The 288358-nt window shown below is 39.4% G+C and overlaps 6 protein-coding genes and 2 long non-coding RNA genes across 22 annotated transcripts; 4 read left to right on the forward strand and 4 right to left on the reverse strand.

Annotated features, from left to right (window-relative positions):
- Positions 1-1427: 1427 nt before the first annotated feature.
- On the reverse strand, positions 1428-27039 carry DCAF17 (DDB1 and CUL4 associated factor 17). The gene is made up of 14 exons (XM_013960646.2): positions 26548-27039; positions 25232-25335; positions 23905-23995; positions 22061-22200; positions 20831-20909; positions 20564-20653; positions 17538-17645; positions 16902-17007; positions 12946-13088; positions 11500-11609; positions 8187-8274; positions 6509-6592; positions 5113-5268; positions 1428-4367 (listed from the first exon to the last, which is right to left on the reverse strand). The coding sequence occupies exons 1-14, from the start codon at positions 26692-26694 to the stop codon at positions 4179-4181; spliced, it is 1635 nt and encodes a 544-aa protein (XP_013816100.1). The 5' UTR covers positions 26695-27039; the 3' UTR covers positions 1428-4178.
- Positions 27040-27195: 156 nt separating this feature from the next.
- On the forward strand, positions 27196-57762 carry METTL8 (methyltransferase 8, tRNA N3-cytidine). Of its 11 annotated transcripts, none has more exons than XM_067299074.1 (11): positions 27196-27475; positions 28076-28190; positions 35196-35351; positions 41701-41819; positions 46866-47263; positions 47844-47893; positions 50368-50431; positions 50765-50904; positions 53984-54090; positions 54185-54250; positions 55628-57762. In XM_067299074.1, the coding sequence occupies exons 2-11, from the start codon at positions 28186-28188 to the stop codon at positions 55816-55818; spliced, it is 1296 nt and encodes a 431-aa protein (XP_067155175.1). In that variant the 5' UTR covers positions 27196-27475; positions 28076-28185; the 3' UTR covers positions 55819-57762. The 11 variants fall into 11 exon arrangements, with proteins under 11 accessions (XP_067155175.1, XP_067155176.1, XP_067155179.1 ...); XM_067299075.1 differs by having other exon boundaries at positions 41728-41819; XM_067299078.1 differs by having other exon boundaries at positions 55621-55723.
- Positions 57763-58655: 893 nt separating this feature from the next.
- LOC106499339 (uncharacterized) lies at positions 58656-84060 on the forward strand. Of its 2 annotated transcripts, XR_001295157.2 has the most exons (4): positions 58656-58775; positions 71159-71272; positions 83476-83538; positions 83992-84060. It is a non-coding gene; the product is annotated as an uncharacterized lncRNA (long non-coding RNA). The 2 variants fall into 2 exon arrangements; XR_001295156.2 differs by lacking the exon at positions 83992-84060 and having other exon boundaries at positions 83476-83586.
- Positions 84061-85230: 1170 nt separating this feature from the next.
- On the forward strand, positions 85231-162504 carry TLK1 (tousled like kinase 1). Of its 3 annotated transcripts, none has more exons than XM_067299086.1 (21): positions 85231-85249; positions 114248-114366; positions 118322-118393; positions 124989-125064; positions 127668-127714; positions 128204-128290; positions 129430-129519; positions 130358-130450; positions 131833-131943; positions 133752-133888; positions 135163-135351; positions 143142-143208; positions 147611-147708; positions 151202-151283; positions 152154-152245; positions 152332-152421; positions 153188-153357; positions 154672-154807; positions 157305-157416; positions 157722-157829; positions 160766-162504. In XM_067299086.1, exons 2-21 carry the CDS (start codon positions 114253-114255, stop codon positions 160940-160942), a joined length of 2148 nt encoding a protein of 715 aa, XP_067155187.1. In that variant the 5' UTR covers positions 85231-85249; positions 114248-114252; the 3' UTR covers positions 160943-162504. The 3 variants fall into 3 exon arrangements, 2 of the variants coding, with proteins under 2 accessions (XP_067155187.1, XP_067155186.1); XM_067299085.1 differs by lacking the exon at positions 85231-85249 and adding an exon at positions 85325-85601; XR_010884585.1 differs by lacking the exons at positions 85231-85249; positions 157305-157416 and adding an exon at positions 85317-85601 and having other exon boundaries at positions 160766-160849.
- A 23718-nt stretch (positions 162505-186222) lies between these two features.
- GORASP2 (golgi reassembly stacking protein 2) lies at positions 186223-205240 on the reverse strand. The gene is made up of 10 exons (XM_067299088.1): positions 205094-205240; positions 195813-195893; positions 193017-193220; positions 192509-192595; positions 191918-192048; positions 191184-191316; positions 190943-191066; positions 190472-190558; positions 188089-188199; positions 186223-187268 (listed from the first exon to the last, which is right to left on the reverse strand). The coding sequence occupies exons 1-10, from the start codon at positions 205154-205156 to the stop codon at positions 186949-186951; spliced, it is 1341 nt and encodes a 446-aa protein (XP_067155189.1). The 5' UTR covers positions 205157-205240; the 3' UTR covers positions 186223-186948.
- Positions 205241-205548: 308 nt separating this feature from the next.
- LOC106499038 (uncharacterized) lies at positions 205549-220602 on the forward strand. 2 transcript variants are annotated; one of them, XR_001295099.2, is made up of 4 exons: positions 205549-206060; positions 207650-207827; positions 214745-214791; positions 219926-220602. It is a non-coding gene; the product is annotated as an uncharacterized lncRNA (long non-coding RNA). The 2 variants fall into 2 exon arrangements; XR_001295100.2 differs by lacking the exon at positions 219926-220602 and adding an exon at positions 216899-216949.
- Positions 220603-229830: 9228 nt separating this feature from the next.
- GAD1 (glutamate decarboxylase 1) lies at positions 229831-263071 on the reverse strand. The gene is given in 18 exon segments (XM_067298529.1): positions 229831-230004; positions 231800-231889; positions 232619-232726; positions 234700-234849; positions 236486-236564; positions 239956-240020; positions 240181-240297; positions 241467-241521; positions 241713-241792; positions 241899-242014; positions 243473-243585; positions 247086-247176; positions 249049-249291; positions 249809-249967; positions 255377-255439; positions 257413-257524; positions 257527-257560; positions 262995-263071. Coding segments are annotated over 18 exon segments (1926 nt in total).
- Positions 263072-268510: 5439 nt separating this feature from the next.
- ERICH2 (glutamate rich 2) lies at positions 268511-272910 on the reverse strand. The gene is made up of 4 exons (XM_013960562.1): positions 272900-272910; positions 271601-271658; positions 270459-270530; positions 268511-269224 (listed from the first exon to the last, which is right to left on the reverse strand). Exons 2-4 carry the CDS (start codon positions 271641-271643, stop codon positions 269067-269069), a joined length of 273 nt encoding a protein of 90 aa, XP_013816016.1. The 5' UTR covers positions 271644-271658; positions 272900-272910; the 3' UTR covers positions 268511-269066.
- Positions 272911-288358: the final 15448 nt, after the last annotated feature.

Here is a 288358-nt window from a genome sequence, read left to right on the forward strand (position 1 = left end):
AAGATATTGTACTTGTGACTATGGCAATACTTGGCAGTTGTGAAACGACTCAGTGTTCTATGAATTCTTTAGTGGTTCAGCCTTAGAAAACAGTGCCTTGACTACTACTTCCCCTATTTCTGCTTGTATTGTTTAAGTTTTATACATACTGGCAGCAGCAGAAAGTTTGAATCAAATAGCCTTAAGTGAAACCCAATCTGAACTCACTAGTCCACGACCTTTTTAGTTACTGGACCAACATTTCCCTTTTGCAGGCAGAGTGCACAGAGACTTTGCTTTAAGCAGCTAACATCGGCTCCTCACAACTGTTCTTTAAGAAAACACACAGTCCCTCTACCTGCCACCCTATGAGGGTATCTTTTCTACCAGGTATTCCTAGCAGCAACCTGTATTGTAACTGGGAAACAAATTAATTTGTTCATTAGCTGTTCCAACATGTGGGATATCTGGCACAGTTCCATAAGGAAAAAGTGTTGTTGTTGTTGTTGCTGCTGGTGACTTTTTGGGCAGTTTTCAGCTACGGTTAAGTAAAATAAATGGTATTTTTGTCAATAATAATAAGAAAACAAAAGACAAAATGAGAGTAAAATGAGCAAGAAACTGCTGCTAAAGTAACAGGACATATCCAGAGAAAAGAATAAAGAAACAATGTAGAAAGTTTGGGTGATGTCACCTAACTGGGAATGTTGGCAAGAATAGCTAAGATCCCTTCAATTTTATGTTTATAGTATACACTTGAAAGTATACTCGTGTTAACAGGTCATATACATATATTTATATTTTAGAAACGCTTATGTAATTTTTTCTTGGGCATCTAGTGCCAGCAAAAACAATGGAAGAATGGGCTTTTAAGCATCTATCTTCTAAAGCATGCATTTAAAGCCTAATTACTTGAGGCTTTATCTGCAGACTCTGGAAAACAGGACCTTAGTGGTAAGCACCAACTGAAATTCCTAAGTAATATAACTCAGAATTTGACAGCAATAGTTCCTTAGTCCACTTTTCTGTAAAACTGGAAACTATCAGTGAATGGATTTGCTGATCATAAAGCACTTAGTTACTGCCCGTGAAGAGTGAAAAATATTTTTGTCTCATTTTGTTCATCTTACTTTCCAAATTCATAAATTGGAAGTAAAATACATTTGAATAAGTTACTCCTACTTTTTTTGTAAGTAATTTTGTTTTTTCTTCCTTGTATCAATGTCACACTTTGATGCTTATAGAGATGATTATGCTGATCATGTGCACAAGAATATTTTTTCCTCCTAATGGGAACCATATGAGCATTCTCAGAATTTCTTCACTTTACAAATACTCTTTAGTATACTGAATTATTCAGATTGTGTAAGAGCTTTCCAAGTATCTAATTTACTTTATGAAAAAGAGAAAGATAAGTGCTCTAGAATCATCACATATGGACATCAAGCTATAGGTTTACAGGTCAGATTTAATGCATTTATTCAAATTTCATATTAATTGGATACTGCACATTAGTACAACTCTGTCAGCATCAGCAACCAAAAATTGATTAGGTGCCTTACACATGAAATCTCCTGGCAGAGTAAACTACTACCTTTTTCTGGTGGTTGAGTTTTACGTTTCAAAATTTAACTTGAAATAAAAGTTGTTGACTCAGGTGGCCTGCAACCAAACATACAGAAATTTGTGTTTGGTTCAGGTATAGGGTATTTTTTGAAATGTAAATACTACAAGCTGTAGTCAAGATTTTCTTCCCTTTTAAATAAAAATTTATTTTTGAAATTTTGTGGGGCTATAACAGGTACAGAAGTCAATGCAGTTGCTCACAACTTGAAAAGCACAACCCACAGCCATTTACTGACTGATTCTCTAGTATGTCCCAGGCCTTTTATAAGTAGGATTATGAGTATATCCAGAGAGGTACTCAGGGCCAGTCAGTCCGGATTCACTATTCTGTAATAGCTTTTGGAGTGTTTTAAATTAAACAGAATTACATCTCTCCCATTTCTGAATGAAAATGTCTGTGCATGACCTTCCAGGATGGAACATCTGCCATTATCTGTAGTTTAGCAACACACTGTGTATTTAGAGCAATATAATTTCTTACACAAAGAATCTTTATCTTCTTCATCAAAGGCTGAGTTGCTTTCTGGTTGCTCTAAATTGCTGCATTTTTCAGCAAATGGATACTGATGTATAATTGTTGATTTAGTATACACTATCGCAAGTCTGCAATGGCTCAAAAATAACAGTTACTGGAAAAGTGAAGTGAACTCATGAAAGCATCAGCTGATCTTCATGAACTGTACATACACTATATAACAAACAATGTTCTAATGAAGTGTTTACAATTGGAGATTTAAATGTCTTGCTCAGAGAAGAACTGCTTTAATCACCCAAATATAAATCAGCACAAAATATCACTATAAAAAAGTAAGTATGCCAAGAAAATATGTCAAAAACATCAAGTGTGTGGAGGGGCTTTTTATAGAAACCATTAAGTGCAAAGAACCAAAAAATTCCCAGCTATATCCAAATCTGGAAGTCTGGAAATGTGTCTGCTTTTGGTGTTACCACTTCTTTCCAAGATCTGTTTTTCAGGATTGCATGGTACTTCTGAAGAGCAACAAAATGGTTATTGTACCTTTTTGAAAAAAATCAACTATTCAGTAGCCTCACTATGTCTGTTTCCCTCTGTCTACTCTGGCCACAAATGGAAGATTCATGATCATCTGGAAATTGGACTTTTCCTTTAAAATGATACTTTTAGTCTCATCGGCCTATTTTCATTTAATGGCTCTTTATTAATAAAGATTCCGATATCTGACTTTATACAATAAATTGCTGTGTTAATAGCTATATAAAATAATTTCCATACATCAAAAATAATGGAGAGAAGATATAAGGAGCATTATGAAAACCAACTGTAGCATTTTTCCCTAAAGCACTCACTTCTGGTCATAAGTTGTTTGAAAGAGGGCAGGAAAAGGAGAGAGGAGAATACAGAAGCAGAGACCTGTGCTATGCCAAGGACAGGGAGAAAAAAAAATAAGAGAGGGAAATTATTTTAAGTACTGATGCACTTCTACTTTCCTTTTTGGTGGTCTTTTGACTATCTGAGAAAAGCAGTCTTCCCCTTTGCAACTTCACTCTTCAGTTAGGCTATAATTTTTTATTTTTCATAGTAAAGTAGTTTAGATTTGCCTTCATTGACAGAGGTGACAGCTTCTTGGTGAGAGGAAGCTAGCTACAAATAACTAACCAATGCACACAGAATAGAAATTTCTGCATAAGTATGATCAGTTGATTAGCAAGGCTTACAGTGAAAAGGTTTATTACTACGTTTGTGAGATGAACAGGAGTGAGAGAGAATGAACATTGGTCCTCCCTCCAAGAGCTACTCAACTAAGGCCACTTGTGACCTGCGTTTGAAAATATTCTTTGGGACCATGAGGTCCAGACCCTGTGTTTTTTTTAAATGAAGGCTTGCATTCTACAGAATCTGAATATACCACATGGGACTTCCATGTATTATACAGACTGCACTCAGTGATCAGACTGGGTGTTTGGTATCTTTGGCTCAAACTGAACAATTCCTGAACATGACATGGGAAGAATCAGAGAATTGCTTGTTTTATTAAAAAAGCAGCAGTAAATATGCATAAATTATTAATACTTCTCTTAAAGCCAAAGCAAACACAGCCAGAAAACCTGAGTTGTTTTATATGTCACACACAAAAAGAAGGATAGGATTCCATTTTGTCTAGGTGGTTTAATGGTAATTCTGCCATCTTCATATTATATATAAAATTTATCCTATACAGTTTTACTTACTTTGTTTAAATAACAGTCTGCATTAAGGTTGCATGGGTAAAAGTAATTGAGACAGAACACAGCAGGTAGATTATCAACAGGTCCACCTCTTTCTTGCTATCCTGTATTTCAAACCAGTTGCTAAACAGGAGCAATAAATCCTATACTCAGCAGTGATGATGAACTGGTGAATACATGAAAAGGCAATTATGTACTATAGATAAGTATACCATGTTATACCAGAGAAAAAAAGAAATAAAACCTCTTGTAGTAGCATAAAATGCTAAAAATCAAACACTGGCTGAAAGACAGGAGTCGATTAATTCACATATATGAAGTCCTTAAATAACATCCACATTGAAGCCTCTGTAGGTGTTGGTTATGTCTCAAGTATATTCAAAAAATCTCCCTCCTTTTTTACAAGAAACTCTTTCTGTTTTTTCATGGCTTGAAGATTCCTCTTCTTTTGTAGTATTGCAGACCATTTGGTAAACATAACAACTAAACCTCCTGTTAGGCTTCTGTTCTATATGTAATACAATGTCTCTGTCAAAGTAAACTTCATGACTGTAAGTCTGAAATGAGAAAAATAATTTTTGATTACAGTCTCCATTTCCACAACTTGTGAAGAGTACCATACCCATAAAACTTCCACTGAGGGAAAAAAAGCCTCTAACATTGGTTACCTCCCTGATCAGATAGGAATTTCAGGTAGACAGCTGGTGTTCTAGATAAAGGACAGAATTGTAAAAGTTTGAGAGGTTTCACACTTATTTTAGAAATCTAATTTAAGTGCAATTCAGAGCATCTGAGTTAAATTAAGATCCTAAGTTGCCTATACAATCAATGATAAAAGAGGTGCCACAGGGAACCATTCAGACCATCAAAGTTAGATACCTAAAGCTGAACTGGATGAACGCCCCATCGCATCTCTCCAAATACACATGTAGGGAGGGCCATGTTTAATTCTGTGCATGAGCAGTTCCTGTGAAGTTAATGTGACCATTTACAAGTTCTAAAGTTAAGCTGAAGTAACTAGCCAGGGCGTGAGTATTCAAGTTCATAAATATGTCAGAAATACTAAAGATCAAAGAACATTTTGATTTCAAATCATGGAGATTTTCAGATAAATGAATTACTGTCTGATGGAGTACTTAGAAATTTAAATCATGATTACTATATTGTACAAATGTTATCCACAACACTTGGTAACACAGTTTATACATCTGCTTCAAATTTGGACAAGAAATGAATGAGAAGCGATACGTAGATTGGTATGGTGATACATTAGCATAAATAAAGTACAAGAATTCTACTCACCACATCCCAGGACTCAAGTAACGGTATACTCTTAAGTAGAATCCCACGTTCGTTACAGTGAAAATCAAGATGAGCTCTTCCATCAGCTCCTATTTGAGTAACTGCTACAATGGATAACAAATCCAGTTCATCTTCATAGTCCACAATTTTAAATGTCTTAGGAAAAACAAAACCTCAAATGTACACATCAATCATAACTTTATTTTTCCCTCTCCCTGAACTGCATAGCTCTTTTTCTTTCAGGTGAAAGAAGAATTAGAAAATGGAAAGAAAATCTAGTTCAAGTCTTCTGGCATCATAAACTTTGCCAACCTGATACCCAGCAGGTATCTTTCCAAACACAAACTGTTCAGTGTATTGCAGCAAAATTCCTTAAGATATGAAGAGAAGAAAGTGATGTTCTGAACAGTCCTAATGTGCAAATATGTGTATTTTATATATAACATACAGGAAATAGAAGAAAAATCACATTGGAAGTGCTTTGAAAGTGACAGAAGAAATACATCATTTAAACTGCATGCTCTCTGCTGAAGCAAGCATGTTAGAGTATGGTTTAAAACTATTACCAAATAGTTTTGTGAGGATGGGCACATTAGGGTAACTCAAGTCACAGAAACACCTATATCCTCTGCTCAGAGCTGTGTCTCTCATTGTCTCTCTAAACAAACATACAAACAGCAGTTCCGGAGTAATATGGACTGTTCAGAACTGAGCAGAGCACTCAGCAGAGTGTACGACAGAGAAAAGTAGAGACCAAAAGCTGAATGATAACTGCCTTAATTGACTGCATCTCATTGTCATGAACCTCGTAACAAACTCATTCTGCTGACTAAACAGTATACTGTTTTTCTCCTCTTTAAATTCAAGCAAGTCTTTTCTTCCATAATGGAAAAAATATCTAATAGCATCACAAATAAAGTATAACAGTAGAAGAAAAAATAGAGTCTGCAGACATAGTCTATAATTTTTATTATGCTGAAAAAGAGTGAATAGAAGTGAACTACAGACCTTAAGGATTAGACCGGACTTCACTGTATTTTTACCAGTTAAATTTATTTCAACAGAAACAAGAATAGAAATGACTGCCAGAAAATGGTGAATTATATCTGTAGTGCTTATGTATTTTCACTCTCAAGAAACAGTTATTTAAAGGAAAATATCCTCTCCTGTAATCTAATCAGAGTGATTGAGAGAGAAAAATATAGTTTAGAGACGCTATTTCAACCACTAGATAAACCTAAAGCAGAGGAAAAAAAAAAAACACGTCTATTTCACTAGTTCATGAAATGCTTTGGAAGCAACGTTTCAAGGAAATGTTTGAATGGAGAGGAGAATAATAATTTGTCACACTAACATTTAAATTCAGTGCCACTTTTACTCACTACATAACAGTTACCTCTTGCTCTGGGTCATCATCCAGCAAGTTAAAACGTTTTTTCACCACTCGACCAGAAGCTGTTACAGTAACGGAGCTGTTCACCTTTGGAGAAAAAGAGTGGCTTTGAACCACAGAGTATTATAGGTTGTTAATATCTATTTGATAATGCATCTGTTTCATGATAATCTTCCTGATCTCGTTTTACTCATGTATGGCTATGCATGGCTCTATTGCTGCTATCTCCTCCTTATGAGGGCTCATGAACTTGGTGGCTTTAAGTTAGATATTACCACTGTCTAATCTGCTTTTACTCAGAGATTTTCAGCCCTATAGAGGTGTCAAAGATGCCAGCTTCTCAGCTACTGTAAATTTTAGAAAAATGGAAGTGGCTGAAGCCAAGATGCTGCAATAGTAATTAAGACAGCTGTGGCATCACCAATTTGCTTCTTAAACTTTTCCAGAAGATGGGGAAAGTAGTAACTCAAACCACCACAGTTGTTTCTACTGGATATCACTAACATTCGAAACATTCAAAACTGGGTATCAGTGTCTTAACAGAGGTCATAAGGAAAACCTACAGCACAGACACCATTAGAACTTGTATTTCTTAGCTATTATTCCAACAAAAAAATTATCTTTCCTAAACAAATCATAACAAAAACACTAAGTCATTAGATGACAAAGCTTATTCTTTCTAAATTCAATGGAAGTTTTATTCCTAAGTTAGTATAGATTTTTAATACACATACTTTTCTTCTAAGGTAGTTTCAAAATTAGTATCACTGACTGGTACTCAAACTATAAAGCAGTTGCTTTTGTGTAAAAATATGACTTTGTATGCTGAAACAAAACAACAGTTCTAGGTGCAGTCAAAAAATTTTTCTTTGTGAGTCTGCTGTTTGACTTTTTCTGTTATTTAATCCTTTGTGTGAGTTTCTATCAGAAAAGATTTCATGATACAACTGAGGTGATTTAACAGCTCATTTCTACCAAAAAGTTTAGATCATCCCTTGCCACTTGGTCCTACCTTTCTGCACTCTTCTGACCCACTGATGATTCAGTTCTGGTCTGTTTCAGCTCCAATTCAGCTCACCAAGACAGCAGCTGAGGACTCACCTTTTTTGCTGGATTATTCTTCTACTATTTTAGTGCACTAAATTGGCTCACCAAAGATTAGATGAATGCCAAATCTGTCACAGGGGAGTGACAGGTGTGCACAGTCAGAAGAATCATACTTTCAGCAGCAATGATGTGCTGTCTTTGCTGTCTTATAAACTTACCCCTCAGTTATGACAGACTTGAAACATTTCAGCCATTTGTATGATCAATTTAATGACTTCACCAAAGTACCAGAGATGCACACAATTATCTCTTGGTATTCTCTGTTGAAGGAAATCTATCACCATCTTCTGAGTATATTTTGAAAACATCAGTGAATACACTGTTATACTGTACACCATAATGAATTCTGAGAACTTAATAAAAGACTGAAGGCTTCAGAAAGCTATCCTGAAAACATAGTTCATTTTCAAAATTTCTTTCATATCAGCTTAATGAAAGTCCAATGAAGACAATGAATGTCTTTCAATAACCTTTGGATTAGACCCATAAAACTCATATACACAAACACCCTGTGTACTGCTCAAAAATCATACATTGTGATCTTGGACATTAGAAAATGCTGTTATAAACTCACACTGTTTTCTCTGTTGGCCACAATCATAAAATCTTCTGCAATTTCCATTTGAGTTGTATTATTTTCAACCTCCTTAATCTTCAAGACCCTGCAAAAGAAACAGAAGATACAAAATGAGTCATGTATTCCAATCCACCTGCTACAATATTCCTATATTTGTGATTAAAAAAAGTCAGATATATTAAAATATCAGAAAAAAGTACATTTGAAATAAATGTAAATTACAAAAATAATTTACCTATGACATTTTAGCACAGTGGTCCTAGAATATTTTTCCTATCAAAATCTAGTGTTGCCTGTCAGTATCCACATTTACCATGGAGAAATCTGCAGATGTTTCTACCAGAACTGATTCTGACAAATTCAGAAGTTTTCCAGTCTCTAGGGCTCTATGACAGAGCTTTGGCCTGCAGATCTTCAAACTGCTGAATTTATGCAGTTCTGTCCAGGAACTGTCTTTCCCAAGCTTCAATATTCTGTGATGGATACATATTGATACTGCATAATATGCAAATTTTTCAGCAAGAATATATGAATGGAACATAAGAACATAATCCTGGGCCCAATAACCCATCTCTGACAGAGATTATTTACAGATGTTTAGCAAAAGAGTATAGAATGATACATGTGCAGAACAAACCGCTCCTGTTACTCACTCTAGTTTCTTACAGTCTGTGGTTTAATGATTTCTTAAGCCAGAGATTACATCTGGACAGCTTGTTTAGTAGCCACCCACCAAAAGATCTATTCTCCAAACTTTTACATCCATTGATACTTGCTCAAACCATTTTTAAACCTATTTACTATTTTTGCCTCTAAGTCATCCTCTGAACAGTGAATTCACAACTTACGATGTTGCATGGGAAAGATCTTTGTTTTTAAATTTGCTGACTGAAAATTTCATTCCTTGCTTCCAAATTACTGCCTTGTGAAAGACAGTGAATAACTGTTCCCCATTCATCTTTTCAAAGTTTTATAAATCTCTATGATCAAAGCTCCATTTAGAGTAAAAATGGGGCTGAACTACAAGGTTGGAATTCAGCTTTGATTTCTTATAGGAAACTTTTGGTTTGGGCATCTTCCAAATATATTCTTCCTTTATCAAGCTTTGGCCCAACTGAAAAGTCTTTGATAAAAAGAAATATATGACAACTTAGGCTTTGGACACAGTAGTTCTTTGGAGTAGAGTTACTCTTTGGTGTCATGTATCCAATGTCAGACAAGCTTAATTTGCAGCCCCTGCACACTCACTGACATCAAATATATGTAAGTTATATTAGTTTTTAAAAAGTAGATTTTTGAATAAATATGCCCAACTTTAGTCTTAGAATGAATTATTTTCAAGTATAACAAAATGGGAAACAATAAAAAAAAACTTAGGTGGGAGAAAGAAGAAAAATTAAAATGTATTTAACCTTTACCCACTGCAGGAAAGATAAAAAACCTCTGAGGCCTTGTTGTGTAAGCTCATCTGCTACAAAATTAGCGGCTAACGTTGAGCATTCAACTGATGTCAGTATCTCTACTGTTTGAAAATAGTATTTAAAAAAATACATATGGAATAAGACGACTGTCACAGCTGTGGTTATATAACAATAGTTGTTGTTGTTAACAGAAAACTATCATCCTCTTTCCATCCCCATTTCTCCCTAACCTATCTTACAAATCTGACCTTGGGACCTCAAAGTGTAAGATCTTCTGTCTTTACAGAATTAAGGTTTCCTATTCTACTGATGACCAATGGGACAAGCATATTCAGAGATTCTACACTGTCATTACTAAGAGCAAAAAGACATGTGTTTTATGGGTAGAACTAAAACCACTTTTTTTGTCACTGGTGGGCTGTTTATTTAAATGAAGAATTTAATTCAAACTGACCATAATTTTTTCATTTTATACAATTTTGCTTCAAAGCAAAAAGAAAAGTGAAGCAACAACCAAGACCAGACAAATGTGCTGGGCTTCCTTCTATATTGTCTGAACACAGAAAGACAAAAGCCAGGCAGTTTTGCTTCCTTCTGCTGCTAATGGGGAGGAAAAAAAAAAAAAAAAAAAAGAAAAAAAGGCCTGAATTCTTACCCAGCTTCCTCTTGGTGTTAATTTTCTGCTTACTCTAAGAGATATATTTTAGTGCTAAGACACAGAAAATACAGAACCTCAAATATAATAAACTGCTAGCAGACAGCCGAGTATGTCACTGAGAAGTAATGGCTATCTAGGACCAGAGGAAAAATTAATGTTTAATATTATGCAATATGACTTCATAATTCACCAGACTAAACCTGTATGAAAGAATTAGAAAATATGCAACACTGGTTCAAAGTCCAGACTTCTAAAAGTGGTAAGGTTTCAAAAGTGGGTTTGAGCAAACTTTTGATAAAGAAAGCTGAAATTCCTTAAAAAAAAAAAAAAAAAGAAAAAGAAAAAAAAGAAAAAAAAAGAAAAAAAAATCCAAATTACTAGTATATAAGCAATAACATTTATTCTCACTGAAGTTTTTGTACATGTGAGATTTTCAGAAGTAACAATCATTGCCTAGATGCTACTCTTTATTAAAAGATATAACCTGTTCTTCCATAATTGTACTTAATCTCCATTGCTAAAAGTAGTCAACCAAATATGCTATTATAATTTACAAGTACACAAGGAACACATTTTGAGACAGAGAGGGCCATTTTTACACAAACACACTTGAGACAACAGTGAGTGTTGCAGAAAATACCCTGTTTTCACATTAGAGGGGTGACTCTTGTGAACATCTTCCGAATTATGAGTTAACAATCATGAGTTACCCATCAGTTGCCTCACAGTAATTGTCCGTTTACACAACCCTATCTCATAGGAAATCCAAATTTAAGTAGTTCAGTCTTTCTGATTCCTTTTTAATTCCCTGAAGATTTTCCATTAGGCTAATCAGTATAAAACTTGCACAGTTAATAACTTACTTTCTCACACACATGCATGTGCATACACTTGTGGGACAGTAAGTTGGAACCTGTTCTGACTCTTGCATCATCCATGGTCCAGCTCACTCTTCTATAAATCTATGCATGGGCATGTACATAATTATTTATCAGCTGTGCAAGTTCACAGAATTGTGCCAGAAGAACAGATTTTATATGAAACTGTATATAGTTTTTTCTTAATTAAATATAAAGACATTTCCCTCACCCAGCACACACCAACAACAGCAGTGCTACTGTGATCTTAGTCTAACTCTGATATAATATTCCAAAATAAAAATGCTTTTTACAAGTTATCCAACTTTCTCTCTAACAAAAATAAGATTTGAGGGGGAAAAAAAAGCTCATACTTTATCAAATTTGGTCCAACGTGGATTATTCTGCCTGACATATCCGGATGGAAATATATCCAATCAGGTTCCAGTGAACAGCATTTCATATCCTGTATGCCATTTTTTGCCTGAAGAAAGAAGGGAAAGGTCAGAATATTAATATTCTGAAAGCCTCACAGATGTAATTAAAGAGGAAGTGCTCAGCTCCTCTCCCCATATATCTGAAGGGTTATAAAGATTACTGACAAACTTGACCAGAAAGGATGGCAGTGGAACAATGATGAGAAAAACAAAGACTTGGACAATTCCAATTCTCAAGGCTATTCCATGGAACAAAGTTTCAACGTTTTTTATTATATAATAAACAATGACTTTATACCATGACTATACCTCCCCTCTTACCTCTCCTAAAATGATGGTGCAATGAAGATTTAGTTTAGGCTCTGCAAACACTGCAACAATTCTAGCAATTTGAGTTGTGTCAAACCACAAGAAAAACATTTATACAAACTTTTAGTTGCACTTCAAACCTCAGCCTCAGCCTCTTTTGTGCAAATATTTGCACTATGTGCAAGCCTGTGATAGTTTGTGATTTTAGCTGCTAATTGCTTAAAACCTCAAGATTTTGGTAGTGATTTTTTTTTTTTGTTGAATTCATCTGACCCCAATCATTCAAATTTTCAAATGCATGAACCCATACAAAAAAAGCTAGGTGAGAAAGGATTGCACAAGTCCCTTTGAATCAAAGCTCAGTTATGGTTGTGAAAAATCTGTTTTAAGATAAAAGAGACAGAAGGGAAATCACTGATTTGATCAGGCTAGTAAGAGATGAGGACATTCACAAATGATAAGGTTTTAGTGAAGAATCCTGAACTGACAGGCCTAGGAGCCACCTTTATTACAGAAATATCTCCAGGTCAAATGCTGACCCAAAATAAAAGCTGAAATGAACAGCTGACACAAGAGAATGTATGATGAATAATAATTAAAAATAAGGACACTGGATTAAAGTGAGTAATAAAATCTTTCAAGAAAGAAGATTCAAATCAAGGATAAACCACACACATAAAGGAAACTTATTCTGCAGTTTCTTTAAACTTGAAATGTTTCCTCAGTCATGTCATTTGGCAGGCTGTCCAGTCAGAAGTGCATTAAGATGTTACCATGCAAGGAATCAGGTGTAAGAATCTGCTTAAACCTTCACTTTTAAGCTGGGAGTACTGTGCTATGTAGCACTGGCAATGCTATGACTATATTAGAATGAAGTATCAGAAGCAATACTAATTCAAAATAAAATATTTCACACATGACTCCCCAGACAGCAGATACAACACTGCAGGATGATCCCTATGAGAGCACCACGCTGGAAAAGGACACTGATTCTTCAAGCATTACTCAGAAGGAGAGATGAGGACAAACAAGAAACACATGCATTTCAGAGAAGCTGCTAACTGAATGTATTACCAAAGCCTTGTCTTTCAGAGAACAAATATGGAAGACTCCTTTATGTTTTTTCTTGTTAGGTGTGATGATATAATGCCAAGGGTAACCTCCAATTTGAAATGCATTCTCCAGAGAAGATACTTCAAATAGCAGAGGTGGGGTATCTGCAAATATTGGGTAATGTTAAGAGCATTAGTAGCAGAACATTCACCATTTCATTGATCCTTACAATTATAAATTCCAATATAACAACTAATTCTTCAGAACTTTTGAAGATTGATCGAAACACGTAGGTAGCAATCATTTTTCTAGCACCAGCTACACCACCCTCACCTAGCATACAGGGATATGTCTGCACTTCCCTAAGGAAGGTTACTGCCTTCTCGGATCTTCATGCTGAGCTTCTCTTCTGAGGTCTTTGACTTATGTCATTCCACATGAGCTGGGTAAGCAATGACTTAGTTAACATGATTAAAACTAATCCAGCTCATTTAAATGAAACAGGAGAAGGGACATTCACATGAGCAGATCAAACAACATATCTAAAGGGTCGTTGCCCCTGTTAGCCTGTTTCCAGCTATTTATCACTTCTTTTCCCAAGAGCACAATCTTTTCAAAAGCTGGCTTGGTTGCAAGTGAAAAAGAATACGAGACCAAACATTACATGTCATTACTCACGTGGGAATTCACACATATATAGGAAATATATTAGAAGAAATTAACAGAATTAAATGCAGAAAGATGTCTGAATCTGAGTACTCCTTTCCTTTTTGCCTAATGCAACAAACAGCATGGATCACAATCAATGAAATCTGTAGTGGAGTTCATAAAATAAATTAAAATTAAGGAATTTTTGTAATTAATGACAAAAGGAATCTAGTTCTTTCAGTTCAAATGGGAAAAATACAGAGGTAACGTGCCATTCCTACAAATCTTTTGTGTACTAAATGAGAGAAGTATCTTTGAACAAAATCAGCTCCACAGAGCTTTTCAACTTTTACCAACTAGCTAAATAAAAACAATTTCTACAGCTGCTATAACTAAGTCAATTTTAGATCAAAAATCAGCTCTTTTTTAACAGTGCAGAGAAGTGCTGGGGGGAAAAAAAAAAGAAAAAAAAAAGGCAAAATGTGGAGAAAGTCTGCAATTACAAGAGGCATTTAAACAGGCAGAATATAAATACCCAAGCTGAAGTATTGTATGGAGGACAGGGCTCTCATCTGGTCTTCTGAGTTTGTAACTGCTAGAATTAAGTCTGACTTTAATTTTATGTCTTCTAAAGATTAAACTTACAGTCATACTTTTCCTAGGAGGTTGACTGAATATTACTTATGGAACAGCCTGTATCCCTCTGAAGTATCTTGAACTTTCCTGAAGGTTTCATCCAGTTTTGACTTGTTCTTGTCCTGCTTATTCTATATAATTAACCAGACCCTAACTCATGGTGTTAAGATGTCACATGACATCAGAACTCATGTTTACATAGTGCTTCTCTCTTTTACCTTCATTCTTATTTCTAAGATTTTAGCCAGTTAGATTGAAACAAAACAGTTTGCCCATTGAAAGTCTTTTCTGAGCTGGAATATGTCTGTCTTCTAGTTCTCTTTTGGACTAACACGTAGGAAATGAAAGACTATGCAAGATGTAACAAAGTACGGTTTATGAAAACTGAAGTATCTGCAGAAAATTTGGAGAATGCTGAGGATGAAAGCATTAGCAAAGGATCTACAGTTGTTAAAATTGGTCAGAAAATGAAAAATGAGTCAGGCAATTTTGTTAACATTTCAGCCTATGGACTTTTTCTTTTTAAATAAAGAATATATAGTAAGGACCCTCAAAAATTCTGGTGTATGGACTAAACAATGGATTTTAAATCCATTTCAATGATACATCAATCATTACATAGTATAGGCTGATCAAAAGAGATGCCTTTCTTTTTATACTCATTTGACAAAGATTTGCAAGGTCATAGCCACCTAAACCACTGTGATAGCCACAACTCTGCTGCCAAAATTCCCTCTTTCCTGGTATATGTCACTTACTCTTGTTGCTCAACAGGTCATTTAATACTGTCATTATTCCTAACTCCCTAGCAATGCCAGTTTTCAATCTGCAATTGAGCCTCTCTGTTCATTTCCTTAAAACTCTCCAGTCTCATCTAAACATAAAGCCAAGTTGCTCCTGGCAGTACTAACTTGCATTTGTTCTAAATGTGGAAAAAATGAGCAAAATATGTTCCTCTTCATTTTTTTATGAAACCACTGAATCTTTTAATAATAACTCAAACGACAATTTTAAGTTATTGACCTTTCAGAAAGTGACATAATGAAAATTTATAGGTACCTTTTTCATTCTTTTGACAGTGACCAAAATCAAAGTCAGCAATACCTGAAATTCCTTACCAGTCAACAGATGCTTGGGAACCTACACATTTTGATCTCTATACATTTCCTCTTGGGTACCCATCACACCATAAAAACAGCACCATAATAATTGGCACCCTTTCTGGCAATTTCTGTAGAGAGGCTAGGACTAAATAAGCAGGGAAATTACAAACAGTTAAATTACAGTAAATGCAAGCTTAAACTCTGCAACTGTTAAAAGCTCCCTCACTGAAGGAGTTACATTATATTGAATATTCAGTCAGCCATCTCATTCTTAAAAGAAAACAGCTCAAAAACTGCAGGAATGCAACTATCGGAAAACAGCAGCTATGGAAAATGTTTGTCATTAAGTTCAAAACTTCCTAACTACAAATTCTTCAATACAATTCAAGATCAAAAACATTCTTCCCCAAAACTTTGATTTTAATTTCAAGTCTAAAAATTACAATGATTCATAAAACATGAAAAAATACCTGGTATCAGTTGCCTTTTAAAGCTGCCATAGCATGTTTTCCACAGGGCCCCTAACACTAAATTGTGGTTTAGCAGACTGAGATGGAGAGGAAAATGAATAGAAATATCCCTTTGCAGAACCCAAGACACAGATCATAGCACCCTCTCACTTTGTTTTGATAAAGCATTGCATAATAACTGAAAGCATTAACTATCTAAGTCTGTATTTTGTGTACCCTCAGTTTAATGTAAATCTGGTTTGGTTTGTCTGCTATTATCTGACTCTCTGAACACAAAGATCAAAATCATTTTTTACGTGGACATTTGCTTGTAAAAACCATTTAACACAGAACTATCCAAGGATTAAAAAAAAAAAAAAAAAGCATGCATGTTAGATATTGGTGAAACCTACCATTTATCAAAGCACATAAGCATGAATTTGCAACAATGTATTTTAAAGGAAAAAAGTTTCACAGAGTCTCAGTCTTTGGTCAGTCATTAAGATTCTTAGCACCAAATTCTAAATCTCAAATGCACCAACAAAAATGAGTGTTTTGTTTCAGAGAAATTAAAGTCATTACATAATGGAGAACATTCATAAGTTGATGATTTGAGGCATAAAAATTGTTTTCAGAGATAATCTCTTCTCAAGAATTAAATTTACTGAACCTGACTTATTTCCAACAACTAGAATGATCAAAATGCAACTTGGACAAATTATATTCTGTCTCCTTGAATTCCTTCCACGGGTTAGATTAGATAAAACAGTCCATCTCATGTCTTGTGCTTATGTACCACATATTTTTTCTGGGTGTTACATAACAGCTGTCCTAGTCCTCCCCCTCCCCCCAGAGCAGCTGTCTCTCAGGAACAAGCAAGCGGATTCTGCTTCATGCATTGCTTATAAAGTTTTTCAGATGGCTTAGTTTTTGTTCCAATTTTCTAGGCAAGTCCTATTTAATTAATTATTGTAATTAGAAGTAAAACAAAGCACATTTTTATTATAACGTAAAACCAGAAGTAGAGTCACAGAACAATATAATTAAGAGTACAATAATTTTAATGCTCCTTCTTGGTGTGAAATAGTCATAAATAAACCGTATAAGCCACCAGCCAGGATAACACAAAGATCATAAATACCTGTTATTTTAATGTTACACGGAAGACCAAACGGATATTTTCCTACAATTCCCACTTGACCATTCCAGTTGAATTCATATCCCAAATCAAATGGCTCTTCCATGAACTATAATAATGCAGAACAATTTAGTTTTATTGAAGCATATTTACTTACTGTTCAGTTTTACTACTCCATTGTTACTGCATTCTTTATCTCATTAATTTCCTCTTGAAGTTTTTTTTTGAATTAATAGCCGCTTTTTATTGGAAAAATATAAACTCAATAGTCTCACTGCAGTTCTGTTTCCAGTCAAAAAAATCTTCCATGGCCATCAGTTTCTAACCTTAACACTTTCTCCTGTAACTATAGAGTAGGTGAGTAAAGACCAGCACATCCTGCTTTGGTATTTACATGGGTACTTTGTACAGGTATTTAAGTGCCCCTCCAACCCTGTTCCTCTTATGTTTTGCCACCTGTGACTGGTGTTGGGTAGAACTTTCTGATAGTGCATCCATTTGCATCTTCAGACTGTAAATATATTTAGGCAAGAACACTATCCTTTGGCACATTCCCCATGTACCTACATGGATATGAATATTAATGACCTGTTGCCCCAAAATAGTGTGGACTGTATGAAAAATTTCACGTTTCATTACCTTTTCAGAGATGGCCTGGAAGTTATAGAGCCTGACCAGACCCATACTATACATTACAATCAGGACTCCATTAGAAACAGCAACATCTGTCACACTATTACCAAATATCTGGAGAAAGGAAAAGAAAAATATTCTATTAGGGAAGAAATAATTGAGAGGTAATGCAAAAAAATGAGACTACTTTCTGAATTTTGCAATTGCTTTCATTTTTTGACTATGACCAAAACTGATGACCAGTGTTTTAGTGGAGGAAGGTTTTTATAGCTCATCTATGTTCTACTGAGTTTCTCTAATACTTTGCACTGCAGTAACACCTAAGGTTAGATTAATCATAACCTGTAAGCACATTCATTCTCTAATTAATTCTCAGTATGTCTCCAAATCATGTTACCCAGTTATTATAATACATGAATAGATGATATTACCCAGCATCCCACAGGAAGTCAATAGCAAAGCTAACAGTTCAATCTAAAAATACTGATTTCACATCTTCTGTTCTTTCTTCATCACCAGGGGAAAATACAAGTCTAATCATGGCTCTATGACTGTGCACAGCTGTAATAAAATTACATTATCCAGCTGTCAGAATACAGGATCCTCTGCTGAATCCAAATTAGACACACGCATGAGAAGCTGACTACCCCTTTTAATGATTATGCAGTATTCATTTTTGCTAGTGCTTAACACATCTCCACTGAAAAAAAAACAACAAAGCAATTTTTAATATTTAATGAGTAACACATGAAGATGGTAGAGTTCTTTTTATAAAGAAGTTTGGAAGAGCAGAGTTTTCAGTTCTTAATCGGAATTATTATGCAGAAATGTAATTAAAACAGGGTTAAAGGATACAAAACAAACAAAAAGCTAAAACATTCCTAAATCCTAACACTATCAACAATCTTGTGATCAATTTGGTCTTGAAAGATAAACACATACTCCTGAAACCCTGACCTTTTATTTAGTCTTGTGCCTCTTTCTCAGTACATTTGTTAGCTTAGGTACTGGTAGCTTCCAAACCCAATGGCTAACAGTCTTTTAATCTCAAACTCTACCCCTGAGAATTTAGTTAGTGTCAGTTTAGTATTTATAGTACGTCTTCTCAATAAAACTGTTGCATAGGTGCAGTCTGCAATCCTGAATGGTAAACCTAATCCTAACTTGAACGTCAACAGTTATATCCCAGTAACGGTTAAGGACAAAAACGTAAATGTACATTTGAGATCTTAGCTGTAGCCAGGCTTTTTCTTAAACTAGCAGTCCTGTCTCAGTAAGATATTTTCACGCTAAATTTCTAACCATAACCCTGTTCACAGTACAGTAATCATTGTGAGCCCAAAATATAAATGTCTATTGAAGATCTGGCTGCTATAACCCATATATGCAGCCTCTTCTCAAGAAATTTGTAAGCTCAGGGGCTGAATTTACCCAATTCTGAACATTTGCCCTAAATCCATTTGACAGCATAGACCTGTGTAGGACCAAAATTCAAATGTAACCTCGAGTCCTTACCTGATCCCATCCCAGTCCTTGGTCTGACAGTCTTATCAAGTCAAAATGAAGACTTTGGATGTTGTCATTTTCCAATTCTGAACTCTAACCCTAACCACAGAGCTAACATAAATCAGAGCTCAATAATAAGTATGGAAAAAACAAAAGTATTACTAAGAACTAGTGTAGCCCAAGTCCAATACTTAAGTCTGGTAGCCCCATTTCAATTCTTTTTTTCTTTCTTAAATAAATGACCAAGTTCTCCAGGACAACATCTAACCCTATTCAATTGGAAAGTAAACTGCATTGAACTCCAATTTAATTGGAATATTGGCCAGAGCCCTAAGATCAGTGCAGGCCTGATATGAAAATACATGCCTGGGACCTTAACTGAAACTAATTTGTCCCCACCCCAGCTGGTCCACTGGTTCCAGTGTTGGTCTTCTTTATTCCAGAATCCTTTCTTACTCCTAGCCATAGCTCAATTACAATTGAAATTACAATAGATTTTGGAATTTGGGATTTGAGAGTACCCTCAGCAGACAGTAACAGTTACTCTGGTGATCAGTATAAGCCCAAATGAAAATGTACTTTTATACATTGCTTGTACTACATCCATGATGAATTTGGCATTCCACTCTTAATCAGACTGAGAATACCTTTGATACTGGTAAAATTTTTGTTTTCCAATCCTAAATAATAATCTTAAACAAAGCAATACAAAGATGCCAAAACTCTTATGGGCCCAAATGAAAAATGGGTAGCCCCAGTCCTTCACTTGCCAGTCCATTCTCAGTTACAGCCTCCACCCAATCCAGCACCAGCTAAAAACCTGCCGACATCTCTGGATCCCAAATGAGACTGTAGCTCACAGAGCTTTGATGCCACCAGCCCAGACAGAACCTGAACGTTTGTACTATTCCATTTATAAGTTGCATCCAGAACTCTCTTGCCTTAAAATAGACTTGCTTTTTCACTGGAACACTAAAACTTGCCATCTGGTTTGAGGTCTCCTAATGTACATACTCTTATTTACAGGTCACAAACCAAACTTAGAAAGGTGTAGAAAGTTTCCCCTTGATTGATAAAGCAAGATGCATATTTACCTTTTATTTTGCTTTTCCATACAATGATTTGTCACTGTATACAGAATTCATAGACTATTACTAGAAGTAAATACAGAAGCATATCTATCTTTCTTTAGGAGGAAAAAAAAATCTGCAAACTTTATGGTTCCCTAATTTTTATAGTTCCCTAATTCTTAGGATTCCTGTAAGTAAAGGCTAGTTAAAGTCCTTCTGCATGTCAAGGAGCAACCCAATAATAGAACGCATATATAATTTCTGGTTTGGCCATCTGAATTAAGAATCTTTTTTCGTCCCCATCAGATGCAAAAAGAACATTACTGCTCATTAATGTTTCAGGACACTATGCCTTTTTAAGCTTATGAATGACCTCTGCAATACTGGGACACTCACCTAAGCTATACCCAACATACAATATAGTAAAGACCATGATTAACAGAGGAATTAACTTACCTTTTTGTTTATTTCTAGCATTCCAATAAATGAAAGAGGTAAAACTTGGAATACAGCAAGATAGAACAATACAGACTGTTGGATGCCTGCCTGGGAAGGAACAACAACACTGAATACAGTTATTATACTTTAGGCATTTATTAATGGTAGACTATCTTCATCTTCTAGCATAATAACAAAGCATATACCTCTATATCTCTATACCTGTAATTTTTTTGATTAATTTTGTAAATATTTAACAATAACAGATTTTTTCAACAAACCTACCTGCCGTGCTGCTGCAGGGAGCTTATTCTGAGCTGACTTTATAACCATTACCTCTTGAGGAGTATCCCAGCTCAAGTACCTATTTGTGATAAGAGGAAAGCCCAAATCTTAGTCACTGTAAAATCATCTATTAATAAACACAGTGTTTCACATAAAATATAATCTGTTAGAACTAGGCAGATCCCAGGGTCCTGGCAAACTCTATTCAGTATCTGATTTGGGAGAAATGCCCAAGATGTTCAGTGTTTGCAATTATGCAAAAGCAATGGAACTACATTACCAGAAATGGCTTATTCCATACATGATTGCGAGAAAACTTGTGAATATATTAGCTGTTGTAATTTTTTTCCTTGCTTTCATAAATCACTGGGTTTTTTTTTTTTAGCCTAAGAGGAGATCATTTCTTCTGAGAACTGAAAAAAACCCCCTATGTAGTTTACCGGAAGCAGTAACTGCTCTGCTTTTAAAGAGCAAAATGGATACCCTATGGAGAAGAATGTTCCTAAGTTAAAAACTGCTTACTTCTAAACCGTTAACAATATTTTTCTTATGTTTTATGAAGTTTGCGTTACAGCTCTAAAAGGTCCTCTCCCGGTATGCTGTTACTGCAATATTAAAGGCTGTAAAACTGTCAAAGGAAAGCCAATAGTAGCCTAGTTTTTGTGGCTTTCCAGATGGTTACTGGAACTTGATGGCAAATATGAGACCATAATACTTAAGCTGCTGAAATTCTTCTGAAGAAAACAGTGTGCAGGAACAGTACTCTGGGAAAGGGGCTAGACTGACAGACCTGCAGTCAGCCATAGTATATGTACTGAACGGGAACCTAAAGTGTTTTGAGCTTTCTTTAACTGCTCCAAAAACTGAGCTTCCTTTGATCTGGAGGGAGTGTTCTGAAGGTAATGTATTTCCATAGTATTCAATTACTGGCTGCTCTGAAGAATCTGTGAAAAAGAGTGAAGCTTGCTGAGGAATTTGGGGTTTCACCCTTTTCCTGCCCTGTACTTGAGGCAAATTTCCACCAATAAAGGTTTATTTTTCTGGTTCATTGGTCAGATAATATAGATGTTACCCTTCCAAAAGAATATATATTATCAACAACATAAAACTTTCTGAATGCACAGAAATTGAATAGCTTAATATATTGTAAAATAAATAAGATTTACTTTCTCCAGCATCCTATAGTAGGATACTAATAATTGTTAGTTATATAAAGTCAATGTTTAATACCTGAATTTGCAACAGGAACCGGCAAGGTATATTTTTTCCAATATTTCTCCACTATCAGCAGAAAGACGTAGAAGCCAGTTCTGAGCTGTTAAGACTACCAGGGAAGATTTATAGTCTGATGGACTTGGTAGTGTCTCCCCCTACATAACAAAAGTTTATCAGAAAAAAGTTTATACCAGGACCATACATAACATTTTAACACAATAACAAGAAAACAAAAGTGAACACACATTTCTCAAAAACTAAAGATGGAAAGCAGCCTGCTAATCACATCGGGATCTCTAAGCTCATGTCTGTGCTAAATAATCAGCTGACTACCACAAAACATCTGTTGTCACACTTTTTGCAAGGCAGTTCTGTTTTTTAGAAAAGATACCTTTTAAAATTTCCTTTCCTTGCATGAATAATTAAAAGTATAACTCTTTATGGATCTAACTGATATCAGTCTTCATGAGAAAATTGTCTATGTAAGTATCACAGAATAAATCACTCAACAGTAACTGCCCAGGCTGGGCAGCTTGTTCTGGAACGAAATTGAATTCTAGAATAGTTGCAGAGGATGGTATTCCCATTGCTTATTTTTAGGCACCTAAACTATGGGACTAATATTCCTAGGCTCCATTGATAGTGCATGTGAGGAAAACTCCTCAAGAAGGGGAATTAGACTCCTATTCTGAGTCATGCTCTGGAGTTTTGTCTATATACGGAGTCTAAGGAGACCAACCTTTTAACCTATGCACTCAAGTTAAGTTTCTAAAACTAAGCTATGTAAGTAGCCATAGGAGCATGCAAAAAGATCTTATGAAATATTCAAACTGTATTAGAACTATTAGTTATTTCAGAATAGCTATGCCGGACAATTTATTCTATGAAGACTTAGGCTTAGAAGAATTAGTTGCTTGGTATCACATGTATCAAAACCAAATCTGTGGATGGGAAAAAGATTGTCAGACTGAAGTCAAATGGATAACCAACTTGTTACAGGGATGAACAGAGTTTTTCCAACTTGGACTTAAATATACTGAAATTGCACAATATTACTGCATCATAGGCACTACAAAGAACAACATAGATTTCCTACTATAGATTTCCCATTTGCATTTTTTTATTTTTCTTTCCTCAAATATTCCAGACTACATCCCAGCAGGGTGTTATCAATTGCAAAATATTATAGTTTAGAATTTCCCTAGGTGAATTAAAACAAACAAACAGAACATCCCATGAATGATAAAATAATTTTCCTTCTTCTCTCTATGCCACTCAGCTGAAAATGGATAAATGAATTTTGTTAAACTTTTCCTAAAATTCACCTTTGCTTGAGACAAAGCAGAACAAGCCTCTGTCTAAAAACTGCAGCAACAGTGTTGTAGCCATGGCTGTCTATGAATATAAGAGAAGAAAGGGAAATGATATAATCTGTTAGCTAGAAGCAGCAGAACAGATTTTGCACAGAGTTGCTTCAATGGGTCTTCATAAAGTAGTTTAACTGCTTTTTTTATGTCAACAGGTCTGGTAAAAACTAAAACTCCCAGTGATAGCTCTTGCTAATTCAAAAACAAATAAAAGAACAAAACAGAATTTATGTTGTAAGGAATTAGAATTGAGTTACACAAGCATAAGGCACTGTTTTTAAAATCTTCCACAAAACATCATGTAAAAGCATTCAAATATGCTGTTGAGAAACTTCTAAATAGTCAATCAAAATAAATAAGCACATATTGCAAACCTTAAATGACCTAACTCCACTAAATTGATAGGGAGAGAATGCTCTATTCTAAATTTGTTTTACTGGAAGACACTAATTTGCATTTGCAGAACAATTCTCTAGTAAAAAGTAATCTTACCAGTGGGCATTCCAATAATAAAGCATCTTCTATTTTTTCTGATTTAGGAGACTTTGGCTTTTGGTAAAGTATTCTTGGCTCTTGTGCAATGCTGGAGGAAAATGATTGCTAATCATTAGTCTACTTTATAAACTACTTTCTGTCAACAAGTCATTTCATACACTTTTATACATCTCGTCTTCTCTTCAGGCAGGTCACAACTCTAAACAGCTTGTTTTTACTTTTGTAAGTATCACTCAAAATTGCTCTCAAAATATAGCATAATAAAGGTTAGTATAAAGTAATATTTAAAAGCTAAACTTCTCTGTGTTTTTTTTTTAACTAAAAGAATTCAGAGTAACATTCTTACTTTAGTGATATGTATATAAAAAAAAATATTTCTGAACTTCAAGATCATTCTGGAATCTTCCCCTCAAGTTTCTCCAATGTTGCCTTTCATAATATAAAAACATGGCATCATGTACAGGTATTTTTAAAAAATTACTAGTAGAATAAAAGTTTCATAGTGTGCACAGTTTCTCCCTTAGGGAGATGAGACAAACATAAACCTAGAAGATATTATACAAGTTAACTCAGTACTGGAAAGCATTCAGACAATGTAGGAATGAAGTATGGGTAAGCCTCACATAGATTTAGAGCTCTGCTGTAAGTGATAAGAAACTATTGGCTTTGTACCATTTCTTTTGGGCCTGATCCTTCTTGATAACACTTGCATAAATCTAAATTAACTTAATTATCTCTCAGTGGTTTACACTGATGGAGTATTTTGTCTTTTTCATATTGTCTTATATTGTCTCAGTACAGTTCTGACCACAACTTATTCAGCAACACAGTTCTCTCAGTCCCCGCTTCTTGCCTCACCAGAGACAGACAGGGACAAGAACTGGCTTGAGCAGGACTTCCCATCCATGACCCTGCCCTGTGCTGCCCCCCACGCTGTGCCTCTGAGGCTGTCTGTGGAACAGGGCAGTGCAACACATCAGAGAACTGATTTGCAATGAGACACAGTAACAAACATCTGCAAGTACTCAGCAAACTGTACCTTTAAGTGAACAATAATTTACTTTAATACAGGATTTATAGACAATGTACCAACCTTGCTACATAGGCTGATTTTGTAACACATTGTGTCATTTAACATAATGTGTATGTTTACATGTGTGTAATTTAACATAGATCTATGCATCAGGTTATTTTCTGGTTCACATGAGTAAATTCACCTCAACTCACAGGGGCTATTTGGATGAGTAAAATTAGCCACGTGTCTAGATTAGAATCTCAGTGTTAAACTATAAGCCCAGGTAACTTTTAGTTGCAAGTTTATTACCTGCTAATACAGCACCGGTAATTGTCAAAGTAAATTCTTCCTCTTTCATAAGCAATAGGAGATGCAGAATGAGTTGTCCAAACATTCTTGAATTTAGTACTTTCCTGAAACAGACAGTGACGGTAACAGTGAAGGCTTTATAACAAACCATGCTTTTGGAAAATATTTCACTTGGCTTCTGCACCTGAATAACTTACTTTAGTTGAACTTACGCTGTTGAATACATAAGGGAATTTAAAAAAAAAAAATCAAATTAAAAGAGCATTTTGTCATTAACTTACCTGCAATAAAATTAGTGCTGATAACTGAATTTTAATGGCAACTTTTAAAATAAAGGACAAAATTCTCCATCACATAAAAATACTCATAATTCTCTTATATATGCAACTTACTAACGTTACTGAACACTTGGCCCCATTCTGCTGTTGGTGTTTTGTGTGAAAGGTAAAAAGGGTGTTTACAGAGTTATTTGCAAGAAGGTCCTGAAATGTTAATGGAATAAACTACTCACAAAGATAAAGTTATTTGTGTTCATTAGAGAAATCAAGACCTCTGCACCAACAACAAAGGTTCCAATCCTAGAAAAAAAGTTATTTGTGTAAGTCAGAATCAGACAGTTTTATTTCAATAAGCCTGTGCATGCACGCAGATCTAGTTGTGTAAGCAGGCCTCACACTTCAGCTGACTTGTAATAAACATGTTTTCAGATATAATGCAATTACTATCTTTAATTTACTTCTGCATGTTCACTTTCAATGCACTTCTATCAATTACTGCTTGGGAGCAGTAATCATTTGGATACAAAATGCAGTTCACTTAAGTTTATAGTTGGTTTAGTTTCAATTTGTATGTAACAAACTTCACTGTCATGTTAGGGGTATGTTTATCTTAAGACACTTGCTAATTACCTTACTTTGTTGTGAGAAGTGCACTGAACTTCATCCAGGTTTAATATGGATGCTCCCCGTCAGAAATATGAATTTAATATTAAATATTAAACCATCTTAGGGGAGAAAGTACAAGTGATATAAAATCTCAAAAAAAGACTATTTCTAACGTGAATGTTAGATTTATAAATGCTTCTTGTGTTTCTCCTGTGTAGTACTCCACATTTCTGGGCCTGAGTTTCATGAAATAAATGTAACCGCTTCTAACTTTCTTCAGCAAAGTTCTAGCTCTTTGCTCTGAAACTGCCCTCAGCCAGCGCGGCCCAGGGATTCCCAGGCCGCCTACACTGCGGACGGCAGCTCCGGGTGTCCGGACCGACAGCACAGACAGTGGCTCGGTCAGCGCAGGGAAACATCAGCCGCTATTACCTGGCATATTATCTTTCTGAGGAGCCCCATGTTTGCTCGGTGGGCGACACCAGCATCTTTCGCGTAAAATCCGTGAGCCCTCCTGCTGAGGAGGCGGCAGACGTTGCGAGCCCGCGGCGCGCTGCCGCCGGCCGCCGCGGGGCACATGCCTGGCTCCGCAGGAAAGCGCCCCCGGGGGCCCGGCGCATTTCGGGCTCGCCCGGAGCCGCCGGCTGCCGCGGGAGAGACGCACCGCCACACGGGCAGAGCCTCCGCCGGCCCCTGCGCGCTCTCACGCCCGAACCCGGCCCGCCGCAAAGCCAGCGGGGCAAACGCGTGAGCGTCCCGCCCCCGCCCCCGTCCCCGCCGACACCTCCTGAGGGCGCGGCGCCGCCCGCGGACACCGGGGGCTCCCCCGCTGGGGCCGGGCCGGGGCGCCCCGCCGCGCCTCTGCGAAAGGCCGAGCAGGGCCCCCAACGGCCGCGATTTACTGCACACGCCGCAGCGAGCACGCCGCGGCCCGCCGGGTACGGTAGTTTTCCCGGCGCGCCCGGACTACGTCTCCCGCCCCGCTCCGCGGCCCGCCGGGTACGGTAGTTTTCCCGGCGCGCCCGGACTACGTCTCCCGCCCCGCTCCGCCCCGGGGGGCTGGGCCGCGGCGGGGGCGGCGCCGCGGCCGCATGGCTGCCAGCGAGTCCGCGGCGTGGGAGGCAAGCGGGTGGGCTCGACTGCGTACGGTTTTCTTACGGTTTGGTTGGTAGCGAAACGCCGTAACGAGGCGGCCGGGTTGAGAGGAGGGCTCCGCTGCGTGAGGTGTGTGAGAGCGCCCGCGGGGCTGCCCCCACCGTCCCCGCGGCGGCGGGCTCCCCTGCGGCCGTGCCGCCTCTGCTGACTGCGTTGAGGGAAGGGCTGAAGAAATACAGCGCGCGTTGGCATATGAAACTTAGATGTAAGTATTTTACCTTCGGTTTATTTTGTAACAGCAGGGAAGTTATCAACTACTAGTTGTTAGAGATAGCTTAGTTAAAAAAAAAAAAAAGCTAATTTAATTCCTCGTTTGTTTTCGTTTTTTTTCTGATGAAAAGTAAAGTGCTTCCCAGCTGCGCGAGGGGATTTGAAGCTTTCCCGGTGTGGCATAGCGGCCTCCCGCGATGCCGAGGGGCGGCCGTTGGGTCGGGCGCGGCGCGGGGCGGCCGTTGGGACCCCCCGGGCCGCTGGGGCCTTCCCGGGGAGTCAGTCAGAGACTGTGGTGGTTTCTCTGGGTTTTGGGGGAGGATGGGGATAGTACTGTATGCCAGAAAGTTGTTTTGTTTCTCCACGGATGATTCTTCTGTGTAAAAACCTGAATTTTAAGTTACAAATGATGTTCAGCCGTACAATTGTGGCATCAACCAGTAGTGATTCTGGATACTGTTGGGTTAGACTGAATGTATATGGACTTGTGCGTGGGATTTTAAATAACTTATTTAAAATTATTTAGGTCTCTTCAGGTTCAAGGTCTCAACAGCAATTTCTTGAGGTGCATGATACTTTGTTTTTTTATTTTTAGAGCTACATCACAAAAGTTGTCACCATCGTTGACAGCACTTGCCAGCAGAGAAACTGAACACTGAATGCAAAAAACTGACCCGCCTTCCCTGCCAGTGGCAAGGCTCTCAAATGGGGTAATGTGGGAGCTGCTGATACTATGTTCCATGACTGTTCTTGTAGATCCCTGAGTGGAATCTGTGGTCTTAGTTGATACTATAACAAAATAGAGAGTCCTAAATTGTGATGTCCTGATGCTGTGCAATTATTTCAAAGAAGAGAGCTAAATGCAAAGGTGGTGGTTGCAATTATTCTGTTAAAGAGCAGGTTACTGATGGTATGCTCAAGGGTGGATCTGCAACATTGGGAGTGACCTGGACCTGAGACAGGTTGTACCTAAGCAAAGTCCATTTAGACTTCCAGAGTCTTGCAGAGATGTAAATTACTGAGGTTCTTCAGTGTAAATTATGGCCATTGTAAAATTCATGTTGATATCTCTGTCCTAAGCATCTTTTAACAATAGAAAAAATGTGTTTTATTTAAGACAAATCATCTTCTGTTAGTTGATACAGTTATACGTTCAGTACTTTGCTTTTCAACAGTAATTTCTACAATTTCAGTGATTGAAAGATCTATTTGAAGATTTAAACTTATCTTCACAGTGTATATACATAAATTCAACATTTTTTTCTGCCATAGCACCAGCCAGCAGAGGGTGCACAGGTTAACTAAGAAACCTCATTCCTGAGCTGTGTTTATCATTGATGACTTCCTCTTGATGCTGAACTGGCAAACAGATTATTTTGTTGAGTCAGTTCCGTGTTATGTTCTGCTGTATAAATAACTGAAAGGGAGGTGAATTGCCTCATGGGAAAAAAGGAGAAAAATAGAAAAATGGGGGGAAAGAGTTAAGAATTCCTTTTACTTTGGGCGGGTTGGGCAGAATATTTATGTATTTAAATTTTATATGTCAAATGCTCATTGCTATGTAAGGAGACACTTTGTCTGTAAAGTTAAACAAATGCGTAGATGTTTGCAGGATTGTGACCTAAAGCATTATCTGAGAATTTCCCTCTTCACATTAATGTGCCGTATTTAAGAATTTTGTACAAGGCGACCAGTATCTTCCTAATTTCTATTTTCAGATTCTTTTAGTCATAACATTTATAATTGCAGTTTCTGAATGTACCATTAGTAGGTGATACAAACACTAAATAGTAGAGCAATTAACACTGAGAATGCTATTACAAATAGATCCAGAACAAAAGTGGAAATTCCATTCCAAGAAAGATTCTAGGCTATCAAAATATGGTTTTAACTTCAGTTGGAATGAAAGTTGAAATCATGATATTTTTCACAAATTGAAATGTTTTGAATTTGGTTAAAATACTGTGCTGAAACTTCATTATAAAATAAAAATACTCTTTGATAGTAAAGTCAAAACATCTCTATAAATTGAAATGACACAATATCAGCAAAACATTTCACCTAGTCAAAACAAAGTCTTTCAACATTCAAAGAAATAATAAAAGTGTTCCATTATAATAAAGTGTCAACAAAATCAGTACATTTCTGAAAAACGTTTTGATTTTATTGAATCAGCATTTTCTGAAAAGCTTCTGTCAGAATGTTTTATGAGCTCTTTTTGTAAGTGAAAAAAGAAATAGGAGTTCAGGTTAGTTTAGGATGAAACAAATTATATTAGTCACTTATAGCAACTGAACTGCACAATTTTATCCATAAAATTGATTTAAATGAAATGCTTTTGTTAGTTGCTTCAAGCTTATGGCACTTATATTAATTGATTAAAGATTCAGTAAATAAAATATAACTTTATTTCTGAGGTACCTGTTCCTTCCTTCCTTTTTAGCCATTCATGTCTTTTTGATCTTGCAGCTGTCATTATTTTCTCTTTAGTTGCATTTTTTTTTTAAACTATTTTTACATTAGTTTAAGAACATTAGCTAGTATAGTTCATTCCCTCAGTACTGGGCAGAAAGCTTCCTTGCTCCTACTGTCTTCCCAGATAAATAGATACATATGCCAATGTGAATTAATATTGCATTTGGTAATCTCATGGAAGAACATGTTTTCCCCTTTTTGTAGGAATGATGTAGTGATTGCTTCTTAAAAAACTAAAGTGGATTTTTATTATTTTATTTTTAAAATTTGTGGTTTTATAAGATATTGCAAAAATGATTTATATAGGAGCATAACAGGGGTATTGGGAGAAACAATTCTCCATGAATACAAAATTAGGAAAATAAATAGTAATAATTGTCCATAGTAGCATTCTGTTTGCTTTCTTACTTTGAGAAGTGATTATATAGTACATTATGTTGTCCCAAATAATGTTTCTTCAAGTTCAGCTACTGATCTTCTGCGTGTATAATTCCAGTAGATGTTTTCAGTAAATGGGCTGTTTTATAGGATTTATTTCCTTACTTCCAGTACTTCTTGGTTTGAAAGGTACGGCCAAGAGAATACAAAATCTTCTCCCCTCGTATAAAATATTTCCTCTCTCCTGGAGCTTTTTTAATGGGCCACATGAAAAGTGGTGTAAGAACAAAGTGTTCTTACTCAACGTTTCTGTATGAGTTTAGAATCATATTTGTTGCTTTTATATTAAAAAAAATGTAGCTTTTTAACTGATGTTAACTGTATTCCCTCTACAGGAGTCAGAATAATAAAATACTCTGTTTGCCCTTATTCATCAAAATATATGTATTTTTTGTTTTGTTTTTCTTTCTCCCTTGGTAGTCAGAGCTGTGTAGTTAAGTTTTACTAAGGTAATTGTGTGCCCACAAGAAGGCCTACATCATTCGCAGTGATGATGCATGAGAAGGAAAAACAGTTTTGGGTTTTAGATTTGCTGGGTTTGAAAAGTGAAATAGCTTATACTTCAAAAAAATTGTGCACATTTGAAACAACATAATTGAAAGACTAATCATGAAGCCCCAAGAGGGCGTTTAGTCACTTTGCAAAGCATAATAGCATTTTAAGCCTTCAGTTTGTCTTTTTGTAATAATGCCCTTTTTTTTTTTTTAAAGCTGTGGCCTTTTCCAGAAATAGCAGAAAAACAGTTGTATTAGTAAATGCTATGTTAGGTCTTCTCAAAGAAGACTTTCCTCCCAAGCTCCTTTTAGTCTGCTTCCATCTTGCCTCTAAAGTTTCCCGGAGTTCATATGCTTCCTCTCATGTGGTTTTCCACCATTTCCACTTCCCTCTTCCAAATTCCTATGTTACTTTATTGCATAAGATGCAAAGCCCTTGATTTTATTCCAGATCCTCTGTTTTATTTTCTAGTTTCTTTACTTGATTTTCTTTACTATTACCCAGCTGTATAATATATCAGTTCTGTGGAAAAATCTTCATCTTTATTTTCTAAAGTATTTAAAGACTTCTCTCAGTTGTCTGTCCTATGGAAGAAGCCCAGAAAGGGCTTGTATTCTTCTCTGTACTTCACAAGGCATAAATAAGTCTGTTTGACAGTAAGTCCACTATATCATTTTTTCACTTGATTTGGGCTGTTTTTGGATTATGTCCAGATCTCAAATATTAGCATATGTGTATTTTAAAAATATACACTGATAATTCATAATCATCTCTTCTGTGTTATCATTTTCTTAAGGTATTTTTTCACTTTGTGTTCATGATTGCTCTTTTACCACTTGCATCTGTTTTTTGTAACTAAGGCGTTCTGAGCTTTGGTAGTATTCAAAGGTAATAAAAGCAGTCAATATATGCTTTACAGGAGAGTGTTGGAGATTAACTGGCAAATGTTGTGTAGATAAGCTTCTTAGTGCCAAGTAGAGGAATTAATTGCATGAAGTTCATTGTTTTCAGAATATTTCTCTGTCTAGAAATGTAACATAAACAGCACATATTATTCCTAATATAGTCTAATTTTTCTTTTTATAACAGCAACTCTTAGAGTTAGACTTAATGGCTGCAGATGGAAGGAGTTGTTAGCTTTGTAGTCCATCAAATGTCCAAATGTTTTCACCCAGTAAGTTTGCTGGAACTAGATTCTCAGACAAAAATGAATTTTTTTTCTGACATCTGTTTCAGAACTGATACTTCTCAAGCATTTTTACTCAGCAGTGAAGTGGTTTACAGTATGTTTTGGTGCATAATTTACTGTTTAAAAACAAGATTAGAACAGTTCTTTTTCTCCTGCATCTCTAGTTTTTTCTCTGTGGAGATGATCCCTCAAAGGTTTCAATGCTGACATCAGTTAAAACAGTATTATTTCAGATCTGGCTGGTAGTTAACATGTATACCTTCCTTTGTGTGTCCACCATCACAAAACTGTACTAATGGTGCTGAGTTAGATTGATAGGAGAGGGGAGATTTTTTTTTAAAGGTTGTTTTCTATCAGATTCTCAACTAAAGCGAGGATGTGATCTGTGTTTGTAAAAATGACAAAATTCAAAAGGCTAAAATGCAGTGCTCCCCAGGGGAAAAAAAACTTCCGTTTTACTTTTGAGCATGGCTAGTGAGTGGGTTGTTTCTCTCTCTCTTTTTTTTTTTTCTGAAAAATAGTTATGCTTTTACAAACTGAAGGAATTTTTAATGTAATTCAGTTTCATGATAATTTCTTTAAAGGTGAAGGTTGGATTGTTATAAATAATAATCAAACTTAAAGCCACCTTGCTTTCCTGGCTATGACTTCAAAGAAGGGAATAATTCTTTCAGGCAACAATATTCCTTGTTGTCATTGCTTCAAGGTATGATCATGTAATCTGACAAAGAGAAAGGGTGGTTACTTGTTTCATTAACAAAATTAATTAGGGAGCAATGACTCACTTCTGAAAATGTAATTTAGGCTTCCAAGTCACTTAGGTGCTTTTGGAACTTTTAGTAGCCAGATTGCCCATTAATCTCATGATCTGTGGATCTCTCTGGCTCTCAGGATGTGTGCAGGTCTTCAAGGAGATCCCTCACGATAAGCGCTGGATGCAACAATAAACTTAACTCTCCTACCCACCCCACTATCCTTGCATTATCTTGATGTGTCAGGTTTTATCAACTAAACTTGTGCAATTATTATTGAAGGGGTCATATTGTCAGAAAGAGCTCCATCTTTGGATTCTTACTGATGCCAGATCATTTTAGTCATCTGACTATATTTCCCATCTGTGCATCTTTTTATGTTCTTACTGAGATATTTAGAAAGCCAAGCGAAATTATGTGACTAGCCTAGCAGCTGAATCATTGTATTTTATGTTGAATATCAATGCTGGCACAGAAAATGCAGGATCTTAACTCAGGTCTTTTTGAGTGATTAAAGGAGGAAGTGGATTTGTAAACAGTTTGCAGTGTAATCATGGATTTTTTTATCCAGGCATTTCTATAATTTAATAATAATTTTTGATGATGGTTTTTGTGTTTTCTGTTTTTTATTTGTTTTTGTGTTTGAGAATGTTCATTTTGCCTTTATGTAAATCTTACATCTTGCAGAAATTACCTAGGTGTATTAATTTTTATGCCTCATAGCTATTACTTTATAGTATTCCATATACACGAATAATTATGCATTATTTTATGAATAATAATGCATGAATATTTTCAGAAAGAGAGCACAGATGGTTTGTAATAATATAAGTAATTTACGTGTAAACTGGTATTATTTTAGTTGTTCAACCACATAAAAAAGAAAGAGCCATAATAAGCTCATTAAAATTAGAAGTGGTTTTAATTTTTTTTAATAGGACTAAATTTTCACTATAATGTGAAGTCCCATGCCCTGGTAATACGATGCAGTCCCAGCAGCCAAAATGTAACAGGGTTTATATTTGGCATTGACAGCCAAAAGGCAAAACACATTTTATTTAATCTTTGACAAATAGAGAGAAAAGTTATTTTTTTTTAATCTCTTTCTCTTTTTTTGTGGGCTTAAAATGAATAAACAATGGCCTTTTAAAAAACATGACTCATTCAAAAGTACACCTTAAATGAGGAATTGTTCAGTTAATTGAAGTGATTCCTTTGCCAGGTTTTGTATTGATGTGTACAGATTAATCTTTTTTATTCACAGTACAAGACTTGTGATCAAATAGTACTATTTTCCTCAAGATAAAAATCTTCATTTTGTAGCCAATTTGCACAGAATGTTTTTTAATAATGTCTGTATTTAAACTGTGCCTGTTTCTTTGTAACTATATTTTGTATTTCCAGTACATTATATTTGTATGCATGCTTTATACAGAAGAAGCACTCAAAATGATTTTTAGTACTCTCTTTCCCCCCCCCCCCCTTTTTAAAATCTTATGCAGAGCTCTTGGAGGAAAAAAGAACAAAGGCACATCAGGGTAAAAGTAGTAGGTGGAGTATTTTATTTTACTCATCTCCTAGAAAGCCTACATTAACGAGAATATGCCAAAAAGCCTACAAGACAAAATGCCCTACTAGATACACACACTTGTTATCGTTCATTATTAATACTGTATGAAGAGACTCCAAATAAAATAAAATACAGCAATGTAAGAAAGAATTATACATGTAATAGAAAAATCTCAAGCACTTTGTAATTCTTGTGAATATGAATTTAACATTTTGAACCATTCATTTCAAAGGAGGCATTGAACAGGGATTACGACAATACTCAGTAGAAATTTTGGAATGGTTTGTCATGCATAATGTTTACAAATGCTTTTTTTGATCTTTAATTTCCTATATGAAAGCGTAAAACCACAGTCACAGCTTCAGAATTAAATCTTTTGAAGACTGTAACCTAGTGAGTGGGGTGAAAAATGTCAAGTCCAATGACACATGTTCCCACTAGAACAAGCGGTTTCTTTACTGATCACTTTTTGCTTGTCTTTTTAAAGGTACAATGTCAAACTTGTTTTATTGTTTTATTGTTTTTTTTTTTCACTGCCTGATAGGTCTTTGAAACTGCACCAAATGATTTATCTTTCAGCTGCTTTTATTGCGGTAGCCTACTTTTGGCTTATTTGGGCTTTCAGCATGCTCAAGGGACATTGCTATTTTTAAAAAAACATTTAAATTAATATTATAGTTAAAGATTATTATTCAAGTTGATATTGGTGCTTGACTATTTGACCAGTTTCTCATCTAAGTGACATAAACAATTAAGTTACAGCAAAACTGTAATTTGAGTTAATTGTGTTTTGTAGGTCTCTGAACAAAATGAATTTCATTACACGGTTTTCTGCTTTATATCTGAGGAAAAGCAAGATGCAGCAGAGGTACCGGAATAGTGGACGACCAGCTGTTCCACTGGGATCACGGATTTTGACTGATCCTTCTAAGGTTTTTGAGCATAACATGTGGTGAGATGGCTCTTCAAGGTTTACTTTTGCATATATATATATATTTCTTTTTTTTACTATGATGAATCATGGTATTTCTGTATCCATAATGATGGACTAACAGAACAGATGTCAAAAGGTAGTGCTAGAGAGAACTTTAGACTGTCAGAACTAACCTGACAGTTATGGAGCTCTCAGTGACTTGCATAAAAAGTTACTGAGCAATGAAAGACAAAATATTGTTATAGGTCAGTAATGAGTTAGGAGACAGAAAGTGTAGAGAAAAGTAAGTAGTCCATTTTGTCGTAGCAGAAAGTTATTAATTAGGTGCTATAATGTTGCATACCAGATTAGTACTGTATTGTAGAATTGATGCAATATCAGAAGGAATATGTAAATTACTTGTGTTCTTCTAAGGTTAATTATTTTAACTTGCGAAGGTGTGCTGAAGATGTTACAGATAGTTCGGCAGAGATTGCCATACAACAGATGATTGTAGTCAAAAAAGTAAGTCAAATCTTAACATATATAAGGGACGTAATAATAGAGAAAACATTAACATGTAAATGTTAGTCAGTTAAGAAGTGCCTCGATTTGCAGCAGTGGTTCTCCATCTCTAAAAGGTATTTTATTATTAATGGGGCTCAGAGAAGAGTGAGAACGCTGTTCAGTGCAATGGGAAAACTGTCTTATAAAGGAAGATCAAAAAGACTAGGATTTTTGAGCTTGGAGTGGAGATGAATAAGATAAAAGTATTCAAAACAGTAAGTGGTACAGATTAGGAACACCAGGAATTTTTATTCCCACAGTTTATAACTCAAAAACACAGGGTATTTGGTGAAAACAGAATTGGGGGAATTCAGAGGCTATATAAGAAATTCTTTTCTGTGTCATTTTTTAATATGCTTTAGAACTCTGCAACACACAATTGTTGAGAACAAGGATTTAGCAATACTTGAAAAGGGACCGGACATGACTAATGATAACCAAATGCCAGCTACAAGAAACATGTTGGAAATGCTATTGAAACAGAAGGGTAGTTGATGACATGTTTCAGGGCTTAAGCTTCCTTGAAGGCTGAAGAACAAGATGGGACAATGAGATGTATTCTCTTTGCTTCATAACAGTAATCTTCTGAAGTTCTTATACTTTGCTCAGAGGTGTACACTGCTGACAGCTGTCAGAGAAGGTATTAGACTAGCTGGCACTCAGATCTGATGCATCATGGAAGCATCTTTCCACTGAAATGAAAATTCCAATTTACTGTTTGTTTTTGTTTTAGAAGTACATTTTATTTGTTAATTAGGTAAATATAACCTAAATTATTTCAAAAGTGTCCCTAATAAAATTCTACTAAATCAAAAAGGTTATCAAAGAAAACAGTGACACAAATGATTGTCTTCTAATTAATACAGTAAAATCTTCATTATTATTATTTGTCTTTAAACTTGGGCTTAACTGATGAGGTAAGATATGCAAGTTGAACTTAGCTGAGCAGTGGATATTGTCTTCCTTGACTTCAGTAAGGTTTTTGATGCTGTCTCCCATAACATCCTCATAGACAAGCTCAGGAAGTGTGGGCTAGATGAGTGGACAGTGAGGTGGATTGAGAACTGGCTGAATGGCAGAGCTCAGAGGGTTGTGATCAGCGGTGCAGAGTCTAGTTGGAGGCCTGTAGCTAGCGGTGTCCCCCAGGGGTCAGTACTGGGTCCAGTCTTGTTCAACTTCTTCATCAATGACCTGGATGATGGGATAGAATGCACCCTCATCAAGTTTGCTGATGATACCAAACTGGGAGGAGCGGCTGATACACCAGAGGGCTGTGCTGCCATTCAGAGGGACTTCAACAGGCTGGAGAGGTGGGCGGAGAGGAACCTCATGAAGTTCAACAAAGACAAGTGCAGGGTCCTGCACCTGGGGAGGAATAACCCCAGTCAGCAGTACAGGCTGGGGGCTGACCTGCTGGAAAGCAGCTCTGCTGAGAAGGACCTGGGAGTGCTGGTAGACAAGAAGTTGACCATGAGCCAGCAGTGTGCCCTTATGGCCAAGAAGGCCAATGGTATCCTGGGGTGCATTAGGCAGAGCATTGCCAGCAGGTTGAGGGAGGTGGTCCTCCCCCTCTACTCAGCCCTGGTGAGGCCACATCAGGAATACTGTGTCCAGTGCTGGGCTCCCCAATATGAGATGCATGGAGCTCCTGGAGCGAGTCCAGCAAAGGGCTACTAAGATGATGAAGGGACTGGAGCATCTCTCTCATGAGGAGAGGCTGAGAGAGCTGGGACTGTTCAGCCTGGAGAAGAGAAGACTGAAGGGGGACCTTATCAGTGTGTATAAGTATCTGAAGGGAGGGTATAGAGTGGATAGGGCCAGACTCTTCTCAGTGGTGCCCAGTGATAGGACAAGAGGCAACGAGCACAAACTGAAACACAGACAGTTCCATCCATGAGGAAAAACTTCTTTACTGTGAGGGTGACTGAGCACTGGAACAGGTTGCCCTGAGAGGTTGTGCAGTCTCCTTTCTTGGAGATATTCAAAAGCCGTCTGGACACAATCCTTGGAAACGTGCTCTAGGTGACCCTGCTTGAGCAGGGGAGTTGGACTAGATGATCTCCAGAGGTCCCTTCCCACCTCAAACATTCTGTGATTCATATACATTATTATTCTTTTCTAAACTAGAGGTTCCCAAGCCATGGTACACATACCACCTCAAGGCCAAATCTGGTTCCTTGTTCAAGGAAGCTGAAAGCTGGCTGGTAATTGTGTTTTGAGTGTAAAGTCTCTATCTTTGTTCTATAAATCTGTATGTAGTATAGTTTCTAAGCATCTTCCAGACTCAGTACCTGCTGTTAGGTGGAAAAATCCTTTATTTGTGTGAAAGCTGATTCAAATGTAGGCTGTATAGTCTATCTAGGTAGGAATAGATTTTAAGAAAAAGGCCACCCTTTTTCTGTAACATTGTGCCTAGGCAAAACTCAGTTTTGTTTCATTTTTTTAATTTCCTTCCAAATAGCTGATCATGTATAGCTTCAGTTTTTCTTGCTTTCGATGACAGAGTAATACAGAGTTCTCAAACTATGATACATGTGGTTGGGATGAATTGTGAAGATGGGTGTGACAATGGGGGGTGCAAAGATCTGTTGGGAACAGGGTTAGTTAGGCAGTGGATCTGTAGATGAATCCATATAGCTCCCAAGGGAAACAGATGCAACAGAGGAAGTTGGAATAGAGATTGCATGGATTGCACGAAAGTCTGATAAATCAAGAACCTGGCTGTGAAATTGGGGGGGCTACTTGGATCTGAAGCTGGCTGAATCATCAGGGTTCTTCTTAGGGAAACAAGGAGAATCAGGATGAGTAGTGGTTGAGCTGAATAGATCATGTAGGGTAGGCACAAGGAACAGATCTTTCCTAGTATTATGTATGAGGATTCATATACCCTCTTGTTTTCCATTCATCTTGTTAGGTAGTTTATAAAACAACACCCATCTTTTTGCCTGTTTACGTGAATTGACAGGGAGCCAAGAATTGCCACCATTGCTGCTAGGAATACTAAGCAAATTAAATTTGGGCACTAATGCTTTAGATGTTTGCTGTGGTACTTTTCTGTCATTCAGAGAGAGAAGTACTGAATGATGCTGAACATAGGAGCAAAAAGTTTCTTATTCCATTCAGGTTAGTAATTGGCTTAGTTTTCACGTTAGGGGTTTGAAGATAATTAGACACTACGTTAGCAAACAGGTTAATGGAAAAGGGATAAGTTGAGCAAGCTGAACTGAAAGTAGCATTGCCTGATCTTGCATCATGTCTACTTGTGTTAACAGTTCCTGATGTGGTTAAAATGGAGACCTTGCTTTACCACTGTCAAAGTTCAGCTTAAAACACTTCTGAATTTAAACACTTCCATGCTTAAAATTCCTCTGTATTCTGTGTTTATGCTAGCTTACAATGCTGAAGAAGCTGTCTCATTTTAAGCACTGAAGCTACTTAAATAGTTTACATAAGAGCTATGCCATTTCCACTCTCTCACAGATTTTAGTCAAGACGTGTTGCTGCTGCTGTCCCATAGTTGTGTATGATGTCTTTCATATGGATGCTTCTAGAATAGAGCCAAGAGATACTTCTTCAGCTTCAGGAAAATCCCAAGGAGATACAAAAGGAAAAAAGAATTGTCGATTAAGATAGAGAACCTCAGACACATAGAATACTGTATGTGGAGTATATAAGGGCTCTAACAGACATGTGATGATGTGTTAAAATTGATCAAGCATACGAGCAAGACATACAGTCTGCCCTTCTGACAGATACTATTGCCATCTGAATAGTCCTTGGTTTCAGCTTGCTAGAATAGGCAAGGTCAAAAACAGCAATGAGGGAAGCAAGTTTTTCCAAGAGGATGGTTGGCTGGTAATGCTTCAGTGGTTCAGTTTTATTCTACTACAGTACATCTTTCAGTGCCTTGACACTATGCAGGAATATTTTGTATATGAACAAATACAGAAAGGGGAGAGGCAACCTGTAGGGGATAACAATGAGAAATATTTCAGTAGACATGAGGAAATCTGAGGCAAACATGAGGAAACATGAGGAAGTCTGAGGCAAGCAGACAAATACATGCCAATTAGTCTCCCACAATTAACAAAGAGGAACACGTAAGGCCTAAACTACCTGTATGTCACCAAGTATAGGACAGGAGGATGCTAGATAGATTGTAGAGACAATCAGCCCCTTTCAAGTTGGTGCATTGTTCCTTCTCCCACTGTAACCAATGGAATTTTAGTCATAGGCTTTCATTTAACTGATTTCAGGAGGTTTAGGGTCTAACAGATTACTTGAATTCTGTTGTCTAATTTAATAGTATTTCTAAAACTGTCTTTAGACTGAAAGATTTGAGGGAACAGCTGCTTCATTTTGAAAAGCTGCCAGGACATTTTTGGGCACTCCCCATTGTGGCCTGATCCAAACAGAATCTGCAGGGAATGCAGGAGCTGGGTAATCAGGGTCAGGTCTTGGCTTGGTTCTGTGTACATTTAATGGATTAATATAACATTAGGTGAACTGCTTCACACAAATATACATAGTGTAGACCCTGGAACCATCACAGCACTGCTTGTCTTTTCTTACAGATGTCTTATTCTCCCTTTTTAAGTGTTTCCTGTCTCTGTTCCCTGAATAGGTAAAATCGTGTTCCAGCAATTCCACTTATTCTGCTTGAATAGGTGGAGTATGTTCCCTGTTTCATGAACAGCTGATTACTTAGCTAAATGACCTTTGTTCCTCCCATCATAAACATTAGTAATATGAGAGGTTTCTTGCATCAGGGTCTTTGCTGATAGGTCTATATCCAAGTCAGATACAAGTCCAATGGGATACTCAAAATACGCTCCTATAAACCCTATATCCTATATGTTAATTCCATTCTTAAGAAAAAAGTGCCTACCACTTCAGCTGGAAAGTTTTTCTTAACATTTCACTTGAGTTTTACCTTGTAATTAATTTTTATGTATAACACACTGAAACTTAGTTTTTAACTCTGTCAGTGGTCATGACCTTGTGGTCATTTGTTTGCATTTCAAAAAATAAAAGTATTTGAAATGTAGGAATAATGATTTTTGAAATCTTGACTCCTTTGTTTATTAGCTCCACAGTGATTGTTTGCAGATCATAGAGAGCTAAATATTTTATCAAGTTTAGACTGTTTATACTATAGCACTGTTTTACATGATGCTGATTCCATTGAAATATAATATAAACAAGCATAGATACTACAAAACATCTCCCTAAACCACTGCTTACCATGAAATTGTTGAGTGAGTTCCCAGGAAGTATGGTTCTGTTTGACACATTTCAGGTTATCAGGTGCCAAATGCTGTAACTGTCAGCTTATAGTGGAAAAGCTTAGGTGATGCACTGTTTTTGCTGAAATGTAATATGTAGTACATTACTTGAACAAAATGAATTTGTTTCATACAGGGTAGCTTAGGCAAATAAGGCTAGCATGATAACACAAGGAAGCGACACTACAGTTTTTATCACCGTTAATATGACAAATTATTGAGCAAAGGGAAGTCTAGAGAGTATCTTGCAGAAAGAACAAAAAGACAGTGTACAACAGAGTTGATGAAAATGATCAGCTACTAAGATCACTGGCTAGGAGAGAGCATTATACTATCTGTCAGGATTGTGGCTACTGGAGCTTAGAGGAAAGCAAAAAACACCCTCCAGAGCTGTTGGAGTTCCAGATTTCTTTGGGTTCAACTGAAGGAGCATCTTACATAAGAATGTATTTCTGTAATATTGGAATAAACAATGTAGCTAATTTGTGACTGTTCCCCCCCAACCCCCAAAATATTAAGCAAAATCATGTTTAAAGGCAGATTCTTCAACTACCATTTTGCAGGGACCACATGCAGTGGTCTCAAGAAGAAGAAGAGCGTGCCAAGGACAAAGCAGCAGAGAACTCACTTGTGAAAGTCCAGTTAGAAGACCAAGGTAAGAAATTGCATAATGGCTTAAAAATTACTATTCTAATACCATCTATTAAAGCATTTAAAGATGCTTTAAAAATTCAAGAGCATTCCTTTAATTTTTAAATTTTCCTTATCTTTTGTTTGTTTTCATTTGTTGTCTTAAAGGACTGTCTCAAAATGTATTTTGCTCGCAATTCAGTTATTTATTGGAGCAATCTTGCCTTTTCCTGGGGCAACAGGCTTTATGTAAAACAATGAAGTCAGCATGTTGCAATTGCCAGTTCTGTCACTCCTTTTGCAGTGCTTCAGAATAAAACTTCCACCACACAGACCGTTATGTTCACAAAAAGAAGTGAATTTGCAGCCAGCTGGGGTACTGAGATCTAAAGTTCCCATGCACAATATTCAAATCCTTTGTAATGATTTGTGCACTGTTTAGAGGGCTAGTGTTTCTACATAGCCCATATTTCAGCTAAGTACCATGAAAGTTATGTTACTGGTTCCAGCTTGGTGCCTTGGGCAGCTGGAAGTGCTTCAGGAAGCAGTGTGCTCACTTCAGGTGGAAGGTGTTCCCATGCATCATGCAGAGTCTACTCTATAAATGATTAAGGAATTTCATGCCTGTCTTTAGAGGGAAAACTTAATGTATTCTGCATTTCTGAAGAATGATAGCTTTAGGTTCAAATGGGCAAATTAAACTTCAGACCAAACTTTTTGATAGTTTTGTATGCCAAAGCTGGAGTACTAAGTTGATTGTAACATAGAAAACTGGATTTTTATTTTGTTCTGTTTTTAGATAGATATTCTGAAAACAATTATTGTGTGTGGCCTGGGCATCAGTTTACTTAGTGTATCTTGAAGCTGTCGAATTAGATAGTGTGTTTATGACCCCAGGCTCAGTTTAATTGATACAACTAGGGCACATGCTGGACTGTATTTGAATTACCTGTGAATGTATCTTGGATTGTGTGCCCTTCATCACTTTGAATGCTCTGGAACTGAGGCCTCTTTTTTTCCAACTCCTACGTTTTTGTGTTTTATTACAGAGAACAGGCAGTCATTTTTGATGATAGCTGATGGGAAGGAGTCATTGCGTAGTAAGCTGAAATTGACCCTATTTTGGGCCTTCCTGTCATCTTGCCCTTTTCTGTTCTTGCCTTTCTCATTCATTGTCCAAATCCAGGAGGACAATATTTGTTTTTCAAAATTAACATCTAATATTTTCATTGTTTTTGTATGAAACAGTTGAAAATGTGCTCATGGTTAAAAAGTAATCTGTTTAACCATGCGGCTCACGGAACCTTTTGCTCTTCATCTACAATCAATTAGAACGTAGTTCCTGCTTGTTAGAAATGAAATAATCAGGCATTTGTCTATTACCAAGAAATACAAGAATCCAAAGACATTTCCCATGAATGCCTCTCTGTTTAAAACTTGAATAGGTGAGCACTGCTGATATTGTTCCTTCAAAAAGCTTCAGCTTCATTCTGCAAGTGGAAGTACATTTTGGTCTATTTGTGTTAACAATGAACTAGACGGAAGCTAATGAGCAGGTTATTTTGGGGCCTTGAAAATTACAAAAAGGGGGGAAGAAAAGACAGATTTCCATAATACTATGATATCACTAAAACAGAGTAGTTCTGGTGAGCCTCAGTAAAACAGGAGAAGTAAAACTGAATGAACTTTGGATACTGGTTTTACGTATTTGGTATACTTACTAACATGTCCAGTTTCTTCTCAGACATGACCACTGGCTGTAGTATCAAATACATGTCATAATAGATTCTACTAAGAAGAAAAAACAAACAGACCAAGTAAAAGATTGTTTTTGTTTCAGAAGCTTACACATTCGTTAGTTCTGTGATTTTTACATGCTTTGGAAAATTCAGTAGTCAGGCAGCTATTTAAAATAAAATGAGCAAACCTTCCTTCTCCCCCAGAAAACCCCAAGAGCCAAGAGGCTGACTGCCCACTCTGTTTTAGGAAACTTTCAGAGACTAACAAAATAAAGTTAAGAGTACAAAGTTGTTGAACTGGCAAGTAACATTTAATGTTATCTTCTAATGAATTCAGAAAATAACTGTTAGTAGAGTTGATACAATAATTATGGTTTTGGTAACATCTGTTGGAAAAAGAATTTATAGGAATACTGCATGAGTGGCTATTACACAGTGGAGCAGGAGTGGAAAGTACAGTGTCATTTCACTTGAACCAATTTAATACCATACTAATACAATTTGAAGGCTGACTTCAGTCATTACTTTCCTTTACTAAATACATTCAGAAATCTAGAAAACTTGCTGGGAATTTAAATACAAGGGTTCTGAGGAAACCTGTGGAAAAATAGTGACTATAGCAAGGGGTGGTGATGATTTATGAATCTTTTGAACAGAAGGTTTGTTTTTATCTTTGAGCTGAGCAATCTCTATGAATGTGCAACTTAAGACTATTGAAATCTGGTATATATGACCTCAATTAACTCTGCACTGACATTGTAAAACAACTCTGTACAATTATTCAACGTGGCTGAGTCTTGTCCTTTAATAATACGATTGGATGTATTAAATGTTAATTTTTAAAAATTATGCAGATTTTTGGGACAAGGCATTCTGCCACCTCTTTGCCACTTTCCACTGCTTGTCTGTGTGTCTAATATTATTTTCAGCCTTTTTTATCTTTAAAAAGCTGTAACAATTTAGGAAATAGTATGTTAAGATTTAAATGAGCATAATAGGTGAAATGCACCATATATGTACTCTGTACTATATTTTAAAAAGTAAATAAACAGGTAGTATGAGTGTGTAGGGACAGATTCAAAAAGATAATACATTATATGATGTAAAGTTAGCAAGAGATGTCAAGGGTAACAAGAAAAATTCTGTAAATGCTTTTGGGAATGAGGGAAAAACTAGAAAAAGATTTGGTTCAGTACTTAGCAGAAGAGATAAAGAAGGGAAAATCATCAACAAAAGAGATGCTGAAAAAGCTGAAATTCTTATCTTTTTATCAGCCTTCCTTTGAAAGGGTTAGCTGCAGTCTAGTGGCTAGCACAATTAATACTAGTGAGAAGACTACTTATTCTAGTACTGAGAAAGAACAGGTTACAAAGCACATCCATAGAGTATATGGATGACCAGAAAAGGAGGAAAGAGACTATTTACCTTTTTAAAAAAGGAGGTGGGGAGAGAAGAGTCAGAGAATTACAGTTTTAATTCCTGGAAAAATACTGGAAGGAATAATCAAGTGCTTGCAGACACTGGGTTTGGAAGAACAAAGGAGATGAATACTGGCCAACAAATATTTTTCAAGAAGAAGTGATATAAAACCAGGCTAATTTCATTCTTGGAGAAGGTTGTGAGCCCTGGAGATAAGGAAAAAACAGCAGATGTCGTAAAACTTGTCCTTAATTAGGCTTTCAGCTGTGTTTTACTTGAACGTCTCATAAGCGAGTTAGATGAGAAGGATCTAATGAAACTACTTCTGGGTGAATGAACGCTTAGAGAGTTCCTTTCAGAATGGAGGGTTGTACTGGGCAGAGCACCATTTTGTTCTGCATCCAGTACTGCTTGGTGTTTCCCATTCTTGAAATCACTAATGAAAACTTGAAGATGATAACAAGTGAGGAGGTGTTTCAAGTATGGTGAAAGAGAGGATTAGAAATGAGAAAGATCTTGACAAATTGAAATAATGATCTGAAAGAAATGGAGTTAAATTTGCTGAAGTGCAAAATACTTTGCTTAGGAATAATCTCCTGAAAAAAATACTGGGTTCTGGAACAATTGGTTAGGTAGTAATTTTGCAGAAGAAGATCTGAGGGTTGTGGTGAATCACTAGCTGAATCAGCAGTGTCATGCTGTTGCAAAATGGCAAGCCGAGATGTATAAAAAGGATTACAGCCTGTAAGACTCATAAAATATTCCTTTTGTTCTGTGTTGGTAATGTCTTTTCCTGGAGTACAGCACCAAAAAGAAGTAGATCAATTAGAGTTTAGAGAAGAAAAAATTAAAATGATCAGAGGTCTAAATATCATGACTTCTGTGGGAAAAAAAGGCTTAGAAAATCTAGAAAAGAGATTGTTTAGGGGAGACATAGTAAAAGACTTCAAATAAATACGTTTTGCGAAGAGAAGGGATTAATCTGTTCCCTGTCTGCTGTGTTAATGGGACAAGAATTACTGGAACCGATTTGCAATAAAGAAATTTCAGGTTGGATAGTGGAAAAAGTTTCTAACTGTATAGATGGTGAAGGACTGGAATACATTACTGAAGGAAGTTGTCCAATTTCCATCAGTGGAGGTGTTTAAGAACAGGTTAAACAAACTTCTGTGTGAAAGGGATGTGAATTCTCTGATTTGGTCAAGTCCTTTCCAGTGCTGTTCTTTGATTCCATAGGAATATGTTTTATAAATTAAAAGTTACACAAAGGTCTACTGTAAAACTTTTTGAAGTGTTTTCAAAGTAAGAAGGCCATTCTGTTGCTCCTGAATGTGTTGCTATTTTCTGTCAAAACTGCATTGTTGAATGGGTACGAATGAATTTATTTTGTATTGGCTATACAATAGCATTGATTAGTTCACGGAACTCGATTTCTAATTAATGTTTTCTAGAGAGGTGACTGTCGCTGTCAATAAATTTTCAATTGTTCGTAGAGTTTCATAAATCAAGGAATTAATTTCAATTCAGTATTTCTTAAATAGGAAAAAGCATGGAAAATATTTAATTGAACAGATGCATTGGTATTATAATTTGGGGTGTGAAAAATTGTCCAAGAAGCTCATGACTGCATATTTTAGTGATGCTGCCCTATTATGTCACTGTATACAAATAAAATTGATGATGCAGAAAGTCTGTCTGTCCCATTCTAAGTGAGATAAAATCTAATTAAACGCTCATGGAGTTTTTTGTGAAACCAGGTTGAGACCCAGAATCTATGCCTTTTTATTTAAAGGTGCACAATATGGGAAGCACATTTCTTAAACTGTAGATTTGGGGTCCTAATTCTGTGTTGTTTTACATTATTATGCAGTTAAGCTCATATTCACCCAGTTTTTGTTTTGTTTTTATTTCAGATAAATATGAGAAAGAAGCCAGTAAATACTGGAATGAATTTTATAAGACTCATAAAAATAACTTTTTCAAGGATCGCAATTGGCTGTTTCTGGAGTTCCCAGAAATTCTTCCAGAAAAAAAGAGAGAACAGTTGAAAACAGAGGAAAAATCTTCAGAATCCATAAAAATAAATAGTACCAGCTGTTTTCCTCACCAGGATTTTCCTGGAATGCTTGAGGAAGGAGAAGAATACTGGAAGAATAATTATGGGGAAGACTCTACTTCTGTACAAGGACAAATATATAACAAAAAACAAGCAAAATCTGTTACTGACAATCCTCAGGGTAAAAACTGTAGAGAGCAACTTGGCGAGCTAGAATCCTTCCCTGGTAGTGGTGCTGCTTACAGAGTGTTAGAGGTAATGCACTGCAAACATTCCACCCATGATTTACAACTCCACATAATTGCTCAAAAGTATGGATAAAGATGCTTAGTAACTATCAAGAAGTAAACATTCAGAACTTAAAGTACGACATTCATTTAAGGCAATACCTTTCAGAAGAACCTAGGATCTGGGCTTTGTTTCTCCTTGAAAGCTTCTCCCAAATTAGGATCTGGGGCTAGATGGCCAGATTCCATTGAAAGTCACTTGAAATTGGGTTTCTAATTTCCTAAAGAAAATTCTCTCTTAAAATGCTATGTTCTCCATAGTCAACATATTCTGTCCAAATGGTGAAATTGCACAAGAATATTGCATTTTCCTATGCAGTTGTTTCTGAGGGTTGTGTTCTTTCTTAGCACTGGAAAGATATTGAGGAGAAACCTGGTCATAGGAGAAGTGATATGAGAGTTTTTGTATAAGCAATTTATTCCTTTTCTGTCCAACATATCTTCAGGTCTCACGGGTCCTGCCTACCACCAATTTAAGACAAAAATCCTAAAGTACGAGGTTTTATTTGCTTATTTATTTTAACTTTTTGTTTCTCTCTCGATTCTAGGTTGGTTGTGGTGCTGGAAATAGTGTCTTTCCTATTTTGAAAGTTCTGTGGTAGGTAGTGCCAGATTTTCAAATAGAAAAGTTGCATTCTCATCTTCTGTATTTTCTTCAAATCTTGGTGCTAGACCAGTGCTGCAAGAAGTGTTGCCTGGACTTCTTTAGAGCCCTGAATTTCTGATTGCTTCCAGACCACAAAAAATGTGGGTAGTGCCATTTCAATATATTCCTTACACTATTCAGTTCTAGTCTTGAGGGGACCATGTGTGCTGACGAGGAGGTAGGTTTGTTTTCAGATGCATTCAGGCTGACATTTTGTAGTTAGTCTCAGGCAGGTTAAATTTCCTCGTCCCTTGTCTCGTATGTCTCCATACAGCTACCAGATACTGTCTCTTCAAAGAGCCAAAATCAAAGACAGTAAATAATGGTACATGATTTACTGGCAAGAAGTTGTATTATTCCAAATTTGGCTAATAACACTTTGTCATATTGCTTCAGGTTTTAGTGCCAAGGAAAGCACAAGTCCTGTATTGCATTACTTAATTCCCTGAGACACCTAATCCACTTAGCTTCTGTTTTCAGAAAAAGGTGTTATGACAGCATGTCCTCCGTGATAGGAAGGCAGGTTTTATTGGAAAGGTTATGTGTGTATCAAGGGAGGTTGGAATTGATTTCTTTATGTACATGTCTCCAAGAGATTGTGTACAGCACAGTTCTTACTATTCTATAAACCAATTCTGATTACTAGGATCACCACTACGTGAAAGTACTCCGTTTTGCAGATATGGAAACAGACTAGGAGGATTCAAGTGGTGTGCCAGGGTCATACATGAAACCCATTACAATGTTAGCAATGCATCTTCATCCCAAAACAGTTGCTTTGCTTCAGACACATGAAAGGAAAGGGGAGCCCTGTGTCACATGAAAAGTTTGAGAAATAATGCTGCATAGGGGAAGGATCCTAAGTGTCTCTATTGAAAAAGATGAGACAAACTTTTGTGTTTTCCTCACAGGAGGCATTAGTCATAGGTTAGCATTTTTGATAATTAAGGATCCATTCATTTGGTATTTTTCCTTGAGATCTCTATTCTTATGCAAATCCTTCAGATGATCAGATCAGTGCATTGAACAACTCACACATTTGTCTTGTATACGAGCTGATGGAAGCATCTCTTATGTCTTAAATAGCTTTATAACACAGTTGTTTCTACTCTGTATTTAATAATATAAAAATTGCCTTTAGTATGCACACCAAAAGAAGCCAGAGTCAAGTATAGTTACACTGTGGCTACAAAAAAATTCCACTTAGGTTTGTTACATAATTTTAAAACGGCCCCCCCCCCAATAAAAATTCAGTCACTGCTTTTTAATAGAAAGCATCATGAAATAACCATCCAGATCAAGCTGTGTCTTTGTTTTAAATTGACCTTCAACAGAGCTCCTATTCTGCTTTAAAAAAAATGAACCTACACCTAAGAAGTCAGGGTAAGTAGCTTGACCTTTCCCAAGCGACTGACTGGGTACAAAGCCTAGCTGCTTGTCCTCATCCGTGGTAAAGATCTAAGCTCACAGACCCTCATGGTGGTCACAGACCTGATGAAATTTTTGTTCAGTCATAAAGATGGGAATAAATTTTGGTCCACAACCTGATGAGCCCTCAGAGACAGGTCACTTGCTCAGCTTCATATACTGTGAGATCTTATAGGCACTGCCATATTTCTTCAGTTTCCTTTCTAAAGGAACCCTCTATCCAAAATCTCCAATATTTTAGGAGAGAGTATCTGGTCATGAGTTGATCATGAGATTGTCCCTCAGTTGGGTTTTGAGGGCTTTGCTCACTTTCTTATAGATGGGTTTTCAGGAGGTGAGAAAAACTTCTCCGCAGAGTTACTAGTATCTGATGCACAGCACAAGGAAATTTGCAGCTGGCTTAGTCATGAATGGGAGGAAGAGAAAACAGTGCTACAGGAAATTTGTATTCATCTTGGTTATAAAACAGAGAGGATAGTGGAGGGAAAGAACCAATACTGCTTAATCTAATCAAAAGCACAGCAGGTGGCACTTGGGAACCCAGACCTCTTCAGAACTGTGTATGACTTTTGCGGCCCTGAAAAAAAACCCATATTGCTAATTAGCCTGCTTACATAGGCTAATGATAGAGACTTAGTTCAATGCTTCTGTAAGAAAATATGACCTATTCATGTGTATTTATGTAATACAGCACTAGGACATGGCCATCAATCCTGACAGCCCTCTGTGACCTTCTTTCTTTTCCTTTCCACTTCCTCCCTGACAAGGCTATAATTCTTCTTTTTATACTAACTGCCTGTTGGTATTCTTACGAATCTGTCTGCCCTATTGGTTCATTACAAGCTATGTGGCTTTCCATGTGCTAGACATCAATAAGGCATGCTTGATCAAACCTGCAGAGAACCCCAAAGGGCCGCATGTACTTCCAAGACCAATGATGTAGACTTTCATCTTTTACAATAATAATTCTTTAACTGATGTTGGTTTTGTTTTTCTAGCAATACACCTGGCACCTTTCTATACTGTTGTGATTTTGCTTCAGGAGCAGTGGAGCTGGTAAAGGTAATTCATATGCTCACTTTAGAGTACCTTATAAGCCTGTAATTCAGGAGGCTGCCAGGAAGCCATCTTCATGAAAAAGAACATGATGGCTTTGACAACTTTTAACTGAAGTTTTCAGTATTCCAAAGAACAAAGTCTTACTCTGTACAAGAGAGGAATGAATACCATCAGTGAGCTTGCTTCTCAGCTTGAGCAAGATACCAGGCAGAATAGGCTTTTATATGAAATGTTTTACAATACTGAATAATTGAAGAAAAAAAGTTTCTTGAGTCATAGTAAACGTATTAACCACTACTGTTCTCTCTGTGCCTCTTTTCATCTTTTTCCTGACAGTCACATTCATCCTACAATTCAGCCTGGTGTTTTGCCTTTGTTCATGATGTGTGTGATGATGCTTTACCCTATCCTTTTCCTGATGAGATCCTGGATGTCATTCTCCTTGTCTTTGTGCTCTCTGCTATTCATCCTGACAGGTAAATGAAGACTAAAGGGCAAAGCAAACGGGTTAAATCTCTTTTATCACTAAAGGTTTTCAAGAATATCAAAGGAAGATGATGAATCTTTAATTTATTATTTAGTAAGATATGATATATATAAAACAAGGTATTTTAAATGCTGTTTCCCATTTTCAGGCTTAGAAAGAGAAGCTGGTCAGACTACTTCATTAGTGAACCTCCTGTCTCCATCAAAATAAAATGAGTTTCTAACAAAATACATCCCTATTAAAACTGACAGTGCTTCAAGAAAATTACAAATTCAGAAACAGACTGCTAGTCTTTCAAAAGAAAATTACTCTTAGTGATCAAAAGCAAACATTCTTGATTTAACATCTTACAATATATTGATAAAGATTTAGGTTGCTGATTTAGCCACACACAGATGCATACAGGCTGGCCTCTTAAACCAAAACGCATTCAGAATTGTGTAGCTTGTTTGGATTAGGAAAACTTAATCTAATTTGCATGCATGGTATTATGCTGAGAGCTATTAGCCTTATTACTAATGCCTCTCAATGTCTAATGAACCAAACTTAAGGACTTAAAGCTGGCTAATTTTGAAAATACACTTTTTAATGGGAAAAGTGCAAAAGAATGCATGTAAGTTAAACTACTTGACTCTTCCTTTAGCTAGACCATATGAAGGGAAATTCATGCTCTGTGTGCGATAGGACATTTATTGCTTTAACAATGTCATTAAAATGGGCTTGGCAAACAGAACAATATTTGCCTAAATCTGAGGCCTGCTTCCCTGCCTGCCTCCCTAAGTTATTAATGATTAGCTTTACAGAAAAATCTTTCCCATATAGGATATTGCTCCTTCCTGTTTGTTCAGAGATGAGCGTATGAGTCATGCAATGCCTGGGTCCAGATTTCAAAAGCAATTCAAGCTGTAGATTTCAGATCTCTGTAACTGCAGTGATGCAGCCAGGAGGAAATTGGACAATAGAGACACATTCATTGAATCACTTTGCCTGTAGAAGCAGTAATCAGATGTTCTGTTAAAACTTGTGGGTCTTTTTCTGGTAATCATTTAAGAATAAATGTGTTTGTCTTTCTCCCTATGTTAGCAGCCAAAGGCTGACATGGATGTTTTTGCAAATATGTATGTATGCATGTAAAGATACCTGTTTAATTATTTGTGTGATAAAATCCAGTTTCCAAAGGTTTGTGGGTCATTACACTCATCTTCTAGAATTAAAATGACTCTATAAAGACAAATGTAATCCAGCCCCTTGTTGCTTAGTATACAAATATCCAAATTTTGAAATGAGGGAGATTGGAAAAGAAAACCAAGAGAGTGATGGTGCAGAACTTCAGATATATGTACTTAGGAGACCTGGAAAACATGCATGAGAGATACACAGTTGTATTCAGCACCATTGTTGCCTCGTTGTTTCTCTTTGGGCACTTGTGTTTGATTTTTTGACAATTGCTACTCTTGTACCTAAAAGGTAACACACTTGTCTTCTGCTAGCAGTCCCCTCTTAAAGTTGGTCTCAGAATTTGAAAGATACTAAACTTTCCTCATGCTATGTGATTAATGTGGTCTAGTCCTAAAAGATCAGATTTCTCACAGCACTTTCTTTTTCTGTGCACAAAACTTATGTTTATGTAGGTAAAGTGTGTAGTTCTATGCGTAACCTTTCTTGAGCAATCCCTTATTCTTATGTGGAGCTACCTTTTTCTATTTTGTTGCCAATATCATGCATGAAAAATGAGAACTTTTAAAGCACTTGGCTTCCTCTGAGGAAATCCCACGCTCAAAAAGTGTATGCTCCCTTTTTTTTTTTTTTTTTTTTTTTGGAGGTATGTTATTATTTTCTGATGAATTATTTCCTAATTCAGCACCTTAAAAGTCAAGATAGGATGTCTACACTGCTGTTAGGACCAAATGGGAGAAAGCTGACTCAAGACGCAGGAGCGGTGTAAGGATATTCTCTTGTTATGCAATAATGGTATACTGATCTTGCATATTTAAGGAGGAATTTCTTTTCTCTAGTTCTTTTCAGATACAGCACCCTGGCTTTCCTATCCATTAAATTACCCTCCCTCTGGTTTCACATCTCCCACACTGCCCATCCACTTCCCTGAGGGAGGAAGGGTTGAATTAGGCTTGCTGTCTCTTCTACCTTGCTGCCTGCCAGGTGCATATGGCCTTTTGTGGTCTTTTGTGATTGTGGAGAACCTGAGTCCCATATGTTGTTTTGAAAGAGTCGAGCATTATTGATTAGTAAGGTACTTTGCAGAATAATATAAATATATTTATGAGAAGCTCCAAGGTAAGCCTAAATAAGAAGGAAGATGCTCTGGGCCAGAGAAGGGGAAAGAGTATGGAGTATGATGCTTATTTCTAGAATACGTATGTCTGGCTGGTGTGGTCTTAATAGGGAAGAGGTGATGTTAGTTATGGTCAAGATGCACAAACGTTTCAGCATTTTGGAGGATGTAGACTTTCCTCCCCTAACTGCCAATATCTCCAGATTAAATTCTACCAGATGCCTTTCTCCAGGTACTACCCTTCAGGTACTACTTTCTTCAGGTACTACCCTCTTTCCATTCTCCACAGTTAGGTATTCAGGTGCTGACTTTGTGTGTGTGATAATTACCTCCATAAAGAAGTTAGATAAGTTTTTGTCTGCCTTCCAAACCCTTGATTTTGCGGGGTACAAAGAAAGAGCTCAACCTAGCTCACCAGTGAACATAGTTAATTATTCATTCATTGTTTGTCACATATCTGCCTGGCTCATGTGACCCATATACTCAAAAACTGTGTTTTGATCCATCCTTGAGATTCTGTTTAAGGGAAGGAAAAGGACTCCTCCTTTTTTTCTTTCTAGTTTGTATTCTGTAATGACAGTTCCTTACAAATTTTTGTCCTAGACTTTATTTGTAAAGAGTTCTTCCTGTCTGCTAGTGTCTGGCCTTTCCATAGTAAATATAGACACATCTTCTCACTTTAGTTTCAGAAATCTATGTATATTTCAAGCATCTAGAAAAAAAACCCAAACAGTTTTCTTTGGAAATCTCATGAGGATTCCATCTATTTTCTAAGGATGCAAAGGGTTGTAAATAGATTGGCTAAACTACTGAAACCTGGAGGAATGTTGTTATTTCGAGACTATGGAAGATATGATACATCTCAACTTCGTTTTAGAAAAGGTAACTACTGAATGTTTTTGTATTTTACTGTTTATTTAAAACTCTCTTTGAAAACAGTGACATGGCTTTTCTCTTTACTGTTTTAATTTCCTAGGTCATTGCTTGTCAGAAAATTTTTATGTACGAGGAGATGGAACCAGAGTTTATTTCTTTACCAAAGGTATAAAATGGTTTAGTTTTATAGAAAGTGTTGTGTGTCTCTCAAGATGATTTGGGTTACAAAAGCTCATCTTGAAACAGAATTCTGAAGCCTTTTCTTTTCTTTTTTTTTTTTCATTCTCTGCTTTTAAAAAGCCCAAAGTTAGCTTTTGTGAAAAAGTATTTCCCTTTTCAGACAACAGATTTTTTTGACCTGGCCATGTTGTTACAGAAACTGGAGTTACTATAAATAAGTTATTTTTATTTAGCCGCTTTGTGTGTGTCTCTGTCTGGCAAGACATGTTTTCTTTATAGCAACATCGTTGCATCAGATCTGTGAGCTTAGAAAATTACAGTAACAGAGCCATGAAGAGAGCACAAAATCTGTCTGACCAGTAAAATGTGTCTAGTTTGGTTCTAAATTCCCAGATACAATAAATCATTTTTTGCAGGAGATAAATCTATAAGTCTAACCTATAAAAAGCTTCTTGTTAATAACTTTTTCTTGGTTGTCGTTAATGACACACTCCAGGAAAAGTCTTACCTCTGCTTGTTGGATCCAGGGATCTACAAGATTGCTTGCAGCTATTGCTGGAATTTCTCTTTGTTTAAGCATCCTGTATCTAGTGAGATTCTCAAATACTGTTATTTAAAGATGTACTTGATGTATTCTTAAAATTCAGATAAACATGCCTGGAAAAATAATGGGCAGCTGTGCAGGCTCTGATATTTTGTTCTGCCATGTTGGTGAGTCCTGGCTATATGGCAGCTCTTTCTCCAGGAGCTAAGCTGAAATTCTTGACTATGGATGACTATTGCCCTTTTCTCCCTTTTCTCTTCCATTCACCTGGTTCTGTTGGCAGTCAGGTTAGTCTGACAGACTAAAGACCAGCAGCTGGAAATTGTAAAAGTTAGCATTGCACTACTTTTCTTCTCTACAGCCTAGACTGTAAATAATTGAGATAGATCAGGATTTCTCCCAGCTGGGGTAATTTTAGAGGTGAGAAAGAGGATCTAGGACATGTTTGGGAAATTGTTTGAATTCCAAGAGCCTTTTCAGTTTTTGAAATTCTGTTTTATGCTTACTCATGAAAAAGAAGCTTTGTATATTTGTTTTCCTCAGCTCTAGCATATCTGAATCCTCTAAGAAAGGGGATCTGTGACTGCCATAAATAATAACCTATGCGCTTTGGGTCTCAGCATGACATTTCTTCTGTAATATAAATTGAAAACTGGGAAAATGGATTTCTTAACAGAAGACTTTTTACAGGCAGTTTCCATGATCTTTCAGATAACAAAATAGAATTAGTTCCATCTTTGAATAAACTGCAGGTTGTTAATTACTACATTCTACAAATGTCTTTTTTTAATTATAATAATTCTTCATATGAGAAAACAGATGAGGTATGGAACATGTTCAACTTGGCTGGATTAACTGAAGTACAGAATTTAGTTGATCGGCGATTACAAGTCAACAGGAAGAAAAAAGTCAAAATGCAGCGAGTCTGGATACAGAGCAAGTTCCGAAAACCATTGCTGCTATCTCTGAGTAGTCCTGAAGAAACAACCAAAAGGCACCCTTATGGCTAAATATATCATAAAATCCAGAAACTGAAGCAAATTTGAGTATGTATATTCCCTATAAATCTTGTGTTATCCACTGAAAAGGAGAAAAATATTGAACTGAAAACCTTTCCTTGATGTTTTGTGAATGTATATATTTGAAAATGATCTGGAAAAAATTGTCTCTCTAACTTCTGCTTTATATATAGTAAAGGGATATGCATTAATCTGTTCATAACTATGACCTTGAACTATTTTACTTCGCTGAATGTGAATACTCAATAAATATTAACATGTATCCAGTTCCTGTTGAAATTCACAGTTAAAAAGTATTGGACTGAGCAGAGTTCTTTCAGAGGTTTAGAGAATGAGGATATCTGTTCTCGCTGTCACTGCAAAGCCTGCTGTCTTAACTTCTGAGTCATGTCTCCTTTAACCACTGTCTTGCAACTGTATTTCCTCTTTTGGAGGAAATTTCTTGGTGCATAAACGACGAATCGTTACCTTGAACATTCATTAGAAGGAAGGTTCTGACAGAATCTCTTTCTGATTTGCATGAAAGTTATTATTTCATACTAACTGCACATGGTATATATGTGGTTCATAGGTACCAGATTAGTCAGTGATTGCCATCCTCCACTGTGACTGGCTTATTTCTCTGAAGTCTCCACTTTCCATCTACATGCTCGTAACAAACGTGCCAAACTCAAGTGTGTGTAACAGCTAACACATACATTATGTTTGAAGTACCCTAAGCTGCTAGCTGAACAACATATCACATAGGAAAGGATTACCAAAATGCCAAAACAGTGCCTAAATCAAATTGTTCACCATTTGCCTGGATGAATAGAAATATTATTTTTATGATACATATCAGAGACACTAGAGGGAGGATCAAAAAGAGTAATCCAGTGTACTTATTAGTATTGTTATGGGATAGTATAATCCACACTGAAATGGCTGAGATATTTTTGGTGTTTACAGAAAGAAGCGGGTTTCTTAGGGCTTGAGTTTTAGAAACGAGACACCATGATCTTCTGTTGATGCTATGGAGAGACAGTAAAAAGACAAGAATGCACTAATATTTCAGGTGCTTTTAAGGAGAAAACCAAAATGCAAACACTGCTTTCAGAGGTAAACCATGATACTGAGACAGTTGAGCTAGTATTAAAACATGCCATATCTGCTTATTTAAATGTAGTTTTACAATCACTTAACCACAAGGAAGAGAGGACAAGAAACAGGTGTCTGTGTTACTTTAACAAGGGTATAGAACACATACAATTTGGAATGTGCAGTTTTGAGTGTCATTAATATAGTGACACTCTCAAAATCTCTTTTCTTTTAATCTGAAGGGTAAGCATGTCACAACTGACAACCCATTTTTTTTGCCAATTGTTAGCTACTAAGCTAAGTAACTGGTTGTCTTCTAGAAGGAAAAAAATCTATATTTGAATGCCTAAATATCTTCATTACCTTTGATAGAATGAAGGACCTGCTTATTTTCCATAAAATCAAATACCTTTCATGAATTCAGGTGCAATAAGGGGTCCTTGAAGGTAGGATCTGATCCTGTGTTTCTTGTATTTTCTAAACTTCCACTAGAGTAAGATACTGTTTTATGAATTAAATGGCTTAGGAAGCTTTGTGGTATAAATCAGATTAAAGGTTAAAACATCACAGTGTTTTTTCAAGCCCTAAGTTTTAGGACACTGCAGAGTTTGCATGGGAAATCTAAATAATCTAAATCTAAATCTGCTTATATTTTAAGGAAGTTGCTACCCTATGCTATTAAGTGTGCTTTTTGGTATGCATAGCTCTGAGTCTAATACAAAGCATTTTCAGTTGTATAATTTTGCCAGAGGTTGATGGTGGTGATAAGCTCTGGAGTATCGTAAAATCTTATCCATATGTGTGATGTAGATTTTCCATAATAAAACAAAATCCTGTTTGCTTTGACTCTAACACTGATATGTTGATTCTGGCAGGATTTTAATATGCTATGTTAATTAAACAAAAATGTGACATCAGAAGAAACCAGTTCTCTTATGGCCTTGAGCAAAATTGGTGCTCTGTGTTCCACACCTTGCAGCTGAAGTGTTGTCTGAACAGTGCCCCTTTTAGAAGTAATAAGATCAGCTACTATTTGTAGGACTGTAGAGTATCCACTGTAAAGTGAATTGTAACTAGTCTGAACTGTTGTAAAGTTGATAATAGTAGACATTTCCTATATCAACTCTTCCTTCTTTTAAGGCACCTTCATAATGGGTGGTTAAACAGCCTTGGAAAGAAACCATATGTACACATTAAATAAATATTAAATATTTTAATTGTTTGTAATACAGGTCACCATTTAAATAGCTTTTCTCTACGTTTGGAACAAAGATTAGACATTTGTTTGTTTGGACAGACTGACAAAGCAAAGAGAATGAGATGCAGAACTGAACAGGGAAATAAGGAACAGGACAGCATGGGCCACATAGGGAGGAGATGTGTAAAGGGGGACAGTGAGACGGAGGAGGACACTGGGCCTAGGAACCAGTGAAAAGGAATGAAGGAGGTGAGAGGAAAAGGGGGACTGATCTGTCACAAAAATAGGGTGAAACCTGGGCAAACAAATTGGGGTAAGGATTTGAGATGGAAAGACCCATCTTCAAAGGCTATTTCTCTCAAGAGGTACCGTACTTTTGTGTCTTAGGGGAATATTATAGGCTTTATCTTTCATGCATATGTGCACAATGTATTTCAGTTTATTACAAAGATGGAAAGTTTCATTTGTTGTAGTTTATATGTGCTATGCACATGTGTCTGCAACAGTGCTGGCAGGTTTATGATACACCTGCTTTTGCTTTTTCCTTAGGGAAAAATGTTTTAACCTTCTTTCAAGCAGAACTCTAAAGTGACAGAAGCTACAATCCTAACCTCCTGGGAAGCAAATACAAAAAAATAAGGAAATCTCTGCACTCTGATTGTATGCAGTCAAGGTAGGACAATTAAATTTACTCCGTATGTTCTGATGTTGTCCCATTTAAATCAAGACCACATCTGCAGATTATCACCTTGAAGTGCCTCCCAATCTCAGTTTGTTATACTTGCATCTGTTCAACAGAATTTAAATGAATTTGTATAAACTAGAAATACAGCTTAAAAAGAAAACACAGCTGAACAGTCTGTAGGTTTTATCTGGGACTACAACAATTTAAAGTAGGAATCTCTTTAATATTTTTATTATTTTAAAACAACAGACAGCCCCAAAATCTCAGAGTTACAGAGGAGCACTCATCCAAAGGCCTGAAAATTTAGGTTATTCTTCAAGGTATAATGTATTGCATCAAGAATATTAAACCTAATATCTGCCTGACAAAGTTTTGTACCCCCCATGTTAGGCAAAGGAACCTTGCCTATTGCCACTGCGAAGAAGCACTGAGCAACAAGATAAGATACATTTTCAGATGATACTGTATTAATTAGGTTGCTACAAATTTGAAGGGAATCTGAAAGATCCAGGAAAGCAGGTGAATTACCCACTGCTCACATACACAAGTTAATAAATATTCAAAGATAATGTGAGTGTTCATGTATATTGACACTAAATCAATTTTTGACTTCAATGAAAACACAAGAGTGGTGTATGGTGGTAGTTATAAAACAACCTCAGTGTTAAAAGGTATAAATATGATGTAAAAAAAGTGAGAATACTGTATAGCTACTGTATAAATCCAATGCATAATCTCCTCTGTAGTGTGTCCCATTCAGCTGGAAAAAGATGTAGTAAAATTACGCGGTGAAAGTTCCTAGAGACAAGAAAAAACTTTGTATGAAGGCAGGTTAGGCAAACGAATGATAGACAATGTGGCAATGTTATGTGACAGTACATGTTAGTATTTAGAAGGTCCACCTTATCCCTTTATTCCTTATAAAAGGCAGGGTAAGTTAGTCAAGTTGGTAGGCAACACTTACATTGATAAAAGTAATATTTAATGTATACCCTATGAATAATCCAAGGAATCACAATATTGACGAGGCTAAAAGATTGGTGAGTTATTAAAAATGGGTTATGTGAGGTTTTCCATTTTTATTTTTATATGTGTGCGTGAGAGAGGGAAATCTGCATATTTACTGTGTAAGATTTTAAAATGCCTTTACCTTTTCTGAGGTTCTAACATTGCTCAGTAGCAGAGCTGGAGAATAAAGCTGAATACAAAATTGATCTGGTAGGCAAATTTTACTGAACTAAGGTAGAAATAGGAGAAAAAATAAAAAAGGAGCATACTAATTGGTGTGACAACATGTAACAGTCTGTAACAATCACACAGAAGTTAGTATTTCATAGAGAATGACAAATTCAGTACAGTGCCTGAGAGAGAGGGAGAGACATCAGTCTTAGCACACTTTCCTGTCACTATCACTGTAAAAAGGCATTTGGACTAGCTAAAAGCTAAGGAATAAAAAGAATTGGTTTGCTAAAAGAACAGGCAATTGATTAATTATGCTTAGGTCAGGCTGGCTGTATTGGAAGGCTTCATTGCAGAGCCAGCGTTCATTTTCTCTTTCTTTAGTGTCAGGCATGCCCTGGCCTCCATTTCCTCCCAAATAACAAGTGCTCTTTAAATGGAGGAGTTGCATCTTTGAACTTGAATAAAAGGGTTGTTGTGCAGTGCAGGATTTGGCAGATGGGCTTAGGGAATATGAACCTACTACTAACCTTTTATTCAACACTAGGAAAAGTGTTGCCACTTTTAATGGCTCTGTTTGCTACATACTCTATTAAGCACAATAGTCAGATGTCATTCTGAGGAATCGGGCAGCTTAGTTTCCAGTGACACTGATTACGCTCACCAGTGAGACATGAGAAAGAATGGTGGGTGGAGAAGTGAAAAGACAGTGTGAGGCATTTCCAGGAGGAGGTTTGCACTCCAGCACTTGCATGCGGGTGAAGATCCCTCTGCAAAACAATTTTTACTCTGAAGTGGAGCAGGGCTGAATCTTCTACATTCACTACAGGTTTAATCTCCATCCCTGCAAACTACCCGTGCAGCCTTTAGTTAAGCATGCATTTACTTAAAATGAGGAGAAAATAACAGTAGCTAGAAGCTGTGTCTTTAACTGTGATTTCACAGAGAGACCCTGGCATATTAATTCCTGGCATAAATGGGTGTAATTCTCAATGATACCAGTGCAAAGCCTGTTTACACAGGGGCTGAGCTAAGCCTAGAGACGATACACAATGCTGTTCAAAATCAATCATTTAATCCTTTCTAAATTTTTTGTGATCTAACAAACCAAAGAAGTTTGTGTTAATAAAAGATGGTGTGCCAAAGCTGTGATTGTCACTGAACATGATTTGTTTTGAAATAAAAATTGTGACAAACACACTAATGATCTTATTCTAGATAAATCAAATACTTCATCTTTTTATTTAAGAGCAAATATTAGTGAGTTGAATAAATACTCAATGATAGTTCCCAAACTGTGAAGTAAGGTCTATTTTTAAGTTGGAAACAGCCTAAGCTTGCTTATGCAAAGGGAGAAAAAATCACGCTGACAATAAGTCCATATTTTATTTTACTGATGTTTACAAGGAATCATTTGATATATTCAACAAGAACCTTGTTTTTAGTTTCTTTTTATTTTGCATGTACTTATTTTAATAACAAATGAGAGCAGATGAAAAAGGAAACTACATGGCAGACAGTCTGCAAAGCATGTGAGTATTATTACGTCTTTAAGATATTTAACAAACTACTAAACCATGCTCTTTTCTTCTTGCATCAATTGGCTTGAGGCAGGGTATCAGAAACAGTAAGTATTTATTTTGCTTTGAAGCAATTAATGTTTAGTAAAGGGCCTCAAGGTTAAATCTGAAAGAAAAATCTTTGAATCCTTTGACCCAGATTCTTATATCATTTATGTCAAAGTAAGTCCAGAAGACTCTTAAAGTCTATGGAGTTGCTTCAAGATGTAGACTAGTTGCTTGCAATTAGAATCCAGATTAACAGGTACCCAATATTCCTTATAACAAGAAAAATGCAGATTTAGTGGGTAAAAAAAATTCTATCAGTAAGACCAGCTACATTAATCTCATTAAAAAATTCAATTCAAAGTCACTTGCACAGAGACAATAGCTTTGTTCACTACTCTTGTTATTTTGCTTTAAGGGCTGAAATTCATTTGGGGTTTAAGATGCTAATATTTTTGTGTTTATATTTTAGTGTAGGATAGTCAGACTTTTTTTATCCTACAACATTCTCTAATGGGTAGTATTATGAAACCTGACAGTCAACCAAATAAACATGATTGATTAAGATAAGTTGTTTACATAAAATTATTGAAGATGTTCATTTTCCTATGTATCTCTCACTCAAATGCTTGAGAAAGCACCTGTGAGAAAATATGCCTGTTTCTAAACTTAACAGTCCTTTGAGGAGCAGAAGAAAAAATTTAAGAAGATAAGAATCAACAATGAGGGAAAAAATGTCTTTTTTAATATATTGTCAGGAAGTGAAAAATGCATATTTATTTTTCCCCATGTTTTCAGATTTCATAGAAATCTGTGTTGTTCCATTACCAGGAGACTTTGCATATTGGTATGTGTTTCCAAGGAAATACCAGTAAAGCAGTAGAATTTAAATTTACATTATACTTTGGGCTCCCATTTTTTTCACAATTGTTTATTCTCCTTTTCCTTAATCAGTCCATTAGATTAAAAAAGAAAATAAAAACAATAACACTATTTGAAAGCCACAAGTTTTATGTGGTAATACAGGCAAATATTAACTGAGTGTTGTTTGCAGTGGATTTTCCTTCCATCTGTGAAATGAAGAATGGTACAGTCTATCTACTATGTTAACAACACTTTTTTTAGTGGAGGTATAGTCTATGTATGTTTGTGATACTTTGTATCATTTTCACATTCTTGTTTCCAGCTACCCTTACTTTTGGGGCTGTATTAATAAAGCTTTTGGAGATTGTCAAGTGGAATGTGCTGAGTATTACTATTTGTATTCATAAAGTGAATAAACACAAAGTTTAACATAAATCTCCACATGTAACCACATGAACAATGACAGCTTCAGGCTTCTTGCTTTTCATCCACAGCTTACTAGGTGAGATCAGCAATGAACTTGCAAGCCTTCGCCAGGGTAGCCTAGAGCGACCTTTTTTATCTGTATGAGAGTGCTGCCAAATATTGCAGTGCCCCCTGAATTTTTGTAAAAAAAAACAGTTCTTGCCAAAGAGAAGCCCAAAGGGCTTAGATAAAAAAAATATATATATATATGAGAACATAGGGAACATCAGCAGTCTGGGAGGTAGAAATGGCAGGCATCCAATTAAAGTCCAGGCATGAGAAAAAAGAAATCCTGTAAAGAGGCATTTAACAGAAGTTAAAAGAGAAGGGTTGTATTCCTACAAGTTCTTCCTAAAACCAATAATACTATGGCACAAGAAGTAAAAGAAAGATTATTAATGGACTTTCAGAGTTTGGCCTGGAAAAGAGTATAAGCCATAACTTTCATGTTTGGACTTTCTAAGCACTTTTATATAAGGGGCCTGCTGAGGATCCAAATTTGTCTGCAGTCAGTATGGGTGTTGAGTCATCAGGAAAGTTGGCCATTTGGTTTTAGGTTTTTAAATATAGAGGTGAACATTTAAAGCCCCAGTCTGGGAACAGTGAACACTCATGCGAAACTTTGGTGACCTGAATGATTTCATTCTTAGCACTGCTCCTATCATAACCTTACCTGTGCCTATATTATATGTACTCTTGAAAATCATATCTTCTATGACAAACAAATATTATTTAAGTATAATAAAAATGAAGAAAAGAAAAATTATAGGAGAGTGGCAGGTTTCAGTCTCTTAGCAAGCATCAAAACTCTTGCAGGACAGCCCATGTGCTCACTCTATATGGAAGAGATGGAACAAATAGACCTTGAGGGAGGGAACAGAAGAGTGTCTAAGTTAAGGAAGAAGGCTTACATTTATCTCCTGGAAAAATTAGGCCTTAGAAGGGGTGAATTTTAACTATTTGATTGAGTTATAGCTATTGTTTTCAGGGGGTGAAAAGCCTCAGTTTGTGGCAGGCTGCCTAGAGATTATCAGTTCTCTGAATAAATATTATCAGAGAAAGCTTATATTAACTTTATCTTTGCAGTTGATAAATTATAGCAAAATCCAGTACAGTGGCTTGGTGTTTTTTTTTTATATCTGATAAACTTCTGCACACAGTTGGGAACTTTGCTAAAGTAGGACCTTATTTGCCACTTAAAATGCCATGACAGAAAATCAGAATTACAAAAAAGAAACTTCTGCTATTTTTTGCTTTCACTGTAGATAAATTTGTATAATCCAGTGTTTTTCAGTAGGAGTTTCTTTGTTAAAAATGAAGTTTTACATTGGTGATTCAGTGCTTTATTATTGCAACATTCTGCACCTTCTGTATGAATCCTAGATCAGGGAATGTTTTCTAAGTATTTCCCCACGTGAAAAGGGGAGACATAGAGAAGGGAGAGATCCTGTTTGGTTATTAGTTAAGGCAGTGTGACTAAATGCATACATTACAGCGAGTGGGAACTCACCTCCGTGCTGGGGCAGGCCTCTCAACCACCGCGCGTGCGCTGAGCCACTGAGCTGCATGTGCACAGGGCTGTGATGCCTGCTGCATGCATCCGCTGCAGAGCGTGGGCATCGCAGGTGCCTGCTCCCCACCCCGGTGTCAAGGTCACCCAGGAAAGCGAGGCCTTGAACAAGCTGTGAGGTCTGGTGGGTTGTGCTGGCAGGCCACAGATGGCCCAGGGGCGCACCTAAGCTAAGCAAAAGCTTCATTATTTAGGCTGATTACAGTCCAGGTAAGCAAAACTCAAGGTGGTTTTGCATTAAGGGAAAGTATTCAGCAATTGAATAGCAGCAGGGGGAAAGACTGTTTTGAGGGAAGATAATTTTTTCTAAAAACATTCTATCAAACTTTAATCCTCAGTATCCACATTGCGTTTCAAGAGCTAGCTTTTGTAAGGAAAATAGCTGGAGACAGAAGTTTTAATGTGGTGCAGAAAGCATGTTGGTATGTTAAGCTTTGAAGGACTAGCCCTTGCATCACCCTTACGGTGTTTTTGTACTGTGGCAGTTCACCTGCAGCTGATTGGTTAGCCAAAAAAGAAGTCATTTCTCTTATTATGAGATGTGAGCTTCAAAATGAGACTGTGCCCTCATTTTCCCTGAGAACTTACAACATGCAAAGTTTGTGGTTTTAAAAGTTAGTCAGCCATGTGTGAGTTACAAAACCACAATGAGTTAGAAACTTATGTTAAAATTTGAAATGCGTATTTTTTATTTGCTTCTAACTCAAAACCAATCTGATCAGTTTCCTTCCACCTGGTGTAAGACTTAAATAAGAGAGTTTTACAATAAAGGGGGATTTCTTGTTAATATTACAGCAGGGTGATAACAAGATTCTCTCTCTGATTAAACTAAGGCAGATGATTGCACTGACACTTGTCTTAAAATGGTCAGAGTCTGCCCCTAGCCGTAGACTTCTAGTCTGTTCACTTCTGTAACACCAGCTAAACTCTCAGAGCATCTCAGCAGCATGTAGATTGAGTCAAGATCCCTGAGCTCCAAAAGACAAATGCCTAATACTTGACCTACAAGTGAATTTCTGCTCTCTGTGATAGCTATAAAGGGCTATCTCAGAAAGCAGTAGTAGTCCTGATTTCTTCCACTAGAAGAAAACTATGTTATCCAGCCTTTTATAGTGGGATTTTCTAACATGTTCTTCGGATATGCTGAAGGTATTGATTTGGGACTTTATTACCACTCTCAATCTTTATTCTAATTCTCCTTATTTCAGATGCTGGCTTTGCACAAGATCAAAACCAGAGTGTGTCTGTTTTTTTTAACTGAACTTCGTACTGTTATTTGTCTATTTTACACCCACAACTTTTAAAACACTAGCTATTTCATGTGTGCTACCATTAATGTATTATGGATAAGACCATAGTACAACTTAAAAAAGACAGAACGCAGCTGAGATGAGATGTAGATATGGAATCTGTCTTAGTGACTGTCTAAAATGTAGCCATGACTCAGGCCTAAAATCTAACATTGTGTGATTAGTCGCTATGTTTCATCTTTGTATGAAAAGAAATATGGAAAATGCAAAATATTTCCTGTATCCATTAAACTGCTAATGCTTCTTTTCTGCAGTGGAAGTGGTTTCCCTGTCTTGTCTTTAACAGTGAGATATCCCCAATCAGGTAACAGTAAGAATTCCCAGTAATATCATTTGATTTTTGTTTTCTTGTGGAATTTATTGCCATTTTCTTTTGGTCTTTTTTAAGTCTGAAAGCTCCAAAGTCTCAGTCATCTCTGTTAATTCTGAAGATGCTGCTTTGTGATTGGTGGTGAAACTAGATTTACATAGCAAATGCACACTACTTGTATGAAATATACTTGTGATTTCTCTAGTGAATGTGCCAATGCCAAAAAAGGACATTACACAAAATTGCACAAAAAAATGGCAAAAAGGACAACAGCTTTCTAGTCAGTGGCTGCTATTATGGAGCATTTAAATTATGCACAAATGTAGTCCCTCTTGTAGAGCATTTCTAGTATGACATGTTTAAAATATAATAGCTTTCTTTCTCATGATTGCTAATACCCTAGCTCAGATACAACAAATATTGCTCTAGTCTGGATGAACCCAGTGGAAGTTCTGACACCAACTTCACTCGAGACAAGGCTTCATCATAAAGAAATTTAATAATCAGGTCTGCAGCTATTATGTACACCTGTTCAGGTAGATCTGTTGACACTTTGACCAGTTTAATACAGCGTATTGTTGGGCCACATTTTCTGGACCTTCTTGATATTTGTGATTTTACTCTTTCAGATAGGAAAATGGAATATTTTGGCTAAATGAAAAGGAAAGAGAAAATCCTGCAGCTTGAGTATGTCTGTGCTTTGCTGCATCGTCAGACCCGCTTTTTAAAATTAGTTTTTCAGTTCTTCTCAGAGGTGCTTTAGTAGAAGATTAATGTTGGTGTTCAGCAATCACAGGACAGAAGCAGTCCAGAGCTTGTATCTGCTCCTTATAGAAAAGGTCTATAATAGAAGCAGCAGGATGACTTAATACAAAGAATTCTGAAAAAGGAAGCTAAGCTGTTCTGTGTTCTCATTTATTAGACAGAGAAAGGGAACTGAAGAGTAACCTTTAAGGAACTCAGATCGCACCTGAAAAATTTGCATTTAGAAAGGATGTTCCTTTCCTGTTCAATTGGTTTATTGAATCCGTGTTAGATTCCTGTAAATGCTGTACAGCTTTTACATCTCCAGTACTTTGCCTAAATGAAAAACTAACCTTTGGAATCTGGCTTGGCTATATTACATTTACATTTAGTCTAATAGAGGCGATGAAAGTCTTTGAACTAAATGACACAAATTCCCTGGTTCTTTAGAAGCGGCTTTAACAACAATTCCACTTGGATGTTAGGAGTGACAGGAATTAACATCCTTCCTATACATAGGAACATGCTTCTGCTTGAAACAGCCCTCACAAATTCATGTTTCAGTAATCTTCTATGAGAGCAGAGTGTGATGCCAAAGGAGGAAAAACTCAATACACTTTTCATTCCCTTGAGAAATTAAAAAGAAGGCAAGTGCTTGGAGTAGTTAGCAAGCCTCCCCTCATTTTGATTCTACTGACCTGTCATAAACAAACTTGAAACAAAGCTCATGTTACTGAACAAACATATTTTGAAAATGAGTGTGTTGACGAGCCAAGGGGGTTGGTGTGAATGTGGTCTGTGCTCATTTTTCCCCTCTGGTGTACAGTATATGTTGATAGTAAATTCTTCTTGTAGATAGTGGTCGTAAGGAGTTTTGCCCTGCAGGTCGCACAGAAAACTATGTATCTATCTGAAGTGTAAGAGAAATCTAGCTGTCTGAATGTGGGACCTATATATAATATGCCTATTTCAGTCTCTTTCAGGTTCAGCGTTTCTGTGTAGGTCTCTCAAGTCTCTTATACAAAGTCTTTATGGACAAGATAGTATCTAACAGGGTGCTTGAGACCTGTAATGTTTTACAATTTATTTGTGATTTTTGTACAAAAGCAAGATCCTACTGAAATCAGACATGAATCTAGCTTGTGATTATATTTGGGAAGTGCTTTGTGGGAAGATACCCGTAATCACTAACAGCAATTAGGGCTTTAATATTCTACTAAATATATCCAGCATTAGATCCATCAGATTGTAAGTAGCATTTCTGAGTTTATTCATAGCAATAACTACTTGCTTGTATTAAGGGAAGATGACAGTTAAGCTGTGATCCTGAAAAGCAGTGAAAAGCTAATGTTTTTGTGAACTCTGCACTCACTCTCTGTTTATGGGAACTTTGCAATATCAGTGCAATTGGTCTTTTGAGCCAGAGCCCGGCATCTCCTGAGTTATTCTGAACATATGCTAGCCTCAGTCACTGGCTTCCTGATCCTCAGATGGACTCTTTCTTCCACGCGCCTGCAAATCTCCTTGCTGAAAGGGTTCTTCTCACCCTCTACCAGATGAACAGAAAAGGGCTAGAGTTCAGAATGACAGTATTGAAAAGTGAAGGCTGCTATAAAAGAGAAAACTTAACTTCCCCCCCCAAACCTGTGTAGACTTTGCTTTCATTTTGGTGAATCCCACCCCAAGAAGCTATCCAGCAAACAGTATATCATTCCTGAGCATCAGGACCAACAGCCATGGATAACTACCATCATAAAGGACCACTAAAGCCATGCATAAATAGAGGATTCTCAGACAACCTGGACATTTTTTACCTGTCATATCAGCAAAAAGGGCATGTCTGTAATCCTGGAGTTCAATACAGCCACTTAACTGTAATTGGATGTGAGTCTGACTAAGAAATTGTCCCATCCTGGTAAATAATAATCTCACTTCAGTCACATTTTTGTCAGCTCATGGCTGGGTTAGGGCAATATGATAACATGCATAGCTATAACTCTGATACTTAAGTCAGACTTAAGTCTGATACTTAAGACTTGCAGCTAATGTAGAAGAATGCTGCATATTCTCAGAGATGGAGGATACTGCCCGTTTGTCTTCTGTTCTTTGCTATGCTTTTTCAGGGAATAATAATCAACACCGGTATCTCAGTCTATTTTCTGTAGGTGCCTCAAGACTGAGACTTGGAGTATCTAAGATCTACCAAAGCTCAGAAAATAAAGCATGTATCATCTAGAACAATGGATTCTTCCATGGTGAAAGCAAAGCCTGACTGTGAGAGCAGAGTTTTCTTTAGGAATGGTTTGACTCCATCTTAGAAGCTGCAGAAAAGGGGCATTTCTTTGATGTTGTCTTGCCGCTATTTTGTTTTCCTATAAATAATGTTATAAATAAATGAATGTGTGAATATGTATGTGACCATACATTATCCTTTATCACTGAGGATCTAAAAACTTGATTTGGAATAAGGTATACAGAGGATTTTACAACTTCTTTGGGATTTTTTTACTTTTTAATAACTTGGCATATGAATTTATAAGTGTACTATGGCACTATCATCAAAAAGAAGATCAAAATAGTGACTAGAATAAGGGAAGAATTGGCACAAATCTGTATGGAACAAATAAGTTGCATTTATTATCTGGAGTGCAACTCCAATTGAGAAGTTATCATAGGTAGGTATCATACAAATCATGATGGGAGATGTCATCTCATGAAGGACCATTATTATAGGAAGCAGGTAGTCTCCTTAAACTAAAAAGTTAGGCACATTACATTAGCTTTTAGAATGCTAATAGCCAAAGGAGCCTTGTCTGCTGTTAGGCACTTATCCTTACTACTAGAAGTGGAACTGTCTGGTAGGAAGATTGGGTAGGATTTTTTATGAAAAAATTGAAATTGTATACAAAGTTGTCTACCTGCGGGTGTGACTGACTAATTTTAGTGGTTTAAGGTTAAGTTTTGATTGCAATGAAACAAATAATTTGGCTGCTCCTGGGGCCTGAGAGCTTTATTGAATATGTGAATAACTAATACCACCATACACTTGATATATCTGATAGCAGGCTGTGTTCTCTTGGCTTCCCTAGGTTGCTTAAACCTTGACTGAATCCTGTCACTTAAGATAGGCATTGTTTTGACTGTTGTTTCTGTGACAGTTGAATGTGAACAGTGAACCGTCTTTGGAAGGCAAAAAATGAGAGGCATTGTCTTTTAGTGGTCAGATCTGATAGATATGCTCTTTTATGTGTCTGCATTGAGTATTATATAAGATTTTGCAAAAGTGAGAATAAGTTTCCCCTAGGGAGACAGATGAGGAAGAAAGGATTAGTACATCTCTCCATACAATAACTCCTAATGTGAAATTCTAGCCCTATTTATAACAATGAGAGCTTTGCCGCTGACTTCAGTAGGATCAGAATTTTACCCCTAAGGTGCAGTTGTGCTTTCCTGGGAAAGCTAATATATAAAATACAGCCTCTGCCAGCACATCATCAATGCAATGGCATAGAAAGAGGATAACATTGAATGACATCCATAGCCAATAATAGCTGCTTCAAGCATCCTGTAGAGCAGTGTATTAATTTAGTCACCAGCTTTCTGGGTTTGTATAATATTATTTTCTTCACACCTGGATGAGATAGACTTGGGATGAGTTGGAATTCTTTGCAGAACTGTGGTTAGCACTTATTTTTTTGCACTTTTTTTGAAACTCAGCAAAGAATGTCGGATGTGGTATACTTTATTTGATTTTTATTCATAAATCACACCATTTATAGCTAAGTAACTTTTTAAGGCCTTTCAAGGCACTATCTGATTTTTCAGCTGTCATTGTGTTGTTCTGTCTAGGTATGTATTAGCTTCCTCTCCCCCAGGTCTTGCCTTTTGTAAAGCAGATACTGTTGTGCACACATATCTGTGCAGTATCTTCCACCTCATGAAATAAAGAAAAGAGTCATGACTGGGATCCCAGCTTTCACTGACCCACTGCCCAGTAGGTAGTGTGCTGTGGACACACACAACATTATAGAGGGTCTGGGCAGTGTGTTGCCTACAGGTCATGGATTGAAGACTGTGGCTGAGTCTCTTCCAGGTAAGGCTAACATACTGTTTTTGATAGGGCTGTTTAGATATCAACTAAGAAAATAACTCCTTGACATGTTTGCATGAGAAGGTATCCTGTAGATAAAATTGTACTGCATAGTAATTTCCTGCAGCTCCCCAGATACTTGTGTAGGGCTGTCCAAAATTTAATTCAGCCTCTCCCTATGAAATTGGATCTCTACTTTATACTTCTGATTGCTTCTCTCAGCTGGATTCAACCGGATTAATGACATGGAAGCACTTGTTCTTTTTCTGAATAGTGTCTGGATCCCGCCTGCCAAAGCAACAGAGATCACCTTCTGCTGAACTTGAACATACATGTGGCAATAACAGCTATAATGGGAGCTTCAGCTGTGTAGTCTTTTCTTTTAAAGGTGGGTCTGACATATCAGTCTTAGTTTTTCCTGGCCTGTATTTGATTGCATGCTTAAAAATCAGCTGTCTCTCAGATCAAATGGTACTTTTTTGTGGCTGTTGTCTACATTAGCGAATTCTTCTCACTGTAAATGGTAAAATAAGGCTCATACTAAAACTGGCCTTGGAATTTCTTTGTGATGATCCACCCTGAGAAACTTGAGCGTCCTTGAGTACGAATAGGAAAACTCTTGAAGACGTGTGTGCACATGGTAGAAAGAACTTAAGAAAGGAAGACAGAGGTGTTTATTGAATAACTTTCCAAATTAAAATGAAAAAAATTGATGTATATCAAAACACAAAGAAGCAAGACAGTAGTGTGAGGTGACAGAGTCCTTCAGGAGTCTGAAAACAAAGCAGAAGTTTTGCTCAAGACTGGGCAAAATTCTTCATTGAGATATTAAAGGTCACCATCCATAGATATTCAGCTTGGTACATTGACCACTTCATTGCCTCATTTCATGCTAGTGCTTTTCAATCTAGTGTGCCAAATATCTCCAGTATTTGGCCTTTTATAAGATGTGCAGTAGATTCAATTTTCCTATTCTTACAGGTGTTTTCTTTAGCAATATGCTGTGAAATGCCGTATGGATTCAAGCTGTCCCTTAATCAGTCTTGCTGAGGATGCATTTCCAATCTTTTTCTCTAATATATGAACTATGATACCAAATTCATCCTGGCATACATCTGTCAGACCAGACTGAAAACATTCAGTTATAGACACTTCATTACCAGAATAGGGCCAACAGATTGGAGACAATCTTAAAAAAGGGGATTGAAATATAACATAGATGGGAAATAGAGAATATCTTAAAATAAGGTCATACTGAAGGACTTAAATTGCACATCTGCCCAGACAGCAACAGGACATACTCAAGATATGCCACAGTATCTGCATACTGAGAGTGACTTTTACCAATATGCAAGAAATGTGAATTGTTTGTGAAAAGAACAGCCTTGAGTCAAGACAGACTGTAGACTGGCTTTAAGGGTGGGCCAAGTCAGCACCTGCTTACCCTATAGAGGTTAGTAGGGACAAGAAAACAATTCTGCAAATGCAAATATTTATTATTAGTGGACAGTAACTGGAGAATTAGGAAGCTAATGAGAGAGTGCAGCAAAAAAAATACTTCTGCCCTCTAGAGCAACAGACAAAAGCTAACACTGCCAGACCGTAAAGAAGAATGCTGTAGTGTACTGAGAACTACTGGGCTGCAGATTCACCTACTAAAACCCACCAATGCTTGATACTGAACCAAGAACTGGAAAGTATATAACAAAAAATCCTGCATGGACTGAAGGATGCACAGAATCCTTTTCCATCTGTAGTTCTTATGATTGTTAATACTTCTGTGAAACACTGCTGGACAGCCATTGAGCAGATTACAAGCAAGAGATGAATGGGTCTGGTTTGATCTTTGTGCCTGTTTCATAAAGTGCTTGTAAAAGTCAATGTCATTTCTGCATACTGTAGCATGTTTTAATATCTGCTGTTACTATCTGGGTTGGTTTGCAGTTTGAGTCTTTAACTTATGATCTGATTTTGATTTAGCCTTTGATTATACCCCAGAAGAGTGGATTCACTTGAACTACAAAGTCCCTGTTTGTTGTGATACTAACAATCCTTATGCTCACTGAAGGCTGCAGTAGATAAGACAGGGAGGAGGCCTAACAGGCTTGACACCATCTTTTGTCCGTGCTGGAGCACAGTAGAGGGAAAGATGTCAAGGAATTGTCTTACCATCATATGCAGATACATGAGCATTTTTATTTGTTTATCTAATCTTTAGGTTTTATATACCCTCTTGGATGCTTTCTCAATGCCTGTCTCGACTCTTTGTTCTTGAAGTAAGCAAGGAAAAACTATATGACAAACATTTAATTTTTTTCTTTCTCAAGAGCAGCAAGTGTCCCTTGTGTTGAGAAGAAAATGGAACCATGTGGAAAGCTAGATTTCAATTAACACATCAAAGGGCAGTTTGTGGGGCTTTGCCTATACCTAAGGTTTAGCTGAGTTGCAGGACTGTGGGAATTTTGCATTTTCCTATACGCTCATGTATTGCATTCTTACCTCTCCTACTTCTCTGCTTTCCCTCTGCTTCTCCAAAGGGGCAGAATGAAGCACTATAGTCTCGTTGAATATATTCTATGGTTCTTGCTGATGAATTAGATGAACAGCTGTTGGGAACAGTCTGGGAATACAATTTGGTGAAAAAAGAGATGAGATACAAACAAATTCCCTTATGATGCCATTCATTCTATATGCAACATTATCCCAGAGGGGTGGAAAGATGGAAAGGCCTAAAATTCGATTTCAATTTGAGCTGGTTTTAAAAGAAGCAATTCTACATACAACATACCCACAAAAGCATATTTTCCTTTTGTAAGTACAGTCTGAAAAGCTTGTTGTATATGTTTGGTTTTTGCATGCATAAGAACTTATTTTTATAGGCACAACCGTTGTGCTTTCTTCTCAATATTTCCCAAACAGTTACACTAATTCTTACATTAGATAGTTTATAACTCTTCCGTGTGCTTTAAACAAGGTTGGGAGAAAAAAGAAGGCATACATTTTGGCACGCAGGACAATCAAAAATCCAATCCAGAAAATGAAAAGGAATAAGTTGATATGTGTCAGTGTTCCTTTAATACCCACATTTCTGCATTGTAAAAATTCTGCCTCCAATTGTGTGTTAAGAATGGAAATTACAGCTAATTGCTTTCTCAGCTGCCTTACAAATATCACACCTCAACTGAAGCAGTGGGCATGTTGCTTTCTTGCCTTGCTACTTTACTAAGTTACTTCTTAGGTTGTCCTCAGCTAGCAGCATCCAGAAAACATACACAGAATTAAACATGCCTGTCTACAGAAATGGGAGAGTCAAACGTAAGAACTACATTGAACTTGGATAAATTACCATTTAGTTTGGTTCTAATAATTCACAATATTTTCAAGTGGTTGATCAGATTTTTCAATGGGAATCTTGTCAATATAGGACATGTTATGTATAGCCTGTGGCCATACATCTCACATTTTGAACTAGATGTCTGTGTTTTATTAATTTATTTCCTTTTATCCAGCTTTGGACAAGTATAGGATAAAGTCCAAGCAGTAAGAATTGGATTTTTTTCTTTTTTTCATTGGTTGCAACACATCAAAAACTATTATGCTATGGTATATTTTGTAAACTACAAGCTTGGTCTCAAAACATAACCGTTATAGAGTTCTAAGAAAGTCATTTTAAATAAATATTTTAAAATGTTACTGGAACAGAATCTTTCTTTTATGGTTGGATAATTAGAAGAGGCCCTCTTGGCATTTAGAAAAAATGGAAAAAGAAATAAAAAGTTTTTTTTAATTAACTTTTAGAAATCATCTAGTAGTTTAACAGTAGGCATGAAGACTTCAACTCAAATGATATTTCTGTTTTTTTAAAAGAGTTTGCATTAGCTCTCAGGATGAAAGTGCCATCAGCTCAACTGTAACTATAGTTTGACACTTTGTACCTCTGTGCATGTGCATAGCTTGATATTATCTAAGCACTGGTAACAGCGATACCTGAGGCTACCGTGGATAAACATTGAAGGTTTCTGATGACAGCATCTTAAGCACAGGAGAAAAGCTCTCGTGTGGTTTATGGTATCATCATAACCCTGAGGTGCTGACAGAGCTTCATTCACAGTTTTCCTGTGAGTTGTTTTTCTATATTTCATGTATCATTTCTGTTTGTTGTTAAGAAACAGAAACAATTCTTCTGTTTAAATAAACCCAGATTAAAATTAAGAATTAAAAACAAAATACCTGTTACTACCTTGGTTATTTTAAAATAATTCAAAATCTCATTTGACAATTTCATGGTTATTGAATGAATGTTTTGGCCAATAGATCTGTATTTTAAGAAATAAGTAATTAATCAAGAACAAAGTTTATTTAGTTAAATTTAACACAGCACTGTGATTTCGCCATGTCGCTGTTCGTACTGGTCAACATGACAGTCAACTCTGTCATCACTATTAACAGAATACAGTGAGTATGGGATGAAGGATTTGCAAAGATATCTAAGTGCAAGCTGGCTAAAAAAATGTTAATAGCACTTGTCATTAAAAAATCTGGTTTATTTATCTGTTTCTATTTGTTTTCTGTCATGTTTATGTTTTAAAGTTGCTAAACTGCGTGTTCTTTATTTTTTTTTTTCATTTTCCTAATTATTTCTTATTTTAAATGGAGGTTTGGTTTGTTTTACTAAGGCCTTGGCTGCACACAACAGCTGTACTGCTTTATCTATAGCAGCCAACTTAAAGGAAACAGGTCCTCTAGTACTGAAATTGTTACAGGAAAAAAAAAAGTAGAGGGGCAGAAAAAGACCTTAAATGATCATCTAGTCCATCCCTGTTCTGAGGCAGGAAATGGGTAACTAGGTCATCCCTGACTGATGTTTGTGTAGGCTGCCGTTAAAAAACACAAATGAAGGGGATTCCGTAAACCCATTCCATCTAATCTAGACTTAAGATTGAAAGGGTTTTTTGTTTTTCTTTTTTTCATCTGTTCTACTCTTCTTTTCTGCAAATTAAGCTAATTATGTATTATATTTCAGGTGGGTACAAAGAACTGTTGATCATTGCCTTCTGTGTGATGCCTTTTAAAATATGTGTTCTCCCCTCAGTCTTTTTTTCTGAACTAACCAAGCCCCATTCCTTCAACCTTTCCTCGTAAATTGTTTTTTCAAAGCAACTTATCATTCTTGTTGATTTTATTTCAACTCCATCCAGATTGTTTAAATTTTTCTCACAAAATTTCTCAGAATGCTCCAGCTGAGGCCTCAGCGGCACATAAGACTGCAAAATAATTAGGTCCTGCATCTCACATGCTCCACACTTCTTAATACATCCTGGAATGAGAAATGGCTTTTTGCAACATCATCATGTTGTTGACTCATATTTAGTTTGATATTCACTCTAACCTTCATATCCTTTTCTGCAATCCTGTAGCCCTGTTAAACTGTCACCCTATTATGTTGATATATTCTGTTTTATTTTTGTCATGGGTAGTGCTTAGTATCTGTAATTTGAGCATGTTAAAGTTAGACTGTCTTTTAAGTTATCTAGATATTTTGAATTCTGATCTTTTTTCCAACGTGTTTGCAAATGCTTCCAGATTTTTTGCAAATTTTAACAAGTTTACTCCCTGTTCTATTAAGCAGCTGTTAAATGAAAGATTGAATAGAATAGGATCCATGAGAAACCCCTGAAGGATGGTAACTGCAGTGCCATCCTGATTTGTCAGGAAACCATTGATAAATATCTCTTGGGAGAAATATTTAACTACTCGTGTGTCAACTGTTACTTAATTTCATCTACATCGTTTTTTATATTTTACTGCAAACAAAATTAGAGACCCAACCCAAAAGCTCTGCTAAAGCGCAGATATTGTATTTACTGCTTCCTTCTTATTCAATAGACTGTTACCCTGTCTAAGAAGGAAATTAGGTTGGTTTGATGCAATAATGATCCTAAGATTACATCTTAATGTCTTATTGCTTAATTGTTTTCTATCATATTATTATCTTCATCATGCCTATACACTAACTGCCTAATAACCTATGATAGTATCTTGCAGAGATGGATGAATTATATATGAAAGTTAGGTCAATTGAACTCAACTCCAAAGATATACAGTATTTTCACCCTTTTCAGTCCTCTAGAATCTCCCTTGTACTCGGTGAATTCTCAAAAAGCATGAATCATCATGCAGAGATTATTTTTTTTTCTTTTTATGCACTGCAGGGTAATTTTTAGCCTGTTTTCCAATGGAAACACAGTTTATGTGCTCACACTGTATAGTTGCCTGTCAGGCTGCACCATAACTTTTGAACTTGTTAGTTGCTTTCCAGCCCCACTGGGCTGGATAGTAGGGGTCTCAAAGGTATCGCATTTCTACAGGTTTTGTGAAAATAAGCATGTATATAGAGAGTCCTCCAAGGCAGGAAAGAATTCAGTGTGAAGGAAACCATGATATTAGACACTGGAAAATTCACACAGAAGAACCTTATTATGAATATTCCATATAAATTTCAGTCAGAGCTTTCACTATGGACTAATCCAAGCAGGAGACACAAGGCTACAGGGAAGCAGGCTTTATCCACTGCTACACTTTATCCCAACTACACTTTCTAGTCAGCAGGATCTGAAACTGTCTCTCATTTCTTAATATTGTTTAACCCATTCCCTCCCTTTTCTGGTGTGTGCTTCTTGACCTTTGTTAAAAGTAATTGCTTTGCATATCTGATAATAAGATTTTTTTGTAGACACATTAAGCAGAAAAGAGCATTGAATATTTTAGTTTTCTCTGTGACATCTGTTACTTGCTATCTTTCCTGCTAGATGATGGATATGAACCTTCCATTGTCTCCCTCTTATGTCTACTCTGTGTGTGTGTCTATATGTATATAACCTTTTATTGGCTTTTATGTCCTTTCCTAGTTTAATTCATTTTGTCTCTTAGCCTTCCTGATTTGATCCCCATGTGACTATTCCTTTAAACTTGCCCTTAGTCATCTGTTCTTGTTTCCACTTTTTTGTGTGATTCATTCTTGTTTTTTAGGTAGTTAAAGAGCTCCTGATGAAGCCATATTGCTCTCTCTTGGTGCTTTCTTTGCATCAGGATAGTCTGCTGTTGTGCCTTTAATGTGCCTCTTTTAGTAACTATCAGCTCTCCTATGTTCCTTTTTCCTTCTGAATTTCTTCCAAAAGATCTACCCACCCATTCATTCCTTAAGCCAACTAAAATCTGCTTTTTGAAGTCCCATCTCTTTCTGCTATTCCATGCCTTCTTTAGTATCATTAATTTTACTGTTTTGTGATCAGTTAGACATACAACCTTCCACTTTCATCTTATCAGTTAATACTTCCTGATTAAGCTAGATAATATGTAAAATAGCATTTTCCCATATCACCTCCTCAACTGTCTGAAATAACAAGTTGTTTTCAGTACCTTCAGGTATCTCCAGGGCAGCTTGTCTCCTGCCTTATTATTTTCCAGGACCTTGGGGGGGGGGAGGGGAGGGGAAGAAAGGTTGCCCCAAATCTGCTGACTATGGAGCTGTTATCTTTTTCTTGGAGGGATATGACATCTCAGGACAGAATCAGGGACAGGGCACTGGACCTGGACTAGGTGGCTGTCAGATCAGATCAAGCACAGCAGTTCCCCAACTCCTGGCACAGGGAGCATCCTGAAGAAAGTGGCAGACCAGCTCGGCTAGATCTGGAAGGAAACAGGGAAGCTGAATCTGTAAATTATAATGCTGTCATTTTAATATCTATTATTTTGTTATCTGTCAGGCTTATCATCGATGTTATTTGGCCAAAATTTGAAGTCCTTACTCAACAATTAGAAAAAAAAAGACGCTAAATCAATATGACTTTTGTCTGAATAAAGCATCAAGACATGGCCCATTACTATTAGAAACCACATACTGACATGGCTCTCTACAAACATTGTCCGTCTCTAATGGCTTAAAATCAAAGGCAACAAAATAAGCTCCAGGCAAGACAGATACTTCAGGAAAGAAGATACAAGGTGTAAAGAGTGAGACGCAAGTATGAAAGATATATGGAAAAGTATGAGCCTAAAAACGACGGAGAAGAAGCCTGACAGATAAGAGGGGACTGTTTACCTGAGAGTAGCATTATAAAAGGAATAGTCTGAGTGGAGAAAAAATTGGAGGGAGTAGCAGACAAGTAGCTTGCAAGGGATACAGGAAGAAAAGCAATAGGAGAAAATGAAAACAGACAGGTGGGAGAAAAAAAATTGTATGTAGCATCCATCAGGATTGGGTTTTTCATTTCTTCGCCAGGGAACATTTAAAACCAAATTATTTTTTGTTAAAATGACACACAAGAAAGGATTGTAAAAGTGTCTTTTCTTCTGGCTAAGAGTAGTTAGAGCAGGGAAACTGGAGTTAAGAGGAACATTTCTATGGTAAGAAGACAAGGAGTTTAATTTTTGTGTTTGGTTTGGTTTGAAGGGAAGCTATCTGCAGGTTTCTTAGAGAATTGATGTAGAAGTAATCATAGCAGAGGTGGATCACTGGATCTGACTGTTGGTGATGATAGAGAGGTAGATGATAAATACAGTTTATGACAATTACACAGATGTTAAAAATAGGTCTGTGCTTACATGCTGCTTGTGTCTATTTCTTCAAAGTAGGCTTAATGTGATACCATTTTTTTCATTTTGACTTCTCTCTGTCTTGATATACTGGTATATTTAGAGAAGATAGTTCTGCTGGTATTTTATGTATATTTTTGTTACCCTTTAACCCAGAGTTGCCTATCAAGTGCTATATTAAATACATAAAGCATGTAGTGCAGTATGTGGTTCAAGGAGACAGTTCTAATTCATTGAGCCTCAAAATTGATTTAATCAAGATCTGAATAACTTTTCCCTGTAAAAATATCATTGTTTTGAATCTATTTTAGAAAACTTCAACTAAACCTAAAAATTAAGATTAGCACAGTATTCCTATTTGCTCATAAATAGAAATCCAATGTGAGAATCAGGTGCAAAAGGTATTAACAATCTGGGACAGTGTTCTATCACAGTAATGTATTTGCTGTCACAAGTCACTTGGCATTCTACCTTGTACTCATGCCAAATCTGCATTTTTAGTCTTCTGAACGCCAGGACACAGCCTGGAAGGTTCTAGCTGTGATTTAGCCATGACTGGGCAGGAGCATGTCGGTGCAATAAGGGGAGGGTCCTTACGGGCGCTCGGCTATATCAGGAAGGGGAAGGACACAGCGTTTGAGCTACAACCTTCCAGCATTCCCGAGGACAAGAAACAATATTTTCTTCTCCCAAATTATGCTTTTCCAGAATACTACATTCAGTCTAACCTAGAACTGTCAAAAATACATCATTTTAATGATGAAATGATTTAGGCATTTTCTATTCAGGTTGCTGTACCAGCATGTCTGTTTTAGGAGAATATTTTTTCTACCATGAAATTAAAGCAGTTTGGCTGCTGGCATGGGCATAGTAATGGTGTGTGTGTATATCCTTCTATATATGTGGTATGTGAGTGCATGTGTATATGTGTGCATATAAATACATTTATACATATACATATGTATAAAATTGGTCTACACTGGCATATATACTGGTATGTCAGCATAGCATACTGAAATAGCATATGCTTCTCCTTTAATGAAATACCTCTATAGAAATAAAGCACCTTTATAACAGCATAAAGGGCTATACTCAGAAAAATTGCATAAGGGTCACAGAGAGGTAAACAGAAACAAATGAGGCAACCTGCTCAAACATCTGATGTGCCTGTTACCCAGAGTGCCAGGATGACAGGGAATTAACAGAAAGAATTTGAAGTCTTCTTAACAAACAAAACCTCAGTTTCGCTGGAATCACAAATAATTGATGGGATAAATCAAAGGACTTGAATATTAGTTACAGAACAGGATTGCTTGTTCAAAAAAGACAGGACAGAAACAAGGCTAGGGTGCTCTACTGTCTGTCAAAGAAGATAAGTTGCTCCAAGTCCAGGAAGAGGAAAGCAAGCTACATATTGAATATTTCTGGGTAAAGATATGAAAGGGTAAAAAGAAGAGATTCAATGCCATTGGCAGATTTACTATAGAACTCTTAATCAAAAGAAGCAGGTGAAGGAACTAACTCCCCAAAATATCCAAAGGAGAGACCCTAATGATCTCTGATCCCTGACATTTCCCTGAACTCTAGCTGAGTCAAGAGGCTGAATTAAGTTCTGAAGCATATAGCTTTTCTGGTGACGTTATCATTTATTATAACTCTGGAAATTCTGACTTGCATTCCTAGAAAAAATACAAGCTTGCTCAGTCAAGTTCCTCTTCCATCCCTACTTCTCCTGTTTGTCCCATGAACTTCAGGCCTCCCTTCTAATTACTGGTATAATTAAAAGATGTTCTAATTTAGAAACTATATGTAAATAGACATTACTGATGTAATCTGCTACATGACCTGATCAGGCTCCACCCCCAGATATTGCAGTGTCTGAATTTGCCGCTGGCCTAAAATTTAATTCAGCTAAGATCAAATTGATTTTGGTGGGAAAAGGACAGATATGACATATCCAGCTATTAAGAATATGTATGATTTGATGTTAAAAAAGTACTGTTTCTCATGAGAAAATGAAATTCTGTTTGGTACTTGAGAGCAGTGAAGGTGAAGGTCTAGGAACAGGGAAAAATATTCCTCTGTAATTGGTCCCAAGAACAGAATATTCTTTCTCGAGAACGTTTGGGATAAACTTTGGATTTTATCAAATTTAATGTTTGAAATTATGTCTCTTTGTTCTGTAAAGAATGTATGTAAAAGTTTTGAAAATTATATTTGACTTGACTGCACTGTTTCCTCTATAGATACAATGCAAATGTCTCTAGAGACTAAAACTCCTGCAGTAGTCTTACTTATTTTCCTTATGCAGACTGTCAGTCCCTTCCTTAAACCCTTTACCTTCACTATCTCCTAATTAACTTCTCTCACTTTTTGAAAGATTTATGGGTAGATTGTGAACTTACTGTGATGAGAGTTACTCACACAGTAATTCCATTGGGAAAGTTGACAGCTCATGCAATTTTGTTTCAGAATTTTTGTTGTTTGGCTTTTCTTGTCTTTAGAATAATGAAATTTCATAATGCTTTTCTATTCTTCAAGCATCCTTGATTTGAGGGTTGGTGCTGTGATGAACCTTTGATAACTTCCATTTGACATACTCTAATGTGAGAAATAGCACCTAGGCATTTTACTCCTTCCTGTTCTGATTTGAATTTTGAGGTCCTCTTCCTTAGCAGTTAGCAAAACTAAATGAGCTTTCTTAGACTTAGCTTGGAATTAAGATTTCCCCTGTATGTAGGTATGTGGCACTTTCTTTATTATCCAGTGCCACCCCACTGAAATGGGATTTCCCCGTATCTATTACCTCAAGTTATGGCTGATGTTGAAGATATGTGGTGATTGCACAGGAAATCTTGGTAGCAGACTATTCTGCTCCTAGAAACTAGAAGGCAAAGAAAAAAATGTAGTATTTATTATTTAAAAGAAATGATAAAAGAATGAGTAATACTTCTTCAGTACTATTTGAGAATTGGATTTAGTTTTTAACATTTTGCGTGGGTAACACTGAGCTGATTGCTCACCACTGTGAATAAGAGGTTATCCATCTGGCTACTGAACCATAAAGTTTTAGTGCAAAATGAGGGCAGGACATTGTCAGTGACTCTGAAAAGCATTATTCACATTTATGAAGCCCTATAATAAGGTAAGTCTTTTAGAATACGTGTGAAATTTTCTAAAAGGTGTTAATGAAGCTTTTCTTCTCTCCTGCCATGATACCATTAAACTGTTAATACTGAAGCAATGTGGCTCTACAAATGAAGGGATACTGTAAATCAGTGTCAGCTCTAAAACATTTAAAAAGTAGGTTTCCTATGAAATATGAATATTTCATATTTCTAAAAGCTATATAGACTGTCTCATCTGGAGTCAGGATATAATTCACACTCTGCTTTCAAACTACATCAACAGTTCACACAAACAAGAGATACGGTTCTGCTGCCATATTATGAAAAGTAGACTGAGAATCTCCAGAACCCACTAGACCCTAAACTGTGTTTTGCAAAAAAGTACACATTTCTGCCAACTAGCAGATGTTGTGTTTAATGAGCCCTCTAGTGGGGAATCCTGCAGTACATATACGTTCACTTCCTGTTCCCCCAGTAATTCCCCTTCTAGCACAGCATCTGAGATGTTCTGAAGATCCGATTGTTTTTCTTAGTGTTAATTTATGGCTGTTTGCAAGAAATCTCAGAGTTTTTAGAATATTTAAACTGCATATCTGGTAGAAGAAGTAATGAAAGTGATCTTTCTCCTCATATGTTATCCCCCCTAGTCATGATGAGCGTTACTTTATTAAACAAGGAGTCCCAACAATTTCAGTGGAATAACTTGTAGACGACAGTATTATATATATAAGCAAAAGTGGCACAAACAAAGCTGGTTTATGTATGTTCTTGTGAGGGTAGCAGGGGTTTGTCTTAAGTGAATGCAAATGAGCATAAACAGAGACACTGAATTTCTTTAACGTATTGCTTCTTACTTGGCATATTTTAGGAACAGTATGCTGCAGGAGGATATACTCATCAGGAAATGAGGAACATGTTCACTTATGCTATGGTATGGATTGTGGGATTGTGAGTTTGTTTTATTTTTAACCTTGCAAGAAGTTTCTATACCAGCTGCTAAATATGAATATTGCACATTAATATTCACAGAGTGAACTAGTACTGTTTCACTTCATGTCTGAATACTAGTAATTTCTTGGTGTAATTTGCTTAGGTAAAGCCTGAAAAATCTTCTCTATGATGAAGCCCTTAAAAAAACAAACATACCTTGGTCAAAACATCAGAATACTTCTCTCTGCCCCCCCCCCCAAAAAAAAAAGTTTATCTGTTACTAAATATATTTTCTGTAACAGATCTAGTTAGCAAGTAAACCCATTAATTTTTCTTCAGGTTAATACCTAATTGCTAAGAAACTATACATATGGGAAGTGAAAATTTTAGATAATTTGACAGATGTCACTTAAAAAGGAAGCAAAAGAACTGGTAATATCCATGTTGTGTACAGGTCTCCAACCCAACATCAGTAATCTATTCCTGCCATTCTCAAATTCAGAAGAAAATAGGTTAGTAGATGGCCAGGATGTCTCCACACAGCACCTACAAAATGACTTCCATGCCTCGCTGATGAAGACACTTACTTGCGTATGCAGAATACCATAAATCTGCAAGCCATGATATTTTTAAATAATCAAAGCCATTGCCATCCTTAAGTTATATTTATAAATTAAAAGGCTTTGTTCTAGAGCTGACTTTACCACACGTCTCATGTTCCCAGCAAAGACTATGGTAGTTTTAGGGAATGAACAAGTGAAAATTGGGTTTAAATGCAGCTATACTTGCATTTTAGTCTAACTCAATGGCTTTCAAAAGGAAATCGGTAGTCTCTGAGGCACAGGGGTACATTTTGCACGACGCGCAGGGCCGGGGCCGGCGCACAGCCGGGAGCCCCAGGCTTTGGGGACAGAGGCACCTGCGAGCGGTGGCGGCTCGCGGCGCGGCCCCGGGCTGCGGCTCCCGCGGCGCTGCGCGGGGGCAGGTCACGGCCCGGCCCCGCCCGCGCCTGCCCGCCGCAGCGTCCCCGGCGCCCCCCCGCCGGCAGGCACAGTCCTGCTCGCAAGAGCAGAGCAACGCGCGGCTCCGGCAGCCTGGCAGCGGCTGTTCCCACTAGGGGAAAGCTGTGAAGATAACGTTTAAACCGTGCAGGGAACCAACGCGCTCGGCTCTGCTGCCGCTCGCTCACGGCAGCAGCCTGAGCTGGGGGCTCATTCTGCGGGGTCCCCCCCAAGGGCGGCCCCGCACCCGCCGCCTGCGCGCCGCCGCCCGCACCTGGCGCCCGGCCCCGGCGCCCTCGCTCGTGCCCCGCGGCCGCGGCCCCGGCCCCGGCAGGAGGCAACCGCCGCGGCCTCGGCGCCGCCAGCTCCAGCAGCGCGGCGCGGCGCGGCGCTGCGCTGCGCGGAAGGTGCGCGGCTGGCCGCGGCTGGCGGGCGGGGGTCCGGCGGCGACAGGCAGGAGCGCGGAGGCAGCAGCCGCCGGGGCCGGGGCCGGGGCCGGGGCAGGTGCGGGCGGCGCGGGGCTGGGCCGGGCGCCGGCGGAGCGCGGCGCTCGCTCGGCTCCGATCGTGTTTGCGCATGACCCCTCCCCGCCTGCGCCCTCCCCTCGCTCCCGCCCTCCCTCCCCTCCCCGGCGGCGGCGGCGGCAGGGAAGGGGAAGGGTGGCCTCAGACACAGGCGGCTGCTCGGCGGCGGCGGCGACGCAGTGCAGAGGTGCGGGCAGGTTGCGCCGGCCCCGCGCCCCGTCTCCCCCGCGCCCCGCCCGCCCCGGAGCCCTCTCGCCGCCGGCGGCCTCCTCTCGCCGGTGTCGGGCCGGCCCCCGGCCATGAGCGCGGCGCTGGGTGTCCCCCCGCCGCGCCGCCTCCCCCGCCGCCCCCGGCGGCTGCCGGGCTCCAGGAAAGTAGCTTGATGAGTGTCCAAAGTAGCAGTGGAAGTTTGGAGGGGCCGCCATCTTGGTCCCGGCTCTCCACGTCCCCACCGAGCCTGCAGGGCTGCTCGGCGGCGGCCTCGGCGGCGGCGGCCTCCCCGCTCCACGGCGCGCCGCCCGGCAAGCCGCCCAAGGAAGGTAACGGCCGCGCCGCGGGGCTGCGCGGGGGGCCCGGCCCCCGGGGAGGGGCCCGGCGGCCAGCGCCGGAGGCCGGTCCCGGGCGGGCGGCGGCGGCGGCGGCGCGGGGTCAGCCCGCGGGCCCGGCCGCGCCGAGCCGGGGGGCCGCGCCGCGCCGAGCCGAGGCGGGGCGGGGCGGGTGGCGCCCCCCGCCCTGCCGGCCCGGCCTGGCCGCCGGGCAGCGCGGGGGCGGCGGCGGCGCGGCCCGCCGGTTTCCCGCCCCGCCGCGGCTCCCCGGCGGCGGCCGCTGCCCGGGAGGCGCCTTGCGCCGGGCACCGCGGGCCGCCCGGCAGGGGCGGGGGGCCTGGGCCGCGGCGGAGCAGGGAGGGAGGGAGCCCGGCGCCGCGGGGCTGCGCCCGGCGCGAGGGCGCTTCGCGGAGCGACTGGCTTCACCGCGCCGAGTGACAGGGCGCCGCGCCGCCGCCGCCGCGCAATGACTGCAACTTTCTCCTCTCCTCCATCACGCCTGAGATGATAATATTTTTCTCCTCCCTCCCCTGCTCCTCCCCTCTTGTGTTACACCGACAGCGAGAGCAGGGTGTTGTGGGTGTTTGCAGGGAATATCTGTATGAAGGTTATGAGCAAACAAGTCCTTTTTTTTATTCCGCTTCGGTTATTGTCTGTTTTTCCTCCTTGCATTGAAATGCGTTGCCGCAAGATGTAGCAGTTACACAGCGAGTGCGTTGCTTGGTGCTTTTAGCCAAAATAACTACTTGCCGAATGGCAGTTAGGGAGAGAGGAGAACTTTTATACCCCGATACATGCATACTAAATAGTTGTATCGTTTTACTTGATTCGCCCAGGTTTAATGAATACCATGTAGTTTTTCTACTAAGCCACAAAACGTTGTTGGCCGAGCAGAAAACTTTCTAACTTAAAATGAAAATAATAGTGGAAATAGGGAGTCTTTGTATTTACAGCCTTCTTTTTTTTTTTCTTTTTTTAGTTGGTAAGCAATTTACGGACTTGACAACAAGGATTCAATATCCTGAAAATGTATAATGAAGTACCGGTTCCTCCCATTTTCTGTGCCGGTAGCTGTCAGACTTGTATCACTCTTTGTCACTTTTGCACACGCTCCTCCAGGTAGATTGGCATGAAATGCTCTAGAAAATACCTGGAAAGGAATTACGGTGTACGTTAAAGATGCTGAGTAAAGTGGCAGGCATTTTGTGCTCATGTTCTCTTAAAAACTGAAGCTCTTAAAAAAACAACAACAAAAAAACCCCAGCTCAAAATATATAGTTTATTTTAAGTTTATTGAGTGTAGGCTTCTTCACTGCAACACTTGTTATGAATATGTGTGAATATAATATTCATATAGAGGGAATATGCAAGGTATTTTTGGATGCATTTTGGATACCAGGCATACAAGCATGAAATGATTATTGCAGCACAACTTCCATATCTATTTATTTTAAAGAGAAACAATACTCCTTGAATGTGTCCGTTTAGGCATGGAAAAGCATTTTTGTAAAATTAATTTTTAAAGTGGTGGTGGTGATTTTTTACGTTTTTTTTTCCTTCTTATGACTCAAGCTCTTAGATTTTTCTGGGTACTGTAATTTACATTGTCTAACGTAGATTCAGAGGTTACAGAGCAATCACAAAAACCGTGATATGTGCTTGGTATTACAATATACTGTATTTGTGTAGTGTTTCTGTGTTTTGATAATTATATGATCTCACGAGGCAGTTCTGTTTGAAAATCAGTGTAAGCTATCAGCAAGGCTTGTATGCATATTTTGCATTTATACTTACAGAGTGTTAGTAGCACATCTTTATATATGTATATTCTGTGATCAAGTATCTTGCATGAAAGCAGTAGAACATAAAATATAACCATGCTGTTAATATGTCCATAGACATTGGCTTATATATGTGAAAGAATTATGTCAGATCACTGCTAAACTGATCAGTTTGAAATATTTGAAATGCAGTGTATTTATAGGAGTTTGTGCTCCCACTGATTCTTAACTCGTAAGACCTTGTAATGTTCGTAGAGGTTATTAGCTTGTTTGAAGCGGTGCGTGAGGATGCAGGCCTATATTAGATCACAGAAACACTTGCATTTTCTTCGTTTGCGTTAATGCCCACACCATTTTTGAGTGGGTAGTATTGCCAGATACGATGCATTCGACACCGAGTCGAGCTTGTGGCCTAGTCTTGCCTTTTGATTTGTTGATTCACATCCCATTCATTGAGTTGGGTGGCAGTTATGCCCGTGTTGCCTTCCGGTGCGCAGCCCTTCGCAGAGTGCGTCGTGTGTGCTGTGGGTAATCCAGCCTTCCACGTGGTTCGTTTTGGAAGTCTGGCACGTGCCTGCATCTCTCACTAGTTTCTAAAGGTTCTAATTTATTAAGAACATAAACCCCCAGCACCCTGGCTGAGGAAGTCCTAAAAATATTCTCTGAAGCCCTAATACGGAGAAGGCAAAAAGAAAAGCTTTGGTTTATAGCTATCATCCAAAATTGTTTAAAAAAAAATAATAATAATACTGTGTCAGTATTGAAAGGGGACTGCTTAGAAAACACAGGGTGAAACCGAAGAAAAGAATTAATCTTTTTTCAAATGCACTGCGGGTTGCACTAACATTTTTCATTATATTCTTATAGCTTTACTTTGGGGGTATCATGGCTTAACTCTGTGGATTTGAAATTTTGTTTTAGAGTTTTAAAATAAAAAGTTCAGAGTGGACCTAAGTACAATTGTATCCGAACACTTTTATTATACCAGAACTCTCTCTTGTTTGCATTTCAGTATAGTTTCTAAGTTACCACATACTGTTTTTGAATAACATATAGTCTGTTACAACTTTTCTAGCTCCTCAGATATTCTTGCATAACATACTGTAGTCTTGTCAGTTATTTTATATGAAAATAACTTATGTGTGGGATCCTTGGTCATTTATTCAAGAGCCCTGCAAAATATGCTATCAGGAGTATAGGAAGAGCTGTTGTGTAGCATTAGATACAGTATGTGACTGTGTAGCTAAGCCTTGCGCTGCAGCTCAGATGAGGCGATCGTGCAACTTCACATTCGAAATTTTTTAGCTTGTGACAGATTTATGTATGTAACTAATACAACCAAAGAACACGGTTCGAAAGTGCTGTTTTGTAAATGTTCAGGTTATTGCAGACAAGGCAGAGAGAAGAGATTTTGGGACATACATGTATGAATATCTTGGAATTGCTGCTTTTTTGAGGCTGGGGGAGTAACAGTGCCGCAGTGTCTGGTAGTCAAGCGTGCTGCTTAGCAGGCTAATATTTGTGTGTGCTGCTGGTTTTAAACATTTTGCTAAAAGCAAAACAACATGCCAAATACAACTCTGAACTACTATGATAGGAATGTGAATTTTGGGTTTAATGGTATTCATGTGTCATGCGTGCTACATGCAGTATATTAGTATACAAACATGAAAGATACCTGATTTTATTAAAACTTCAATTTTTTTCTCTATTGTTCACTTGTAGCAAAACTCATGTGTTTTGTTTCTTAACCAGTAAGTTCTCAGTAAGTTTGTTTATTGTTGTTTCTTATCATTTAACTGTAGATGTAGAACTCAGGATTTTTTTGGATTTGGCCAGTTTATGTGGGAACAAAGTAATAAGGGAACACTTCACAGTTGAAGATGATAGTGTATTTTTACTTAGAATGAACACAGCAATCATAAAAGATTATTTAGGCCAACTATAGCGTGAGCAGGTGTTGTGTAAGGCTTAATGTTGTTCCTCTGATAAGCACAGATTCTAGCTTGTGATATTGCTGTTTTTGTTGCAGATGTGTTTCTTAGAGTGAGCTGATGCTTATGACCAATTCCTATGAGATTTTATAGTATGACCAAATGAGAAAAGGGAAAAGAAGACTTTTTTTTTAATGTAGGCCTGTCCTTGTTTGAATCCAGTTTTCCAGAAGACAAGTGCTGCAGAGAACGGAGAGAATGAAACTTGGATAATTGTTTTGTTTTAATTCTGTTTTAACTTGCCTAGAATGGAATTTCCCATTAACCTATTCCATTTTAGATGGAGAGAGAATCAATATCTTTTAGGACAGGCTGTATTAATTTATTATCATCTCCATTCAAATAACAAGTATATTATTTCCCTTTTTTTCTGTGATTTTTTTTCTTGTTCGATTTTTCTCTCAGCATCAAGTTGAAATAAACTTGTTTCAGTGTAATAACAGTTCTGCAGTTAGTGTTGACATTACTTTGGATTTTTTTAGAGCTTGGTAATTCTAACTGCTTGCAAAATACTGTTGTAAACACTCCTAGGAAAGACTAATGTATATCTGTGAGTCATGGTCAAAGTTAGGTCTGTAGAATTTTGCTACCTGAAGAAAGGATGGGAGATTATGGAAAATAACTCATGTTTAAATAATCCTTTATACTTTTTGTCATCTTGATATAATTTAGTGTTTTGAAGTAGTATTTGTTCCCAATCTAGACTTCTTACCCCAACACTGAAGTTTTCACAGAAGTAAATGTTGGAATTAAATTTAATAAGCCAGATATGTTTATGAAGTGGAATATTTCTTGAACTGTAACTCTCTTAAAATATAAAAGCATATAAGGGGAAAAAGAAAGTTTTGGCCTCACTTTATGAGCTGCTTTTTTGTTTGTATTGGTGTGTTTTAGCTGTGAAAGAGCGTAAGGGAAATTTGGTTTGCTGAACTGCTCTAAATGGAAATTAAAAAAAAAAAAAAGTTGAGTAGGAGAAGAAAAGTGATTAACTTCACTGTTTAGAACATTAGGGTTGAAGGATAGTTCATGGAGCATAGTGTTATAGTTGCTGGATAACAGTTAAACGTTTATAGAAAAGCTCCTTGCAGAAGCTGACCTCCAAAATACAGTCTAGTTCCTAGGGTGGGCTTTTGAGTCGAAAACTTGTGACGCGTCGTTAAAGATTGCAGGGACGAGTGTCCCACACGCAGAATGTAAGAACGGAGTTTGGTACCAGCAGAGGAGGGTTGGAGAGCTGGAGAAGGCTTTCTGGATCCTGCATCCCTCATCCAGAGCCAAACCCTTATTGAGGTGCTCTGCTTAGGAGAGAGACGAAGGGGCTGCCTCCCTCTTGGACACCCCCTATCCTGAGAGCTTGCTCCTGAGCAGAGCTTGGCATACGCCCGAGAAAAATCCTGGCACCCAGCCTGTCCTTGGGGAGGATGCAGTAGGTGGTGGGACCAGGGGTGCCTGCAAGCTGTAGCAGGGCTTAGTCAAACGTCGTCCCACAGCACAGGAGCAGAGGGTTTAAGTGCTGGTGGGCATGCCGAAGACTGATGGAGGGGGGAGGTTGCTGTTAGGAGCCTTTGGGGGTGGGTCCATGCTGGAAAAATTGACTGAAATCAGAGTGATTATATTACTAATTTTAATCATGACTTAAATCAGCGAGCAGGAAATCCTGATTAAATAATTGTTTTTAATTTTATTTTGCATTTGTGCTTAATTATTTTTCCTAAAGAAAAGTTGATTCTAATTGGTCTAATTTGATCATACTTCTTGTGAGGCAGGAGGGTACGCATCTATATGCATTTAAGTAGTTATGTAGCTTAGATTCTTAATGTTTAAGAAACATAATTCCCCATCTTATAGATAGCTTTTAGCTGACTTTATTAGCTAAATAAAATGCATCCTAATTGTGCTAGATATGTAAGAAGAAATAAATATATCCAAATATGTTTTGCATTTAGAACAGATTATATAGAAGTAGACTTGTCTGTAGTTTGTGAACTGAGTCAGTTATTTCTGGTCACTGTGCCTTTCAAGACTCAGAATTAGTAGATAAATCCAGTCACCAGTCCTTCTTGTTCGTCATTTGGAAAAGAAAATCAGACTTTCCTGCTTTCTAAATTGTCAGTTGTTCTTTCAGCGTTGAGTGAACTAATTATTGAATTGAACTAGTGGAACAAACTAAAAAGAAATCATTGTCAAAAGTTGGTTTAGTGCTTCAGAACTCTGGTTCCAGCGGCTTACTAGGAACTTCCAGCTATTTGATAGTTTTGCTGTCAGTAGGACATTAAAATTTACGTTGGTTGAATGTATTTTTCACTTATACAAATTTAATAGAACATAAACTTTAAACCTTACAAACCTCCTCCAAAAAATCAGAGAGTGAAAGTTAGAGGCTGTTAGGTGGTTACAGAACTGTGACGGGAATCTGGTAGAGGTGGAGTAGGGAATTTCATCCTGTGGAGCTTCAGTGTGAAACAAAGGGAAGGTCATGGGAGAAGATAAATATTCCTTGGTACTGTCTCCACTTGCTGGGAAGTAGCAGCAAAATCAGTAAGGAATATATTTTGCCTCATCATATCTGCGCAGTTTTAGCTAGGTGGAAACTTAAGGGCGCTGTGCTTTCTTTATGAGGACCTTGTGAACAAAGCACTCGGTCCTTCAGAGCTTTAGAGATCAGCATGAGAGTAACAAAATACCAGAATGCCTTTTGGAGGAAATGAAGCCCGATCAGGATTGCTTGGAGATGTGCAAGTGCTGGATTCTCTTTTCTTTAGACTTCTACAGCTGTACCTGTAGGAGAATAAAAATTCGTTCTCCTTCTCTGCGGCATAACAGGAAACCTGAATGCTGTAAGGGACCTCCGTTGCGTGATGTCACATACAGCTAACCTCTTAGGTATTTACTAATTTTATGACTGTACTTTGAGTTCAAAGCATATAAATGCTTCAAGCACTGTGTCCTGCAACTGTAGCTCCTGGTGGTTTGTTATTTTTTCTTTTGCAAGTAATAAAGAATTATTTGTTGGGCATGGCTAGAAAATATATGCATACTTAATACATGCCTTGAAGATAAGTTATTAAAAGAGAACTTCTGAACTGTATATGTAAGGGCAACCTAGTGGAAAACTTTATTAAGTATACAAGTGAGTATTTTGGTTGTTTTCATAGCCCATGTACGTCTGAAAGAACTTAATTTAGATCTTGGTCTTGGAATTCACCTTGTTGCATTTTTGATGCCCTTGGGATCACTTGGTTTTAACAGCAGATGTCTTTCCCATTTATCTTCACCACTGAACTCTCGAGAAGCTCCTGGTTCTGGGGAGGCAGATGCAGAGGATGCTACAAGTAGGGTTTCTAATGCTTGTTGCTCCTGTGGCTTAGGCTAGTCAGGCCTGTACGCTGCTTAGCTGCATTTGATAAATATTGCTTTTTCTGCTTAATACTGGTTTCTCAGTGGTTCCACAGTTTTGACCTAACTTTTGCAGCTATACTTCAACCAATTCTCAGTGGTTTCTTGTGCCCTAATACCCTCTTTTTAGCTGTTTAGGTCCTCAGGGAGATTGCTGTCTCTTTTTATTTGTTCACCTCATTCCTAATAAAAGTGATGGGAGAGAAGATGTCCTATAATAAATTAGTATTTTCATTATAAAGCAAATGAAAATAAAATTCCCACATTATTAATAGTACTCTCTTTAATATTAGTGGCTTTACTTTTTTTACCTTAATATATAGAGAATTACAACTAAAAGGATGTTTGTTTATTTAGACTGGAGAATGAATATTTTGGTTGACACTGGTAACTTAGAGTCTAAAGTTTTATCTTTTTAAGTGATATCATTGTGAAGGCCATATTTACACATAAAAGATTGCAATGAAACCAGTTCTCTTAATAAATCTGCTGTATGCTTGTTATCGGTGAAAGATATAGTAACTTTGAAACAGCTTCAGGGTTTTATCTTTTGCAAATGTTTTTTTTTTTTGAATAGGAAAACATTTTGTGGGTATTATGTTGGAAGTCTTTCTTTATAAGCAGAATCTTTTAGTCTTGATGGGTAATGATCTGTTCTTGACAGTTCTGTTAAAAGTTTTATTAAAAAGGTAAAATTTTTATCCCACCAAAGTTTTTTTAACAGTTGATGTACCAGAAGTTTTGAAAATTTTCAAAGTAAAAAATCCTTAGTGTTGTTGTTCTTCATGTTCCTCTTTCTCTTTTTTCCTTCCTTTTAGAATAACTGTTCTTACCTAAAAGGAATGGCAAAAATATTTGATGAGAACAAAACTTTCATTTGTTGTCCTTCGAACTAGAATTTATAGCCTGTAGAAAATGATCATACTGTGTTTTAGTTCAAATATGGTGTTTAGAAGGTGCTACGTTAAATATTATATATACTCCAAAGAAGAAATACATGTTTCAAGCTCTCCTCCTTCTTTACTTTCAGCATTGTGCATATTACAATATGATGTCATGATACGATGTCCATTCTTCAGGCTGTTTATTGGAATAATCATATCAAATATCACCTATATTAATGCCCTTTATAACTTATTTATAACACTTGGTTTTCTGTAGTGATGTGTCTGTTTATGATCATTCTTCAAGACCATAAAATCATGGCTTAGGTCTTCTGATCATCTGATACCTTCTGTGCATTGGTTACTGAGAATGAATTGAGTAAGAAAACATACAAAAATCCAGTTTATCTGTAGTGCTTGCAAGAACTCTGAAATACAACTTTTAAGGAGAAAATAAATTTATTGGAAATGAATTGATGTAAAATGTGCTGAAATCAGTTGGAAATATGTTGATGAATTTGTGACATAACATGATGTCATTACTAGAGCATTCTTTAAATTACCTTTATAACCAATATACATTGATCTTCGAGTCATATACTAGTGTCTTTTTTTTTTTAAGGTCGGTTTGGTCTTTGAAAAAGAGAATAACTTAATTCCTCTGTCCTAAATCTTGCTCGCTTTTGAATGTGTTGATTTTTGTTTTTTGTATTTTTATTGAAAATTAAAAACAAACTCCAAACCTTAGCCTTTCATAAAAGGTAAATAGCGAGGAGGAATGGAAGAGTTTTAACATCGTAAAGTGTCAGCTCAACTTTCTTCATGTATGTAATAAAAAAAGGCATTTTTAGAACATCAGAACAATGCTGCTTAAACTAAAGCTGGCCATTGTGGAAGGCCCAAAACAAGGAGAATGGATTAAATGTACTTGTGTATTCAGTCGAGTTCAACACAAGAATAGTCTGCTCAGTATTTTCATAAGAGATGTGGTGAGTTATGGCAGGTCTTTAGCAGATATTGGAAAGTTAGAATATATGGTAGAGAAAAACCAAATATGCTATAAAATACATCTTTGTTGTCTTCAAGATTTTATTATTTTTTCAGGGCAGAATCCCTTCTTCTTCATGCTGTAGTATTTTTTAAGGTAAAGTGTCCTACTTCCCTTTCCCAGCCATTTTCCTCCCAGGCTGTTAGGTGAGGCGGGAGTGTTACCATCCTGTAAGAAGGGGGCATTATTCTAGGTACCAGAGTTCTCTTCGTTAAGTAGCTTTTGGGTTTAGTTTTGCTTGTGGCATTTGTACATTAATTTATGAAGAATAGATTTATCTGTACTAGTTACTAGGTTTTGTTTTTGTTTGTTTCTGTTTTTAGTCAGTTATTGATTGAGCTGGGTGCTGTTTGGAGTGGTTGTCTTTGTTATATATTTTAAAAACTTTTTGGTTGTTAGTGTTTCATTTTAGTTTCAGTAGTTTTTATTCACAATACACTGAACCGTATTAAAAAAACATCTTGCAAGTTTGCTACGAGATTTAACTTTGAACAGAGTAATTCTTATTATAGTTCCAATTGTATTTGGTGTTATGAAGGGCTGTTATGAGGGGTGGGATTTTCATATCTTAAAGTTAATATAGGGTACAAATAAAAACAATTCCTGGTGCTGCAGCTTTAGAATTTTTAAATGAGCTACAAAAAACCACTTTTTTCTGTGGATGTTGTTTCCTCAAAATGTGATTGCTTTTTGTGAAGTTTGTGGTCTATTTAACTTACCTCTGCGTATCTAATCAGATTACATATTATATCAATGCTCTTAATGAAGCAACCTTTTTCTAATTAAATTGTATTATTGAATAATTGTAATATTAATAATGCCTAAAAGGGGTAACACCAGTAGTCAAACTGTGAAAAGCAAATATCATCATCTTTGCTAGCTTGTCGGATGGTATTGCATATTCTGAATTTATATTTTTTTCAGTCCCCTTTTTGATTTATGCAATCACACCCAGAGCATCTAAAAGGTTAATTTATATCATATGCTTACATATGTATTACAAAAAAAATTCCTATGTGTAATATAAACATACATAATTTTTATTTTATATATAACATCTATGTATATAAATTAAAATTTGTGTGTGAAGCTACTCCCCGAACAGTACAGAGTCTCATTTGCATGCTAAGCTTACACAAAGACTTCAGTCACTTTTGAATAAAAACATTCTAACCACACATTGTCTCTTACTGCATCCTCCTTAAATACAAGTTCATTTTCATTTTTTTCAGATATGTCATTTTTGTCATAAACCTGCTGGTGAGTATTACAGATGATACAAAATTTGACTGCTCAGTTATTATTGCCAATTTTGAGGTACATTGGTCATATCTTCAGTTTTAGCTTTTTCTGTTACTGTTTACTTTTAAACAGAGGACTAGAGACAGCTCTAGGTCACAAAACAGCATCATCTGGTTTTGTATTACATTAGAATTATATTTCTTGGCTTTTTCTCCACATTCATTTTGCTTGCAGCATATATCTTAATTTGGACATAAAATATTGACGCTAAGGCGACAAAAGTGTTTCCATCCAGGAAAATGACCTTAATAGTAATTTTTTTCCTTGTGTCATGTGTGACTGAAAGTTGACCTGACTTGTTCTCCTGGCTGAGCCGCAGCATGCTGTTCTCTCTGGGCCTTTCGCTTGTTTTTGCTCTTCTAGGGAAGTGCAGACAACAGCCACGAGTCTCTGCCAGTGGCTGACACCTCACCACCTTCCTGCTGTTTTCCTTAATTTTTTTTTTTTTTAATAGATTTGAAGAAAAAGAAGCGAGAACCAGCGAGTTTTTGTTGTTGTCGCACCTTTGGCACCCTCTTTTGAAGCAAGATGGGAGACAACAATACCGATGATTCCTTGTCAGAGATTGCAAAATTTAGCTGAGCGCCACCAGCAGTATCAAATTTGAGCTTTCTGGACAGGATGTGTGCACCCTTTCCTAAACTAGGTCCCTAAGCCTCTGTCTTCCCACCACCAGTTTCCCTTTCTTACCAGTGCTTGGCCACAGCTGTGACCCCAGGTATCATCGAGCTCCTCTGCTTCCTCTGTGCTTCTATAAACATTCATTTTCTGCCTCAAATTGAGGTCCCTGTACTCAGCTGTCATTTTTGCACCATAAACTGTAATGACTGAGGAGCAGGCTCTGCCTGTTCTGTTGCTGTTGCAGGCGGGTGCTTGTCTTCGTTAAGGGGGAAAGGTGGGTGCAGCAGAGGCACGAGCCTCTTCAGCTGCTCAGGCCTAAAGCAGCAGAGCCGGGCTGGCGGTCAGCTCGGTGGCAAGCTTTTGGAAGGATGTTTCTGGGAGTTTCTCATCTAAAGTCCTGCGGCTTGTCAGCAGTGGAAAGCTCTCGCCCCATAGTAGTAGCAACAGTGAGTAATTTGTGTAATTAGTAGCTTGCAGCCACAGATGTTTGTGTCTAGAAAGATTGAAGAGGAATGTTATTTTGTCTTGTATGTCAAAAAATTCTGCTTTATCACCAGTTACTGCCTGAGAAAAGATAAAATCCAGTTTTAAGATTGTAGTGGATAAAGGTCCAAATAAGAGCTTTTTAGAAATAACAAATTTTTTTAGTGTTTTCAGTCTTTTTAGTAATGGAAATTCCTTACTTTTTCCTTAGACTTTAAGTTAAGACAGGCCATTACAATTGCTTTTTGTTACATCCATTGAGTTATTGAATCCATTGGTTTTGTTGTATAAATGATCCAAAGATACTGAATGGAAGAGATTGTTTCTGATAAAATAGAACGTTTTTAGTATGAGTTCTCTAGATAAATAATCATGTTAGCCCATAGTACTTTTAGAAAATATTTTGTTATATGAAAGCAATAAATGAAAAAAGTGAATTCACAATTCAAGTAACTAGCAAAATATGTGGGGTGAATAGCTATTAAGGATTTAAATTGGTTTCATTAGAGACTAAACTGATTTTTTTTTAAACAATTAAACCAAAAACTTTATAGTGTACTGAGTGTGTGTGCCATTTCATACTTAGAAAATTTTCTGTGTGTCAATTTTGTCATGTGTGCATATTAATTTTGGTAAGGTAGTATCTGCAACAGCAATAGTTCCCATTTCTAAGGGGCAGGTAGTATATGTTTAACCTGTGCTGTGGTCATGTCCTTACTGTGACAAAAATGTAGTAGTAACCAAGTGATTCATTAAGGGAGAAACCTAACAGGGCTTTCAGTTTTTCTTGTTACCAAAATGTCATGTGCCGAGGATGGAGGTAAATAAATACTGAAATCTCTTTTTCCTCTTTCAGTTGGCTGCCTGTTTCTCCTTGTCGTGGACACAGTAACGTGCAAGATAGCGAGGGGCTTGGAGAAGCAAGGGGCCTCGGGCTGTGAAGGGCAGAAAAAGGAGGGGGTTCCTTGCACTGCCCTCCGCTTTCCCTGGGAACTGCTCCTGGTGAAACTTGCTCATTCCTGCTGTTTTATTTAGTGCTTCTTACTAGTTCTTAAATTTCAGTTGTCTTAAGCTTTTTTCGTCTCTAAAGCAGCCTCTGAAACCAATGGATCTAAATATGCCAGTCTGGGGGAGTGTGGCGTGTGTGACAGCCCCCACGTACCTGGAAGCAATCAGGTGGCATTTTAGGGTTTTAACCTTGTCTGGTTGCACAGGGACTGGCCTCTTTTGGACTGTTCTGCCTTTTCCAAATTTATGGAGGAAAATCTGGGTCGGTCTGGATCCTCTTGGAATCCATTACAGAAACCAGATTTCTTCTGGTTTTAGAAAATCTTTAGTGCTGTTAACTTGATGTTTTGAAATAGTAGTTCCCCCCAAAAGCCAGAACTGTGGAACCAGTAGTGTTTAATGTATGCTGGGTGAAATGCATCCCACTTTGTCACCTATTTGTACTTTATGCTCTAACTTCCCAGTAGCGCTTACTGTTTTGCTTCTGTCAAATCATCCATAAGAAGCAGGCTGTGTTAAGCTCACTGTAGTCACCTTTGGACTTGTATGGCCCACCCTTGCCTCTTGCGTGAGCCATATAGAAGGAGAACTCATACTCTGTCTCTTTTCTGTTGGTGAAGAGAGCTTGGATCAAACTTATTTTGACTAAAATTATGGCTGCGATGGTCCTCAGGGGTCCCCAAAGCCAATATAATGCCCTTATTCTTTCTCTAAAAATAAATATGGTTAGCTTCGTAGTGCAACAAGTACTACGGAGCTGAGCGTTCAGGGTCTGCTGTTGCTGTGCGGTGGGTGATGTTAGTTGGCCTATACTTATTTTTACTGGTGCCTTAAAATATATTTTGAATATATACTTGAAAATATATTTTAAAATATTTTTCATTTGCAATATCAAATACTTACAAATCTGCCCTTTCCAAATTTCTGGTTGCTCTCAGGACCACAACTGTGTGTAGGTCTGGGACTTCAGTCACGTGATCACAGACTTTGATCCATGAGGTCTCTCCTTCGTGACACGGGCAAGGGATCAGGCCTCAGCAAAGCACTGTGTTAGCTGGTGAAAAAGGATCCTTTCTTTCTTTGCTGTGAAATTGAAATGAAGGAAAGTGAGATGACAGTATAGCAGAAAAGAAAGCGGGTTTAAAATTAGGATATGAGTACTGGGTAGGAGAAACAGCTGTAATGCAGATTCCTTTAACGATGATGCTGAGCAACACTAAACCCAAAATTTTGACAGATGGTTACATATGATGTTTCTTTGTGTGTGAGCTGGGTGTGCACTGCATTTTTAGAAATGTTGAGTGCTCAAAGTTGCGATTGAATTTAATGTACACTATTGGTATCAACAGGTTGTTAGCTGTGATATAATCTAGAAGAATGAGTGCAGAGTTTAAAATAATTTTTCCTTCGGGTCTGTACTTGATTTTTTCATCAATTCATGTGTCAATTCAGACAAGTCTAATTTTTTACCCTATGTGTAGAATAGGAGCAATCCTGCAAGATCCTAGGAAAATGTAGGTGTAGTCATTAATATTTCACCCATGTGCGTGTAGATTTCTATTTAGAGCTGCGTTCTGAGACACTCCTTATGGGGGGTTGTAAGGAAATGAGTTTCTTCCCATACTCAGTGAAGCTCGGATTCTGTTGTCAGTTAAGATAGTGCTGATGAATAGGAAAGTTTAAAAAAAAAAAAAAAAAAAACCTGCAGAAACAAAAAACCCCACAGTATTTAGTTGCCTGTCTCTTTGAGCACCACCTAGCCTGTAGAATAAATGAGACAGGGTACCTACGAGAGAAAAACAGCGAGCAATCATGCAATTAGGGTAGCCTTACTCAATGCAAGGGGACAAAATTAAGGTTGCATGGGCTACCTTATTCATGCTGTTTTCTCACTGAGCTTGTGATTCTGCAGTCTAAAACTTAATGTAAATTTTCTTGTTTCAACTTTTAGTATTTTAAATGCTGTGTGCTATGCAGATACTTTGAAAGGAAGAAATTGGCAGTGTTGATTTGAGGTTAATATCTTTTTCTCTTAAAACAGTGTAGTTCAAAAACTAAAACAGTTCATTAGTGTCGTAGTTACTGTTAGAGGTGAGTTTACTGTCCCAATTAATCTTAAAGGTGTAATAATTTTTGTGTGTGTGTATTTGATGTTAAACTGTGGTCTCTTAAAAAGTATATGGGGATTGAGGTGAGAGCTGATTATGATGTTATAAAAGAAGTAGATTAATATATTTGGAAATGCTTTGGATTTTTTTGTTCAGTTGCTTGTTTGTGGCATGTTTCTCACCATGCAGTGGTGAGAACAGCATAGGTTAGAAGTACGTAGTGTGATCCGGAGTTGATTATATACCGTGTCACTCCAGGGAGCAGGGTGTTTATCTCAGCCTCAGAGGTAAGTAAGTGGGTTGTCTGCGCTGGAGAGAGATTTTGAAGATCAGAAATGGCAGTAGGAACTACAGAAGTAAGGAGATTAGGAAGTCCAGGGAATTAATAATGGAAACACACTCCTATCACCACAAATTTAACCTTTAAATACCAAATGACTAGTAGTATTACTCAGAAAAATAAGATGCATTTATTCTATGAAATTTTTTTTTGACCACTCTTCTACACTGTAAATAACTTCCGTACATATTTTGGCGGGGAGAAGATGTACAATTTATATTTGTTCCTTCATGGTTTACTTTTTCTGAGGAGTGAATGAGAGAAACAGAAAAATGAAGTGGGGGGGAAGGCATTAGACTCTTCCTGCTTGGTAGGTGACCTCTGCTTTTAACTTCCTTTTCGCTCCTTCCTTAGATAGCAGAAACTGCTGTTTGTTTTTGATATGTACAAAAGGCCTGTGCCATTTTAAATTCTTGCAGAACAGCCATTTCATGCACTCGAACGGTGAGAACTCCTGGTTTGTCTCCTTGTAACTGGATGCAGCAGATGAGATTTGCTGTATTTTCTAGTATTCCTCTAGGTATGTGTTTCTTGTGCCATCAGGAGTGCTCCAGGCTTTTAATGGCTTTCAGCATAGAAGTAGATAGAGGGATGGAAAGCAGTGAGTTTTGCTGAGGATGTGATGCTGCACTTTTTTTTAGCATATCGCAAAACTTGTGTTATCCTATGACCTGTTAGTGTTGTCAACAAGTGACCCATAAACTTGCAGGTTTTCTGCCTATTCCCCAAAGGGGACAGGGAGCATCTGTTTTTGCAGCAGATGAAGCTGAAACAGGCAAATTCTGCTTCCCTCTTTCTGTTTGGATACCTTTTGTAGAGCTGTCTGGAACCACCAGTAATTGCTGTGGATTCCTCTACACAGAGATGAAAAGGGAGCATGTAGAGATAGGCAGGCGGCATGTCATGTGTGTGGCCTCGGCTGTATCGGTTTTTATCTCTCTTGACATAATGTTGTGATCAAGGCGGATGTGTGCTGCTTGGGAAGACAGCATCTTTTTAGTGTTTCTGCCACAGACATCTTGTGTAACCTTGGCCAAGTCCTTAGTTGCATTCTGTAAAATGCAGATATGCTTTTCCTACCTTGTAAACGTAAAGGAGGTTGTAAACAAGCTTCTTGTCTATATATTGTATATTTGTTCATTTATGTACTTATGTAGCACAGTGTGGTATAGCAATTCTGCTTTACTATCCTGTGAGACATGAACAGGGATATTTTTACTTTCTGATTCACCGAGGATTCCCAGCAGGCTTAAAAAAACCTCAGAGGTGGGCTGTCACACCTTTTGCTAATCCATCCTCTAACTTGATGCACTAAGATCAGAAACAATTCATTTGATGTAGCTTTTCCCTAACCAGAATGTTGTTCTTAACTCCAAAGGAAGGAAAGTTAATTGCTTTTGACCTTAAAATTGTGTAATGAATCTTCTCTCTGCAGGAGAAGGCGGCATGGAACCTAGATCTGATCCTTTCAGGCTTTAAAGGAGAGCTCAGAGCGCACGGTATCACCGTGACGCAGGCACAGGCTGCAGTGGTCAGAGATGACCGGAAAGGTCAGGAGGACGTATTAGTTGGCTACCGAGTTGCTGCCAGAACGGACAGTTGTTTTGAACAAAACTTGTTTAAAAGCACTTTAAATGAGTGCTTTGTACCTCTGGATATTCTGTCATTGTAGTAGCAGGTGATGAAATCGGATGCTGTCATTAAAAAAGAGGAATTTTATAGAAGATACATCTATTTTGCAGCATCTATATACATTTATTTTGAATGGATGAAATTTAGTGTGTTAGTTCATCAGTCATTTCACTTGTTTGCAGATATTTAGCTTTAGTCTGTGGAAAGTGGAAATGGTCAATACAGATTGTGTTAATAATGATATCTAACACTGTAAAAACAAAGCTTATTTGTTTCTGTTAATACACTTTGGCTCTACTAGTTCATTATTAAGGTAAATAGTGGTAAAAGATGGTGGTGTTAAAAAGCCACAAAATCCTTCTGCTAAATCAGAATCTGTTGTTTGGTCACCTGGCTGTGCTCTTTCTTGGCAGTTAAAAATAATCCAAAGGACTGTTGCAAGCGAGTAGTCTAGATTAAAAGAAATAGCAGGAAAATACGACACCCTTGATTAATTAACGACAAGTTTCAAAAGAAAAACAGGTACCATTGCTTGTAACAAACGTGTTCAGGATACCATCCATCTCATTTGTAAATGTTCAGAGTGTTGACCTCTTTGTCAAGGTTTCCACAGTATTTTAGCCAAAAATTTGGGAAATATGTTTTTAGCAAATGTTTTATTATTTAAGCTCTTAGCTGTGTGAGTTCAGTATAAGTCTTTCAGAAGGGAGATTACTCACTGATATTACTTCATGTGGATTATCTTTTATAGTGGCTTTTCTGATTGGTTTAGGAGGGCTCTCATGATAGGGAAAGATCTTACAGTTTGGGACTTCAGCACAGAAAGTACGCTTGGATCTTACTTAACTCAATATTGTTTTTAAGAGCCTACAAGGGGTTACTGGATGTGGAGAGAGATCTGGAACACAGAGAATTATTCTTCCTAGTGGACTATTCTGCTATTTTGGGCACTGCATATATTTCTATTGCTGTGCTCTTGGACTGATCTGTTGAATTCCATTTTAGTCTAGTTAAGGAGTGTGGAGGAGAGCAAAAAATACAAAGATACCAATTGTCAAAGTGTAGCCTCCTCGATGCTGTTGAGGGGTGACAATTCCAAGATAAAAGCTTGCAAGGTAATAGTAGTATACTATTCTGTTCTTTCTGTTGTCTTTTTCCCTTCATTCATCAAGCTAAACTTACTCAACAGACTCAGGAAGGACCTTGTCATGGTTCTGTTGCTCATAGCATTATTTGCTATGCTAACGCTTCCTGTACATGGTGCAAATGGGGTTATAAGTTTGGGAAGTGGACAGGTAGCTCCAATGTTGAGTGTTCTGTGCTGTGTCTTATCTTCCCCTTATTATTTTATACCTGTCAACTCTTACTATCAAGATGGGAAAAACCATTGCAAAGGAGTTGGCATGGTAATTTCTGAGGCAAGATAGGAAAAAATAGTTCTGTGAAGAATTCCTGCAGGAAAAGTTAGTATAAAGAAAAGTCTGCCTAAAAACTGACCTATTATAAGGACGCGTGCCAAATAAAACTAAATGTTGACTCTTGTTTTCTGAGTAGTGAAAACATTGGAGTGAGACACAACATGCCTTTGTTTCCGTGAATGTTGCAAAAGGAGTTCAGTAGCTTTCCGGGCCATCAGCACCATTAATTGTTAGTCAGACTTCAGTCTTGAAAGCTGTCATAGACATGCACATTATCACTATAGGATTGGAATGTAATTTTAAAGGTGCTCAAACAGTTTTTCGTCTTCTTTTTCAAGTGTTTCTATTGCCTATATTAGTGCTTATCTTTTTTAGATACTGTGCTGCACCTCAAACAGGTTGTGCTTAAACCTGTGCAAAAGGTTTGTTGCCTGTGGCGATAAAGGAAAGTGCGATTACTTTTATGCAGTATGCCAGGAAAATGCTGTCACTCAGACATAAGAGCTTTTGGTTGCTCTAGGAGGCCAGTACATTGCTTCTGAGCCATGTGTGGCTTACAGGCAATTCAAGTTGCACTTGCAAGGGATAGGATTAGCAGAGGGCCTCCTCAGACGGGAGGCATCACTGGCTTGCCTTGACCATAGTTGCATGGCCACTTCAGCGCCGTTTACAGCAGAATAGACCCCTGGGGAGCTATTGTGCTCTTTGTTGTAGGAGTCGTTCCCTGAGCTTTGTACCAACCAATCCGAGATTTTCCCCCTTGTGGCATATACATGCATGTGTATGTGTCACTGGTTTGTAGCAAAAAGAAGGCATTGGTAGGCAGCTTGTGGATTCAGCTCTGTCTCTGCTGTCTACAGCCATCAGATGAGTCATATAATAGCCAAGGGACCTTTAGAATAGGGTACCTAGCTGAAAGGAGGGAAGAATTAAAAATTATTGAACTGTTACCCAGAACTGTCTCCTGATTGATCTGGAATTGGGCCAGTTGCTTTATTCACTAATGTCTTGAGGAAAGAATTATGGTGGATCTCTCTCAAACATATTTCTGTCTAATTCACTTTTCCTTTCTGGCTGATTGGCCAGACAATTGAAATCTGAAAACTGGCTGCATAGAGGTGAAATCTAAAGTTCATTAGGATTTTTTTAGCATTAAAGATTTAATTTCTGTTGTAGAATGATTTGCAAAAAATGACTTATCTATCCAGCATCTAAAGTTTTCTTTGATTTAGATTAAATTTCTGAACCCGTTAAACTGTTGAGAAAGTGAAATAAACAACCTCCAAACAGCATTTAAAACCTAATCTTTAGTCACTTGAACAAACTTTAGGAAAAGACTTCCAAAAAGAAAACAGAATGTATCTTGGAGGGAGGAGCAGACGGACTCAGAGTTTTTCTATTCTTTCAGCAGCAGGAGAATTAATATTGAACTGTAGAATGCAGGTAACCCAACAACCTAACCACATGCTGGTGAGCATTGAGCTCTGTAGTTCATGCTAAATCATCCAGAAGTTGTGGGGTTTTTTTTCTCCTCTTGATAAAAGCATTTTCTTTACTTTTGGATGCAAGCTTGTTAGAATGCACTATCATACAGCTGTATTCAGCAAACAAGTTTTATAAAAAGCAATTTGGAAGCGAATTTTCAAATCACATTTGTCAAAACTGTTCTCTTCTGCTGTTTTAGAGAAGATTCTTTTTCTTGTGATTTATTAATTTTATGATAGATATACTTTTTGAGGCCAAAATTGGCCAGTTATATTTCTCCTTTCCCACAGGTTTTATGTAGACTAAAGGCCTGATCTGTCTGTTAATTATCCAGCTTTTTCCCTGAATTTCTAAAATGTTTAGAGATGTAAAGGACAATAGAGATAATTCAGGAGGAGGCTGAGCCTTTTTGGGTAGAATGTGTCAATTGAAGTAGTTTTATTTGGAAAGAGATCTTGAAACTGCAGCATGCATGAATGGCTCAGTGGACGCTCATATTGGAGTTGCACATTACATAGAAGTCTAGGGTAAAAATGCAGATCTCTTTCATTTTGTTTTTCAAGGCAAGAATCCATTCTGTTTAGTAAGGGTAATTCTTGAAACTGTATTCTTTTGTTTTCATGGGCTTTTAGTGGTGCTTTTAAAGAGCAGGTAGACTTTTCAGCTCCTAAATGTCTAGCTTTCAGAAAGAAGTTGTGTTCTTGCACAAATACAAAAAGAAGGAATGGTATAAAGCTTGTCCATCTTACTAGTTTTATCTTTAGATTAAAGAGAATCTAGCAAAATCCCATCTATGCCCTGTCCTGTTTTCAATCTGATTTTATTGCAAGGAATAATTTTCTGAGGTTGTTATTCTAACTGATAGTGAACTTTACCTGTAGCGTTCAAACCACTGCTTTATTGTAGTCTCACTTTGTGAGATGCTCAGTTTCTTTCTGTTACATTTGAATTGATTATAGTGGGTAGGCAGGGATTAGTCCTTGGTTGGTGATAATTATTTTTCTTTTTTGTCCAGTTATTCTGGTTGATTGTCAAATTTTGGGAATTTGTCTGATTTGAGCTCTCTTCCCCCCCCCCCCCTTTGAGTTCAGTCTCTTACTGGTGTCCTCTGAATTCAGGAATTCCTTCTTGCTTTCCTCCTTTCCCCACAGCCTTCCATAAGTGGTAGTCACCTTGCATTTGCTTGTGCACCTCTGCCCATTCTTTTGGACACTTTCCCAGTTTTAAAATACCAGGGTAGCTTTAAAATTGTCTGGCTAGGTGAAGAACTAGGCAATAAAGGAAAAGCTGTGAAATTTGTTTTGAAGTTTATTGTAAATGCATAAATGAAACAGAGAAAAACATTGCTTAATTTAAATTTCAGTTGCATTTCCAAGCAGTGTTTCTAAGAATACTGTGAAAACAACATGTAAATATTTTTCAGGCAAAATTGTGGCTTTATGCTGTTGGATCTAAACAGGGAATGCAATATGATCAAAGCTAATCTAATAAATTAAGTACCAGTCAGTAGTGTATTAAATGTTACAGAGGTAACATTATGCAATTTTCATGTCTTCAAACAAAATTATTTCCTCACTGGTTCCGTCTTAAATGACCTTTATAATAAAGCTGTCTACTGTTCTCCTGCACAGAAGTTTCATAAACTTAAGAGGTCTTTTTTGTTTACTCAGGTTTGATGCACAAAATAACACTGCTCATGCAGCAATTTGCAAAACAGTTTATGATTCTTATTGACTGTTATCCCCTTTAAGAAGGCAGAAACTGGCAGCTTTCTGTACCAAAAGTTTGCATCCTTAAGTCTTCAGTTGTTGCTGAAGCCGATAGCGAGGCTGTCTTCTGCGTATACTGCCGTTTTGTCGTAGTGGTGGCGGGATGAGGAGAGGGCAGGAGAAGGTGCTGATGGTCCTGTCCTGGAGGGTTTTACTGTTCTGGAAGTACTGGAGATGCGGTGGCAAACGTTACATTTCTCACTCAGGCATGGCTTAGCTCTCGCTGGTGTACTTGATACCCCTGGGGAATTTGCTTCTAATTCTGAGTTTAGCAAGGCAGGGGAGCTGTCTGAAAGGTAGGCTGAATGGTTCTGGAGGAATTGAAGGTTTGTTTGCTTTTGCTTCTCTTCAGAGAAAGACAATCTTCTAGTTCAGGCTGTTATTCTTGGATGATTTTTTCCATATGGGTTCCAGAGATGAATGATGTAAAACAACTTGAGGTGTGAGACAAGTGGAAGTTCTCTTACTGAAGTCATACCTTGCGTAGTGCTTTGGTTGCTCTTTTAAAAGCTGAGTCTCTCTCTCTCTTTTTAAGAGGACCACTTTGTGGAATAGAAATTCTCCTTAGAATATTAAGAAAAGCATTGTAAGTTCACCCGAGCATCCGAACAGTGGTAGGAAGTGTGTTTGTTAGTAAACAGAAGTACCTAAATAGAGTAGCTAACCTGAGTAAGAAGTATTAGTTTTACAGTTTGCTTTTTTCCCCTCTATTGTTTGCTTTAATGTAACTTGCTCAGGGACTGAGAAATGTTTTCACTGTGCATTTAAAATGACTCTTGATTAGTGAAATATATTCTGTATTTTCTTAGGTATATATCTCATTACGAATTTTTTATCACTTAAGATCTTTTCAAAGAGCTAGTTTCACTGGGACATCAGTATTTTTTTTTCCCCTTTTCTACTGCATTGATGTGTTTGATTTCAACTACTGTGAAGGCTTTTAACTCAAATGTGGTACTATTTTGTACTTCTTCATGTCACCTGCTATTTGGAGGTTGTAGTAGCTATGTCGTCCTGCATAGAAGAAGTTTTTTCCCCTTTTGTTTGGAAAATCACTGATTATAAGCATTTTAAAATTTGCAGGCTAAACTTAGGCATGGGTAATCAGTAGCCATTTGGTCTTGCTCTGTTAGGTATTTGGAAGAGCTGGAGCCCTGGGGCTTTGGCAAATGGTTTTGGTTACCTAGCTATTGGTAGGAGGCATATGTAGTTTGGGGCTGGGGGGTGGTTCTTGTCTTTTTCGTTTTAAATCTAGAGATTGTATCTTGCTGTCTGACCTATTGACTGCTAATTCAGGTCAAGTGGGATCTTTCTGACACCTGAGGCCCCAGTACTGAATAATTGTGGCCTTGGGACTGTGGTGCACTTCAGAGCCTCCTGCTAAAGAAGGGCTGCGTTTGTGCTGTTATCTTGCAATTGAATTCTTTCTTCTCAAATTACTGCCGCTTGGCTTAATGCCATCCAGCGAACATCTCCACTTGTTTTCTTAGTACATGAGGAGTTTTCAAGGCTGTTTCCAATTCCGCTTTCTGTGGTTCCCCAAAACATGCCATAGAAGAAAGGTTACTCAGGGCCTGGTTTAGGAGCACAGGTCAACTTTGTCATGTTTTGATTCAGTTCTCAATCCTACCGCCCAAATGTTCTATTTTAAATGGAACAGGTATCTTTTTTTTTCAATTTAGAAGTTAAAAAAAATATGCATTCACTCCATATGGTTTGATCTTTTACTGTATTTTGTTTTGTCTTGCTTCTTCACTTGCTTAGACTTCTGTTTTAAAGCTCTGCATATTCCTTCCCTGACTGCTAGTTCTGGGTAGCTTCATTCCCCATTGGTTTAATAAAGTACTGAAGCATATATAAAGTGTAAGCTGTAATAGACAGTAACTTTTATTATTAATAGGAAGTGTGCTTGACAGACCTGTCTCATTACTTGGTAGCATTTACCTAACCACTGTACCAGATAGATAGTTTTCTTGGAGGCAGAAACATTGGCTTCACTGCCTTATATTTCTGGAGAGTGCAAAAGTCCTTTCTGGTTGGTTCTGCAATAATGGAAGTCCAGTGTTTCGGAAGGATGAGAGAGGAGGAGGTGGCTGTGCGCATAGTGGTGGTGGTGTTTTTTGTTGAGTAAGACAGAAGTGAAGCTCGCTCTTAAAAGAAAATACGTGAAGATACAGAGATGAGATGCATCTTCATGTTGGTCAGATTTCCAAGCAAAGTTGTTTTGTGGGGTTTTGAGGTGTTTTAGGAGACTGCTTAAGATTTTAAAATCTGTATTTTTATTAATTTTCTGTAATCTGCTTTACTTTCGATATTTTAAAACTTTCATTTTATCATCTGGTACATGTATATTCTAGAATGACAAGAGCTTTCATATTCAATTGTTATGAATTTAAATTATTAGAGCATCAACATAGTTAGATAAGTGTATTTTTTAGGATATTACAAATTGAAATAAATAGTTACTTAAAGGCTTTAGGGATTGTATTGCAATGCCTCTAATCAGCGGTTTCTATACCTGGGATGGTTACCATGCTTAAAGGTTAGTGCTCATTAATTTCAGAGATTGTTTGATACCTTTAAAGGAGTTTTGATTACAAAATTAAAAAAAAGAGGCTGCTTTCCAGACTGCCTTTCTTGCCATTCAAGATGTGTACTTTTTTTTTTTAAATCTGAAAATTAGTTAGATTTATTGACCTAAAGGAGCGTTTATTGACCTAAAGGATGCTCCTGTCAGTGGAGACAGTATGTGGTGGTAATATAATCAATGTTAACATCAGCGCTCCAATAAAATATGTTGCACATAATTCTTATACCATGTGCATTACCATAATATCTGAGTGTCTACTAGGAGCACATTAGAAAATTTGATTTACATTTGAGCTACTGTTGAACTGTTTTCTTCTCTTCGGTAGGTAAGAGTCTGTGGTGAGGTATTTTGTTTTGGATTAAAACTTAAAGGCATATAGGTGTGTTAAAGAAACCAGACCAAACCAGTATGCCTGTCACTTAACTGAAAGGTGGTTTGGGCTGGCCTTGAATTCAGCGGCAGGGGGATTCGATCTGACCTTGAGGGTTGTTCTGAGAAGAATCTTGCTTTTGCATAATGAACTTCATCTTTGTTGTAGGAAGCTGACAGTGTGTGAAGCAGTTGGTCTTTCTTCATCTTTAAGCTGTAATTGACTGCCGGATAATAAGAGTCTATTCAGGGTAATAAGAGACATAAAGATAAAAATCGAGTCTTGGGACTTGATTCCATACTTAGTGGGGAGAAAAAAAAGAAAAAGTCTGATTTGTCAAACCTTTGTGTTTGGTTCTGCAGCACTCCTCTGTAGCTTAGCTTTGTTCAAGACAGAAATCGCAGCATGTGCATATCTCAAAACATCCATTTTTAGGAGGTGAAGACATATATTTGCAACTTTCTGCTAGACTTTTTCTCCTAAAATGTCAATTTTACTGAGTTATGAGCAAATACTTGGTCAAATAATTGTATCTTTTGCAAGTATTGCTGCATTTGGAAGTGCTGGGGCTGGGAGAGGTGCAGTTGCACTTTATTACTTTCCAGTCAGCAGTTCTGAAAAATTCAAACTACTGTGGAGAATTCCCTGATTTCTTATATCTTTATTTTTCTTGGGTAGAAATATGGTTTGATCTGATTATATTGAATGCCAGGGAAAAGGTTTTAAATTGTTTCTCTGAATTTATAACTTTGACTTTCCACGTAATCCATACCTAAACAAATTTTCAGGGGAAGTTTGCAAGCATCCTTTTCAGGACATCAAAACTGGATATTTTATACTGGTTTTTAGAGGAAGGACCATATAAGATACTGAAAGTCAAAATAATAGGGAAGATGCTGATTTTTATGGGCTAGTTGTTATATGTAGCAGTTACACTGTGCTTCACCATAAACATCACCGTTCTTCTTTTACCTGTGACTAGAGATGCCAAAAGGAAAGAAGTAGATCGTGTTGGTTACTTTTTAATAAAAGGAAAATAAGAAGCTTTGGAAAATCTGGAAAGGCTAGAAGAAGTAAAGAAAAGTGGATTTTTAGGGGTCTTTGTGGGGTTCAGGTAACCTTTGGAGGTGGTTGGAAGATCATGGACGTTTGAACATCAGTACTTAGTAGCAGCGAGTCTTTCATTTAGCGCTGCTGTAAGTGTGCCTTGAGCGAGTACGCCTGTAAAGTGATCGCATGTCCTTTGAGCTGGCGACTTGGCTTTTCGGCGTGGGAATGGAGTTAGTTCAAGTAAGAAGTCTGATTATATTTTTAAAACTGTAAGATACGTTGATCTTGTGGATAGCAAATTGTTCTGTGAGCAGTATAGAAGTCCAGTGTTTAAAAGACTTGTATTCTTTGTCCCTTACGTAGAGCACCAGAAAGCTTACTGTACCTTTAAAAATAGGTAACTTGGGGTGCTGTGAACTGAAGGATTGTACAGTAACTGTAAGTTCTTGGAAAAAAAACAGCTCTGTGTCTGGAAGTGAATATTCTGTTTTTTAATAGAGTATTAAAGAGGAAGGCAGTTTAATAGAACTGTCTAGGACTGGCTCTATGTTTAAAGAAGGTTTGAATCCAGTTTTTCTGCCTTGTCCTCCAGATCACAAGGATGGAGTATACATGTTTAACTGTGTGTTGCTTTCTGCGTTTGGATATTTAACAAAAAAACCTCTAGTAAAATAATGAGGAGTGAATACATTTATTAATGAACATGTAGGCTCTAAAAACTGAGCAGGAAAAAGGAAAGATTGTACTGCACCTGTGCCATGGAATAGCCATCCACCTGCTAAGTTACCTTTCTGACTGGTAAGGTAATCCAGGTGTGCTCATCTATTTAGTACATTATTTAAATACATATTACAAAAAATAGTATGAGACCTGTAGTAGTAGTTTTACCCTGCACCACATCTAGTGAGCTTTAGCTATCCACAGTCCTTATTAAATAAAGTAAATAATATAGGGTATTGTAGTATCTGTTTCTGTAATATATACAGTGGTTGGTAATTGCTAGAATTGCCTTAATATTGTAGTGTAAGTAAGCTCTGAACTTTTATGGGCTGTGACTGTCAAGTAGGCTTGTGAATCAAAATATTGTTTGTCCTGCTTCATTGAGTGGGTTACTTTGCAAAACTGAAATTGGTCACTTCAGAGTGGCATACGCTTAAAGCATTTTTACTGTGGTGAAGAAAAACAGCAATCATTTAAACCTGCCTGACAAATCTAGTATATTCTGTTTCTTAACTTTGCTCTTTTAGATTAAGACTTCCCCAGTAAGGTATAGATTACATACATGCTACCGAAGGTGTGCTTACATCTGCTTGAAAAAAAGAAGTCTTATCATAAAATGTGTAAATTTAAAAGATATTTTTGTGCATATGAAAAGTCTACAATTTATTTTTGAAGCTCTTGGAAACAGTGCAAAAGGAAAGAGTATTTTAGGAGGAAAGAATTTAAAGAGGTTGCCTGGGTGCTACCAGGTCTGCACTGTGCGTGCACGCAGTAAAACAGTCTTTACCCCGGAGAGTTTACAGTCTAAAATACGCAGAAGTTGGAGGAAGGTGTGATAGCCAAGCTCTAGGAGCAGCATCGTGACTGCTAATGTGCCGGCTGCAGTCTCAGCTGGGGTAGTTCCCCCGCAGGGCTGGAAGAGGAGCTCCAGCTCCGTGTGCGGCATGTTCGGTTATGCTCCCTGGCTCAGAAGATGAGAATCCTCAAACAGCCACTGGTGGCTTGATTTTCCAAATGCTGCTGTGTTTGGGGAGGCTCTGCCACCAACACATTTCCTGAATGCCTCCTTCCCGACTGTTTTTCCCTTGGTGCGGTTTCTTGCTTCCATCAGAGAAGGTCTTGGTGTGGGGATCCGCAGTAGAGGAGCAGCGGCACCCCGTTCACTACCCGCCTTCCCTCGGAAAATGGGGAAAACTCTGAGGAAGAAGCTAAGGCAACTTGAATTAGCAAAATAACTGAGCCGGTGCTTCCTCTGCCAGGAAAGTCAGCTGTGACTTTGCAGCGTGACGTGTCCCGCGTGGGCCTTGACTGGCCAAAATGTGCAGTACAGAAATGTCTGTTTAGTTCTTGAATGTTAAAGGTCTGTGTGATATTTGAGAGTAATATGAGAAAGTCTCTTTGTGCCATGTTAATGGGGAAGAAAGCCATGCGATGCCTTGATTGTCGGGATACTCACCTGATAGGCCAAGCTGTTAGGAGCACTTAAATGTCGCAAACTCTAGTTTCCGTGAAAAGGGAATTCCAAAACTTTTTTTAATAATACCACTTAAATATAGATAACTGTTACTGTTAGTTCTTTCTGAACTACTGTGTTGTCCTCATGGATTGAAAAACACAAACTTGATAAATTGTATCTTAGTTTAAAAAATGCGGCCATATCACTTGATGTGCTATTTGAGGGATATATTACTAAAAATGCTGCATAAAGTCTTTGGCATTAAATAATATATTTAAAATAAAAAAACTGAAATGTTTCCAATTTGAAGATAAACTGAAAGTTCAAGTAGTCAAAAAGATGAAAAATAAAGAACAGAGTTTGTGTAAATATAGAAGACTATTTGTCTAGATGATCTTTCAGATTGATTAAACAACTAAGTGATTTAAATACAAATTAGAAAGCTGCACATCATGCTGTAGCCTGCTTATGTAGGCTGAGTTTATCTGAGCTCATCAGAAACTGCTTTTGTTCCTCCATTTGCCTCTAAGCTACCTGACTTTCTCCCCTGGTGCTGGGGACACTGCTCCTTCCCTGGTAGCCAGGGTCTGTAGGAGGCCCCATCTCCAACCAGCGTCTCCATTGCTCTTCGCTCCTCTTGTATGGGTGAGCCCAGTTCTGGCTGCTCTGCCCTGCAAACCTGCCAGCAGCTAGGCATCTCCTTCGCATGTGCTGGCGACGATGGTGTATGCCCTCATTTCCCCTTTTTGCTGCAGTCCATATTTCTTTGTCGGAGATCAATGTGTTGATTGGCTAAACAGTGTAAATAATATTGAGAGCAAGGGGATTGCTGCAATAGGAGATATTATGCTGAAAAGTATTTTGCTCCTGTCAGCCCGTTTTTTGATCTATAAACAATTATCTTTTTGGCATATCATACACTACAGGTTCCAGGTCTCTTAAACCCCTTTAACAGGCTGTAGTTTTCACCAAACTTAAAAAGGCTCTTCTGATACTCAGAACTTTTCCTAAAATTTCTGGAATTCATTGAATTCACTCATTATTGACTAACAGATGGTGAAATGTAGTCAAGTTGCATGTAAATCCTTTTTTTGCTTAGGCCAGTGGTTTGTTTAGATTGTTTATAAAATATTCCACTGCAAGCAAGCTTTTTAGGGAATATAATGTATTTTTTTTTTTTTTTAGGAGCAATGGATGAGCTTCATAGCCTGGACCCAAGAAGGCAAGAATTGTTAGAGGCAAGATTTACAGGAGTAGTAAGTGGCAGCACTGGGAGTACTGGAAGTTGCAGTGTTGGAGCTAAGGTAAATTTTAAGAGTGGTCATCCACATCTGTTATCTTTGAAATATTAATTTGTTTTATCCCATCTCACCTGTATATTGCCTATATTACTTACTTGTTAAAGTATTGGGCTAGAAGGGGCTGTCAGGAAAAATCATCGTTAGTCCATTATTTTGCTCTGAGATAGAATTGTTTATACTTAACTGATCAATGGCATAAGGACATTGAATTGTTCTTAAGGGGAAAAAAAAAAACACTGAAGAATGAGCTTACACATGTTCTCTTGTGGTTTTGTTTTAGTGTGCATTTTATCAGAGATGGAAATTTTTCCTGATATTTAAGTGGAGTCGTCTCTTCTACAAATAGGCAACTACTTACTGTTCCACTTGAAATAGACACAGGGAGTCTGGTGTGACCTCTGTTTTTATGATTAAACTTGTTTGAAGACTAATGCATCTAGATTAACAAAAGACAATTCTTTCAACTTTTCCAGACATTTCTATCAATTTTGCCTACTCTCGTTATAGACTTTGCAGTGTGTCCATTAGTGTCAAAACCAGGATGCAAAACTTCAGGAAAAACCTTATGAACATTGAATAGCATGGCTTAATTACCTTCCATATGTCGTATATTACCCTTCAGTTAATACATCTGCAAAATAAATTTGCATTTATTAAAATCGCATTCAAATTATTTACTTCAACTTCTAAGACTGTTTCCTGCAATAGTGTTGTCTAGCCAGAGGTATTCCATTTTGTATGTGTGCATTTCAATTTACTTCTCCAAGTGTAGTACTCCATATTATGTGCTTTTAACTTCACTTTATTAATTTTTTGGAACATTTTTCTGATGACCAAAGTCATTTTGAAATCTGCTTCTAAATTGTTTGCAGCACCTTCATATTTTTAAGGACTTGATGCAAGCTTTGTTAGTAATTTCCACTTCCTATTCAACATTTTCATTAACAGTCTAGATGACAGAACAAAATATTGCATCAAAGCAGATCTTGATGAAATTTCTGTAAACCTGTGATGTATTGATGACTAATTTCTTATTAATGGACTGTAGTAGAGTGAAATTGATGCATAGCGATCTCACATCATATCTTCATTTGTTTTTGCGTGTGACATGAAGGTCACTGGCAAAAGCTTTTAAAAAGGTGACATACCACTTCTGTTGATACCATCTTACCCAACAAGTGAGCTAAATGGTCCAGAGGAGGAATTAGATTGGCTTGACACAGTCTGGTTGATGCATTGCTCTTTTCTCTTTTCATTTAATTGTCTTCAACATACGACTTCAAAGAAGGTATACTTTGCCATTATCTTGTGATTAAAATTAGATTGAGACATACCTTCTGGCCCATATTTTTTCCTTGAGTTCCCTAGTGCTACTTTCTCAGCTAAATTATTTGCTCATGATAATGGCTCAGGTAATTGTTCATGATTCAAGTGACTATTTGTCCTTCTTCAACAACTAGATTTGTACCTTCTTTTGACTTCATTTAACTTCTTCTGTATTTATAAACCCTTCTATTGGTTTTTAAAACAGCTATGTTGGTCTCTGGCTGTTTTGCCAGTCTTTCCTCCTCAGGATTATCTACTGCTGTGTGTTTACTACATTTTCTTTCAAACTAGTTACAAGTTTCTTGGGATTCTTTTTCTTTAAACTTTGATTCTCTGTGAGTCACTGCTTACCAATTTCATGAATCTGTTCAAGTCCTTTTTGTTGTCAGTTGTTCAGCTGATTTCACTTTTACCCAAATTAGATTCCACTTTCAGGTTCTCAGTTTGTTCATCCAAATTAGCCGGAAAAAAACAAATTTTAAAAAAGCTAATTTCTTTTTTTAACGCCACCACGTAAAACATAAACTTCTTGTCCCTGACACATTCCAAAAAAGTTTTCTAATACTGCCAAATGCTTTGATAATTGCTTGCAAAAGATACCACTGCCACTGTCTTCTGATAGATACAGACCCTCATGTAAGACACTGTTTTGTTCTTTTCCTTATTTTTAAGTAAAAATATTCCACAAATGATCTTCAGTATACAGTGCAATAGCTCTTCTTTCTTCTGCTTACTGTTTTTTTGGGGGTGGGAGTCGATGGGGAATACCAATATCTAATCCTGTGATTTATCCTACCATCAGTAAAATGGCAATTTTGTCAGTTTTGTTTGTATGTTATTTCTTGCACTCCTGGTATCTTACTGTTTGGTGCAGCCAGGCAGATAAATGTGGTAGCTAAACTGGGTTGTGTTTAGAATGTAATTTCTTTTATTATTATATTCTCTAGTTTTGGTGGGAGGCATTGAGACAGAATTACAAGATTTTTAAAAGCAATAAAACCTTTTTTGGCCTTATATGCAGAGGTAACTGGAAAAAGGGGATATATAAATATGATCTCCACTGGTCTGGTTTTGCTTTGAAGACAAAAATGAGATGTACATACCAAAATCCACACATGCCAGATTCTCATTTTCCTAACCTAGCAGAACAATACAGAAGGGGTAGCCATACGTACTGGTTATTTTCTGAAATGTTCTAGGACTTTATTCTTCTAGTAACTAAATTGATATGGTCTCTTAATTATTGGGATTATTATTTGTGAAAGGAACTATTGAAAAAAAGCCCAATGTTTAATTTTTTTCTTTTTTTCTTTTCCAGTAAGCAATGGTGGAAATGTCAATATAGGTTACTGAAATTATTGTCTTAGCTGACTCCCATGGTCAGATAGTGAAAGATCAATAGATCAAAATATCATATGTTATCATATAAAAGAACTACATATAGGCATTTTTGTAACTGATTACTAGGAGAAAAAGCTGGAAATTCCATCTGCTTAGTTAAATTTCTATAGAAATTTTAATTCAGAGATGCTCTGGTTATTCAGAAGATATCACAGATCAGCCCTACAAACTGATGTAGTGTTGGAATTTAATGCTTTGAAGTAAGCTGGGTGTTTGCCTTGGAAGTAGTTGTTGTTTTGCTTCAAAATATTTTTCTGTCCTCCTATATGGAGGAAGAGAACTATCCAGCAATATAAGATTTTTTTTCTTTTATTGAAAAGAGGATCCACCGGTTCAAGTGGTTTGGTATCTGAACGTACTACAGACTCAGTAAAATGTCCATGTTCCCATTCTGTCAAAAAGATCTCTGAATAAATCAGCCTTAGAAATTTTCTAAATAAATATAACTTGAGACTATTATACAGGTTTTTCTATTTATTTTTCTAACCAGACTAAACTCGTTATATTGGGGGAAATGTTTTCAGTTCTAAGAATGCAGAATAATATTGTCAATAGGTTGTGATTTTCTGTGGTTGAATGGATAAAAAAAAATCTCTGCAATAGCCTAGTATTTGTCTTGGGGAAAATTCGAGACTACTAGCAAATTTCATTTTTAAAAGAAATGAATTCTTAACTCTTTCAGCAATGTTGGCTGTGTAAGCCCATTCTGTGGAATCGTTCTCTAAGGGTTTTTTTGTTGGATGTTTTGCTACTCCCAGATAAGAATGAAACATTTTTGGATCTTCTAGGGTTTTACTGTTGCTTTTACAATTGTTCATCAAAATGAAAACTTAATGTTTTCCAAAATTTCATGTGTTCCTTATTTCTTAATCAGTTAAGCAGCTTCTTGAGCACTGTATGTGCTTTTTTTATTCTCTAGGGTGTCTCATTTGTCCTGTAAGCTGTTTCTGAGGTATATTTTTCTGGTAGGATATTAAAGTGATTCTTTTCCAAGTCTTAAAACATTTGTGTAGTTTAAAAGCAATTAAAACAAAATTTAATGTGCCATATCCATGTATATACCCATTAAACTCAGTACCCCTTCGCAAATCAGCGAGTCTCTACACTTGGTCAGTTTTTCATAAAGCATGAAATTTGATTACTGTTACTTGCTGTAACTGTGACTGATAACAATGGATTAGCTGTTTTATAAATCTGTATATAATATTTAGTATTTTATTTGTCTTGGTAGGCCTCAACAAATAATGAAAGTTCGAATCACAGTTTTGGAAGCTTGGGATCTTTAAGCGATAAAGAATCGGAGGTACGTATGCTGGGCAAAGTCATTATCACCTCATACAAACACGTCATAATTTTATAGTCTACTTTGATGTTTTATTTCATATAGAATAAAATAGATTATGAAATTTCTTTTCTATACAGCAAGACTGGAATATGCATGCTTTACTAAAAGATACCATCTCTTGAAGGTGGAGACATGACTTCATAAATGTTTCTTTGGGTTTTTGGTCATGAAATGAGTTTTTGTTTACCAGTTTGTTCTAGATCTTTATTGACTATATAGTTATGCTGTGACAATAAATTTAGCTTTCAAAGCTAAAAATGCGTGAATAGTTTGCTGACTTTTTTCTTCTAAGTAATAAAGCTTTCATAAACACAAATAAACTTTGACTACTGTTTAGCTGCATCTGTAAAAATACTCTAGAAACTAATTTCATTTGCTATATTTTCTTTAAAAATATGGATTTACTCCTAGGTCAGACAATAACCATCATCTGCATTTCTAAAAGCTGCAACTCCTACTGTTTATTTTCTTATCTAATACCACTTTATAACACAAAAGAAATGGATTTGTACCCTTACTAGGTTTCAATGTGAGTGCAGGCTTCTCTAGACTAGAAGAATTTTGTATTAGTTGCCAATATTGACAAAGTTGCATTAATGTGACTTTTAGGTAAGAGCTTATCCGTTTGAAGAAGGGTAAAACTCTAGAAGTTTTGCCTGTGTATGTCACAGATTGCATCAACATGGTTATAGTCGTGGGAGGCAAGAGCATATTTCTAGCCCAGGCTGGACCTGTGTTTGAATGTGTTTTGTGCTGGAAGGATAGTTTGCTGGAATGTGATTTTGACATTATTTTCACATGTTAAAGTTTATTTTTGGACTTAATTGTATGTTCACTTGCAAGACACTATCTGATGCTTATTTTTATACTGTGTTGACCAGCAAGTGAAATTATTTTCTTCCCAAGTCTGTTATCTTAAAAGTAAAGTTCTGTGTGCTTGATTTCGTGTTTTCATGTTTAAAAAAGACTCTGGTATGTTTTTTGTTTTTTTTTCCCCTTGCCTTTCCTGATTGGGTTTTTCTTTCAGTTACGTGTAGACTCTCTGGATCTTGGGTGTCTTGTCTTGAGTGTGGCTGCCATCAGTTTTCTTCCTGGCTTTCTATAACACTGGAACCATTTTCTTGCTCGATGTACAAAGGAAATCAATTTAATTGAAAGTCCTTAATTGTCTAAGATGTTTTTCACTATTTTGGCAAAAGAGAAAAGAAGAAAAGTGTTTCCAGGGGATGAGGTTAGACAGAATTAGTGTGTCACTGTGGACAATCTGATCTTTTTATTTATAGAGTTCTAGTGAGCAAAAACTTTGTTCAACTCATTTGTTGGGTAATCTAAAATGAAGAGGCAGTCTGAAAAGCTTTTTTAAAATAATAAAAAAAATTTCGATAAACTAGGATGAGTCCCAAGCATCTGTCCCTTGAGATGCCGTTTGTTCAGCCTGCAAATAGAGATTTTCTTTCCTTTCATAGTAGTGCACTCAGCTGAAGAGGTGACTGTCCACCTGTCTTTCCTGACGCATGTGCTGTGGCTGAAGAATCTTTGGGAAGCGTCTGTAACTGAATAGCGCTGGCTTGATTTCAGGTCCAACTGTAATACAAAACTGGAACTTAATTTAAAGTTCTGTTGATTTACTCACAAGTTAAAAAATTCAGTCTATCTTCCTGTAGCTATAAGGAATAAATAGTAGTAACAACGTGAAGGGATCAAATGACTAAGTGATATACAAGAAGTATATTGGCTCATTGGAAAGCCATTTTAAATAGCTTCCCTCACTGTAAGTGGGCTTTGAAGGTAATTTTGCATGAATTACAAAGGCATGATCTGTATGGTTACTCTACCGTTTTTCAAATAGAAGTCACCCTTACATTTTCAGTAATTTAATTACTGCATAAGAATTCCCTAAACAATAATTTATAAGTAGTAATGCTAAATTACTTTCTGGGATTTCTGTATATGTCTAACAAACTTATTAAATAATATTGCTGAAGGAACTGCTAATGGTTAAAGAAATGAGTGAATGTTCCTAGCAATATTTTGGACAGTGTTGCAGTGATACAGTTCTCAAGTAGGTGTGGGAGTGGAAATGTGCTGCAGTAGCCTGAAGATTAGGCTGCATTATTGCCATTCTTTAACAGAAAAATGTGTCTGCAAATATTCAGAACACTGAATATTCCTGTAATAACTTCTTGGTGTAGAAAAATTTCATTTTACAATTGGGCAAATGAAATGCGGAGGCAAAATGGTTTTCCCAAGGCTTGTAAGACTGAAGGTTCAACCCGCATCTCTAGTCTCTGCACAGTGCTTTAACCTCAAGCCAAATCTTTGGGTAGGGACTTTTTTTGTTTAATATTCTATTATTTGGATTCTAAAATAGAAATACATTTTTAAAAAGTCCCTGGACAGAGCCATTCATTGCTCCAAGTTCCTTCTGTGTTTTCTGAAAGATGAGTCTTGATGACATTGAATAAGGAAATATGCTTTCTTGACCCATTTTCAAAAGTTGTCAGTTTTATTTACTTAAATGAAATTATAATTGTAATACCAAATACGTTGTTAATTTTTTAGAGTTTTGTTCTTAAAATAACATCTAGTTTCTTATATTCTGTAGTCCTATAAAAAGTACAGTTTAATTCTAAATATTACAAACACGTTTTTAATGATGTAACAATGAAGGTTTGATAATAATAGAGAATTCCTCGTGTGGAAGGTAGGGTAGAAATACAAAGACTTATTCATATGGGAAGCAGTGCTATCATTTGATGTTGAGAAAGAACTGCTCTATTACAATAGATTTTGGGAGAAGAAAGTAGTAGAAATGCAAATCTCAGTCATATTGAAATGAATTTCTGTAGCGAGAATGTCAGGTTCTCATCAAATTGTGATGGTGCATTCATGTAATCATCCCGTGCTTTAATCAGTAAGTGAACATTAAAAAAAAAAAAAAAGTCTGACACTTATTTTTCAAAACAAGGCAGGCGTCCCCTGTGCGCACACCTTCTTGTTTTCCTGGTGTGTAATTTTTCATCTCTTCTATTTTTTGCATGCGGGACTGAAGAAGATACAGCTGTTAGAATTGTAGTGTTTTTTTGTGTCTAATGGATGCATCGAGAGGGCCATCTTATTTGAATAGTAGTTTTAACTGAGCTGCTTCACAAGGTAAACTTTGATCTGCAAAATAGCTTGAAACCAGGTTTTATTGTGGATTCAGTTCAGCGTCATGAATGATAAACTCATTTATTGGATGTTTGATCTTAATATCCAGACCTGTATTTCAATTTATACATTGTTTTTATTTTATTAAATGCTTTGTAGCTGTGGTACGTAGCTCTTGATTTGAGTATTTATTGGCTATTTGTAGTTAAGATAAATCCTAAATTGAGTACCTCAAATTGTGAACAAGTTGTTTCTGGTAGTCTTGCAATGTTTTGGCCTTCTCAACTATTCCCCTTTAATCCTCCTTGTTTTGATTACAAATATATTCTTTTAATTATAGCTACTATTTTCTATTCTCCATAGATGAAGAATTATTTAAAGCAGGGAAGCCTAGAGGGTGGCGCAATTGGTCCCGTTTGATTAGTTATTTAAACATTCTGCTCTGCTTGCTTGTAGCTGTTGAGTCGCTGCAGTTCCCAATAATACAGAACCCTCGTTATAAATGTAATTTCAAAAGTAACTGAAGGCTTAATCTAATTGGAGTTTATCATGTGTTGCTGAGGGAAGCAGTGCTGATGTATTTCAGTTTGCAGTAGCTGTAAAGCGTTTTTGTGAGGAGGGCAGGATTTAGAAGAAAATATTTACGGAAAACTATCAATGCATTAATTATGCATATGAAAAATATTAACAATTGAAAAAACTCATAACCATTAAGCATACTGGAGAGTCAAGTGTTGAGAGACAAGAAAATAAAAATTGTGATTTTATTACACACAAGTTCTCTCCTGCAAAAATAACCTGCCAAATGATGCTATTACCAGTACTATAATAATGTGAATAAATATTTAACTATACATAATATGTATAGAAATACTGATCTAAATATTTTTGAAAGGAGGTGAATTAGTTGAGAGTTGGCATTTACAAATGTTTGTCTTATAAAAGGGAATGTTAAAAGCCAAGATTAAAAACTGTAAATATGAAGAGAAGGCCTAGGGGAACCGCATGAAGTGTATGGGGTAAAGCAGAATCCAGACCATGACGTGAAAGGCTCTGCTAACATGCCAGGCGGTGGGTGACTCTAAAATAGCTTTAAAGGTTAAGTTTGGGTAACTTCAAAAACATTCTGTTTTGCTCATAAAGTAGTAGGATTTTAATCTAAATGTTGGCTGTCTGTAAATCTTGTGAAGTGGCTCTCTGGCAGCCGCTTGAATCTTCCTTTAGCGGGGGACAGGGACCGGGTACGTACGTGCTGGCCCCAGCCCCGGCCCTGCCTGGGGCTCCTGGCTCCGTTTGCTAGCAAGGATTTGGGAGAGCATTTGGTAGGGACTGATGTGCACTGTGCATTGCCGCATGAATCCTGCACTTAGAAAAAGTGAAAATGACCTTGTTAGGAGAGCTTAGAAACCTCATTAGTGTGCTAATACTTTTTACATCAGAAGGTTAAACTAACCAGTAGAAGAAATGAGAAGAGCTTAAGGAAATAGGTATTTACAAATTATTTGAGTTTCAGGTTTAAAAATATGAACTTCTTTAAAAGTCTGTTTTTTAAATAGAAAACCAGTCACTCTGTGGTTGGAAACTAATTTTTCTTGGGAAGTTTTAAATGTTTAGATGTTAACTAGTTTGTAAATACAACTTTTTGCTGCCTTGGTATGGTAGGTAAAACTGTGGCTATATTGTAATGATGACTGCAACACTAGAAGCTGGAAAATTAATAAAGAATAAGATGAAAATGCTTGGTTAAAAATTTTCAATTTAGTTTTGTGGAAAGATAGTTTAATATTAGCTGTTTACCCTTACAGTAATTGTAAATGATTAAAATAATATTTGTAAGCTATGTTTTCTGCTTGTAGAATCATATAGCTTCATTTTCAGAATTGTGCAGTGTTCAGTTGGATAATATATAATAGCACTGTAAAAGACAGAGATCTTTGTTTGGAAGAGTTTGTAATCCTATTTAAAATAAAATTTAATATGTATATGTAATTTGTACTCTATTTGCAGCCCGGTACAACAGTTACAATTGTAAAACTTCTAAAGGTGTATTTGTGTAGCTATGGACAGAGTTAAATCATATAAACAGTAAGATATAGATAAGGAAGTAAGACCTATCTTGTCCTTACTTCTTTCTTTTATAGACTGATAACTTTCTACAGAAATCAGGTAACTTTAAGTGGTCCTTTGCCAATATAAATATTTTAGGATTTTTGTTGTAACTTTATATTTGAAGGTATCCATGTGAAGATTTTGGAACTGAAACATCCTTGAAATGTTTTTAGTGGTGGGTTGAAATTTGAATTTTAGTGATGTTTGCTGTGTTCAAAAAGAATAATTTGAACCCAAAGTGACAAAAATGGTGAAAACATAAAATGATGGTGTCATAAAATAATGAAGCATCTTATCACTTATCTCAAATTTACTCCAAGGCATTTGGGACCACTGATTTCATGACTGTAAAATAGACTTGGTTTAATGGCTTCTATGCTTTTTCTGGTTACTGGTATGGGGTTCCCTGGAGGCTGAATACACAACAGTGTCTTTTCCTTGAACCAGAGCAGCTTGTCGAAGTTACTTACAGGGGAGATTCAAATCCTAGGATCAATGGAGAGCAACAGCCCTCTCTTGTTATGTGTTGCATGCTCTTGATTATAGTTTCTAGGCAACTATATAAATTGTTGGTAAAATAAGTTGTTAATTAACAAGTCTACACTTGAGCACTGTTAAGAAAAACTTAACAAGTTTTCTCTGGCTTTTTTGAGATACAAATATAATGAGGGGAAGAAAATTCAAATGGGTAGGTATCAAATTTTGAGCAGTTAGTTTTTTGTTTTTGTTTTTTTTTAATCGGAAGCAGGTTCTAAAAATCTATAGTCTACAGCTTACATTAGTTTAGGGATGACTTCTACAGCTATAAAAATGAGTAACATTATTGGCTTCCTATTGAAGCACCAGAATTCAGTGTTTATATTGTGGCAATGTGTACAAAATGCCGTCAGGAATCACTTTTTTATTTCACTAAATGTAATATAGAGCTTTAAAATACTCACAGCTATAACCACAAGATCTTGGTGAAATGTAGCAATAATTTAAATAAAATTGTGTTCATAAAATCCAGAATGGATGAAAAGATATAATGGCTTTGCAATTCATATGCAGAATCACCCTTGGAAAAAATATTTAAGAACTATTTTTCACTTTCTTAAGAATCTTTTTTTAGTTTATATGTATCTGATTGATCAAGGATCATACTGTCTAATTCAGCTAAGATCTAAAATGACATCTCTGCTAAATTGTGAAATCATGTTTTATGAATGAGGAGTTCAGCTTATTTCACAATAATACCACAGTGATATAAATAAATAGAGCTGTTGTTGGATCATGTTCTTTTGTTTTTTTGTAGACTCCAGAGAAGAAACAGTCAGAACCTTCCAGAGGGCGAAAAAGAAAAGCAGACACCCAGAGTGAAAGCAGCCAAGGTAAACTAAAATGTACATAAATTAGATAGTTACTGCATGCATTTAATTAAATGATACAGGCACAAAGTTTTGACTCTTGGCCTTAAAAAAAAAAATCTGTGCTTCTGCTTGGTAAGACAAGTTGTGGTTTTTGGATGATAAGTTAAATATCTTAAGGGACCATCAAGTAAGACCTGAATTTGGCTGGTAATTGCCTATAAGAATTGTGTGCTGCTGCCTGTATAGCTTGCAGTTGTGATAACATTCTGTGTACCTCAAGAATTATAGCAGCTTTTCTCATCCAAAATACCTCTGTGCTCTGTATTTCTTTTCAGCAGGCAAGGGAAAAAGGGGATTACTGATTGTCATGTGTAATTGCTTGCTCTTCATGTACGTTTAAAAATAACTGAATTTTCTTCTTCCTTCTCTATGAACTGTTTTACAGTGTAGAGGACTAGAAGGACAGGGGGAATCAGGATGAGATAGTTAGTTCCAATTCAGCATTTACAAAACGTAATTTTTGTTGTTCCTCTCTTTAATCTTCTTTGGGAGAAATGGTGGAAATTAAATCTCTAGGCAAATATTCATCAAACGAAGGGGGGAAATAGTTTTGATAACATCTGTATTAGCATTTTTGTTTGCAAACTGAGCTAGGAAGTATCACTTCAGATGTATATCTGTAGGCTGCATATCCAGAAAGCTTGATGGTGCAACATGCTATTAGTTGAAGAATTAATTAGTTTGACTAAAATTCATTTCTTTGTAAGAGCTGTTTCACAGAGACCTGGTTAGTTCAAGGAACTTGGAAAAAAAATCTTTTTTCCGTTGTTCTAGCAGCCCATCCTTCCTGCTACCAACAGGAATTGAAATCAGAGATGATAGAAATTTTAGGAACATTTTGGCATAGATAACATGTTTCTGATGTCTTATACTTACTGTTTAACTGTCAGCAGCAGTGCAACCAAATATTTTGCACAGCAGTATTTGTACAGAACTGTCATAGGAAACTGCAACCTATTGGAGTAGTACAGTATGGTATAAGCACAGCAAATACAGCTATTACAGTAGAAAAGGGGGAGCAAGAGATTCCGCTCTTGTATACTGCATACCTAGGATTTTGATTTCCATAATATGGAAAGCAATCAATAAATTTTGAGGAAAAGTATTGTTTAGAAGATGGATGTGGTTGGAAAGGAGGATAAAATCAGTATAAATGTATTCATGATTGACTGGGCCCAACTAATTTGATGTATTCCTTTCACACAGAATTATGTAACATGACATAGAATAGATGCTCTAGACCAAAAAGAAATAGATTCTGTCTAATTTCTCCAGATGAAAGAAAAGCATTTGATTAGTGGTGTGTGAGAATTAAGCATGAAGAAGACAGAAATCATTAGTGCAATTATGTGGTGTGTTTAAAAAAAAAAAAAAAAAAAAGCTGGCTAGAGGGCAGTAGCAGTGGTATGTAAACAAAATGGAAGACTATCTGTTGGAGGAGTTAGTGGTATTATTCCAGGTCTTTGAATTATTTTATCTAAAAATTTCTGTTAAAAGTCTTGACACACAAAGGTTTGACATGTTTCTTCATGGTATTTCTGAGTGTTAAAGTTATGCAGCCATGCCAGTACAGAGAGATATTGGACTAGAAAGAATTCTTGAGGGTTGAAGCAATAGAAAAGCATGAAAGTCTTTGGTCAAAAGTGCAAAGGTCTAACTTTGGACTATGGCTAATGATCTTCTAAGGTGTTCCAAAAATTCCTGCCTATAAAGAACAAAGTTTTGAAGAGTGGTCTATTTTTGAGACGTCTCTGAACAGTTAGTACAACCTGTGGAAAAGACAAATACAGTCTCAAGATTTATCAGCCAATTTACAGCAGAAGAGAAGGCAGCGTTAATGCTGTTGGACAAGCCATTGGGGAGATCTCTGCTGGAGTGCTGCACATGGTTCTGGTCACTCATGTTGAAGAAAGATCTATTCAAACTGGTGCTCCTGAAGTCCTGGTACTGACTGAGAGGAAAGAAAGGCAGTTCTCTCATTCTGCTCTGTTTATCTCCCTGATTAACCCTGCACGTTTGCTGGTTAGAAGTCAGGCTGGGAGGAATGGAACTACTGGTCATCCTCCATGCCCACACTGTTATTGGCACTTGGGAAAATCCTTGGGCTGACCGTTTGGGCAAAATAACTCTCCTAGAGCATATAATACAATAGACTTGGTTAATTTGATACTTTGAAAGTGCGTGAATTTTGTGACAGTGCTTGAAAAGGGGAGGGACTTAGCGCTAGATGTTTGATCTGTCAGATGAGAGGCGAGTTTCCTGTTATCTAGAAGATGTATAGACTTGTTGCCAAATCTGTACAAAATCTGTGGGGTTTTGGAATTGAAGTCTGATATAGTTTGATTCCTCAAGGAATGGAATATGCAAACCTCTTTGCTGTGGCTGCAGTGGTGGGGATATGAACCTTAATTATCTACATAGGGAGATCCCATATTAGCACATCAGCGAAAATCAGTTAACAAGTGATAAGACTTTGCTATAATTACCGTACAGGTAAAAGTGTAATACATATCTATAAACAATATATTTTTATCAGTTCTAATGTATTAATATATTTGTTTCAGGAAAGAATATTGGGGGACGTGGTCACAAGATTAGTGACTATTTTGAGGTAAATTTTTTGTTGTTTAAAAATTTACTACTATTTCTTTTTAATTTTGAAAGCGATTGTAGAAGGTACTTGTGAACTTACTAGGGGTACCAGACCACAGTGACAGTACAGATTTTCTTTGAACTTAGTAACATGCCGTACTTCAAGTTGCATATGAAAATACTATATATATTATGGTCTAGCAATTTTTTGGGGATGTTATAAAATTTTACTTGTAATGGACAGGTCCTGACAGGGTACTTTTTTTTTAAATAAAAGTTTACAACTGTTAAACCTTAAAGTAAAGATGTGATCTCTTGGTGCAGCCTGTGCTAAAATATGAAGAACATTTTCTTTCCCCCTTTTCTTTAGATAGCCAACAGCTACAGTAATACAAACAACACATTCTAAATTATAAAATTATGTATAGGTGGGCTGTATCATTCAACAGACGTCTAATGTATTTTGATAAGAAGGTTGACTAATTTGAGGACCATATCTTCTCTTCAGTACCAAGGTGGGAACGGCTCGAGCCCGGTGCGGGGTGTACCTCCTGCAATCCGATCTCCTCAGAATTCACATTCCGCCCCTTCTTCTGTAAGTTGCTGAACTTCATAACTGCTGCCAATACCCACATACTCGGAAAGCGGCGTGAATTGAAAACTAGCTATTTACAGGGGAAGATATTCAAAGGAAGGCATTCTGGGAAGGAATTCATTTTTTTTCCAACAGCAAAACAGGATCAACTTAAATATTAAAACTAAAATTTTCTAGAAGCAATTTTTAACACTGGGACTTTTTTGAAAACATAATTTTTAAGTACGAAAGAAAGCTGAAAGTTAGTGTGAATGCAAAGTGTTGTATAAATATTAAAAGGTTGTAATGACATCTATTCACAAGAGTCACACAAAAAAAGTGGCAGTTTGCTCCTGTTTTTGTTGCTTCTGAGGAAAGTGAAGCTCTAGCTCAGGACATAAAAAGCTAAGATTTTGACAAACCAGAAATTTTTTAGTAATTGATGCCTAACTTGTCTGTGTCCTTTTAAAATTTTCTTCATTAGCCATAATTTTTTTTTTTTTCCCCCTTATGTGCACAGTTTGAGTGTTAGGCATTTGCTTGCGTGATCTAAATGGCAAGACAGATTCTGCCAATCCTTTTGAAAAAATTTGTTTCCTCTGCTGGTAAACTTCAGCTTTATTCCATGTGCTTTCAACTTTCTTACTAGCAGTATAGAGAGTAAGAAAGTTTGCTTGAAAACTGTCTCATTCATGCGGACTAGTGGTTTGAGGGAAGTTCCAGTAAAGGGATTTGTGTTCTGATCTGCACTAGCTTCCCCTCTCTGGTTCTCCCATCAGAAAGAAACTCTTCAAAAATAACTCAACTTAGTTTATTTTTGAGTTGTGAAAGTTTAGGATTAGAAAAATAAGTCTGTGTAAGACTGGAGTTGCCTTATGTCAGTCTTGCGTTGTCTTAAATTTTTCAGTCTGTTTCTGAAAAGTGACAGTTTTAGTTTTCTCAGACAGTACTGCATCATTTCTAAAATACAAGTGATATTTAACAGCATAGTGATAGTTCTTGATGCAGTACTCCAAATGGAGCATTTTATTATCTTCTATAATAAAAACATCATCTTTCTCCATGCTATATTATTTTTCTGCTAAGACTTGTAAACAAGGTTATGTTCACAACTGAGTATTACAGTTGTATCTAAAATCCTTTGGTTTCTTGCATTCTAGGTTCGACAGAATAGTCCTTCTCCTACTTCATTAGCTTTCGGGGACCACCCTATCACACAACCAAAGCAGTTATCTTTTAAAATTACTCAGGTAAGCACTTTTGCGTAGAGCTATGCCATATAATTTCAGACTACAAGAAAAACTGATACATATGTTTGTTTGTCTTTCAGCTACTTCTGAACTCTCAAAGGCTTTTGTAAGCTTTGCTTTTTATAGTTTGCCAAAATATTTTCAAGTTCAGCAGTTCATAATTTAAATCCTTCTGATTAGTTTTGTATTCTGCACTTACTCTGCTTCCACCTCATGAGCAGTTAGCTTACGATGGATGCAGTATGCTTTTGCTCAAGGTTTTAGCTGTCATGTGATGTCAGGAGAGGAGGCTTCTCTTGCAGACAGTATTTGAGGTGACAGCTAGCGTTGTCAGATTACAGTTCAAATATAACCTTGAAGAAAAAAAATTAGATGATAATTAAAATATGATATAGTTAGATCTGTTGTGACCTTTGAAAGCCAAAAGCAGTTGTTGTATCCTCTCTGCCGTTTTTAATGTGATCTGTGCTTCTGTCTTTCACAATTAGTTAGAGCAAGGCTGCTTTACCTGTTGAACAAATGCAGAGGATTTTAAGTAATTGGTTGACATTTACATTCTTGCCCTGCTGTGTATGCTTATTTATGAACAATTAATTCTGAATTAGTGATGAAATTTTTAAACTGTTAGTGGTTCATCCCAACTGTACGCAATCTCTCTGAAGAGAGAAAGCAGTTTTGAATAAGAACCTTCCTATCACTTTCAAAATGCATAAAAATGAGATGTGCCAGTCTTTTTTAATGTTTTAAAATAGTTCATTTCTCTGTGTAACAAAAGTGAGAAAAATAATGCTGCAATTGTTAAAGAACAGGATTAAATATTCTAAAATATTCTTTTTAGACTGATCTCACAATGCTGAAACTAGCTGCACTAGAAAGTAATAAAAATCAAGACTTGGAAAAGAAAGAAGGTCGTATAGATGACTTACTCAGGGTAAGTGTTAAACATGGGATAAAGATATTATTTCAGAACAACAGGCAGTGAATCTGTAGCAAATATTTTTAAAAATTGAATAATCCTTGTTTTAGAAAATTAGTCTGGAGTTATCTACATAAAAAGGTGGAAATATTTTCTAATTCTTGTAATTACTTTTTCTTGAGAAACTGAGAATCTGCGAAATTAAATATATAAGGCTTATTTTTCTCTGTTTCTGTACTATGACTTATTAATGATTAAATATGTTTACCTGAGGATACAAAGAAAGTTGATATTGTTTTGTGGGCAGTTGATTAATTCCTGCAGTTCTTATTATAATTGCACATAATAGATTTTTTTGTTTTAATTGTAAATAGCAGTCATCAGTGCAGCAACTGTTGGCGGTTTCAGAATGGAAGTGATTGTGACAGAAATTGTCTTGAGCAGTAAACAACTACCTTTAATAAGAAACCTATGTTATATGATACGCTAAGATCTGCCTTCAGATAAAGGAGTTTTATGCTTGTGCTCCTAAAAATACGATTAGAGACATGCTACATAGAAATATGAAAAATTTAAGCCACACACTAATGAAATAAACACTAAACTAAACAAACTTTGTGACTTGGAATAGTGTTTTTATGTGGACAAGTGCATATTCACCCATGCAACCATTCTGTATAAAACTGTATGTATAGACTTCTTGGATGTCTGTTTTAGCATATGTTCAACAATATGGAACAGACAAAGCTAATTTTTTTTTTTCCATTTTGTTTTAGCCAAGGCAATATAGCTCTGTTTTTCTAAGATAGTAAGACAAATATAAATGAAACATAGGGAATTTGTTATTCTTTTTTTACTCAGATAATTGAATTGAATTGTTTTTGTGAATTTTTACTTTCTCTTTATATAAAAAATGATCAATTTTACATGACTTAAGGATCTGGAGCTAAAATTTAACTTTGTTTAATGTTGGAAGACTTGAAGAGTGACTAATACAGTGCTTCTATATTTTAGGCTGAGTGCCTTGTAATGTGAAATGCAGCTCAGTGTAAAGGAAATAATGGTCATGAATGCAGTTTCATTCAGGTTCATTCCTTTTTATTTTAAAAAAGGAATAAAGGCATCCTTTTACAAGTTGTGATCTTACAGTTAGATCTGTGAAATGAGATTTGTTTGCCTATATCTATAGGTATGTGTATGTTTGTGTGTGTATATATAGGCAAACAAATATATTTATATCTCTATATACATGTTATATATACATATACATGTTCCTTATTTTAGTCACGTGAAAGAAGATACACGTTGAAGTTAGATACCTTTGTTTTCTATGGTAGCTGATAAAAATAGTGATTCAGTAATTCTTTCAGTAAGCATTTTTTTTTTGTATTAATAAGGCTAACTGTGATCTTAGAAGACAAATAGATGAACAACAAAAGCTACTTGAAAAATATAAAGAAAGGTTAAACAAATGTATTTCAATGAGCAAAAAGCTTCTGATTGAAAAGGTAAGTTTACTGTTTTTAAAGTGCTTGTGGCTAAAAACTGTGAGAACACACTATAAAACTCCATTATGATTCTGCTGCTTTCAGTTTTTCATAACTTTTTCAAATTTGTCTTTGAGCCTGAAATTTCCTATGTGTGATCTCTATCTGGAAGTAAGGTGGGATTTTTTGTTTGTTTGTCTTTTTGTTTTATTTTGTTTTTTAAGCTTGAGTAGGCAAAGCAAAATGTTGGGCTTTATTCAGATTGTGGAAAATGTGCCTTTTTAAATGTAAAGGTTTTCTTTTTCTTCTTTTTTTTTTTTTTTCCCCATGATAGGTAATTCAGATATAGCAGAGCATAAAAGATGGGAATTTAGAGTGCGCCTAATCTTCTGGACAAACTTTAAAAATAAGATTACAAGTAGATGAAAAAACTCAATCCATCATGAGAAGGAGACAGAAAAAATCTCTTTGTGAGACACCTAAGTGACTGGGGATAATTTTTGATGTAAAATGAAAAAATGATATGTTAGCTCAGAATTAAAGGAGATAAGGGCAGGAATTGGGCCACTTGCTTTCATATTCCTTTAAAAGAGATGTCAATTTGAAATTTAATGCCAATTATATTTAAACTAGCAGCACTTCTCCTTAAAAGGTAAGGACACCTTGTTTCTCTCACCTCCTCTTCTTTCAAATAATTTTATTAAAAAAATAAAAAAAGAAAAGTGAATAGAAAATCAGTTTATTACAAATTACACTACAAAAATGTATAAGGTGGACAACCAAATTGGTTTCCTAATACTAGCTGCTATATGCTGCTGTCAAATACAGGCTCTTGAACTGATTTGTAAGAGGATTAGGGAGAGTTTCCTCACTAGCGTGTCATGAATAAGTTAAGTACATTCCTCTGTAAGTTCCACCATGATGGGAATACTGAGGAAAGATGCATCCGGTCTGTTCAGCATGATGCTAGGTAGACAGCTTTTGGCTGCATGATATCCCACAGGCGGTTTTTCCTTCAGAGGCCATGTAGGTCTCTTGTTCAGTCTAGAAGTCTGACTGCACAAAGATCCCTAATTCCATCAGCTTCTCCCTCACTTTTTGTGGTTGCAGTCATAAGCATTTCTTAAGAAGAAAACATTTGAGAAGTTTCTGTCCATCAGCAGTGTTCGCAGTACTCTATCTTTTTGTGCAGAAGCATACTAGGTGGGGTCAGTCATTTATCACGTCCCAGGGATACTTGTGGTAGTAGTGGACAGTTCTGAGACAAGCAGCTGCTTATATTACTTACTGCAAGTGAATATCTGATTTCATTTATGTCTACCTGGTGCAGTGCCTTCCCTTGTAGAGATTCCTGAACCCAGTCAGTTTGGTAGAAGTAGTAATTTAGTTTTCGGCAAGTGAATTTCCAGGCTAAGTAGACTAGATACACTCCTTTTAGTAGCTAAGCAGGCTTATTTAGAACTGCATGCCTCATGTATAATAGACATGTATAGACATATCCTAATTATATGTTTGTGTGATGTTGATGCCCTATCAGATTTGCTGTGTTTACAAATAAAATGTTTTTGTTAACTATGACAACCAGTTAACATTATATATGGGATCTGAGTCAATCTTAGATATTCTGGTGCATGAATCATCATCATCATCAGTATCAATTCTGACAACTGCAGATGTTTGAGTTCTGCAGAAATTAGAATAAAAGGTATTTTCATCAACTCTCCTTTTACCCTTCCCATAGAAAGTTGTTGGACGAAGAAGCCCAAGTACTTTACTGACTTTTTGAACACTTTAGTATTACTAAGTATGAATATTTCTGGTTTTCTTAGAGCACACAAGAAAAGCTGGCAAGCAGAGAGAAGAGCATGCAAGACAGATTACGCCTGGGGCATTTTACAACAGTTCGTCATGGTGCTTCATTTACTGAACAGTGGACAGATGGCTTCGCATTTCAAAATCTTGTGAAGTTAGTCAATGTTATGTTCTTAAAGTTCTCAGTAATTGTTAGTTCCCTCTAGTGGATTTTTTTATTATTATTACTAAGAGATTTTAGGATTGGAGCTGCTTTTCATACGTTGTATTTTGCTTTGCTTTTTGAAGTCTGAGAATACAGTACAGAACTCCCTTAATCAACTGACAGAATCCTAAGGCTGGGTGTCTTTGCAAGATGATTAGGCTTCACTTGATTTTAACTATCCTTAGAAAAAGTGTGAATGTACTAAATGAACAGCACATAATTATTCAGCTCAGCTGGTAGAAAGAGCAATAAAACTAGATCAGTGATTTTTTTCAAATAGCTAACCATGCATCAGGGCAAATGAGGTCTATGGAGTTCTTGTTGGTCACATAGGTGCTCCCTGTGCATCCTTCGTTGTAGCAGCTTCTACAGACACACAGCCCTTCATCGCGTTGAAGGAGGAGTGCGAAGGAGGGACAAACCCTTGGCTAGGGTCTAGTGCAAGTGGATGGGGGAAAGCAGCCAGCAGGAAAAGAGCTGCTTCAACAGGTACCTTAGCAGAGATGGGGCCTGGGAGACAGTCAGTGATGGTGGTAAAAGTAATTATGCAGTGGTTTGAGAGATGTTCTTTGGTTTAAAAAAAAAAAAAAAAATCTGATTCAGTCTTTGGGTATACATATGCATGTAATTCACCAGCATTTTAGTTTTCTGGAGGGGAATATATACTCTTAGCATTATGTGATTGCCTGGACCGTTTGTTTTTGAAGACAGTCTTAAAAAAATAGGTCCACATTACAGGTTTGAGAATCCCTTGCATAATTAATACCTCATGATTTTGTTTTTCATGACCATTCCTGTATATGTGGTTTGCAGAGAAGCTGTAACTGTTTGCCATACAACCAACCTGATGGTTTATTTAGGAGCGGTCAGCTCGAATTCAGTATTTGGCTTATAAACAAACAGGTATTCCCTGTTGACTCTGTTGCTTTTCTTTTGATGATGTAAACCAGGGTATCCACCAGCTCAGACATGCATTTTTTCCACTGTAGAAACACTGTGCAACACTTTCAAAAAAACACATGTGAAAAGTAAATTGTGCCAAAACTTTGTGAAAATTTTTCCACCTCATGAAGAATATTGCTGTTCTTTTTCCTAGGAAACATTTTCACATGAACAGGAAGTTTTTTTAAAAAAATTAAATTTAATGCTTTATCAGTTTGAAAAATAGTCCTTTTAAAAATACAAAATGGTGAAATTTTAATAAAGCTTTTTTGGATTTACAGGCAGCAAGAATGGGTGAATCAACAAAGGGAAGACATTGAAAGGCAAAGAAAGCTCTTGGCCAAGCGAAAGCCTCCAACTACAAATAATTCTCAGGCACCATCTGCCAATTCTGAACCCAAGCAGAGGAAAAATAAAGCTGTGAATGGGGCAGAAAATGATCCCTTTGTTAGACCCAATTTACCACAGCTGTAAGTTTAACATTTCAATCAGTCTTTTACATAAATTCTCAGATATTGTCTGTGTGAGTTCTATTCAAATAACAGCATAAAAAGACACTCAGTATATTCAACAACTATCTTCTCACTGAGGACTTGCTGATGTTAGGGAAATTTGCACCACTGCCTATGAAGATGCCGTACAATTGCCCAATTTATTTTTGGTAAAGTCACCAGAGAAAGGCTGGTTCTGTGTTTATGCAGTGTTTCTTCTATTCTCCTAATCTAGGGAAGTCTTTATTTTAGTTTCTTACTCTTGTAATGTCACTGATATCTGTTGAACTATTCTTGACCTATATTGGTTTAGGAACCTTTTCTTTAGATAGAAATCACTTCATTTTTCATATAACAATCTTTATCTGATATGAAAAATGTTTTTCAGCCTTTAGAATTTGAAGACATTTATCTAAAAACACAGGGAAAATATCTTTTTTTCTTTCTAAATACAGATCCTGAGAGCAACTGTCAGGAGTTGCTGATCCCATTTTGCATATTGAGAATGTAGAAATCTTCTGTCATATAGGCATAATAATTGAGAGCCATCAAAGAGTTTTCCATTTTCCATGTGACATTTTTTCTTGCAGACAGAAATGGTGCCATTCAGGGCACAGACAGATGTGTTCTTGATAGTTGAATTTGAGTATTATAAGAAATTGCTACTCCCAGTTACTGCCCTTGATGCTAAGAGGCTGCAGCTGATGGTGTATCTGTGCCTAGTCAGTTTAAATAAAAAGTAAACAGGTAGGTTTAAAAAGACTAACAAATTAATTTGTTCTGTTTGCAGAAGTAGGCTAAGTATGTCCCGCATGGTCAACTATCACTTTTCCTATGTAGTAATTTATACCTGGTTATGTGTGGGAGTCACTTTATAAATGACTCTGGTTTGATCTACAAAATATATCTATTTGTACCATTAGTTTGAAGACAGCTGCATACGTTTTGCATAAAGCATCATTATTCAGGTTCACACTGTGAATTTGTTTGACTGGGACAGAAATAGGAAAATATAGTACTAAGACTGGCATTGTAAGCAAGTCTTGAATAGTGTTACAGGTATGCTTTGGTAGAGAGCTGAAGAGTCATCACCCTGATTCTTTAGTAACACTTAGTGCCTATGTTTCATCCTCTTAAAACATAATTAATACTTCTGAATAGCAGGGTAAATCACTTTTCTTACGCAATCTGTGCTGCTTATGTGAGTTTGTCTATTCCATAGTAACAAAGAGGGATTTTTTTTTTTTTTTTTTTTTTTTTTTAGTTGATACTAAGATTCAAAATTATTAGCATGGAGATCCAGGCAATATTTGCATAATGCTTGAGTTAACATGGCTCTAGCCAATTCTTAGTTTGAAAATAATCAGAAAAAAATCTTCACCTTGAACATTTAACCTATCAATGAGATACTAGTATTTTTATGGTTACACTGAGTTGGTGTTATTGCTCCAGATTGTACATGGGGCATGTTTTCTGGTTTAGAGATTACCATTAAGCTTCCACATTAATAGTGAGAGTTTATATAGTGTTGCTTTTCAGGCACTGAGTTTATTTTTAAGATCTCTTTGAAGTATGCAAACCAGAATGGTTCTTTTTGAGAATGTGTTCCCTAGGTGATGGTTGGTGATGTTTTTTTTCCATGATTTGACAATCCATAACTTTATTCACTGTGAAATAGAAATAAACATAAATATTGAAGTGATGGTTGTAGGAAGTTTAAAATTCTCCTTTCTTTTATTTGTCCAGAGGAACTCTCTGTATTGCTTTTACTACTCATCATCAGCATGCAAATTGTTTAAAAAAAAATAATTTTGAAAACCCAACTATTATTCCTATTTAATATTATTTATTAGTATACCTGACTGGTGCATTTGGCCATGTCTCTATTTATGTTAAATTTCCATAATCTTATTGCTGTTTTAGGAGTTGATAAAGCATAATTTGGAAAACAATGCAGAAGATATGATCTAATTAGTATGCAGGACAAGGTGAATTCCTGATAGAGTTTTTAAGTTTCTGGTGTTAGGCAGTTTCATATAATTTTCAAATGACTAAAAAAAAAATCAAATTCACATTTAAATTGACTTAACCAGTTACATGTTAAATGGCACATGAAAATGCTTACTGGTTACATAATTGCCAGAGAGCAATCATAATTGCATTTTTTGCATTTAATACTAGCATATACATAAACTGTTACCGAATCAAAACTGGTTTGCCTTCGAGTATCCTAACTTGATTCTAATATAACCTGGATACAAGATTGCTTGCATATACTATAAGCTTATAATTTTTGTTTCAGACCTTTGGGAAGGTCTGTTATGTGTCCTGGGATCACAAAATATTTAAGCCACATTATGCCCTTGTGCCTTTAATTGAAAAGGTTTTAAAAAATACTGTATTTATGATTTATTATAATTTTGTGTGATGTATTTATTGTCTCCTCTCTTCTTCCCAGTACAGAACTAAATATATGTGTTTTGGGTACCTTGTTAAAACAACTGTTGTGCTTTTCCATTTAAGAGTTCATTTGTCATCTATTGTATGTGATTTTCTGCTGTTACACTGGACTTCTCACTTTTTCTGTTACTTTGAAAGTAGCAATCTTAATCAGTGTAGGCAAATAGAAGAGGTCCTGTTTATGTGTGGCTGGAGGGGAATGCAGAGCTGCTGAGATTAATGAGCTAAACCAGTAGTAAATCAGTGCAGCGTACATGTAAGTGATTGGGGCAGCCTTTCTTAAAATAAACCAAAAAAGAAAAAACTTGCTAACAGTTGTTAGCAACAAGTATCTCTACCGCTGCATTGTTTGGTTTTAGAAAATGGCTTTAACTGCATGTATTGATGAGACAAAACAATCTGTAGCTTTGTAACAAGCAGTATCATGGAAGCCAGTTCTGAAAATAGCGTTTAACTGTTTTGAAACCAACTGAAGGTGTTGCCTGAGGTATTCTTGATGCGTGTTGTTCTAATGTAGTTGAATATACTATGTCCTCTGATATGAATTTAAAAGCAAAATTTTTTTCACTAAAGTTAGCAGCACAAAAGTGACCATCAGTTAATGTTCTGTGAGTGAACAGTGGTGCTGGTGTTTAAATAACATGTATTAGATGAGTCTAAACACTGTCCTGGCATGGACAATTGCAAGAGATCACTTTTTTACTGAACAAAGTCATTTTATTAGTCTTGCTTGAAATGAATAAATTGAAATGCATTTAAAGAAAAAACGTTTACTTGAAACAGACGTGGACTTCTTAGCCGTGGAAAAATATTTCAAAAATCTGTTCCAGGCTCTTTGGTGACTTGAGAGATGGTATGTGCAATGCTGGGCTCCACTTTTTTGAAGCAGCTCTTATTTCATTAGACAATAATAATTTCTAGAAACAGTATTTTATTTAGTTTAGGTAGTGTAGCCCTTCCTCTCCAGCTTCAGCTATTTTGGTTGTAATAAATTCCCAATCATTTCTTCTTCTGCTTTCCCAGTTGCTCCATGAGACTCTGCATGCATCCTTGTGCCTGAATATAATTTGAAATAGGAGGGTAGAGAGAGCTTGCAGAGTTTGCTAATGTAGCAGAACAAATGCATCGTTTGTAGGGAGCATTCCGTTCTGTATGGAACAAATAAAATTATTTTGAGAAACTTTTTCAGACTTAAGTGCCAACAATGTGTCTGGGCTTTACGGGACGAGTAAAGACAGCTCCTTTCCCGAGGCATTCTCTTTCTAAGGCAAACTGGGAAACAATGGCAGTGAGACATGGCGAAAGATCTCATGGAAAACTTGAATCAGCCCATTCGAGGCTGGTCAGCGTTTGCCCCTCTTTGCAGAAATTCTAGGAACTTGAATGAGAATAAATTTGGACCAGGGAAGGAGCGCTTCAAAAATCATGACCAACAAACTTGTTTAATTTCTGTGAGATATGGCCACGTGAAGTATTGCATGCGCGTATTGCTGTCTTTGGGCATGGCAGCATTCTGTTGTGCATATATAGGCATGATTTTTCCATTGGGAAAAGGTGGGAGTAAAGATTGTTGTAAATATAGCAGGCCTAAGGTCATGACAACTGAGAAATGCATTGCCGTTTTGTTTTGGTGTGGGTTTTTGTCTGCTCTGTACCCCCTAGTAAGTATGCTTTGATTACAAAAAAAGGTTTTGTCTGAACTTGAGTGAGAAGGAAAAGAAGGTCAGTTAGGTCGACCCATGCATACTGTGTCAAAACCTTTGAAATTTCGTTCTGAAAACACTATTAAAATACTGGTGGGCTCATTTTGCTAGTAAAAGAAATGTTTAAGTCAGGGATACCCAGCCTTCCTGGCTGGGCAGAGTGTCTAGAGGCTCCCAGCGATGAGTGAAGGTGGCATGCCATGGCCCTGCACTTCACAGAGGAATTACGCTGCCTGCGCAGAGCGTGCCCAAAGCTTTCTTTGTAATTTCTGGAATTTATTGCATGTGTACGGTAGTTCATTTGGCTGCAGAGAGTTAAACGCAGTATTTATTGCACCGTAATTATGAGTGGCCAAGACAATGGTCAGGATCAGACGATCTCTATCAGAGGAACACATGCAACCTGCTCCCAGGTACCCTCTTGCCCAAACGCTCCTTGGATTAGCCTCAAGCCTGACTATCTGGCTTAAATTCGTTTAGTGGGTGGTGGCAGCCCGTTGGGGGCTGACATCCCTCCTGTGGCCTCCTCAGCCTTTCTGCCTCCTCACGTGAGGAGGCCCAGGTTTCTCAGGTGATGGAGGAGCGACTCCCTCCACCAGAAACAGGGTGCCTTACAGGTGACTGCCGCTCAGAGGCGAGGCCCGCAGCGGGCTACCTGGGCAGGCCGCGGAGGGGCGGGCGTGCGGGCAGCGATGCGCCCCTGGGAAGCGGGCGGCGGATCGGTGTTTTCAGGCCATGCAGTGCAGGGGGCTGGTGGCCTATAGCCCCAACACTGCCAACAAGCACGCTGTCATCCTTTCACTGTACTGTTACTCGTTGTATGCTATTTTAACAGCATAAATGTAAATTGCAGTGTATTTATAGAGGGAAAGTAATAAACCCCTGCTTTTTAAGGAAGTAAATGTTTCCAAATAGGAGGGAGTAAAGCTTTGTTTTTCATAAGTAAATTAAGAAAATTGAAGTAGCTGTGTCTGTGTACAGGTCAGTGCTTTGTGTGCCTGCCCTCACATTGGGATGGTCAGCAACGAGAGTGTCAAGCTGCTGTGGATCATGGTGTGCCTCTATTAGAGTTAGATTTGTAAGGAAAGGGAATAAAGGAAAACAGTCATTTATTGGGATATAGCATGGAAACATGGAAAGAGTGACTTCGAATCTTAATGTTTTCAATGTAATGTTTAACTGGTCTCATGCTCTGTGCTCATCAGGACTGTTTAGGAGCTTTTTGGAAGGCAGTGCTTGTCAGAGTCGTCTAGGCACTTTGTCGTGATTCTGTGCACAGATAGTTGAGATTATTTAAAAAAAAACAGGTTTCCTGTATTATGTTAGTTTTCCAGGAGACGTATGGTTTTAGGGCTCTCAATGTTCAGTGAAAATTCTGGAAGGTCTCATGTTACAAATTTTGTATTTTCAGTGCATTTTACTTGTGGTTCAGCTTTGCTAAGCCCTCTAGAGGTTCTTCTCCCTGGCAGGCTGAGAAAGGCCAAGTTTACTATCTGTGTTTCTGGAAATAGATGCACAAACCTATAATTTATACTGCAAACAAGAATTTGGGAAAAATAATATTCAACCTCACCCACTTTGGCATGGCTTCTTTACCTTTTTAATTGAGGATTTAATCCGTATTAGAGTAGTTTGCTCTTTGAGTAGAATTATTGAAAAAATGTCAGGGATGCTGCTATAAATGGTCTGGGTACTCTGTGATTGGTCTGGCAGATGCATTAGAGCAAGACACCCCATTTCACATTTGCTTTAACTTTTCTTTTAAGATGTAGCATAAATTGTTGATACCCAGAGGAGGTTCTCTCAGGAGAACGATGCAAATGTTCAGTCCCAAGATCTGATACTAAGGACCGAACCTTTTTGCCTCTCTTGAAGTTTTTTATGCCTGTTGCCTTTAGAATAATTGTGGATTTTGTGACTGGAATACAGGACTGCTTTTCATTCCAGTACGGAAAAAGATGCAAGGCAATTTTGCATGATGCTCCTTAAAAGAAAGGACTTCTTCCTTCTCAAATTCCAACAAGGATGTGGTCATGGATGGGTTTTTTACCTGATTTTGAGTGTTTTCCATATGTGATAGACCAGAAAGTTGATGAAATAACAACTGGCTTGTGAAGCTGTAACAGGTTCTTGAAAATTTAGATGCTGTGGTTGAAAAAGAATCCAGCAATGTCATTAATATTCATGGAAAGTATCTGGTTGACTCAATCTTCTGGCCAACTCAGAGAAAAGGCAGCGAAAATCCACTATTTCTGCAATCAGGAATAGGAAAGGAAAGCTTCAGAAGCACCAAGTTTTATCCTGAAAAGATGCACTCTTTTATTAGCAACTTTTGAGAGCTGATTAACGCACACAGGGTTTAGAATTCTGAAAACTAAGACATTGTTTATCCAAATTTAAAAGAGAGGTTAGAAGTCTTGCAGATGATTCAATTTCTGCAAATTTTATGAAAGTTGGCATCTGGTGTGAGGGACGTCTGAACTGGTGTCCCTCATCTTTGGGGAAACTACTGATGGTTCTCAAGACACTCTAGCTCCTTAGACTGCAGTAAAGGGTGTGAATTGCCTTCGAAGCACTTTGTATGACTTACCTTCCCAGGACAGTTGATAATTGAAGCCAGTAAAATATGAACTTTGTAAAAGCATACTATGCTATTAGTTTTAGCTTTGCATCATGCAAGAAATAATAGATCTAGGTAAAACAGTATGTGTGTGCCATCCAGCCTTAGTTTTTTCACCATTTTAGTGTGGTTTTTTTAGGGATTTGTGTGAGTGCTTTCAAGAAGATCGTAACTCTTTCTTCTTTCTCATCCCCCTAACCCCTCAACATGTATATGGCTTCTCTGGAACATGAAGTCTGGTGTCTTTTCTTTGGTGGTTTGTAAGAGGTTCACTTCTGTGTTTTCTGTTTGTTTGTCAAATGCTTATTGTCCCCAGTCAGTTTGTGCATTTCTTAGTTAGTAGTCCATATAAACAGTATGGATCCTTGGGGTGATAACTGACTTTCTGTCCTGGGAGGTTTCCAGGCAGTGAGGGACCATGGAATTAATTATAACTGGGAGCCTGATTTCAAAGGAAGATAAAAAGAGAAAAAGCAAAATAGTTACGTGTCTATTCAAAACTGAATTTATGGTTTCATGCAAAACATAGTGTGTTAATGAACTCAAAATGTGTAGGTTTACACTATTTTCTTTAAGTCGCAGATCAAGAATTCGATGTTATTGATCTTGTCCAATTAATCTCTCAGTCTCCATCTCTTGGTGCACTAAATGCTACAGTTGAGAACAAAATAGTGGAGCATCATCAGCTAAAATTCTGGGATGATGAGGTGATTTAGGAGACAACCAGAAAATCTAACAAACTGTCAGAGAGAACAGAAACAGTCCAGTGGGAGAGGCAGTTAATATTCCAGAATTCCAGACAGAGGCCTTCTATAAATATGTTTTGATCCTGAAATTAAAAACCAGGATGTTCAGATGGTTTTTGTGGTTGTAAATCATAAATATAAGATGCAGTATTTACAGTAGTATTTAAATATGAATGCTTTTGTTTACCATCATATAAAAGCTATAATTATGTTTGTTTTTGTTTTTGTTTTTTTTTCCAGTTTGACTCTAGCAGAATATCACGAACAGGAAGAAATATTCAAACTTCGATTAGGACATCTCAAAAAGGTATGTATATGGTCTTTTATTCTAAGGTGCCTTTTTTTTTTTCCTGCCATGCCCCAAACTGTAGAAACTAGTATTATCAAAATAAGGAGCTATCTGTTTAGAGCTATCTGATCACAAAGCATAATAACGGAAGTAGTATATGATTTTGTACCTAATAATGACTTTCTCTTCTTCTGGTGCAACTTGCCATGACCATTGGGAGTACAGGAATGTAGTAGTGAATCCATCCAGTGTAACTCTATACTGATTCATTGAATCCTTGTTACAGTGATGTTGCTCTTAAGTTATTGACTAAAAATTAACTCTGTAGACTTTAAAAACAGTGGTGGTCTCAGTGTTGTGTTGTCGTTAATACTCTCTGCTATATGCGATTATTATACATTATTAGTCATAATGTGTGTTGCCCCACTTCCAAAAGCTGCTCAGATGAGGCCATTGGAACACAAGGAATCGTTCGGCAAAGTGCTCGCTGCTTTCCGTCCTGTGGCCTATTCTCACCTGTGTCCTTCCTATGGACTTGAATTGCCTAGAAAGAAGAAATATTATACTTCTTAATTTGGACAGAAGTTTCACACTCTTACAGCACCAATAGTAAATATGGAAAAGAATAGAATGGCTTTAAGTAATGAGAATTGTTTTGTGTTACGCAAACTAAACAGCGTTTGTTCTTTCCCTCTTCCTGTCTGTCTGTTTCTTGAACTGACGTGTTTCAAGATGACAAATTCTCGTTGTCATTGATCTGTGTCAGCACACATTCTGATTGGGATACTTTGGGTGTTTTGACAGAAGGACATAGGGAACTCTGAACATAACAGAGAGATGATTTCGCACAATTTTTGTACATATGCAGAAGAAACAATGCAATGGGGTTAATACACTGTGCTGGCAATTCCTTGGTCAGAGTGCAAAAAACTTTGCACTTGTTTATCCTATCTCGCAGAGGATATTAACTTTTTTTTAACAATAGATTGTAAAGCAAAAGTAAAAATTGAATTAATGTCTGAAAACTGAATATCTTCTGAATATTCTTATTGTTCAATTTCTTTGAAGTATTCATAATAGAAAATTTTCTGGTTATATTTCTCATTAAAAAAGGAAATGTCTAAGGGATTGAGGCTAACCTCAGATCTTACCTTTTTATGATTCTTTATGGATTTCTTCCTGCTTGGGTAAATATTTAAGAATGCGTTAGTTTGGGGAATTACAAATACTATGAATTAAAAAAAAATCAATTCATAATTGTCATTCTTCGTTTGCTTTCATTTAGTTTCAACACTTTAACTGCTGTTTCAAACAAAAACTAGAATACACTTGATTTGAAAACACTGTTCTTTATTAATGGAAAAAATAGCTGAAGATAACAGTTATATGGAAGGTAGGAAAAAACAGTATTATCAGCAAAGTATGCTAGGGCTGTAAAAGTCCCAAGCACCACCACTGCTGCTCTTGTTTCAGAGCTGAAGAAGTGAAGTCAGCCAAACTTGATATGTGCTTTTCTTACGTTAGCTTTTGACTTTAAAGAAAAGTCCAATTCACAGAACATGGCTTTTTTGAATGAATACCATGTTTTCATCATCTATAGTATCCATTTCAGTTGTTATCAGTTGCATGTAACTGCATATAGCAAGGGAGAAATATTTTGAATAAAAATTTTCCTAATTTCATGGAATCCTCTAAAATTATTTTTGCTCTCAGATATTTTACTCCACTCTTTGACTTTTGAAAAAATCCAGCAGTGCTTTTTCCTTATGGCCAATCATTCTAATAAATCTTTGTAATAAAATAGTTTGGTAATATCTTAAGTGTTGCATGTTTAAGCAAAGTGTTTGAGGAGTCGCTTGTGAAAAGGGAATGACAGTTGAAGCAAGCAGAAATACCTCAATAAGTGTGAAAGAAAATACCACTAAATTGTAAATCTAAATGAAACTCCCTAGCGATGCTGCATATTTAGTAGGCAGATGTTTTATCCTCTGAGCAGTAGTTCTTGAGATGGTCATCAAAACAGGTCATTGTGTTCTTCCCCTTTAAATGTTGCAAGAGTCTAGTTCTAGCTGGTTCTCCTCAAATATACAAGTCACTTATTGTAAATCCTACTATCATAAACTGAACTGGGCCCCTTGAGAACACTGGCACTGTTTTTTAAAGAATATAACAAGGAATTACTTGAATCTGTGATAGGGATGTATAAACTTTTGGGCACTGGTGAGGTAGGCTGTGTAGGAATAGGTCTTCATTGTTAATGCTTTAGAAACAGCACCAGCTTCATATGAAATTCTGTTATGAAAGTCTGTGGCTTTTTCCATGCTTTAGCTTGTTTGAAGTCTAATGGAAATTTTAAGTGACATCTGAAGGAAGCTGTTACAAAGCTGTTTAATACTCAAATTTGGTTTTCACCTTGAGCATCAGTGCTATGGTACTCTGTTTAAGAAGGAACTTATTTGACTAAGTGCCAGAGGGGAGCCAAATGTTAATTCTTAGCAAATCATGTCTGCATATATTGAAAAGTAGTAATAAAAATATATACTTGCATTTTAATTCTTACATGTGGTACAGATTTTTTCTCTTACTAGGAAAAATAATTTTTTTTACCTCCTTTTTACACTTCTGTACTTCTCTGCTAATGCTTCTCTGCTGGCTATATTTATTTCTCTTTCCTTCTGTATATGCTGTTTTGCTGTCTGCTTCTCTTCCTTTTCACTCTCAAAAGGCTTTCCTGGTGCTCTTCTTATTCTTGGTGCCCTGTACATGCTGCCACCACCAGTTCTCTTTTCCTTCTGCTCCCCAGGAAATTCTTTTCCAGCTAGCAGCTTTGGTCCTGGAGAGAGGCTCTTGTTTTCTCACTTCCTTTTATATAGCAGTGACCTGAGGCAGCTAAGCTGGTTCATTCTTGCTTAAAGGTATTCACAGCCTGAGTGTCCTAAATAACAACTGGAAACAATGCAACCAGCCAGTTCTCTTTGGACTAACATTGGCCTATGAACCACATTTTGAGAACCACTGAATTGCATAATATATGAAAAAAAAAAGCCCAAAAGAAGCATAACTGATGGATTTTTTTTTTTTCGTCAGCCTTTGGGAAGAACATAGACAATTGTGTGTGTATAAATGTGTGGCCTTTTTTGCATGGGGGAAAAAGGCTAGAAATCTTTATAGAGAACTAATGGGTTACAAGGAACTGCATATAATTTCAGGATATCTAACTGAGAACTGCAAGGAAGAATCTATATATGAAAGAAGAACTTAATATGGTGTAAACAGAACAAAATGATAATATATATTAGGGAGAGCAAATGGTCCACATAGTTTTGCTAGCAGCTTAATGTTAACTAGTTCAGCTTTTAAATTATTAGAGATTTGATTTTGTTTTTCTGAATGAAGGTTCATCTAATTACTTGGGGGGTTTTGTTGCTTTTTTTCCCTTAGCTTGTCATAGGAAGGAATTCAGGATATCCTCTGAAATCCTCTGGTTTGAGTTCTTAAACTTGTTGGAAATGTGCTCATCTAATGTGTGGCATAAATGATATAAGTATATTTTGTTTCAGGATGTGGTTTTACAATGTACAATATTTGGAAATACCAGCTTAAGGCATTTTTTCCCCCAATCTTCTGACCTCTGCCTCCATCCCCTTGTGCCATGACTTGTTGCCCTCTGTTTTACCAGTACCACCAGGTTGTGCAGTCACAGTATAAATTGGATCAGAGAACTGAATTTGAACTGATTTCAGCATTCTCTAATATGTAGCATAAAGATGAGATAATTTTAAGTGCTTAGATTAGTTAAGGAATGTGTTCATACCTGACATGCTTCTTTTGAAATTGCACTTGAAATCTTAGGTAACACACATTCTGCCTTTGTAATTTTGATAAAATATAAATGGAAAAATCTTCTGAAGTTAGCTTGTTTTTGGTGTTTTATATCAACACCTGAAGAACACTTCTGTTACAATGATGTATTCCTTTTTTCGGTTTGCACTTCAGCCTCAAAATATTTTAAGCGTCTTTCCTTAATTTGTCAGTTTGTACAAAATCTATAACTGCACATATCTCAGGCTTCTCTTCATTGTACATCAATTTCAGACCGCTTCCCAGATAATCTCCCTCCTTGGCTGAGGTACAAAACCCAGCTGCTTCTCATTTCAAATAGCATCCCTACAGTGCAGAGCAAAACCATGAGCATCCCGTTACCTGTGGGTTCGTGGACGAAAAGGTTCCTTGAAACAGGCTTTTGCCTCATCTCTCTGAATTTCTTAGGCTTTAAGAGAAAAGCGCTGCTTTTCTCTAGTTCGGTAGGGTTTTGTAGTGTAATGTTCCTCCATCACCGCTAGTATTGATGCAGGGGTAAAAATATCCTTTTCAAACAGGGAGCAAATGAGCTTTTATATTTCATTCTTTTCATTTGCAGGAGGAAGCTGAAATACAAGCAGAACTTGAACGTTTGGAAAGAGTTAGGAATCTTCACATAAGAGAACTGAAAAGAATAAATAATGAAGACAATTCACAGTAAGAGACTTACTGTCTTAATTTTGCATGTCTATGTTTAAAACAATGCTTTAAAATCACATTTTATCTACAAGAGATAGGCTGGTTGATAAATTTTTCTTTGGTTCTCTTTGCTTATGTGTATATTTTAAACTTTTTGTCCTATTTTAAATACAAACTTATTTAAACTTTAAAAAAAGAATGACTTTTAATTTAGCAAACTTAATAATGTTTTTATTGAGTATGCCAGAAAGAAGTTAGATATATAGATACATGCACACACAGAGAGAGCTGATAATGCAGGAGAGCTGAAACTTGCTAGACTGTGTTACTAGGTTAAAAAATATTTGTAAGGAAGCCTAACGCAAGCACTTACCTGACACTAATGCAAGAAAACGGTGGGGAGGTTGGATGCAGCAGGAGCAATTTTATGGTGCTGTGAAATCAGTTTCAGTTTTATTGCACTGTAATTTACATTTACCACAGGTACCTAACAGGAAAAATGCAAATGCTAAGTCTTTTGTATTATGTTAAATCTTACTCTCTACCTGAACTTGCACGGTAATATATCATAATGTTAAAGTGGCATTTTAAATTAGCTATAATTGTATAGATTCCAAAGTAATAATTACATAACTAATAAAATCAGTCTGTTTTCTGTGTTGGAGAATACAGACTCTAATGCCACAGTTTGACCAGCACCTTAAACTGGCTCTGTGGCTTGAAAGAAGCTGGCTCTGCCTGTGCCTGACCGCTTGATTATGCCCTTGCTCCGTTCCCTTGCGCGTGCCGCCATGGCACTGCTCTGGTGAACAGATGCTGGAAATCAAGCCAAGTTAAATTTCACCAGCTCGACTCCCCTTTTGTTTTTGTTGTTGTTCTTGGTGGTGGTGGTGTTTTTTTCCTCCTGGGTTAATTTTAACCCCAGACCAATTTCCTGGTCTAGTTCTGTGCTCCAAGTGCCAAAATTCTTACGCTGCCCTGAGGGAAGAGGGCACGGGCGGGCTGAGCAGCCTGGGGCCGGGCAGCGGGAGACTGGCCTTGGTTCTTCCGGCACTAATAAATGTTTATGAAACAGTAGCCTTAGGATCTTAGAATTTAATTTTATTTTTTACTCTTTGGACACAATAGAATAATATATGCACTAAGATTTCTAAACATTAAAGTCACCAGAAATTAAATTGTATATAACCATTTTAGTGGTTGCCATGCTCTAGAGGAGTACAGAAAATTTTGGTTGCCTTGTGGCTATAGTGCTGAATTGATATTGTGTCATTTTTTTGGATATGAAAAATAATGGGTGCTGATGCTTACAGTTCAGTGGCAGAATATTTTCTTTTTAAGCAGACAAACGTGCTACAACAATTAAACAGCAGTTCTTTGCAGGTTAAATGACAACTTTCTTTATCTTAATTGTTTGTATTAAGAAAAAATGAATGGGATTTTTCAACAAGAAGTAATAAATGCCACATTAAAAAATGACAGGCTTTGTCTACGAAAATATTGTGTATATGGTGCAAGGAATGTCCAAATTACAGTCCCTGTTGAAAACAGAGTTACATTACATGGATAAACAGAATTCTGCAGCTTCACTGCTCATTTTCTGCAGTAGCTGCTGGCACATTTTATGGTAGAAAATGAAAAGCTTTCTGTCTTGCATGCTCATGTTCTTGTGAGGGTTTAGACTTAGGTATTTACCAAGTGGCCAAGCTGCAGCTTACAAAGATAGTATAGAACGGACAAGCAATTGAACAGTGGTTTAGTTCTGTGGCCCCCACATTTTTTGCTAACATGTCTTGGTGACTCGGTCGTTTGATAAGGGGGAGGTCTTGTTCTGAAGCAGAGCGTCCTTTGGGTCCTGACACGCGAATCCTGTTGGGTTTTCAACTTCTAGCTCTGGAGCAGTGCCAAGCCCTCTTTCTTGTTCTAGCAACATTCCCCTCCGCATCTTTCTACTTGTGCACTCCCTTCCCCTGCTCCCAAAATGTGTAAAGTCATGGTACAGTATTAAAATAGACTACAAACTCACATGTTTTGTGTTCCATGCTTAGCAATGAGAAATAGGAAATTTTGTATTGCCCAGATTAGAGCTGGGTAAGCTTGTATGTCTGCATTTGTTCTTTATAACTGCACTGGGATAACAGGACAACTTGAGAGTATAGGTTAGGCCTTCCCTGTCTGGGAAGCATAACTGATGCCCGCGTGATGCTGGAGTTATCTGCAAAGTGCAGATCTTGAGGGACAGAGCTGCATGGAGTAGCAAAAGTAGTAGTGGAGAGGAAAGGTGGTAGCGTTCACAAGGTCGATTCCTACTGGGGGCATAGATGTAGTAGAAAGGCCAAGAAAATATGAATCTAAAATTTTAGAATGTGATATTCAAGAATTGGGCTACTGATCGCGTAATGTCCATCTCTTAAGAATGCTATCTCTAAATCTTTAAAATTTTTCTACACTGAGTACATTGCTTGCTATTTATGATAATTTTTTTTCTTGAACGTTCAAATATATGTTTTATAGTGGAGAAAATGAAAGTTATATTTACAAAAGAGGCCACAGTAAGTAAGAATATGCATCTTCCCTCAGACACTTGAATATCTGTGGCCGTGCCTCCAAAATCATACTTAATAGCAACAAAGAACAGCATATGGAGGGATGGGGTGACCTGTTAGCAGACTCTTGCACAAAACCCTTCCTTAAATTTTTCTGTGGAGTATAACTGGCAGCGGGCCTTAGACTGGTGAGCAACAGGTGAGCGTAGATGTCTCATCATTGTGGTAGAAATGCGATGAGTATTCATTCACCTCCCCCTGCCCCATGATAGGTGCGGACAAAAATAAAAAATAACATAGTTCTTGTACAGAAGTTATCAGGTGTATCTCTAATCTTGGACTTTTCGGTACAACTTCAGAATACCTAATAATGTGTGTGTTCTCTTTTAATTGTAAAAGTGAAGTACAAGGAGAACTTCCTGCTTGGAATTATGATTGGAGTAAGGGCGTCTGGCACTGTAAAGTCCTGACCAAACATTCACGTCACAGAATACAAGAGGATACTGCTGTTACTACTGTTACTATTGCTGTTATCAACAATTATTGCCGTTGACGATTGGTGCTTTTGTTTCAAAATAAAAAAATTAGGACAAAACAGAATAGTATTTTCCCTGGTGAGTTATCATGAGCGTAGTGTTTGTAGTGAATTGGCAAGGGGTCATGTTAAGTCTCAAGAGTGCTTTTCTTATCCTCACAAAATAGAGAAACATGACCAAAAGTTAGCAAATTGAGTGATTTGATGATGATGATGTGATGGCAGTTGTAGGCTAAATAGTTAAGAGATCAAAATCAGCCATGTTGTATAATTTTGTCGTAAAGTCACACATGGTGAAATACTGTTTAGCGTATTGGATATCTCCAGTAAAAAGAAAGTCACATTTGAGAAATAATGTTAAGAGGTCTAAATATTAGGCTTTACTTGTATGTCTTGAACAGAATTAGCTGAAATTGTCTTTTCTTTCAAGGTTTAAAGATCACCCCACGTTGAATGAACGGTATTTGTTACTCCATTTACTTGGCCGAGGTGGCTTCAGTGAAGTATACAAGGTAGTGTGTGTTGGGTCTGTTAAATCTAATGTTTCAGAGCCATGTGTGTTTGTATATTTAATTTTGGGGAGTAGGAGGGGTGCTAAACAGGCAGGCAGATTTTAATGTGGTATACTCATTAAACGCTGGTTGAGCAAACTCCTTGATTAACTCATGGAGGGAGGTACCATTGCAGGGCTTCAAAGCTATATAACCAAAAGCCGTGTTATTGACAGGGAGGAAGCCAGGCTGTGACTTCATGATTGCTTATATGTATGCCAAGAATGAAAACCATTAGAAACTAAACCTTGCTGTAGAAGACTATTTAAAAAAAAAAAAAAAAAGTAGCTCTTCTGAGACATCTGTCTGCAGCTGTAGAAAAGAGCACTTGCTTTTAGGACCTTAGATAACTTGACCACTTTCGTATCTTAAGAAGCTAGTCATACTGACAAATTTATGACTTCATAGTTTTATGTTTGGGGGCTTTTCCAAATTAGCAGAAGTCTTCTGGATAGGAAAAGCAGAGAGGGAGTTGAAAAAAATTCTAATATTATGATAATTTATCTAATGAAGCACTCTGGCTCTTTAAACTGAAAGTGGCTCTTTAAAGTGAAACTGAAAGAACTGAAAGATATTTGTAAAATAGCAAATAAAGTTAGTATATTTCAAATTAACCTGCTGTTCATGTCTGTGAGGTGTTTTTTACATAAAATGTAACACAAAGGGAACTTTGAATACCTCTATAGATTTTTTTTAAAACAAATAAAAATATTAATAGTTAATAGACCTGTGAATTACATGCCATTTTTTCTCTCTTTATTGGGTGTTATTTTTATCATCTTTGGTTATAACTTTCCCATATTTGTGGGGGGCTTTTTGTTTTGTTTTTAGGCTTTTGATCTTTATGAACAAAGATATGCTGCTGTGAAGATTCACCAGCTTAACAAAAGCTGGAGAGATGAAAAGAAAGAAAACTACCACAAGTAAATATTAATGACTTACGCTTCATATGTTAGATTGAATAGTATTTTATTGATTATAGAAAGTTAACATATCCATCTTCTTTTAGACATGCCTGCAGAGAGTATAGAATACACAAAGAACTGGATCACCCCAGGATAGTTAAACTATATGACTACTTCTCTCTGGATACAGATACGTAAGTACATAAAATGGTACATATTCTAGAACTTGCTAATGATTTTAGTATTGTAATTTAGATTTAAAAAAAAAACCTTAAAGAATATTTGAACATAAAGAATATGCTCTTACCTGCAGCCAAAAGGTTTCGTGTTTCCTTAAGGGGACTCCAAAAAACCTGTAGTTGCAGAATTATGTATTATGTCTCAGATAAATATTTCAGGCATTACATGAAGTGATTGAAAACACTGATTTGCAACAACTGACTAGCAAATCCTGTGAGATATCCTGAGGGCAAAACAAGCATGTGCTGCTGTAATGTTTTTGGGCAGAGCAAGGGCTGCGGTAGGGCAGCCTGAAAAGGCTGCTGTAGCATAGACAAATTTCCAAGACTAAATGATGTCAGCTGCATCTCTCACCTAAGTGTGTCCCGTGGTTGCTGGGCTGCACCTTTTTGTGTGAAATTGTGTCACATCTCTAAGGGATAGCAAATGTATTTTCTCATCAAGAAACTTGCTTACATAAATAAGGGTGTTTTTTTTTACTTAATCTCACTTCAATATGTATGCAGTTTCTTTTTCGGTAAATATGAATGCTCCAACTGATGTCAGGTTCCTATAAGCTAATTGCTCTGCCATGCGTTTTATTAACGATTTAATTCATATAGTTCAATGTTCAGGCAGCTGTTGTTAAACTTGTCAGTATCAAACTAGGTTGTCATATCTCCCTTTGTGGTTGTGCCGTTTGATACGTTATTTAATGTTGTATCTCTGAATCTGCCCTAGGTTTTGCACGGTGTTAGAATACTGTGAAGGCAATGACTTGGATTTCTATCTCAAGCAACATAAATTAATGTCAGAGAAGGAAGCTAGGTCCATTGTAATGCAAATAGTAAATGCACTACGGTATCTCAATGAGATCAAGCCCCCTATTATACACTATGATCTTAAACCAGGTAAATGGGGAATGTTACAATTGAAAATGTCATTTTCTTTTTTCTCCTTTATTTTATTTGTAATTCATGCCTGAAAATACCAAAATTATCTTCTGTATGTCAGGTTTATTTTAAACATCTGAAAAAAATGCATACTTCTCTTTCTAGTTTTATTGCCAAAATCATTTGTATGTCTTTGGAAGTGTCTGTTGTAACTTTTCTACTACGAATTATTTTGATTTTAGTTTGTAGAAGAAATTTCTGGAGCACATAGCAGATACATATGCTAATACTTAACAATGTAAATAGATAAGATCATTAGTTGGCTCAGTCCTGTCTGGACACTGTGTAATGCTGATTTGTAAATAATTTTTTCCCTTTTGTATTTCATAGCTGGTAAAAGATTGAAGTAGGTAGTCTATCACTCTCTGCATGCCAGTTCAACAACTTCAAACTAGGACTTTACAGAACTTTTCTATACTGTAAATCTTTTTCCTAACTAATTCCAAATTCATCTTTTTGTGATCATCATCTTTTTGTGCCACCTCTTCATCTAAAACTGTTTTGCTTTTTTCGGGAAACTAAATGCTGCCCTTATTCAGATCTCTCCCTAAATCTTAATCAAGGTTTCCAGTAATAAAAATAATGAGCATTGTCATAAGTTATTTATTCTGTTTTGAATCCATAGCCTTCATTACCACCTTATATATATGATACTTGTATTCTTTATGTACTTTATTCTGTAATACTTCCAAGTATATATAGTGGAGTTTTTGATGTAACTCTTAGTGCTAGGCTGTTTCCTTGCTCCTGTGTAGTAAATTGCTCATACAGATTTTTATCATGTTATGGAATTGTACGGAATGTATTCTTATAGTCTTATTGTTCCTATTTAAAGGAGCTTAATCAAATTTTTTTTATATCAAGAAAATATTGTGTAACTTTAATACATGGGGTTAGATTCTTCATGTTACAGCCATCTCTTGGCACTATTTTGTGGCATATGCAAGCCCTGAAGCCTGTAGTGTAGGATTTGTTGTAGGCAGAAAAGTATGAAATTTCATTGTGATTGGTGTATGGCTATATTTTGGTGTTTCCTCAATGTCCAGCAGCTCCTGAGGGAACCATTTCAGATGACAGAGACTGCACTAAAATTTGTCCTAGTCAAATTGCTCTAGAGTTGAGGATATAAAGTTGTCACTGACACTTCATTAAGTCAGATGTTCCTGAAGATTGAAGCTGGTTTTGAACATTTAAGCGTTCTCTTAGCTTTTTTTGAGGTACAAAATATTCTTTTTTCTTTTTCTTTTTTTTTTTTCTTTCTCCTCTGGTTAGGTAATATACTTCTTGTAGATGGAACAGCATGTGGAGAAATAAAAATTACTGATTTTGGCCTGTCCAAAATAATGGATGATGATAGCTACGGTGTGGATGGAATGGACTTAACTTCACAGGGAGCAGGAACTTACTGGTAATGCTTGGTTTGAATTTGTCATTTAAGCTCTGGGTCTTTGTTTGGATTTCAAAAATGCTCTTGTAAAACCAGTTTTGGAAAGACAGCTCAGAATAAAAATATTGAAAAGGATGACAAAGATTTTTATGCAACACTCTGGATCTTAATATTGCTGAATGTTACAGAATGGTCACATAACTGAAGCAAGATAAGAGTATATATACTGTGGAGATGATCATTATGCTGTACTTCACAATATTTAGAAACACAATTTCCAGAAGAAGCAGGTGTTTAATCTTTGGCTGTAGGTGGTTGAAGACATTTGACAGAGCTGCAATGATTAAGTGTGGGTGCTTAGTCCTTGGAAATCCTAGAGCAGGGATTACCAGAAGGTAATGTCCTTAGGACAAAAGAGTGTTTACTCCTCCATCCTAAAGGTTAATGACAGCTCAGCAGCTGTGACTTATTTTCTACGTGCACTTGCATGCTTGTCCAAAAACCTGAAATTTTGGAGTTTCCTACAGAACAAAGTGACAAGAAGCTTTTCATTACTTACAGAAATGGTGTTTCTAGAATTCGTTCTTTAGTAATGGAGCTTATTCTTGGCATAGTAGCTGTTTGAGCCTATGTCTGGGTGGATAGAGTAGTAGAATGCCTGTATTGACCAGGTTATTATTTGTCAATTCATTTGCTCTTTTTCTCCTTCTCTTGTTCTGCCTCTAGCAAGATCAAAGCCAGGAGCTCAAACCTAACTCTAAACAGAGAGGCCAGTATGATTCCCATTTGTTCTTCAACTTTTTCCCATATTCAAAAGCTGCACATAGTATAATTTTGCCTTTTCCTTGAGAATTTTTAAGAAAGCAAACACACATAGTCTTGCACAAACACCAATGTGTGCATGCCATGGAAAGACAGTAATTCAAGTTGAAGCGTTTTAGAAGTGTTAGGCTTTTGCTACTCTTATTAGTGCTTTATGTATTTAAACATGAATTTAAACATGCAATTTTAGGAAAAGACATCAAAAATTTTGACCTTTGGATTTCATCTGAAGTGCCGTATACACTAGTAGTGCTATAAACCAAGACTGAAAAAGGTCTTTGACCATATTAGATTCATGATGAAGCTGTGTTTCTAATTAACACTTTCTCTGATACTAAAATCTTCTTTAAGGAAAGAAAATATTTTGAATGAGTTTGAGGTGGGGATAAGTCTGTGTAAGGCAAATCACACAGATTCCCAGCAACATAGTACTGGAAGGGATTTCCTCAGTCACTGGGCCCAGTTACCTGCTTTTCTGGGCAGTTAGGTCATATAATCTCTTTTGTAAACTTACCAACGTTTGTATTAAATTTAGGTAGTGTTTTTGTCCCCAGTAATCTGATTTGAAGTCTGTTCCATAACCTCACTTCTCTGATCATTAGAAACCTAATCTTCTAATTTACAGACTGTGTTTATTTGTGGCCAGTTTATACTTGCTTGTTCCTGTGCTAACACTGTTCTCCTCTGACATAGGTTGTTTCCCTTCCTGGTGCTTGCTCCCTTGTGTATTTATAGCCTTCATATTTTTTTTCTGAACTGTAGGCTCTCCATTCTTCCGACCATCTTAATAGCTTTTCTTTGCACTTGCATCAGTTTATGCTCATCTTTCTTGCAAGTGGCAATCAGAATTGTACACCAGTGTCCCAGAAGAGATTATGTGATGCCATGCAAAAGTCACACTCATGTTGTATTCTTATCTCATTTTGCACACACTTCCGTTTCCATAAGTGTTTCTTCAAAATTTTTTCTAAAGCCTTATATACTGTTGATGAAAGAATGTCTTGTCTGTAGCTGCTCTGATAATTTTTATGCCCTTTTTAATTTTAGGTACCACAGCCAATAATACTTAGCTGCCCCCGTGTTGATAGATTTGTTTTTCTTTGTTTTTTAAAGGAGATTCCATTTCATCAGTTCTTTTATAATTTGAGTGGTATAAGTAGTTCCTCAACTTCCATCTTTATAAGTATGGCTTCCATGCAGGTTATGGGAATGTAAATAGCCATCACCTTTGTCTACCATCTGCCTCTCTGGTTAATATCAACATTCATACTGAAAAATTAGGTAAAAGGTCTTTAAGCCATATCTGCATTATCCTTGGTCACTGACCAAGCATTGCTGTAAAACACCCTGTATGGCTTTTATCTTTTCTTGTTCTGTTAGAGGGAGAAGATACATATTTAACCTAGGATCCCAGTACTTGAAAAATTAATGATAATTAGTGATTTTTGGTAAAGAGTTTTAGTATTTGGCCTTGTATGAAATTTATCCTCTATTTGAGTGTCTGGCTATTGAAAGAATTGTAATGTCAGTTTTGATGGGTGTGCAAGGTATTGGAATGAGGATCTTAATGTAACTGTACAGTTGTCAGAAAATCAGAAATCTGTATATGAAGTGTTTGAATAATTTGATATCAAGCAAGTTCTAGTGATTCCATACATCTGCTTGCAGAGACAGAGGTGCATGTTTTGTTTTCCAGGTATTTGCCTCCAGAGTGTTTTGTAGTTGGCAAAGAACCACCAAAGATTTCTAATAAAGTTGATGTATGGTCAGTTGGAGTCATCTTTTTCCAGTGTCTTTATGGTAGAAAGGTATGGAAAACTTTGTTTGAAAGTCTTAGAGCTTTAGTGTAAATGCCTGTTTTCCAGTAGATGCTGAACTATAGTCATAAAGATGTGAATCTGTGCGGAAAATAACTTGTGTTACTTTTCTGTTGCTGTGCACTGATTTTGCAAGCAATGTAGAAAATCTTGACTAAAACTTTTGTCTTTAAGGAATGGTTAGAAATTTGTATTAGCACTGAAACATCTTACTATAGCATAAATTAAAGTCTGGTGTATTTATGAAATCAAAATAGTTGGATAACTCTCAATAAAATTGTGTGCTTATTTTTCAGCCATTTGGCCACAATCAGTCGCAGCAAGACATCTTACAAGAAAATACAATATTAAAAGCCACAGAAGTTCAGTTCCCTGTTAAACCTGTTGTAAGCAATGAAGCCAAGGTAACTTTTCATATGATCTCTGAGTAACAATTAAAACTCGCATCATTTATTTTTAAGTATTCCACTATAAAATTACTGTTAACTTAATGATGCTGTGGGATGTAGTAACTAAACATCTGTAGGAAAACATAATGGAGGACTAATATTTTGATGTTTTTATTTTTACAGCAAATTTATTTTGGGACTTTTTAAAATCACATGCTTGAAAACAAGACTGTGTATTCCAAAAATTTGCAAGTGGGCTTCAAAGTAGACCTTCTCAAAAATAGTCTGCTTTGCTTTTTCCAAGAAGATTTTAACTGTCTTACCTAGGCTGTCTCACTACATGTTCTTACGAAATACTTCTGCAAACAGTAACAAGTTCTTTCTGAAAATAGCGAACATTTATTCTGTCCAGCCTTTTTGGCTTAAAGAACTATTTGACTACAGAATACCTGGAAAATGTGCCTGTTACCACTCTTCCCTTGAAAGGTCATATTATGTGTGCATTAACTCAAAGCAGAGTTTAAAAACACATATTCTTAAAATCAAGATTAAAATATGCTGATGCTGGTTCAGGATACCAGACTGACAAAATAGTTGAGCTGCCATGAAGGTGTGAAGGTGCACATGGCAATGTTTCCTGTGTTTGAAACGCTTTTAAACAGTAGTATCAAACTCATCTGCACAGACCAGCTGTTTAGAGAACAGATTAAGATGGTTTCCAAAAATGATTGCTGCTACGAGCATCTATAACATTTATTCCAGTTCTGTGAAAAAGGAGGAAAACTTTATGTATGGGCTACTTGTTTGTAAAACTGTCATGATACCTGAAATAGATTTTCATGGCCAGATGCAAGAGGAGTCCTTGTTGAAAGCAGTGCCAAAATAGTAGAATGCTTCTTCTGGTTTCAACAACTAAGTAAAAATACTTAGTTTTGGGACACAAGCTGCAAAAAATTAGAGGATATTAAGACAAGAGAAGATTCAGCTTCTGAAGATTAAAAGGAAAGGAAACATAATTCTAGAGGTTGTAGCTTCCCAGGAAAATAGGTGTCCTTTTGCTACATAAATGTGTTGTTACAATTTGTGGTATGCTTCTGTTGGTTACATTTTCTAGAAGTAGCTTTACTGAATGAGTTGCTGTTGGGGTTGTGAAAATTTGGTAACTGGTTCAAGAATTATAATTTGTCCTGTATTTTTACCCCAATTTGGAAAAATCGTGTCCCTAGAATGCAGTTGGTAAATACACATCATGTAACTGATAACATCACGTTTTTGTAGTTTACATCCTTATCCTTTAACTTCACATTTCTCTTGGTGATTAGCAGTGTTTACGTAGAGAATATCAGGAGACAATAGACAATTCAGCATGTTTCTGATGTAGAATTGGCAACTTATTTAACAGTAGTTTTGTGTTCTCTATGTATTCCACATTCCGTTTGTTTGAAAGACTAAAATAAACCTTTATTATTCTCTACTCTTATTAACATTGTCACGATAGCTGTGAGAGAGAAATTATTCTGTGGTGGAAGCACCATAAAACAATTGCAAACTGACTTCTAAATTCAGACTGTTTATGATGACTATGTGGAAGCCAAATTGTCTTTCAGATTTATAGACTTGGCAATTGGAAAAAACAGCTTGTAAGCGAAAATTTTGATTTGGAAAATATGGAAATGAAATAAATATGGAAGCTGAAATGACATTGTTAGTTTTCAGAATGTAACTGTGCTTTGATCTTTGTCACTTTTTTCTGTTTTGTGCAATATTCTGCTTTGCATTATAGTAATGTGTCTATAATGTCACAGAAGCATGAAGTATTTTACAAAGATTTTAGAAACAAATGGTTATTCTGAGGAACTTTCAAAAAAACTCTTAACAGCTCATTTGTTATGAAGGATTTATTATGAAGAATTTGTTTAAAATCCAGAATGTCCAAAAACATGTGAATATATATTAACAAATGCGCATGATTTTTATTTTGTACTTTGTTCATGCTGAATATGTAAGTGATTGAAGTAAATTGTAGCAAGGGTCTTTGGATATGTAATTCTTTTAAATTAAATTCTAAATTATTAAGTAATGATGTGCTAATCAGTTCTATAGCAAAAGTAAGGATTTTCTATCATTAAATGTTGAAGCCCAAGCTCCCAGGAGACTGAGTGTTCTGTGTGTGCTAGACATCAGACTTGGCAGAAACTTGCAGCATGAAATGATTGACACACATCATATGGACCTAAATGTATGACAGCATAGTGTCTCAAGGTTTAACAGACCTGAAGCTAGACAGAGATTTTTTTCAGATATTTTTAAACAGATGGGATTGTTTTTTCTGGGAAAGGAGTTCCAGGTAGGTTTTTTTTTTTTTGAATAGCCTGTTAGTAATGTCTAATGAACGTGGCAACCCCCATTGTCAAAATTCACTCTGTGCTGTATTCTGTTATGACACATGTGGTAATACCTGTTGTCAAAGGCCAGCTAAGATGCTGCAATTCTGTTAGTGGATTTTCCATTTACTCTTCATCTTCTTCACAACTGGATGCTTTTACAAGTTCCTTGGAGTTCCTCTCTACTCTTTCAATCCTCTGACATTTGCTTCTAGTTCTTACTAAGCTGAACAGAGATAACACAGGCAGAGTACTGATTGTGTGAGATGCTAATGTTTCTGCTTGTAAATGTAGTTCCTACTTTGTTATCTGTGCATGGATATACATTTCATAGTATGATCATTTTAAGCTATGTTAGGTTTGCTGTTACAAGATGATTTTTTTTCTACTACAACACATGTTGCATCTTTCATTGGACTCTAGTAAAAAATACACCACTTTTGAATTGAATTATACAAGGATAAGAATGTGTTTAGGAACAATTTTATCTGGGAGGAAGGGTTTATTTGCTTGTAAGCAGACATTATTTGGAAGGCTGTTGTAACTTTTTATCCTTTTTTTTCCTAGGCCTTTATCAGACGCTGTTTAGCATACCGAAAAGAGGACAGATTTGACGTCCACCAACTGGCTAATGATCCTTATCTTCTCCCTCATATGAGGAGATCAAATTCTTCAGGAAACTTGCACATGACTGGGCTAGCAGCATCACCTACACCACCTACTTCAAGCATTATTTCATACTGAAATTTCTCTGACTGAGGAATGGCATGATACCTTTGTGTAGTTTCCAGATGCAGACTTTAGTTTGAAAGCATTTGAGTGTTTTTACGCAGGACAAGTTTGATAACTGTGTTTTCAGACTGAAGTCCTCCTACATAGTGTCATTTGTATGATTGGAATGGATCATGGACTGTGAATAAATGTACCCTTCTGAGAATAACCTTTAAACATTGAAGGATGACGCTGCCTGTTGCGCTCTAACAGGTATACTGTGTTTAGGACTGAAGAAAAGGTTTTTAGTTTTTTCTGGGGAACATTGTAAATAATCTTTTTAATACTTTAAGTACATTTGGTTGATACTGGAAAGTTCTAACATGAAGGGTAGTTTTTCATTATTTATATAAGAAAGGTAGTGAGCAAATCTGAAAACACAGGAAAAATTCAGTGCCTGGTAATAAAGTAAATAAACTGCCATCTTTCCAAGAGGTTGATCTTTTGAAAACAAAGTAAGAAGTGCGAGTTCTGTATCAGATTTCTCAGATGAAATTATAGTATTTTATGTGGCAATTCAGGCTTGTACCTCCAAAAATGTGTTCTTTCACTGAATTTAAATCGGAAGGGTGATATGGAATTCCTGGTACTTACTTCTCAAATAGATTGCAAATTTTGAAATCAGCTCAATTTTCTAAAAATATTATACTTGCTGTGGTGTTGAAACTTGTGAAACTTTCCAGGCTTCTGACAAAAGCAAGCAGTAGTTTGAAACCAAATGCAAACAGGTCATGTATAATGTTCTATGCAGGAATAATGATAAATTCCCTTCTAGCTCTATTGTAAATTGTTGTACAGATGTCATATTTTCAGTTAAATTTCAGCAACTTATTCCTGTACAAATGTTTAAAGTATGGCTTTTTCTAATTGGATATTGTATTTTTTTTAAGTCTCCCTCAAGGCGCTTTTAATTGCTGCTAAATGATGTTGCTTTTACTTTTGCAAAAGAATCAAATGACCTCCTTAAGGTGCAAGTCAACTGTACGTTATAGAGAGATTAAGAGTAGGTAATTCATTAACAATCAAGGCATGTAAAACAGATCTGTGTTGGCAATATACAGTACAGTTCTTTAAGTCAGTTTATTGTGCTCTCAACCTGTAGAGCGCATTGATACTAGATGTAGAAGTTGCTCATGGCTATTCTCTATTTCTGAAAATTCCTATCAACAAGGAAATGTTTCTTGTGGCTTGTACAGATATTTTAAAATATGTGAAACATTTTCTAACTGCCTTGTATGGTAGAAACTTATTTTTCAGAACGGTGTATCTCTCTCCCATTCATTATTCTTTTTACTGTCCCTTTTATGATGCTGAATACCTATATGTAATTTTGTCCATGTTGCAGAAAAAGGAGGCTGTATTACCACAGGTTTTCATTTAGTATTGTACAGTTAAACTGTTGCTCTTGTTTCTGATGTTGCAAGCCATTTTGTTTTCATTGTATATAAAGAAACATAACTGTCTCTTTAAGATGCTGCTGAAATTGTAGAGAATGTAGCCAAAACAGTAATAAACAATGACAGTTGAAATTTCAATGTTTTAATTACATTTTTGCATTTAAATAAAGGGGAAGTCAGCCTGGCCATATCACTGAGCTACATTTAGCTATTTAAAACAAACTCTCTTCAGTTACAAACAAAACGCTAATAATAGAATTATTAATGTAAGTAACGTTAGGGGTAAAAGGACAGGGTTCTGTAAAACTTAGCTGTGGTGAGTAGGACTCTCAGAAAGAATTTTAATTATTTCAACAGGTCTTTCTAAAACTTTTAATCATAGAATAAAATTAGCTCATAAAGTGTAGAATCAAACAGTGAGTGAGTGAGTCTGCCTTATATGTACCCCAGAGTACGGGACTGCATCCTTTTCACTGCACCACCTGTAATGTGAAACCAAGAAGTCTTCTACTGCGTTGTTAAAGTGCAAAATTCAAGGAGAGTGTGCCGTGGCTGTATGTTCACATTAGATGTCGTTGCTTTTCCTTATTCTGCATGTGTCAATATCACAAGTTAAAGAAGATTTTGCCTGAGGAAAAGATGCAGGATTGTGTTAACTGTACATTTATTTATTAATCTGGAATGTATTGTGAGTACATTGAAAGTACATTGAAATTTGGTAATATATTAGAAAGCTCCTCACTAAGTAACATACAATTTTATAGCTACAGCTATGTTAAAAATGAGAAGTTTTAGGCATTGTACTAATTATGTGCAGACTTGTTTTTTCCCGTTGTTGGCATCTTGAAAGATAGGTTGTTATGGCTGAATAGACGACACTTGTTCCAGCTTTGAAAATACACATTTCTGAAATCTAAATGCTCATTTTTAACAAATTTCCATATAGATCAAGAGGCAAAGCTGCTGGATGGGCATACTGTAATACCTGCAAAGAAAGGAGACTCACTGTCTCATCCTTTGAATCCAAGTTGCAGGATTTTCACCTCCAGTACACAGCTGCGTTTGTGTTAGTCTTTTAGTACTGTTGATAAAAGTTTCATGTCCCCATATGGAGTCTTTCTGTGGTCACAAGAAGACATCTGAGTTAGTGTCAGTGGCACCTGGTGTCCTGCAAGTTGCGTTTGGGATGGAAGTGCCCTTGTGACTGGCTCAAGAAGCCTGAATTGCTGCAGCTTGTCAAGGAACGTTGGTCCAAATCTAGGTAATTCGTGCATCTGCTTTTTAGTCTGTGAATATTTCATGCGCATTTTACTAATTTCATCACACATCATCACTAAATTTTCTAAGCACCTAATTTCCTCTGATTTAGCAGCAGGTAGACATGAGGAATAAAGTTAAACTTCTTCAGAGTGTTTTTAATGAATCCTGGAAACAAAGGCTTCCTTTAATAAAATTTATCAAATACTTTAAAATTTCTGCATTTGCTGGAAGATGCTAAAATACTACATTGTTATATAAAAACCTATGTATGAAACAGAAGCGACTAAGAGAAGTTGCGCGTTTTTAACTGTGCTACGGGTTATTAGTGCGTTTATACACTTCCGTGCGTTTTACAAGTTATTATGCATTTATAGTGCTACAGGTTATTTCAGCCGCAGTTAACAATGTGTCTCTTGTTCAATGCCCTTCTGAAAGCCAGCCCCGTTGTGGCACCTTTTATTTTCGTTTGGGGGTTTATTTTGTTTTTCAGGTTTGTCACTGGAGTCGTTCGGGTTTCGGCGTGGAGCGCTGGCCAGCGCTGGCTGGCGGATGCAGTTTGCAGGGAGGCTGCCGGCATCTTCGTTTCCCAAAGCGGCGAGGAGCGGTGGTGCTGCGTGGCGGCCGCCCGAGGGAGGACGGCGGCGGGAAGCTGCTGCCCCGGAGAGGGGCTTTTGCAGCGCTGCGGGTGCCGCTCCGAAACGCGGGTGGGGATCCGCCGGCGCCAGCCTGTGGAGGTGGTCGGCTAAGGAGGTGCGTTTTGAAACGAAGAGCCCTGGAAAGGAAAAGGTGCTCTGGGGTTTGAGGCCTCTTGGGGGTTGCGGCTGTGGCTTTGCTGGGCGCGAACAGACGCAGGCCTGAGCCCAGACTAGAGGAAGGCAGCGCTGTGTGTGCGGGTGCTGAGGCAGGTGGGAGCCGTCGCCTCGTCACCTCATCACCTCGTTACCTCGTGCCTTGGGAGCGCGAGGAGCAGGGGCAGGTGTCTGGGCGGCTTGTTTTGTGCCCAAGCCCCGGCAGCGCTGTGCTTGACCATCCATTTGCTTGGCCTGCGCTCTCCGGGGAGAGCTTGCAGGGCTGCGAGGGGAGCACGGGGCTGGAGGAGCATGGCAGGGGCCGTGGGTTTTGCTTTTTTGGGTTTTTGGGTTTTTTTCCTTTTTTCTTTCTTTAGTACTTTTCTACAAGCAACCTTTTGCCAGCAGCAGGAACCTAGGTTTTTCGACTCGTCACGGTCGCAGACCTGGCTGCCTGCCCCGCTCCGCCTGCTCACTGGGCGGCCGCGCTTCGTGGGCCCTGGCCCGTGCCGCCCCTCGTCCCTCGTGTCCCGGCCCCGTCGCCTTCCCCGGAGAGGTGAGACACGGTCCTGGTCGGCAAGGCTGCCAGCGCTTTCCAAGGGATGCTGAGGGACGCAGCAGGTTTGCGTGCGATGAGTCAAACAAGGCAGAGGGAGCCCCGGCAGCGGGAGCCGCCCCTGCGCGCCTGCCGCTGCTCCTCGGCGGCGCGTGACAAAGTCCCCGAAAACTGCCACATCTCTTCCAGTGCCCAAGGTTGGCTCAAGTTTGTATATGTCCTTGTTATACTGTCCGCCTTACTCTTAAAGACCTCCGACAGCGGTGGCTGCATGTTTTCCCCAGCAGTACATTGCAGTTTTTCCTAACGTACACCCTAAATCCTTTTTGCTGCGTATTCAGGCTGTTATTTCCTGTCTTATGCGCTGCGGCGTGGAGAGCAGCTCCCTGCCGTACTGTTAGTATGTAAGCAGAGCGGCAGTTTTCCTTCTTGGTTTTGTTGTCTTGTAGTTAATATGTCAGAATTCAATGCCAAAATCTGGTAACAGAAGGTGCCGTTAGAAGCGGCACATAACTTGTTTCCTGCTGTTTAATAGAATGAGCGTTTAAATAATATAGACAAAAAGAGAGGGGGGTTGAAACAAAGCCTGTCATCTGAAATCAGGTGTTTGTGTAGTATGTGCCTCTAAATGACCTTTGAGGGTCTGAAAACAGAATTACTCCATAACTGGGTTCAGCCTATTTAAAAAAAAAAAAAAAGAAAGAAAGTTTGAACCTCGAGCAAATTCATTGCCTGATATTTGTCCTGTGCTATCGGTGAAGTGACCATGGTGCATCAAGAGGAAGATGCCCCACGGAGCTGGATTTTTAGCTCTTTTTTTCCAGCTCAAAGGTATTCTAATTCTGAAGCAAGTTGCATTGCTTCCCTGGTTGTGGCTAAGTGAGAGAAATGACCCCAAATGAACCTTTTGTTTGGGGGGTGATCATGAAAGTTGTAACTGAGTGTTAATTTTGAGGTCAGTCTTGCTTACTGAAGAGTGGCTTAAAACTTCCTTAGTTTTAATATCTGGGGTCCTTGGAGTAACTTCTGATGGTGCAGTTTTTCTGTCCGCACAAATCTGTTATATCTGTGTGAGTAAATCATCTTGTTCTGCATTTCTGTGGAGTTAAAAGACCTGGAGTCTGTGTAGAATGTGAACCTTGTTTTCTGTGTAACCTCCTTATTTCAGTTTAATTTAATGAAGATTTCTTGCATGTCCTTTGGAGTTAAGATTATTATCTTCTGAACAAGTGAGGTTCTTGCATTGTTTATTTCAGACATTCAACTTGTAAAAGAATGTCAGGAAAACTCTTGCTGCTGAGCAAATTAATTTTTTCTATCGTGTTCTGCTTGTAAGTAATATAACGTCATGCTGTGAGCCTTTTGCTGTGCTATGCTTCCTGAACCAGGAAAATCCTGAGGATAGATCAAGGAAAAGCATCTTCCCTAGAAACCTCATTTTGTCTAGTGCCTCTAGAGCTAATCAGGTATCATTAAGAAATAATGTGATGTTTAAATTTCAGAGTCCACTTGTGCAAATTTGTGGGTATCCTCTTGTGTTCATCATTAAAACACACACAAGGACTTTCTGTATTAAAAAAGTGATGGAGATCAAAACTACATTTGCTATTTCCTCGGAGGACGTGCTACCTTCAGGCAAGCAGGTCGGCTGGAAAAACGAGGTGCTTTCTTGCCCTCGTGCTGAGCTGTGCCGTGGCGTTTGGCAGAGCGCGCCTCCGCACCTGGCGAAACAAGCGGTTCCTGGGCCAGGATCCCTCTTTCTCAGCCCCAGCCCGGCGCTCTTTCGGTGCTTCGGCTTTCAGTGTGCTTTCTGTGCTTTCAGCGTAAAAAGTATAAGCAGTCCCTGGACATCACCCTTGGGTTTGCTGTTAATCATGGGAAACCTTCTGCTCTGGGTTCTGGTGAGCTTTGCACGTGGCCTGGGGTTGAGGCTTCCTGCTGTTTTCGGGCTGATAGACAAAGGGGTTTCGTAATCACTCCTTTCCCTGGCGCTGGAAGCGAGGTCCTTGGCAGCGTCCATAACCGCGGTAAGATCTGCAGGTGTCAGTAGCTCAAACGGGCGTACGCACACTACAACGCTTAGAGGTGCCTGTCAGCACCTTGCTGAATCAATGTCCTAGTCCTTTTTTTTGATGTTGGAATTCTGAAAAATTTATAGTTCAGGATAGAAAGAAAAAGATTCTTTACACATTCTCAAACTAGACTCTTCCTTATTTAAATATTGTTCCCTGAGAGAAAAATATGACAGTTTTAAAAAGTTAAGGGGCTCTTTGAAATGCAGTATACTATATTAAATTATATATAAATTACATTAAATGCATCTACTTTATGGACAAGCATAGGGTTTTTTTTTTCTTTTTTTTTCTTTTGATGAATCTAGGTGAGGGGATAAAAGTGCTGAGAACTTTATACAAGCTCACGGTTTGTATATAATAAATTGAAAGACGGTATTTCAGATTGTGGTGCTCTTGGGGATGCTCTGGTAGTGTGTCTCCTGTTGCCCAAATGCCTTTTTGCCTGAATTTGTGTATTATCTGCACACTTTCACTGCAATGGAATAACTGGAGCCGTGGCTTGTAGAGGATGAGAGTCTCTTATGTATTTTTGCCTTAAATATGCAAATGAGTTAATGGATTAAAAAAATAAAGCCAAGATATGAAAAACAGAAACCTGAGAAAAGTTTGTTGTGGAGGATGGTTCATATGATTTTTTTTTATTTTTATTTTTTTCTCATATGATAAATCTTCTGCTCCTTCATCTGGAGTAGTTTTGGACAGCCTACTCTTTGATATCCTCTGGTAATTTTGTGCATTGTGGCAGCCTTTTCCCCCTACCCCAGCCCTCTCATCAAGTTGCGGATGTCCCAAGCCGTGCTTTGGGTTTCCTCCCTGCCGGTACAGCCTGATGATGAGTCGGTGGTGTGAGCTGATGTTTGGCTGCCCCGTGCATCAGCACGTGCTATGATTTTGGTGCATGGCTGGGGCTCGTGGAGTGATGCACCAGGCAGCTAAAAAGCAGCAGTGGCAAAACATCTCCGCTCATGCAGCAGCACCGCTTCTGCAAGCTCCCCAGTGTGCAGGGAAGTGAGGCCGTGAAGTGAGGCTGGGGCCGGGAGGTCGGTGGTGTGGCAATACCTACCGCAGCAGCAGCAGAGCTATGCGACAGGCCGGGTTGCCTGGGCCATGCGGCTCCTGCGAGCTGTGGGAGCTCGAGCAGGTCTCACTGCAGCCTCAGGGATGTGTGTGGGCGCCTCTCACCAGACGGGAGCCCAGTGCTTCCCCAGTGGGGCGGCTGTTGGAGGATCTGGCTGGGCTGAGGAGGAGGCAGCGCTCCCACGTGTGCCAGCACGCAGGAAGCGGTGTCTCCTAGGTTAGAGCCATTGGACAGACCTTTGACTAGGCATCTTTGCAGGGTTTTCTGACCAATTACGTGGGCAGTAGCTGTTACTGTGTTGGTATTCAACAGAGTCACTACTTAGTTAATCAGAGCTAAATGCCTCCACCAGTTTCCCAAGCATCCTCTGGTCATGTTTTTATGGGTGCATAGCTGCTGACCAAATGCAGCTGTAACTTTTCCTCAGGTCCATATTCCAGAATCTCAGCTGCTTTATCACACAGTAGTTACAGTAACTTTTTTTCTGTATATGAGTGAAGACTGGGGTACCTTTCTTCTTTTTCAATGCACTGCAGCCTTTCCGCCGTCTCCCTAAACCATATCACCCTTCACTGTTTGTTCAGTTAAATTACAAGCGTGTTGGAAGTCCTTAGTTTGAAGGAAGCTATAACATTGCTGTCTCATGTCCTCTGCTACTGCACATATGTGTAACGAGAAGCAGAGTCTCGTTTCCTTAGTTATGGAGCCTGTACACTGAAGTCGTATCTACCCCCTCCTCGTGGCTTTCCTTCCCTATGTGGCTGGGCAGGCTGCCGCCTCTGAGCCACCCTCTGAATGATGCCAGTAGCCAGCCCTGTGCCCTCTTCCCTCCCTCTGGGCAGTGCATGGGCCTCTTGCCTCTCTGTGCCAGCAAGGCAAGTATCCGATTTTCCACAGTTGACAGCTGTGCTACAATTGGGCCTCTACGCCTAGTCTGGACTCAAGTAAGAGACAGTGTAGGCCATGCTAGACCCCAGTGCATAAGGTTTCAGGCATATCAAGAGGTTCAGTTGCCCCTTCCAGCTCTCAAGCATCAGTCTGGTGACTTCTAGGATGGCTGGTGCGGTGCTGTGTCCCGGAGTGTTCCACCACACCGCTGTACAGCCATGTTCTGCTATCAAGGATGCATTCCTGAAATCTACAATGATTAGCAAGTGGATGGATAGCAAAGCGATTTTTTTTCCCATAAGAATCAACATAATAGAGGGAAGATGCATGCAAGGCCTTGAGAAATACTATTTGAGTACAGAGGGATATATTTTGCAACAGGAGATCTTTTCTATTCATATCGCAGTGGTGTTTCCAGAAAAGAGTTCTCAATGGCATGAATGCAGGGCAAAGACAGGAGAGATGCTCTCTGGTGTCTTAACTTGTTGGGACATCCACTTGACTTTGAAACCTGGAAGGAAACCTGGAAAAGGGGGCTGACTCCCTGTTAGCAATAATGAGGGCTGTGCAGGACGCAGCACTCAGAACTGCGCTGCTCTGTGCGTGTGTGAGCAGACTCAGTTGCTCTTTGCTTGCCATCACTGGTAGAATAGCGGTTACTACTAAAACAATGGGACTAGCAAGGACTTAAAGGATTCAGAGAAAAAGCGTTCTGAGCAACACAGCGAACGCGTGTTCCCCATGCTCCCGAATCTACCGCCTCTGCCCGTGGGCCGAGCATGGTAGAGGAACAGGACCTGCCGAATGGTTGCATACCTGGGGCTGCCTTAGAAAGCAGGTGCAGCTTCTTTCATTCTCATTTACAGATCGGGTTTGTCCCTCTAAACAGCCAACGTTTGCACGACGGAAGGCCTCCTTTACGACTAAAACGGGCACCCTAACAAGCAAGTGCACAAATGACTCTTCTCTGGCTGGCAAGTGTTGGAGCTCTCACCACTGATTTGAGCGCTGAAGAACCTCCCCTGCCTGCCCTTTTATCAAAACCAGCTAAGTAACATATCTATTGGCAAACTGCACGTGAGCACTTGGCCACAGTGAATTCAGAGCATCTTAATCTATTGGACAAATGTTGGTTCACGTACGTTTACATCACAGCAGTATTAAATCCTCATGTTGTTATAGAGTGACATGAGGATATATCGGATGCTGAGTCTCATCTCAAAAGTTGTCGTCTTAGAGCTGTCAGATGTCAGGACAGTTTTGTCACTGAGCGTAACCACATCCCAGTCTAACACACCAGCATGTCATAAAGGTTATTGTCCTGTCACCTAATTAACAAAACCCAAACAGATTAAATAGAAGAATTATTCCATTCATATCTTTTACTATCTATCAAAATTTCTAAGGTTTTATGAAGCTCATCCTTTTCTGCTTATAGTCATGCAATTCCTTAAGCCTTCATATATAGGTATCATGTTATACAAAACCTGTGTGTTCCTAATGGTGCCAACTATAAAGATAGAGGGTTTTTTTCCTCTTTATCTCAGAGACCACTGTGAGGAATTCAGCTCAATTATGTTGTTACAGCTTTTCTGTTTTGGGGTGTGCTTTGATGTGCTCTGTTAGGATCAGGCAGCAATGTGGAGGCTTCTGTTTTTTTGTACAGTGAGTCAGGTCATAACGTTCTTCTCCCTTTTGGGTTTTGCAAATGATTACTCAGGTTGCAAGGGATTTTGCTAGTTTTGTGCTAGGGAGCAATACAGAACGGGCACAGAGATCATGGAGAAAAGCCAAGATGAGCCATTCCTGCTTGAAATTGGAGAAAAGCAACCAGGAGTCAGCTAGGCAAGGCTCCAGGCGGGTGCTGCAACTGAAACACTTCAGCTGTGCTCACCTGAATGTCCAGGACACCTTCAGACTCGGCCACCATGCACTGGGTGGATAGCAGGTGAATTGCTACATTAGCTAACGGCAAAGTTTTACATTGTGTTTCATATCAGACATACACAAGGCAAGCTCAGGGCACTAGGGGAAAAGTAGCGGTGCCCGAGCCATCCCGACTTCGTGAGCATCACTTTGCTGCTCATAAATCAGCATCGGCCATACCAAACCTCGGCCCCAGATCTGGGCAGACTAGGAAGCACACCAAAACACAGTTCAGTCTCCGCTGGAGATCTGCATCAAATGTGTTTGACATGAGTCCAGGTGGAGGAGGAAGCGTGCGTTTTCCCAGCGCCCGCTAGATGGCAAAGCAAGTTGCGATATTCAGGCTGCTAAAAGCCTGCTATTAGTTTACCTGTCTGCACTTCACACTTTTAGGGTTATTGGGCGTGACACAGGAGAGCTTGGGCATGGGAATATCAAAGCAGTGGATTTTGTGACGGAGCAGTCAGGACTGCTACTTCCCTTGGATGCTGGAGCATGGCTTCCTCATCCCCTGCAGGCAGCGGATTTAAATGCTAATGACACTCTAATTTTCCTGGTAGCTGACATGGGGGATCAGTATCTTCTAGTATTCCTCTGTGCTTGGCTACCTAGTGATTCAACAAATACTAACAGAAAATTATTTATTTTATAGCTTATGGAAAGCATGGAGGAAAATTGTATAACAAAAGGTGAGGAAAAACTTGGCTTATATAATCCTCTGATTTGGAGCAAGAATCTTTAAATAAGAATCAAAGCTTCACTCCTGAAGCTTAACTTCTGCTTGGTGTTCAGAGTAGTATTGAGTTGTAGTGTTTAGTAAAAAGATCCTTAAAAGAACCTTGCACTTAATTCTGAGTTTTTGTGTCCCAATTTTTTGTTAAGCCTTAGCCTGTTATTGAGAAACTTCAGACTTTTAGGTGCTCAGATACCAGAGCAATAATTCTATAAAACATATTCATTGATACCTAAAAGTTTGAAGCAAGATTCACACAATATATTTGTAATTCAAAAAGACGAGAAAAATCGTAATTCAGCTATTTTCTACTCTGGACTTTATTTTTATTACTGCCATCTTGTCATTTGAAATAGCATTATCACAACTCAGAAGCCTTTGAAAATGATAAATGTGATATTTTAAAGTCACTCATTTCCTTGTGATGGTCACTGCTTACAATCTCTAGCATGCTATTCATAGGACATTGCAGTGATAAAAGTGAATTAGTGGTAGGAGGTAGTTGTAAAATAATTTGTAATACGGTGAAAGAAATAGTGATAGCAACTACAGTATGTGATATGCAAGAGAATTTTTGTCTTAAATATTACAACGTAATAATTAGTAATCTTAATAGCATGGCTGTTGCATTTTAAGGCAATTAAACATCTTTTTATTGTTAAAAATTTTGTTGTATTTTTGACCCAAGGCAAATACTTAATGTGACTATTATCCGAGTGCTTCACATAAGTTAATTCCATTATTTTGTGACTGTACATCAGTAGTTTCCATCTCAATAGTTAAAAATATTGTTCTGCTCTCATCTGTGCATTTGAAGGTAAGATACTCCGTTACAGCTACTGGACCGTGGTGTGAGAGCTCCGATGCTCTTGTGCCTCTGTCCAGGCTGGAAGACTGCTCAGTTCCAGACTCCCAGCTGAAGACGTGGGTTTTGCAGCCAGCGCAAGGCAGTCTCGGCCTCGCCGCTGAGCCCTGCGCCTGCCCGGGGCCCGCTGGTGCCCAGCCGCCTGCCGGGGCAGGCCAGCCCGAGCTCCGGCTGCGAGTCCAGCAGGTCGCTCCTCGGCCGGGAAGTGAGTTGATCCAACGCCCTGCGCAGCCACCTGGCTGCGGGCACCAGCGCCGGGAGCGGGCACCTGCCCCCGGGGACACAGGGAGACAGGGACAGACCCTGCCGGCAGCAGCCTGCCACAGGGCAGGGCTTTGCTTTCCGCTCGGGCTGTCCCGCCAGCCGGCTGGGCTCCCGCTAGAGCCCCTGAGGACTAAGGGCTTTGCTGGGGCTGGCGTGGGCTCGGAGCTGGGCTTTGGGCTCTGAATGCCCCCGGCAGAAGCGCCCCTCGCGGCCTGGCTTCGAAGCGGGGAGGTCAGCTGGCTAAGGTGCAAGTCCCAAGGGGTGTCAGCGCCTCACCAGGTGCTAAAGCTTGCTCTGGGACAGAGCTTTGCTCACGTGTGTGCAGTCTGTTGCCTTGTCCGCAGTGGGGTGCATTGGAGGGGGGTTTCGGGAGGCGCAGAGCAGTGAGGCCAGGCGGCCCCCGGGCTGCCCCCAGGTCCCACCTGAGCCACGCTGGATGGCAGCTTGGGTGCAGGGCCAGGGGTGAGCGTGAACTCAGACACCCTCGGCAATCACGGACCGGGGTGGAGGCTGGGAGCTTGCCATCTGGGAAGACATCTCCTCTGCGTGCCCAGCCGCAAGGCCAGTATTCTCCAATGTTTTCACTGTGTGGACATCTTGACAGACGTCTTCTCTTCTCCTGTGGCCCCTTCCCTTCCATCCGCAGTTGCACAAATAACTTCCCTCTCCAGTCATGATCCAAGAGTGTGTTGTATCCAGCTGAAACTACAGGGGGAATTTCAGACACAATGCATTAAAGCAACTGGAATTTGTTTGTCCTGAACCCCAAGGGCATGTTCTCATTAAAGAAACGATTTGTATCCAGCAGTTATGTTCTTTCATGTTTGCATTGCATCCCTCTAAACTGCCAGAGATTGGAGTGTGCTGTTAGGGTTGTCTGTAGGTCTCTGCTCTGCTTGACGGAGAAACTTTTCAGCCAGGGCCTGGAACAAAGAGGGTTCCTCCGCACGACTGCTATTAATCCTACGCTTGCCGGAAGCGTTATAGCTTCGTTCATTGAGCAAAATCAGTTGTGTTAAGAGGAGTGCTAGGGGGTGGGGAGAGATTATCTCCCACCTGACAGACAGCAAATAGCAGAGATGTTCTGAAATAGCAGGGGAAGCCACTTGTAGGAGAGGCAGGAGAAACAGCCCCCGTGTCCTGCAGTTGCCCTACATGGTAGGGGATTTTAGTGTTTCCTTTGTGCTGCCACACACATACTTGACCAAGACAACCCTTTTAGCATATGAGAGAGAACTAGCACACAGCCCATGCTGGTCTGTGCTATACGCTGAAGAATTACAAAGAACCAAAATTTCCAAGAAGCAACAAAGATCACAACAGCCACCACAGTGATCTGGGCACTACAAGCATGTAAGTGTTCAGAGCTATTTGTGACAATTATCTCTAGAGAGTAGGAGCTGCAAAAACCCGCCCTCTTTTTTTAAAATGCTCCCTAACTAAATGAATGTAGGAAGAACATGGTGTTCTCATTAACCCACGTCCTACGGACAAGTGAGTGATTATTCCTGTAGCTCCTGCATGAATTCAAGCATCCAAAGCTCATCTCTAATAATGCATCTATGTTCACTTTCCTTTGGATATCCAAAGCTGAGCCTATACTGAGCATCAAATGCCTTTGCGCACTGTGACTAAGCAATTATAACCGCTCTCGGCAGATACATACCAATCCAGGATGCAAATGTAAAATGCTTTCATAAGTGCAATAAACTTGCAGTTTTGAGGGCAGTAAAATTCTCGCTCAATCAATAATCTTTATATGTGCTTACACTAATTAATAATATTTCTGAGTCATATGAAACCACTGATAAAGGACTAGCAAAGACCGATGCCATGCTAGGGTCAGCATGTTTGCTGGAAATGCTTTGTCTCTTTGGATGGGGCTTCTTGGAGCTGTGAAGTTCTAACCAGGCTTGAAGAAGGAAAAGGGTGTTTGCTTCTCCCCTCCTCACTGTCCTGCCACGTTCTATCCTTTTAGCATTGGCTGCTGCAAAAATGCTTGTTTAAACCTCTTTTCCTCGAGCTGGAGTTACTTCATTGATGTGTTGAACAGGTACAACACACCTGGTCTAAGAGTAAGCTTCCTCAAGGAGAGCAGGGAACTGGCTCTGGGGGCACTTTTTCCAGAGAATGAAGGACTGGGTTTCCTCTCTTTCTCAGCTGAACCCCTTTGGTGGAAGATCCAGACTTACTGTGGCTTTTTGGAATCCTGCAGCAATCTACTAGTAACTGGTCAGGGGCAAATAATACTTAGAAATGATATTTGTTGCCAGGCTTGTAGAGAGAAACTGGTAAAGAGGTTAAAGTTAATCCCAAAGGGGATGGATTGGATCAAGTGCTGGACTGAGAGTGGGAAGATATGACTCAAATTCCTGCAAAAGCTGAGGCAAATCTCATTGTCTCTTGGTGCTTTGTATTTAAAGCTATATGTGTGTGTGTATACACCCACACATGCACGTGTGCACACACACACATGCATATTGAAAATATACTGCTTTTGCCTTGTTAGGAGTGCAGGACTCGAGGGCAGGGGCTCCTCTCCACACATTCATACAGACCCAGCACAGAAAGCTGAGAATTCAGCTGAGGCCTCTGGACTCTCATTGCAATGCAAATACCAAAATATAAGCCATTGCTTAACCAACACTTTTCACTTCTAAGCAGGGAGTGGAGTGTCAGCATCTTATTTATTTTTTTTATGATTCAAGCAGATAGGTCCTTAAAACTGTTGACCTTATAGGAGAGAGAAGTATTAGGTATGGAGAGGATTACAACAGTGGAAGCAAACACTTGCCCTTGTGAATTCTTATGAACTATATTTAGAATCTAAATCCAAGCAGAATTAAACAGTGCTAATGAGACAGAGGGGCTTATCTTCATTTGGCATATAATTGGTATCACTGATTTCCTCATTCATTTTTTCCTAGTTTTAAAACCTTCTTGTTCCAGTGAGATCTGATCATGAAAGTTATCCTGCAGAGAAAAAGTACCAGGCCTGGAGCTTGAATTCAGCTGGAAGCCTTTTAAGGGATGCAGCTTTCTTGATAGCATGGATAACTGACAGCAAAACCACTGGCGAATGTGTAGTCAACAGTCAGGTAAGTAGTGTACCCCTGAAAAAATGCCCTTTTACGCAGTATTGCAAAGACCATAATGGGGAGGAAAAGATCACTGGACAAGTTTTAGTAGTGGTACGTATATGATCTACCACTCTCAACTGAGATTTGAATCGCTTCTCAAAATATGCTCCAACTCCCCCAGAAGCGTGACACTTGCGTGGGAACTCGTGGTGATGGTTTGTGGCTGGCACATTGTGGCAGGTTGGAGCAGGAGATGATAGTACTGATCTTTCCTGACTTTGGTTCCTCTCAGTCTGTGCCCAGAGCAGCAGCCTCTGTTATAGCTCCACTTTAATATCCGATTTTATTACTGGTCAAAGGACAACAGCTCCTTCAGCAGCAGGGGATCAGACATGGTTTTTGGCCTAGCCAAAGCCAGTAGAGAAGTGGTGCGATAGGCAAAGTTTAGTTTATTAAAGTCCGCTTTGCTTTTCAGTTGTGTCTTTGGTTGGCTTTAGGTTCCTTTCTATGGTGTTCTACCACCTCAAATGGATACAAATTTTTGGAGGGCTTAATCCACATCTGTTGCTAAAAACTGCAATGAACCCAGCTCTTTCCTATGAGATGGCACAATAACGACTATGTTTTCATATATTTTGGTGCCACCATGCACGCCAGGGTGCTTGTGCTTACCTGCTGACAAGGGTGCTCAGAAACATCATTCATTTAAGCCTTTGCCGTGCTTCACATCCTAGTGGGAGTGCTACGGCCAGCTGGGATCTATTGTCAGCAACCGCCTGTGGAATACAGATTCTCCAAACCCTCCTCCCTCCAAAATGACCACCTCTAACTGAATGCCCATCCACCCACTGAGCCAAACCAGTTCAAAGAGGAGCACCGCAGAGACTGTGAGCTGGCTCTGGTGGATACGAAGAGGGCAGAGAGAGATGAATCCCAGAAAACAGCAAATGTTTTTCATCTTGCTCCAGTAATTCAGCACAGGCTTATTCTTTTGGTTGCAGAACGCAAGACTTTTTGTTCTGTCCTTACTAAAAGGGGTTTTGAACACTTCCCTCCTGAGACTGTTTTGCAGATTAATCTGAGATCTGGGAAATATTTCCAAGTACTTGGTCTAAATTTTCCTGGTTCCCTGGGCCCCTCCGGCCATATCACCCACAGGAAATGCCCTTCTCTCTTTTCAAGCTGTTTCCTTTGGCTTAGGGCTCCGTTGCTGCTCTAGGAGGTAAGACTTGCAGATGTCCTTCCCCTTTGCCGCTGTCTAGCTGAGCCCACTGGCTACTCATTGTTAGTCAATAATAGCGCATCCTCCATTATAGATATCAATAATAGCGCATCCTAACTTCTAGGGGAACTGATCATTTTAGAAGCTGTTTCTCCCCAAAAGAAATATCTTCATCTATTTATAAATGCCACAGAATGGCGTATCTGCCCATGTTATTTTTTCACATTAATAGTCAAAGTGTTCAAAAACTTAACGCAGTGTTGTGGTTGAACAGCAATAGAGTTAACAGTGGTGATCAGAAGACCTGAGCATGGCAGCGGGTATAGCAGCTCTGTTGGTCAGCACACAGAGCTGCAGCTGCTCGTCTCTTGAGCCCCGCTGAAGGGATGCCCTTTCCCAGCAAGGTTTCTCTCTGACTTAAGGTGAGAAACCTCTGAGAAACAGAGGTCCTAACTGGCTATGGCCATGAAAAATCCCATGGCTCTCAAAGTATTGGTGACTTAAGTCTCAGCAAATTTGAAAATCTATCATTGCTTTCTGCTGCCTTAAATATAATTTTCAAATTTTTTTATTTATATATTAATCATCTTGGCTTAAGTGCTGGGGAGTCCCACTGTCAAGGTTTAACAGATGTTTTTATTTTCTGCCAAAGGCAGGTAAAATGATAATCACCAGCTCTGCCTCATTGGCAGCCAGGCACCTGGAAAGACACCACATGCACAGTGCTCTGAGACTGCTGCAGAAGGGAGGCTAATAACATTGTTTATTATTTGCCTAATCAATCTAAATATTGTCTTTCAGAAAGCACATTCCTAGTGTTTATAAAGAGATACATACAGGGCTCCTGCAATGCCCTTCCCTAGCAAAGTGCACCTGCTGTTTGCAAAGCAAACATCCCCATTGTGCAGGACGTGGGGCCAGGAGCAAAGACACTCTTGCAACTGCGCTGTGCTCGCGCGCTGTTCTCAGCATCACAACCAGTTGTTGACACTGTTGAAGCTTAGCCCCGTGTGAGATGATCACAGCTGTCTCTTACTCTTAACCCCCTTGGAGCCTCCTCTGGGAGCGGAGCATGGCACCTCTGCCCCCGGAGGCAGCAGGTGCGTGGGACCGAGCTGCTTGTCGCTGCCCATCCTCTCGACGGCTGCTCTGCGCATTCGCAGCACTGGCGTTTGGTGCCCTGAGTGGAGCAGTGTCCGCGGTAGCTCTCTCCCACTGCCGGCTATGGCGTGGGGAGCCACGATGAGGACATCCCCTTCTTCCCCCAAAGCCTGTGGAGCGCTGGGGTGTAGTGAACGCTGCGGCGGTGGCGGTGACCAGGGTGTGCGGAGGGCACGGCATGGGCATGGGCAGCAACTTCTGTTCCTCCCTTGCAAGGTGCCTGCTTGGTCCCAGAAAAGGTAGCTGAGAAAGCAGTGGCATTCCCTGGCAGAGGAGGCAGAGTAGTCCCTTGGCGAGAGGCGGCAGCGGGACCACGCCGCTCTGCGGAGCACCTGAACACAGCACCGAGTGCCGTGATGGATAAAGGGAGGCCACCTGGCTCCTGGGCCCTCAGCAGATCCCTTCCTGCCTCTCTCTCCTTGTACACCACAGAAAAAGTCATCCTGGTCTTCTGGCGAGCCTGTGCCAGCCTTTCTAAACGATACTACGAGGCTCCATCTAGAAATGACATGAGCTGCTTCTGGGTGAGTAAGAAGGGAGAAAACGGGGTGGGAGATGCTGTAGTGCACAAGAATCTGAGATGCCCTCAGGCCTTATCCTAAAATATTACCTCTGTAGCACAGGCTACAGTGGCAGCCACTGGTCTGGGTCGGAATCTTGCAGGCCGGACATGTAACTGTTGCAAGGACAGGCTTCAAGTGTGAGGTAGGTGTAAGTGCTCCCAAAAGAGGACCCAATCCCTTAAGAAAACTTGAAATTACAGGTAGGAGAATATTTTATTCCTCATGATGTGAGGATGAGCACACAACTGCCAAGTGAATCTTGACAGTCAACTTCAGGCTTATAACACCCCCAAAGCAGACAGCTACTTCTCACTAAAGCCCAGGTCTTCCCCCCGATACCGCAGGGAGCAGCCCGCGCCCAGCGCTGCTCTCGGAGGGCACCCACGGGGCTGGGTGCTCGGCGGCCGGCAGCACCCGCACCCTGGCAGGGGGATCAATCGGGAAGCAGCAGGGGCAGAGCCGGGGCGCTCCCCAGCGGAGCTGCTGGAGCACCTGGGGGGTGGCAGGGAAGTGCCCTTGAGGGAGGTGCCTGCTTCCTCCTCAGAGGCCTTGGCGCGGAGAGGCTCATTTCCACGTGAGAAGAGACTGATGGGAGCGCACAAAGCCGCAAGTCTTGGGACTGTAAGGGAGAATGTGGCTGCATGGACTGAATCTGGAGCATTATTTGGGAGGGAGGGTGTTTTTACTTCGAGAAATCTTTTTTTCCAGAAAAAATGCCTAGGACAGAGAGAAGAAAGGGGGAGGGGGAAAAAAAAGGTGAAAATAATTTAAGGTTGTTTGTAGGCTGAAGCAAGGACTTCTGCTGGTTGGCAAGAGGCTCTGGAGGAGACTGCACTTACACCAAACTCTAGCAATGTGATTCTGCCAGGCGAGGATGCATTCACATGCATCCAGGTGAGTGATGTATGGAAGTGTCCAAGGAGCATTTAAAAACTGTATGTGGTTCAGTTCTTCAAAGTTATAGATATGTCGCCCAAAATTCCTTAAAATCTTCCTACTTGTTTAGGGTATGTAATTTCAGGCCAGAATTTATAGAAGCACAGTGTAATCCAGAAGAACATATTTTTGCTACTTGTTTGTGGCTAGGAATGAAAATGGACAAGAAAGACTTTAGGAACAGTAAGCTCCTTTTCATTTTAAAAAAATTAGTGCCCAAAGAGAGTGTGTGGTTTTTCCCCTCTCTCTGAATAGGTGTTACTGGTAAGATGGGTAAGAAATCTGTTTCAAATAAAAATACAACCTTTAAACAAAAGGTAATTGTTTTACAAATTCAGCCATTTCCAGTGCTCAGCACGTCATTTGGCAACACATGGGCTTCCAGTTGGTTTTTATTTTCTTAGCAGTTGCAGTTGCTCTCTAAAAGGATTTTACTCGAGCACTGCTTATATGTACAAAAACATCTCTTAACATCAGACTTCCGAGCCCTTTAAAGCAATGTCACTGCCTGAGACCACGTTTGTTCTGTTCCCTCCTGTTTCATTTGAATACAAACCCACCTGAGGACGTAAAGTGTTGTGAAATAACTTCTCATATCTTGTCATACAGTTCTAGCTTATAACATCATAGTTAATTAAACTTGACTGGTGTCTAGTAACTGTTAAAACCGATCTGCTGTTTACAAAAATTTCAGCCTTTGCTTCTGAGTTCTAATGTTTCTTAAATGAGTTTCCCTATTTCTCTAAGTTAATTTGGTTTCCCAGATTCTTCCTTTAAACTATGTAAGCATTGCCTGATGCTCTGTACCAGTCCATATTACTGCACATCTTAAAGCCCATACAATGGGTGCTTAGAAATTCCTGGACGGGAGGTTTAGTTTGTTTTTTAAAGAAAGAAGACTATTTTGAAGATTTAAAAAATGCAATTTCTGGGGAAATTCCATTTCAAGGAATCATGTGATTCTCAGGGCAGGCTGTTATCCTCTCTTCTCATGGAATTCAAAAGAAATGTGGTCTGGCTATTCATCTGAACCATCTCTGTATTTTTAGGATCATGCTTATGAAATCAGCTTGAAGACCAAGGGAGAGATGGTAGCAAGAGACTGTCAGATCTCAGCTACTGAACAGTCTGTACGCTCACACTGCAGTGTGGAAGAAACAGAAGATGCCTTTCTAATACCAGTGAGAATGTAAGTAAGTGGTGTTGGTTTAAGACGCTCCGTCATTTGTGGCTAAACGCTTAGTTAGGAGCAAGAACACTGAAATGAGCCATTTGTTTCACAACAGGTGTCAGCAGAGAAGGTTGGCTGATAAAAGACAAGGACTAGGAGGAGACGTCTTCAGGAGCAGGACCTGGGCTGTGCTGCGGTGGTCTTTCAGCACATCCGGGAGCCAAGACAAGTCGGCCCTCAGTGACCCCGCTACATTCAGCACCACTGGACAAAGGTATCGCTCCTAAGGTCTGCACTGCTGTTGCTGATGATACTACTGGGGGAGGGGCCCTTTGAGTGAAATGCTGATTTATGTTCCACTGTAGGATTTTCTTACATAACTAGTGAGCCTGTATCAACTGTAGCCTTTGCAGCTTGAGTTTACCACTCAGATTTTGTTTTCTCAGCTTCTCTTGGGGTTTAATAGCTAATCTAAGCTGCAAGTTCCATGAACAAAGTACTTGCATATGCAACCACTTGTCTGCAAAGAGTAAACAGCTCTCTGACAAGAGAACTGCTATTAAAATGGATTGTTTTATTGGCAGAAGTGGCTTTCACTGTTTCCATGGGTTGCCCAAGGTGAGCCTGACCTCTGTGGTCTCTCTGAAGCTCTCTCTTGTGGGTGAGCTGAGCAATGTTGGAATGCAGCTTTTAAGAAGGATTAACTGTGAAAGTAACAAACACAGGAAACTCTTCTGAGAAAGTAAGACTATTCATTGCACAACTAAGTAAAAAACACAACTTCTGATCCTATAGGATAAAGTTCTGAAGCTGAGAATGTCATTATTTGGTAGAGCTGTACTCAGCTTGTCTGTAATCATGTTTGCAGCTCCCTCTTAGGGCAAAATTCTGCCTTTACAGATGCAAGAAAGGCCAATGGAGAGGCAGGTGTGGCCAAGGGGTAGCAAGTGACCTCAGTTACCTGCAGAAACTGAGTATGGTAACAAAACCATGAACCCTGCTTAACCCCAATAGCCAGAGCAGATCTTGACATGCCAGTCCTGACCTGGGCTGTTCTGTGGCCCTTGAAATCTAGGTCTGAGCCTTGATGCAGTTTCTCATGCCAAGTACATCATATCACAAAACCAGAACTCTGGTGCTAACTTGCAAATGAAATAATGATGTGCAAAGGCTGTTCCTGAGAAACAACCATCGTCCCCCAAAGGGAAATTTGCTGGCTGCACCCTGGAAAGTAACTTTTTCATAAGGCCAAAGGATAAGCATGAATGGAGGATTCTGGCAAAGGGATGCACTTGTTCCTTGCTAAGTTTACTAGCTCCCTAGCCAGTATCTGCTGCTTTCTTACTTATATTGTAAGACATCAAATTATGATGCTTTTACAGTTCTATAATGTATTTGGGAGGAGAAAAAAAACCCAAAACACTGTTGGAGAATCAGCTGAGCTAAATGAAGTTTTCTGTTTGTTTGTTTAGTTTGGGTTTTTTTTTTGAGATTGGTTCTTCCACCTTTTTGTGTGGGTGTGCGTGTGGGTGGGTGTGCGCGCTATGATGTTAGGTGTTGGTCCTTCATTAACCCACAGCTAACAAAAAAAAAAATTCTACCATAAGCTTTGTGCTACACAAATCAGTTTGAAAAGATTTTGCTTTCTGGGCTAAGGTTACTACCAAAAGTCCCAGTACAGTGCAAGGCCCTAGTGTGCTGGGCTGTACAAATATGTATTATAAAGCAGGAGTTACTAACTATAAATGTTCACATGTGAAGAAACAGCCACTTTTGTAGTCTGATTTTTGCCTAGGTCCACTACAGGATTTGAAAAATGTAAAATTAGACAGATTGTAGGTGCCTAATTCCAAATGATGAACCAAAGAATCCAAGTTAGAAACCCTTGTGGGGAAGGTGTCAAGCCCTTGTGGCCAAACCTGGTTTCGCACATCCTGGGGACTGTTTCCATCCCTGGTTATCCTGTGAAAGGTGGCCACCAGTTCTGGTCACCTTCTGTCAGCCTCCCTTGCTCTCGCTACAGATCCCCTGTTGATTTGGTGGCTGCAGCCATACAGTGGGAAGGTGTTGGGAAAACAGACTTCAGTGAGGCAGCAGGACTGAACAAGCAGGTCAGTTCTTAAATTGACCCCCCCCCCCCCCGCCCCAAAATGGTTATAGAGTGTGTGTGGGAGGGCAGCTGGCTAAGCAATTAACTTGCAGTTGAAAACATGGCTAAACAGTGCACGGGAGCTTCACTTCTAAACTATTAAAAAGACTAGTGCCTGGTATGGCTCTGGCCTCACCCAGCCAGCACGCTCAGGTCAGGTTCAAACCAGTCCAGGGACCGTTTGGATGCAGCCAACCTCTTTTTTTTTTTTTTTTTGAATGTAAAAGAACTTCATAGCATGCATGTGGGAGTTTGATGCCAGTGGGGCCTCCACAGTAGGGAGTGATGCTGAACACATTTATTTGACTAGTACAGGCACAGCCTGGTGAATAATTGAGGAAGACAAAACATGTCACCCTCGAACATTACTGATCCTTATCCTGCCCCCTTCACCTTAATTCCATAAACATCACTTACTTACATCACTGGGAGGTTGGAAAGAGTAGCCAGGCCTCTCTGTCAGAGCTAGATAATCCTCAAACAAGTCGCTGCCTGTCAGGCTTTGCTTTCTTTGAGACAGACAAACTTTTTGCCCCTGCCACACAGCTAGCTTAGTTTATGTCAGTAAACTGCCAACAAAATTCTGGAATTTAGAAATAGCTTAAGCTCAGCCCATTCCTGCCTTAAATCATTCGGTCTTACAGTTATCTGCGAGACCTCAAAGTACCAGGGCCCAGCACCCAGCTGGCAGCCATTTGAACAGGGCCGTTCCGGGGGAGGGAAGCTGACGCTCGCTGCCGTTCCTGGGCACAACCTTGCAGGTCCGGCACACAGCGATGACAGCGCGCCATCTCGTGGCGCTCTACAGCTGTTTTCTGGGAACAACCATAGACTGTTCGAGTGTAACTAACTAACTGCAAGGTTTAATGTTTGACAGGATTAATGAAAAAAATGGCTGTCACAGGCTTAAAAATAGCCTGCCATATGCCCATGCGAAAGCTCGGAAAGCTCCACCAGGGATGCGGGGTCGGCGCTCGCGCCCCAGCGTTGCAGCCCCCCGCTGCAGCAGGCGTCGCGGCCTCGAGCAGAGCTGCGCAGCCCCCATCGCACTCACAGGAACGTGCCCCGGCCCAGCCAGCGCCCCGGGGAACCGGCGGGCTCGGCTCAGCCCCTTGCCTACCAACCGAGGCGATACCTGAGCCGTCTTCTGCTGAACAGGAAACCCAACCCGCTCATTTTATACCAAGTTGTAAGTTCTAAGCCTTAAGCACTGCCTTTTCATATATACATTAATCGTTCTTAATTACACGCAGGGCTGGTGGGGAGGAGGTGGTTGCCTTACTGTCTCCCATCAACACTCTTTACAGAACTCCATGTGTTAATGTTTAAAGTAAATATGCCTATTCATAACTGCTCATTAAAAGCAGAACACATGAACTCATGGAAACAGGGTTAGATTGGCTCTCAATCCCTTGGTGTAGCTGACATCCTCATCCCTCCTTGCTCTCTTTTTTAGGTGAAAAAAGTCATTAAGAGCCTCTTACAAAGGTGTGATTGTATGTTCATTAAATAAAGTTGAGAAATTAGACAGAGAAAGAGGGAAAAAAAAAACAGTGAGCAAGAGCAAGAGCAAGCAGGACCTTCTGTTTTTTTTGTTTGTTTGTTTGTTTTTGGGGGGGGACCTTCAGGTTTTATGATGTCTTAGCTAGGAGATTATAGCTTAAATTGCGCACACATGAAACAGCTGAAAGCTTCAAGCAGGTCTGCTGCTGGCTACATTTAAACACTGCCATGTTTCCACCAATTTCCAACCCATCAGAAGGCTAGATACATAAAGCTACTTCATGGGCCATTCTTGACTGCTAACAAACAACCTTGCAGGACTTCAAACTAACTTTTTTTTTCTCTCCCCCCCCCCCCCCCCCCACTACTAGAAACAATTGCACAACAGCTACAACAGCCTGCAGCCTTTTTAATGGAAAGCATAAAAAAAAATCTACCCATTCGTTAGCTTCAGACATTACATCAAGGGACACTGTACCATCCTGTAACAAAAGAGCTACCCAAGGACGCTACTTCAAGGCACTGTTACGCTCAGCCTCCTGGTAAGAATTACTCTGAATTGATGTGTGACGGGACTTTATTGCTACCACTCCTGAGTTAGAGAAGGAAGAGCATTTATGATGAAGGCTCTAGCCAGGGATGGGTATAAAGATGTTAGTTAGGGGAAGGACTCTTAGAAGTGTGAGAGTTTATGGAGCACAATACTAACAGTCTGTCTTTGTACGCAGCAAAGAAAAGAGGAAACATCCTTATTCTCATTCCAAGATTTAATTCTGAAGAGTGTGACACTGGCAATACAGGTGTCTCAAAAATGCATTCTGAGAACAGCAACCTCCTTACTTACCAAGGGCAGAGGGACTGCAGGCTCCAAGCAGTTGAGAAAAGAAACTGTACACAGTGTGAAACAGAAAAGTGTTCTGGGTCTTTGACATAGGCCTTTAAAGGCCTAACAGGTGATGAGGAAATGTGCATTAATGGGCCAGAGGAATAACAAGTACCTAAGTAATAGAGAGGAGACAGGACACCAGGTACTGGATAAGGTGAGGTGTTACAATCAGCAACAAGATGCAACTACTATTCCAAAAACTATTCAGGCACACTGCTTTATCAAAAGAAATCATGTAGCTGCTGAGACTGACCATAGCTCCAACCTGCTGCTGATCTGGCACAAATTTGCACGTACTTGCAACAACCAGGTGTAAATGAAATTTCACTAGTGTAGAGGGACTGGACTAGTATGGAAGTCTTCCACATGAACTGCAAAATAAGGAAGCTGTACCTAATCCCAGGACCTAAGGCTATTCACCTGGAGTACAGTGCACACACCAGTTTATACAAGGGTAGCTCTGCTATATGAAGGGGATAGCTGCACTTCAGCAATGGGAAAAGCAACCTTAATCTACAATTTTCACCCTGAACATCAATTTAAAAAGCCAAGTATACATCATATGCAGGCATATTTCATGACCCATTGCTGTACTGGGCCTTAACTACCAGTGCTGACCCTGCCTGCCATTATGAAGTCTGACATTCCTCTCTCGGAGAAGCCCTTTTGCTGCTCTGTGCCAGAGCTGAATTAAATATAGTTAAATGAAAGTTTATGCATTAAAGAAATGTGCTATTTTGTCACACAAAGGGTAAAATTCCAGGAATTTATTGCTGTATGTATGCTTTATCCATTAATTTGTCTTACAGTAGTCATGAAGTGCCAAATTGTGTGCTACATTTAACATTTCCTATATTCTCTTCCAAATGCCATTTTACAGTGGGTGGGTGAAGCAACACAGCAGCAGTCACAAAACATGGCTTGAGCACCTCTCATGAGCTTAAAAATAAAGATTTGTATACAAGCTGAATAAAGAGATGCCAGTTAACAGGTCACTCAGCAACTTTAATATCTTTAGGTGGAAGTTTTGCAAAGTTAAAATTTACAACTCAGACTGAACGTTTTCATCCCCACTGTAGTAACAAGATACTTGCAAGAACAAGAACTATGGTATGTAAATGTCACACGCAAGAACTGCTTCATTTCTATCAGATGCAAAAGTTGGTAATTATAAGCAAGTAGAGAGGCCTAGCAGACTAAAGCTGTCAGCCTATATTAAAAACATATACCTCCAAGTTTGGCAGTGGAACTCTATTTACCACCTTAACTTTTTTTTTTTGGTTAAGTACAAGTACTCTTCCTCCCCTCCCACCAAGCACACTTTATAAATCCCCTTTATTTTTATTATACCTCCATATTATTTACAGGACTCCTAAAGATTAAGTACAAACTAGTATGAAATTAATGATAGCTTGCTCTTCAAATATGTATCCCATGGCTAAATAAATACCAAGCCAATCCAATAGAGCCATCTGGGGTTATGATTCAGAAGCTTGTATATCTGTGATCCCAGATGTTTTCTCATTAACTGTAGAAGATTCACTTGATCTGTCAACAATAGTTGCCTTAGAAATTGGGGTAGCACTATCCAAGGTGAGCACAGAGGTCTGTTCTACATTTACAGTAGTGCCGGGTTCAATGGAAAAGCTTCCAGCTTGAGTGATGGAGGGAAGCAAATCTGCAGGCACTGTAGATACCTCTGTGACCAAAGGAAGCAGAGGCACACATTTGGGTGGCATTGATAGAGGTGTCATTCCCATGAGATTTAGAGGTGGCAAGGAAGGAAGGGAAGGCAAACCTAGAAAAGAGAAGAAAAAAAATAAAAAGAAAAAAGCAGTGAGCCACTGCATACCACAGACAGGTACAGATAGATTCTGTGCTTAATTTTTTTCCTACTCTAATCCTCCATTTATTCTTGGAGAGGAGATAGCCTTTAAAACTCAATGTGAGCATGATATATCTGCTGATTCAGCAGGCTAGTTTCAAAGCCTGATACTTTTTGGATTTCAGAATTGAAGAATCTGAATAAACTCAAGTTCACTTCCTTGTACATACTGATGTTCCCTCTCCCCAGATGACTATGTCTTTAACATGTTAATCCTGATGACTAGATTTTTCTGGCATTCACTGAAACAGCCAGAGACAAGAAGTTAACAAGAATTTTATTCCAGGTAAGCTTCCAATTTTCTTTTTTGCTTGCTCCATGTGCATTTTCAGCAGTTTTGTTTTATTCAGTACCATAGATCTAGTATTAGTTGGCACTTTTTGGCATTCAATCAGGGTGCTTTGATCTCCTTGGCTAGCAAACACCTCATTTTCTTCTCCCCATAAAACTATATACTTTCATTTTTAGCACTGGACAATCTCTTCTTAGATTGTAAATCAGGTAATGTAAGATGAACCAACTAAACACAGGCATAGGCTTAGTATTAGATTATCCTGAAAAATATTCCTTGTCTACCCAATCTGGGCACTCCTGCCAACTTCTATCTCGGGCAAACATTCAATTTATCTCCTTCAGGAGTCCATCAGGTAACAAAGATCAGAGCTGGCTCTAAATCAGTGCGTCAGAGATCATCAAGGAGAATTGCAATGTTTCCATTTGTAGAAGCCCATACCAGGCTGTATGATTTCTGGTAATTCTGCCCCAGGAACGATGTGTGGCGCAGGTAAATTAAGTTTGGACAGATCAGTCAGGTTGGGAAGCCCTGCTGGCAATGGCATCAGACCTAAAAGAGTAGTAGAAAAGTTACAGTTGAAAACTTGTCAAACCTGCTTTTTCAACTGTTTCTGAGATCTTATCGACCATTTAAAGTTAGTTTATATTGCATTGCATCTTGATTAGCATATTTACAGGTGAAAATGCAAATTAACCTGAGTTTGAACCTTCAGGTTGCACAATGAAAACAGTTACCTATTGCTGGAAGTCAGGATTAGAAAATACCTAATCCCAACCTTTTATATTTTTCTCTGAGGAAAGTAAAATTGTACTTCAAGGAATGAAGTTTTGAATTCACAGCTCAGCTTTTAACACTGGTAGTTATTTCACTGTAGCACTGTACTGGACGCCCTCTATTCCTAATGTGAATGGCAGCAGAGCACAATAGGATGAAACAGGTAGAAAGAAAGACATATTAAAGATCAGAAATACTACTATTAGTCTTTTCTACTCATATTTTTGTATCTAACTTTTAGTTATAAACTATGAAAAAGGCAAGACAAAGTAACTTTCAAAGTTTGGAAGGACTGAAATACAACAGAAACGTAGGATGAGCATAACACACTCCTTCCATCAATGTGTTTGCTGTGGAACATCTTTTCTCCCCTGGTTTTCCTGCCTTAGAAGAGCTGCATTTCTGTGACAGTGGCTCTCTTCCTATTTTGTGTTTAGTTCAGGGAAAACTAATTCTGAAACAGAATCTTAATACTACAGTAATAAGAGGGAGAAGGGGAAAGTCTTAAGCAAGGCTACTGTACAAAGATTTTGATTTAAAAAAAAAGTCTTTTACTTACCTGTGAATTTATTAGCCACAAAGATAGACCTTTATCTGACTCAAAGAGCTTTCAGCTCAGCTACAAGCCAACTTTGAGCACACTTTTTTTAAAACTGAAAAAAATCTGAACTGCACTGCACACAAATGCACTCAATTATTAAACAGGCTGCATTTTTAAGATTTACAATTTCACTAGTATGGACATGCACATTGTAAGCAATAACCCAACAGCTTTCAAAATGGCAATCATACTATTCAGAGAACAAGGTGGAAGGAAAATAAATATTTGTAGGCCTGGGGTTTTTTGGTGATGTAGGGGGAGAGAACACTAACAAAAACTGAACTTAGTGGTTTGCCATTTTACCTAAGCAGTACAAGAATAAAGTTTCCTGCCCTTGTACACACACACTTAGTTCTACTATATATTACTTCCGTGATAGAGAGCATACCTACAGGCATTATTTAAAAACTTTAGACACATCTGTATCTACTTATCTCATTAGCGTACGAGATATAAAATACAATTCCTTTAGTGTTTTGAACACACAATTGAGTCCTGCACCAGTGTACCAATCACATTGCAAAATCCCATACAAACCTCATCTTACCCATTGCAAATAATTCTGGAGTACTAGTGGTTGAAATATTCATTATTATCAGGAAATAATGCACACTACTTTGTAGACAGACTCATTTTTGTTAAGACACTTTAAATTACAGAATAGTTCAGTGATAGTGGAATTCACACTAAACTGTTATGGCAGAATGCTGAAAGCTATATGACATTTTAACGGTTTACCTAAATAGATTTATTAATAACTTTAAATACAATTCAAAAGCAAAAACAAGTGACTGCAACATAGGGTTTTATATTTTTAGCCCTCTATTACCACTAGAAAGAATGATCAAGCTGTGTATTAAAAAGGAATCATCTAAAATGGAGTTTTTATGGGGTGAAAAGGCAGCAGAAATAGTCAAGACACCTTCTCAAATCTTTCTCCTGGTCTGATGTCTGACTGTCAAGGACGAACCAGGAACTTGTATATTTTTTGTATTTGTATATACATATATATACTTTCTATATATATATATATATGTATACACACATTTTTTTTCTATTTGTATATTTTACAGCATAAAATTTATGAAATATGGCAACAAACAATGTATCAACACAAGAAATGTTGCAAATAATACAGCTAATACTTTCCAGAGAAATCCTGAACACCCCATCTATTGTGCAGGGGATATAAAAGGTAACTGAATATAAACTCTGATGCCAGCTCAGTCATCTGTGCTATAGATATGCTGTGCTCATACTCTAGAAAAAATGCTTAAAGTTGTAAAGGTTGCGTAAAGATTTTTAACATGAAATGCATAAGATGTAATGAAGTTACCCAAAGGAAAAAAAAAAAAAAAGCAGTGGAAGAGATAGGCCTCTTCCATTTTTCCCTGAAGTTTTTTTTGTTTTGTTTTAGAAATGTTTTAAGAAAATTTACCTACTCACCTGGTAATGTAGTTGCTGGGTTAACCGGTGGCACAGAAGCAAGGGATTGACTTACTTGTGGTGGTAATAATGGAACTGTGGGAACACCTGGTGGAGTATACAGGAAAACAACCACCATTCATTTCAAGTATATAACACTTCAGCTCCCTTCCTCAAAGGGAGTGAAAATAAATAAATACTAGCTTACAGGAGAATTAATATTTGCCTTAAACAATTAATTGTAAAATGCTGATGAAGAAAAACAGTATTCCAAATAATGTACATCATATTTGTGACAGAAGGTGCTTGGAATTCTTTTGTGAGCAAGCAGGGCACACTATAGTACTCTAGGCCTTAGTTGTTGGGAAAAGTTTGGGGAAGAGAGAAGTTTATTCTACAAACACCATCTTTATTAAATTGACAGGAACATTTGTGAATCCAAAAAAGTTAAAACACCCACACATTTCAGAAGTTAGTTACTTCCATACTAACCTGTACTGAGAACATTACTGACAGTAGTTGAGGATGAACTAATAGAAAGTCCTGACAGACTCTGTTCAAGTCCTGCTGAACCAGGGGGTAATGTGGGTGAGGGATTAACCGATGACAGCTGAACCTTAGTTAAAGGAAAAAAATTACATCATTAGGGGATTTGTTTCCACAGAACCAATAAAAGCAGAAAAACAACATAACAATCCACTTTTACCAAGCCAAAGAACAGATTACAATGTACCTCTGTAAAGCCATCTTTGAGGGGACTGAGCGATGCACTAGGCAACTGTCCTGGGAGAGAAATTTTCTTTCCCTCTTCAAACGGCCGTGTAGGTATCCTATGCAAATACCCATAACCAATGCCACATCCTAGGCTTTTAAAATATGAACATTGAAAAGTCAGTGAAACTACTTAAGTAGTGTGGACTCTACAGCAAGCAAAGCATGAATGACTCAAGATGCCAGCAAGCTTCAAGATACATTCCGTACAACTGTATTGTGCAGAAAAAAAATAAATATTGCCTCATTTTCTGTACAGAAATAATCAGTAGTAGATAACTGAAAGGAAATTCTGTAGCTGTTAGCAATAACCATGCAGCAAAAAAAAAAAAAAAAGCTTTATTGTTATTTGGGCCAAGCAGCTATACAGCTTAGAATTCAACTTGGCCTATAATTTGCAGTCCTCTGTTCTGGCTACTGCACAATACTTTAAGAATATACTACAGTCTAACAGCTACCTGAAGTCTAATGCAGAATGCAGTTACTGCGCTTTGTGCATTTTTGAACTGGTTAATTTACTGAGTAAATACCCCCCCACCTCCACCCCCTCAGTAACTAAATCTGAATTTCAAGTATATAATTTGCCATATACCTGTCTTTTTCTGTCATTATAGAGAACTTAATCTAGCAGCTTTTAGGCTAGCACTGTAAGAAGCAGCCTTTTCCCCCCCTCCAGGTAATATATTGTTTCCTTACCTGCCTTCTCCACCCCAGGCAGAATTTGGAGTAATCACCACTTCCCGACAGTTATCTGTGTCCGTATTGTACACGTAAAGTTTTAATGGCTTTGCTTCATGTGTTTCAATAAGGGAGAAGAGATCTTCAGACTGTAAAAGAATAACAACCCATGAGGGCTTTTTCCTCCAATTCTAGCATTTGATACATGAACGATCATCTTCCTAGTCCTAACCTTCCGTAACAGAGCCTGGTAACTGCTAAGTATTTGTTGCAGTGCTGCCACGTTATCATAAGGACAACTTTAATACTGTGTTGTACTAACTACTCAGAAGACACATGGCACAACCCAGATTTTAAATCTCTTATTTGAAATTTTAATGTTAAGTACAAAAATAAAAGTTCATATCTGACTACATAAAGATATTTAAGAGTTTTTATTTCCAGAATTGCATTTAAGCACAATGAAGAGGTACCATGCCAAAGCTCCTTCCCTTTTGCATTAAGTTACTTCCATTAGCACTGAACAGAAGCAGAATTTGGGATCTTTCCAACTGCCCTGGTACTGCTTTTTAGTTTAAAATTTTCAAAATCTTATTTATATATACATACCTCATTCATGACAGTATCTGCTCCAATGATATAGTCACTATGAGGTCTAAGTCCAGCTAATGCAGCAGGAGAGTTTGGTTCCACTTCCTAGTTTTAAGACGGAAAGTTACAAAACATTACTAACCGTCAGGGTGTAGCAAAGCAGTTACATACGCACTTCACAGACGTTCTGATTCAGACATACAAACTGGTCAGGTTTTTAATGCAATTAGTAGGACAGTCACTGAACTAGAAAAACGGTGGCTAAATTACAGTTTCTTTAGCTACTGTTACAGGAATTCTGAATATTGTATAACACCACTGATTTCAATGCAAGATTTGATAATATACTCACAGACACACAGTTCTGTTTTAAAAGTCTTTCTGAAAACAAAGTCAGAAAACAGACCAATTTGACCTGAAGGCTTATGTACACCCATGCAAGTTACTTTTCAGTAAAAAGACTAAAGACTTTAACAGTAAGCAACGCATTTTGCAGTAAGAAAATTATTTGAAAGTTTGTACGCACCAGTACATGCCATACATTTTCGTTGGCCCCATCAAAGCTGCAGAAACGAATGCTCACTCCCAGCAGGCCCTGTCCTCCCCACATGTTGCTGGGCGTCACCGATGTTTCTCTTAGTTCCAGTGTTTTGCTACTGTACACTAGCATTTTTACAGGTTTTTCAACATTCGCTTTCAACAGGTCCTTGAGAGTATCATTGTCTTTATTCTGCAAATGTTCAAACAAAAGCTTGGTTTAGAGTGTTTAAACACAGTAAGTGTCCAGTTTTATAGCACCACTTTTGTATTTCAAAGATCCTATGAACATTTTGAATTATCAGAATATATCTCTATAGCTATTTCATAGCAAGCTTTCAGTCCCTTAGCAATTTGGAAAGCAAAGAATACATTGCTTTCCAAATATAAAAACACATCTAAACCTGTGGCACAATATGCAGGAATCCGACATTTAAATACGGGGATATTCTTTTTTGCCATTCATAAACTCAGGACCTATAACAAAGTTCATATCCAAAGCAGTAAACATTCCTCACATCCAAGTAATTAATGACAGGATTAATGCACTGACACACTAACCAACCACAGTAACTTGCTTTTTTGTTACTCAAAATGTAGAGTAATGGCACCTTTTGGAACCACCAAAAAAAAGTGAAAACAAGACCAGCCAATCATACCATATGAAACTGTGTTTGCCAGTAGATACTGGGGGTGCCTGTACTGCCAAAGGGAGCAGAGGATAGGGACTGAGCCACCTCCGAATGAGCTAGCTCTACAACTGGAAGCAGCACATTAGCCCCACATGGGACCTAAGCTGCGCTGCCAGAAACATCTCGGTTACAGGGTCAGTTACACCACTTTCAGGCTTCAGGTTATCTGTTATTAGAAACATCACATTTCGCACATGGATATAACATGTTGCTCTGATTTAGCTTAACAGTTCTAATGCAGTGGTGCCTTGTGTCATTTAGGACATGGACCTGTTCATTTAAAAGCCATATAGGACATTTAAGTGTATCCAAATCCTTATTTTTCAAGTAATTCTTTATTATTAAAATGCTGGCAAACTGATTTGAAACACCAGCTTTAAAAAAATATTTCTTGTATAGCAACAGAGTTTTTGGAAGTAGGACTTCAGTCAAACCCTAGCACTTTCAGCTCCAGAGAACTAAAAGATGAACTAAACTATGGTACATTTTTGCAGGCTGTAAAACATTGACAATTACTTTTAAAACATATCTTTTAAAATGAGTTTCTGATGCTAATAACTTCAAGTGCTTATACTTTAACTGGACCCACAAAAAAGAAAAAAAAAGGGGGGGGAAAGGGGGGGGAAGGGGGGGGGAAGGGGGGGGGGAAAGGGGGGGGGAAAGGGGGGGGAAAGGGGGGGGAAAGGGGGGGGGAAAGGGGGGGGAAAGGGGGGGAAAGGGGGGGAAAGGGGGGGAAAGGGGGGGGAAAGGGGGGGGAAAGGGGGGGGAAAGGGGGGGGAAAGGGGGGGGAAAGGGGGGGGAAGGGGGGGGGAAGGGGGGGAAGGGGGGGGGAAGGGGGGGGGAAGAGGGGGGGGGAAAGGGGGGGGGAAAGGGGGGGGAAAGGGGGGGGGAAAGGGGGGGGGGAAAGGGGGGGGGAAAGGGGGGGGGAAAGGGGGGGGAAAGGGGGGGGGAAAGGGGGGGGGAAAGGGGGGGGGAAAGGGGGGGGGAAAGGAAAGGAATACCACCACAAGCATAAGTGCTCACATATTCTCCCGTGCTTGAAACTCTGCATTGAAAGCCTGTGTAAATACTATCTCATCATCATGTGTTACAAATACTGGGCAACAAGATAAATGCTGTTAATAGAAACCTTCCTTTCAGAAGCCTCATTTCCTGTAGCAATAACAGCAGAACATAAACAGCAGGGGGGAAAAAAGAAAAAAAAAAGAATCAAGGGATTTCAGGGCTGATCTGACTTCTTCAGTGACAAACTCTCTGCTTTGACTTTTGAGTCAAAATTTCAGATCTGTGAGAATTGTGCCAGATAAAAAAAAAAAGTTTCTATTTCCTATACCTATCTCTTTCTTTGGCAGGGCAGAAGAACTATGATCAAAGCTCAGCTGAGTATGACTAGGCCTTATTCTTCCACTTTGACCAACTCCAGTGTCAAAAGGTCTTTTAAAGTAACTACAGGGCCTCCTTCATATGCCTCCTAAGGCCCAAATCTTTTCAAGGAGAGTGGGTATTTCCTCAGCAGAGATGAGGATAAGCCATCACATTGTGAGCTCCTTCCACACTCTTAGACCTGCCTCGCAGCTTTGTAGAGGCTCTCCTGAACCCAGCTGTACAGGTAGAAGAGCCTGCCCACAGCTGTTCTTGGTCACTGCTCTGACAGTTTGTCATCTCACTACAGCTCCACTTGACAACCTTCTCACATGATTCCTCCCCAACAGCTTCGGCAACAGGTCTTTCAACCAACCTGTTTCAACTGAAATAAATGAGTTCACAAGTGCTCACACAGTTTTACAGACAGAACTATGGGGGAACTAACACAAGCAGCTAGAGGTGGATCAGTAGGTAGTATCATCTTCTGCTGGTGCAGATGTGCGCAGAGAGCACATCTGTCTGCATCCTTATTCTCCACCTTCATTTGTGATAGAAGTATAACCATGGGGTGAAGGAAATTGGTTTCTGATGCAGTTAGGCTTTCCCATTTTAGACTAAGGATAAACATTTTATACACATTTAAATAAATGCATTAGTTCATCTTTAAAAATAGATTCTCAACACATTGCTTGTATTCAGTCAGCATTATAAAAGAGCAACACACTTACCAATCTTGAACCATTAATAGATACGATAAAATCAAAGAAGGGCTCCAATCCAGCTCTATGCCCTGGTGAGTTTTCTTGTACCTATCAGAAAGTTAAACAAGAATTTAGCAAAAGTGTACCAATCACAGAATCACAGAATCGCTGAGGTTGGAAGGGACCTCTGGAGATCATCTAGTCCAACCCCCCTGCTCAAGCAGGGTCACCTAGAGCACGTTGCACAGGATTGTGTCCAGGCGTGTTTTGAATATCTCCAGAAGGAGACTCCACAACCTCTCTGGGCAACTTGTTCCAGTGCTCTGTCACCCTCACAGTGAAAAAGTATTTCCTCATGCTGATTTCTAGATTAGAACTACATTTCTACTTGTGCAAAACTGTAGTTATAGAAGCTACTGCTGTTTGTACATATGATTTCTAATGTTCAGATATAATATTCTGGACCGAAACCACTTCCCTTAAAAGTGATGGGGGGGGGGGGGTTGGTTGTTTTTTTAAGACCATTAATTTATTGAGTAATGAAACAACAGTTGCTACTCACTGGGACAAGCACTGCTTCAACAACTGCACCAGATAAGTTGTAGATATTTATTTCAATTAAGGAGATTACAGTCAAAGTGCAAGCTTAATGAATTCTGAAAAAGTTGGTCAAAAAGCAAAATCTTTCCACAAAGGTGCCAACATTGGACCTTGCTTTTTATGTTACTCTTATTAGAGGAAATGCAGTCACATCTGTGCAAGCACCGGTTGTCATCTCACGAACAAACATCACCTGCCGCCATCCTTGAGAAACAGAGGGCAGTGTACAAGCTATGATTCATTAACACACCAACAAGCTCATGTAATTTTGCAGCCATGGCAGCTCAAATAATCCAACCACTCCACTAGGACAGAGCCTAAGTAGTGGATATTCATTGCTCCCAGAAGCTTCAGGTCTGCTTTTAATTCCAAATAGAGTAACTCAGATGGGTATTTTACCAGTATTGTTTTTTCACTATTATATCCATTGCTAACAGTAACTCCAATACGAGTTCAATCAATCTTTTCCTATAGCCTCTGGAGAGCTTCCTTTACTTGTCAGATGATTCATTTTACCCACTGGCTTTTTCCTTTTCATGTTATATTCACCTTCCAAAAGATCTACAGCTTAATCCTTTACAGTGGTGTTTCTTACAGTATGTATTATTCTAGTCTGACATAACTGGTACAAAACGGGTAGTTTGTTCCGTGCCAGCCTGATTCTGCAGAAATTGACTTTCCTTAATATGACTTGTCTAGAACAATTGACAACTACAAAACCTTCCTCTTAGAGCCCGTTTATCTCTGCCTAACATATTCACAAAATCAGAGCTTAGAAAAAAATCCAGATTACTTGAGGGTAGTTTTCTGTAATGGATGCTGGAAGCCTAGTATATCAGTGTCACATAATCTAAACATTCATTAAAAGATAATCTGGAATCAGTAGTTCCAGAGTCATGTGCACTGATTGTCATCCAAGTTTTGTAAAGCAGCAAAAAACGATGAAATTAACATTACCCCAGTCAATGACAAACAACATAGGCAGCAATAACATCACAAACCCCCCAGTTTATCACTTCTAACTAGAACCTGAAGTGTGTCTACAGAAGTGAGTCTTCAAGACGCCTGCATGCTCCTTGGAAGTAATTTTCTGTACTTGAGGATGCAAATATTCTCCCCAGTATCAAGTATTAACCACTCTCAATTTACCTACAGCTCTCAATCACCCAAAGCAACTTGCAGTCCAGCTCACTAAATCCAAAGTAATTGCCTCCATGTTACTAATTCAACCTGTTGGTACAGGACATCTCTAGCCAAGAATAACGAGAGAGAAGACAGCAAGCTGTGTACCGCGTAACAGGGTAAAAGTACAAGCTAAGCTCCATGTAGCAGCCCCTCTGATACTAGTTGTGTGGGAACTCTGGCACACTGTGGACGTTGCTTTGACTTTAGTGGGCTGTACCTAGAGCTAATTAAACGTTACATACTAAAACATTCAGTAATGTAGAGCTACCCTCAGAACAGTCTCTACAAGCAGAAGCTTTAGCTTACGAAAAGTCACAAAGAGGCTAAAAGACACTGTGTTTATAATTTTACTCAAATGTAGACAGCACTTACTTCTATCTAAGTTGGGTATTAGAGGCTTTCCTGCCATTAAATAAATGGTTTCACAACAGCAGAATTAAGGAACTCCATTTTCCTACGGACGTGTTCCATAACTGCTTTCTCAGGCTTGAAGCTTCTCTTGCAATCAAGTGATTCAGACATCTCCTCTGATGTGGCTTCTCTAGGACCTAATAAAGAATGAGCTTGCACTGTTTGTTGCCTTTCCCTCAGTTCAGGGAGGTGATGTGAAAATACCCAATAGAGTCTCTCTCTTTCTCTCTCATAACACCAACTACTTCAGGTGACTTACAGGAACTTTTGTGTTTTAATGAACATGACAAAGACTTTACACCTAAATGAAACTGGCAAACAGTTTAAGAAGTTATTGTGAGAACAAGAATTGTAAACACAAACATGTCCTGGAAAACCCTATTTCATTAAAGATGAGCAGAACTAGCACAATGATATATTTATTCAGATAGCATATCAGATTGTTAAACATGGGTACACCTCATGGCATTGAAATTATGAAAAGACAGACTTCAGTGGCAAAAGCAGTCCTGACATGGACCAGTGTGTATTCAGAGATTTTCCTCCAGTTCTAAATGAACAACAACCAAAAAAACCCCCACACCTCCCTGCCACAATATCCCTTCCCCCACCTCACACAGGATAGATCACGTCCTGAACACTGTAAGCCAACAGTGATCAGCGTTCAATAAGGTAACCTAAAATTAAAAGGTGCACCTATGATAAGCAAGAATTATACATGCTCAGCACCCATCCATGTCATGCCCACTGACTCCCGAGACGTATAGACTTGGTATTCTAAATACAATTTTTACAATCTGTCCAAAACTGATGAAGTGACTGTAGGAGTTTCCAAGTTCTAAACAATTAGTTTGAAGAAAGTTTCTTCAGATGTTGAACACCTTCCCCCATATCCCTCAGAATCCCATACACCTTTCCTTGGGCTATTTGTAAGTGGGCACGTAAGGACTGCCAGGGAGCTGCACCTGAAAATAATGAAGCTCTTATAGTTGCATACATCATACAAATTAATACATGTGCCTCAAAATGATGGAGCTGCATGCTTGTTATCACAGTTCCTCACCCTGTGATGCACAGGTTCAGTCACAACATGTTTCATATTTCCCTAGCTTGTCTAGGCCCAGCTTCACTGACAAAAAAAGTGCTTTTATGTTTGCCAGTCCCAGAAATGCAAACCAGAAGTGCTGAGTTCATTCCACATGAAATATCTTCTCCTTAAAGAAATGACATGCTCAGACCTGCATGATAACGACACTGACACCATGCAGTTTTTATGTTCTACCATTTTTTTTCAGTCAGCTAAACTGCACAGTTCTCTACCATCATGCAGTGCCAAACATACAATACAGCTCTCCCAAGAACTACAGCAATAAAGGGTAACTGGGAATCTTTGGAAACACAAGGGCACAAAAACCTTATCATTCATGACAGAAATAAAGATTCCATTTATCCATATATAAATTCTAGGTCTCCCAAGCAATCTGGCTTTGTGCAGCTCTTCTGTATTTCCCCCCAAAGGGTTCTGTAGCTTGCTTTTGTAATTGAATAAGGACTGAGAAATAATCAAGTAATTCAGTTTACGACAAATGCTAGTGCAGGCGAGATATCATTGATGGCAACATGGGAAGCCTCATTCTCTCAAAGCCAGGTGTTATTTTAGACATATAAGTTACAGACACCAGTGGGTAAATGCCACGACTTTCTAATGGTAAAGAAAAACAGTGCAATGGACTACAAAGAGAAGCTGTGGAACTGCTGCCACCACCAGAGGCTTTTAAGAGCAAGCAAAAAAAAACCCCAAAAAACTCTATGAAGAATAGTTTATGTACAATTGATCCTGAATTTCAGCAGGGAGAAAAGGGCTATATGACCCTTTAAGCCTTATATAATTCTACAGGACTTCAGTTTCTCACTCAGATGACAACACTGAGACAGACAGCAAGGCTGCTGAGCACACAGCTTACTCATTATTCAGCTTCTGTTTTAATTCACTTTTAAGAATTCAATGGGGAAAAAGCTTCAAGGTCAAGATACTTTAAATCTCATCTGTATTACTAAAAAGACTTATTCTTGGTAAAAAATAAAACAAAATAAAGTTCTTCTTTGCTGAGCACCTTTCCCACGCAGTCCCTCTAGGGTTACCTGTTACACATTATAACAAGGCTGCTCAGCAACATGATGGTCACAGTTTTAAGTCCTGAGCAAGAACAGTGCTCTGGCATATGGAGTTAGACATGCAAACCCTAATTTTCAGAGGCTCTAAATCTTCATCAGTATCATTGATACCTATGGCATATGAAGGCTTTCACACCTTTGAAAGTCACATATCTTACGCAAGTGTCCACTTAGGCTTTTAGAAGCTTAACTTCAAGCACGCAAATTTGAAAATTTGTATCCAAATGAAGACATTCCTGTTGGTGTACTAAATACACCACTTTCTGGGAGCAGCAGCTTTGAAGCATTTTTTTTTTTCTAAATAAGAAATCCTTCCTAAATAGTATTTATGTTATTAGCAACAAAATGCTGAAAAAAAAAATTTATACTTTACACTTTGGAATGGGTGATAGAACTTCATTATGCACTATCTATAAGCAATTTGTCTATTAGGTCCGATAGAATCAATTTTATTTCTGTCAGCTATTTTAATATATTACACTGTACGGCTGTATTGTATTTCTTTATGAAACACCCTGTTTTCCAGAGAAAAAGTTTTATAAGCTTTTTGTAAGGAAACTGACCCGGTACACACTGCATCAAATTTCATTTCAGCACAGAGCATTCACGCTGAGTTTTTGAAAAGTGAGTTTTCCTTTATAAAAGAAGAAACCTCTTTACAGCCACATATGTTTGCATACCTTCTGTAACAAACAGAAGCACTCAAGTAAACATTAGAAATTTAAACCTTGGGCACTGCTGTTATGTACCTTTGTAGGCAGAAGAGCACATAACACAGTGACATACACATCTCTTGTAGATAAAAATTCTTGAGTCACTTGTTACTTGAAGAAATTGTCAAGTCATTACAACAGCCTGTGCAAACTTCAGTAGTTTTGCACTGCTGAACAAGAAAGTTATTTCAAAGTTCACTTCATTCTGTTTTGAAGAGCAATACAATTGCCCTAATCAGCCACGCAAAACAGCCTGAGAGGTACCAGTTAAAAAAAAAGATTTATCAGCACACAAAATGAATCAGTAAATGAAAGTCTAACAGCAAAAGCACATATGATAAATAAAATGTATTCCAAAGACAAATTGTTTCAAAAAATGACTTATAGTCAGACCTACCTACCAAGAGACAAGAGCAACAAAACAGAGCTCGTAACTCTATTTCAGTGTCAGTTCATATGTATTATTACCCATTAAAATTCTTTATCTCCATCTAAAAAAAACAACCTCCCCAAAACAAAACATAACCAAAAAAAAACAACAAAAAACTGTCTGGTAGGGAAACAGTTTGTACAATCTGAAAGTCTCACTTTGAGAAAGCCATTACTTATAACGGTCTCGGTTTGCTCATCTGCTCTGGCAACTACTTCTTGGCTCCTAGGGTCATTCTAACAAGATACTTCATTTATTTTGTGGCCTTCTAACACTCATTTTCCATTCATCTCTCTACTCAAACATTTGCTCATTTTAACTTAACAAATAAATTCTTCCAATAATTTAAAACATTTTCTGAGTTTGCTCTAGTTCTTCCAACAACTAATGAAATCTTAAAGAACCATCACAACATATGCTTTGCAGAAGTTTGGTTTTATCAAGGAAATCTGACTTTATCTGAGTTAGATCTCTAACACAGAAAGACTAATGCAGTTTCTCCTTTTACCATTCTCATTTATCCTGATTAAAATACTGAGTTCAGAAAAAAAGTCTACTTGAGTGTGGACCAAGTTCTACAAAAAGTTGGTCCAGACAGAGCATTTGTGCAGAGCTCTCTAACAGCGTGAGCTGGATGTACCTGTCTAACAAACTCACTGCAGAATACAGACTGTAAAATTAATTTTGGAAAAAATCAAAGAAGAAAATTCTAGTCATTTGTATATCACATACATTTTAACATAAACATTCAAAATTATAATTGTGAATGCACATTCCCAGCTACATAAAAGCACTGACCTAGTTCATATTAGACTCAGCTCATGACGTAATTTAAGGTGCCTATCCACAGGGGGGGGAAAAAAAAGTTGCTCTTTGTTGTGCCTGCTGAAGACATCCTCATGAAGATAAGGTGAGAAATAGAGACATCAGTCTGCTTGGGACAACATGCAAGGCCTTTCTTGTATTTAATGTAAATAAAGCTGTCTCCTCAGAAATCAACTTCTTTAATGTACACCTGCCAATTACATTTGTGTGTTCGGATTTGATCAGAACATCAATGTTTCCTTATCAAAAGCATCGTGGGACAACTAACACTTGAAAAATGCCCTTCTTTCATCGTGTTAGTCTACATACATTTGTAGTGTACTGCCAGCAAGCTAGACCAAGTAAGTATTAATTCACAAGAGTGAATTAACAGTGCTCTAGTGCTCTTGCGTACTTTTAATAAGTAAGATTAACTCTAGTCAGATAACTCATCTGAGAAGGTCAGATGCCGACAAATAATTCCTCCGGTGCCATGTCTACAGCAAAGGTATTCATACTCTAGCTACAATGGCATAAATGCTCTGATGAGGACAAGGGCGAACTAACCCTAGCAAAGTTACTGTGCTGCCCAGTGCATCGGATTCAAGGGAAAAACCCAGGTACCATCCTGCTCGCTGCATGTGGAACACATGCTAGAGAAGAGACTTCCAAAAGGCAGCTCACAAGACCTTTAATGTAGCCTATCAAAGTTTTTTGTACGCTATCTGCCAAACAAAGCTATTGCATTGTAAATAATTTTATAGAGCTCTTACCCTGAAGACTGCTAAACAGTCCTTCAAGAACAAGATTTTGGGAAATCTCTAGTTTTGAACATGATACACTAAGGTAAAATAAACCAAACAAAAATCAGAGTGAGTATACTGTAATATGCTGGGTTCAAAATTGCAGTGGTTCAGAAGAACATTTGCAAATTAAAGTTTCTGTTTGAAAGGCCAGATGGATGGCCAGAATATAGCAACAGCATCAGCTATATAGTCTGGTCTGCCATAAGAATATTGCATCCTTAAGAATCTTTCTAACCACCCAGAAACTGCAAATCATGCAACTCCTGTATTGCTTCATAATTCCTAACGCAAAATGTCTCAAGTCTATTAATTTCAGTTGATCTTCTGAGATGATAACAATAAGGGAATGATATTTTTAAAGATATATTCTTCAGCTAAATATTTTATAAAGTCATGAATCACAGTATCACCACTACCTTAACTAGCTGTCAGCATACAAACTAAGCATCAAATAAAATCACATTTTTATTTACACATCTTCTTAGGAATGGAAAGTATTTACTCTCATCATTAATGGTTCATTTATTGAACTGCAATTACAGTCTTTGAGGAAAAAATACAAAGAACTCCTAAATAATATTACTCTCCTTTTTTTCTACACTTTGTCAAGACAGAGTTACCATGCTCATCTAGCCTTATCACAAGTAGTCTTACTCCTAACTTCAGTGGTATTTATTCAATGCCCGTCCCTCATTCTATCTAGTCAGGCTACATAAGCCCTAAGAATACTTAAGCTCCCATCTCTGCCCTTGTTTTTATTTCTTTACATACAGAAAAAAAACAATATATTGTCTCACATTACTAGCTGGCGTCTCTCTACCACAACAATTCAACATAAACTATGCTGGTGAAGCCCAATACATCACAATAACTTGCTGGAGTGTGCAGCTTGTCTAAAAGAAGCCAAATATTTCAGTATTTTGAATGCTGTGGGATTCAACTACTTGGTTTTGCACTATGCCAAAAATTCTCCCTCTTGCTTTATACAACTAATTATTTCTCTCCATTCACCAAGTCCTTTAAATGCTTTACAGATAAACCATATCTCTATACTAATCTTCTATGTTTATGCTATATGAAACATTATGGTGTCCAAAATACATTACATTTGTTTATCACTTATTCTCTGTAGAGACTAAAGATCACCTCTTCTCTTAAAAAAAAAAAAGAGATTGATTTTAATCAAGGGACACTTACTCATCACAAATTCATTTCTGAAGGTGCATAAAATGTATCTCTCATATTTGAAAAATACCAGATTGAGAGGTCATAAGTTGTCAGAAAATAATACAACACATTTTGGTGTTTGATCTTCTTTAACAGACCCTTTGAAAAGATTTCCTATCTTTGTCATAGTTCAGCCTTCAACAATATTTACAAGAGCACAAGCACAAGTTGTGCTGACTGGCCCTACCTGAACAAAAGCTATGCAGCTGTTAAAAATAGCAGCGCCACCTTCACACCTTCATGAAAACGGGCTAGCAGCTCAGGCAGATACAAGGTCTGTCACTTAAATAGCTTAACCTAACACCCCTGGAACTACCATCGAGATGAAGTAACTACAGCTCAGATCACGATGCAGTAATCAAGACAAAGCTTGGCAGGGGAACGTGCATTCTGACTTCATCACCTGCAGTGCCACACTTTTTAAACTGCAGTTTGAGCACGTGCAAGCGAGTATGCCAAAAGCGTTTTTCTGGAGGAGAAACAGCCTCTGCTCCAAAGGCAGCTCAGAAAGCAGCGCCGCCTCCCACGCTGCGACCCCCCCGGCCTATTCCCAGCCTGAGCGTGCACAGGCCGCAGCACGGAGGTGCTGCGGGGGCCGCCGCGCCTCCCCGGGAAGAGGAGGCCTGGACATCCCGGCTGGGCGGGAGCTGCAGCCGGGAGCGGGACACGGCGCAGGCCCCGGCAGCCCTGCAGGCTCCCGGAGGGCCCGGGGCCCCAGCCCTTCTCGGGGCGCCGGGGCGCCCCCGGGGAGAGCGGCGCGGCGGGCCGGCGAGGCGGGGGCTCGCCCTCGCCGTCCCTCCGGGAAAGGGAAGCCCCCGCGCGGCCCCCGGCCCGCTCGGCCACAGGGCCCGGGGGCGCCGCTGCCCTCGCCCCGCCCCGCCGGGCGCGGGGGCGACAGGGTCTGCCGGGCCCAACGGCCGCCCGCGCGCGCGCGCGCGCCGCCCCCGCCGCCCTCACCCGCAGGACGTGGTAGCCCTCGGTGCCCCCGCCGGGGATCTCGACGCTCTGCGAGGCGCCCATGGCGGCGGGCGGCGGCGCTGCTCCGCACAAAGCCCCACGCCCCTCGGACGTGGCACTGCCGCCCGCCCGCCCGGCTCGGCAGGGGCGGGGGCCGCGCGCGGCATGCTGGGAAGCCGCGTCGCGCCGCCACCCGCGCAGCGCAGCGCCCCCTGCTGCCGCCCGCCCGCCGCTGCTGCGGCTGCGCAGAGCCGCCCGCCGGCGCAGGAAGGCGCGTCACCGCCTCGCGGCGGGCGGGGGGAGAGGGAGCGGTACGGTGGTCGCGGAAGGACACGGCCCACCCGCTCGGCTCCTGAGGGGGAGGAGGCCTTACGGCGGCCGCGAGGGGTCAGGCCCCGCCGCTCGCCGCAGGCGGGAGGCGGCGCTGCCCGGGCCGCGGCGGGCCCCGGGCCGGCGGGGCCGCTTCCTCGGTCTCGCAAGCTGCTTGCGAAGCGGCACGGGGGCTTCGCGTTGGTTACCCTCACGCTTGCTACAGGAACCCCCAGGCGTGTTCGTGTACGCAGAAACGCGTCGGTAACGCAGACCCGCGCTCGAGCAGCAGCACAGCTCCCGGTGCGCCGGTCCTTCCCGCTTGTTAAATTTCCCGTTTCCGAGAAGCGGGTTGTAAACGGTTCAGCCAGCCCCCCTCTCACCGCTTGGCCAACCCCTCGCAGCACCGCTGTCTGAACCAGGGAAAGCTGGTGCCTCGGGAGCCGGGAAGGGCGTCGGGGCGTCCGGCAGAGCCCCTGCGTGTGCCGACGCCTGCTCTTCACTTGCAGCTCCGCTGCTCCCCTGCGGCCGGGGACGGCCTGGTCGCCGGCACTCGCAGGCCAAGGTTTCGCTCTAAATGGCCGTGTGAAGCTGCACTGAAAATAAAATCCAGTTTGGAGATTGACGGTAGAAGGTGAAGCTTAACCGACCTATCAGTGTACGTTGCCATTATCCGAAAAGTGCTGAGTGCATGCATTTTTCAACTGCAGTGGAACTTGGATAGTAATACGGCTGGGAAATTGGCTAGATATTAATAGTTCATTTATAAAATATAATGAAGAGGTATACAAAATAGAAAACTGGAAAATTGGGACAGGTCCTACCGTCTGTTGTCTTCTCTAATCTTCCAGCTATCTCTGGAGTTCAAGGGAAAAGTGAAAATTAGTAAGGTCTGAATGTTGTTCTTGTCTCTGGAACAGAGCTATCAGGTGTTCTGAAGTGAGTCAGGAGGCATCGTGATTGCCTGATACATGTCAAATTATCTGGTATCAAGAGCTCAAGTGAAACGATTAATTTATTGGTATAGAACAGCTTGGATGAGAAATGCTGACCAAGAGTGGCATTTTGAATTAATCTGTTTCAAGGAATGCATCACCTTGTGGACATAAACAAGATAACAGGATAGATCTTAATTTCAGATGCGTGGTATATCATGACACACAACACAGAGAAATCTGCTCTCACACTTATTTTAGTAAGCCCCTAGTACAGGGCCAGTTGCTGGCTCGTGAAGCATGTGACACAGCTAGCATTAAAATCCTGCCCTCAACCAACTTCAGAGTGTAGCTGGAGGAGGTGGGCGGGCGATTTTTCAGGGTGTACTGTCAGTCTAAAATTTAGACAATGTCATTCTCTCTGAGAGTGCCCCTTTTATATGTGAGGCCCCAGGTTTAGTTTTTGCACACCATGCCCATGCAAGCCAGTGTCTCCTGGTTCTGCTATTACAGCTTTCCAGAGAGAGAGGTAACCTCTCACAAGAATGCTGTGATCACTGGTCACTTTTAGTAATGCAGAAACAGCATTTGTTAGTGAACTGGAATACACTATTTAAAGATCCTCAACTTAGCACAGAAAGGGAATTCAGATTAACGTGATCAGAAGCTCTTACCCCATGTTTTTTGGACTAATTTCCCATTGTATCACCAAGGTATTCACTGGCTAGTGTGAAGAGCCTCTTTCTCTGTGTTTGGGAATTATCCTGCGCTGTCTGTGGGGATGATGGACCTCCTTCCCACTTGTGGAAGTTTGGTCTATCCCCCCTCCCCACCTCACTGTGCCCAGGTGTTCCCACCTGAACAGACAGACGGTGTTTCTCTGGGTGCTCTCATCAGGCATGATCAGCTCACGATTGTGTCTGCATGCTAAGTCAGGCATACTTACTTGACCTACAGTAGTGTCTCTCCTTATTCCAAGAAGAAGTCAACTCTGGGACACCCAGAGGCAGCACTGCAAAGTGAGAAGGTAAAGTGAATCATACATATTCAAAATGTATATTACATTTCCTGTAATATTTACTGTTAATACTGTAAATATATTCCTGTATATTTACATATCCTGTGTTCTTAATAGAATGTTGGAAATGTATTACAGTATACTCTTATGATATCTATAAGTGGATGAAATAAGAGTCACACGGAGAAGGCTAAAAACTGTACCAGCTTAAGCAAACCTTATGCCTCAATACATATGCCATTCAGATTTTGGAGAAAGTTCATAACCATATTCATTTCTCTTTTGTTTTTAAAGCTTCATTATGGACAGCAGCATAGCACAGAGATACGGGGACAGCCACTGTGTCTCACTGCCCTTTCTCTAAAACCTCCTATAGAATCCATGGCTGGAGGCTAACTGCCACCCACTGTCGTTCTTTTGCTGTCTTCGTGGGAGAGTGGTTCCTGCATGACATCTCTCCTTATGTTGTTAGGTGAGTGCTATCGATTTTGTGGATTGCTTGTAGGTTTTCTGTGGCCATGAGGCAGATGCAGGACAGATGTTGTCCTCCTGGCTGGCTGGCTCTCTGATGCCAGCCCCCTCCTTCATCGTCCCCGTAGTCAGTTAGTGGATAGCTGCTGTCTCATACTCAGCAGAGACTAGCCATGCCTGCTGGCAACCTTCTCTCCTGCTGGACTCCCCTGCCAGCTCTGGCAATTACTTTTGATCATAGTATAGTAAAATTCTTCACTTCCACAATAAGGGCCCAGACTTTGACTCCCTTTCCTCTCAGCCTTTATTACTGCCTCCCTCTGCTGCTTCCCTGCCCAGGATGAATTTGTTACTCAGTCATGCTGTGACACTGAATGCTTGGGGATTCATTTCACCATGTCACGCTCACACCACAGAGAAACTCAGAGGTCCCTAAGTAACAAAGCCATTTTCAGAGGGGAATCTCAAATGAATTCTGGACCTCACCAGGCACAAAACTTCTGGCTCTGACATAGATCTTCCAGAATAGTCAAGCTGTGGATCTTCTAGGTTATTTAAACTTTGACTTAGCTGATACTTCATGTACTGGCTTTAAACTTTAGTGGTTCTTGGTGCCTTCACCTTTTCACTGCAAGACAGACAGCACATTTCCTTTCAGATTTGCATCAGCCCTTCCCATCTAGGCCTATTCATTTGGGATTTTCAGCACAGATATACCAAACTTTAAAAGCATACTGAGCTATATTATTAAGAAGTGAGTCCACACAATTGCAATGGGTGCAGTGTCATTGGTAGAAACCTTGGGGCCTTAGGCAATGTAAGAAGCTGGGATGAAGAGCCATAACAAGATATTTTGCTCCCAGGATGTTCCCCTGCCTTCCTCAGAGAACCCCTCCACATACACAAACCCTTTGGGCGCCTTCCAACTCTGCTCTGCTCCTGCTTCTCTCTGGGCAGCAGGAGCAGATAGGAAGATACTCTCCCCACAAGACTCCCTGCTCAGACCTGTACATTAACTTAATGCACACCAGTCTTGTTGGTGCTGACCGTGCAGGAAGGTACTTGTCCCCTCAGCCTGTGGTTTCATGTCCCAGCTGAGGCCACCTCTGGACTACCTGCCATTCTCTTCCTCCTCCACTGGTGCCCACGGCTGCACACACCTGCTGTTTGCTTTCTGCTGGAGTCCATGTGAGCTCATAGAGACCTGATCCAGTGTGCAAAACTGATGAAAAAGTAACCCTATAGAAATAATAGCTTTTTGCTGGCTTAGTGCCCCCAGCCACTATATTGTAGGGTCAGTGCTGGGGCAAAAGAAGGAGAAGGTGCAGGATGTCTACTTTAGGCAGGAGATCACTGTCTGTTTTAGCTGTATATGAAAGTATGATCATTCTCCACCTCAGTTTACTAATACCAGGTTTAATCTTAGCTACATCTCTACATATGGCCTTTCGTTTTTTTGCACTGAAAGTCCATGCCTGGGAGTTGTAGACCTCAGTATCCAGCAAACAGAATTGCTTAATGGGATATCAGCAAAGAAAAGAATCTATGAGTTAAAACCTTCATTTGTTGAAGGCTTTGCTGGGGTATATTCAGTTTCATTACTTTGCCTTTGGAATTGAAGACCCTGGAATTACTGTTGCTGCAGCTGCTGTGTTAAAAAAATCCCAAGCAAACATTGTACTAGGATGCTTCTTTCCTCAGCCAAACCCCCGTAAATTCTAGAGCATTTTTAGATCATACAGTGAATTTCAGTGACTATTCTGTTTGACCCAGAGATTATAAAGAGGTGAATGGCTCTAGAGCTGCTAAACATTTCATTAATGGCAGGCATTTCCTTCTTGGAGTTTATGCTGGGTCAGAAGTAATAATGGTTAATGTGCTTTATTGAAGACATTAAATCCTCACTTCAGAGTGCTGCATAGCTCATCCTTAAAAAGCTATCCCTCAGCAGAGGTTACTATAACTTTAGCACTACATTACAGTGCAACACACTGAAATACCTCTTAGAGGCCCTTTGCCATGTCATTAAAGATGTTAAAGAAAAGATCTGAACTTCTGGGCTTTCTCTGTGAAAATAAATGAGTATCTGTTATCCCAAGCTTGATACTCCTGTCCATCACCACCAGAACCAAAAAGAATGACAGTGTTTTGCCCTTGAAAAGTTGCCATTCTGATGAAAATATGCATGAAAATTCCCAATATCAATACTAGTCTTTCTCACACTTCAATCTAACCACCAAGCATGTAAACAGCTTTAAAGCTGGCATTGGCCCAATTGCTCAGTGCTGTTTTTATGAGGGTAACCAAACTACCTAGTTTCCAGTAGATGGCAAAGTCAAAACTACCATATACAAAGTAGAAGGTGAAGAGAGCCAGTTTCAGGGACAGTGGCACTGCTGTGGCTGAATTGCGGCCCTGTGACCAGCGAGAGTTGTGCAAGAGGCTGAGGAAGTGGAGGGAGAAGCATTCTGGCACTTTGAAGCGGTTATTGCATCCGACTGTTTCTGAAAGGGAGTATGGATTATATGTGTTCTGACTGTTTTTTCAATAATGATGTGTTTTGAAAGGAGGAATGCTCTTCACATTTCCAAAAGATGCTAGTGAGGAAACATGGTAACAGATTTTTCAACTCCCTGAGTCAGCTCAGACACTACCTCCTCTGAGAGCAGTCAGTACTGTTCTTTAGTTGTCAGTTTGTCCTACTCTCACAGAGGCAAAGAAATTCTATTTCCCCGTTCCTCAGGAGACCTGTAAAAGAGTTTCATACCTGCTATTCCTTGCTTGCATGTGGTGAACCTAGAAATGCTCGGCCATATTTTGTCCTTCTTAATCACTCAAGACAATCCTTCCAGAGAAATATTAACCAGGCACCTCTCTGGAGTCATCAACTGCATGCATTACAGACCTGAGATGCTTTTTCTCAGTAAAATTAGCCTTACCACAGCATCTTAGCTTCCAGACAAAATGCAGTCTTCACCTTAACTCCTTTTGGGCTGGTTCCACTTAGGTGATGAAGGGTGTTCACTGTAGATGTCCACTGATTTCCATTAAGGACTGAACTAAAACACCAGATTTATCTGAGGAAATATCTTTGAACTTGGTCCAAAGTTCTACAGATGAAAGCTAGTCTATAAAGAAAGAGGAACATTTAAAACCCTCTTAAGTGAAAAGTACCCAAAACTTACATGGGAAATATGGAACAAAATTGCCCGAAAGAATCACTTAAGACCTAATGACAACAAACTGCATTTGCAGAAATTAACTAACAAATATAACCTACCTGTTCCTTTCTGTGTGTGTCTCAGCAGCTGCATTTCAAAAGTAATTAAAGTTAATGAGCTGTGCTTTGTGGTAGAATCATGAAAACTTAATTGGCATAATTAGTTGTGAAATAGCAAGTGCATCTTCCTGGATAACAACATGTCATAATTTGATAAGAGTAATAATGAATTTCCTAAATAAATCAGGGCCCTTCTAATATGTTAATAAAATAATGGAATAGAAGCCACACATATGTGCAAATGATGAATTATTAGTTTGAAAATTGCGTACAATTGTCTGAGTAAGATGGATGTGGAAGTGGCCTTCTTGAAATTGTCAGAGGAGGGTCTTGGCTAAAATCCAATTCACAACAGCTGAAACAGCCGCATCTGACCTTTGAACAGAATATGCTGCAGACACTTTCAGTGCAGGCCTGCATCCCTCTGCAGAGCAGAAAATACAGTGGGTGAAGAAAAACAGCTCCCTGTCCCTCCTTAATCTCTTCTGTATTATTGGTGCTGGGCAAATAGGAATAAAGTGGACGGAGAAACCAAATCATGTGTAGCAGGAAGGGAGCTATCGAAACATGGTGTACAAATGTACCTGTTTGACCCAAAGCATTTAGAAGCTAAGACAGGCAGAAAATGACGATTTATTACAGAAATGGCCTTAGAGTCAAACACAGACAAACATGCCAGAACAAAACCTTTTTAGAGCTTATTAAGAATCAGTAAATAGACCCATTTTGATTAATGGGTGTCTTTAAAATTAAATTAAATGAATACTGCTATAGGTATGTGAAGGCCTGTGTCCCCAGTGGATAAGCGGGTAAAAGGAATTGTCCCAGTAAGCGAGCACTAAGGCAATAGTTTTAGGCAGAAATGGAGCAGCAGTGTCCAGTGACTGAGAAGAGGATGGGTCATAAGATAGCTCTTGGTCTTAACATCTTTTATCCCTTAATCAATGTATGACCTCATTCATTCCTGCTGTAATGTAATGACCAGCATGAGGAATTGCAGGTTGGAACCTCTCCTTGGTGTGTCTTATCTGATGTATGTCTAAGAACAGCTCATCTGTAAGTGGTGTCCATGGGGATTTAATCTCCCTTGCAAGCACACAGGAAGCAAACTACGGCTACTTGGAAGGCATCCACCTTGTTGCTACACCCTAAATACTTCAAATTTCAAACTAGCAGAGGACATAAAGCACAGAACCTCCTGCTCTACCCAAGAAGTATCTCTAGCTTGCGCAAATGATGGGTAAAAGCCTGCCAACACATAGAAATCTTACACCCATCCACTGGTAGTACTAACATACACTCTCCCCAGTGTTAGTTTAGGAACACAAGGCATTTCAGGGCTGAGGTTGTCTAATAAGCTACGGATGGTCAGCATGTGTGTGAGAGGCATGAGGCTGAAGAACCTGTTCTTGGTCTGCTGCTGGTGACAGCTGCAAAAAGGCCGTGCTTTTATGGGTCTCAGATCATGTGTGAAATGTAAAGAGAAGTAACCGTGAATCACTTGAATGGAAGCCAAGCATTAGTGAGTCTCAAACCAAATAACCCCCTGAAACTGGGCAGGCTGTGATAAGATACTATGGTCTGATGCACTAAAAGTTAATTAAACACGGGAATAATGTGGGGCTTTTTAAAGCTGTTTTTATGGTCATTAGTTGCTATGCAGCTAAAAAGGGAATAAAATGCAAGTGAGGAAGGCACTAGTTGGACAGCTTGCTCTCAGGCATAGTCTTTCCAGTGAGACTGCTGCAGGGCCGGCTCCCCCTTTGTGCTCAGCAGGGCACCAGGAGACCACTCAAACGCAGAAAGCCTGGTCTTGAACTATTAACATTTTTTACTGCTGTAAAATGCCATCAATTTCCATTGCATTATCACTGATTTACACCAACATGCAAGAGAGGGGAAGCAGGTCCTGTGAGATAATTAGAAATATCCAGCAGACAAACAGCTGACACTAATTGGGCCTCAACTAAAACCTCTAAGTTGGGAGCATTGCAGCATACAGCAGCTCATTACATCAGTGCAAGGGAAGGGCCATGATGTCAGCAGGACCAGACCTGGCAGAACACATCTCTAAGGCGGATGCACGGGTGACAGCTAGCTGTCAGAATTGCTCTAGGCTTTTCTCCCAGCTCTCAGTGTAGAGGACACATTAGAGATGTAGTCGGGGTTTTCATGCTCTGGTTATTATTAGGAACAGTTCCTCAGTTCCTCTGGCTGCTTTCATTTGTGCAGAGGACTGCAGGTGCCACCAGCAGGTCAGAGGATGAGGGACTATAAAGGTATTTACAGCCCTCTTCCCCAAGTGGGTTGAGATCAGAATCAGGGTTTTTATCTCAAAAACTAGAAACTCAGCAAAACTAATTTGTGGAGGTGCTATTAATGGAATACGTAGGCAGTTAACTAAAGGTTTCATAAATTTTCAGGTTTACTTTAACTTGTAGAAGTGATCGACTTGGCTATAACATGGGTGAACTCTGCCTGTTTTCCCAAAGATGTTGAAGGCCAAGTAGCTCCCTTAGAATTAGGCACTGACTAATAGCTTTTGAACAAATCTGTAAGGGGCACAGGTTTGACAAATTATTTAGTGGTAGGTTCTTGATAGAATACGTTTTTATACCCTGACAATCTTTAATTGCTTCTTGTGGCCACAATGGTTTTACCTGAGACAAAAGACCATAGACGAAACTCCAAAACAGACATCATCTACTCCTACAAAGCTTTGAAAATGTGGGCCTGAATTTCTGAATGGGCTTAGTGAAATGAATGTCCTCTGTCCTCTGCCTCCAGAAGTTATGACTCTCGACTTGCAACCCCATTGTCCCATTTCCTATAGCCATCAGACCCTGATTTTTGGCCTGAAGGACAGTGTTAAGCATTTTTACAGAATGTATGATGAAGAGCAAGCATCAGAGAGGAGAATAAATTCACCTAATCACAATAAAAGATGCCTTGATGAATGGTTAAGAAAGGGCACAGAGTTGATGACAAATGTCAGAATGTTTCAAAGATTTCCTTGATTTTTAGCTAGGAAATAACACAACATACACAAAAGCACAGACAATAGGTTTGCTTCACTGTTAAGAAGAAACCTCCTTAAATTACACTGGACTGAAAACAGAGTTCATAATAGAAACGCCGATAGAATCTTAATTATAAAAGCACTTGCACAGAGTAAGGTCTGGCCACCCCATTTAGGAATTAGAATGCAAATACTTAAGAGGCTTAATAGGCCCACTACTAGTCCACTGTAGATGGCAGCTGGCTTTGAAAGTATTATAGCTAGAGATGTTCCAGGAAAAGGGTTTATAATGGAGGATAAATTAAGTAATTTTCAACCACTTCATTACAAGACACTTACATGTGTTGTCAGTCATTTTTTACCCGAGGGGTTAGCCAAAAATTTGAGGTTTTAGAAACTGCTTACAGTAAGAGACTAGGGTGATAGTCAGGGGGTTGTTACTACAGTCCTTTTTATTTAACAAGGACATGTTAAATCCTGTTTTCCTGAACATAATAAATCAAACAAGAAAAGTGTTTTGGCTCACAGAATCCCTTCTGTAGTGTGCCTTGGTGTCCAGTACTTTGTACAACAATATGTGTTATGGTTCTATAAAGGGCTTTAAATTCTTTTCTCCTAGATGAAGAAGTCAGCTACAGTGTGCTTATGACAGTCCTTTACCTAAAGGTGAGTCTGAAACAAAAACTTCAGGTTTCAATATGCATAAACAAAACAAACCAACAAAAAGGTCTGCCTTTGAATTTCCCAATTCAGCATTTATGCTCCAAGATAAAACAGCAGGAGGGCAGAAAAACAAACCTACACCTTGACTGAATTATTAAATTTCTGGATTCTGCAGCTATTTATGAAGACTCTCCTAGAAGAAAACAGTGCTGGAGCAAGGCTCTTGCTAAAGAGAGCTGAATTTAGAAATGGGTCATACATTACATCTTTTAGTTTTCCATCCTGAACAGTGCCCCGTTTATTGTTCCTGCCACATGGGTCAGACATTTGGCCCTTCTTGGCAGGAAGTCCAGATCTTTTCTGGCCTTACAGAGTTATTGCAGACATGCTAAATGTTAAGAAAAGAAATTGCTCTTAGCTTTACAGGCTTGATTAGATGGAACTGACAAACTATAATTCTTGAGTATCAGGGGCAAAAGACATCCCTGGGATGATATCCCTGATATTTCTTTTCCTAGAGTTGGCCTCAGTGCCCTCCCAGAGCACAGAGGCAGCCCTAAAGCCCTTAAAAGCAGGCCCTGCATCTGCATCACAGCAGAGTTAACAGACAGTTGTCTCCGCTGGAAACCCTGGCATCATCTTCTGTTTCCCTGAATACAGGACAGTGACCCTCTGAAACTGGCATTGCCCACAGCAGTCACTATATAAATGCTCTGATATGCTGCAGATGTGCTATCACTGGGCATCTGCTGTCTTGTGGGACAGATGAACAGGGTGAGAGAAGAGAAAATATAAAGGTCATAGAAGGTCTTTCTTTACAGAGAGAAGGAATAAAACAAACATTATCATGGGGAACTTGAGATATACAAGATAAATACCACACTTGTACCCTGACACAGGGATGAATTGAACCCGTAGGCTACACGTGTTACTCACAAAACTCCTCTTCCCTGCTCATGGAGCTGCAGCTCTCTGACAGCCCATCGATGGGCGCTCATTAGTCACAGAAGGGCACATCCCTTCATCTTCTGGACAGCTACAAACTAAACACCATTAGCCTCTTTCCAGCCATGCTTGAAACAATACATTGCTAGCTCGGAGAAAGCAATCTGCTTTAGCCTCAGGAAGGGATCTTTTTAGTCTTTGTTATATTTTGAGTTATTTTCATCCCTGACATGTGCTGTGAAAGCTTCCACGCTGTGTATTTCTTAAGCTATTTCTAATCTCCCTTCAGGAAAAAAAAAAAAAATCTAACTCCTTCTCCTTTATCTTTTTTTGCCCTGAGAAGTCTTTCATGATTTATTCTCTTCTGCCCCAGTGGCTGATAACTTCTTTTCCTTCAGGCCTCAAGAAGAAGGATTCTTTTATCTTCCACAACAAGGAAGTATATATATATTTTTTTAAGCAAAAGGAGGATCGTCTTAGTTTTCACTGCTATTTGTCACATCACTGGTACAGGATGATGGCCCTGCTGGGATCTTGTGAACACACTTTATTTATTCTGTGATTAGATTCAGAGATTTGAATGCAATCAAACAAAGTGGCAACATAACATAATGTATGCACTGGGAGAGGCAACCCCCTATTCTAACACTCTTCAAATAACCACTGTAAAATGCTAATAGGAATGCCATTTGATAGAATTACTCTGCCGATAGAGTTCACTGAAGTCAGAGGGCTTTTCTCTTATAGAGTAATTACTGGAGGAAATAAATTCGTTAAGGAGAGAGAGAAAGCTTGGGATTTAATCCAATCCTGTGAGCCTGGCCACAAAGCAGTGTCATCCCAAGGAAATGTCCTGTCTCTTTCCTCAGAAAGTTGACTAAGTGTTCTCTCTCAGGTACTAATTAGAGTGGCTAGAGGCTGGAGCTGGGATTAATTCTTCCTTCACTGGGTATCTGGGTGCTCTTGGCACCATTCACAATGAGGAAATGCTACAGCATTTCCTGAGTGAATTAGCAAAACCAATGAGTTTTAGGAAGAGAAAACATGCCAGAACTTACTTCCACAGCTATCTAGATATGTTAAACTGAATTAGCATAAAATTCACCACAAGATGCAGCATCCCTCAGTAGGCATTTATTTCAATTGGTTTTCCATTTCACTGCAGGCCGATGAAACGCTCTCTACTTTCTGCTGTGTACTGAAGACAGCAGCAAAGGATGTCACCCATGTGTTGAGCTTAAGAATCAAATGAGCAGTTTGTCATCTGAAATGCCTGCAGGGAAAGCCCAATGACACAGAGCAATAACGCTTTTCCGTGCTGCTGACAAGAATGATTCAGTGACCCTCACTAACGCAACCTGCTGAAGTGCTTTCCTCAGCAAGCACGAACTTTGGGAGAGATGAGCTGGCAAGCCCAGCTGGGTCCCACTGGGATGTGCTGGAATATGTTTTATTTATTCTGGGATTAGATTTGTAGGTTTTGATTCAATCAACAGATCTGATGACTTAATGTACTAGCTGGGAAGACGCAGCCAGTTTCTGAAGCTTCCCTTTCATGCCTGCTGTCGCCTGCTCTCCTCTTGCCGGTTTAGCCAGGTCGTCACCAGAGCACAAGGGCTCAACCTCTGCAAGGACAGGAGTAACTCTCCAAGTGCAGTGACTGGCTTTTAGGTTAGAACACGCTGCAGAGAGTGTGGTGTTATTCATAATAATAACGATTGAATCTTAACCATTAGAGGGCTTCTTCCGTCCTACTTGTAGGTGGAGCATTTTGTCATATGTCAAAGAGAACTGATGAGCAAAGCATTTACTAGGACTTTCAAAGATGTTTCTGGAGGAGCTTAGTAATGTTTTCAAGGAGACAGACACCACCTACCAAGTGTATTTCTCTGAGGGTCTTGTCTTGTCATGGTCTCAGACCCAGTCACCTGAGAGATGTTTTACATGGCTTTTAAAACTCATCACAAACAAGGATGTTGTTCTAACCCCAAGCACTGCTGGGACAGGGATCTGGGCTGAGAAGCTGCTCAGGAAGACGTTGCAAAGCAATATCAAAGATAGGAAGAGCTAAATGGCTGAAGAAAACAGAAAAAATCAGATAATCATTTGGGATTTTTCCTACTTAATTCAGCATGAAGGGGAAAAGGCTGTCACCACAGACAAACAGTAGTGCAGAAGAAATTCTTGTGGCCAGGAAACTAGCAGGTGACAGGCAGTTTACCCGCTGGTTTAAAGGGAAGCCACAGAACTGCCTGGAAGAGGAACAAGGAAAGCTGTAAGAAAGAGCCAGAGACTGCAGGCTGAGGGCTGGGCCCAGCAGGGGTGAAGAAGGTGCAGGCGCAGGCCTGCCCTGTGGGGCTGGGAGCAGCCGTCGGATGCAGGTCTGGATGTGAGCACTGTCCTCACCTAGACACCTGGGTGTGCACTGCTTTCCTCTCCTTGGCCTTCCCTCCAGTTTGTGCCTCTCCTCAATGCCTACTGAAAGCCCAGTACTGTATGCAGACTTTAAGGAGTTGTATTTTTTCATATCAAAGTATCAAAGGCAAGTGGACTATTTCCATTACAAATCTCAGTTTCATATAGGCTGATTTTGCCTGTTAAAAATATATTGTAAGATACGTGGGTTTTTTTCTAGTTCGTTTCTGATTTACCATGTTTAAGATCCGCCCCCCCCTTGCATCCTCCCTAGTAAAACTAGCTACTGTCTTTTGCTCAGGCTTTCCTTTAAAATGTCCCTCATGCAGAGGGAAAATGAGATCTGGAAAGTGACAGTCTCAAAACTGGAGCAGTGCAAATTGCAGTCAGAATGCAAGCAGCCACACAGACATCTTGGAGATCAGAAAAGTGGCTCTGATTTGTTACTATTTTTCAGGTAGAACTGCAAAACCAAGAGTTGTTTCATCTCTCTTACGCAACTTATTGGCCTACCTCTATCATAATCAGAAATAGAGCAGCTGTCAGAGAGCTTTTATAATAATAACTGTAGTATGGGAAACAGTTTAGAAAAGCGCGCTCAGCTGAAAACAAAAGTTAGTTTCCAGTTCCCTCAAAAAGTTAGGATTTGCAAAGTGTTTAGAATACCAACAAAGCTATTGAAACAAATAATTAAAAAAAGACTTTAAAAATGGCAACACAATTTAAAAAGCCTTAATCAATAGCAGTCATTAATCAAGTTGTCCAAGCACATCAGTCATTGAGGACCCCATCTCCCTACCTCTTTTATAGCTTCTCTGACTCAGTATAAGACTTTTCTAATGATTAACACCCATAAGAACATTAAGATGACTGGGGGGAATATCCTTATTTCTCCATTATAAATACATAGTACAATTCTTTACCACTGATGAAATATTTCCAGCATGTTTAATATTATATCTGTTCAGGCCAAATAAATACAAATCATTAATAGTGCTAAATATTTGTGATCCCATTTTATTGACTGTTCTAATGTTTTGGAAGGGGATGGAAATATGTCTCATTTTGACTCATCCCTATCTACTGTGTTTCTGCTTTTTGTATACTTCTGTTTAAACTTTATCAACCAAGTCTTCCTCCCCACCCCACGTGGAATAAGCTGTTCCCACTTCCAGTAGGTGCTAAGGTTTCTCCCACACACATAGAAGGAAAACAGAGGCACCAGACATCAGGTTCATCTTCCTCCACAGGGGAATGCAGCACCCACCGTTCTCATGCCATTATGGGCAGCTGTATCACAGCAGCGAAGTCTGGCAATTTAAAAGTTGTCGGTGTTCAGCCACGAAATATGACCCTGACGTCATATGACCCATGATGCTGGACCCGCAGTGAGGGCTGACCAGGGAGTGCAGAGGGTCTTCGGGGTCACCCCAGCCTTGTTCTCCCCCACGCTACCTCTGGCTAATCCTATGCCAAACCTCTCTATTGCTTTTATTGTGGCCCCGTTCCTTATAGAAGCAGAGGAGGACACCTCATTCCAGTGCATTACCTTTGGCCCCAGTTTTCCTTTGTGTAATTCCACTAAATTTCAATAGACCTACACCAGAGTGAACTCACTCTTTTGTTTTTAAGTTAGATTCCAAATTACCTCCTTATTTATGCTGTTAGGTCACAGCCTGTTAGAGATGCCATCATCATATTGCAACCTAACTGCATAAATTAGTAATATTGTAATCTATTAATAGCTTATTGTTTTGTTGTTGTTCTTTTTTTTAAGGGCAATCCCACTAAATCCCAGGAATTAGTCAACTGCAAAGTAATAGCAACCATTACTGAACCATCAATTCAACAGCTGCATCTTCTAAAACATTACTGAGCCCAGAGACCTACAAATAATACAGACCTCATAATACTAGCCACAATTACAGTGTGGCTTACAGTGCATGGATAACTGTGAATCACATAATAAATATCTTCAATTTATAAGGTCGTTAAAAAGTTATTTGCACCATGTAGTGTACAGCAAAGGAAAACAAACCCAACATTTTATATATTGTTTTAGCATTTTATATATTGTTTTAACATTTTATAACATTTATAAATTGTCCACACTATTAGGAAATGATCCTTATTTAAGATAGCTAAAAATAAAGGAATAAAATGGGTAAAACAAAACTTAACCTCTCTAACAAATTCCTCTCTACATTTTTCACTGAGTGACGTAGATATAGTAATTTTTGCACAAATCACTATTTAGGGAGGTAATATATGCCTGTAAACATATAGTTTAAAAAGTATTTCCAGTACCTATGGATGTAATGTGAACATTACTGCTAGAAAAATCTTATGTATTTAAAACTGTAGAAATAAACAGTTATGGGTAGGTAAATATTTAAATATACTTCCACATTAAACATATTCCTACAAAACAGCATACTGTAAACTGGTATCTACTTCAGATTATATATAGTGAATGTCACTTAAATTCTGCTATCAAGTAATTTCTTGGTTTCTTTTGATTCTTTACGACTTGGTAAATTACTCGCTCTTAAGCGTGCTCTTTGTTTGCTTTTTGCTGGCTGGGCAATTTTACTGGTTTTGAATTGTCCCTGTATGACTCGCCTTGGCACACCACCAACCATTTTGTCTCTCTTTCCCTTTCCTTTGTATCTGAGGTGCCCATCAGTGTAAGGGTGTCTGAATTAGTTTTACTTTTTTTTGATAGGAGACCCTCCCACTCTAATCTCCCATTCAAACACAGAGGTAAAAGTCTGGTCTTGTAGCCTCACAGAGAAACATTTCTCTCTTCTCCCTCTCTCACACACATATGTGCACGCGTGCACACACACACACACGCACACACACACACACTTGAGTGGGTCTGTTGTTCCTTTCAGTGGAAGTGTCAGGAATATACAGTGCTGGGAAGACAGATATACAAAACATAGTTTACCTTTTAAAATTTTTATGGATGTCCTGTAAGTGAAGAATAATTTGGTGTTGCTGCCCTAGAGATGTAGCTATGTACATGAGTTATGCCCACACAGAGATTTTCCAGCTAGGTAGATAGATGAATTAGTAGTTCACCCTATAAATCCCAAACTGAGGATGTGTTCCCACGTAGGGATCACTTGTTTATTGAGCTATTTTAACTGATTGTTTTTTACTAAAAACTGAGAGGGGAAGAGGCATTCCTGCTGTAAGTTCAAGTCATGTACATTTTTCTGAGTGTCCAACCAAGTCTCTATGGCATACTTACTTACTGATTTCAGTTCCTTCTTTTGGTCACTTTTCCAGCTTACTGGAAACAGCTCTGGATTGAGCAGCAGAGTAAATGAAAGAGTCTCCAAATCCCTCAAAGACCATCCACTCCACCTCTGGAGTGCTTCCAGCACACCAGTAATTGTACAGTTATAGCAATGTTGTATATAGACAATCAACATGAGGTCTGAAGTCATTCAACAACAGCTAAGCATAATTATTGACATTGCTGTCAGAGACTTCATGGGAGAAAAAGACAACCTAAAATTAGACTTTTGGGGAAGGCGAATTGTAGCAATTACTAGTCTGGTAGCTCTTTTTAAAGTGATGCTGATGTATTCAAAAGGAAGAAATTTTGTTGGGAGTTCTGTGTGTACTCTTGGCATGGGACGCAACTGCAGCACTGGCTCTAATGCTGCAATCCGAATGTGGGGTGTACTCACTCAATAAAACAGAGGGAGCTGTCTGATGGCAATCACAATTCTAACTGCTAGGGGGCCAGGTTAAGCACAAATTAGCAATCTGACTTCTGATGACATCTTGCAAAAAGGCAGGCATGATGTCCTTTGGAAGACAAGAGAATAGGTATTGCATTATACTGTAAGATGACAAGGCCAGTAATAAATTTAAACATATAGAATAATTACATTTCACTAGGATGACTAAAAACAATAAAAAACCCAACTCACTGGGATTTTTATTTTCAGTGTTTACAGCAAGGAAAACAAACCTGGTTCTTTTCAAGTAAATAAAATCTCTCTCTTGAAAAATACATAGAACAATTGAAGATCCATAATGATGCAAAAGAGTATAAAGAAATATGATGGCCTTGAAACATAATAGAGCAAAGTACAAGTAACATGCTTGGAAAAAAATCAACCAACATAAATGAATGCACCAAATTATTGGAGCAGCTTACCTACCAGCAAATTAAAACAATACATTTTTAAAAGTCATAGTTAAAACCAAGACAAATAGGTCTAAAATAGCAAGGGTTTGTGCTAACTATTATGAGTAAGAAACATTAACAACACTTTAAAAGTTGTAAATTTTCCAAAGTAAACTCCAACAATTATTAGTAGTCAGCCAGTTTTCTGGAGATGTCAATTCCTCAATACAATGAAACCAAGAGCTGAGCAGAACTAGGGCTGTGCAACAGTAAAACCTGCTTCTGCTAGACCTAGAGGTCCCAGTAACCAGCTACAGAAGCTGTGGGCTCTGAGCCTGCAAATTTGGTCCTGGATTGGGCAGGTCTGTCCTCCAGCAGCCCTGGAGATCAGAGCAAGAGAAGGAGGCAGTAACTTGCAGAAAGCTCCAGACCCACTGTGGCTGGCCGGGGGCACAGGCAGAGCCTGACGTGGGGCCCCACAGGCCAGGCACCAGTAACCCCCCTTCCTCCGGCTGCTGCCGCTGCCTGCGCTCGCGTGGATCAGACAGTAGAACCATCTGTTCTCAAATGAACTAGAATGATAGGCTGTAGAAAGGTACGCCCTCTTAAGTTAAGAATTTCATGGGATAGAGATATAATCATTCATATACACACACAACACACCCACATACTTTCACAGGTAAGAAAAGATAATTTACTTCTTCCTTCATGGTGTACTTGTTCAATGTTTCACTTCAAGAGTCTTTGCAGATTGTTCTGAAAAGTCCTACACAAAATGGTCAACATCATGCAATACAATTAAAGTTTTTTCTGATACACACAAAGTATGCATGTGCACATGTCCTTGTATTTTGCATATAAAACATAAAAAGACTAACAAATACACATAAAAAACTCACAGTGTACTTCATCAGTCTGAGAGAATTATATTCAGATGCGGAACAAATTACCTAATAAATAGCAGAAATAAGGTATGTAATGTTTTATGTTCAAACTTTTCTATGACTGTCATTATGAAAAAACACACCATCTTTCTTCAGTACGCAGATCTGCTAAGAGAGCCAGAAAGTTTTTCATTCTTTACCAGTTCTACTCAAAACTTTGCCTTACATCTTGTCTTTTCTTCTAACTGTAATTTTAACTTTGCTTTTTTCAGAGGTCTGATTCTCCCAGATACTCTAATGAAGCCCAAATTGTGTCATGTTGTGCAGCCGTTCTTTTAACTTCTGTTTTCTGTTGGTAGTGGATCTTTTCATTTCATCTTCACCAGCTTACTTGCAGTTCTTGAGTGAGGAGTACTCCAGCTTCATATAAAAAATCACCCTAAACACAGTTGTTGCAACTGCGGATTGCAAAACACTAAGGAAAATATTCAGGCAGATACAATTATAGTGACCTCAGTGAGCTCACTGTGGTCCTAACATTGTATTGATTAAACAGTCTTTGCATAAGCCAAACAAACCTTAGTATTCACACATATGCTACAATAATCTTCCACAATTTTATTTTGGTGCTTTACATTACATTATATACATACTACACCACGAGGATGGACTTGATAAGTTTCTTTGCAGCATTGATTTTTCTCATGCATAGTTTGCTGTATAAAAGTCTGTAACTTGGAAAGTGAATGGTTCTTTAGAAACGTCATCCTACCTGAATGATGCTCATTCTACCCGAAAGTAATCAAAATCAAATCTGTGTTTCATATTATTAAAATCAATGACAGTTCTATGGAGAGAGCATAAAGCAATTATTAATCAGAATTTGTCTGTATCATGAAAAAAATATTTTTACTCCTATGTGAAATTCAAAATATATTCTTATTTTCCAGTATATTTGGTGTATGAAAAAAGAATTAAATATATGTTGACTCGCATAACAATGGCAGGTTACTCCAGGATATTGTCTAAACTTCTGAATCATCTCTTCATGTTATACATTTGTGTGTATGTGTGTGTGTGTATAATGTATGTATGTATGTAAAACACCAAAAGCTTTGCCACAAGAGTTTTACATTCATATAGTTTTTACATGGGGAGAGACTTGTATTCTGAACTTATTATGCTTAATTCAAGTGTGGTTAGGAAAAAATGTATTTCCCCAATGTTATGGCATTCTTGTAAACTTTGCATTTCAACTATTTTATGTTCAAACTCAATTTCTGATGTATTTTAACTTATCTATGCCTCTGTATTAAATACATTGAATTTATTTGATGTCACCACATTATGCATAGCCTTTTTTTTTCAGAATACAAGAATTTTGGTACTTTTTTCCTACCTCAGACTTAGAGTCTTATTCTCTTGTTGTCATGTTGGAACATTGTCTTTCATTTCCAAGAATGGGAAAGATTCATGCAATCAATAACAAAACTCCCGTTGACTTCTGTGGCGGCAGGATTAGGCCTCCCTTGTACACCTTTACAAAGCGAGTCTTACAAAACATTTTTACTTAATGCACAAAATAAAGATGCTGATCTCATTTATTTGTGTTTCAAGGAAACATTTTTGCTGTAAAAGACTGTGTGTTATAATACTTACTATGAAGGTCACTGAACCCTCATTCAGAAGAAAACCCAGCTCTAACTGTAGTGTTCTGCTCTGATAAGCACATGCACAGATTTCCTACTACACAAACTTGAAATGCTTTTTCAGCCAGGTGCACAGGATCAGGTACTGATTCCACAGAGCGTTGTCATATGACTGTGCAGGCTCGTCCTGCTGTCTCTGCACCAATTCTTGCCAGGCGAGGACAGAAGTGCTGATACATAACACTACTAAAGTATTTTTTCAGTCAATGTATTTTTGATTGCACAAAGATAACACAGTTCTGATCAAGTGAAGATTTAAATGTGCTTAATTAACAAACACTGAGATCAGCCAGTGGCATTGCAAAGTGTGCGAAGATAAGCATGTGTGCAAGTCCTCCTGGGATTGAGCTGCATTACAAGAACATTAGTTTCATAAATATATCCATTAAATTAAATTTGCATTTAATGATGTATTAAATAGCATCTTTTTTACCAGAAGGGCTTGATCTTGTTCCTTTTGCCCATTCCAAAGTTCCTGTTTCCTTTCTTGGGACCTCTGTATGAATGAGTTAGTTAGATGAGGATTTCAGAAACCATACAGAATGATTTTTAGGTTCTCTACTTTTTAGCATTTCTACACAGTACAAATGTTTTGATAACACTACTCAAACCGATCGAGGTTCAGAGCTTGAGGTTCTTCCTCAACCTGTGTTGGTGCAAGCTCTCATTCAATTCACTGCTAAAACTAAATAGTGGCCTTAGGATTTGCCTTACTGTTTTTAATGTGAGGGATAACGTTGTATGGCTTTTGTCTCATCTTCTTAAGGAAACAAAAGAACTCATGAATTATATGAAACAAATGAGACAGTTTTAAGATCAACTTTTATTGAAAAATTAAAACTGGATTGCATATCTTCTTTATAATTTTGACATTTCTTTAACCACAAAACAGAGATTCTGTTTAAAAAAAATCTCTTCATATTTGTCACCATTCAAAAAACAGATTATGACCTGAACAAATGATGATTTTAAAATCCCAGGCTATTCTCAAGGTCCCTGGTTCTGTCTGTCTGCCATGAATGGTAGAATCCAACTATGTTCTCTAGAAAAGGACCTTTAATTATGCAACCAGAATTTTTCTCATTCAAAAATAGCAGCTGCCATTGACTTTTATCTGATGATCACTCTTTTCCAAATAAATTCATCTGATAATAAGCACCGCAGCTACACCTTCAGCTGACATCTTGCTTATTGTTTATTTGACCCGAATTCACTCACCCAAAATGCCAGTGACTGTCAGTGTGATTTTAAAGACAGAAGTCACTACCTTAGAGTATATTTTAAACCTCAAAAAAAAAAGTTACTCACCTGTAATTGCAATGCTTTGAATTAGTCACCACTTCCACATATCCAAACTTTCTGATCTTTCACACTCAGTAGTGTATGGATTAAAGCACAGGAAAAGTCCAGGTAAGGTTTTATCTGAGAAGCTGTAACATATTACTCAGCTGAAAATTACCTACTGAGAAGAAAATACAGATGAGTTTTCTCACTGATGAACTTGACTGCTCTTTTAAAATTATCTATCCAAGCTGAAAGTTAACATGAGCCCTGTGCCTGTGGAAGGAAGCAGGTAGACCAGGGAAATCCAGTGGCTGGTATTAGAATTAAAAGCTTCACAAAATAACTAATTGCGGGTATCATCTGCCTCAAGATGCAACATTGCAGAAATGTAAGAGAAAATGCAGTGTAGGAAGCTAAATTTAAAGCCCCTGTCTTTAGAGACAGCACCTCTGCACTATCTGTCTCCCTTCTGACACAGGCAGGAGGGTCTCCGTTCTTCCTGTCTAGCTGCAAACCACCAGTGGCAACAGCTACAACCCCTAATTTTCTGACCTCCTAAAAGCAAGATACTCCACTAAATGAAGAAGCAAAACTTTTCGTGAGAAAAACACTTTACATGTGCGGAAGAGAACTGGGTTCTATTTCCAGCTCCATCACAGGACTGTCCAAGCCTTACCATGTGACCTCAGATAAACCGTATTATGCCTTTTCCTATAGTTAGTTACAGGAGACTAGCTCTCTTTACCTAGTTTATATGCTTCTAGGGGTATAAAGTTTCACATACTAGAAATTATTATTATAATATTGAGATGATCTGGATACAAAAGCCACGCAGTCAGGATATTAAGGTTGAAGGACTAAGGGTAAGTTGGGATCTTAGAACTTTAGTAATAATGTTGCTGAAATACCTTAACTAAGGAGGTGGAGGAAGTCAGAAATTTTCACCTAAGAACTGGTTGAGGAAATTGCAAGTATCATCATGTTGCTTGTGTGGAAGAAGCAAAATCCCCCACTGAAGCTAGGTCAGTAGTTAGATGTCTTTGCCTTTGTTATCCTAGCTCATATTGTTTCACATAAACAACAAAGATTGAGATCTTTTGTAGCTGGTCTTTGAGTAAAGCAAAATTGTGACAGAGACCAAACTTCAAGAAGCAGCCTGTGTTTCAAAATGTGCCATACATGTCCTCTTCAAAACAAATTCCCTTCCTACTCCTGAACACAGCTCCTAATGAGAAGCCCTCTAGTTTTAAGGAGTAGCCTGTACCTATAAAGAATGGCATTTAATATTATGGAAGCTGCTACTGTAGCCAATATTCATGCTGACTGCTTCTATGTTGCAAACCTTGGGTCCTATTGCAATGAATTTACATGAAAAATGTTAAGTATTGAAGACATGGTAAGATATCAGGCTTATAATTAAGGAGAGGAAGGTTTAAGACTAAGAAAGCAAGACATGAACAGCTCTGTCATGAGAAAAATAACCTAATAAAAGGAACACTGTACTGCTGAGATTACTGGGGATTTCACGGCATAAAAGTAACAACGTAGATAATCTGTTGAAAGCCATGATCAGAAAGCTGAAAGAGACTGAAAATTTAGAATCATTTTTAGACTTAACTCAAATGATTTCAAGAAAAAGTTTTACAGAGGGTTATGGAAGAGGGCTGAACGGGAGCCCTAGGAAAAGCTGGGAAAGCTGTGCCGTATGGCCTGGCAATTACCACGACACTTTCTTCCTTCTCCCTCTTCCGACGAGCCAGAGCTGTGAGACAGCATCCTCGGACGCAACCAGTGGGACCGGGAGAACAGAAATCCCTCTGGGCCCTTGCCGCCCCTCCCCAGGAGCGACAGGGCCGGCGGGGGCTGCACCGCTCTCCTGGCACGTACGGGAAAGCCTCAAAGGTGGTGAGCAGGCTGTCACTACACTCCTAAATCAAAGTGTGATTCTTTACAGTTCTTTCATTGAATGTTTCTAAAATTAATTTTAGTGTTGATCTGGGGGAAAAAATCAGCTAATTACTGACTTCCATGGATGATAGCCATAGAATCATGCATGGAAAGATCTGGAATTAGCCTGTCCCGTTTATTGCCATGATAGTCTTTCTGTCAGCCAAGGATTATTGAATCTTCATTTTGTTCCCCTGCGCTGTCTCCAGTAGGGAGTTTTCCACTTGGTAGTTTTGATGACCTAATCATTAAAACGGACCAAGCTGCAGATGACTCTGGTGTCTGTATTTTGAAAAGCGTGGCCTGTTTGAATTGTTGTGACAAGCCAACTGTATTTAAAGATTCTGAGATGACTTTTGTTTTTATTTATTCTACAAGCTCCAAAATGTGTAGCCGTTTCCATTTCACTGAAACAATGGTGCTGGTTCAGACTCCCACAGAAATGCTATAGACCTTCAGGAATCTTGCCATAGAATTTAGTTAAACAAAATTCATAGAGATTAGTCCTCAAATACAACACAATAACAGGGGCCTTGGTTAGCAACCCGTATTCACTAGAAAAGCATTCAGAACACTGAACAGACAGTCCGACATTACAATTAATAAAACTGAAAATTCTATTAAATTAAAGGGATTTCATTATTTGACATTCTATATACAACATTAGAATTCCTTATAATCAGTAAAATTATCTGTAAGTTATTATTTTAAGGGCATTAATATTTAAATGAAAGTATCAACTAATATTTTTGTATTTTTTCTTTGGCTCACAAATACACTAAAATACCATAAACATTATTTAGAACTTCAGTAATATATAAATAGGATACATTACAAATGGAAGAAAATACAAGACAACTCTTTAGCATGGTAAATCTCTGCATATAAATAAGCAAATATTTCATATACCTACAATTGAACAGTTATCTTGCTGTAAAACTATTACATTTAAATCCTTTTACACAAAGTCATTTAACAATAATATACACAATCTACACAAATTAACCTCTAAAAATACAGCAATAATATACCTGTTACAATGACTCTGCTACTATAATCCCCTGATGTGACACTAAAGGGGAAGTACAACTATTTTACTCAAAGGTGCTGTTAGAGATTGCTGTTTTGTATGTGAGAGAAGCACCAACAATAAGATTTAATACTGTTAAACTTTTTCTTTAGCTCCTAGAATCTACATTTTAGAAATATTTCTATATATCTATTTTTACCTGGCAGAAAAATCTGTAGCACATTATCCACATCATTAGTTGTTGAAGGAAAAGTTATTTCTCTTAAAGTGGAAAACATGCTGTGGCTTGGATCTAAGTTCATAACCACTTTATATATATATATATATATATGTATATATATATATTTATATATATTTATTTATACTGTACATATATACTGTGTAGAGTTCTTAATTTGCTATTTTAGTACTTATTCATTTCCTGCTGACTATAATAAGCAAGACCAATGTAAGAGTCAATAGTACTTCAACTTCAAGATAATACATTTTCCCTCAGTAAAATTATCTACCAATACATGTATGTTTCAGTAGCCTATAGATTTTTTGTTTAAAGATGTCTCAGGAGTTTGGAGCTTACAGAAAGAGAATTTCCTTAAAACATGTTCTGCAGAACTGGGTAAAAAAATAGCCAGTGCTGGAAAACAGTGAATTAGAGAAATAAATAATTTGACCACTGTACTACAGCTCCTGCCCCAGTCTCTCTATTTCCTCAATGAGGAAGTCAATGTCAGACTTAGTTGCTGCTGGGTTTGAGATGACCATTCGGAAGAAGTTGACTTTATCCCCCTGAGGCTGATATCCAACCATGGTAGTACCTGACTCCATCATCAGTGCTTTGATTTTCGGTGCCACCTTTATGATTAAAAAAAAAAGAAAGAAAGAAAGAAACTCAGAAGCTTTTTCCTCTCTTTTTATATCACAGCATTTCTGAATTTGGAAAACAAAAAGAAACAGACAAATCAGAAAGGCACAAGTTTATACAAAAAAAATCTGTAAAAGAAAAAGCTTGAAAAGCTAAATATGTTTCTAGGACTGGATATTTAAAGGAAAATTAATTAACAACAATGAAATCCATCTTTTAAGAGTTTTTTTTGATTAAGAGACTATAGCATCATAGAGTATTAGGTATATAATAATTTTAGATATCAAATGTACATATCATTTCTATGTGCCGATTAATTATTCTTACAACTTGAACAATGAAAAATGAATGAAGTTTCTTATTTATAGCCACACTTTCAACATTCAATGCTGCAATATTTGGGTGACATATTAAACGTGCACAGTTCTGCTAGAGTATTTGAAAAGAAAAAAAAGATACAAAAGATTTTATCATAATGAAAGATTTTCTCTCTTTTTTTGAAAATCTACCCCAAAATCAATTTTTTGAGGACCACAGATGCTTTCCATGAGAATATTACGTATTCTCAAAGCCAGTTTGCCAGAAAAAAAAATGATGGAAAATTTTCAACAAGACCTATTTCATAAATAATACTTTCTGTTAGCATAAGCTGTGGAAACCTTCCAGTAGTTCTGCAGTCCCTTTACCTCAGTTTCACATTCTTACTTCCATTTATAAGGAATAATGTTCCAACAGTCTTAATATTTGGTGTCAATGGAGCTCAATTTTGCCATCCAGAACTTCTTTGTCCTGCTTTACTCTCTGCCAGCCAAGGTCATATCTCTGGCTCTTTTACTGTTTTGTAGGATGTTTTATAATATCCTCTAACATTTAAGAGAGTCAAGTCAAACATTTCATCCTTTTTTCCAGTCTCATCCATCTTCCTCTTTTCTCTCTCACTTTTGGCAATTTCTTTATCTAACATGTCACTGGCTTCACCCAGCAATTGCAGTTGTCTTCTGTTGTCTTTCCCCAGGCTGATGCAGCCACAAAATCCTCTACAAAAACCTCCCAAGTTTGCCTGTTCTTCTCCTTTCCCACACACAAAAAAATTGCAACTCATTTTGACAACTATAATTTCATTCTTTTGTCTCCTGAATTTACTTCACTCCACTTCTGTCTAAAATGCTACTACAAAATTAATGTGTTTCATTTCCCTCAAGTCCTAAATACCATGGAAACTTCTCCTGGCTCTGCTTCCACCATGTCCCTACTTTGCTCACTCCATCATTCCTTCAAATAAATTTATCCCCAGATCCTCCAAAGGATATTGATTTTCACTGAAATGCATTAGTCAAATACTGTGAAATCACCCATGACTAACCAGAACATTTAAAATAAAAATAAAGACTTAAGAATATGTAAGTTTCCATGTCCTTTATCTGTTCTAGTATTTTCAAACAACTCCTCTTCCCTTTCCCTTGCTGATATGCTGTCCTGGGCAGGGACCGCTTTGTCTCTAGCTACTTTTTTAACTCATGTACACTTCTGCAACCATACAAGTAATGCATAACAAACAAGAATTAAATATGTTTTGTATCTGGTTCTATAGGGGAAACATGACTTCTGCCACAATATAAATAGGAGAGAAAGGGGAACAGGTATCAAGGTCGTAACCAGCAATTGAACTGATGTCCCAGAACTTGCAACATGTGTCAACACACATTGATGAATTATTTTTGATAAACAGAGTATTTGGTGTTGAAATAGTAGATTGTATTTTTGCATTTAATATAAACCTCATACCCTGTGTAACTTTTCTTTCCTCTCATCGCAGTCCGGCATGCCCTTGAGACTTGGCGGAATATACCAAAAACATACGTTTGTGTGCTCAGGCTGCAAAAAGAATAACCAAACACATACATCAATAAACCCAGTAATACAGATTACTTACACTAGTATGCTAAAGGCTAATCAGCAGCATATTTTAGCACAGACATGGAAGCCCAAGTATAGTATTAACATTGCTATTTCTATATGTTAGAACAAAATAAATGCATTATGGTAGTGCTATTTGTATTTGTCACCTTAGATACCATATTAGTTGTCCCATTTACAATGTTTTAGGGTGCTAATGAAGCACAAATGCTTTTCACCTTCATGCAGTTTTAAGAGGAACTGCTTTCCAGGATCCCAGGAAGGGAAACACAATTTTCCTTTTCTTATAAATAAAGAGACAGAGTATATTTATTATTCTATCAGCCAAGGGTTTATGCAGTGGCACTAGCAACTGAGGATATAGCAGAAATAGCGGGTTTACAGTTATGTATGTGGCAGCATCTGGCATCCCAGCATGAGTAGATTGTATTAAGGTAGTCTTAATGCCCTAAACTGAGAAGTCCTCTGAAGAGGAGAGAGAGAGAGGAGATCAGCCTGACACTTACAGTACGAAACCACATCCGTTTGGCCAAAAGACTGCCCAGAGATCAATAGTCACGTTATTCTTTGGAAAATAAGAACAGCAACTCAACACAGCTGGGTGAAAAATTCCGAGAAGCGTCAAGACTGTTTTCAGAATTCCATAGGTTTGGCTCCTACTCATAGGTTAGGTGAAAGAAAACTTACCTCTCCTTCAAAAACCATCTCAAATTCTTCTCTGTTTTTGATTTTAGTATAGAGATATTCTGCCAGTTCCAGGCATTTGTTGATCTGATTTTCAAATCCTACTGTACCCTATTTTAAAAAGAAGGTAAGTATTAATTATATGGTTATTTTTCCTTTTCTGATGCAATCATCCATTCAGATAAGCTGAATATATAAACAGGCTCAGCCATAAAGTGAAACATTTAGCAGGATTATTCTTTTCCAATTTAAATCAGTCACTAAAAAGTGGCTACATCTGTCCTAACTATAATCGTTATTTTGATTTTGCTCTGTTTTTAAGAGAGTTTATTATGATAATTAAAAGGGCTTTTGATATTTTTAATAGATTATTTTTAGCTGTTTTTTCCAACTTCCAAAAATATCAAGAATATTAAGTGTTAGCTTCCCAGTTTTTGCTGAATGGCTGTGAACATGGAACCAAAAGTAATTTGAATGGGTCAGAGTGGGGAAATACCTTATTTTCACTAGACCATTTGCAAGAATTTTGCATTAAAAAAGTAAGCAAATAAAAGCCTGCAATAAGTTTGTTAAAGTCATTTGCCCACCTGCTTGATCTTTTGTAATATATGATTTTTTGTAAAATCATAATCCCAGAAAAAGTAGATGAATGTTGATGTTTCTCTTGTAAAAAAAAATTAATAAAATTAGAAAAACAAAGGTTTTTAAAAAGGGATGTTTTTGTACATGAATGAAGAAGTAAAAAAGATGGGTACAACCACTAAATTATTACAGATTTGGGGTAAGCTCTTTGTACCGAATGAAATGTCTAAAAGTAAAGTTACAGGATAACTTTTGGGCCTAGGCTCTATTTTCTATTATGAAGACAAGAGTATGATTCCCTCATCGTGGTTAGTGTTGATATTTAGAAGAACAGAAAATCTACTTGTGTTTGATGGTGTCTGTAGTCAGCACATGATAATTAGAACCATAAATTACATATTTCAAAGTTACAAGTCACAGTCCATTACTAATTTGTCCTAGGTGGAGTCAAATGGCTGGATTACAGTACCAAAATTATTTATTTTGGAGGAAGAACCGAGTCCTAATTGAAATGTACTTAGCCTGGTAACCAAACCTATGCTGATCACTGAAGTAATTAATCATTACATATATTTTGTGTATCTGGATACTAAAGTTCTGTGTTTCTCTTTCTAAAGTATTTTTTAAATGCACAGTAACAACTCCAAAATCAGTCCATTTAAAAGTAATTGTGTATCTACATTTCTGTTACTTACTTCCCTCAATCTTCAGTAATGAGGAAATCTGCATGAAGACATCTTTTATCATTACAGGTTATCTACTATTGCTGTCTAATTCTCATTCAAAGTCAAAAATCATCTTATGACCCTATATTTTGCCATTGGATTTAATCTCAGTTTTATAAAAAAAGATTAGACTGTTGTCAGGTTACCCAGCTGGATTCACACTTTGCCAGAAGAACAAGAATAATAGTAATAAGATGACTGCAGATAAAGAAAAATGAGATGTGTTTTCTTGAATACATGAACCATCATCTTGTAAACACGTATGCTTGTGCTTAACTTTGGCCATCCAAGCATACCACAGTCGTGCCAGGGAATCAACTGTTAAATCATTAGATAGGCAATTCCCTAAAAAGCAGGCTTTGTTTTCAAAGTTGCCAATCAAATCCGTACAAAGAAATATAGGGCTGGAAGGACCCTCTTAAGTCATCAAGTCTATTCTGCTGCTACTGCAAGTAACCTGCCATAAAATACTGGTGTAAGTGTATAGAATCACAACAAAAGACCATTTTGATGTTCTGCCCTTGCTGCTTTTACTGCAGGACTGTCCTTGAACTGCACTCATCTAGTGACTTAATGCTTTCTTCTAATTTCCAGCTGAGTTAACTGATGGCCAATATTGCTCTACAGCTTAAACAGCTCTTTCCTGACTTGATACTTAGCTACCTCTGTGTTTAGAGGTAGTAATTAAACACTTTGTTAAAAAAGTATTCTGTTACATGAGACTTACAAATGAAATAAATACATTTCTGATATTAGAACTGAACTTTTATTATTTACCTTTGCCTTCCACATCAACCAGAATTTGAAAATGTCCACGTGTCGCCCACACTGTATTGCCTTATCTCCAGTGTCATAGGATATATCGTACTGTTTGTCTTGCTGGAAAAGATATCCTGCACACATTTGATTGCAACCTTGAAGTATACCCTATTATAAAAAACATGTATTTTAAAGTATATTAAACTTATATGGCGCATGTTCATCTGAAACTACATGCATTAATAACATAGAAGGATTGCATGTCAAATATATACAGAATTGTTCTTTAAAGGGCCAGGTTATGAAACACTGACCTAGTTTTGAGAACCTGATCCACAGACAATTTCATAAGCTCACTTAGAAGACTCTGAGTAGTAAAACATCCTCAAATGAATTTGGATTCTGAGTTTTCCATACTAGCTTTGTCCGCTTTACTTTGTAAGGCTGTTGGGACTTAAGACTGTATTTTTAAGGCTTACATTTTTGATATGTTATTATACACTAGAACAAACTTATTGTCTCTCAATTCAGTATGTAACTACAGAAAATGAAAAAAAGTTGAAAGCTTCAACTTCATATATTGTCCAGCTGTATGCCACTTTACATTAGTAATACTATAAGCACAAATGAGCTAAACTGGACTTTTTTTGCTTAAAAATATTAAAAAATAAGCAACTAACACCCTCCCCTCCCAGGAGCTGCTTCACAATAGCTACTTTTAAAATGATGATCCACAGACCAACAGAAACTTGTGCATTACTTCTAAGGGGTCTACGAGGGAAAGTCAGAAAAGCAAATTCCTATATGCTACATAGAAATCTTACACATATGACATTTCTAAAGCAGTTCGCATCTCCCCCAGAATACCTTAGTGGCTTGTTGAAGAAGCTCAAAGACCACTGTTATATCTGATAAATACAGAAAATGCCCAAAGTTCTCATACAGAGAACGATTTTGCCAAAATCCTACAATAGTTAGCATGGAAAGCATGCATGCCACTGAAAAAATGGCTAGTGCTTCCCACCAATAGATCTCAAAGTGTTTTACAAAGGAGAGTAAATATCACGGTCCTCAGTTTAGAGATGGGTCACCCGGAAGCCAGTGGCAGACCCAGGGCTGGAGCCCCCAGCTCCTACAGCCCAGCTCTACACACGGGCACCATTTCCTCTGCAACTCAGCTCCCCAAGCAGCGAATGCCGTGCTGGCAATTAGCAAACAGAAACAGTTCCATTCACAGAAAATGTAACTTCTTTGATTATCTAAGGAAAATACAGATCTTAAAAGAATTAAGACACCAGTCTTGCTTTCATTGCAAGAAATTCATAGCATTTCATTCACAGAGTAAAGCCTTAAAAATACATATGGACTCCTAATAAAAGCAACATGGTTTCTTTTCAACTGAACTGCAAAACTTCTAAACCACTGTGTAAGGTAAAATAGTTGCCACTTGCTTAAGTGGTCTAAACAGTGTAAAATTACCAAGACAGAGGGTATACATTCAGTAGGTCATAGGAACAAAGGGGCAGATGCTCAGATGAAGTATATTAGCATAGCTCTAGTGTTGTCATTAGAATATGCAAAGATACACCAGCTGAAGATCTGGCCCACAGAGTCTTTGACCAAGATCAGAAAAAGAAAAAATGACTTCCTTCTTCCCTAACTAAACACAATATAAATCCACACAATTATTCCTTCCAAAAGAAGTTTATGAAATGAAATAGCTTTTGTACTACTCCCTTAAAAAGTAGGGGTTGATATTTACAATTTCCCTTTTAACTGCTTAATTATTAAATACAAAGCAGACCTTTTCCCGGATAAGAATGGCAGAACATTGTAACAACACTCCCATCATCTTGTGTGGATTCCAAGTGACCGAGTTGGCTCTGCAAAAGAATTACACATTCAGATAGGCCTGAGAAACAAAAACTTAACCTGGAGCAGCCACCTTTGATTTCTGCTTTCAGCTGGAAATGTATGGAGCTTTGACCAGCCGTTTTCACTATGGAGGTTATTACTGTCTCAGATGTCTTCTTTCCCAGCTGCACTGTCCAGGAAAGGAATTTTCCTGGATTAATATTGCAATGTCAGATTTTTGATTAGTTTATATTATTAATAATACCAGCTAATTAGTGTCAGACTATGCTGATTAGCTAATATTGTAACTTCATCCCCAGAAGACTCCACTTCTAGAAACAGCTTTAACAAACTAACAAAAACGGTTTGACAGGTTGTATCAGTTCAAGGTACTGACTGGAAGGGACAGAGAATTAAGGGGACAATCTGAAGCACCAGGAAAATACAATTCCTCCTTGAATAGCTGCTGGAAGAGTACAAGGGAAAGGAAAAGACACTTTTAATGCTTATCCACTTTTCCAGTTAGAGCCATACGAGGCCTTTTCTGTATTATCTTGTCAAAACCATGGATTGTTAAAAGACTATAAAACTTTATAGCACATGCCTACTCTTCTGTATATGAAGTTTAAAACTTTTTATGTGTAAGCACAAATGGATGCCCAAGATCACTTAATTTACTGGCCAAACAGATGAGATGTTCTGTAATTTTAACACACTATCCTAGACAGTTTAATGGTGATGCTAAAATAAATGTCCCAACTTTTTACACATCTAATGACCTCTTCATTCTAGGTCATTAATTACCAAATGTCCTTTTGAGTCACTGTGCTTTCTAGAGAAGGAAAGTCCATAGTTATATATTTCACAGACTTTGCATGTGTTCATACAATACGTTTGAAAGAAAATTCAGAGAGATTTCCTCCTCTCCTACATGCTCCTCTCGGGGGCACAGCCAGAGCCACAGTTCCTCTATCCAGGGCAACACAGTGACTCCTTCACCCCAGAGTCTGAGGTTCACTAATCCTGCAAAGGGTCTGGATGCGATCCCAGCCTCTGCCTGCACGAGGTTTGACAGCAGCATGCCTCGGCCACGAGAATGGCGCAGGCTGTGCTGCACCTCAGGAGCTCACCATCCCTCTAAAATCTGCGTGGGCAGTGCAGACCAGCAGGTACATAGCTCAGCTGGTGCCTATTTAGAAATAGGCTTAAGAAATCATTTTCTTTTCAAAAACTTAAATGGTAGTTCACAGGGAGTAGGCAAGAAACAGGAATTTATGTAACAGCTCATTTTCTTTTAAATGAGAGCTATGGTCTCAGTTGAGCATATTTATTTAATTTCAAAGTTCCAAGCAAAAGCAGTTTGAAGTAGTGTTCCCAGGGAACATTTGGTTTATTTTAACATGAAGACATCATTCTCTGTCCTGCACAGCCAGCCAGAGGCTGTTTTAGCACAGGCAATTCGGGTTCTGTACCCATGGCCCTGTGTCAGGCCGTATATGCCCATGTTTCTGGGCAGGCCAAGTCCGGCCTGAGTGTTGGCAATAGATCCCAGCTGGGGCCTGTGACAAACAACTGTGCAGTGTGTGCGGGCCTCATCCAGTGTTTGGAGATCACTGCAGCTGATTAGAAAAGAAATAACATCATGCTTCATGGCCTGCTGTTTCCAATCATTGCTTGAGGTTATGGTCTTAATTAGCACCTTTGGGCTGACCTCAGGCCAGAAGAGGTGTGCCAAACCATTTTGACTATACCTGCATAGGTTAAGGAAAACATTTTTTTACTATTGATTCTGTATTAGACATGCTGCCATTGCATGAGTGACTGGCAGGTCGGACTGGGCAGAGGTTTATGTGGTTCTGCTACCTCAGAGCTAGCACAGCACCACACACTGCTTTCCCAGCACCAGAAGGGTCCACATGTTTTTCTTCTTCCTTGGTTTTGGTTCAATCCTTCTTCACTCCCCAACCCATACCATTCTTTAGCCTATACTTTTTCTTCACTTACTGTATGAAATGCCCGCAATGGGAAAAGATAGCTTCCCTTAAGGAGGAGCTTTGCTCACTGTTCTCATTTCATACCTTTACATAGTGCCCACATTCGACACGGGAGGCTCAAGGAAGCAATTTGATGCTAATTTGAGAGTACATGGGTAGAGGTTTTTTTCGAATCTCTTTTGCTTCTCCTGGAAGCTGAGATATCTGCAGTGATGGTAAAGGTTCCACATTTCTGGTTCTTCAATGCTTTTCTGATTTTTATTCAGATGGGCAGCCTTTGCGGAAATCTAGAGACCAACACACCTGTTGGGTTATGGACATAGCATCTTCTACCGACTAAGGCCCTGTCATCACTGGATATGAGAACATGTGTGCACAAGTCTACTCACAACACATGGGACCCCTCCTGAAGTTTGAACTGTAAGGGCTGAGGTGAGGGCCATGCTTTCACTCTGTTGTCACTTCCAACACAAATGTTGCACCTTTTTAAATTTGGTTCAATTAATTGCTTAATAAAGGCTGGCTTCTGGCCTCAGTGGGTAGCTTGGTAACCTGGGCTATGTGTTTTGGTGCACCTAAATTCACTCTTTTCTGCAAACTGCTCTCTAGCCTCTACAAGAGCTTCCTGCTTGTTTCATACAATCCCCATGTGGCAGCAGCTTTGGGGCCCTTTCACATTGCAATGCTGTGAGCATCTGTGAGCCTGTTTCTGGCCTCCCTGTAAGCTTCCTCAGCCCTCTGCCTGGCACGGTACAACTGTACCAGCTCTGTTTCTATCAGAGTCCTTTTCACCCCTATAGGGGCTAAAAATTGCTGCTAACTCAGTATCTATCATGTGTTCCTCTCTTTGGTGTGTCCATATGTTGGCTTTCATTTACAGAACTTTCGTTTTCAGACAGAACACAGGTTTTTTATTTTCTGAAAATGACTGCAGATCTCTTTCAGGAGAGAACCTCTACAAATTCCCACAATGTTGTGGCTTCACATCTGTAGGTCTCTGTGCACAAATGCCTTCTTTGTATTCCTCCTTCCTCACTGCTATTTTCAAAGCCCTACATTTCGTAGTTTTTCTAGCCCTTGCACCTTGGTTTTCTCAAATCCATCTTCACCCATTTGCAGACTTGGGACTCGTTCCAAGCTATGCCTAGAGCAATCTCCCTTCCTTTTTGGCAAACAATATGCTCGTTCCCCTTCAAATCTGCTGAAAACTTACCTTTCACTCAGCTGTACCTCTTCTCAGCTGTTTTCTTCTGCAGTATTATTTTAATCTTCCTGGTCTGAACCTCTCCTGCCTGTCTTACTTTTGTTTAATTTACTGTTTAAGCTCCTTACTGCAGCGAAGTAATCTTTTCATGCATTTGTGAAGAGCCATGTACCCCATAAAACTGCTAAAATAATAATAATACTAATAAACAGTATGCAGTACCTTTCTATTCCATTCAGTTTATGACGATGCTTTTGGGACATTAAGAGTCCACCTCCCCAAGCAGCCTGGAAGAGACAGAAAAAAGAAAAGACTCACTGCTTCTGTTGGAAAAGCCTAATATTTTAATTTACTCTGGATCTAATAATAAATGTTTTAATTCAAGATGAAACATGTGAAGAAGAATCCTCTTTTGCCTGAATAATAGTACTTTGTTCAGCTACTTACATCTACATGGAGCCAGAGGTTGTATTTTTCACATATGTCCGCAATCTCCTCTATTGGATCAAAGGCTCCATATACTGTTGTGCCTGCAGTTGCATTTACATAAAGAGGAACATATCCCTACAATATAAATAAAAATATTAATTAAATACAAAATACAACTGAGTTCAGAAAAAGATGAGAAAGTCACTTTAGAAATGTTGCTGTCCCACTTTCCCATCTTAAAATGTTTTTCTTCCCATGTGAAAGACACCCGCCAGCAACAGTAGAACCTAACAAACTGGATAGGAACAAACTGGCGGTGTTTATCCTACTGTAACCTCACAAAATTGGCTAATCAGAAGACAGAGTAGCATTTTGTCTAATCTCTTTCAGTTAGGAGATTCAAATGTTCTGGTAACAAACTAACAACAGTCAAGTAAAGCTAAGGGACTTTTATAACAGTATAAAGGCAAATTAATTGAATATGATTTGTAAGTTGTGATTCAATGATCTAAAGTTATTCCTTTTGACTTTATTTACCATAAAGAGAACAAAGCAGAACAAAACAATCCAAAACAAAAGCAATGAATGTGGAACTATCAGACCAAAGCAAGTCAGTTTTGAATTAGATGAAATAAATGTGAACTGCAACTTTAAGGAATGCCCAAATGTAAAGAAGTTAAAAAAAAATCTTAATTGCTCTAACTTTGGTAGCTCTATACAACATTAACAGATTTTTCATTACATTGATTCCAAAAATAATAATGAATGCCTCAAATAAAAAAAATTAACTTACTGACTACAGTTACTGATCCTGCAACCTCACATTTGAATTCTACGGGAATTTTTAGGACTAACCTCAACTTGAATTTTCAATAGGTTTTACTGAACTTTAAAGTTTGACTAAAATTAGTTTCAGTTTTACTTTTTAATAATCTTTTTCCCAAACAGAAAGTTTATTCCCAATACTCCCAAACAGAAATTTCCAGATACTTCAGATATTTCCAAAAGATATTTCCAATCCAGCAGATATTTCCAATATTCCTGAACAGAAAGTTATAAAAGAAAAAGAATTCAGAAAATACAGATGTGGGTCAAGAGCTTAAAAATATAGGGTATTTAAAGAGTAAATGGAAACCTTAGCAAGATACAAGGATGATTCCCTAAAAAATACATTAATATATAATTAAGCAGATGAAAATATTATTTTAACATTCTTGGTTAATGTTAACCCTCAGCCTTCAAAGGGAGAGATAACACATTTTATTAACACAAGCATCAAAGCACTAATTTTTAGAAACACAAACCTTTTGTTTTGCTTCCAAAATTTTGGCCTCCAAATCAGCTGGTATTATTTTGCCTCTGTAATTATTGCAGAAACAGAAAGACAAAGAAAATTAAAGACTGCACATAGAAATACTAGCTACAGTTGAAATAATTTAATAGGATTTTCTCAACAGGCCATTAGCAACTTGACACACTGTACTGAACCAGTCTTTAAGCACAATAAAACAAATTTAACAGATGAACACGTTTAATATATCAAAACTTACCTTTCATTGCATTTTATCAAAATCACATTGTCTGTTCCAAATCCAAGGGCAGCTCCAGCTTTCTTTATTGAGTAGTGACTCTGCAGCAAAACATATGCATGTTTAATAGCAGAGCAGTCATTTAATGGTGAAACATCTTCAAAATATATATCAATAAATTAACAATTAGCAGTATATTAAGCTCACATGTTCTGAGGTAAAGAGAACCAGTTTAGGGACTGCACCCATGCCTTTTGTTTTGACTTCAGGGAAATACTTGTAGCGTGCAGCCATTATGCTGTACATATTGGAGATAGCTCCTCCTGTGAATGAATGAATAATAAAATAGTGATGATGAGAAAAAATGCATATTAGACCAAAGACAAACAAGTCTCTTTTGTGTTATGCAGTGAAAGTGACAGTGAACTATGAAAGAATAAATCTCTGAAATGCATGGTTACCCATCTAGACAGGATAGGGACAGACCCTCTGGAAGGTCATACTGATAGTCAGAATTTCCAACTATTGTCTCTTCTAATTGCTAATATTTTTGTAACACATTCCTAAAGGCATCCATTTTCATTATGCTGCCTTTGCATGACAGCTTCTTGTTAGCAAGAATAGCAGAAACTTATCAAATTGACTGGGACTGAAGAAATGTCACATGCTGGTTGGATTTATCCCATCTTATCATAGATGTAGAGATGGATGTCTAAAAGGTAGATTTCTACATCTGAGCTAGTAGTTATCCTAAGCTCCCTTTGCAGTCAGTTAACAGAAAGAGATACTTTGTAGGCTGATTCAGCTAACCTATTTTTGATATTTATTTTTGAAGAAGGTTAATTGAGGGAAAGTGTCTATTTCTCTTGATTTACTTACAAAAAGATCCAAGGATAACTAGCTCAGTTGTACAATGCAGACATCAAGATTTAATAAGACTAACCTCATCCATAAAGTCTAAGAGAACTTATTCCTCTAATATTTCTTCACCAACAAGAACACTGGGAAAGATCTTCCATATTTTTCTTGCAGATGCAACTGGCAATCAAGTAAGTGTGCATTTATGGATTTTAGGCTGACTATTCCAAAAGGAGGTGGAATTTGTCCTTCATCCTCTGAAACAGCACGTTTCACCCCCACAAACCCAGAAATCTGGAGCTCTGTTAGGTGCTCGTGTTGTCTGCACACAGGCCCTAGGACTTCTATATGGTTTCCAGGTCTTTTCTGCCACTGCTGACAGCCCTTATATTGCCTTCATGGGGTAACACTTTGGCCTGCTCTTCAAAATAGTACTTTGGGAACTCAATCAGATTTCTGGGAAAATTATGCCACAGGAAGCGACCAACACCCTGTTGCGCTTTACCCGACTGTGCGCCCAAATTCTCATTAACCATCAAAGAAGTCAATACGTGATTCTCAAGTGCTGTTGGTCAGCAGGGCTTGTGGTTGCTCAGCAGCTCCTGGCATGAGGCATAAGAATAAGGCTTTTTAAATGCCTGACTATGTACCAGAACACATAATCAAGTTTTAAAATGTTGGACAGGTTTCTGTATAGTCACAATACATAGTCATACCTAAAGATAAAGATCATTTTCTTCAACTTTTTGTGCTATGTTTGAACAAAATACATACTTCAGGTGGAAAATTCCTACTTCTAAAATTCTGACATGTCATTTTGTGTTGCAGATATTTCATGAAGAATGTGGGCATTCAGCCACAGCTTATGTTTATTTTTACTTTTGAAGTTTTGATCAAACCACCAAGAGTGAAGCGCAACCCACCAGGTGAGAATATTCCATCACCATCTTTATTTGACCATCCAATAATCTCTCTCATCTTTCGAAGTGTGATTTGCTCCATGAGGACAAAAACAGGGGCAATTTCATATGTAAACCTGCATGGATAAAACAACAACAAAAAATTAAATACAGATTCCAAAACACACAATGAATTCCTAGTCTGTGATTCTTGGTGAAAATGCTTAAGATTCCTAAAAATTTTCCCATAAATTGTAGGTCTGATATTGCAAATTTTTACTCAAGCAAAGAATCCTCAGAAAGACAATATTGGCAATATTCATCAATAAAGACTACCACATCCCCTCTTTAGTAACTTTTCTATACAGCCAACATGAGACTTGTGCTCACCATCATAGTACTGGTCATTGTTATGCAAAATTGGACTGTAATGTATTTGTTTTCCAGTGTGCCAACTTCACACTTTTGGAATAACATATTGCCAAAACCTTATGAAAACAGTGAACTTTGCCCAGCTAACCTCGAGCAAAATTAGAGATATTGAGCTAGGGCTTCAAAGTCTAAATACAATTAATTATGTGGATTTATTCTGTTGATCTCCAAGGACAACTTATTTCTACAATACGATATGATCAATAGCTGTCAAGAGTAATTATAAATGATGAATTTCTAATTACCAATTACAACAAACAAGACAGCAGTCAACTGTTGTATCCACTTAATGAGGCAAACACACTGCATGGTCTAATATGCCATGATGTCACGCACAGATATACGGATGGAAAGTGACAGTCATACAACCATTTTTGGTGATCAAGGTACATGGATTAATTGCTACTGCTGTAGATAAGCTCGGCTTGCCGCACTAAAAAAAATTTTTTTTTGAAGCACAAAGAAACTAAACAATCAGCCTGGGATTTCTGAAGGAATCTGCGAGAATAACACACCCAAACACTTTGGATCTGACTGATTCTTTAAGTTTTTCATTTGAATAATCTGGCTAAAATCTGTGCACTGTCTCTCTACTAATACTAAAATGACATTTGGAGAATAGGAATGGCAAAATTTAAGGAGATAAGCTGTCTGAAGAAGGTAACGTGTGGCTGAAAGATCATCTTCTATTTATATCTACACTGGTTAGTCTAAAATAAATTATTAGCTTTTTCTACAAATCTTGCCTATGTCCTTAGTTCATCACAGATACGATACCACTATTTTTAAAACATTTAAGATTCAATAGCATTTTTTTCTAATTGTTGCTATTTCTAGTTTTGAAAGGTGAAAATACTATTTATTTTGCTTTTTAAATGATCAGAATTGTCAGAGACAGCCATTTGAACAGTGATCTGGAATTCAGGCGTTGCCAAAAATTACAGAAAGACAAAATTAATAAACCAGTTGGTGTCTGGTTTCTCAGTAGCAAATCTTCTCAGTAGCAAAATCATAATAGTGGATTGTTTTCTTTTTTCCCCACACTGCAAGTCTAGGATATTTTCCAACCTTTACTCAGGCAGAATGACCAACAGAAGTCAATAGGAACTCAGCACTGTATAAACCACTGTAACCTAATACAAGATGTGTAAGTCAATATGATTTTTTACATCAGTTAAAATGCATTTTGAATTTTGTCCTGAGAATGTACACACTGATGCCTACATACTTCCTGGAAGATTTAGAGGCTTGAATGAAAAGCATATAGCTTTTGGCAAGTTAAATAAAAAACAAAAAACCCCCACTATTTAAAATAAAATGTCAAGTTTTCACAGAGGAAATGTTGAATATACTTAACACCAAACAAAATAATGTTTATTTATTTTGTTATGTAATTATTTTCTGAGTCTCCAAAGACTGACCAAAAAGAAGATTGTGGATGATTACAAATGATAAGGCCAATGCAGCTATGTTAGATGAAGGCTATGGTTTTCCAAATCTCATTTTGCTGAAGAACACTCCAAATTATTTGTTTTAAACTTAAATGATTTTGAAATTTTCAGTAAAACATAGAAAATGCATTTGGCATGGCAGAAACTCTCCTACTTCAGAACCAATCTGATGAAAAGTCCCAATTAGGTTTTCCATACAGTTACAACCTTTACAGTTACTTCTAAGAATTAACTAAAATGGATGCAAGTCTCATCTCTTTACTAACAGAATATATGAATGGGTTTTTTGGTAGTGCCCAGGGCTGGCTTAATTTTGCTCTCACCTAAAGGCAGTACCATTTTTATCAGGACAAATCATTTTATCTCCTTGTTCTCCTGTTTGCCAGTATGTAAAAGGAACAAACATAAAGCACTTTACATAATTTGTATGTTATGTTTGCATAAGCATAAATGCATAATACTGATACTATCAGTATAATTTTCTCCTCTGGGCTAACAGGGGGCACAGAGAGAATTTCTGGATAGCGCTGTCCCTCTCTAACCTCAGCTGGCTGCTGCCTGGCTGAGGCGAGCACCCCACGCCACAGATCCCTCGAGCTGGTTGACCAACGGCAGCTTCCAAAAATTACATCTGAAAATTTCCCTGAAACTCTTATGCTAGTGATTGAGCTGTGAATGCCACACAGATACATTATTTCTAAGCCTATATGGGAACCTTATTATATTTAATTTGATATATTTGCATGACATTTAAATAACATTTCATAATGACAATTTAAAATATTAAGAGCCACTGATGTTTTGATTACTCAAAACTCATCGGAAACAAAATACTTATTTTTTTAATTGTTCACAAATATTTTAAGTATTGTTTATATGTATAAAATGGCAAATGGAAAACAAATTCCTTATCACAGTCTAGTGCTACTGTCATGTTACATGCTTGTCTAGCAGGTTAGAACAGCTTCTAGATAAAGGTCAGAACCTGCTCTTCTGAGCTGAAACACTGCTCAAAACAAATAATATATTCCCCAGAGCACAAAGAGTTGATCTGGCTATTTAAAATAACCTTCTCTGTCAGTTCTTTGAATCATATTTTACAAACATCTTGCTTTAACTGTATTTGTAAATACTGTGTTATTTTAAAACATGTCATATTGACCTTGATTTGCTGGGGGGGGGGGGGGGGGAGGGAAGAGAGAGCATTATATTATTTTCCATTTGGTAAACCCCATACAAAAAAATACCGAAATTTCGTGCTTGCAGAAAACTATTTTAAACATATGTTCTTGCTTAGAGCATAAATGCTCCATACACTTTACAGAACTAGCTATTTAACAATATACTCTTAAAACCAATCAAAGAAAAGTAAAGCAACCTCATCAAGAAAGAATTACCCTTTGGGAACCGAATAAGTGGGTCTCATGTTCTTAATAATGATGGCAATACTTCCAAGGTTATCATAGTCTCCCGCAGAGCCAAATTCGGTTTTGGTTATCATATTTGTGCAATTTCCCTGATCTCAAAAGGATAGCTGAGATGTTAGCCAAGATGTTAGCCAAAAGAAATGTGGCTATAAAAAGCAGAAGCAATGGAGTACTATATTATTAAAAATTATGAGGTACTTTTACAGAACTTCAGAAATCAGATTTAAAGAAGAAAATAATAGCTGTCTATCACAACAGACGTCTAGCACGATAGGTGCGACCCCTCTAGATACCGAAGGCAGGAGCGGGCAAGGGGACGCTGCTTACATGTTGGTGTTGGCGGTTGATGTGAGCCACTCGCCAGCCAGGCCGATGATATCCAGTCCCGTGGAGAGCTGGTTGAAGAAGCGGGGGTGACCTGGAAGGGTGAGCGAGAGCGGCTCAGGACAGCCTCACCGCTGCCCCTCAGGCTGCGGTTTTAACCCATCCAGCTGTTCTGACACAAACCCCTGCACCCAGGAACGCGCTTTCAGCGACGTTTGCAGAACAATTCCTCTCTCTGCGGAGACCCTTCATGAAAGTGTCGCTACGAACTGGAAAACCCCTTTGGCTGGAGCAGCCGCAGGCCGCGGCGGGTGTCTCAGCCGAGCCCGGGCGCTCGGGGCCCCGCGGCTCGCCGGGCGCACAGGGCACCGTGCTCGGGAGCAAGACCTACAGGTTTGGGCTACATTTGCATTTGAAGGGGAAAAGCGAGGAAGGCTCATCCGCTTGCCGCTGGCCCGCAGGGGTGAGGGAGGGCCACGACAAGCGCGCCGGCCTCGGCGGCAAGCGGGGCCGCGGTCGGCAGGTGCCGCGGAGGAGCCGGCGCCGACGGAGGCACACGCGGAGCGGAGCGGAGCGGAGGGCCGGGCCCCCCCGGGCGCTCCCGCGCAGCCGGCCGCAGCCCCGCCGGCTTTGCGCCGCCGCGGAGCAGGCGGGAGCGGGGCTCTTCGCCAGCTTCCAGCCGCCCGAGCGTGAGGGAGGGGCGTGCAGGGGGCCGGCGGTGTTTGCCCTCCGGCACCTTCCCGCTGCGGGGCTGGGCAGGGGCTAATGCCCGGTGTTACCCCGGCGCAGCTCAGCAAACCTCTCCGTTGCCACGACATGCCCCACGGCTGGGGGGTTATTTTGACAGACGTCTCGCAGATCTCCCGGCGCCGCCGGCGAGCACGCGGCTTTCCCGGGGCTGGACTGCGTAGTCATCCTCGCTAGCCTTAACGGGAGCTTTGCCTGGAGAGAGCCAGTGACCCCTCGGGCCCGGGGGAGCTGGCGGCGGCCTTCGCAATGCCCCGCTGCGCTCTGGGTCGCCGCACGATCCCAGGAGCTCTTTTCGCAGCGTACCCAGCTACAGGGCTCGCACCCGAGCAGGTACCCGTGTATCTGCGGTCGCGGGGGACAGGTGCTGCCGGCCCCAGGAAGAAGGAGGGGCGAGGGGGACGAGTTTGCTGCCCGCCACGGTGCCACCGCAGCTGCCCCCCGGAGCTGGCCCTGTGCAGCCGCACGAGCTCCCCGGCGGCACCGCGGCCGCGCCGGCAGCGCCAGCGCAGCCCGGGGCGGGCAGGGCAGGGCAGGGCAGGGCAGGGCCGGGCAGGGCAGGGCAGGGCAGGGCAGGGCAGGGCAGGGCAGGGCCGGGCCCAGCCGCGCTCCGCGGCGCCCGCAGCAGCCCGGCCTGCTGCCAGCCGAGCCTCCTGCTAGCGCAGCTGCGAAACGTTTCGGGCCAAACAGCCCGAAAGATCAGAGGCTGGCTAGAGCTCGCCAAGCAGAAGAAATTAGTGTAAACGGGCATTTCTATCTGTTTCAGAAGGACCTGGCTAGGCGGGGCTCCCGGATAATGGGCTGAAATCCGTAGGGTTCCTTTATTGACGATTCCTAGGATTTCACTCTCTTTTTCATTAAACGTCTGGTGAACATAAGGAAGAAAAACTGCAAATTCAGTGTCATTTATGCCCTCATTTACCTAATGATATTGCTCCCTGGAGATACAGACAGCTCGCATTTCATCAAGTGAAGGAGATTACGTCTTGCAAACTTGTGCCTGGGCTCTGCCAGCAGCACCGAGCCCTGCCCCTGCGGGGACGGAGGCAGCAGCAGCGACGGGAGTTTCCCAGCGCCGGAAGAGCCCCGGAGCGGAGCTGCCGGGTCAGCGGCGAGGCCGCGGGTGCCGCTGGAGGCTCAAGCCCGCTCCCCTCGCCGTGCGCCGGGCAGCAGCCCCGCAGGGCCGAGCCTCCCCCGGCAGCTCTCCGTGGGGACCTACCTGTCCTCACGCCGTACTTGAGCGTGTCCCGGCAGTCCACCAGGATCTGCTCCAGAGACTCAGGGTTGTCTGAGAGCTCCAAGTTGAAGCCCTCCATGCCCTCCAGGAGCTGGTGCGGGTGGTGGAAGTCCAGCACTTTGGTGGACCTGTCAAACGTCTTCCTCACGTAGTTGAGGAGGATGTCGACGACCTCCAGCAGGAACTGCATGGTCTGCTCCTCGCCATTCTTGGCGGGCAGCAAATCTGCGGGCAAAACCGAGCCGTCAGCGGCTGCTCGGAGCGTGAGGCGCAGGGGGAGCAGCCCCGGCGGGGACAGGTCACGGGAGACCACAGCAAAGGGCACCAAACCCCGCACCTACCCTTCTCCTGCAACGCTCCCTCTCCTCCCCGAGAAAGGCTGATTTCTCTTCCCCACCCTCCTCGCCAACGGCCCCATACTAGCAATCCGGTTTCATTGCTAACTTACTAAGAAGGAAATAAAATAAGAAATTATTCTCCTTCTAGAGGCTAGATCTCGAGTGACTCCAGAGGAACTGCTGGAGCTCAGCTGGAGAGGATTAGCCCAAAGTATGTAAAATGTTAAGACAACTTGCCAGCATCTTCAGTGCGGCTCTCAGCAAACATGCACACATAGTTTCCTTAAAAAGCAACCAAGCAAAAGCAAGGTCTGAAGTGGCTACACTTCCAAGGGAAGCGAAGGCAGGCTACATTAAGGGATGTGCCTGAGATGGAGCAAGCAGTAGCTGTAAAGTGCGCTTACCTCTGGCATACAGATTGGAGAAGTCCGTCTCGGTCCGCCTGAACCTGGCTTCCCTCTCGCTGTTCTCGCAGGCCAGCAGGCTCTTGGAGGACTGCCTTTCCTTCAGAGAGCTCACGATCCGACCCTTGTCTTCCAGGCTGTTGGTCCTCTGCAGGAACCCTACATTGTTATTGCAAGGAGCATGGGTCAGAGTTTTCTCACTTCCCAACATGTTTTGAAATGTCTACAGCAGCTCTCTAGACAACAGTGCAAAGTGGTGTTTGCTCTGGATCTAGCTAATGAGGTCAGGAATAAGAGTATTTATGGAGATTATTTGCCTCCAGGAGGGAGAGCTCAAAATGCCATCAACTGCAAAAACCCAGCCATGCAAAAAACAAATTTTCGTCATTTAGTGCAGTGGTAAATTCTTATTAAGTCGATCAGACAGATTCCACTTCAGTAATCAGACACTGGAAGAGAGTTCAGGGTAAGTCAATGCTATTTCAGCCTGCAGGCGAAGTTTATGGACCTAGTAGACAGGGGCAATGATGTATGATTAAAATCAGGGCCACTTTCACTTCTCTCTGGTGCTCTCACGCACAAAAGGTAGGAGAATAACCAGCCATTCTGGAGCATCCCTCTTCGGTGCTCTAAAGAGCGGAAGCGCTCATCAGACCCACCTTCCTCTTACCAGGAAGGCCGCTGCACGTACCAGCACGCCTCCAAGAGATGCTCATTTTCCACCTGAAAAGACGCTCTGATGCTAACACTATTCATCTCCTGGCATCCCCAGGCATTCCGCTCTTCCCGGAGCCACAGCTCTAGCACAGAAGACCCAGTCTAATAACACTGTGCATAACTGCAATAATAAATCCACCCGCCCCAAGAATTACGGCGGGGGGCGCCGCACGGGGCCCCCGACGAATAACAAGGGCCGTCCACTTTAACAAGGCAGAAATGACAATTATTTTTCATGGTTTCTTCCATTAAATCCATGCCCACTAAACCACAGATAGTGTTTGCCTTTTCGTTTTTAACAAAGGCGATGGATTTTGATCTCCCAGGCTGCACCGAGCTTGCTTTGCTGTTTGGACGAGGCAGTGCCACAGAACTGGCCTTGGTTTGCCCGGACCACGGGGCTCTGAAACGGCGCGGCCGAGCGGCCCTGTTCCCCCGGGGCTCGGCCCGGGCCCGGGCCCGAGGCCGGGACAAACCCGGGCTAACGCCGCCGCGCGCTGAGAGCGCCTCTCGGAAGGGGGCCCGTACTCTCCGCTGCTGCCGTTGTTCAACCGAATTGGTACTAGCACCAGACAGCCCCAGGTCTCACCGTGCCTGGGGATACCCTAGAGAGGAACCTGCGCAGCGAGGGAAGCCAAAGCCGGAGCTGCGCGCGTCCGCTCTGCCCGACGCCGCTCCCCGGCCCGGTGCCCCGCGCTGCGGCCGCCCCGGCCGCCCGGAGCCGCGAGGCGCGGCGGGCACCGGGCTGCGGTCCCGGCGAGCTGGCGGTCTGCGGAGAGCCTCGACCCACGCGTCAAACGCAGTAGACAAAGAGCTCCTGAAAACGCAGCCCCCAGGCAGCAACCCCTTTCCTGCATGAGTCGAGGACCCATACGAGCTTCCAGAGGGGCTTGCTCGCGAGCGGTTGGGTTTGTCAAGCTCGTCAGGGCTTTTCAGTGCACCTTTCTCATTTGCCATTCCGTAATAGTAACCTTCTACTAAATAATTTTCCCCTGTGATGCTTTTAGGACTATGAGTTGCCAGTCCAGAAAATTAATTTAAGTGAATCTCTCTTCGTGCACAAATTAGGAGTAACCATTCAGGTTTGATGAAAATTTTTAGTTTCGTTGTAATTGCTTTTAATGGTTCTTGCAGTAAATTACTAGCTCCTCCTGGCAAGCGCCGTTCGCCTGCTCATTAGGCGCAGCAGCTGACACCGGAGTGGGTGCAGTCTAGACACCTATCCCACAGCGATCCTCTCTCCCGGGTCCTGTGGCTTCACTTTTTTTTTTCTCTCTCTCTACTTGTCTTTCCTCTAGGCTCTCGGGGTAAATATTCAGTGGGAAAAGTTACGTGAAAGAGATGTATTCTGTGAGAGCAGGCAACACTTGCTCCAAGAGCCGCGGTCCCGCTGCACAGCTGTCGCCACTGCGGGCGGGCGAGCAAACACAGCCCCGCGGGGCTGCAGGGGCAGAGGCGGAGCAGCGGGAAGGGCTGCGGCTCCTGCGGCTCCTGCGGTTCCGCTGCCGCGGAGAGGACGGGATTTTGCTGAAGGGTCTGCTCAGGCAGCGCTGCGCGCGGGACGCGGCGGGGACAGCGGCCGCAGCGAGCGCGGCCCCTGTTCAAGAGGATTAGCAGCAGCACTTCGCCTCGGAGTGTGCCCCCGGTGCTCGTTACCGTCTCCCCGCGCTTGAACCGGCAGCGGGTGAAGGCCAAGGACATTAATTCGGGGTCAGGGCAGCTGCTCCGCACCTCACCTCGCACCATGCAGCACGGGCCCCTGCCGACTCCGCAGGGTGGCGCGGCGCGGCTGCCCGCGCTGCCGCTAGGGCCGAAACCGCGCGGCGCCGGACACGCGTGGGCGCTGCGGCGGCGCCGGGCCCGCGGGGCGGGGGCCGCTTTGAGGGCGGAGGCAAAAAAAAACCCCAAAACAAAAACAAAAAAACACTTGAATCGAGGAACTTGCTGCTTGCCCGGAATCGTTTTTCTCGGCTGCAAATATCGCGTCGCTCGTGAAGGCCCCGCAGTCTAATGCGGCTGGGGGGCTGTCAGCCCGAGGGCGCCGACGAGGAGGGGCCGCAGGGGGCGGCAGCCGCTCAGGGCCGGCCGGCTACACGGGGCAGGGGCCGGCCGCATCCTCCTTCTGCGCTTTCCTCCCTCGGCGGTGGCTCCCAGTCGCGACGAGGCCCCCGAGCTGCGGCAAAGCGTGGTGGACTTTCCTCGAGGGCCTCTTACACGCCCGAGGAAAAGCGCATGGCTAGATCAAAACTTTTAGCTGTATTCCCCGGAAATACTTAAAATAAGAACAGTGTAGGAGAGATCCAGCAAGTAGCAGAGCACGAATATGGTACAGGCTGCTGGTCGCGCAGCGAAGAGGAGCGCGGCTTTTCTCAGCAGTAGCGACGTCCCCCACGTGCTCCGCTGCAAGGTGTTTTCATCGATTCCCTCGGTCCCCAGCGTGACCACAAATCCAGCGTTAGGAGAGGCAGCATTTGCACATCAGGGGACCAAAAGGCTGAACAAGTGGAAGGTGTGCAAACCACCTCCCACTTCGCAGCCCTCCCGGACTCCAGCTCGTGTGCCCCAGGGGCAGGGACAGACCCGCCGAGCCCGAGGCCCTGCTCTTCTCGCGGACCGGTGCACGTCGGCGCGGCTGCAGGAGCCCCGGCAGCGGGCAGGGGGTGCTCGACAGGCGCCTGCGTGAGCTGGCCGCAGAAATCCCACTGACTTTGAGTACAGCTGAGTTTCGGCCTTACTCGGGTGCTTTTGAAAAATCCGCTCTCCGGTGCTGCTTGTGGGCCGGGAAGCGTTAGCTGGGGGGCGGGGTGGGACGAACGACTGCAGACGCACCTGAGCCGTTTTGCCACGTCGAGGGTTCCCACGGATGCCAAATGTTAGCAGAATCGGGCCCAGCAGCGATAGTAATGGCCGAGGTCGGAGAGAAAGATGTAGCATGCAACTCCAGGCATAGAGGAAAATCTGCCCGTACTTTGCACACCGTGACAGTTCATTAAACCGTTTTCAAATCTGTTCTCTTTTTGTAAGTGGGGGTGTGCAGACACGGCGGGTGCGCGGGTTTAGCAGCGGCAGTGCTCTTAGGCGGTAACTTTCGGCCAGAGAAGAAAGTAGCTAATCCTTAAATCGGCCAGTTGTTTGGGAAGAAATGACACATAAATCTTGGATAGGTAATTACTGAAAATATCAAACACACAATATACAAAACCAGGCGGAAGGACACACCTATTGTTCAAGATCTGCCTTTTCTCTGAGTTGAACCCTTAGTTAAAGCTGGCATTCAAAATTAATCGATTTATGTGTGACACACAGAAAGAACAATTCTGAGGCATCTGGTTTACTATAGGCTTTGTAACTCCAGAATATTCAGGGTCAATGTCTTGTGAAATGTAAGGACGAGAGGTATCGATTGCAATAGTTAAACGTCGACTTGTTTAGCATCTGTAATTCGAAATTATTCTTGGCAACTTCAATACTTCACTCTATTTACCAAAGGTAACTCCCCCTTCCTGTCATCGTGAAGGTGTTAGATGCAAGCGGGAGGGCTCACACAACGAGCCCAGAGTAAAACCGGTAATCGCGGCCGAATTCGGATGTTCCGAAATACCGATACTATTCAAGGTGTATTTTTCATGTAAAACAAAAAAGAGGAGGAAAGGAAAACCGAACACAAAAAGCGACCCAATAGCACAACATCGTTGCTTGTTTCGAATTCCCTTCACAGTGCCCCTAAAACAACCTCCTTTTTTCTTTCTCAAATCCAAAATGGTGGGATGTTTCATTTTCAGTGTATTTGATGTAACACCTAAGTTGAGGGAAGCTGTGATGTCCCCCTGTAACCCTGGTAGTCTAGCAACACGGAACAAGCCCAACGGCGCGTTACTTTATCAGTTCTGCTTGCCGGGCTAAATTAAAATGATGATGAAAAAGCCCACCGCTCCAGCCGCTGAAGGGACTGGTAGGGAAACGGTCCATTAAACCCAGATCAGGAGCTATTTATAGAACTAAGCGACTACTCGTTAATGTCGCCTGCGGGTACCAATGAAATCTCTAATAGGCACAGGATTAAAATATTTTGCAACCTGATTCTTTCTCAGTCCAAACTTCCATGTAACAAAACGAATAAACGAATGACTTTCGACTAAGGCGGGTAGGGTGAGGGCTTTAAATGTCTCTTTGCTTTGATAAAATGCTCCTTTCTCCCACGAAATAATCCCCCGCCCACCACCAATAAGAGCTAGCAGGGGAAAACGGGAAATCTATTCATAAGGGGCGCAGGCTAAGCTGAACGATTCTCTCCATCAGAAAATAAAGATTTGGCTGTTTGTCTCCAAAAGCGAAGGCGCTACAGAGGAATCTAGAGAAGGAAGACAGCTTGTTATCTGCAAATGAATCTCTTGCTATAACGTTGCGATCTGACTGTATTTGTTTCCCCTCGCGCATTTCGTGTGCCTGAGCGCTGACTGGCTGCCAGCGCTATCTCCCGAACCCAGCAAGCTGACGAATTGCTCTTTAATAAGGCTCTCGTTAATCTTTTCCCCCCAGGAGATCCGTATTTTCTAGCCCGATAAGGTTGAAAAATTCCAGACAGCGAGCCGTGGCCCAAAATCCCGGCTCGTTTCTCGCCGCCGCCCGCCTCCCCGGCCCCGCTCGCCGCCAGCTCGGGGGGCGGCGGGGCCCGGCCCGTGGGCCGTCGGGCCCCCCCTCGGCCGGAGCCGCCTCCGGAGCGGGCGGCAGGGGGCGCCCGCGGCAGCTCCGCGCCCCGCGGGAGGAGGGAGGGAGGGAGGGAGGGAGGGAGGCGCGGCGCGGGCTCGTCTCCGCGCGGCGGCGGCGCCCGGGGGCGCGGTGCAGACTTACCGCATATCTTGAGGCCGATTTTCCGGGTGCACCCGTGGGCCACGCCGCACCACGTGTCGTAAGCTGAAAGAAAGGGCAGAGACATTCACCTGGCGCGGCAACCCAGGCACGGGCTGCTGCCGCGGCGGGACGGCTGCGGGGAGGGCGCAAGAGAGGAAACCCTAGAGCAACACACGTGCAGTCTCCCCTGTGTTTCTGCGTATCTCCTTAGGTCCCCCCCACCGCTCACCGACCTCAGGGGCTGCTCAGGGACTTTCAGAAGAAATCACCGCTTTCCAGAGGGCTCCTGGTCCCGGGTCAGTGCTTGGCTCACTCAGGGCAGCTGAGGCTCTTTGTCTCTTTAGTGACACTGAAGTGACACGTTGGCCCGTCAAGAAGAAAGGGAAAGGCATCTGGGACCTGAACATCTAATAATTTACTGGCGAGAATCCAGGGAAATGGCAGCTTAAAATAAACTGGCATGAAATGGGGTCGCCAAAGAGTTCAGGAATTAATTGGGTGAAAAATAGTATTTGACTAGAAGATGGGACCTGCATGACTAAGCCGCAGCCGGACAGAGGAGCGCGAGGCTCAGCGGCGGCGCGGCCGCCCGCCGGGCCGGGCCCTGCCCCGCGCGGGGGCCGCGGGGGGCCGCGGGCCTCGGCCGTCCGCCCGGGGCGGCTCCTTCGCCCACACTTGAGGTCTCGGGGTCTCTCCCGGGCCGTCCCCGGCGGTGCCGGGGCGGAGCGGGCCGGCAAAACCCGAGCAGAGACCGCTCAGCGCAGCCCCGCGGGGAGAAGGAGACGGGGGCCGCGGCGGGGCAGCGCGACACGGACGCGGCGCCGCGCCCGGCCCGAGGGGGCGCCCGGGGCCGGCGTGGGGAGGCGGCGCCAGGGCGGGGAGGGCGGCGGGTCCCCGGAGGAGGGAGGACAAGCGGGTGAAGCGCTCCCCGGGCCCGGCAGCGCCGCCCCGGCGGGGGCAGCACCGGCCGCGGGAGCCCGGAGCCGCCGGCAGCGCCGAGCTGGGCGATCCGCACCTGGACGGACGCGCAGGGGCAGCCGCCCGCCGCCGCGCTCCCGGGAAAGGGAACGGGAAAGGGGCCGCTTTTCGCTTCTGGGGAAGGTTTCATTTTTAACTGCGTTGCCCCTTAATTCGATTTTTATGACTAACGTCTCAGCAAAAGGCAACAGCCTATTACCCTCATCTGAAAAAAGAGCTGGTTTTCGATATGGTGCTGCCTGTCGCCCCCCTCACCCCTATTTCTTCCAGTTGCAGAATAATCACAGTAATGACTCCGATGTTCATGCCTCATAGCCCCGGCAGCGCTTTCAGGGTAAAAGCTATTCCCCACTTTGCTGTGCCTGACAACCTTTCATTTCTTACTGTGGCCCCCTCTTTGTCTCTGATGCTTTATAGCATCGAGCCTATTTATTTATTTATTTATTTTTGGTAGACAACTGTCTGAATTGCCTAGCCAGGGCTATAAAATGATTCTCTATCCACCTGCAGCAGCCTCTGCTTCCCGCTCACACCTCAATAACTCAAGGCAAATTCAGAGCAATTAAGAATACAAGGCTTTAAAAGCTACAATTAGCATCCAAATTTCACTTGATTACAGGCTTCAGCATACGCTGAAAGGAAGCAGTAGCATTAGCATTTATAAAATGCAAAGGGGGGGGGGGGGAGACCCACTTTAAGCCACTGCTGTAACTTCGCCCTTTAACTGATTCATTTTCTCCACACCCAACATCCCGATTTTTGACCGTCTGGGGGCTTCGGTTTATTGTCTAAATCTCTCAGATGTGGTGTAAGATAAAGCCAGTGCTGGCTGCTGAGGTGGGCTTTTTCTCCCTGTGTCTTATTTTTGCTGTGAGGGACCAACCTCTCCTGCTAACGCCAGGAAGATGGTTCCTTTGTGTGGAGCACTTTCTGCACCTTGCTTAGCGGCATGGAACAGGGTTTCACAGATTAATCGTTTCGTTCCGAAATCGGTCTTTCCAAGCCTAGCTGGAGAAAGCCGCCAAGAGGCTTTAAACGAGGAAAAGAATAAAACCTACTTGTGGGTCGCAGATTAGTTGGGGTGGGGTCCGGAGCGTCGTTGGAGGACGATGGAGCGGAGGAAGCCATCCGTTCAGAAAAGTCTCGGTCCTCGGAGCCCGATTTTTCCTCCAATATTCCTCTGAGGGGTGGGCAGGAAAGAATTCACTGGAAGGGAGAAAAGGTGGCCTTAGAGGTCTGGTCTCTTGGAGGACCACACGGAGTCCTGCTTAGATGCCAGAGGGCAGGAGACTGCAGCCAACAATAAGCAATGAAAGTCCTGGCGAAGTGGCAGCGGCGGGGCGCGGCCCTCCGGGCTGCAGCAGGGGGAGCCCCGGGCGGCCGCGCCGGCACCGGCACCGGCACCGGCACCGGCGCCGCGGGGCAGCAGCGGCGGCGGCGGCGGCGGCGGCGGCGGCGGCGGCGGGGAGATGCCGGGACAGGCTGAAGAGCAAAACGTGCCCTCGCTGGACGCCGAGGCGCTACCTCCTGCGCGCGGTGGTGGATTTAGCGGACCGTGAAGTCTATCGCAATTATACCAATGAGCAGGGCAATTATGCGCCTCGCGTCAAATTGAAACCAATTTACAAAGCAGGCTTTGAAATTACCAGCCCGAACGACCTACAATCCCAAGCTGAGCCCATTTCTGTGCCTTATCATCCAATCCCTGAAATACACGCCAGGCTTAACAACATCGAGGAAAGACCGATATATAAAGCCACGCCACAACAACGGTGCGTTGCTGCCCAAGTCCAATTACATGCGTCACGCATATATGTATTTGCACACACATGTGTGCAGCAAATCAGGAACCGTGAATGTTCCAGCGCAGACCAGGGCTCTCCCATGCAAGCGTTAGCTTTAATGGCACAAATGGCAGGAGAAGGCATGTCTGGTGGAAGATGCTGGACCAGACCTTGCTCCTCGCTAGATGTTCAGTTCTTTCCTGGCGGACACGGCACTTCGATAACCAAAACTGGTCGCTGATCGAGAATCGTCGGGTCAGTGTTCCGCTCACCTCTTTGTCCCTATGGCTACCTGAGATTTATTTTATTCGCCTTGTAAAGAAAGTCAAGGTCGCGGTAATGAATGAACATGTTCTTTGTTAGCTGCTTTTTAAAAATCGGTAACTACTAATTCATTTTCATTGCTGGGCGGATTTACGCCCGCGTGTAAACGCAACCGATCAATGATTTAAATGGGAAACAGGTATCTTACTTTTTTAAGAAAGGAAAAAAAAAAAGTAATCCTAAGGCAGGAGAAATTCGCTAGACAATGCCTGGAAGTGAAGTAACAGGTTAGCACAATGTCTAGGCGCTGGCTGTCTCAAAATGCCCGTTATTCCTCTGTGGGTATGGCGGGAACCACAATCGGTTTTAAGAAAAAAAGATCCAGATCCTCAAAAAGGTTCTCCCAAAGGCTTGAAAAATAGGATGTGGTTTAGAGGAGACTTACCGAGGGGACGAGCAGACCACTCTTACTCCCAGAGTCCAAGCAGGCAGGGCGACTCTAGCCAGGGAGCGACTCGCCCCTTATAAACTCCGCCAGAAACGACGTCGGAATACCAATCGCGCCGCGGAATTTAATGCGAGATGACCTTTTTTCCACAAGTACTCGGATTTGCTTTTTTAAAGCGTGAATCGCCGGTTGATCTGCTTCGACGCAGGCATGAGTCACAGGGCGGCCGCCACCCCCTCCGCGCCGTGCCGCGCCGCGCCGCGCCGCGCCGCGCCGCGCCGCCCGCAGGCTGCGCCCGCCGGCCCGGGGGCGGGGGGCGGCCGCCGGTGCTGCCCCGGCCCGCGGGGGCGGCGCTCGGGGCTGGCGGCCGCTGGGGTCCCGCCGCGGCGGGGCGCGGGCCAGGCGGGCCCCGGCAGCGCAGCAGGTGCGGAGCGGCCCGCGGGGGGCCGGGCAACCCTCTCGGGGTCTCCGCCCTTGCGCCCCTGCTGACTTCCCCAGCGCCCTGCGAAGCACTGCGAGCGACGCCGGGAGGCTGCCCCTCGGTAGCATTTACTTTACTCGAAGTAGCCGGGTTTGCTAACAGGCATTTGGTTTCTTAAAACATCTGCTTAAAGCAAAAACCATTTGATCTTAACTTCAGCTTGGAGCGTCCCTTTAGCCGCCTTTGTTCCCGCTTCAGCCCTCCACGCCTCTGTACACTGTGCTGGCCGAGAAATTAGTCAGGCGGGGTCCGTGTTAAATGTACCTTAGCAAAAACAACCCCCCCCCCTCCCTTCACTGTGATGAGAATTTTATGTGCCCCATTCATTTATTCCCCTTTACAAAATCTCCCAACCAGGACCAGCTCCCTCTGCACGACTCTCCGCCAGAGGGTGGCAGAGACTCAAAGACCGGAGACTCTTTTTGTCTCCCCCAGCGACAAAGGAACACCTGGATTTCTGTGATTTACCTCCAATGCTGTCGTTAGATTACGGTTTTATACCAGACATCCTTTTGCTAAAAATGGAAACATTAAGACAATCATTTTTTTCTACTCTCGACAACCCAAAAATCTCACTGTGTCTCCCCCCACACACTCCCCAAAGATGCTTTGCTAACAGTTCACAATGGTGACCGTGGTGTTACATTTCAACATGTCGAGGTAGCTACACAGATAGCTAAAACAAACCCTGCTCGCCAAGATGACACGCAAGGGTCTGGGAGGAATCTACAACGCGAATGGAGGAGGGGAAAACAGGCTGACGGAGACGGAGGATTTCATCCCGTGCAAGGGGATGCTGCGCAGCCAGGACTGCTGACACTGTAACGAGCAGCAGGGACACGTCCTTCTTCAAGGACTTGAGGGGAAAAGCAAAAAGTTAAAAGCCCTTTTTGAAGAGGAGACTGACCGACTGACAGCATTAAGTAGCCAAGACGAACGTTTTGCAGTGCAGACCTGCTGTCCAGGAACTGGAGGCGTAATGAAAACACAGAGCACAAAAGACAGCTTTTAAATACGGTTTTAGAGGCACTAACATCTCCGGCTATTAGTGCCGGGTCTGCACGGCAAAACAATCGTCTTGGCTACTTAATGCTGTCAGTCGGTCAGTGTCCTCTCTGAAACGGGTCCCTTTGCCACCTATTTACTATAGTTTTAAAGGCAGTTGCAAGCAATCGGGCAAAATGTTCCCTGCAGAGCATGAAAAATAATAATTATGACTAATTGTCTCTATAATTGTAAATAAACATATTTGACTATGGGAAATCGTGGCAGGATTGCAGCACAAAAATGTCAAAAAATTAACCTGCCAAGATCTCCGAAGGCGGGAGACAGCAGCCACTGTAAGGCGTGACAAGGCTCGGCTTGTGACCGTACGAGCAGGCACATCGTGTGCGCCCATTCTTTCCCTTTTCGCCTTCCCAAAATGTGTCCTGAAGCAAACGTATGCATTTTAGTATAAATACGCACACCCTCGGGGAAACTCAGGCCCGCCGGGGGAAGGAGGCAGGCAAGGAAAGCCAGGCGCCCTCCGCGGGCCCCGCGCCCCGCTCAGCACCGCGGACAGCGCCCCCGCCCGCGCCGCCAAGGGCCGCGCCGCCAAGGGCCGCGGCGGGGCCGGGGCCGCCCTGCGGCACCCGGGCTGCGGGGCCGACGCAGGCGATGAACCCCAGGGAAGCCCGCCCCCGCGCCGCGGCCCCTCTAGGTGGTGCTGTACCTCCAGCCCAGAGCCTCGGCGCAACCAGCCGCGGCGCAGCCCGCCCCGGCGCGGCGGCCGTCGCCGACAGCCCGCCGCGGCGCGGCCTCCCCGGCGCGGCCAACGAGCGGCGAAGGACGGAACCGTGGCAAACCTCGGGGCCCTCTCGCTCGCGTGGGGCCCGTCAACACCCAGCCTCGCACCGCAAACCCCTCCAGAGCCACAGGCTTCGCCCGGTGTTCACAGGCCTAGCCAGGCCTTTAAAGCACCCTCGCCCGATGAACGTGCCTAGAAGACAGGCGCCACGCAGAGAGGCTTTAGTTTCAGTGAGAGAGTTCACAGCCTCCCCTCAAGCTGTGCTGCCCGACTTGTTTTGCTCACCCCCTCTTTGCTGTTTTCCTTTTCAATGCGTCAGTTGTTTTTCTGTTGCTGGTGCTTGAGTGCCCCGTAAGCACAGCTTCTGGAGCACATTTTTCATTGTGCACGTTGCAGGTTAGGGCCCCAGGAGGCTTGGTCCGTGCTTTGAACCCCTGACACCTACTGAGCCCACGAAATACACACAGGAAAGCCCACCAACCCCTAGTATCAGCAAGACGGCAGGGTGCAGACATTCCCTTACTTGGGGCTTGCAACCAATGTCTAGGCTAGAAATTACTTACGAAAGCCAGACCTTAGGGTCTCTTCCAGTTCATCTCTGTCCATTAGCTGGATATGCTAAAGTATGGATCTTGAGTACCTTGGGAGGGCACAGGAATACATAAAACGGATGTAATAAATATCTTTAGCAACAAAGATCAGTCAATGATTATACTATGGTTATAACCGTGGACATATAAAAATGAGCACTGAGCAGAAGAACATTGTTTGTTTATGGCAGCCTGTAGGGTTGAACAGTCATTTTGCCAGAAGCTGTACACAATATTTTAAAAGGATACGAGGGCCTTTTGCCTACACTTTAAGGAGTTCAAATGTAACTACATGTCAATTTAAAAGCATTTGGGGAAGGCACTCCATCTTAATCCTTATTTTTTTTAATTTCTTCATATTCTGAACTACAGTCATGTTATATACACATTTATCTACAGGGAGGGAAGTAAATTGGATTTTTGGTGATTTTTATGATAGCTGTTTTTCTCCTTTTCTCCGTGAAGGTTCTTTCCCTGCTGCCTTTTAAATCCCCCCCCCCTTTTTTTTTAAACTGTGAATATTTTAGGTGGTATGGATCAGGCATTCTCTTTTCTTAAAAACCATGAACAACATGATGGACACTGAACATCAGTGAAGTTCCTGAAATCATGTTTTTGTATTTTTATCTTCACAGTCTGTGATTCTTTTTTTAAAATCACACAGTTATGATCATTTGTAACCCATTATGCTGGATGTTATTACAAACTATATTCATTGTATCGGGTATCTCTTTCTTTTTCCACCTGTTCTGGTACCCAACATCTCATTTACCTACAACTTTGATAGAATTCAATAGATTTAAATGAGAATTTTCCCTAAATCTTCATGAAGAAAAATCAGAAAACAGTCCAGAACTAAGTAATTCAGAATTTGCCTGGTTCTCACTCGCAGTGCTAAAAAAATACAGATATAAATTATTGTATTTGTCTGTAACAAAAAACGATCACAGCAAGAAAAATTAATGGACTACTGCTCTAATTATCTGGCCCTGTCCAAAAAATTCTGCAAGTGGAAATCGGGTGAAAACTATGGATTTGTACTCTATTCTAAAGATAACTTGTGCTATCCCTTTTATATCACTTGATGAAAACTTTTTGAAGATAAGAGATATATTTGCTTTGGGCTTATGACTGATCAGTCACCGATCTATCCAAGTGTCCCATATTTAAGGTCATGTCCATTGCCTGAATTTCAAAAGATAAGCTGCCAGCTAGAACATTCTGCACTGCTGCAAGGAAGAACACTTAGAGGAGTCTAATCTAATGCACATTGTTTTACATACTTTGTGGCTTCTTTTTGCAGGATGTCCCCTTCCTTATTCATGCTGGCATGTGTCACTCTCTGTTCTGATCTGCTTCATCTAAAAAACAACCCAAAGAACACCCACATCCCCAAACAATAGCAGCAGCAAATCCCCACTGTCAGCACTACCAAGCAAACATGGAAACAAGCAAAAACTCCCCCCTCCCCCCAACCCCTACTTTCAAACTAGAACAAACTCAGAAAAACAACAGAAAACCTTATTTATCTAGAGGGATCACATAAATAAAATACAATTATTTAAGTTGTGGAATTGTGATTGTAGCATGAAAAATGGTAACAGAAATTATAGCATACTCAGTAAGTCTGCTCTCTGCCAGTTTTAGGAAATTGTAACTATTTACCTTGTGATTGAAACAAATGTGATTCCCAGTCTCTCCCTTTAACCCTGTAGAGCCATTAGAGCTAATGTCTGGATTTTCTGCTTGTGATATATTGTTATAATTGTTACATGTCTCACTGAACTATATCTTTTTATCCCATAGCAGGGCATCAGTTTATATTTATAACATCAGTAATTTCAGTAATGTTGCTGCAAGAGATAATGCAATTCAGCTCATCAATCCCAGAATGAATTTGGAGAGCTGGAATCTGGGCATATTTCATAAAGAATCTTCAGGAGACAGGAACGTGTCTTCCTGCTACTAAAAAAACCCGTCACTTCTCAAACCATAACTGCACTCTTATCTGGTATGGGCTTTCCTAAACTAATCTCAAAAGTTTTCAGGATCATTATAATTGTGCCTCCCCCCCCTTTTTTTTTTCCTCCTGTGATAGTCAAGCCAGGTTTTAGCTTGATGGGTTTGGCAGTTTACCCCAAATAGTAATCAGTAGCTAGTGGAATAATAAGCCTTTTTCAACAACATACCTGAAAAGCTTGATCCTTCTGTGATTTTTTTAGTTACACTATTACAGAAATCTTCATAAAATACTCTTTCAAAGGGAAGGTTAAATGCACCTGATTGCAATGAAAATGGTTTCAGAAGAACACAATATTTAATTAGCATTTATAACAAAGGTGGAAACAGCATAGAAACACATTTTGGAAACAGGACAATACGAGCAGGTACAAAAAAAAGGCAATCAGAACACTGTACTCTGAGCAGGCATGTTAGATATTAAATTTTTCGTCAGAGAAAATTGACGTGCAGGTAAGAAAAAACTTCCTTCTCTCTACTTGAATGAACAGTTCATTATGCCCTAATCTGAAGGGATCTCATATTAGCATTCTCACCATAACAGAATCATTCTATTTTGAGGGAGGAGGAGATATGGGCTTTAAGCAAAGCCATCAGCTGTTACACATGCTTCTCTTTTCAGTATTTAGTATGGAAGATCATACAACAGTACTGAGGAGCAATTTTAGGGAAGAACAATTTCTCCCAAATCAAGAGAGAGAAGTGATTCAAACTGAAGTTACTGAGTCCGAAAGAGAAAATCAGATTATCAGTGTTACACATGTTACTGACACATATTCACATCTATTCATGTAATAGATTCCCATCCCCTACTTTGGCCCTTCAAAACTTCTCTGCAAACCCTCATTTACCTAAAGCTCTTGATTCCTCTTACTGGCATTTTGGTAGCTGCACTGGAAGGAGATGAACATGAAAGAGAAGAATCATGTCATCTGGGTGGATGTTAGCAACTCAGCACTAGAACAAGAGACATAATTTAGCCTTGCTATCTTCAAGAGCTCATATTGAGCCAGAACAAAGTTTTAAAGCTTATGCACATCAGATAAGAGCAGCACTGCTTTGAACAATGAATCAAGCATAACCTACCTCATTACGGTCAATACCCACTTAAGGGTAATCTATCTTAAGGGAGACTTAATGCTTACAAGGGTTTAAAGGAAATGTCTGGGAAGGGATTCGGGAGTGTACAATGGATAGTGCTCCGATAACTCTGACAGCCGAGTTCTCTGCAGGGCAGATAACATGACTAGCTTCACTCTCGCCTGACTACAAGGACAGAACACCAACCTGGGACTTCATTCCTCAGCATTCTCCTATCAGTCATATAAATTATCTTTTCTCTTCACAGATTAATAATATCTTTAAACAGAAGTCTAAACTGAAACTAAACTAAATTGAAGGTAAGGTGAGCTAGCAAAATTCTGAAACATCTGAGAGAGATTGGAGTTTGTGCTATTCATGTCATACAGAAAAGCTTGAAATTAGAGATGTTGATTCACTGACCACTTCCTTCACAGAAATTTTGTACAAAGGCTCTAGCGATCTAAAGACTGCAAAATGACCAACAAGTAGGTTTTCTAGGATGTAAAAAGGGTCCAGAATTTCCCCTTCCGATATCTGAAATGTTAGACCTGGAATTCAGCATGTGTAGTGGTGTGAATTTGCCCTCAGTGCCTTCCAATATTAACATGCCCACTGCTTGCCAAAGATAGGCTATATAAAGCATTGCAACAGTTTGTAATCTGTAGGAAAAAAGATTGGTACTACTAAACTCTGGTTACTGGTCTTTAACTCGTATCTGTCAATATCTGTCACCGTATCTGTCAATAAGTGAATAGGATCTTCAAGGCATATTTAACATGGAGTCTAGGTGAATGAAGCATAACTACCAAGAGCTTTAAGTAATTCTCATTCAAGTAGCAGCAGATTGATCCATTGTTTTAAAATATATTTTAGACAAAAGCCATGATTTGAAAATGTAAAATTTAGTCAAAAAAGAACACAGAAAATACAAAGCTCTTTTGGAAATTATTTGACTAATGCCAACCACTCAAAAGATTGAGAAGCAAGTATTTACTAACAACACTTAAAAAAAAAAAATCACATTCAGAGTGAAAACTAGCTTTGTGTTTTATAGTCAGTTATATGCCTAACTTATAAAAGTTATAGATACAAGCTTTAAAAATAACTTGTCTTTATTATGTAAGTATAATATTTAGATAAACACTTCATTTTCTTAAAAATGCAGTTAAAGACAAACTGGTTAAAAAAAAGTCTGACTTTCTGAGACTTGGGAAGCTATGAACAGCCCTGAGAAGCATCATAAAAAGCCTTTGAGGTTTTCAGTTCAAGGGGTACAAATCCTTTTACTAGGGTTTGCATTTATGTGCACTTGAATCTCTATAATTTTCTGAGTCACTAGGTCGATTGTCCCTAAAAGTCCCTAAATTTGATCAACCAGACAAAATTAGTTTAAGTAAAGCTTCCGAGGCTTTCAGAGACCCTCCACATCAGTCCTTTTGGCTTTGCTCCCCCTTTTCTGACCAGTTCCTCAGTAAGAGTAGGTGAATTTTTCCTGGTCTCATTTATGGCCCCTGTAGGAAGGTAACAGAGTAGCTGTGGCAATGATTCCAACTTCAAGAGCAACTTAAGCATTCCCCATTACCAGACTGACACCTTCTGACTACGTTGACATACATCTCGCCTTTTCATGAGTATGGGACTGTAAAAGCAGATGACACACACATTTTAAAAGCAATTTAAAAAAAGAACAATTATTCTTCTCTTATTCTTCACAGTAATTCTATACAAGAAAGATGAAGAACACAAATATGCTACTGAAGAGAGAGACTCCAGAAGCAACCTTTGGAGGTCACTACAATACAGAGACACCCTCTCCATTGCACTTTGTACCTGGTACCAAGATGAAGTATTGGAGAACTGCAAAGGCACCTTTACAACACAGGAAGATCTCTTCAAGGAAAATAAATTCTCCCAAAGATTTCATTCTGGGGTTTCGTGTCCTTTATGCTGCTGGGGTTACACAAAGAAACAGACACTGGAAAACTAGGCCCTATAAGAGTTGCAAGCATTTGATAACCATCTTCTCTGTCTTAACTACCCAAACGGATCTTCATTAGGAAGTACTGAAAGAAAAATAACGCAACACAGAGCAGCTAAAGGCAATAGTGTAAAACCACTCATATCTAAGAAACCAATGGAAATTATTTTATATATGTACATCTATCTAAGTATGAATAAATTAACCAATTATTTCTCTAAGACTTGTATGGACTTAGATGGACACCTTATTGTTTGAGCATTTGTTTTTCATATGAAAATGAACAAGCAAAGCATTTATTCAATAACATTTAGATATATCATTGGTAAACACAGTTTGTTTGTTTTTTAAAACTGAGGTAAAAGGAAGTAATACCCTTAAAATTATAGCACAAAACTGCTACTATATAGTTTCAAATATTACTGTCAGGCCTTAGAATTTTTGTAGTGAAAAGCAATACTAAACTTTAATGTACTCATGTATTTAATAAAATGTTCATTGCAACTTTTCTTCTGTGTATCCCAGAACATGTTAGCTATTTTTGGCTTTCATTAGTAGACTTTACTGAACGTGATTACACTCAGTCCAATTCTGCATTCCTGTATAATTTAACATTTTGTACAATAAAATTCTTACTATTTTGAAAAATAAACTGTAAATACAGTAAGAATTAGCTACAAGCCTTTCCTGCAATAGCATGGTTTAATCAAGGTATTTTTTCACCATTTTAAGCAAGAAAGTTGCACTGTCTGTGCAGTTAGATGCCTACACTTTTACAGGCATGCCACTCAATTTATAGCCAAATGTTAAAAAACACTTAATTCATTATCTGTTTCTTTCAGCATTGTAACATGGTTCACTTATCTTCACCATGTGGACACCAACTGATTTGAGGTAATACATATGGCCGACATCCCACATAGACATCTGCATTAAAAATGGCAGAAGATATTAGCACAAAATGTAAACCATCTTGAGTTTATATTTCCGATCTATTCTTGAGATATACTACTAGAAAGGGAATTTGCCTCTTGAGAATGTATCTGCACTATTTTCAGGTTTTAATATCAGTCCAGAAAAATCAGCAGATTTATAAAGTAGGAGGAATGATTCCCAGTCTATGATTTTTCTCTATCTCTTTCAAAAGCATTAAGATGAATTAATTTAGACACCGACCAAATGATTCTTTCTTAGAAAAAAATCTCCAAATGAAAAAGCAAGTGATAGGAGCTGAATGATGTGGACACTAAAACTAGTATTAGTAGTTCAGGAATCGGAACCTCAAAGGGGTTGACCATTTTCATTCCCTTCAATTTAAGTGAGAAGAGAGGTGCTCAGCTTCTCTCAGGAAAGCAGCTGGCTTACCTCTCTCTTATCCACTTCTCCTACAAGTCAAACTTTTGTTATTTCTACAGACTAGTTGTGGCCAGAGAAACAGCTAAATTTCTGTGGTAAATTTACCTAAGAGGCTCAATCCCATAATCCCTTTATGGAGACCAAACTCACTGGGAGTGTGGATTCATACTTCCTCAGGTATTTTTTTTTGCACCATGGTGGGTGATACCTACCACCCCTACTGTGGTTCACGCCATTTCAGCGTGTAAGCTTTATTAGTGTTAACAATAACTGAACGCTAAGCTGGTAAATGTTACATAGTCTTACCAGTTATGTAGACTTTCTGATCAATTAAAAAAACGGTATTTATTCAACCGTGCTATAGGGTTTATCTCCAAATCTGGACAAAAGACATTCACTGAAGTTATATATTTTTACAAAGACATCAAGTAAGGATTTTTAGTTGAAATATTCCTAAGAGCTATTTCATTAATGTCAAAGCTATAACAAATATAACATTTTTCAGCTAGCTGTGTTTATATTTTAGGGTGGCATTTCTGTCACTCAAAATATCATCATCATCTTGCAAAATACAGTTAATACAAGAAGTTTTCCCCTGTTCAAATGATGAAGAGGAATGTGGTAAGCATAATGCTCCTAAAATACAATGCATTTGCTCAGCTAACAATCTACACCACAGTTTCCATGTGACTTGCTGCTCCAGGGGGAAAATATTTTACCAGTTACTTGCACATATATCAAGTGTGCATGTGTCATCAAGTTGTAGAACAAGGTAAATTTTGCAGATAAGTTTGAAAATAATACATACACAAAAAGGACTATTGAAGTTCAGGAGAGAAATTATGATTAAACAGTACACTTTAACATGCCTATTGGAGAATCAAAATTATCAACTGAAATATTGCAGAAGAATTTCCAAACTAATTTTTCTCAGAATCATCAGAATCAGAACTTCCTTCACTTTCTTCATCACTACTATTTGAACAGCTAGGACTCTCCTTGTTGCCATCACTGCTTCCATCAATGGTTTCTTCATCATCTTCACTCTCCCCTTCAGCAAGTTTCTGTGCTCCTTCTGCTATAGAAATACAAAAGATCATTCATTACTGAATTTGTTTTATATTACAGGAAGTTTTTCTCTTTTTTTTTTAAAAAAAAAAAGCAAGTAAGCAATTAGTTTTACCTGTTTTCAATTAAATGATTAAATACTTATTAATCCTTTCTAGTGAAGGAGGAAAGGCCTGCAAAGACTATGGCAGAATGTAGAGTTAAAACCATGATGTTAGCTTATATCCTGAAATATGCTCTGACCACTTTGTTCTTGAAGTTGGCTCAATGTAGCTCTAAAACAAGCACAGCTGGTAACCAGAGAATCACTCATTTATGGGGGAATGCTCAGATGAATTTAGCCACTTGTTTAAGCTTCTTTGTTGTTCCAGTTTCCTGTAGCTACATAGTGGCTATAGAATGGGAAAAGACTTTTTTCCCCTCATCAGATGTCTTTATACCCCAACAGATATCAGACTAGGAACTCTTGACCATGAGTAACTGATGTAAGCTAAAGTTAACAAGGTAGGGAAAATGTAATGCCCATTTAAACTAGGCCAGGGAGTATCCAAAGAGGGATTAAAGTTATTGAATCTTTGCCATTCTTCCTTCTCATTGTACTATATTACAGAATTCAGCAGAGGGACTTTTTCTTCAGGTTAACATCTTTCAGCCTAATATCCACTTTGTGACAAACATGGCTTACACTTTGGCATGATTCAATTGCCTGGGTCAGAGCATCAACAGATGTTTTTTTGCAAAACTATCTAGGGTAGTTTAAAAACCAAGTTCCACTACTGCTTGTTAGATCTCTCTCCTGGAAGTTTCCTGCCCAGGCACTAAGAGTTTTCTTGAGCACTCCTCTTTCACTTTGGTGCAGAGTTAGACAGTCTAGTCTGTCTTTATTGATGCTTTGGAGTACAGAGACAGATGATGGGAGCTCACTTGGCTCATTCTGCCAGTTCTGAGTTTAAGAGATGGTTCCTAAATAAGACTTCTGACTCATTCCTTCTTCCCTTAATATACTGTAAAATGAATACTTGCAACTGAACATTAACAACTAGAAAATGTTTACTCCTTCATTTTATAGCCCAAGGCAGCCTATTTAAGATGTAGAAAACCCAGAAATACTATAAATATTTTTTCAATCAGTGTTTTTTAAACATAAAGTCAGGTTCCTTTTGGTACAATAACTCCAGTGTTTATCTGTGAAAGGCAAGAATATCTCTGCAATAAAATATTGTGGTTAAAATTCTCAAACTTACCCATCAACAACTTTTCTTCAAGAAGTGGAAAAAACTGCTTAGCCTCAGTATTTTCTGGTTCATAGATCAGAACTGCAATTTGACAACATAGCATATTACTGATATGTATACAATGACAAAATAAACAGAAAATCTGAAACGAGATCGACATTTATTGTCTATTAAAGTGCAATTATACCTATAAAAAACTTCACATGTACACATATCAAAAATGCATATTCATAACCTGAAGAACTTCAAGCCTATTGTTACAATCTATGCTCTTGGTTAGTGTCATAATTTTGATTAAGCAATTAGAAATGCAAATAATGACTTTTCAGTTAACTACATTATTAATTTCAGATAAAACTTTAATTCTAGAATTAGGATGGAAAGAAGATGTATGCTATTAACAAGTAATAAGATTATAAAGTATATTAACTATATTGGAAACATGCATAATATATTCAGAAAATTCAGATAACAAGTTAAACTTGAATGAACTCCAGAAATAGTAGGGCCTGAAAAAGCTTTATTAATATTGTTTTCCATACTACATATACACACACATACCATAAATTGAGGAAAAACAATCTAATTAAAAAAAAAAATCAAGTGAGCTATTCTGGAATTAAAAAAAAAAACAGTAAAATACTCAGATTCTAATCAACTGATCATTGCAGAATATCTCAAAGAAAAAAAGGTATGGTTTATTCACCAGCTCTCCATTTAAGTTAGTGATCTATTAGTTCTCTTCACTTGTACTCTCCTGGACATGAAATTCACTCATTTAAAGAGATAAACAGGAAGAAATAAATTACTTGATACCATTAAATATTATATCATATGTTAAGCTTATAACAGCTAAATTATACCTTATTTTTCCTCTCTATAGAATACTTTATCATGCTAAAATATTAAAGCTTTTTGCTAAACATACAGACAATGTATTATATAACACAGCATTTCAAACAGGGGAACTAGATTATAAATAATTTTGCCACAGGAAGGTGACACTTTTAATTCTGGTTAGAATGCTTCAACACAGAAAATAAATGCTGAGAGTGACTGAAAATAGCCGTTGTTATGAATGAAATGTCTATGGAGAGAAGTCAGTTGAATTACCTCAAATGAAATATAATCACCCCCGAGGTAGTACTTACTCATCTGACAAAGGTTTTTTGCAAGACTGTAGTTTCCATTCATAATTGCTTTCAGGAACTAAAATAAATAAAGAAATAGAATATATGAATCTGTATGTATGTATACACCTATATATATTTTCACAAAAACATAATCTTGTATGAAGTTAATATAGATAAGTGCTGATATTAAAACTCAGAATTAATTCCAAGTTTTGCCTATTTTTACATGAAAGATGTATTTGATGAGATTTCTAACAGCTTTCCCCAAAGTAATGGAGAATTGCACTGTTGCACCAATGTACTAGACAGATCCAAACAAGTCTGACAGTGTCACTAGAACTTGCTTAAACTGCATTTTAACTATGACAGTTTAAAGCCTGGACATCTAAGTATCAATGGCACAAATTCAAACTATTATGGAAGCACTTTGGAATGAGAACAATCATACAAACATGAAGTACAGCTCGCTTCAGTGGAACTACTCCAGTGAATTGACTCAGACTAAAAGTCTACAGGAATGAAGCTTAAGTTTGGTATGAATGGGGATTTTCTTAAATGGGAAAACATAACTGTCCTAGTCCTCTGCTGTTCTTACACAACTAAATACAATTAATAGCCCAGAAATATGTATCTGGCAAGAGTCAGATATAAAGATCCTTGCTGTCATTATGACACACTGTAAATATCAGGGGTTGATTAAAATCCCACAATGCTTTCTGGGTTATCAGTTTACTCCTATAATTAGAATACCTGAGATTCAGAATTTTTCCATGCGTCATTTTTTTGCCAATCTTTTCCTCATCAGTCTAAAACCACAAATGTAAATCCTCAAACATTTCAAAAAGCAAAAACTAATAATATTAATCTAGCAAATGGAAACCCACAGAGGTCCTGCTTAATTGATGTTTGATTATCGGACTAGAGAGACAAAGGTTAAAAACAGCTCTAGAAACTACTTATTCAGTTAAAATAAGAACTTTAAACAAATTACTAAAGAGCACATGATCATCACTAACGTGTCAAAAATAGCTACATCCTAATATCTAAGGTACCAACATTTTTCCTTCTGTTAAAGAAATTGAGAATCTCACAAAGCAACATCCGATAACTACTAGCTTGGGGGTGTTATTGTTGTTTTTAATAGTGGACACTTAAATTTCACTCTTATTTGAAGTCAAATGGAAATAATCTGCAGGGACGGCGGCATCTATCTGCCGACCTGACCTCATGTCTAGAGAGGTTTGTGGCCTGCCGGGGGCTCGTGTGAGAGATGTCATGCAAAGACTGCCAACGCTCATCCATGCTTCGGACTATTACCCACTGCTGCTCTTCCATGTGGGCGCCAATGACACCAAGGGCAAACTGGAGACCATCAAGCAGGATTTCAGAGCTCTGGGAATGGTTGTCAAGGGTCTGGGAGCCCAGGTCATCTTCTCCTCAATCCTGCCAGTGAGGGGGATGGATGAGAGGAGGAGGAGACGGACTTTCCAAGTTAACGACTGGCTGCGCCACTGGTATTGGCAACAGGGTTTTGGTTTCTACGACCATGGGACCCTGTTTGAAGATCGACAACTGATGGCGAGAGATGGGATCCACCTCACGAGGCGGGGCACGCGGGTCTTTGCCAACAGGTTGGCCAACCTGGTAAGGAGGGCTTTAAACTAGGAAAGATGGGGGAAGGGGAGAGTTATAGTGACAGGGTAGCTGGCAAAAGACTGCTCAAGTTGGGATGCCTCCAGCAGGTGAATGCAGCCAGGGAAGTGCGCATGGGATGTGGCTATGGAGGATCCTCTTTTACCCCTCCTGGGAAACCTGCATGCTTGATCACCTCTCTGAAATGCCTGTACACCAATGCACGCAGCATGGGGAACAAACAGGAAGAACTAGAGATCTGCGTGTGGTCGCAGGGCCATGATCTCATTGCCATTACAGAGTCATGGTGGGACAGCTCGCATGACTGGAGTGCTGTCATGGATGGCTATGTGCTTTTTAGGAAAGACAGGCCAGGAAAGCGAGGTGGTGGAGTTGCTCTTTATGTGAGAGAGCAACTGGAATGTATTGAGCTGTGCCTAGGGGTGGATGAAGAGTGAGTCGAGAGCTTATGGGTAAGGATTAAAGGGCAGGCTAGCATGGGTGACACTGTTGTGGGTGTTTACTACAGGCCACCTGATCAGGAAGAGGAAGTCGATGAGGCCTTCTACAGACAGCTGGAAGTAGCCTCACGATCCCAGGCCCTGGTTCTCATGGGGGACTTCAACCACCCCGATATCTGCTGGAAAGACAACACAGCTAGGCACAAACAGCCCTGGAGGTTCCTGCAGAGCATTGGTGACAACTTCTTGACACAGGTGGTGGAGGAGCCAACAAGGAGAGGTGTGCTGCTGGACCTCGTACTAACAAACAAAGAAGGACTGGTGGAAGATGTGAAGGTCGGGGGCTGCCTTGGCTGCAGTGACCATGAGATGGTGGAGTTCAGGATCCTGCGAGGAGGAGGCAGGGCACCAAGTAGGATCGCAACCCTGGACTTCAGGAGAGCAAACTTTGGCCTCTTCAGGGACCTACTTGGAGGAATCCCATGGGTGAGGGCCCTAGAAGGAAGGGGTGTTCAAGAGAGATGGTTAATATTCAAACATCACTTCCTCCAGGCTCAAGAGCGGTGCATCCCTGTGAGTAGGAAGTCAAGCAAAGGAGGTAGGAGACCTGCATGGATGAGCAAGGAGCTCCTGGCAAAACTCAACCAGAAGAAGGAAGTATACAGAAAGTGGAAAGGGGGACAGGCCACTTGGGAGGAATATAGGAATGTTGTCAGAGTATGCAGGGATGCGACGAGGAAGGCTAAGGCCCGTTTGGAATTAAATCTGGCTAGAGATGTCAAGGACAGCAAGAAGGGCTTCTTCAAATACATCAGCAGTAAGAGGAAGACTAGGGAAAATGTGGGCCCTTTGCTGAACGGGGTGGGTGCCCTGGTGACAAAGGATGCAGAGAAGGCAGAGTTACTGAATGCCGCCTTTGCTTCAGTCTTTACTGCTCAGGCCAGCCCTCAGGAACCCCAGACCCTGGAGGCAAGAGAGAAAGTCTGGAGAGAGGAAGACTTTCCCTTGGTGGAGGAGGAGTGGGTTAGAGATCATTTAAGCAAACTTGACACCCACAAATCCATGGGCCCTGATGGGATGCACCCACGAGTGCTGAGGGAGCTGGCAGATGTCATTGCTAAGCCACTCTCCATCATCTTTGAAAGGTCATGGAGAACAGAAGAGGTGCCCGAGGACTGGAAGAAAGCCAATGTCACCCCAGTCTTCAAAAAGGGCAAGAAGGAGGACCCAGGGAACTACAGGCCAGTCAGCCTCACCTCCATCCCTGGAAAGGTGATGGAGCAGCTCATCCTGGAAGCCATCTCCACGCATGTGGAGGACAAGAAGGTGATCAGGAGTAGTCAGCATGGCTTCACCAAGGGGAAATCATGCCTAACCAATCTGATAGCCTTCTATGATGGAATGACTGCCTGGGTAGATGAGGGGAGAGCAGTGGATGTTGTCTACCTAGACTTCAGCAAGGCTTTTGACACTGTCTCCCATAGCATCCTCATAGACAAGCTCAGGAAGTGTGGGCTGGATGAGTGGACAGTGAGGTGGATTGAGAACTGGCTGAATGGCAGAGCTCAGAGAGTTGTGATCAGTGGCACAGAGTCTAGTTGGAGGCCTGTAGCTAGCGGTGTCCCCCAGGGGTCAGTACTGGGTCCAGTCTTGTTCAACTTCTTCATCAATGACCTGGATGAAGACACAGAGTGCAACCTCAGCAAGTTTGCTGACGATACAAAACTGGGAGGAGCGGCTGATACACCAGAGGGCTGTGCTGCCATTCAGAGAGACCTGGACAGGCTGGAGAGGTGGGCAGAGAGGAACCTCATGAAGTTCAACAAAGGCAAGTGCAGGGTCCTGCACCTAGGGAGGAATAACCCCATGCACCAGTACAGGTTGGGGGCTGACCTGCTGGAAAGAAGCTCTGCGGAGAGGGACCTGGGAGTGCTGGTGGACACCAAGTTAAGCATGAGGCAGCAATGTGCCCTTGTGGCCAAGAAGGCCAATGGTATCCTGGGGTGCATCAGGAAGAGTGTTGCCAGCAGGTCGAGGGAGGTGATCCTCCCCCTCTACTCAGCCCTGGTGAGGCCACATCTGGAGTACTGCATCCAGTTCTGGGCTCCCCAGTACAAGAGGGATGTGGCACTACTGGAGCAAGTCCAGCGAAGGGCTACAAAGATGATTAGGGGACTGGAACATCTCTCTTATGAGGAAAGACTGAGAGAGCTGGGCCTGTTTAGCCTGGAGAAGAGAAGGCTGAGAGGGGATCTTATCAATGTGTACAAGTATCTGAAGGGAGGGTGTTGAGAGGATGGAGCCAGACTCTTTTCAGTGGTGCCCAGTGACAGGACGCAAGGCAACGGGCACAAACTGAAACACAGACAATTCCATCTGAACATGAGGAGAAACTTTTTCACTGTGAGGGTGACAGAGCACTGGAACAGGTTGCCCCGAGAGGTGGTGGAGTCTCCTTCTCTGGAGATATTCAAAAGCCGCCTGGACGCGATCCTGTGCAATGTGCTCTAGGTGACCCTGCTTGAGCAGGGGGGTTGGACTAGATGATCTCCAGAGGTCTCTTCCAACCTCAGCGATTCTGTGATTCTGTGATCTGATACTTCTGTCAGCAGCTCATCATTATTGTGATTTTTGATATCATTTGCCTGAATTTGAGCACAAAGTTTGTTCTCAGGTGCTTTCTTAATGTTCCTGGATTCTTTTTCATTTTCATCTAAATTAAAAAAAAGAATAATGTATTAATGACAACATGGCAAATTACAGCACTTGCAGAGTGTTTTTTATGTTCAGAATAACTCCCAAACATTTATTCATCTATGATGATCACTATTAAAGTCTTTTTGCACATAGTTTAAAATATTTTCTGTTTAATGATTGCATCAAAAAGATTGCTTTTTAGAATTTACTTAGAAGATTTTCTGAACTTCAAAGAAAAAATCTCTCTCTTCCTGCAAGACTGCAATGAGATAGTCCATTACAGGGCTAACTGCCTGAGATGGTATTTTGCACTAGAAAGAAGTCAAAATGCCAGCTATTGGAACATCTCTTGTCTAAACACCTGTCTGATTCACAGGAAGAAATATGAATTATATTTTACTGGGTATTCAAATAAACACATGTTGTTCAAACAACGGTGGAAAATTTAAAGCCAAATGAGTTAAATCCAATGCTCCTCTTGACACTTAGGACAAAATACTGAAATGAATGGGTTCATCAATGATTAAATTTTTGAGTTTAAAAGTAACTCTTAGGCCGCAAAACAGAATCAGATTACTGGTCTCAACTTAGTTCCAGTGATATTAATTACACAATTTTGTTCCATGAGATCTGGTTGCAGAGAAATCTAAGTAAAAGCATGTGTCAAAGAATACAGCTGCAAGAAAAAAAAAAGGTGAAGAAAATTTTATATTATAAAATAAAGTCAAAAGAATTGACACAATTCATGTAGACCAAAACCTCTTTATGGAAATATCAGTTGCAGTTCCAGTGTTAATGATGAGCTATGTAGATTAAAGGAGAGATTTTACTTCTTCACTTTAGATGAAAGTGTATGGTCCAAAAATGACATTCTTCTTCAATTTTCTAATTCATTTTCAGAACATTTAAAAATATATTGACTAATTCTGAAGGTAATACTACGTTGAAAATGGGTCATGAGAAACTTAGTATGTACTTAGCACTTTCTTTGTTCCTAATATAACAATGCAGTTGTTTCAGACTTCCAGGATAGACTGTATTAACTGCAGTCTTGTGGGTAAGCTTGTATTTCTTTCTTTCTTTTCTTTCTTTTTCTTTTTTTCTAGGATGAAATTTCCCTGTTATTTTTCATAATAAAAAGTTTTGTCTTCAGTAGAAAGCACATTGCCAAATTCCCTTCTTTGAAATGGCTGTTCTCTGGCCTTGTTCTCAATGGGAAGTCACAGGCTAAATTCTGCCGTTTTCCCAAGGGCCTTGTTTTCCAGAAAGTTAGGTGCCTCCTTCCCTGGAAACAATAGTGAGTGTCTGCTGACGATTTTTAAAGAAAGCAATTTTTCAAAGATGTCACTGAAGATTTTGTGTACAAACTCTTCATGCAGGATGAGGTTTCAGGTACGAAAAACAAGACAAAGATGAACCAATGCTATGTATTTTAAGTCTACCCAACAGCGGAAGGCAGTAGGAAAGGAGAAACTACAATATGTAATTTTGTGCAAGCCTGCACATGTGTGTAGAGGTACATATAAATAAGAGAAGGTGCAGAAGAATGAAGAAAATCATGGGAGGGTGCATAGGCTCAGAGGACCATATGGAAATGCAAGAGATTGGCTGGAATTAGAATAGGAGAGAAAAGTGAAGCATATATGCCATAGGCTTTCAGCAACACACAGCTATTGTGAAACCAGCATAAGTAGCCAGGATGTCCAGGCTGCACTGTACAGCTCAAGAAATAAAAATAGGCAGCCACCTTACGTCAAGGCATATGACTAGCAGCTAATAAATATGTTTATATATAAATATATAAAAGCTAACACTACATTACTTCAAAAATTAGAAATAAAACATGAAATTATCTTTCAAATTCTTGCTTAAGTAAATACACAATGTAAGAAACTCTTGGACTTGATATATGTTACGACAATTCAAAAAAACTTAATACCAATTTAGGGTAAAATAACAGTAGTAAGATATGTTCTAATTACTCCCAAATCAAAACGTGCAAAGCACAAAAGGCCCAAAGTTAAGAGGTCCAAAGTTAAGGCCCAAAATAAGAAGTTCAAATATGTCAAGGCACGCAAATGAACAGATTGTCTAGGCTACCCAAACAACCTTCCCTCTGCCCTGTAGTGACACCTGGGAAAAGGGAAAGAATCTAATGCGTCCAATCTCATCTCAAACTACACCAAATCTACTCTTACAAACAGGACTGCAGTAAATTCTCAGTACAGTAAACTATCCTGGAAGTTTAAATTTTCATGTTGGAAACAAAACAGTCCTCAACAAATAATATGGTACCTTAAACACAAGCATACAGGTTATTGCACGGTGCTATAAAAGTATTAAATTGCTTCTGAATGCTATCAGGGCCCGATCGAAAGCCCACTTAACTTTGCAAGAGGCTTGAACTCAAGTTCAGGTCATGCCTGAAAAGCAAATAAAACCTCTGAGACTGGACCACAAAGTTAATTTTACCATGTACTCCAGTGTCTCCTACCGCTGGGAGCAACTCCATTCCGGTAGCGCTTACGTTTGTACCAGCTGTTGCAGCAGTTCCTCGCGCTGACTTGTGACATCACCCGCGAGCTCATAAGAGTCGGATGGTGACAGAGAGCATCTATTATAAAGCAAGACTGTCTTCAAGGGCAATAAAATGGTGCTACTTAGAACATAAGTTACATCTATACATTGCACAGTACAAATGCTGGTAAAAATTAACAAGAATTCAGAATATATTTCACTTCAAACAGTCATTGATGTCTAAGTTCCCTGATTTTTCATTTCTTAACAGAGGTCATATAGATATGGTTTTAATAACTGATCTTCACATTTCTGTCAAAAATAAAAACCAGAAAGAGACAAAACAACCCAGTCTGGTACTATACATAGATGTGTACATTCCAAAGGAAAAAAAAAAGTAATCTATTTCTATAGCCTGTTTAGATATAAATAAGGCTTTGACCGAATTCCTGTGCAGAATTTCTTTACACTTGTCAAGTTTTCTTGCCTGCCACCCAAGATTATTGATGCAACCAGAATTTCAGACTCCCCAGCTTCAGAAGGTACAAACTTTATTTTGGCAGAAGTTATTCTGTAACATTGCAGCCATCGGTTGTTAGTTCCATTTTAATCTGACTAGAGGGCATCAGCCAGGTATTCGAGGAACTCTGTAACACACTGGTAAAAAACAATTTTATTTTCATTAATATATGAAATATTTTCTACAGAGCTACATTCAGGAGATAATAGAACTGAAAAACATGGCTCCCATAGTTTGAAGTATGTACACAGGCAAGTGTTTTATACAAAGATAAGCACTGGTCCCAGGTATGAAGATCTCTCCATAAAGCCAGACACAAACAAGTACCAAGTCAGCATATTTGGACCTTAGGGAAAAAAAATTTCTTTTGCATAACTGATCTGTGCAACAAGTTGCTTATAACAGCTATGATAAACCAACCAAATCATAACAGTCTCAATCAACCAGCCACACCACAAACTATAGATAACTTGAAGTAAATACAAATCTTACCTGTACTTTCTTGTGTAGTTTGGGGAAGACTGCTGGACAAATTCTTATTTTTCTCAATTTTAGATGAAACATCCCATCTACATATTGTATAAATATTTCCAGTAGTGGAAAAAAATCAAAAACAAAATAGAAAAAACAAACAAGCATATAAATATCAGAAATTATAAAAAAATTTTCACCAGATTCACCAGAGTGAACCGATCTCTAATGAGGTTTTACAGCCACAGCAAAGTAATATACTGACTTATGACCACCCTATACTAAATATAAATTCTTCACAGAAAAAATGGGTTGCTTGAAAAATAAACATATACGTACTGAAGGACAAAACAGTAGTTCTAGATGTTATATGATGCATTAGTAACTCACTGTTGAAGCGGAAAATACCTCAGAGTTATAAAGTACCAAAAAGGAGCAGTCATATAGCCTGCTATCTCTCTCCTTTCCTGCTTTCCCCACAGAAAAAGAAACTTTATCTCACATTTTAACACGTTGTCTGCCATTACCCAAGCTCTACAAAGAATATGATGAAAAATGATTATTTTTTCTTCACCATTAATTCAGGGGCAACCCAGATCAAAGTTGGCTTCACTGAGAAAAAATAAGGTTTTACAATATCTGTAAATTTTAGAATGCTTTTAGTTTTGAAGTCATGTCCAGGAGACAAAAGCATGCAGCTCAAAACTTGTTTTCTCTGGCTGCCCAAGATCTTCTTTTCCCCCATTCTGTTTGTGTTTTCCCTAGGCAATGGCAGATCATGCTGACTGCAGCTGCCTGATCTGTGCTACTAGTCTCTTTAGGGCATCCACCATGTATCAGAAAGTCGAGCTGGGATAATATTTAATTCCCCTCACATCTTGGTAACTTGCAGTTCAAGACTGTAGTTGTGAACTGCTGAAGGGGCCACAGAAGTTGGTGCCTCCCAGTGGCCAAAAACCATCTCCTGTTGACAGACCTCCCACTGACCAATCATGGAAAGGAACTGGCCACTGCCAAAATTGTTCAAAGGATTAAAGACCTATTTAAAAAGCTTAATGGTAATATTTACATAGCACTTTTATCAAAAGTACATAGAGGGATGAAATCAGACCTGTTTTTCAAAGGATATTTCAGAAATTTGTTTTGTAGGGGAGACACCATTGTTTACCATTTCTGGTCCAAATCCCAAACCACCTTATATTAAAAGTAACAATCTTCCACAAAGAGAAAATACATTTTGCCAATGTAATTATAACCTTCCAATAACAATATAATATTTTTCAGCTTTTACTGCACAAAGTTAGTGAGCCACCACTGTCCCACGGCAAAAAAAGGTTATGCTCCGAGCATGAGTCCCAAGACAGCGTTGCATTTTTTTCCACTTAAATATAGTTTGTGGCACAGAAAGCCAGGCCAAATTTCTCTCTAACACAGTAAGTACCCCTCTGATGTTGAGAGCATCATCCTGTTCTTTGACACATATTAACTGGTGACAACAGTGGAAATAACACTTATTGATTACACAGCTCTCAGCAGTTTCATCAACTTCCTTAAACTTTCTTGTTTACAGCTCACAGATGTTTGCCTTTCCTTTTTCATAGTTGAGAATGACACTGAAACATATTTAAGTCATTGAAATTACTTTCCAAACAGTGAGTATATACAGTTACTATGTTAAAGCATAAAGAACACTTCTTCTGTATATTGAACCTTTAAATCACCTCATTTATCATTGGATTACAAATGGATCAGTATCATCAGTAGGTTCCACAAACACCAAATCACCAGCAGCATGATCAAATCACACAATATTTGAGGTTGCCAGTTATAAGGATGCTCAGCTATTTATTTATTTGGGAAAATAGTACCTCCAAGAAATACGTCCAAAGATAGATGATTCAAATGTGAAAGTTCTTGCTACAGCTACAAAAATTCAGAGAATATTTATCTAGTGTTCCACAAGGTTTCTTTTCATTTTTCAAATCCAAAACAACAGCTTTAAAAGTCCAGTTATAATAGTTTAAGGAGATGACAGAAGTATATGTGTTTAGATAAGAGTTTAATAACTACCTCAGAGTTCCTGCATAATGGTGCCCACCCCACAAGTGTATGCTATTTCCAAGTAGCACACAAAAACATTTGAATCACCATTTTATCTCTGGAAGAGGTGTTGCCTGAATAATTAAATGTCTTCTTCAGCGTCACCTGCGGCCCAGAGCAGAGCTGGGAATTGCTGCTACTTTTGGCTACATGTAAGACAAAGAAGTGGTACTGCAGGTATGCTTTCTCCTGGACACATTTCTTGTGCTGCTTTGTTACATATTTAATGCCCTTCAGGCCATTCTTCAGTGTAATACCTGAGCAAACTGAAGTTTGGGAACCCTTGAGCAGTGCCCAAACAGTGCAAGGTAGCAGGGCTTGTAGAGAGAAAGGCAGCATATGTCACAGCTTTAGTAAAGCACCTGCATTGTTTCTCATTACACAATAGGAAAACTATATTTTTTGGTCCAGAACATGCTTCTCTAGACTGAGATTTCTTTTCAAGAAAACCCGCCTGAAAAGCCATGCAAATATAACAGTCAGCTCTTTATCCCATGCAGTATTAATGAATATATTCAATAGTAGTGGGTTGCATGATATCATATTCACTATGCATTCTTCTGTTTTAACAGTGAAGTATTGCTGACTACACTTAAAGTACTGCACCTGGATTGCAGGAAGGCTGTTCATATATCTTAGGTCTGTAGTCTTAAGGGATACAGAAGTTCCTTGATTGAGCAAGCAAGCTTAAACTTCAACAAATACAGAGGCAATGAAATAATCACTTAAGACTGGAATATGTGTCAACTTAGTAAACATTACAATTGAGTAATCTTCTTGTACCACAGTTGAATGGTAAAGAATATATTTTTTATATACTTCCTACTTTTCTAGAGCTAATATTCCTACTTTTTAATCAATTATGCATGTATATACACTGAATTCTGTGACTATACACATATATGCACATAAACATACATATATATGCACACCCATACAGAAAGAAAAGGCTTCCCTTTAGGAAGCGGCAGAGCAATCACATTTATGATTAGCATTATACTAGAATAAAGCTAGATGTACACCACTGAAGCCCTTACTTAGCCTTATTTCAAGTTTACATTAGCACAAATGAGTTTCCAATGTGGTAACTCAAACTGAGTTTATGAATACAACATATAAATGCAAAATATAATATTATGAGAGTTATGGAGAAGCGCGAAGGACCAACATTTCAGAAAAACTCAAGCAAGAAAAAACATATTTCAGTTGGTTAGGTATTTTGGTTAGATAGTAGGGAAAAAATTTCATCATGACAGCAGCCAAACATCGGAACAGGTTGCTCAACAAGGCTGTAAAATCTCCGTCCTTGGAGATACTCAGTATTCAACTGGATGAGGCCCTGAGAAACGTACGTTGGTCCTGCATGGAGTAGGGCATTGGACCAGATGACTTCTAGAAGTCCCTTACAATATACATTATTCTATGATTCATACACCTCTTTTCAAGCATAAAAAATCTGAGTTAGCATGTACTATGTTTATACGTTCAGCTTAGAAATTCTAAAAATTAGCTCTCAGTACACTTTCCATATTGAGACTGCCTTTACACTGCCTCTCCCAATGAACAGAATCTGGTCACAAATCATGATTCTGAACCATTGAAATAACAGTATTTCATGATTTCAAGATCAGCTCTATAAAAAAAATTATAGCAACTTGTTTATTTTGGCAAATCCATAGTTTTCGCTTAAACTTATAAGAACTTTCGCTTCAGTGCTCAAGGTTTTCAAAGCTGTGAAGATATTATAGGGCTGGAACTCACATACATTAAAGCCCATGGCAAAGTTTCTGTTGACATCAGCAGCACAGGATCAGCCTTTGAAAAACACTGTACCAATAATTTTCTCAATTAATGTTTCTAACTATAATGTACTCATGTATTCTATACAAAACAAAAAAAATTGCTTTTCACAGAATCACAGAATCACAGAATCACTGAGGTTGGAAGAGACCTCTGGAGATCATCTAGTCCAACCCCCTTGCTCAAGCAGGGTCACCTAGAGCACATTGCACAGGATTGCATCCAGGCGCATTTTGAATATCTCCAGAGAAGGAGACTCCACCACCTCTCGGGGCAACCTGTTCCAGTGCTCTGTCACCCTCACAGTGAAAAAGTTTCTCCTCATGTTCAGATGGAAGTGTCTGTGTTTCAGTTTGTGCCCATTGCCTTGCATCCTGTCGCTCGGCACCACTGAAAAGAGTCTGGCCCCATCCTCTCAACACCCTCCCTTCAGATACTTGTACACATTGATAAGATCCCCTCTCAGCCTTCTCTTCTCCAGGCTAAACAGGCCCAGCTCTCTCAGTCTTTCCTCATAAGAGAGATGTTCCAGTCCCCTAATCATCTTTGTAGCCCTTCGCTGGACTTGCTCCAGTAGTGCCACATCCCTCTTGTACTGGGGAGCCCAGAACTGGATGCAGTACTCCAGATGTGGCCTCACCAGGGCTGAGTAGAGGGGGAGGATCACCTCCCTCGACCTGCTGGCAACACTCTTCCTGATGCACCCCAGGATACCATTGGCCTTCTTGGCCACAAGGGCACATTGCTGCCTCATGCTTAACTTGGTGTCCACCAGCACTCCCAGGTCCCTCTCCGCAGAGCTTCTTTCCAGCAGGTCAGCCCCCAACCTGTACTGGTGCATGGGGTTATTCCTCCCTAGGTGCAGGACCCTGCACTTGCCTTTGTTGAACTTCATGAGGTTCCTCTCTGCCCACCTCTCCAGCCTGTCCAGGTCTCTCTGAATGGCAGCACAGCCCTCTGGTGTATCAGCCGCTCCTCCCAGTTTTGTATCGTCAGCAAACTTGCTGAGGTTGCACTCTGTGTCTTCATCCAGGTCATTGATGAAGAAGTTGAACAAGACTGGACCCAGTACTGACCCCTGGGGGACACCGCTAGCTACAGGCCTCCAACTAGACTCTGTGCCACTGATCACAACTCTCTGAGCTCTGCCATTCAGCCAGTTCTCAATCCACCTCACTGTCCACTCATCCAGCCCACACTTCCTGAGCTTGTCTATGAGGATGCTATGGGAGACAGTGTCAAAAGCCTTGCTGAAGTCTAGGTAGACAACATCCACTGCTCTCCCCTCATCTACCCAGGCAGTCATTCCATCATAGAAGGCTATCAGATTGGTTAGGCATGATTTCCCCTTGGTGAAGCCATGCTGACTACTCCTGATCACCTTCTTGTCCTCCACATGCGTGGAGATGGCTTCCAGGATGAGCTGCTCCATCACCTTTCCAGGGATGGAGGTGAGGCTGACTGGCCTGTAGTTCCCTGGGTCCTCCTTCTTGCCCTTTTTGAAGACTGGGGTGACATTGGCTTTCTTCCAGTCCTCGGGCACCTCTTCTGTTCTCCATGACCTTTCAAAGATGATGGAGAGTGGCTTAGCAATGACATCTGCCAGCTCCCTCAGCACTCGTGGGTGCATCCCATCAGGGCCCATGGATTTGTGGGTGTCAAGTTTGCTTAAATGATCTCTAACCCACTCCTCCTCCACCAAGGGAAAGTCTTCCTCTCTCCAGACTTTCTCTCTTGCCTCCAGGGTCTGGGGTTCCTGAGGGCTGGCCTGAGCAGTAAAGACTGAAGCAAAGGCGGCATTCAGTAACTCTGCCTTCTCTGCATCCTTTGTCACCAGGGCACCCACCCCATTCAGCAAAGGGCCCACATTTTCCCTAGTCTTCCTCTTACTGCTGATGTATTTGAAGAAGCCCTTCTTGCTGTCCTTGACATCTCTAGCCAGATTTAATTCCAAACGGGCCTTAGCCTTCCTCGTTGCATCCCTGCATACTCTGACAACATTCCTATATTCCTCCCAAGTGGCCTGTCCCCCTTTCCACTTTCTGTATACTTCCTTCTTCTGGTTGAGTTTTGCCAGGAGCTCCTTGCTCATCCATGCAGGTCTCCTACCTCCTTTGCTTGACTTCCTACTCACAGGGATGCACCGCTCTTGAGCCTGGAGGAAGTGATGTTTGAATATTAACCATCTCTCTTGAACACCCCTTCCTTCTAGGGCCCTCACCCATGGGATTCCTCCAAGTAGGTCCCTGAAGAGGCCAAAGTTTGCTCTCCTGAAGTCCAGGGTTGCGATCCTACTTGGTGCCCTGCCTCCTCCTCGCAGGATCCTGAACTCCACCATCTCATGGTCACTGCAGCCAAGGCAGCCCCCGACCTTCACATCTTCCACCAGTCCTTCTTTGTTTGTTAGTACGAGGTCCAGCAGCACACCTCTCCTTGTTGGCTCCTCCACCACCTGTGTCAAGAAGTTGTCACCAATGCTCTGCAGGAACCTCCAGGGCTGTTTGTGCCTAGCTGTGTTGTCTTTCCAGCAGATATCGGGGTGGTTGAAGTCCCCCATGAGAACCAGGGCCTGGGATCGTGAGGCTACTTCCAGCTGTCTGTAGAAGGCCTCATCGACTTCCTCTTCCTGATCAGGTGGCCTGTAGTAAACACCCACAACAGTGTCACCTCTGTTAGCCTGCCCTTTGATCCTTACCCATAAGCTCTCGACTCGCTCTTCATCCACCCCTAGGCACAGCTCAATACATTCCAGTTGCTCTCTCACATAAAGAGCAACTCCACCACCTCGCTTTCCTGGCCTGTCTTTCCTAAAAAGCACATAGCCATCCATGACAGCACTCCAGTCATGCGAGCTATCCCACCATGTCTCTGTAATGGCAACGAGATCATGGCCCTGCGACCGCACACATATCTCTAGTTCTTCCTGTTTGTTCCCCAAGCTGCGTTTATCCATAGTAGTAGTTATAAAAAAAAAATCAAATGACAAATCAATATCACAGAACATAAAGATGCTTAAGTTTCTATAATGTAGCTTGCACAATATTGTTAACAGTTATTTTTTTATTGGATCTAAATAACAACGGTGCCAAGTGAACCATAGGTTAAAGTGTTAATCCATGTACTTCTAGTCTTTCAAAATTAATTGGGTGACAAATGATTGCATTATTGAGCTCTAATTGCTTAAAAAGGCATGTAATAGATCAGCTGCAAAACCAAAGACATCCTCTTACTGTGGTACTGCTTGGTTTGGTGCAATAACTACTTCTGAAAAACAAATACAAAACATCTGTTTCACATTTTGGTTTACCTGATGCAAATTTTGTTCCTCAATTCTAAGATTTCTTTCACTTGAAGACGTACGATCTGTTCCCCCCCTCTCCATTTTATTTCAAATATAAAAGCCACATTTCAAATAAGTATTACCAAATTGCTCAGATATGTGCTTACTTAGATTTTCTTGATTATTTTAAGTATTTTAAAGCAAGTGTTGTTATAAAAGTTAGAAATTGTTAAATAATTTACCTTTTGGCTCCCCAAATATGTAATTTTCCATTTTGTCTATCTCTTTGTTCCTAAAATAGAAACAATAACTTTAAAAGGCATTGATTTTCTATTCATCATATTGTATTAGCAAAATTTCCAAGGCAGGGAAAATTTTCATTAATTTCAACACAAATTCACACAAAGATACAAACTGAAACTTTGGCATCATTTTACCATCTGTATAAATACTCAGAGTAATGGGATTTAAAACATCATCCAGTACAACAGCTAAATAAGAAATTAAACAAATTTATTGTCCATAAAGGAGGTGTATATTTAATCGTGGAGTAAGCTGATGCTTACCTTCTTGGTGTCTGTCCTTCTTAAACAATTGTGCCTAATAGACAATAAAAAAAATCCACTGTGTAGATAACTTTTTGAACACTAGATTGCCACAATTTGTACAAGTAGACATGCAACTTCAAAATAAATAGAAAGTACATTTTTGTTAATCTCTTAATTTTTTAATTTAATAATTAACTCCATATTTTTGCTTACCTGCAGTTACTGAAGCAATTTATTAATTTGAACTTAACAGCTAACTCAAAAAAACCCAAAGAAAGTGAATCAGGAATTTCCTAGTGTTTGTAGAAGCTCTTGATTTGGGCTTCTTCCCCACAGCCTTCATCTCTATTAGAATAAAACTGTCCTGAAAAGCATTTCAGCACATGCTTACTTCCTACACTATTATGTAAAGAACTGCAGTATGTTCTTATGTCTCATTGAGATCACTGGAACTTAAATATGTGCGTAAATGTATTTCTCAGTGGATTCCTTAGTAAGCAAGCCACATGAATGCTGCTATTATGCTCTGTAGTATTTACGAGGTGCTAGAATTTCTAATTATTGCCTTCATTTTCCAGTGTCAGAAAACCTTCATCAGTACAGGCTGATTATGTAGTACGAGTGGATCATCACAACAGAGCAACTCAGAACAAATATAAAATGACTTAAAAATGTGTCTAATGCATACTCTTCTTCTCATCATTAGGGAAAGAGAAGATTAAGCTTCTCTATTATAACTTCCACATATCC

This window comes from Apteryx mantelli, chromosome 6, assembly GCF_036417845.1.
Source record: "Apteryx mantelli isolate bAptMan1 chromosome 6, bAptMan1.hap1, whole genome shotgun sequence".
Classification (NCBI taxonomy): Eukaryota; Metazoa; Chordata; class Aves; order Apterygiformes; family Apterygidae; genus Apteryx; species Apteryx mantelli.

Coding starts and splice junctions, on each gene's coding strand:
- DCAF17 (XM_013960646.2), bottom strand. CDS start 26,694: ATGTGCCCCGCGGCGGCCGGCGGCAGCGCGCCGCGGGCTCGCAACGTC. Junction 22,201..23,904: donor TATTATTGGAATGCCCACTG/GTAAGATTACTT, acceptor TTTGTTATGTAG/GGGGAGACACTACCAAGTCC. Junction 17,008..17,537: donor TCCAGGCCATCTCTGAAAAG/GTAATGAAACGT, acceptor GCATTATTATAG/TTCATGGAAGAGCCATTTGA.
- METTL8 (XM_067299074.1), top strand. Junction 47,894..50,367: donor CCTATTTTGAAAGTTCTGTG/GTAGGTAGTGCC, acceptor TTGTTTTTCTAG/CAATACACCTGGCACCTTTC. Junction 54,251..55,627: donor AGTTTATTTCTTTACCAAAG/GTATAAAATGGT, acceptor ATGAGAAAACAG/ATGAGGTATGGAACATGTTC.
- TLK1 (XM_067299085.1), top strand. CDS start 85,445: ATGAGTGTCCAAAGTAGCAGTGGAAGTTTGGAGGGGCCGCCATCTTGG. Junction 127,715..128,203: donor AGATTAGTGACTATTTTGAG/GTAAATTTTTTG, acceptor TCTTCTCTTCAG/TACCAAGGTGGGAACGGCTC. Junction 152,246..152,331: donor AAGAAAGAAAACTACCACAA/GTAAATATTAAT, acceptor ATCTTCTTTTAG/ACATGCCTGCAGAGAGTATA.
- GORASP2 (XM_067299088.1), bottom strand. CDS start 205,156: ATGGGCGCCTCGCAGAGCGTCGAGATCCCCGGCGGGGGCACCGAGGGC. Junction 192,049..192,508: donor CAGATACTGTCATGAATGAG/GTATGTATATAT, acceptor ATTCTTTTACAG/TCTGAAGATCTCTTCTCCCT. Junction 191,317..191,917: donor GCCTGGGGTGGAGAAGGCAG/GTAAGGAAACAA, acceptor ATATTTTAAAAG/CCTAGGATGTGGCATTGGTT.
- ERICH2 (XM_013960562.1), bottom strand. CDS start 271,643: ATGAATGGAAACTACAGTCTTGCAAAAAACCTTTGTCAGATGA. Junction 270,531..271,600: donor AAAAAACCTTTGTCAGATGA/GTAAGTACTACC, acceptor GTCAAATTGCAG/TTCTGATCTATGAACCAGAA. Junction 269,225..270,458: donor TGAAGAAAAGTTGTTGATGG/GTAAGTTTGAGA, acceptor GTATTTCTATAG/CAGAAGGAGCACAGAAACTT.